The 263,126-nt window shown below is 48.6% G+C and overlaps 7 protein-coding genes, 1 long non-coding RNA gene and 2 other non-coding genes across 28 annotated transcripts in view; 3 read left to right on the top strand and 7 right to left on the bottom strand.

The window, feature by feature from the left end:
- Lasp1 (LIM and SH3 protein 1) overlaps positions 1 to 2,530 on the top strand; it is a 40,719-nt gene extending 38,189 nt beyond the window's left edge. Inside the window, exon 7 of the mRNA XM_052757053.1 lies at positions 1 to 2,530. This exon is cut by the window's left edge and continues 98 nt beyond it. Coding sequence (XP_052613013.1) covers positions 1 to 76 — 76 coding nt within the window. The 3' untranslated portion in view covers positions 77 to 2,530.
- A 1,424-nt stretch (positions 2,531 to 3,954) lies between these two features.
- On the top strand, positions 3,955 to 6,961 carry LOC128121618 (uncharacterized). The gene is made up of 2 exons (XR_008222219.1): positions 3,955 to 5,722; positions 6,309 to 6,961. It is a non-coding gene; the product is annotated as an uncharacterized LOC128121618 (long non-coding RNA).
- Positions 6,962 to 12,987: 6,026 nt separating this feature from the next.
- Positions 12,988 to 46,760, bottom strand: Fbxo47 (F-box protein 47). 5 transcript variants are annotated; one of them, XM_052758439.1, is made up of 11 exons: positions 46,381 to 46,758; positions 43,515 to 43,722; positions 41,929 to 42,099; positions 35,117 to 35,193; positions 30,995 to 31,072; positions 27,477 to 27,585; positions 25,266 to 25,442; positions 19,948 to 20,094; positions 18,381 to 18,523; positions 17,838 to 17,997; positions 12,988 to 16,621 (listed from the first exon to the last, which is right to left on the bottom strand). In XM_052758439.1, exons 2-11 carry the CDS (start codon positions 43,696 to 43,698, stop codon positions 16,509 to 16,511), a joined length of 1,359 nt encoding a protein of 452 aa, XP_052614399.1. In that variant the 5' UTR covers positions 43,699 to 43,722; positions 46,381 to 46,758; the 3' UTR covers positions 12,988 to 16,508. The 5 variants fall into 5 exon arrangements, with proteins under 5 accessions (XP_052614399.1, XP_052614402.1, XP_052614400.1 ...); XM_052758442.1 differs by lacking the exon at positions 46,381 to 46,758 and adding an exon at positions 42,320 to 42,416 and having other exon boundaries at positions 43,515 to 43,624; XM_052758440.1 differs by lacking the exon at positions 19,948 to 20,094 and having other exon boundaries at positions 46,381 to 46,760.
- Positions 46,761 to 89,520: 42,760 nt separating this feature from the next.
- Positions 89,521 to 164,834, bottom strand: Plxdc1 (plexin domain containing 1). 3 transcript variants are annotated; one of them, XM_052757494.1, is made up of 15 exons: positions 164,642 to 164,834; positions 156,827 to 157,005; positions 149,719 to 149,874; positions 131,574 to 131,717; positions 131,231 to 131,300; positions 130,499 to 130,621; positions 129,903 to 130,021; positions 128,607 to 128,706; positions 116,276 to 116,371; positions 113,610 to 113,691; positions 108,880 to 108,940; positions 106,830 to 106,962; positions 98,549 to 98,584; positions 95,841 to 96,001; positions 89,521 to 93,924 (listed from the first exon to the last, which is right to left on the bottom strand). In XM_052757494.1, the coding sequence occupies exons 1-15, from the start codon at positions 164,718 to 164,720 to the stop codon at positions 93,805 to 93,807; spliced, it is 1,659 nt and encodes a 552-aa protein (XP_052613454.1). In that variant the 5' UTR covers positions 164,721 to 164,834; the 3' UTR covers positions 89,521 to 93,804. The 3 variants fall into 3 exon arrangements, with proteins under 3 accessions (XP_052613454.1, XP_052613455.1, XP_052613456.1); XM_052757495.1 differs by lacking the exon at positions 98,549 to 98,584; XM_052757496.1 differs by lacking the exon at positions 149,719 to 149,874.
- A 1,695-nt stretch (positions 164,835 to 166,529) lies between these two features.
- Trnac-gca (transfer RNA cysteine (anticodon GCA)) lies at positions 166,530 to 166,601 on the bottom strand. Its single transcript has one exon. It is a non-coding gene; the product is annotated as a tRNA-Cys (tRNA).
- Positions 166,602 to 167,183: 582 nt separating this feature from the next.
- Positions 167,184 to 167,255, bottom strand: Trnac-gca (transfer RNA cysteine (anticodon GCA)). The gene has a single exon. It is a non-coding gene; the product is annotated as a tRNA-Cys (tRNA).
- Positions 167,256 to 167,958: 703 nt separating this feature from the next.
- Arl5c (ADP ribosylation factor like GTPase 5C) lies at positions 167,959 to 181,084 on the bottom strand. Of its 8 annotated transcripts, none has more exons than XM_052755759.1 (7): positions 174,331 to 181,084; positions 173,272 to 173,332; positions 172,116 to 172,277; positions 171,779 to 171,926; positions 171,161 to 171,244; positions 170,389 to 170,540; positions 167,959 to 168,767 (listed from the first exon to the last, which is right to left on the bottom strand). In XM_052755759.1, exons 1-7 carry the CDS (start codon positions 174,533 to 174,535, stop codon positions 168,719 to 168,721), a joined length of 861 nt encoding a protein of 286 aa, XP_052611719.1. In that variant the 5' UTR covers positions 174,536 to 181,084; the 3' UTR covers positions 167,959 to 168,718. The 8 variants fall into 8 exon arrangements, with proteins under 8 accessions (XP_052611719.1, XP_052611722.1, XP_052611720.1 ...); XM_052755762.1 differs by having other exon boundaries at positions 173,699 to 174,448; XM_052755760.1 differs by having other exon boundaries at positions 174,060 to 174,448.
- A 123-nt stretch (positions 181,085 to 181,207) lies between these two features.
- Cacnb1 (calcium voltage-gated channel auxiliary subunit beta 1) lies at positions 181,208 to 203,116 on the bottom strand. Of its 3 annotated transcripts, none has more exons than XM_052755758.1 (14): positions 202,820 to 203,116; positions 200,195 to 200,281; positions 197,179 to 197,298; positions 193,666 to 193,788; positions 193,000 to 193,136; positions 192,717 to 192,793; positions 192,189 to 192,343; positions 191,195 to 191,275; positions 190,718 to 190,776; positions 190,437 to 190,546; positions 190,136 to 190,287; positions 185,355 to 185,450; positions 184,786 to 184,971; positions 181,208 to 183,054 (listed from the first exon to the last, which is right to left on the bottom strand). In XM_052755758.1, the coding sequence occupies exons 1-14, from the start codon at positions 202,901 to 202,903 to the stop codon at positions 182,593 to 182,595; spliced, it is 1,929 nt and encodes a 642-aa protein (XP_052611718.1). In that variant the 5' UTR covers positions 202,904 to 203,116; the 3' UTR covers positions 181,208 to 182,592. The 3 variants fall into 3 exon arrangements, with proteins under 3 accessions (XP_052611718.1, XP_052611716.1, XP_052611717.1); XM_052755756.1 differs by lacking the exon at positions 192,189 to 192,343 and adding an exon at positions 191,530 to 191,549 and having other exon boundaries at positions 202,820 to 203,114; XM_052755757.1 differs by lacking the exons at positions 192,189 to 192,343; positions 202,820 to 203,116 and adding exons at positions 191,530 to 191,549; positions 200,458 to 200,490.
- Positions 203,117 to 206,856: 3,740 nt separating this feature from the next.
- On the top strand, positions 206,857 to 210,342 carry Rpl19 (ribosomal protein L19). 2 transcript variants are annotated; one of them, XM_052755767.1, is made up of 6 exons: positions 206,857 to 207,072; positions 207,925 to 208,031; positions 208,549 to 208,671; positions 209,296 to 209,416; positions 209,742 to 209,852; positions 210,144 to 210,342. In XM_052755767.1, the coding sequence occupies exons 1-6, from the start codon at positions 207,068 to 207,070 to the stop codon at positions 210,265 to 210,267; spliced, it is 591 nt and encodes a 196-aa protein (XP_052611727.1). In that variant the 5' UTR covers positions 206,857 to 207,067; the 3' UTR covers positions 210,268 to 210,342. The 2 variants fall into 2 exon arrangements, with proteins under 2 accessions (XP_052611727.1, XP_052611728.1); XM_052755768.1 differs by lacking the exon at positions 206,857 to 207,072 and adding an exon at positions 207,169 to 207,438.
- Positions 210,343 to 211,177: 835 nt separating this feature from the next.
- Stac2 (SH3 and cysteine rich domain 2) lies at positions 211,178 to 238,064 on the bottom strand. Of its 3 annotated transcripts, XM_052757860.1 has the most exons (12): positions 237,585 to 238,064; positions 223,898 to 224,204; positions 223,369 to 223,466; positions 223,141 to 223,231; positions 222,440 to 222,555; positions 222,275 to 222,347; positions 222,120 to 222,181; positions 221,450 to 221,547; positions 221,087 to 221,138; positions 220,626 to 220,763; positions 211,849 to 211,959; positions 211,178 to 211,356 (listed from the first exon to the last, which is right to left on the bottom strand). In XM_052757860.1, exons 1-11 carry the CDS (start codon positions 237,672 to 237,674, stop codon positions 211,867 to 211,869), a joined length of 1,218 nt encoding a protein of 405 aa, XP_052613820.1. In that variant the 5' UTR covers positions 237,675 to 238,064; the 3' UTR covers positions 211,178 to 211,356; positions 211,849 to 211,866. The 3 variants fall into 3 exon arrangements, with proteins under 3 accessions (XP_052613820.1, XP_052613818.1, XP_052613819.1); XM_052757858.1 differs by lacking the exons at positions 211,178 to 211,356; positions 211,849 to 211,959 and adding an exon at positions 217,742 to 219,209 and having other exon boundaries at positions 237,585 to 238,063; XM_052757859.1 differs by lacking the exons at positions 211,178 to 211,356; positions 211,849 to 211,959 and adding an exon at positions 217,742 to 219,209 and having other exon boundaries at positions 222,440 to 222,552; positions 237,585 to 238,062.
- Between the last annotated feature and the right edge of the window lie 25,062 nt (positions 238,065 to 263,126).

Genomic DNA, 263,126 nt, shown 5'->3' with positions numbered 1-263,126 from the left:
TGGCTGGATGTATGGGACCGTGGAGCGCACCGGTGACACAGGGATGCTGCCTGCCAACTATGTGGAGGCCATCTGAGCCCTGTGCTGCCCCACCCTCCGTCTTCAATGCATTCCATGGCATCACACCTGTCCTGGGGCCTGACCCATCCACCCTTCAGTGTCTCTGTCTTTTAAGATCCGCCGCTGCTTCTTTATCCCCGCCCCCTCCTCCAGCTTCTTTTGCCAACCCAGGCCTTGTTCTGCCACTGTCTCGGGCTCCTTCGTCTGGCAGGTTTTCCCTTGGACCAACCGACTGATTGATTTTTCTCTCTGGATGGAACAGGCTGGGCACTCTGGGGAGGGTGGGCTCACAGGGCTGGGCTGAAATGGGAGACCCATTAAAGAGATCAGATAGTCCAGGCATGGTGGCACACACCTTTAATCCCAGCACTCGCAGAGACAAACAAAATAGTTCTCTGAATTCAAGGCCAGCCTGGTCTACATCATGAGTTCCAGGACAGCCAGAGAGAGCTATGTGGTGAGACCCTGTCTGGGGGAGGGGAGGATTGTTAGCTCCCAGCTTCACTTCCTGCCTTAGGCCCTTCAGAACCCCTGGCCTAGCTCCTCTGACACCCTATATCCTAGGGCTGGGGTGAGCCCCCATACTCCTCATACCTCCAGGTGGGGTTCCACGCATTCCTGGGGGGAGTGGGAGGGGTACCGATGCCTCAGTTATGTTGGGACCAATGTGATGAGTTTACCTTTCCGCTAGTCCGCCCTCCTGACCCTGTGTGTGTTCCTTCACACACTGAGTGTGCCGTCCTGCCCACGCAAACCTGGGGTGGCCACAGAGCTCCTCGGGAAGCACAGCTTGGGTCAAGTTCTTGCCTTAGTTCTAAGGGCGGCAGCAGCAGGAAGGAGGGAACAGGGTGGTCTCCCCAGGCCTATTTGCTTCCACCCCCCCCATCCCGCCCCCAGCCTCCAGGGACTCTCTTTATCTCCCTGGCTGGGATCCTGCTGTGAAGGGTAGAGCAAGGGATGCCTTTGGGACTTGAGTTAACTGAGCTGTTCCTTCCTGCTCCCCTGGGAAGAGGTCTCTGAGTCTCCTATGGCCTTCCCTCCCTGGAACAAGGCTGGATGGGGCTTGGAGCTCTGTGAACAGTCTCCTGGACACACAGGAAGCCTCAACCTTTTGCTCACTCACTGGGGAGGTGGGAGAAGGCTTTCCTATCCTTGTGTCTGAGGACCAAGTCACCCCCACTGTGGCACCTCCCTCAAGGCTCTCCTGTCCTTGAAACAAGGGAGCGAGTCCGGGACGCCAAAGCTGGCGGCACCATCTCTGGGCTGGTGCTAAACTCAGGTTCCTCCTTTGCACCTGGGGCCTGGGACAGCCCTCCCGTGGCTCCATTCATCTCTGGGTTTTCTTGTCAGCTCTCCCGGGTCCCCTGACTCTCGTCTTGACTCTGAGTCTTGTATCAGGCCCCTTTGCACACAGACCCTACTGCAGGTGAGGCTTGAACCTGAAGGCACTGGTCAGACCAGCGATGCGATCAGTAGTCCAGACAACCAGCCTTGCTGGATTAGCGAGTAACCACCCTCCTGCTTGGTCAGTCCCCTCCGACCCTGACCTGGGCCATGGCAAGTAGGAGCAGTATGGGGAGAACTTTGTGGAAACGTTTTAGGAGCCCCTGGGGAGGCACCAGTCCATTCCATTTCCTCTTCATCTCAAAGCACAATGCGGTTCTGGGGACCAGAGGTCAGGGACTCTTGCTCTTGGAGGGCCTGTGCTTGGGAGGTGCCGCAGCCTGATTGCAGTCAGCTGAACCTCCCTTCCCAACATGTCTAGCCAGCTGCTCCTCTACTGCCCTAGAAATGGGGGAGGCCTTCACACACCTGCAGAGGCAAGAGGAACTATCCCTTGGTGCTGAGGGCCCCAGCTGGAGTCCATATTCTTTTTCTAGAAGCATCCACTCCTAGAAGAGCACAGGATCCCCAAGCCCATGATCTCTTCCTTCATAAAGGTCTTTCAGCCAATCAAAACCCAGGAAAAAAAGCACCTTGGCTAGACTGTGAACTTAACTTTCGTGGGCCAATCCTGCAATGCAAGAAGCCCCGTGGTGAGGGACATGAATTCTCCCCAGACTGCTTCCTGTTTGCAGCCCTCGTGTCCCTCCAGGGAACATTTTTATTTGTTAATAGCTGGACACAAGACAAAAAGTACCACCCCACAAAGCCTGTATTTAAAAGGAAACAGAAGTGGCCCTGTGAAATTCGCCTCTGTCCGACATTTCATCTGTGGTGTGTGTGTGTGTGTGTGTGTGTGTGTGTGTGTGTGTGTGTGTGTGTGTGTGTGTGTGTGTGTGTGTGTGAAGCCGCCCACTCATCTTTTATATGGGGTTGTCAACTTTCTTTGATCTGTTTGGTCCCCTCCCTCCTGGCCTCGAGCTCGGGATCAGTTCTTTCTGGCCTGTTATGAATCTGAACATTGACTTGAACCACAAAGTGAATCTTTATCCTGGTGACGCAAATAAAAGTCTAATTTTTACCTGCGGACTGGGCTTCCTCTTTGGCTCTGAAGTAACTTCTGTGTGTGTCCTGTCTGCCAGCGGGCATTGACAGTGAGCTCAGTTACCCCCCCAAAGAGAGGACTGACCCAGAAACCAAAGGGTAGCTGGCTCTTCATCATGCCTGCTTCTTCCTTGAGGACATACCTCAGTTCTCCAGTGGCGTCCAAAGTGACACTTCTGCCCAGCCTGGGCTTCTGTTCCATGCAAGGCTGGCAGTCCCTGAATTCTGAGGCTCCCCATGCTGTCCCCCCTCTTCCATTAAGCATCTTCCTCCCTCCTAGGGGACTGTCATGGGTCTCATTCAAGTTCTTGGTCTGGACAGGGCGTGGTGGCACACCCTTTAATCCCAGCACTTGGGAGGCAGAGGCAGGTGGATCTCTGTGAGTTCAAGGCCAGCCTGAGCTACAGAGTGAGTTCCAGGAGAGCCAGGGCTACACAGAGAAACCCTGTCCCCAACCCCCCCCCCCCCAAAAAAAAGAAGGTCCCTGTCTTTGGCTATGGGCAGGCTGCTCTCCAAATGTTCAAGCCAGCCAGTGAGCTCAGCCCAAGCTTGCTCTAGTCCAGTGTGTACCACTGCCATGTTTGAGTTGTAAACCGATAACAATTAGGACAGCCGCAGAGCCGCAGAGCCGGGATAAACCCACCATAGCGGGGCCTGGCAGGCAACACAAGGCAGACTTCCCACTTTCCTGTCTTAGCTCCTCCCAGCCCTGTGATGGCTTGTCCCCAGCCAGCCTGATTGCAGGTACTGCAGCCAGCCTCTGTTCAGTGGGCCTGGGAAGGGACCTGTGGTAGGCAAAAGGCAACTCCTGGACCCTGGACCCTGGCTCCTGGTCATCAGCTACCTGCCTGGAGACTTGGTGGAGGGGGCATTTTACCATTGGGGCTACACAGGAAGTGTTCTCTGGCCCCAGGGGAGCAGCAAGTGAGAGGCAAAGTGTGAAATGTAATCAGAATGGCATGCTGAACCCTGCAGAACACGGGTGTGGGGAGTGCTCCAGGTGTGGGGAGTTCCCACAAAGGCAGGTCCAGCAGTATCCCCGAAGGAGCTGGCTGGCACCTTATAGTGCGCAAAAGCATCAGAAGAGCCTGCTCAGCTGGTGTTGATATGTCTTCCTAGAACTGTCACTTGTCACCTGCTGGACTGCCTGCTCAAGGAAGGCTCCTCTTCTGGGAGTGGCCTAAGTTCCTGAGGCCTCGTGTTAGAAGGGGGTTACTCATATCTAAAGGCTTGGGCCCTTCAAATAAATTATTTGGGGTGAGGCTAAGGATGCTAGACCTCAGACTTGGCCTACAGGATTTTTCTTCCTTTCAATAATAAATAGTTGGTGCACACACACACACACACACAGCAGAAGTCAACAAAATAGCTCACTGAGGAAGCATGGGCTTTTTTTTTTTTTTTTTTTTGGTTTTTCGAGACAGGGTTTCTCTGTGTAGCTTTGCGCCTCTCCTGGAACTCACTTGGTAGCCCAGGCTGGCCTCGAACTCACAGAGATCCGCCTGGCTCTGCCTCCCGAGTGCTGGGATTAAAGGCGTGCGCCACCACCGCCGCCCGGCTGAAGCATGGGCTTTTAAACGTTATTTTTTATTTATTGTGCGTGCTTGTGCAAGTATGTATGTGTTTACACCACAGGGCACGTGTGACACCCCAGGACAATTTACGGGAGTCAGTTCTGTCTGTCCACCATGTAGGTAGGGCCCAGGGCTTGAACTCAGGTCGTCAGGTTTTGTGCAAGGCACTTTTACTCTCTCAGTCCTGCTGTTGGGCCTCAGATCACTGACTTTTAATAAGACATCCATCTTTGCTCCCTTAGAAGAAACCACTTGGAAGCTGACTGGAGGTCGAGAGGTGGAGGCAGGGGACTCCAATCAAGGCCAGCCTGGGCTACATGTGACTCTCAAAACGAAACAATAAAAAACAACAAAAAGGGGGAAAAAAAACCCACTTAAATTTGCATTTCTAGACACTGTCTACCCAGGAGTGGGTGTGTAGGTTCCTCAGTCTTCTCTGAGGATGACACTGGGCTAAACTCTCCGAGGAGACAAAGCCAGTATGGGTAAGGACAGAACAGAAAGGGTGGAGGAGAGACCTCCTGTCTCCCAGACCAACAAGGCAAGCCAGTGTGAGGTGGACTCAAAAAGAACATGGAATTAGGCCAGGCAGTTGTGGTGCGTGCCGCTAATTAAAATTCCAGCACTCAGGAGGATCCACAAATCGAGTTCCAGGACAGCCAAGGACTGCTACACAGAGAAACCCCTGTCTTGAAAAAACAAAAGAAAGGATATGGGTTTAGCACTGTGAGAGCCTTGCTTTGAGTCCTGCCCCCAGTTGACAAGCTGTGAAATATTGTAAGGCAGGCTCCTGACCACCCTCAGAGTCCAGGCTATAGCAGACTTCAGACCGGTTGAAATTACCCCGTGCGCAATCCCTGGCACAGCGTAAAACTTGCGTCCATGCCAGCGATGCCCCTGAGACCACATGAGACCTTCTTCCGTGTTCCCCTTTGAACTAGCCGATGACCCACACAACTGGTAACAATTAGTTTTCTGAGATAAATTGCCAGAGGTGTGAGAGGAAGAAGGAAGAGGGCCGGCAGGAGAATCCGTTCCTGAAGGGTCGGTAGAGATCCTCCACTCACACCTCCCGGGGCAGCCCACTCAGTGCAGAGACTGTATCTAAATACAGAGAGCGGTCCACACAAAGGGGCGGGGCTGGCTTCCTGGGAAGAAATTGAATCTCTCTGGTTTTGCCTGGTCTAAAAGTAGCTGTTCCCTGGTTACTCACCGTGGGCTCTGTGATTGGCTGACTGATGATGGAGGTGGAGAGTAAGCTGCTGATGGAGTTGCAGCATCCCTTAGCCTCAGGTCCCCCGGAGGGGGAGGGAACAGGAAGCGGGAGGGAATAGGAGCCATTTCTCTGCACTGACCGACCTCCACGCTTGCAGCTCCCATTTCCCCGGAACCCAGGCGACTCCCCTGCTTAGTATTGCGCCATGCTGGATATTTTCATCCTCATGTTCTTTGCCATCATAGGCCTGGTGGTTCTGTCCTACATTATCTATCTGCTCTAGTGGCCTGGAGCTGCAGGGGCTGCGAGGGAAGGATGGAGCTGAAGCGCCGAGCATCCTGCTTGCTGACGCACCGGTGGATTTTTGCTTCGGGTCATTATTCGGGTATTGATTCAAAAACAAAATGAAAAGAGAGCTTGTTTTTGTATCTATTTCTCAGACACATTGACGTAGCATTTCTTGGATCAATCTGAAAAGAACAAGAAAGGCAAGGTCTCTTTGGGAACCAATTTAAAATGTGATTTCTTAAAAATAAACTTCACAATGCACTGGGCTTTAGGTAGGAGGGGAGGGGAGGAATGTAGGTGGTGGCGAGGGACTTTCATATCCTAATTTCTTTTTCCAGGTAGATGCAAAACCAAGTTGTATGTTTTCTACTGGCGATGACTACAGTACATCCTTATGTATGGGGCAGGGTGGTTTCCAAAACTGCTAGCATAACTGCATTCATTAATTCACTACTGCTGGCACAACTGCATCCATTAACTCACTAGTGACTCATTCCCACTTGAGAAAAATAGCAAATGAAGTTTACTTGGGGTAAGGTCTGGGGGAGGTGCCCACTTTTCCCTGCTCTGGAATTTGGCATGGAGGAGTGGGGAGGCCTCTCAGATCTCTTCATAGTTCCTGACCAGTAGAGGTACCTGTCTGCAGTTCCCAGCTGAGCACTTTGTTTCTGGGTTTCCCACAGCTCCGGTGTTGTCCCGTCCAGCAAGAGGACTCTGCCCAAGAGCAGGAGTCCGGAGGCCCAACTGACTTCTTCCAGTGTGTCCGGATGTGGCTAACCCTTGGCAAGCAGGGGCTCTGTGAGGCAGAGGCACTCCTGGGGACATCAGGAGTTCAAGGATGCCACTGGCAGCTGCTGCATGTGTTTAAGCTGTAGACAGGGTGTATTGAAAATGTGGAAGGTTGAAATGTAGAATCAGTAAAGTCACAGTGGAGAACTGCTCAAACGTTCACACGGGCAGCCTTTCCCTAGGTCTAAATGCAACTGCACACGATGCCAACATTTTCTTTCCTTTCTGTTTCACGAGCAGGCGTACCCTTGTGAACTCCAGGGCAAATTCAGCTTGTCTGTCTGTCTCTTCAGTGTCTTTATAGACCGTACAGTCTGAGTTGTGCGGACTCCCTTGATCTGCAGCCTCCCCACAAAACCCCCTCCATTTGCATTCTTAAAGATTTATCATTTCCTCCCTCCTTATCCCATTTGTCCCCAGCTTCTTATTTGATGAGAGATATGGTTGTGAAGTTCTTATTCTTGTGCCTACCTATAAAGCATTGAAACAAAATGTCTATATTAATTTAGGAAAATAAAGTTTACCCCTAAGGGGGGATTTTAAAACATTTTTTGATTGTTAAATGTTCCTTTTGTTTTAAACAAAACAAAACAAAACTGTTTTCATATTTCCTTGACCAGTTAGGGTTGGGAACAAACAAACAAACAAACAAACAAACAAACAAACAAACAAACATGTTTTAGGATACAGAGTAGATTTGGCCTGAATCTGGGGTGTCTATTATTCCCTTGGAGAGAGACACCATCATAACTGTTCTACACTGATTTTCTTTTCTAGCTTAAAAATAAACAAGGAAAAAGAAGGAATTAATAGTTTTTTGTAATGCTATTTTGTTCAATTGCTGTATTTATTTATTTGGGTTCTTGAGACAGGGTTTCCTATGTATAGCTCTGGATGTCCTAGAACTAGCTCTGTAGACCAGGCTGGCCTCAGACTCACAGCTGGAGAGATGGCTCTTTGGTTAAGAGCACTGGATGCCCTTTCAGAGGAATGGGGGTTCAATTCCCAGCAACCACATGGTAGCTCACAACTGTCTGTAACTCTAAGATCTGACACCCTCATACAGACATACATGCAGGCAAAACACCAATGTACATAAAATTTAAAAATAGGGGCTGGAGGGATGGCTCAGAGGTTAAGAGCACTGGCTGTTCTTCCAGAGGTCCTGAGTTCAATTCCCAGCAACCACATGGTGGCTCACAACCATCTGTAATGAGATCTGGTGCCCTCTTCTGGTCTGCAGGCAGACATGCAGGCAGAACACTGTATACATAATAAATATATAAATCTTTAAAAAAAAAAAAAAATTTAAAAATAGCCGGGCGGTGGTGGTGCACACCCTTAATCCCAGCACTTGGGAGGCAGAAGCAGGCGGATCTCTGTGAGTTCAAGGCCAGCCTGGTCTACAGAGTGAGTTCCAGGACAGCTAGAGCTGTTACACAGAGAAACCCTGTCTCAATATAAAAAAATAAATTGAGGGAGGGAGAGAGATATTGAAGTTTGTGTAATGTATGTCACAAATTTGCATCTTAAATGGCTTCCTGGACAAGCCTGCACGTGGTGGTGAACCTGTAGTCCCCGAGGTAAGGAAGGAGGACTACTTGGGCAGCTAAGGAAGACCTCACCTCTTCAAACTCTTTATTTTTGCAGTGCTCGGTTTTGAACCCAGGGCCTCATCCATTCCAGTCAAGCACTCTACCACTCCACTAACTCCAGCCCAAGACCCTCACATCTTACAAATAATAATGGCAAAAATGCAGACAAGAAATGCTGTTGTCTTGGTAACAGAATAAATGCCCTTCTGTACGACATTTAAACTTTAGGGCTTTAGTTTGTTCCTAGACTGGAAAAGATGTCCTATCCCTTCCCATGTTAAAATTTCAAGACTCACAATCAGAGGAGGTGCCATATGGCTCTGGTCCCAGCGCTCGGGAGGCAAAGGTGGGCAGACCTCTGAGTTGAAGCCAGCCTGGTCCACAGAGTTAGTTCCAGGACAGCCAATGTTACACAGAGAAACCGTGTCTTAAATCCTAGCACTTGGGAAGCAGAGGCAGACGGATTTCTGTGAGTTCGAGGCTAGCCTGGTCTACAAAGCAAGTTCCAGGACAGCCAGGGCTGTTAAACAGAGAAACCCTGTCTTGAAAAACAAAAAACATATCTAAAACTCTTGTCTAATCTTTGGAAATGATATCTCTAAGAGCAGAATCCCTAGACAATTTTAGTAATTTACCACACTCTCTCATCCTTTCCCAAATGGCTTTGTTCCAGGCAGGGTCTTGCTATGGAGCCCAGGCTGGTCTCAAACTCAGTCCTCCTGCCTCAGCCTCCTGGGTGCTGAAATTAAAAGGTGTGTGCCCACCTTAACACAATACCTAATAATGAAAATTCAACTGCAAGATAAATTTGAGGAGAAAATGTGTTTATTTACTGCAAATATTATTTGGGCTAATTTGCCTGTAGTGTTAGCACATTAACAAATAAAATGCTATGTGACAATGTGGACCTAAGTAATTCACTAATGTAAAAAGCATGGCCTCGAACACTGATATATTAGGAGTGATCTTCAGGGGCACATTACACTCTCAAGTATTTCTCTGACTTCAGTACAATCTGACCATTTCAAACTCCAATTCCTTCCTCCCTTCCTCCCTTCCTCCCTTCTCCTTCCTTCTCTGTTTTTTTTTTTTCTTGAGATAGGGGCTTGTGGGGGGGGGGTGTCTTCTCATGTAGCCCAGGCTGGCTTCACACTTGAAGTCCTAGCAGCCTCCGCTTCCCAAGAGCTGGGATTACAGGCCTGAACCACCATGCTTGGCCCAAACTACAATTTTCTACCAAGACAGCAGTTCTGTACCCTTAGCTAAGCAAGTATCAACACTGAAAGGAATCCAAAGTACAGAGTTAATTATGGTGGTTCAATCTCTATGGTGTAGTCTCTAATCAGGCTCACTCTGAAGTTTTATGAAGCAAGTTCTTCAGTCTGTACCCATATAGAATTGAAACACCTTGTCAGTAATTCAGTGAGAGGGCAGAGGCTGATCTCAGTTGTACGTCAGGTCCATAAGCCGCTAGACATGGGCACAACATAAAAACAGAAAGATTACCCTGTACTTTTTCTTTATTTTATTTTGTATGTATGTGTTGCACACCTGAGTTTATGTCTGTGCACCATGTTCCTGCAGGAGCCAGGGAGGTCAGAAGAGGGCGTCAGACACCCTGGAATTGGAGTACAGATGGTTGTAAGCCACCATGTAGGTGCTGGGAACTGACTGAATCTGGGTCCTCTGCAAGAGCAGTAGATGCCCTTAACCATGGGACCATCTCTCCAGCCCCAGACTAGCCTTTTTTTTTTTTTTCCTTCGAGACAGGGTTTCTCTGTGTAGTTTTGGTGCCTGATCTGGATCTCACTCTGTAGACCAAGCTGGCTTCCAACTCACAGAGATGTTCCTGCCTCTGGCTTACGAGTGCTAGGATTAAAGGCGTGCACCACCACCACCTGGCCTTAGACTAACCTTTTTAAAAATGCTTTTTTATAAAATAAAACATCATAATTAAAAAAAAAAACATTCTGTGTGTGTGTGTGTGTACATGGGTACCACAGCCTGCATGTGGGAGCCTGTTCTCTCCTTATACCATGTGCGTCCACAGGATCAAACAGGCCTTCAGGTATGGCAGACAGGCACCTTTACTGCTGCACTATCTCATCAGCTGGCTCCATAGTTTTAAGAAATAAACGGGTGGTGGTGGCGCACGCCTTTAATCCCAGCACTCGGGAGGCAGAGCCAGGTGGATCTCTGTGAGTTCGAGGCCAGCCTGGACTACCAAGTGAGTTCCAGGAAAGGCGCAAAGCTACACAGAGAAACCCTGTCTCGAAAAACCAAAAAAAAAAAAAAAAAAAAAAAAAAAGAAATAAGCTTTGGCCAGGCATGGTGAAATCTCAGTTCTTGGGAGTCAGAGGCAAGGGGGTCTCTGAGAGTTCAAGGCCAGGCTGGTCTACAAAGCAAGTTACAGGACAGCCAACGGGCTGTTACACAGAGAAACTCTGTTTCAAAAACCAAAAACCAAAAAGAAAGAAAAGAAAGAAACTTTGGAGAATTGTTACTTTGTGCCTACACACCCATGAAGTAATACACTCAGAAATAACGGTAGCTTTCTGTTGTATTACTTGTCTCACTAAATAGCCAGGCTGGCGTCATCTTCCTGTTTCAACCTCTTCAGTGCTAGTATTGTTTTGATAAACTTACTTTTAAAATTTCTTTTATTATTATCTCATGTATATGGGTGTTTTGCCTGCATGTATATCTGTGTACCACACGGTGCCTGTCATGGAGCAGAGGCCAGAAGACAGTGTCGGATCTCCTAGAAATGTAATTACAGACAATTGTGAGTCAACAAGTGGGTATTAGGAATTGAACTCTGTCCTCTGTAAGAGCAGCCATTGCTTTTAATTGCTGGGCCATCTCTCCAGCTCTGATAAATTTATTTTGCCCAGCATAGTGGCACATACCCTTAATCCCAACACTTGGGAGGTAGAGGCAAGTGCATGGTCTATGAGTTTGAGGCCAGCCTGGTCTACAGAGCAAGTTCCCAGGCCACATAGTGAGACCTTGTCTCAAAAACCAAACCAAAACATTTTATTTATTTTTGTTTTTTTGAGACAGGGTCTCTGTGCAACCCTGGCTGTTCTGGAGCTCACCAGGTTGTCCTGAAACTCACAGATATCTGCCTGCCTCTACCTCATGAGTGCTGGGACTAAAGATATGTGCCACCACAGTCCAGATAACATTTTATTTTATTTTTTTAGACTGTATCCAAGCTCTGTCCAGGTTGGTCTCAAGCTTCTGGGTTCAAGTGATCCTCTTGCCTCTCGAATAGTTAGAAAAAATAATTTATTTATTTATTTTTTAATTCCAGTTGGCCTGGAATCCATTACATACCTTAGGCTGGCCTTGAACTTGCAGCAATCCTCTTGCCTCAGTCTCCCAAGTACTGGGATTACAGGCATGAACTACTACTGTGTCTAGCTGGAGAATATTTTATTTCATATTTAAACTACATGTATATCGGCATTCTGAAGCACAATTAAAACACTAAATTTTTTTTTTTTTGGTTTTTCGAGACAGGGTTTCTCTGTGTAGCTTTGCACCTTTCCTGGAACTCGCTTTGGAGACCAGGCTGGCCTCGAACTCACAAAGATCCGCCTGCCTCTGCCTCCCGAGTGCTGGGATTAAAGGCGTGCGCCACCACCGCCCGGCTTAAAACACTAAATTTTGTAGTTGGTTTTTCCAGACAGGGTTTCTCTGTGTAGCTTTAGAGCCTGTCCTGGAACTCACTCTGTAGACCAGGTTGACCTTGAACTCAGAGATCTGCCTGCCTCTGCCTCCTGAGTGCCGGGATTAAAGGTGTGCACCATCACCACCTGGCTTAATATTTTTTTTTTTTTAAAACATGGTTTTACTGTGTAGCCTTGGCTAGCCTGGAACTTGTAGACCAGGCTAGCCTCAAACTCATAGAGATCCACCTGCTTCTGCTTCCCAAGTACTGGAGTTAAAAGCTAGCACCACCATGCCCAGCTAAAAACACATGAGGATCACTTAGTTATCTTGGGCAATATCCTGGGTTGCATCTGCCCCGTTCCCAACTGAAGGGAAGGAAAAAGGGAAGAGACAGACACTGAAATCTTGTAGTTTCAGGAAGTTGCTAGTAACACACAATATTTGTTTATTTAGGGATTTGGAACTGGTGTTAAACTGATAATCAAAACATCTTTATTTTAGCAGCAATTGGAATAATGCTTGGAGAGGTCTCTGAATTAAAGAGAACAGTGTACAATGTTGTTCTACTTACAGATTACTACTCAATTTGAGTAGTTGCTAGTAAATGAAGTTAATCTTTGGATGCTACACTATTAAGGATAAGATAGATACATAAGAACTGTCTGCAACACTGTTTTAGACAATTCTCTGGGGCCTGTGCTGTATCTTAGTAGTAGAGTGTATCTCTGGCATGCCTCAGGCCTGGAGCTCCATCCTCAGCATGGAACAAACAGAGGCGCAGGCCTGGGCTGCGGTTACTGGTGAAATGCTTGCCTAGCATGTGCAAGGTGCTGTCTTCAGTCCCCATCCCCGTGTTTGGAAACTGAGTGCTTACTTTTGTTTTGCTTTGAGACAAAGTCTTGCTGTGTATGCAGTTCTGACTGGCTTGGAACTTGATATGTACAACAGCCTCACTTCAGATTAGCAGCAATCTTTCTGCCCTTGCCCCTACTCCCAAGTGCTGGGATTATAGGCATGCAACCAGTTCTAACAATTCTGTTTTTAAAATCACTGTAGAGCTTAATTGATAGCTTAGCCAGGCATGGTGGCACAAATCTTCAGTTTCGGTATTCAGGAGGCAGAGGTGGATCTCTGTGAGTTTGAGGCCAGCCTAGTCTACATAGTTCCCAGCCAGCCAGAGCTACATAGTAAGACCCTGTCTAAAAAAGGAGAAAAAAAAATTAACAGTTTAAAGAAAGAGAAGTACATTCAAGAAAGTTAATGACTGGAATAATAACAAACTCTAAACATATTCGAAATATTCCCAGTTTAAACTTAATTTTATTAAGATGAATAAGAAATTAAATAAAGTTTAACAAATACAATATTAGGTATCAAAAATGTTTAGCAAAACACAATGCTTTTGAGATAACAGTGCACATTGCTAGTGGAGTGCTAATAAGGTTTCCAGTAAGCACAGAGGCTGTCAAAGGCATGTACAAATCTGCAATCATGTGATTGAGTACTACTTACATAAGGATGCTGACCTTGACAATAATCCCACAAAGAGGGTAGTGTTTATTTCTTAGATATAAAATGGTTCTGCCATTACACCTTCTCCTGGGCACCTCATGCTGGCTCTGCTCTCCAAAGGTGAGCAGTTACCCTACAATAAAGTCCTGCAAGTACAAACAGAGTAGCCTAGGAGAAGGAACTTATAAGCAGTTGCTGATGATCAATGCTGAACTTTGCCTCTGGAACTCATGAACTGCTACTTACTGACTGAGGAGACAGGAGGCATTATTCACAACAGTGTGAGAGAAATCTATGGCTTCACATGGTTAAGATAGTCATTATAAGATAGAAACTTCAGTTTCTAAAGTAAGTAGTAACATGTTATGCTATGTGTACAGAAACAACAACACAAGCAATGTAGTGATGGAGATGGAAAGCCCACCCTATAAACCGAAGCCAAAGGAGGCCAAGGGAAAAGACATCCTGGGGTCCTAGGTCTCCGGTGATCATGGAGACTGATCTGGTTTAGACAGACGGGAGAAACTGTCTGGCTGGTGGAAAATTCGAAGTGTTTTTGTGACTGTTCTAGTTAGTTCTAGGCTAGTCAGTTCTAGTGTTTCAGTCTACTCATTTTCAAATGGTCCATTTTTTGTGGTTAATCAGACTGCCTGTTACTTAAACCACTGAATAAATGCTTCCTTCAAGTTAATGTCCCTCTTTAAAACTCAAAATCACTTTATTTTTTATGACAAATGTACTCAGCAAAATCAACTGGATCACTGAATTATGGAAACCACAGATTTGTTTCCAAATTTATTTTATCTATTAACATTTAAATGAAAAACTTGTCAATTTACTATTTAAAGATAGAAAAAAAGAAGCCAGGCAGTGGTGGCACTCGGCTTTAATCCCAGCACTCAGGCAGGTTGATCCCTGTGAGTTCGAGGCAAGCCTGATCTACAGACAGAGTATCAGAACAGATAGGGCTACCCAGAGAAACCCTGTCTTGAGAAACCCTATCTTGAAAAATAAATAACAAAACAAACAAACAAGGAAGGAAGGAAAAAAGGATATATACTGCAGTCTTAGGCTAAATTTTTTTCTGATCCAAATTCTGGACAAGAGAGGATAATAATCAAGATTAACAAAATTATGTGAATTTTAAAGAATTTATAGCAGCGAGTTATGCCAACAAAGGTGCAAAGAGTCACAAATTCCAATAAAAGAAACTTTAAATTATCCAGGATTACAGTTCAGTAGTAGAATGCTTATCTAGTGTGAGGCTCTAAGTTAAATTTCCAGTACAGAAAATAAATTGTTTTCATTAAAACATGCTTCTTTGATAAAATTTTTAAAAATAACTTTTGTGGAGACTTATGTAATTCAAGGAATTAAAACAAACTTCATAATGACACATTTCTCTAAGAAAATAAAATTATCTTTTAGAAAAAAATTTATATTTACTCTATTTGTGTGGGTGTTTTGTCTGGATGGATGGATGGATAGATATTCACCATATGTATGCCTGCATAGGCCAGAAGAAGGCATGAGATCCCCTGGAACTGGAGTTACAGATTGTTTTAAGTTGCTATGTGGGTGCTGGGGACTGAACCCAAGTTCTCTGTAAGAGCAGGCAGTAGTACTCTTAGCTCTATAAAATGAAGTTATCTATTTATCAAAATCTTCAGAGCCAGATGTGGTAGCTAACGTTAACTTGAAATCACTAGTGTTTTGAGAGGTAAAAATAGTAATTTTTCCAAAGTGGCTATGGGAAATCAGAGACACAGGAAAAAAAAATCAATGCTCTGAGGTGTTACTTTGCATGCTGGTACTTGCTGTTACCATAGGCTGCCCAGGCTAATTGAAGATCATTTCTTCAACTGGGCTGAAGAAAATGAATAAGGTTTATAAAAGCAAGAATGTTTCCCCCCTAAATCTTCAAATAAACTCTGGAGGAAAAAAAAAATCTTCCCACTAGTAGAATTATAATTGGACAACAAAAAGGCAATTAATTTTGATCCTTCCACATTGAAGGTGTTATCACAATTCTTATTTCTCCACAATTTTCACTACTCCTCAGTCCTATCCAATGTTCAGAGCCCTTTTGCTAAAAATCTATGAATTTTCTTTACACCCTGCCACCGAAGGTAATTTCCTTATCTCCCAGTGTTCTGAGGAAAAGAGGACAGCCCCTGAGAAGTCCAGTGGGAAGGTGATAGTGGGCTAGGGATCCAGCTCAGTGGTAAAATGCATGCTTAGCATGTACAAAGCCCTGCATTTGCCTGGAGGGAAGGCTTCAAGAAGAGAAAGCCAGGGCTCCAGAGGCCCCCTGCGTTATACTACCTTCATAGGAAGTGGAGGTGAAGGTGGGTGGTAGGTCTACTGAATGGGCCTAGAGTTCTTTGGGACTCTTTCTCTCCCCCTGCCCCATCTTCTCTCTTTGGCTACTCTAACCATGTGTGCTTTCAGTTCCCATCATCAAACCCCACTTTCTGGGACAAGGGAATGTCTTACCAAGAAGGGGGAGTCACTTGTGAAGATTGTTTTGGCAGCAGAAGAGCTATTTACTTTCATTATGTTTTTCTCCTGCTTGCAATTCTCTGCTCTAATCCCCAGGGAAGTTACAAGATGATTCCATTATCTGAAGACTATAGCTCACATACACACACCTTCCTCTCTTTGTAGACCTTTTGTGTGATTGTCTTGCAGGAAATATATGTATATGTGTCTCCATGTATAAAAAGATACATATATATGTATCCACACATACTTATTTTGGATTTTTTTCTGTTAATTCATACAAAATATAAATGAAATATAAAATTTATTTTGTAACCATATGCTAAGAAGGTGGTAAGGAATGTGACTTACATAATGCACATTCTAAAACACAGTATTACAAATCCTCACAAAACATTTGGGCCATATTTGCTCAGCCGATGCAAAGTGAACAGATAGCACGAGTTAACGAATGTGAATCTGTTCTTAATAAAGCCGAGTTAGCTCTTGCTTCAAAGAGCCACACAAACAGGTTGAGCTGGCTGCAGATTCTTGGACAGTTAACATTCTGCTTTGGTTTGATGTTGAGTTTACCAAGATCTGAAGAGGCAGAGCTTGTTTTCCAGAAAAGTAGCAACACATTCTTGGGTTTGCCTGTTATTTTATATTAATCAGAGTGAAACAGTTACAGCTAAAATCCTGTGCAGCTGGAGTTTCTGGTAATTAGATTATCAAAAGTCCAACAGGTGCTACCCTTGGATGTGAAAAAGTGCCACTCTCTTAAGCGCTAGTCTGGAGACACAATCTTTAAGTGACAAGCTTCTTGACTTAGGAAGAGGAGGCATTCATGGTCAAATACAGCACCTCCTTATGGAAGTTCGCCTGAGCATGCAGAAGATGGAACAAATTCAGGAAGCCTCTGTCATCGTCATCACGCTCTCCTGTGACACATACACAGGAACAGATAGCAGGGAGAGGGAAAAGTTAAACATTTTAACACATGGCTTAGGAATGTAAGATGTTTTAAGTGTTTATAATAATATTTAAAGAGAAGAATTTTTGTTGATGATCTTTACTAAACCAAGCATTAACCACTAAAGCCACGAAACTGGACACTAGATAGAAAACAGGAAAGGACACTGGTCTAAGCTTTAGTATCTTTTAATTTATGACCTTGGGCAAGTCAGGTTATTTCTATGTTTTCTTCTTCTCATCTATAAAACAGGGCTAATTAGGAGCTGGAGAGATGGCTTATTGGTTAAGAGCACCAGCCAATTCCTTTTTGCAGAGGACCCTGGTTCGAGTCTAAGCACCCACGTGGTGGCTTACAATCATCTTTAACTCCAGTTCTAAGGAATCCAACATCCTCTTTAGACCTCTGCAGGTATCAGGCATGCACATAGTGCACAGACATACATGCAGGCAAAATAAAATAACAGCAAAAGCCAGGTGGCAGTGGTGTACACCTTTAATCCCAGCAGTTGGGAGGCAGAGGCAGGTGGATCTCTATGAGTTCCAAAAAAAGCTTTTTTAAAAAACAGCAGGGTTGGGGCTAGAGAGATGGCTCAGCGGTAAAGAGCACTGACTGCTCTACCAGAGGACCTGGGTTCAATTCCCAGCACCCACATGGCAGCTCACCGCTGTCTGTAATTCCAGTTCCAGGGAATCTGAGACCCTGACATAGACATACATGCAAGCAAAACACCAGTGCACATGAAATAAAAAAATGAGTAAACAATAAATAAAATAAAAAAAACCCAGCAGGGTTAATTATCATGTTGGCCACCTAGTAAACTAAATTAGTATCTGTTAAAACCTACATAAGGCCCTGTGTGGTAACGTATGCCTTTAGTCTCAGCATTTGGAAGGCAGAGGTAGTTGGCTCTCTGTGAGTTCAAGGCTAGCCTGGTCTATATAGAGAGTTCCAGGTCAGTTAGGTCTACTTAGAGAGAGAGACTCTGTCTCAAAAAAACCACAATCAAACTCCCAGACAGAGTTTCACTATGTAGCCCAGGCTGGCTCAAACTTCAGCTCACCTGCTCAGGCTTGAGTACTGGGACTATAGGTGTGTACCACCAAGCCCAGTTAGCTGCATCTGAGGCTGAGACCTGAAGGCACTATCACTCACTCCTATGAACTGTCTGCAATCTTACTTACCAGACATAATAGGCTGCAGCATTTCCATGGTGACACAGGCAAAAGCATTTGCCACGCTCTGCAGGAAGCTCTTTCTCTCTGCTGCAGTGCTGAAGACTTTGCAGACTTTTTGCATCATTCTAACTGTCCAGTCCATGCAATATAGCTCTTTCTCACACACCTGATTCAGATGCACAAAGCACTATTATCAGTCTTCATGTGAAGAAAGCTGTAAAGCTTAAAGTGGTAGTGACAATGACAGCTCATGATGTAGCATAGTTTATTGCATAGGGCAGGCTCATGATGTAGCATAGTTTATTGCATAGGATACCCACTGAGTCTGCAAATGGGAAATGCTTAGTAAGTGAATAAAATGGAGTGTGATGGCACATGCCTGTAATCCTAGCACTCAAATTCAGGGTCACCTTTGCCTACATAGAGAGTTTTGGGCCAGCCTGGACTATATAAACAAACCTGGGGCTTTGTAAGCACCAGGGAAGCAGCTCTATTGCTGGGTCAAGTGAATGCTAAATAACTTGCTAGAGAAAAATTTAGTTTACTTACCAAAGCCAAAAAGACTATGAGCCTCGCAAGCTCAATGGCCCGTCCGTTCACAGCTTTACTGGCCATGAAAGTGAAGCAGATGTTGTTCCCGCTCAGGATTAGGAGGCGTGCATTATTCTCCAGAAGCCACTCCCGGGGAACCACTTTTATTAAAGGAAGAACAGTATTTAATGAGAAATTACACAATTGCTGTAGTAAACATCTTTAGACACATCCAATATTATATTACTTTACTGGAAATGTAATTAGTGCCGAGGGAAATACTCAGAAACAATGTTTTAGATTTGTTCTTTCTTTTCTTTTTGAGACAGGGTTTTTCTGTGTATTCCTGGCTGTCTAGGAACTCACTCTATAGACTAGGCTGTCCTCAGAGATCCAACCAGAGACAGGGATCACCCCATGTCATGGTGCTTTACCACTGTGCTGATAGTTTAGTCAAAGTAGTTCTACACATACGTCAGCAGGCAAAGTGACATCATAAGTAAGGATAAAGGCCTTGTGAACGTCAGAGTAACTGTATTTACAGCAACAGGAGGCTTTCTTTTTATATAATCTTGAAGAATATGTATGTGTCTCTCTTGTAAAATGAGAGTAAGCAAACTCATTAAACTATGAAGTGACCTAAGAATATTATGTAAAACTGGGAACTGAATCCCTCCTGGGGAACTGCTGGCTACTGATGGATGCTACGGGAGCTGGAACCATTGTTTTCAATTGTGTGCCCACGGTGAGTCTACCAGGTTGCAAGGGACAGTTCTACACCCATGGTCTCGTGGACAGCTGTAGTCGGATGTTTCCTGTCCCGACCACCTGGTCCCAAATAAACACACAAAGACTTATTTAGTTACAAATTCTCAGCCAATAGCTCAGGCTTATTACTAACTAGCTCTTGTAACTTAACCCATTTCTATTAATCCATGTACTGCCCTGGGCTTGTGGCCTTTACCTCTACCCATTTTGAGTGTCCAACTTGCTCTCCATCTGGCTGGTGACTCCTGACTCCACCCTTCTCCTTCCCATCATCCTAAGTTTGGTCGCCCCGCCTATACTTCCTGCCTGGCTACTGGCCAATCAGTGTTTTATTAAACCAGTTCGAGTGACAAATCTTTACAGTGTACAAGAGGATTATTCCACAGCAAACATCCTGGTTAAACTTAGTGGGTCACAAAACAAAATAAAAAGACATGACAGAGAGAAAGTCTTATAGAGAGGAGGAGGGGAGTTTATAGGAGTGGGAGGGAGCTAAGAGAGGGTAAAGAGCAAGAGTAATCAGAATGCATTATATAAATGCATGAAATTGTCAAAGAACAAATTTAACTTAAAATATTGGAAATTGAAATAAACACATTCTTACACCACATGTATTTACATACTCCACATACATACGAGCACATACACAAAGCTAAAAATGTTTTGGAGCAATAACAAGACATACTTAAAACTACATATTGAGCAATTAGTGATTCCTAATACACTTTTTGTTACTTAGAGAATTGTCTGTATAACTTTATAGGTGTATTCTAACACTAAATTTCTATTACTCTATATTAGTAAACACACACTTTACCTGATAGCTCATCTACAAGACTGATAACATCATCTGCCGTCCACTCCTTGGTACTTGTGTCATAGAGTAACTTAATGGCATTAGCCAAACCTTTCAAACTGGATTCGTCTGTGGGTCCTTCTACCATTTCCTGCCAAATCACCTGCCCTGGATTGAAACAAAAAGTAGGCTATGACAGAACAGATGGTTTGTGATAAAGACTTCAGGATTTGTTTAGAATGGAAAGGATTATACAATCCCATTACTTATATAAGCTACAGTCATCATTAAAATATCAATTCTGGGGGGCTGGAGAGATGGCTCAGAGGTTAAGAGCACCGACTGCTCTTCCAGAGGTCCTGAGTTCAATTCCCAGCAACCACATGGTGGCTCACAACCATCTGTAATGAGATCTGGCACCCTTCTCTGTATACATAATAAATAAATAAATCTTAAAAAACAAAACAAAAAAAAATATCAATTCTGATATCATTATAAATTTGAGTTTCTCATTAACTGTGATGAAACACAGCAATAATATCTAAACCAAGTAACTAAAGTAGTTTGAACATGAAGAACAGTGCTTTTGTGACTCTCCCCTGAGGAGCTCGTACCCATGCTTTGGTAGGTCTTCCTTTCAACAATTCTTCTTTGAGAAGCCCACACCCATAAATTGCTGTTACTTTCTCCTAAGAAAGAGTTCTCTTAAGTCTCTGCTTAAGCTGGGCGGCGGTGCACGCCTTTAATCCCAGCACTTGGGAGGCGGATCTCTGTGAGTTCAGGCCAGCCTGGTCTCCAAAGCGAGTTCCAGGAAAGGCGCAAAACTACACAGAGAAACCCTGTCTCGAAAAACCAAAAAAATAAAAAAAAAAGTCTCTGCTTAAGCCTATATTAACATATTTTTTAAGTTAATTTTTTGTTACTAGGTATTATAATGTGGTGGTATTGTATTCCCCAAAATATTGTGTACCTTAATAAACTTATCTGGGGTCAGAGAACAGAAAAGCCACTAGATACTTAAGATAGGCAGTGGTAGCACACGCCTTTAATCCTAGCATTCCCAGAGGCAGAAGTCCATGTGTTCAAGGATACACCCAAGCATGGTGACTCACGCCTTTAATCTCAGAAAGTGAGCCTTTAATCCCAGGGAGTGGTGGTAGAAAGCATAAAGGTATATAAGGCGTGAGGATCAGAAACTTGAAGCATTTGGCTGGTTAAGCATTTGGCTGGTTCAGGCTTTCGATCAGCAGTTCAGCTGAGAGCCATTCGGATATGAGAACACAGAGGCTTCCAGTCTGAGGAAACAAGATCAGCTGAGAAGTTGGCCAGGTGAGGTTAGCTGTGGCTTGTTCTGTCTCTCTGACCATCCAGCATTTCACCCCAATAACTGGCCCCGGGTTTGATTTTATTAATAAAACTCTCTAAGATTCATGCTACATATTATAGCATTTTGTTTGTTTGTTTGTTTTTTGTTTTGTTTTGTTTTGGAGACAGGGTTTATCTGTGTAGCTTTGCACCTGTCCTGGATCTCACTTTGTAGCCCAGGCTGGCCTTGAACTCACAGAGATCCATCCACCTGGCTCTGCCTCCTGAGTGCTGGGATTAAAGGCATGTGCCACCACCGCTTGACGCAGGTTTTTTTTTTTTAGGTTTTGTTTTATATTATTTTATGAGTATGAATGTTTGCCTGCATATATGTCTATGCAACATGTGCATGCCTGGTGCCAGCGAAAGTCAGAAGAGAGTGCTGGATCCCCTGGGATGGGAGTTACAGATGGTTGTTAGTTACCATGTGGGTGTTGGGAACCAAACCTAGGCCTTCTGGAAGAGCAGTCAGTGTTCTTAACCACTGAGCCGTCTCTCCAGCCCTTTATATTAACATATCTTTAATAAGTCCTAACTCTCTTCATAAAAAGGACAGCGTTTCTATCTATTTATTATCTGTATTATCCTTTTCCTGTATGAATGTGCATGCATGTGGAAGCCAGGGTGTTATTCCTCAGGAATCATTTACTTTTTTATTTTTTTTATTATGATTTATTTTTGAGACAGAGTCCTTCACTGGGACCTAGGGCTCACTTATCAGACTAAGATGGCTGGCAGCCTGAGGGAAATGCCCATTGCTACATCCTCAGTGTTGGGATTACAAGTACAAGCCACTACACCCAGCTTTTTACCTGGGTGTTGGGGGTCAAAGTCAGCTCTCCATGTTTGCACAGCGAGCACATTACCCACTGAACTCTCCCTCAGCCTCAAAGAATAGTGCTTTTAGTACAGAGATGACACTACCCTGTAATACAGATCGGAATGTCAACTGCTATAATTTCACTAAAATCAAGTAAAATCTACTGGCATCCTTCTGGAAAGGAGCTTGCTTCTATTAGCATCTTTCAAACATTTGCATCACAACAGAGCAGCTCAGTCACTTTCTATTTGTTTATTGCCAGTCTTCTCTGTGGCTTATACACAACAACATTTTAATTTCAAAGTAAAACTCCTGGCTGCTAGCCAATATGCATTAAAACTGGTTATGTACTGATAAGAGTGGAATAAGGAAATGTAAGATATTTTTAACATTAATCCAAGCACAACCTGGGTAACAAGCTTTTTAAAAAGTCAGATTATGAATCTGAAAACCTAAAACTAAGTAAATCATCAGTTCGGGCCTCTGTTTTGTTTCTCAGCATCGTCAGTTCCCTCCAGCAGCAAACATAACCTCAAGTTATATTCATGTTTAAGATGGGAAAGCAGCACTTTTAGGTAAATAAGAGATGACAGGAGCCAGGCAGTAGTGGTCCATGCCTTTAATCCCAAGATTTAGGAGGAAGAAGCAGGCAGACATCTGTGAGTTCAAGGCCAGCCTGGTCTCCAGAGCAGTTCCAGGACAGCAAGGGCTACAAAGAAACCCTGTCTCAAAAAGTGAGAGAGAGAGAGAGAGAGAGAGAGAGAGAGAGAGAGAGAGAGAGAGAGAGAGAGAGAGAGAGAGAGAGAGAGAGAGAGAGAGAGAACAGGAATATACCTGGTTCTGACTCAGAGCAGAACAATTTCTGTCTTGAAGCTCAGGGTATGCACAAGTTAATGCAGTATGTTTTTGAAACTGTGAAAGCACACTCTAAACACTAGCAATGATGGACCTGAGTAAAGACAAAAGGCCTTCCTTGGACCTTCACATGGCTCAGTGGATAAAGGTGTAAAGGTGCTTGCTGTCAACATGGTTGCTGCAGGCCGCAGGAATATATCATAAGAACTCAGCTGGTTATGGCAAAGTCACTACCTGGAGGAATCAGGGAATTCCTCCAGAGGAAGCCAAATCCCAAGGAGTTTTTGGTGTTACTTGGCTTGTTATATATCAGCTGTCTTCTGTTATGAAAATCATGTGTGCCTTCATAGTTTTTCCAATTGGCTTTCCCCTAAGAAGGACTAACAGTGTAGAATGATCACTCTCTGGACATACACATTCCAGGTATTTGGAGAACTGCCTCAGGAAAGGCTTTCTCTGGAATCAAATTATCTCCCTTAGTCACTTTCAAGGACTACAGGAAACACCACCCAGGTGGGCGCCCAACTTCCGAGGACTAACAATGGTAACAGCCCACATGCAAGTCTCCTGACTTACGGTAAATTCCACAAGGAGACACCGCCTAGGAGAGGTGGACATTAAGTAATAGCTTTACACAACTTAGCTCGGACCCTCCCTTTATATACTGGGACTTCCAGGGCACAGGGCGGAGAAGAGAAAAAAGAATGGAAGAACTAGATGGGTAAGAACTTGAGAGGAACAAACTGAGATGGGGAAGAACTAGATTGAAGGGCTAGAAGACAGTACTAGAGGAACAAGATGGAAGCTGAGCAAGAGCAAGATGGGGAAAAACAAGATGAGGAAAAGCCAGATGAGAGAGAAGGAGATGGGAGAGGAGCTAATAGGGGAAAGAACTAGATAGATGAGAACCTAGAAGGGACAGAACTAGATGAAGGAATTAAGATAGAACCTAGAGGGGACAGTAGATAAATATAGAGAGAAATCAGGCAAGAAAGGAGCTAGACATGAGAGCAGAATAGAAGCTGTGCACAGAGAACTATCACAGAATAATAAAGTGTATGAACTAAGGAGTTTGGTGTACATAGATTCATTTCTTTTCATCAAAGATTAATTATCAGCTGGTTGTAGATTCTTCCTGGACCCTGGGAGGGGACTATCGAGGGGCTGGACCCCCATAGTCCCCGTTACATGGTGACCTGAAGTCCATCCCAGAACCCCACAGTATACAGTGAGAAGTAGTTCCTGTAAATTGTCCTATGACTTCCACAGACATGCCACAGACATGCCACATTACACACATGCACATACACACACATAAAATAAATAAATAAATAGATGGTATTTATTTATTTTTGAGACAAAGTCTTACTGTGGTGGTTTGAAAGGTATAGCCCCCAGAGACTAATGTGTTGTTTGAATGCCCATAGGTAGTGGCACTATTAAGAGGTGTGGCCATGTTGGAGGAAGCATGTCACTGTGGAGGCAGGCTTTGAGGTCTTATATGCTCAAGCTATGCCCATGTGTGACACAGTTCACTTCCTGCTGCCTGAGGATCAAGATGTAGAACTCTCAGCTCCTTCTCCAGCACTGTCTCTGCCTGCATGCCACCTGCCATGATAATGGACTAAACCTCTGAAACTGTAAGCCAGCCCCAGTTACATGTTTTCCTTTATAAGAGTTGCCATGGTCACAGTGTCTCTTCACAGCTAAAGAACCCTAACTAAGACACTTACTATATATCTCTGACAGTCTGAAACTCTATGTATCAGAATACAGTCCAAGAACGGAGTCATGTAAGGAGAATTCTGAGTACTTGTGAGAAAACTCCAAGAAAACAAGCCAAGTGTCTCAGTTTCTTCAAAATCATGAAATTTTGAATTGAATGTGTTTTCATGCTCTTCCCAGGTGTAACAGACAGGAGTGAGTTTATTTCAGATTATTATTACAATTAACAATAGTTATTTGCTTATATGCCTCTATGAAAAACATGTTTTTGCCATGTGTGGCTTGCCCTTGTGATTGGACACTTTACTCATGTGACTCTTTTTTTTTTTTTTTTTTTTTTTTTTTTTTTTTGAGACAGGGTTTCTCTGTGTAGCCCTGGATGTCCTGGAACTCACTTTGTAGACCAGGCTAGCCTCGAACTCACAGAGATCCACCTGCCTCTGCCTCCCAAGTGCTGGGATTAAAGGCGAGCACCACCACCTCCTGGCAGTAAGGTTTTTAAAAAGCTTTCCTAAAGCAAAAGTAATTAACCAGGTATATAACACACATCCCTCAAAAAAGAAATGGTGCTTACCATCTTGAGGAGCTGTTGGTCCAAAGATAATATATAGCAATCTTGCCTGATTCACCATTGGCCATGGTTTTAATATTCGAGTCAACCAAAATGCAGAATCACTTCGTTGTGTCCAGTGATCAAGTAGGACATTCCTACAGAACAGTCTAATCCTTAACTCTAGTTTTCGGGAACTTCCTATAAAGAAAAGGTTGTAAATAATTTTTCTAGAAAGGTAAGTTGCATACTGGATAATGATCAGAGCCAGGTATTAACCACCATGGTTAAAGAGAGATCATAAACTGAGTGTATAAACAGGAAGTCACCAGGAAGTAGAAGGTGCCCTAACTTTGTAGTTTGACTATCTTCTGTGCTTATTTTCCTTATTTAGCTTTGGTAATTTGAATAATGGGTAAGTTAAATCCATGCTCAGTTTTATCAGAATCTTATGTAGTTTTAGATTTACATATTTAGACAGGGTCTCATGTATCCCAGACTGGCCTTGAACTCATTTTGTGGTTAATACTAAACTTCAGATCTTCCTGCTTTCACCTCCTCAATGCTGGGGTTACAGGTGTGTTACTGCACCCAATGTATGTGGTGGCAGGTACGAAATGCATCTTCAGCCAGATTTTGGATTTAAAAGGAAATAAATATATTTTTGGTTGTGAGCCTAGCCTTTAATGGCTGAGCCATCTCTCCAGCCTGGAAATGAATATAAAGACCAGACATACATTATCCACATACTTTGTACTGAAAGTGGTACTCCACTTTCTTCCACACAATTTTTAAGAGTTATGATTTATTTATATTTTTGGATTAATAATTTTTCAATTGTATTTATTTTTATTTTATGTGTATAGGTGTTTTGACTCATATATGTCTGTGTACTACATGTGTGCAGTTTTAAAAAATTATTACATTTTTAAATTTTGTGTGTGCCTACATGTATGTGTGTATATGTGCCATAGCATGCATGTGGAAGTCAGTTCTCTGCCCCCCCCACCATGTGAATCCTAGGGAACTCAGATTCAAGCACCTTTATCTGCCAAGTAAACAGCCACAATTTTAGCTTTTTTGTGACTGGTTCTGATGTAGCCCAAAATGGCTACAAATTCTGTATATAGCTGAGACTAGACTGGAACTTCTAATCTTCTTGCCTTCTCTTCTAAGTGCTGAGATCAGAGGTATGAGCTAGGCCTGATTTTCTTAAGTTTATTTAATTAATTACTTATCTTTCAAACAGGGTTTTGTGTTTCCCAGGCTGGCCTTGGACTCAGTATATAGCTAAGGATAACTCTGAGCCTCTGATCCGCCTGGTTCCAACTCCAAAGTGCTGGGATGACAGGCATGAGTCACCCTATCAGTTTTATTCAATGTTGGGGCATCCTAGGAAAGTATTCTACCACCATCTAAACTACATCTCCAGACCCCAAATTGAGTCTTAAAGCATGAGACAGAAAGAAAGTATTTAAGAAAAATGAGAAAATGAAAAAGGTTCCCAGAGGATACTACAATTGCATAAAGGGCATTGGAGACACAGTGAGTAGAAAGAACAATATGCTCAAGTCTAGCTAAACCAGTGGACAGTAAGTTTGATTATTTTTGAGACAGATTCTCTCGATGCAGCCCTGGCTTTTCTGGAACTCAGTATGTAGACCAGCCTGGCCTCAAACTCACAGAGCTTCATTGACTCTGCCTCCCTGAGTTCCGGGATTAAAGGTGTGCTGCTGCACCACCACCACCACCACCACCACCACCACCACCACCACCACCACCACCACCACTGCCCAGCTCATCACTTTTTTTTTTATAGTGAAATGTTTCAAGTTGACACAAAAGTAAAAATACAGTAACAAATACAGTATGCAAATCAAGTTTAGTCAAAGCTTTACATCTTTCTATGCTTGTTTCAGGGTTTTTAAAATAAGTATTACAAATGTTGAATTTTTAGTTTACCAATTCCAATCACTTTCCCCAGAAGAATCACCATCTTGGATTTGGGGTCTGTCCTTGTCCCTTCTATGTTAGTCAGGCTTCTCCAGAGAAACTACCAACGGGAAGCAGATCATGTCCACATGGTATCCTAGTTTCTGTGGTGCTGGGATGGAACCCACTACCAAGCGAGCTACATCCCGGCCCCTCCACAACTTGTTTTACGTATACTTTTCAACTCTACCTCTTCATAACATTTCACCTCTATACTATTATCTTTGAAATGAAGCTCTTTACCTGGTTTGTTACAGACAACAGTCTGCATCTTACGGGAGAGATTAGTCAACTCACATAAGTAGTTATAAACACGATGGCACTCAAGTTCATCCCAACCCGCTGTTAAGGTCTGAGGAAAACAGAAGAAACATTTGCACAAGTTCAGACACAAATTGGAAGGGTAAGCCACGACTTCCTAATAAAAATAGGCTGTTTGCAGTACATGATCTAGGTGATGTGCAATTTTTACCCTCACTTCACAAGAAATCTATATAATCACAACCTAGAAATTCTCCAAAATCTTGCTTCTTTTTTGTTAGGAAGAAAGGTGTTTTTGTAGTTTTTTTAAAAATAATTTATTTATTTAAAAAAAATTTATTTATTTTTATTTCATGTGCATTGGTGTTTTATATGTATGTCTGTGTGAGGGTGTCGGGTCCTAGTGAGCTGCCATGTGGGTGCTGGGAATTGAACCTGGGTCCTCTGGAAGAGTAGTCAGTGTTCTTAACCACTGAGACATCTCTCTTGCCCCCCACCACATTTTTTTTATTTTGTTTTTATTATTTTTTTGTTTTGTTTTTGCTTTTTTTTTTTTTCAAGACACGGTTTCTCTATGTAGTCCTGGCTGTCCTGGAACTCACTATGTAGACCAGGCTGGCCTCAAACTCAGGGATCTGCCTGCCTCTCCTAGTTTGTGTGCCACCAACACTCAGCAAATTTTAAGGTTTTTATAAATTTATTTTGATTTTTGAGTATATGTCTCTGTAAGGTTATGCCACATGAGTGAAGGTGCTTGTGGAAGCCAGGAGAGTTGTGGCTACAGACAATTGTGAGCTGCCCTGATATGGTGCTAGGAACCAAACTTTGGTGTTCTGCAAGAGCATCAAGTCTTCTTAGCTGATGAACCACCTCTACAGCCTTCTCAGTTTGGACCTCACTCACTACTGTACTATGAGTGATCTCAAACCCAAGATCTGCCTGCAGCAAGTCTAAGTAATGGAACTCTAGTCCTGGTTTTGTGACTCAGCTTTTTTTTTTCTTTTTTTCTTTTTTTTTGGTTTTTCGAGACAGGGTTTCTCTGTGTAGCTTTGCGCCTCTCCTGGAACTCACTTGGTAGCCCAGGCTGGCCTCGAACTCACAGAGATCCGCCTGGCTCTGCCTCCCGAGTGCTGGGATTAAAGGCGTGCGCCACCACCGCCCGGCTGTGACTCAGCTTTTAAACTTAAATCAAACTAAATTAAACCAATGATTAATTTATTTTTGTGTATATGTGTGTATGAGAGAGTGTATGTGACCACAGAGGACACACACATAAGGGGATGTTGGGTGTACCCTTCTACATGCTCCTATTCCTTTGGGACACTCTCTCACCAAATTTAGAACTTATAGTTTTTGGCTATGCTGGCAGCCAGTAAGCCCCTTGGATGGGATCAGAGGTCACCATGGCAATGGAAACCTTTTACTCAGGTGCTGAGGATTTGAATTTAGGTCTTCAGACTTAACATATCAAGTACTCTTACCTACTGGACCATCTTTCAGCCTCTGTGGCTTAGTTTTACAGTAGACTGTCTAAGACTTTTACACTTGTCATTTTGATATTGTTTACAAATGATAATGATCTCATTTTAATGTGATAATTGATTATAACTTGTTTATTTTTAAATAAATGAAAAAAGACAAAATTTAATAACTGTCTTGAATATATAAAAATGTACAAACATATAAAAAGGAGATTTAAGTAGCATACAATTATATAAATTCATTAATCATGTAGTTTATTTATTTATTTTTCAGACAAGGTCTCACTTTGCAACTCTGGCTGGACTAGAAGTCATTAGGTAGACCAGGCTGGCCTCTGCCTCTGCCTCCAGAGCACTGGGATTAAAGGAGTGTGCCACCACTCTTAGCCCCCCATATAAATCCTTAAAATAATTAACTGGATTTCAGTGGTTTAAAAAAATAATCTTCTGAGACAGTGAGGTGGCTCATTAGGTAAAGGTGCGACACCCAACCCACAGGGTGGATGGAGCACCAGCTCTTATGTTGTCACTTGGACATTGTGACACAAATACAAATTAAAAAATTTTTTTATTTATTTTATTTTATGTGTATAAATGTTTTGCTTGCATATATGTATGTGTACCATGTGTGTGCTTGATCCCCAAGAAGGTCAGAAGAGGGCTGTAGGACCTCCTACAACTGGAGTTTGGATGGGTATGAGTCACTATATGCATGCTGGGAATTGAACCTGGGTCCTCTGCAAGTGCAGTCAGTGCCCACAACCACTGAGTATCTCTCCAGACCTACACACATTTTAAAAAAATTACTCTTCAATCCCAGCACCCCACAATTTAACTTTATTCCTTCTAGAATGAGAGAAATTGCTAAGCAGTGATTATTTCTGGTGAAAAGAAATCAGTAGATGGGAGATAGGCCTGGGAGGGAGACTTTTTACTTTATATATTTTGTTCCTTTTGAATTTTACATGAATGCATATCTTAATACTTAATCCAAAGATAGGAAGTACAAAACAAATGGAAAAAAGTAAAAAATCTGTTTTGGAAGACTGTTAGTAGGAAGTCCTAGAGTCTGGGTACATAAGAGCTGGTAGCTGGGAGGCTGGGAAACAGCATATGATTCTCAGGTACAGTCCTGAGGAATGTGGTAAGAGCCTAAGGTAGTTATAAGTTTTAAATTAGATAATTCATGAAGACTGCTTAGGACAGTGTCTGGCACATATATAAGGCTTAATAAATGACACTTTTCATTTTTCTCTTTATAAGAGATTAGTAGATATTCTTGACATAATAAATTGATTTCTAAAGTCACATTTCAGGAAATTAGTCCATAAATTTAAACTGAAAATATCATAAAAAAGCCAAGTGTAGGGGCTGGAGTGATGGCTCAGTGGTTAAGAGCACCAACTGCTCTACCAGAGGACCCAGGTTTAATCCCAGCACCCTGTCTGTAACTCCAAGATCTGACACCCTCACACAGACATACATATAGGTAAAACACCAATGCACATAAAATAAAGATAAACAAATTCTTTTAAAAAAGCCAGGTGTAGTGGTGCACTCCTTTATTCCTAGCACTTGGGAAGCAGAGGCAGCAAATCTCTGTGAGCTGGAGACCATCTTGGTTTACATAGTGAGTTCCAAGACAGCCATGGCTACATAGTGAGACCTGGACTCATAAAATAAAATAAAATAAAATTATAAACCCATGCACACATATACTACCTTTAGTCTTTTAAGTTGGCTAAGGGCTTGGGTTGCAGCTCTGAGACAGAGTGCTTACCTAGTATGCCTAAGGATCTAGGTTCAATCCCTAGCTCACAAAAAACAAACAAAATTTAAGTACCTTTATATAGAGTAAATAAATGCTAAGCATTTCTCACCAGTTAGAAAACCAAACATATTCTTAAACAAATTTTTACAGCGTTATTTTGCTTTACAATTACTAGAGTGTCTATTAATGTACACAGGAATTCCATATTCTACTTGTTAACATTCAAAATCATTCATTAAACAATGTACCTGTAAAAACATCCCATAACATGGTAATCCTACACATTGCAAAGGAGCCGAACAGCCATTGAATTTAAAACAGGAAACCTGTAGAGAGAGCAACTGTTAGTGGATCTATAAAATAACTTGATATTCAGGTTTACTGGAGATAGCTTGTTGCTGCTGTTGTTGTTGTTGTTGTTTTGAGACAGGGTTTCTCTTTGTAGCTCTGACTGTCCAGGCCTGCCTCTACCTCCTTCTGCTGAGATTAAAGGCATGCACTACTATGCCTGGCTACTGGAGACATCTTGAGACAGGGTCTAGCTCTCATTAAAGAAACTCTGCAACAGAGACCATTGCAGAAAATCTGAACAGATCAAAATGCAGAGGAACAAGTGATTCTGTGGTGCCCAGCCCCACCTGATACATCTCCAACACAAGAGATCATGTAGGAAGAAGGGATGGAAAGTCTGTGAGAGTCAGGGGAACAGGAAGTCTGCTGTGAGAGTGTGTTTCCTAGAAATACTAGGAAAACTATACCCATGAAGTCATGAAATCATCAGCATGGCTGCCTAAATGAGACCTGAACAAGGAAGACACTAATAGACACGCTGACATGGAAGGGGGAAATCTCTTGGGGCCCCAAACCTAGACAAAAAGGGCAACTAAGGAATGCTGAGAGCAGGAGAACTAGTCTTCCCCAGGGAAGAGGCACCAAACTGGTTATCCAATAACAAGTAGTCAGCCCTGAAACAATGTCTATACAAATAACAGTATATGGACTGAGCAGGCTGTATTTATATATTTAGGAGTGTGTGTGTGTGTGTGTGTGTGTGTGTGTGTGTGTGTATAACAGAGGAAAAAGAAGGCATGAATTTGAGATAAAGAAGGGGGTATATATGAAGGGTTGGGAGAAAAAAGGGAGAAATGACATTATATTTTAATTTAAAAAATTATTAATAAAAAATTAGTGTTGGGCATGGTGGGCACACCTCTGATCCCAGCTCTTGTGAGGCAGAGGCAGGCAGAATCCCCAACATCCATGTAAAAACAGCTGAGTGTGGTAAGGTGAGCCTGTAACCGCAGTGCTGGGGATGGGTTTGGAGAGGGACAGGTGGATCTCCAGGGCTCTCAGGTCTGCCAGACTAGCTGAAACAGCAAGCTGGAGCTCCTTATGTCTCTAAAACATAAGGTGAAGCCAAGTGTGGTTGCGCACACCTTTAATCCCAGCATTCAAGATGCAGAGACAGCCTGACCTCCATGAGTTTGAGGCTAGCCTGGTCTACATAGAGTTCCAGATTCCCTAAGACTACATAAAAAGACCCTGTCTCAGATATCAAAAACCCAAACCAAAAACCAAAACCCAAAACCCAAAGAAAAAAAGAAAAACTCCCCTCCCAAAACAATAAAGAAACATTAAGTGGAGAGGCTGGAGGGATGGCTCGGCAGATTACAGCACCTGCTGCTCTTGTAGAGGACCTGTGTTAAGATCCCAGAACCCACACGATGACTCAACCATTCATAAGCTCCAGTTCCAGGGGAACCTATGCCTTCTTCTGACTTCTGCACTCACTAGGCATGTGCACAGTACACATATATACACTCAGGCAAACTATTCATAGTAGAGGGCTAGGTTTGGTGGCACACACCTTTAATCCTAGCACTTGGGAGGCAGAGGCAGGTGGATCTCTGTGTTTGAGGCCAGTCTCAGTAACAACAACAAATACGTAGGGAAGTTTTCTGACGTCAGCTTGTGGCCATGATATGCACATATAGGTACGCACGCACATGCACACACATACAATTTCAGCCTAAGGGTATAACTCAGTTATAGTTATATAGCATACAAGAGGCCCAAGTTTCATCCCCAGCACAGCAAAACAAAATAAAAATCTCAAATCTTTATTGTTTAGTATACTTACATAAAAAGATTTTAACACTTAGAAATTATTTCATTTTAATAAAATACCTAAATCATTATTATTTTTATCTTTTGAATCTCATTAGCATTTAAAGGAAAACCACCCAGGGCAGGCAAGCTATAAATCTCAGCAGCTGAGGAGGAGAATGGAGGAGAGAATGAAGAAAGGCCATGCCATTTAAGCTGGCACAGAGGTCTGCCACATGCAGACAAACAAATGGAGGGGAGCCAGCTTTAGAGAAAAAAAGGGGGAGCCCACGGGATCCGAAAAAGCCTGCTGAGGCTGTGGGAGAAAGACAGAAGAGGAAAAGCTGCACCGTTCTGACTCCTCAGCCAACTCCATGGTGGCTCATAAGGACTGCTTTGTTTTATTTTTGAGACAAGGTCTTGAACTGGTTACACAGCAGAGATGACCTTGATTTCCTGATCCTCAGCCTCTGCCTCCTGATTGCTGGGATTGCAGGTCTGTGCCACCACATCCAGCTTTTTGTTTTTGTTTTTTTGAGGCAGGGCCACCTATCTCAAGATGATCTGGAACTCACTATGTAGCTGAGGAGTATGACCTTGAATTTCTGATGCTTCTGCCTCAGTCTCCCTAGTGTTTGGATTACAGGCCTGTGCCCCTGTGCTGTTTTAAGAGGTGCTAGGGAACAAATCATAAGCAGACAATCTATTAACTGAGCTACAGCCCCAGCCCCTAAGTCACCACTTTTATGTTGTTGTTTTGTTTTTGAGACAGGGTTTCTCTGTGCAGCCCTAGCTGTCCTAGAATTTGCTCTGGAGACCAGGCTGGCCTCGAACTCACTCACAGAGACCCACCAGCTCTGGTGTACACCACCACCCAGCCTCTAAGTCACCATTTGAAACAACTTTGGCAGCTGTGAGAGCGACGGCTCAGCAGGTAAAGTGCTTGTGTCACAAACGTGGGGACCGAATTCAATCCTGGAACCCATGTGAAAAAGAGGACTGCCAACCGGGTGGTGGAGGCTCATGACTTTAATCCCAGCACTCGGGAGGCAGAGGCAGGAGGATCTCTGTGAGTTCAAGGACAGCCTGGTCTGCAAAGCAAGGTCCAGGACAGCCAGAACTGCTACACAGAGAAATCCTGTCTCAAAAAAAAAAATCCCCCTTCAAAAAAAGGAAGTAGAGGTGTGCACCTTGGTATACACACTCTGCCACAAATAAAAATAAATATTACAAAAAAACCACTAACTACCTTATTATTCTTGTATAGTATAAAATATATTGTAATTTATTGATTTTGGATTTTCGAGACAGGGTTTCTCTGTGTATCCCTGGCTGTCCTGGAACTTGCTTCGTAGATCAGGCTGGCCTCGAACTCAGAGATCTGCCTGCCTCTGCCTCCCAAGTACTGGGATTAAAGACGTGTGCCACCACTGCCCAGCTTTATTTTGAATTATCTGTATGTGTGCAGGTATGTGTGGGTGCCTGCAGAGACCAAAGGTGTGTGATCACCTACAGGTGGAGTTACAGAAGGTTATGAGTCATCCCACTAAGGTACTGGGAATCAAAGCTGGGTCCTCTGCAAGAATATTATGTACTCTTAACCACTGAGCCATCTCTTCATATATTTTTCCTAAATGCATATAACGATGATAAGCTTTAATTAATTAATTAATTTATTTTTTTAAAAGATTTCTTTATTTATTATGTATACAGTGTTCTGCCTGCACATATCCCTGCAGGCCAGAAGAGGGCACCAGATCTCATTACAGATGGTTGTAAGCCACCATGTGGTTGCTGGGAATTGAACTCAGGACCTTTGGAAGAACAAGCAGTGCTCTTAACCTCTGAGCCATCTCTCCAGCCCCAAGCTTTAATTTATAAATCTGATCTCTTTTTTTGTCTTCCACGGGCACCCATAAACAGAAACACACACATACACATAGTTAAAAAATAAAATAAATCCTGTTTTTAAAAGATAGATTTGGGGCTGGAGAGATAGCACTTGCTTTTCTTGCAGAGGATCCAGGTCTGACTCCCAGTATCGACTCACAACTGCCTGTAGATCCAGTGTCAGGGGATAGGATGCCTTCTTTTGGCTTCCTTGGGCACCAGGCACACACATGATGCATATGCATATATACAGGCAAAACATTCATACATATAGAAAATTTAAAAGATAGGCTTATGAAGACTATATGACATTAGTGATAAATTATCTTCACTGGGAATCAAGAACTTGAACTAATTCTGGCATATGATCTTACTTCTGAGAGGATCTTGTGAATGTACTTTAGTCTGTCCTTGGTGGGAAGCAGCAAGGTGCATCTTTTAAACAGTAGACCTGAGAAAGGAAAGAGACATAAAATGACAATGAAATTAAATAAACTTATCAACAGCATAGTGTAGCAGGCTTTCTCGGACCACTAGCTGCAAAATCATGACATGGAGACTTATTATTAGTTATAAATGCTTGGCCTTATCTTATGCTTGTCCCACTAGCTCTTATAACCTATTTTAACTCGTTTCTTTTCATCTACATTTTGCCTCGGGGATTTTACCTTTCTTTTATTCTCTATGTCCTACTTTCCTGCTTCTTCCATGTCTGGCTGGCTGGTAGCTGCTGGGCTGGCCCTGGGCATCTCCCTCTCTTTCTGCCTTGTGTCCCGCCCCCCCCCATCCCTTAGATTCCTCCTCCTATTATTTTCTCTGCCTGTTAGCCCCACCTATCCATCTACTGCCTAGCTATTGGCTATTCAGATTTTTATTAGACCAATCAGGTGCCTTAGGCAGGCAAGGTGAAACAGCAATATATCTTTACATAGTTAAACAAATGCAGCATAAACAAATGCAACACATCTTTACATAGTTAAAGTAATATTCCACAACAGCATAGTACAGTATTCCCTTAAAATTAAGTATGCTGTATCACTGTGGACTATGATCTAGTTTTTACACAAATATTTTGGAGGAAGAATTAAAAATAATATATAGTGCATGACAGTCACCAAGTGGTGTTGATGTCCATCTAGCTTTGGCAAAAGCCAAAAACTTGTGATATAGATAATATAAGACACATATCAGAGTATTTGATTTAAAAAGATACAATAATAAGGCAAAAAGATATACTAGGCAAACTTTATTTTTATTCTGTAGGAAATAGATTCTAGTATCTCTTGGGATTAACCTTATACCAACAAAGGAAAACATTATAAAAATTGTGTAAAATATAGGAAGAATAGGAAGATTTTGTACTTCTTTATCCAAATAAAAAAATTCAGCTGGGTGGTGGTGACACACACCTTTAATCCCAGTACTTGGGAGAGAGGCAGAGGCAGACAGATCTCTGAGTTCAAGGCCAGCCTAGTCTATAGAGCTAGTTCCAGGACAGCCAAGGTTACACAGAAAAACTCTGTTTTGAGAAACCAAAAGAGGGGAAAAAATAATAAAAAATAAAAATTTAAATTCATGGGACTGGAGTGATGGCTCAGTGGTTAAGAGCACTGGCTATTTTTCCAGAGGACCAGGCTTCAATCCTTAGCACCCACATGGCAGCTCACAAACTGTAACTCCAGTTCCAGTGGATATGATGCCCTCTTTTGGTCTCTAAGAGCACTTCATGCATGTGGTACACAGCCACATATTCTGGCAGAAACACCCATACACACACAAAATAATAATTAAAAAAAAAGTCATCCAGGAGCAGTGATGCATTGCTTTGATCCCAGAACTTGGGAGGCAAAGGCAGGTGGATCTCTGTGTTTGAGGACAGCCTGGTCTACATACTGAGTTCCAGGCCAGCTAGGGCTATATAGGGACTCTGTCTCAAAAAAATTTTTTTTTTTTTTTTTTTTTTTTTTTTTTTTTTTTCGTTTTTCGAGACAGGGTTTCTCTGTGTAGCTTTGCGCCTTTCCTGGGACTCACTTGGTAGCCCAGGCTGGCCTCGAACTCACAGAGATCCGCCGGCCTCTGCCTCCCGAGTGCTGGGATTAAAGGCGTGCGCCACCACCGCCCGGCAAAATTTTTTTTTAAAATGTCATTAAGTATTTAAAATTTCAGAGGTTAGAAATTAGTTCTGCTCACATAAATTATATTTTTTTATACATTTGCTCACATATTGGATTAAATACCTGTCTCTCTCCAAAGACTGTAGCTGGAAGTTTTCCTGTGTCCTGCCTGGCCCTAAGGTCCCAGTGGCTTAATAAATAATCATTCAGAGGCTTATATTAATTATCAACTGTAGGCCTATGGCTCCAGCTTATATTAGCTAGCCCTTTAAATTTAATTTAAATTTAATTGCCACATGGATCCGTGGCTTACTGGTACTTTCACATCTTCCTTCCTCAGTGGCTGGATCATGTCTTTCCCGTCTCCATCCTTCTCTCTCTCTCTTGGAATTCCCACCTGGCTGTAAATTTTCTTGTCATAGGCTAAAACAGCTTTATTTATTAGCCAATGGGAGAAACACATATTCACAGCATACAGAAAGACATCCTACAGCAAAAGACTTGTACTATTTTTTCTTTTCTTTCTTTCTTTCTTTTTTTTTTTTTTTTTTTTGAGACAGAGTTTCTCTATGTAACCTTGTCTCCTGGAACTAGCTATGTAGATCAGGTTAGCCTTGAACTCATAGAGATTTGCCTGCCTTTGCATCTGAGTGCTGGGATTAAAGGTGTGCACCACCACACTTGGCTTTATGTGTATGACTTTTATGTGTATGACTGTTTCACCAGCATGTGTTATATGCACAGGGCATTGGATTACCTGGAACTAGAGTTATAGACAGTTGTGAACCACCATGTAGGTGCTGGAAACCAAACCTCCTAGTCCTCTGCAAGAGCAGCAAGTACTCACTCCTAGCCACTGAACTATCTCTCCTCTAAGAGTTTACAGAGCATGTATGTTAATGTGTAGGATTCTGTGTCATGACATTGAAAAAAAAACCCTTCCAATTTCTCAGTAAGATGTTATTTGAACTATACTGGGGGAAGTGTATGATTTATTTCCCCTAAGTATTCTGCTTTCCTAAAATGGCAATACATTGTTAACATTCCTGTAAGGACAAATGGCATTCACTAAAAATGGTGTGTGTGGTAGGGAAAGATACACTTGAATATCACCACTTTCTCCAGTTTTTACTCTTTATATAATATAATACCACTTCTCTACATTTACTCTTTATATAATAAAATGATTATATAACCCTGAAGATCTATAGGAATCAAGTTTATTTTTAGAAGTTGCTATGTTTGGGTAACACATGACCAGAATTGAATTTTAAACATAAACCCTCCTTATTTTTCTTATAGGAAGTTATTTTCAGAGTTTGGCTTTAGTCTGAGTTCTTTTCCTTTCATGTTTTGGCATTGTGTCTCATGTTATATCATAGCTGGGACTGCAAGCTATAATTGCCTTTTTTACTGGAAATCTCCTATTTTTAAGGGTTGCAGTTTACCATAAAACCCTCTTGTTTAGCTGACTTTTTTTCTAAACACAGGTACTCTTTTTCAGAGACTAATTTCTTTTAAGTTCTCCCAGGAAAATAATGTCAGATGCAGTATTCTTTCTACACTGGCCATCTGTTCTGTTCAGTAGGAAATGCAAATTAAATTTATAATCTTCAAAGTTAAGATTCTGAAAAGTGTTATTTTAATATCTAAAAACAGGAACAGATCAGATAGGAAGGAAAGCATGGGAAAATGTTGAGCGTGTCAAACATTTACCAAAAGAACCAATCACAAAGCATGTATCTACAAAAAACTGAATGGAAAATTAAAGCTAATATATTAATCAAACATTTTTTGAAGATTAGGTGTTAAGATCAACCTTTATATATTTTTAATTGAATTACCCATATAATTATTGTTTTTTGTTTTTAATGTAATGTTGAAGATGGAACCTAGGGCCTTTTTTATTTATTTGTTTGAGACCATTTCAGGTAGCCAAGGCTGGTCTCATACTCACTACGCAGCTGAAACTGGCCTTGAATTTCTCATTCTATGGCCTTCACTTCCACAGTGTTGTGATTAATAAGCTTGGGCCAGTAGGTAGGCAAGTACTCTAACACTGAATTTAATTCCCAGACAATGTCATTGGGTTTGCTTAAGCAGCTAAGATTTGATTAGGAAAATAAAAATTCCTTTGGACCAAACCCAAAAGACAATCATCTAATACTTGCCCCATTCATTCCAGGCTTTATCAAATCTACTTAAAAACACTGAAACCAACAACACTGTTTTCATTTACAAAAAAAAAAAGACTTATTTATTTGTCTATATGTTTTCCCTTCATATCTATCTATCTATCTAGATAGACAGATAGATAGATAGATAGATAGATAGATAGATAGATAGATAGATAGACCTGAGGTAGTCAGAAGAGGGTGCTGGATCCCCTGGAACTGGAGTTACAGACAGTTGTGAGCTGCCATGTGGGTGCTGGGAACTGAACCCAGGTCACCCAGAAGAACAGCCAGTGCTCTTAACTTCTGAACCATCTCTCCAGCCCCAGACTATTTTCTTTCCTTCTTTTCTTCCCTCTTCTTTCTTTTTCTTTTTTTGTGCATTGTAGACTGAATTTAGGTTCTCATTTCATGCATGCTAGGGCATGCTCTGCCATTGAGTCTCTCTAAATGGCTCAGGTTGGCTTTGAACTCCACAGTACAGGCAGACCTTGAATTCATAGTCCTCTTGCTTTAGCCCCCCAATAAACTGTTACTACAGGCCTAAACTACAAGCCGTTATTGAGGAATTTACATATTACTTCTCTTTTTTTTTTGGTTTTTCGAGACAGGGTTTCTCTGTGTAGCTTTGCGCCTTTGCTGGATCTCGCTCTGTAGACCAGGCTGGCCTTGAACTCACAGAGATCCGCCTGCCTCTGCCTCCGGAGTGCTGGGATTAAAGGCGTGCGCCACCACCGCCCGGCCTCTTTTTTTTTTTAAAGCTAGGCATTCTTGTGTTTCTAAAAGACAAAATTCACTCAACTTACTATCATATCTTTATTTAAATCCCAATAACATCCTGATATTTGGTTTTATAACCATGTTTTGGTTAATTATATTTTAGTTTCATAGTTATATTGGTTTCATTAGTCAAACTGAAATTAGAATTTTATTTCAGCACTCTAGGGAAAATGAAATCAATGAATGGAATAAAAGATACAAATTATTTTATATCAAGAGAAGAAAAATGATATAGTATTTCCTTTGATAAGGTGAATTTAATTACAGTATAATATAATGACTTATTAGTAAATATGTAGAGTACTTAAAAAAGATCACAGATTTTGATAAGAGAATAATGATTTTCCAGTAACGTGTCTAAATTTATACTTTTTTTTTTTTTGGTTTGGTTTTGTTTTTGGAGACAGGGTTTCTCTGTGTAGCCCTGGCTGTCCTGGAACTTGCTCTGTAGACCAGGCTGGCCTCAAACTCAGAGATCCACCTGCCTCTGTCTCCCAAGTACTGGGATCAAAGTCACTTGTGGTGATATATTGTGCATCAAATTGTGGATATATTTTGTACCCTAATAAACTTGTCTGATGATCAGAGGACAGAGCCAGCCACTAGATTAGACACAGAGGTCAGGCAGTGGTGGTACACACCTTTAATCCCAGCATTTGAGATCTCATGCCTTTGCTTGGGAAGCACACCTGACTTTAATCCCAGGAAGTAATATGGCAGAGAAAGGTATATAAGGCATGAGGAAACAGGAACTCACTCTCTTTAGACTGAGGATTTTGTGGAGGTAAGAACTAGTGGCTGGCTGTTCTGCTTCTCTGATCTTTCAGCTTTCACCCTGATATCTGGTTTGAATTTTTTATTAAAAGACCATCTAAGACTGGAACATCAAATAAAGCTTGCCTGAGGATCAGAGGACAGAGCCAGTCAATAGATTAAACATAGAAGCCAGGCAGTGGTGGCACACACCTTTAATCCTAGCACTCAGGAGGCAGGGATCTGTTTGGATCTCTGAGTTCAAAGCCACATTGAACTACATGAGATTGATTCAGTCTAGGAGAGAAACAGACACACCTTTAATCCCAGTACTGGGAAGCACATGTGCGCGCGCAGCGCGCGCGCGCGCAGCGCGCACACACACACACACACACACACACCTTCAATCCCAGGAAGTGATGGTTGGACACACACACACACACACACACACACCTTCAATCCCAGGAAGTGATGGTTGGACACACACACACACACACACACACACCTTCAATCCCAGGAAGTGATGGTTGGACACACACACACACACACACACACACACACACACACACACACCTTCAATCCCAGGAAGTGATGGTTGGTCAAGAAAGGTATATAAGTATCTGCCCCTTCTCTCCAGGAAGAGGTTTCATGAAGGTGACTATAAACTCACTATGTCCTTGAACTTCTAATCCTCTTGCTTCCACTTCTTGAGTACTGGAATTACAGGCAAGTGCCACAATCACCCAGTTCATTTGGTGCCAGGGATGAAACCCAGGGATTCATGAATGCTGGGCAAGCACTGGCCCAACTAAGCCACATCCTCAGTCCTATAAAGCTTTGTGGTGCGGAGTCACACCTTTGTCCAGGCTGACCTAGAACTCAGGAACTCACTATGAGGTACTGGCTGGGCTCAAATTATGATTCTCTGGTTTTGGTTTTCAAATGCTAGGATTGCAAGTGTGAGCCACTGTGTTCAGTTTTCATCTTTAAAGTATGTAAGACTACTGTTAAGATCTTTACATTGAAAATAAAAATACCGCCGGTGGTGGTGGTGGTGGTGGTGGTGGTGGTGGTGGTGGTGGTGGTGGTGGTGCACGCCTTTAATCCCAGCACTTGGGAGGCAGAGGCAGGCGGATCTCTGTGAGTTTGAGCCCAGCCTGGGCTACCAAGTGAGTTCCAGGAAAGGCGCAAAGCTATACAGAGAAACCCTGTCTTGAAAAACCAAAAAAAAAAAAAGAAAAGAAAAATACCATAGAAAAAAAAAGAAAATCTCCAGGAAATATTCTACAAGTCACTACCTTACAGAATTATATAACAAAATATAGTTAGGGTGTTTCTTGTTGCAGTTTGCATTTCATAAATTACCTAGAGCTCTGTAGTGATCTAGTAGATGAGTCTCTTCTTTTGTGCCAGACAGATCAAGGTTATGAAAGTTCTGTATTAAAAGTCTTCTACTTCCAGATGAGGTTGAGATATAATTAATTATGTGCTGGCTGACTGTTTTGGATACCATGCTTAACATGCCAATATCCTTCACTATCAAAAAAATAAGTAAATTTAAAACAAGAGCAAAACAAAAAAAGAAATAAACTTATACAAAATATGGGTGCACATGATTTAAATCACTGTTAGTATACTCTATTAACTTATGTTAACTCACTAATAATACAAATGACTTAAATATAAAATCATCACCATTAGTATAGTCTATTAACTTACAAATTAAATAAACCTAGTGACAGATGTGTTGACTCACAGCTGTAGTTTCAGCACTTGGGAGGCTGAGAAAGGCAAATTGTCAGGTGTTGGAAGCCAGAGTAAGTTCTAGGACAGCCTGGGCTATGAGTGAAAGCCTGTTTCAAAAAACAAAAACAATAAACAAACCTAGTGCTTAAAAAGATCTTAATACTGTCTTAAATCTAGTTCTCAATAGAAACATGGTGGGAAATAACAATCAAGCTACCATATTATTACTATTCAGATAATTTAGAGGTGGTAGTAGTTGTTCTGGGTTTTGGTGGATTTTGTTGTTTTGTTGTCTTTTCTTGAAACAGGGTCTGTGTAGCCCTGGAACTCGCTCTGTATACCAGGCTTGCCTCTGCCTTTAAGTGCTTGATTTAAGTGTGTGCACTACCTGCTGGCTGTTGATTTTTTTTTTTTTTTTTTTTTTTTTGAGGCTGGATCACTCAATGCAGTCTTGTCTGTCCTGAAGCTTGCTATGTAGACCAGGTTAGCCTGGAAGTCAAAGAGATACTCTTGTTTTTGCCTCCCAAGTGCTGGGATTTAAGGCATGCACCACCATGCCCAGCAAGATTTTTCTTTGTTTGTTTTTGTTTTTTTGACAGGATCTTGTTATGTAGCCCAGGCTTGCCTGATATTTGTGATCTTGCCTTAGCATCCTTGGTGCTGAAATTATAGGTGTGTGCTGTATCCTGCCTACAATTTCTTTACAAAATTTGAACATTATTGTGGGCAGTCCTCATGGTAATGCCAAGCCAGCTGGGTTTTGTAGTCTCCTAAGTAAACTATTCTGTTGAAAAAAGAGACAGAGGAGAGGGAGCAAGAATGGAACTTTACACTCAATCTTAGCTAAAATACAGAGAAGTGGTTGGAGGACCCTTAGAAAATAAACTTGGGCTGTAGAAATGGCTCAGAGATTAAGATCACTGGCTGTTCTTCTGGGTGACCTGGGTTCAATTCCCAGCACCCACATGGCAGCTCACAACTGTCTGTAACTCTAGTTCCAGGGGACCTGACACTCTCAATGCACAAAAAATAAAGTTAAATAAATTATGAAAAAAAAAGAAAGAAAGAAAATAAAGTCTTCATGAATGTTATCAACATTCCTGAATGGTACTAACATAGCTGAATAAAGAGAACAAACTAATACTTGGGGAAAATTATAATATTCTAATATCTTAAATAACATACTTCTATCCCCCAAACCTCACCTGACAAATATCTTAAAATTATGTGGAATATTTCCAATGGTAAGACTTTAAAATTTCCAAGCGTAGATAAGAGTTGAGGATCTAAATCTGGGGTGTTGCAAAAATAGCTGGGTTGATGGTTAGTACGTTGTTTACATTTCTGGTTGGGTATCAAAGTGAAACTGGTATTTACTCTGGACGCCATCTTTTCTTATCCCATGGATTTATCCTGGTTAGAAAAATAAAGCACAAGACACAGAAAAAAATTAAGGCAATGAAGTTGTTTCTTTTTAAGTTAGGAGTCACACTTTCTGTTCCTTTTCCTTCTTGTGTTGCTGATCAAACCCTGGGCCTCAGGCATGCCAGATAAACACTCCACCAAGTGAGATACAGTCCCAGCCTAAGGTGCACACTTTGATGGGCAACACCTGTCTTTCCACATTACAAAATATTTACTATGTTGTGCAATTATGGTACACCCATCAGGAGTCTACTTATCCATCTCAGCATTATTTGAAAAACTTCTTAAATCCTTAACATCTTTTGGCATCCTATCTATTTTTAGGTAGAATAAGACTTTTGGTAAGAAAATAAGCATTTAAAACTAGGTGTGGGGGCATATGTTTGTAATTCCAGAGGCGGAAGCTAAAGGATCACAAATTCAAGGCCAGGCAGGGTTGTTGAGACCGTGTGAAAAACAAACAAAAAAAGAAAGAAACGAAACATGTAGATGGATGAAACATATTCTAAGAAAAGAAAAAAGCAAAATAGGAAAGTGGTAAAAGATTTAATAGCCGGGCGGTGGTGGCGCACGCCTTTAATCCCAGCACTCAGGAGGCAGAGCCAGGCGGATCTCTGTGAGTTCGAGGCCAGCCTGGGCTACCAAGTGAGTTCCAGGAAAAGGCGCAAAGCTACACAGAGAAACCCTGTCTCGAAAAACCAAAAAAAAAAAAAAAAAAACACTTTAAAGGCAAAGTAAGCATCATACAGCGCTTTTGTGTCATTCCATTGTTCTAGTTAGAAAATTGTTTGGTAAATATGTGTATAACTCCAATTTAAGTCCTCTGAAGGAGCCTGAAGCAACAACTGAGACATTCTGTCAAAGAGTCACCATATTGAACAAAATATAGTTTCTCCCTTCTATACAAACAACTAAGAACCACACCCATACTTACTATCTTGTAATGTTAAATCTCAGTTTACATCAAGTCAAAGTAGTTACACCTTTGAAAACACAACAAAGAACTTTACTTCTCAGTTAAAAACATTATCTGAACCTCCATGAAGACTAGAACAGCAAAACGGGCAGTGGTGGCACTCTCCTTTAATCCCAGCACTTGGGAGGCAGAGGCAGAGGAGTGTCTCTGAGTTTGAGGCCAGCCTGGTCTACAGAGCCAGTTCCAGGACAGCCAGAGCTTCGAAGAGAAATCCTGTCTCAAAAAAACAGAACAACAACAAAAGGACTATAACTATATTTTGCTTCACATTCAGTGAAAATTTAAATTAGTAATTGTAGAAATAATAACTAAAGACACACAATATGTCCAATGCTTATAAAATATAGCTAAATGAAAGACTGCATTTGGTGTTTATATTATTGTGAAAATGAAAATTTAACAATTTATGTATTTATTTTTTAAAGGTAAGTATTCATACTATATTGTAATCTTATTACAATTTAATTATATGCCAATACATGTTTTTCTACAAGAATATGTATTTTAGCATCTTCATGAAATTCCAAGGGGAAGAATTCTGACTGAATTAATCAACAAAGTTGTTTTTAAATTTAACTTTTTGGTTTGTTTTGTTTTTCGAGACAGAGTTTCTCTAGGTAGCCCCAGCTTACCTCGATTTTACTCTGTAGACCAGACCAGCCTCAAACAGAGATCCACCTGCCTCTGCCTCCCGAGTGCTGGGATGAAAGACGTGTGTCACCACTGCCCAGATTAATTTTTAACTTTTAACAGAATTTTAAAGTATTTTCACTATAATAAAATATAAATTTGACCTAGTTTCTGATTTGTGCCTCTTCTTCCAGGAACTTCTACCCTAGTAAGGCTAGGGTGGGGTTTGTGGACCCTTCAAACACTCATTGACCACCTCCCCGCAAGGGTCTTTATCATCCACTAAGGGTGCAGACATACGTGTATATATAAATTTTAATTTAAATCTCTGAAGGACTAAAAATAACTGGCCCCAGTGATTTGAAAACTTAAGTCTCAACCAGGCAGTAGTGGCTCATGTCTTTAATCCCAGCACTCAGGAGGCAGAGGCAGGCGGATCTCCGAGTTCGAGGCCAGCCTGGTCTACACAGTGAGTCTCAGGGCAGCCAGGGCTCCACAGAGAAACACTTTCTCGAAAAACAAACAACCCGCAAACCTTCAATCTCGTATGTTCCTCCCCCAGACCTAGTTTAGAGGTGGAGGAGGGCAGGCTTTTCTGAAACTACTAACGCTGCCCACCAAACCCTTCCCGGTTTCCTCTTCGCTCCCAAACCCACATGGCAGTAAGATAGTTTTTCCCTTGGGGACTGCTGGCGTCGAACCCGGGAACCTCCTGCCTCCCTCAGCCTTCGGCCGAGCTGGAGACCGGGCCAGCTCGTCCCACCCACCATGGTGGGAGGGTCTCGGGCCTGGACGTCGTCCCTGCCCCTCCGTCCCCTTCCGGAGGAGGGGAGAAAACACCAGCAAAACAGCGGGATTTGGCGTAACGTTCCGGTGCCAGCCCTAAACGTCCCTACGGAGGTCATGAGGGGCCCGTGGAAGAAATGGGCCAACGCGGAAATCAACCCGGAGGTGCTGAAAACCACGGCATTACCGCCACAAGAAAGGACCGGGGCGGCGGCGGGGGCGGGGGCGGGGGGGGGAGAGAAAACACTTTTTACCACAGATTTCGACAGTTTTCCGGCTACAGTATCACAGGACAGTGGGACTTAGTCGTCTCGACCTCCCATCCTCAGATCGCACAACACTTAAAAGAGGAAATCTCCTCAGGCTTTTCCCGCCAGAGACGACAGCAGCCTCCTGCTCGGCTGCTCCGCTCCGCCCCGCTCCGGAGCGGCGTCCTCGGCTCTCGGGCGCCCCCCGCGCCTCAAGTCGATTTTAGAATTCTCCCAGGAGCCCCCGCGGGAGGAGGCTCCGCCCCCTCAGGAATACCAAGCCGCTTGGGCTCCTCGGCCCGCCCCTCACGGACACTCGGAGCCCTCCCAGCAGCCCCCGCGGGAGGAGGCTCCTCAGCCCCCTCAGGAATGGCAGGCAGCCCCGGCTCGTCGGCCCTCTCTCCTCACGATACTCGGAGCCCTCCCCAGGAGCCCCCGCGGGAGGAGGCTCCGCCCCCTGGCGGAGAGCCAGAAGCCGGGGCTCCTCTGCCTTCCCTCATGAAAACTCCACCCCTCCCCGGGAAAACCCCCCAGGAGGCCACGCCCCTTCGCGAAGAGGCTCCCGTAGTGCCCTCTCCCTCTGGAGTAGTAGTCCGAGTGAGGCGCTTGACGCGCTAGCCGCGCCACCACCATTTTAAGCACCAAGTTGTGGTGGACCATTGTGGTCAGGGAGGCGTGAAGGTGTGTGACAGAAGAGTTCAGACTTGGGAGAGTCACATGCCTACCGCTCCACTTAGTTCTCTCTCTCTCTCTCTCTCTTCCCAGACAGGGTTTCTCTGTGTAGCCTGGCTGTCCTGGAACCTGCTCTGTAGGCCAGGCTGGCCTCGAACTCACAGAGATCCTCCTGCCTCTGCCTCCCAAGGTTTGCACCACCGCCGCCCGCCCCCTATTTTGTTCTTTATACTCGGTTTTAGGCAGTTTTCGATTCCCTCTGCTCTCAAGTTAACAGGGTATGTCACACGAGCTTTCTTCAAACGTTGTTGGATGCCAGGTGTTGATGGCACATCCCTATTATCCCTACACAGAGAAGATGGAGACAAGAGGACTGACCCAGCCTGGGCTACCTGAGAGCCTGTGTCAACCTCCCTGACCCCGACCCCCCAATGTTAAGTTCTCACTTAGTTACAGATCCTGTGGCTTTCTCTCTCTCTTTTTTTCTTCCTTCCTTTCCTCCCTCCCTCCCTCCCTCCCTCCCTCCCTCCCCTCCCTCCCTCCCTCCTTCCTTCCTTCCTTCCTTTCTCTTTTTGACAAGGCTAGCCTGAACCTCTGACTAGCCATTTAGAATACTGGGATTATAGGCATGCATCACATGTGGGCATTGATTCAGTGTCCGTGGAAGCCTACAGTGAGGCAGCTGTCCAGGAGGCCTTAGAAAATGATACATGTGTTTCCTGCTCAAGGGAGTTAATTAAAAGCTATCACAGTACCCAACAAAGTAGCTACAAATGGCACCCACAGGGTTACAGAGGAAATAAGGCAACAGAGCCTGACGTGTGTTGGAGGAGGAGCTAGTGTAGATGGACTGGACTATAAAGGTCTCTTTGAGGAGGGTGATATTGAATTTGAGAAGTAATGGAGAAGGCACCAGTTAGGAGACAGGCTGACGGAAGATAGTACTATTGAAAAGAGTCTCCTATTTGGGAGGGATCAGCTTCATATTAAAGCCAACAAAAGTTTTGTATAAACAAAAAAGTAATGTATAAACAAAATATGCACACATGTGCATGTGCGCGCGCGCGCACACACACACACACACACACACACACACACACACACACACACACCCCAAACTGTGACTTAAAATTCAGGATTAAAGTTGGGTGTAGTGGCAGTACACATCTGAAATCCCAGCACTGAGGAGGAGGAGACAGGAAAATCAAAAGTTCAAGGCCATCTTTGGCTATTTAGTAAATTCAAGACCAGTCTGGGCTACATGAGACTGTGCCACAAACAAATCTGGGTTGATTTGACCATGATTTTTTTTATTCACTCTCTCTTCCTCTCTCTCTCTCTCTCTCTCTCCCCCCCCCACCCCCCTCTGCCTTCCTCCAGGCAGGGTTTCTCTGTTGTGGTAGTTTGAATGTAACTGGCCCTCATAAACCCAAAGGGAGTGGCACTATTAGGAGGTGTGGCCTTATTGGAGTAGGTGTGGTCTTGTTGGAGGAAGTGTGTCACTGTAGAGGCAGGCTTTGAGATCTCTTATATGCTCAAGATACCACCCAGTGTCTCAGTGTACTTCCTGTTGCCTACATATCAACATGTAGCAGCTATCCGTCCAGCACCATGTCTGTCTGCATGCACCCATGTCCCACCATGATGATAATGGACTGAACCTCTGAATTGTGAGTGACCCCAATTAAATATTTTCCTTTATAAGAGTTGCCATGGTCATGGTGTCTCTTCACAGCAGTAGAAATCCTAAGACATCTGTGTAACAGTTCTGTAAGTCCTGGGACTTGCTCTGTAGACCAGGCTGGCCTCAAACTCACAGAGATCCACCTGCCTCTGCCTCCTGAGTGCTGGGATCAAAGGCCTGTGCCACCATGTCCTGGGCCTGCTTCTCCTTTTCTATCATGTGGGTTCTTGGGGTGAAACACAGGTCATCAGGCTTGGCAGCACGTGCATTACCAGCCAGGCATCTTGCCAACGCCACTTGTCACTTCTGACTTTGCATTATTTTGAAGCCAATTATTTTTCTCTTGTCTGATAGGAGTACACAGTGAATATAAAGATCATGAATGGTAAAGATTCAGATTTTATCCAAAGTGCTTTGGGAACTTGTGGTGATATAGTGTGTACCCTAATAAAATTTGCCTGAAGATCAGAGAACAGAACAAGCCACTAGATTAAACATAGAAGGCAGGCAGTGGTGGCACACACCTTTAATCCCAGTATTTGGAAGTCACACATCTTTAATCACAGCATTAGGAAGGTTGAGACAGGAAGTGATGGCTGGGCAGAGAAAGGTATATAAGGCAGGAGGAGACAGGAACTAAAGGCTTTTCCACAGAAGCATCCCTTTCAGCTAGAGTCTTTTTGGGCTGCAGCCTTTCGGGTGAGGACTAAGAGGATTTCGGTCAGAGGATTCGGGGAGTTGGGGAGGTGAGTTGTGGCAGTGGCTTGTTCCTTTGTCTCTCTGATCTTTCAGAATTTACCCCAATATCAGGCTCCGGGTTTTTATTTTTATCTATTTATTTGTTTATTTATTTATTTATTTAGGTTTTTTCCAGACAAGGTTTTTTCTGTGTAGCTTTGGAGCCTGTCCTGGGACTCACTCTGTAGATCAGGCTGGCCTCGAACTCACAGAGATCCACCTGCTTCTGCCTCCCCAGTGCTGGGATTAAAGGCATGTGCCACCACTGGCTGGCTAGCTTAGTTTTTTTAAAGGTTTATTTATTATGTACACAGTGTTCTGCCTGTACCCCATAAGAGAACACCAGATATCATTACAGATGGTTGTGAGCCACCATTTGGTTGCTGGGAATTGAACTCAGGACCTCTGGAAGAACAGCCATGGCCCTTAACCACTGAACCATTTCTCCAGCCCCTGTAGTTTAATTTTGATATTCATAAACAGCAGATGAAATATTACCTGAAGGAGGGCATGGGTTCAAGTCTGTCATTCCATGTACATGAGAGGCAGAGGCAGGAGATCTCAAGTTCAGTATGGCAGTTTCTCAGAAATTTGGGAATCAATCTAACTCAAGACCCAGCCATGCCACTCTTGGGCATATACCCAAGAAAGCCTCAATCATACCACAAAGATACATGTTCACCTATGTTCATAGCAGTATTATTCGTAATAGCCAGAACCTGGAAACAACCTAGATACCCATCAACTGAAGAATGAATCAAGTTCAAGGCCTCTCTAGAAGATACAGGGTGAGGTCACGGCCAGTCTAAGAAAGTTGGTAAGACTCTGTTTCAAAGTAAAAAAAAAGAAAAAGAAACAGAAAGAAAAGAAAAGGAAGGAAGAAATAAAAGGCTGATGTAGCCAGGTGGTGGCACATGCCTTTAATCTCAGTACTTGGGAGGCAGAAGCAGGTGTATCTCTGTGAATTTGAGGCCAGGCTAGTCTACATATCGAGTTCCAGGACAGCCAGGACTACCCAGAGAAACCCTGTCTTGAAAAACAAAACAAACAAAGGCTGATGTAGCTCATGATACAGTACTTACCTAGCATGTGTAAGGCCCTTGCTTCAAGCCCCATTACTAACAAAAACAAACAACAATCAAAAAATGAAAAAAAAAAAAAAAGCTGATGGGGTCTGAACTAGCCAATTTCAAATATTTGTTCATTTATTAAGCTTATTGATAAAGATTTTAATGAAAATTATAGGTATAGAATAATAGGTTGTATTAGTCCCATGGCTTCTGGCTCAGTGTTTTCTGACTGTCTCTAATTAAATACAGCTTGATCTCCAAGGTCTGCCTCTGAGTGGCTGCATTTGAGGTCTTGTGCCTTTTTTCCACAGACTCTTCCTATTTTCCTCTAAACTGGATTCCTGGCTGTCTCTCTGGTGTACTGTTCAAGCCAAGGTCTCCACTTGCGAAGCTCTCTCTTCCAACTCCATATTTTGACACCCTAGAATATCCTTTAAGGCTACTGCTTCTGGAAGAGGGGTCCCTAGCTCAGCAGTTAACCGAAAAGCTTCTTTAAAAATGTCAGCGTCTTACCTTCTCTCTCTATTTTGCATTTAAAGAAATATTTTTAAAACCCATGACAGACCAAAGTACAGATACCAACTAAGTCTAGCCTGATGAACATGTCGGGTTGGAGCCTCCAGCTTGCCCCTGCATGGTCCTGGAAACCCCATTCCCCCCCCCCCGCCCCCTCTCTCTCTCTTTCTCCCTCTCTCTCCAAACCCTGCCCTCTCAGAGAGTTTCCAAACAAAGGAAAGGCTCCAAAAAGCCCAATTCTGAATTCTTGGTGACTATTGCCAATTCTTTCCCTGACGCCACTAGCCACTCAAGTCCCCATCCAAGCACTCGGCACTCTGTGGCCACCAGCTGCTGCTCTGCTCAAGCAGCCACTCCCCCTCTCTTCCTAAGCCAAATTCTTCACTGTTGGTACAGTTTATAACCTTACGATAACACCTCCCTCCACCAAGGTCCGTGCTGCTGCTACTCTCCCGCCTTAACCTGTTGTGTGATGTTTTGTTCGTATTCTGAGAAATAAAGCTTGCCTGGAGATCAGAGGACAGAGCTAGCTTAACTAGTTAACCACAGAGGACTAACTAACCATAGTGGCTGGGTGGTGGTGGCGCACGCCTTTAATCCTAGCACTCGGGAGGCAGAGCCAGGCGGATCTCTGTGAGTTCGAGGCCAGCCTGGTCTCCAAAGTGAGATCCAGGAAAGGCGCAAAGCTACACAGAGAAACCCTGTCTCGAAAAAAAAAATTCATAATTTGGAAAAATTATGCTTGTGTTTCCACAGGAGAGAAAATATATGGTTTCCTTCGAAATTAATAAAGATCAGATTTGGCCGGGCGGTGGTGGCGCACGCCTTTAATCCCAGCACTCGGGAGGCAGAGCCAGGTGGATCTCTGTGAGTTCGAGGCCAGCCTGGGCTACCAAGCGAGTCCCAGGAAAGGCGCAAAGCTACACAGAGAAACCCTGTCTCGAAAAACGAAAAAAAAAAAAAAAAGATCAGATTTGACTGGGGGCAGAGGGGACCTCCTAAAGATCTTGGTTACAGACATGAGGGAAAAAGCCAATACTACAGAGCCGGGTGGTGGTGGTGCACGCCTTTAATCCGAGCACTTGGGAGGTAGAGGCAGTGGATCTCTGTGAGTTGGAGGCCAGCCTGGGCTACAGAGTGAGTTCCAGGAAAGACACAAAGCTATACAGAGAAACCCTGTCTTGAAAACCCAAAAGACAAAAAAAAAAAAAAAAAAAAAAAAGCCAAGACTACAGGACAGATGATGTATCTGCTGATCCCTCTACATGAAAACAGTCCTGAGACTGGATGACAAACGTTTCAAGTAGTTTTCTCAGGACTTGGTCATTATCTCAAATTTTTTCAAGATAGATAGTTTTTGGTCATTCAGACTTGATGGGTTATAAATATTTGTCATTATTTAAGGGGGTTGGTCACACATTATTATTGGTCAGGGTTAGAAAAAAACTACTACTAGTCTCAAGTATTTCACATTGGTATGGATTTTCATATATTGATACAAATTTAAGGTTATTTTTGCTATATATATTTATATATATTTTTACTTTTGTTCAAAGTATTGTACCTATACAATATTCTAAACCACTAAAAGAAATCACAAGAAAGACTTGGTGAAAGTTTTCATGCTGTCTGAAAAACAAGAGAGAAAGCAGGAGACTAAAATAATAAAAAGAAGGGAAAGAAGAGTTAGTCTAAAATAGAAATGTCTGGCTGAACCAGAGGAGCAGAGATAGGAAAAGCCTGACCCTAGGATGTGTAGGAAGTTGTAGAAGGCCAGAGGGGATGTGAACTGTATTTGCTTGGGTTTTTTATACTTGCAAATAAATACTGAATTTTAAAAAAAAAGAATCCATAAAGTATTTTGGAAATTTGACCTTATTAGGTTAATTCTGGTTGGTTTTCTTCATTTAAAAAGAAAAGCTGGGCTGGAGAGATGGCTCAGAGGTTAAGTGCTGTGGGATGGTCTGTATGTCAAGTGTGTTGCTGATCGGTCAATAAATAAATCACTGATTGGCCAGTGGCCAGGCAGGAAGTATAGGCAGGACAAGGAGGAGAATAAAGCTGGGAAGTGGAAGGCTGAGTCAGAGACACTGCCAGCCTCCACGATGACAAATAGCATGCGAAGATGCCGGTAAGCCACGAGCCATGTGGCAAGGTATAGATTTATAGAAATGGATTAATTTAAGCTGTAAGAACAATTAGCAAGAAGCCTGCCACGGCCATACAGTTTGTAAGCAATATAAGTCTCTGTGTTTACTTGGTTGGGTCTGACGGCTGTGGGACTGGCGGGTGAGAGAGATTTGTCCTGACTATGGGCCAGGCAGGAAAACTCTAGCTACAGTTAAGAGCACTGGTTGCTCTTCTAGAGGTCCTGAGTTCAATTCCCAGAAGTGGTGGCACACGCCTTTAATCCTAGCACTCGGGAGGCAGAGGCCTGGATCTCTGTGAGTTCGAAGCCAGCCTGGTCTACAGAGCTAGCCCAGGACAGGCTCCAAAGCTACAGAGAAACCCTGTCTCGAAAAACCAAAGTAAATAAATAAATAAAAGAAAAGCTGGTGATTCTTCACCGAAAAATGTTTATAGTAGAAATGGGGTCATGCTCTTTAGAGGAGGGGAGAGGACTGAGGTCCCATATCAGACTTATTTAAAAATATATTATATAAGCCGGGCGGTGGTGGTGCACGCCTTTAATCCCAGCACTTGGGAGGCAGAGGCAGGCGGATCTTTGTGAGTTCGAGGCCAGCCTGGTCTACAGAGCGAGATCCAGGAAAGGCGCAAAGCTGCACAGAGAAACCCTGTCTCGAAAAACCAAAAAAAAAAAAAAAATATATATATATATATATATATATATATTATATAATTAAAAATGCAGGTTAATAATTAATCATCATATTACAGCCTTCTTGGTTGCAGGGTTCTATATGATTGGTCTTCTTTTTTTTTTTTTTTTTGGTTTTTCGAGACAGGGTTTCTCTGTGTAGCTTTGTGCCTTTCCTGGATCTCGCGCCGTAAACCAGGCTGGCCTCGAACTCACAAAGATCCGCCTGCCTCTGCCTCCCGAGTGCTGGGATTAAAGGCGTGCACCACCACCGCCCGGCATGATTGGTCTTCTATGGAATGACAGAACTGAAGCTTTTAGCTGATCAGAATTTCATGGAGAAGTCCAAACCTGTTTCTTAAAAGCGCCGGGCGGTGGTGGCGCACGCCTTTAATCCCAGCACTCGGGAGGCAGAGCCAGGCGGATCTCTGTGAGTTCGAGGCCAGCCTGGTCTCCAAAGCCAGTTCCAGGAAAGGCACAAAGCTACACAGAGAAACCCTGTCTCGAAAAACAAAAACAAAACAAAAAAAAAAGTTGTCAATAGCCAGGGGCTGGAGAGATGGCTCAGAGGTTAAGAGCACTCACTGCTCTTCCAGAGGTCCTGAGTTCAATTCCCAGCAACCACATGGTGGCTCACGACCATCTGTAATGAGATCTGGTGCCCTCTTCTGGCCTGCAGTCATACATGCTGTATACATAATAAATAAATAAATCTTTTAAAAAAAAGTTGTCAATAGCCAGCGGTGGTGGCACACACCTTTAATCTCAGCACTCAGGAGGCAGAGGCAGGGAGATCTCTGTGAGTTCAAGGCCAACCTGAGAGTGAGTTCCAGGATAGGCTCCAAAGCTACACAGAAACATGATGTCTCAAAAAAAAGTTGTCAATATCACATACATGGTCTATAAATAAAAACTGCAGTCTAACTGCTCTTGCAATGCCTAAGGATATACTTACACCTACAGATTAAAAAATGCTTGTAAGAAAAATAAAAACAGGACCTGAGGGGTCTGTTTTACTAATGTATCTACAAGGCAACATAATGGCCTGATTGTTGTTACCAAACTTAGATATATTTTCAAGATTAAGCCTAGGTTTGTTTAGCTCAGATATATTTAATAGATAATGGTCCTCAAACCTGCCAAAGATCTGATGAATATAGCATTTAAATTATTTAGTAAAAAAGCTTACTATAACAGACAGAGCCTCCCAACTCCTAACAGTAACCCTGAGGTCTCCAAAGAAGATATGGAACACCATGATGACTCCACCTGGATTATTGGTAACACTGACCACTGGGCAAAATGACCCAATACAACACCTGCTACCAGGACCCGGCCCAGACTGTGGACAAGCAGGGCACTGGAAAATGGATCGCCCCACTTTGCCTAGACAAAATAAGATCGGTCTTCTCCATGTTCCTCCGCCACAGGAAAAACTCTCATCTTATGGGCCTGGCAGCCAAAGACTGATGCTATCCTGGTACCTCTGCCCCAATGCTATGGAGACCACAGGAGGCTGGGATGGTTGTCTAGGTAATGGACTAGTCTCTGCCATTTTAACTAATACACAGGCCAATCAGATTATATTTCATGTTATAATTTATTCTCAGATCTCTGATGATATTGACAGCTAGGCTAACTATAACTTTGTCAGCTTAGCAGCAACAGGCAAACAGATTCTTCCACAAGGCTATAGCCAGCTTGTTAGCTCATTTTATATATAAAAAAATCAAACTTTGTTTTTTCTAAAGCTACTAGGTTTCCTATACAGAAAAAAATAAACAGGTTTCAGATATAACTTGCCACTAAAGGAACATAATTTGAAATGACTGTTCTCAATAATAGCATTCTTGTCTCTCTGATAAATGATTGCATAAAAATGTTCTAAAATATGAAAGTTGATGCAAGTTTTGAGGGTCTAAGAAAATGTTCTCAAAATTTGAGGGTCTAAAAATGTTTTAAGATATATAAATGTCTGGGAATATAAAAGCTTAAATAAAATCTGAGGGTCTCAGAAAATGATTTAAGATATTAATGCAAGTTACAAAGATATAAATAAATGATTAAAAATATGGGAAATGCTTCAAATTTCTTTCCCTCGCCATGCAATCATTACATTGAGACTTCAAAGTTCAAAATTTTAACAATAATCAATAGAGTTCTGATAAGCTATTAATTTAGTTCTGATAAAACACTGCTACTAGTCAATCACAAACTCAATATTTTAAATTTTCTTTGGTTGTTTTCTAAGTATAGACTTAAAGATGCTTCTCATCAGGCCATAAACATTTCAGTCTGATCCATATCTGACTCTCTGGACAGAAAAAAAGTGCTTTTAACCCAAATCTATAACTTTTGCTAGGCCTCAAGGGTGTTAGTCTACTCCTGCTGTTTTACAGACACCAGTTACTTGCTTTTTCTACAATATGGATTTCAATGCAATGGTAATGCTAATATATCTAAAATTTTTATCTCCTTTGGTAAACTAAAATTCACATAAGCATCAGGGCGTCAAGTCATAAGGCTTGGATCCATCTGTCATAGGTCAAATGAAAAAGTTCCAAATGTAAAAATTTTTTTAAGTTCCTAAATTATAACTTCTGTCCCTAGTCTATATCTTTCTCAACAGATTTCCACTTGACTGACAGACACATCCAAGCATCAGAGGCTGACTACAACCTGCTCCAAATGACTGAGAGCCCTGGACATGCTGAAAGCTGATATGAACCAGTCCAGCTGATGTAAATGCTCCCTGTCTCTTCAGCTGGATCAGCAAATCAGATGCTTCTGATAAATTCCCCATTGCCTGAATTCCCTCCTTGCCTTTGACTAACATTCCAAACTCCCTGGGCCCTGACAACAGTGTCCTAATTTCAGCAGGAAGTAGTTACAGAAGAGAGTATGTCACCACCCCCCCCTTGTTCCCCACCAGGATGGAATGTTAGATCAAAGAAAAACTCCCTGTCATAGGGCACCCAAAATAAAATAAGCAACTGGTTTCCATTCTCATTTCCAGGTTCCTTCTAGATAAGGAACTCTGTCAGCCATCACAGGGCCTTTGGCTCTTCTGCTTCTGCTAATTGCTATTGGCTCTTAACTAAATGATAATTCCTGTCTGGGTACCATTAAACTGATGGTTATTAGATTCCAATATCAGCCCCTAGACCCATCTCAAGGGTTCAAGGGGGAGTGAAGGGGTTAAACTTTCCCAGCCTCACAACTGAATTTAGGTTTCAGTTCCCTGAGAAGGACACAACAGGTATCTCTCCAACAAAGGACCATTTATCCACAAGGCCCTTGCATTCAGGCACGAGGCCTGAGCCAGCCTCAAAATGTCTCAAGGACAAATCCAGCAGCCCCCTTTTGAGTCACATTCAAACTTGCCCTTGCTTGTGCAAGTATGTCCAAAAACTATAAGACTAAACCTCAGGCAATTAAAAGTGTATAATACAACTGCTGCTTGTTTAACCAACCATATCTGAGATGGCCTCACTGTCCCTGAAACTCCCCTTAGCTGTGCTTAAAAGGAGCCTGCACACTCCTCTGAGGGCTGTTGTCATTTTGTACAGTGAACAACCCCACACGCATGCTGGAGTATTAATAAATGCTCTATGCTCTTACATACTATTTGAGTCTAGGGTCTTCCTTCATTGTTTCCTCGGAACCTACACTGGGGAGGCTGAGGCAGGAGGATTGTAAAGTCAAGGCTTGCCTAAAGTATGAAATGACTTTAAGGTCAGCCCTTGGCAACTTAGTGAGCTTCTATCTGAAGGGAAAAAAATCTAAAAAGAGAACTAGAGACGTATCTCAGTGGTATGAGTAAGTGTGAGGAACTGCACCCAGTGGTGGTGCACACCTTTAATCCCAGCACTTGGGATGCAGAGGCAGACGGATCTCTGTGAGTCCAAGGCCAGTCTGGTCTCCAGCTGCCCTGGAACTCAGGGCAGCCAAGGCTACACAAGAAATCCAGTCTCGAAAAAAAACCCAACCAACCAACCAAAACAACAACAACAAAAACGGCACAGTGGCACTCATCTATAGTTTGAGCATTCAGGAGGAAGAGCCAGGAGGACTGGGAATTCAAAGCCAGCCTGGGCTATTTATTGAGTTTGAGGCCAGTTTACCTTAAAACAAAACACAAATCAACAAAAGAACCCAGGGCTACAGAAATGGCTCCATGGTTAAGAGCATTTCTGCTTTTCGCAAGGACCTGTGTTTGGTTCCCAGAACCCATAGCTGGTGGCCCGTATGTCCTGCAACTCCAGGCCCATGGGACCCAGTGCCCTTTTCTAGCCTCCCTGAGCACCTACACACACATAACAGACACTTGACAGACAGACATATAAATAAAAGTTAAAAAATAATCTTTACCTAGAAATTCAAAATAACATAACTAAGCATTTATAAGTGATCTATGTAAAACAGTTGGAAAAATACACAGAGAGTCCCTGACAATTTAATTTTACTTTAGATTTTTTCATGGGGTTCTTTTTTGTTTTGTTTCGTTTTTGTTTTTTTTAGACAGGGTTTCTCTGTGTAGTTTTGGTGCCTGTCCTGGATCTTGCTTTGTAGACCAGGCTGGCCTCGAACTCACAGAGATCCTCCTGGCTCTGCCTCCCGAGTGCTGGGATTAAAGGCATGCACCACCATTGCCCGGCTACTTTAGAATTTTTTAACTTTAAGATGTGTGAAAGTAGTAGGCACTCACGAGAAACCATGTTGTTTTGAATTTTGATTTTTTCCCCCTCTGGGCCAGTGAGGTATGTATGCTACTGTCTGATGATGGTGGACAAAAAATTACAGCTTCCCCTCAGTCTCAGGATTACGAGGGCAACAGTGAATGCTGTATGATTAAGCTGTGATGTTTGGCAGATTAGGCTTATTAAATGTACTTTTTCTGTGCTTGCTTCTTTATGTGTATGTACATATGTGTGTAGAGGATTTTCTTTGGGCTGCTAGCTCACAAAAAAGGACACAGAGATTTATTATTGATTATGAAAGCTTGGCCTTGGCTTAGGCTTGTTTCTAACTACCTCTTATAACTTAAATTAACCCATTTCTATTAGTCTACATGCTGACATGTGGCTTGTAGCTTTTACCTCTCCTCCTGCATGTCCTACTTCTTCTCAGTCTCCTCTGGCATCTCTCTCCTGCCTAGATTCATCCCCTCTTCTTTTCTGTCTGTCTGGAAGTCCTGCCTAATCTCTTCCTGTCTAGCTATTGGCCATTCAGCTCTTTCTTAAACCAATCAGAAGGTGCCTTGGCAAAGATACATCTTCACAGTGTACAAAAAGATTATTCCACAACATATGTGTGTTCTTGCCCTTAGGTCATTCCTCAGGTGCCATCTACCTGGTTTTTTGACACCGGTCTCCCACGGGCCTATAACTCAGTGAGTAGGTTAGGCTGGCTGGTCAGTGATCCCCAGAGATCTACCTATCCCTGCATCCTTGGCATGGGGATTACAAGTATACACCCCACAGCCAGGTGTGGTAGGATCCAACTCAGGGCCTCATGCTTTCATGGCAAGCATTACACTCACTGAGTCACCTCCTCAGCCCTTAAAACCAACTTTTGAACTAATATTTTCTTTTTTTTTTAAATTCAAAAATTTTTAAAAATTAAAAAATTTTACTATGTAGTGAAATTATTTATTTTTATGTGTACAGGTGTTTTGCCTGCGTGTATGCCTGTGCACCACATACATGCCTGGTGCCCACATGGACCAAAGATGATGTTGGATCTCTTGCTACTGGAGTTATGGACAGCTGTGAGCTGCTATGTGAGCATGGGGAATTGAACCCAGGTCCTCTGGAAGAGCAGCCAGTGCTCTCAACTACTGAACCATCTCTCCAGCCTTGCAGTTATATTTTTGGTTTGCAGTGGCTTTAGCAATATGTAGCACCAAACAAACAACAATAACAACAGTAAAAATAAAAACATATATAAGCCAAGAGTGTGTGGTCCAGGGGACTGTTTCATACAGAGCCTTAGAGTGGTGAATAGATTTCATCCCGAAATAGGTTTTGGTATAAAAATGGCTTTATGGGGGAGCTGGGGAGATGGCTCAGCGGTTAAGAGCACTGGCTGCTCTTCCAGAGGACCTGAGTTCAATTCCTAGAATCACACGGTGGCTCACTACTATCTATCATGGGATCTGATGCTCTCTTCTGGCCTGCAGGCATACGTGCAGACAGAGCACCCAATCCAAGAAAAAAAAATGGCTTTATGGTAGATAGAAAATCTTTATTTTTTCAGATGAGATCACCAAATTCCAAGAATGTAAATGTCTTTCCCAACACTTTCAGCCAATTTGAGCACATTAAATTTGGATGGAAAATGGTATTTTAAAAAAGAAAACTATAAAATAATATGTATAGTATTATGTCATGCAGTATAACACTGTACATATTATTTTATAGTTGTAATGTGCTGGTAATCCCAGTACTTGGAGGCAGAGGTGGGGGAGGGGGGTATCTCTGAGAATTCGAAACCAGCCTGGTCTACAGTGCCAGTTCCAGGCCAGCCAGGACTACATAGAGAAACCCTGTCTCAGAAAAACAAAACAAAACAAAAGATTAAGAGAGATTTATGTTTTTCTATGCTTCATGTCTGAGCTTTCTAAACTTGCTCCCAAGCCCATAATGTTCTATCTACTAGGAAAAGTATTTAAACTATGTTCTGTTGTGCATCACCACAAATGGAAGAGACAGGGGAGCGTAGGAAAGTATTTGGGAATATTTTTAAATGAATGTCATCATAAACTGCAAGAAATGAACGTATTAAAATATGGGGGTCAGTGACAGCTGTCTGGGAATTCACAGGGCAGTGGGACAAAGAGCACGGCAGTGAGTGGGCACTGGGTGTGGCCTGCTTTCCCAAGGCCTTTTCCTGGCTTTCTTTCAAAAGAGTTCCCTTCCCAACACACATTTTTAGAAAAAAATAGGGTTTGTATCTTGAGGTAATGGGAATTCAAGAACTCCGTTGAGAAAGTCCACTCATTCATTTATGCATGCGTTCATTCATCTTATATATTAACACTACGGTGGGAATTCTGGAAAGAATGTGTTTTGGTTTGTTGGTTAATTCTTGTTCTCGGAGACAGGGTCTCATTATGTAGCCTTAGCTGGCCTGGAACTCACTATGTAGACCTGTGCTGGCTCACAAGGTCCACCCTTGTCTCTCTCCAAAGTATTGGGATTACAGGCATGTGCCACTGCTCCAGGCAGGAGTTTTATTTTAAAATTTAGGGACAACAGGAACTGGGTGTGGTGTGTAGAGGACTGTATCTCAAAAAACAAAACAACAAAATGAAACAAGATACAAGGCCTTAAGGACAACTAGCTGGGTATGGCAGTGCCTGTGCGTAATCTCAGCATTTGGAAGGTGGAGGCAGGAGGGTCAGGAGGGCAAAATCATTCTTAACAGGCAGAGGCAGGTGGATCTCTGTGAGTTCGAGGCCAGCCTGGTCTACAGAGCGAGATCCAGGATAGGTACGAAAAAACCACAGAGAAACCCTGTCTCGAAAACACAAAAAACAAACAAACAAACAAACAAAAATCATTCTTTACTATGTAGTGAATTTACAGTCAGGGTGGGATGAATAAAAGACCTATCTTAAAACAACAACAACAACAAACAAACAAACAAAACAATCCCTTTACAATAAGGAAACGGGCCATCTGTCAGGGAAAGGTGGTGCACACCTGTTAGAAGTTCAAGGCCAGAGTCGGTTACAAAATGAGTTCAAGACCAGTTGGGCTACATAAGATTGTTCCCAAACAAGCAAACCAACAAACCCCCAAGAGTCTGGGGAGATGGCTGAAGGGATAAAACACTTGCTATGTAAACATGAGAACCTGAGTTTGGGCCCCGGCACCCACGTAAAGAGCCAGCTGTGGCTGCTAGTTATTACCATGCAGTGCTGTGTTATTCATTAAGCGGCTCTGTTTACTGTGTGAGAAAAGCCACGAGACACAACAGAATCCACTATAAGAGTTTATTAGGGGAAGGAACAGAGGGGAATGTGCTTAGGCCTATAGAAGATTGTGCAGGGAGAGAGAGGAAGAAGAAGGGGGAGGAGTCTGTGAGCTGCTTTTTATGGATTCCCCGGCACATGCGCATATGGGCTCACATAGCTATGCCAGACATGTGCATAGATCATGTGATCACGCTGAGCACAAATTACATGACCATGCAGTGCATGGATTATGTAGGATGTAAAACCCTGGAATGGCTAAACATCTTGCCTGGCTACTGAACAGTGCATGTGTGATCATGTAGCTAAGGGAGTGGTCAGGAATTCAAGCAGTAGCAACGCACTATGAAACCCCAGAGCCAATGGGCAGAGATAGGCAAATCCTGGGGGCTAGCTGGCCATCCAGTCTAGCCCAAATGGTGAGTTCCAGGCTCTCTGAGAGACTCTGTCTCAGAAAATAAGGTGGAAAGCAATAGAGGATATCTGACCTTGACCTCTGGTTTCCACATGTGTGTGCACAGAGCACACATTTGTATATATAACATATGTACATATAGGGCACACACACACAAAACAACAGCAATAGGAACTGAAAAGATGACTCAGTGGTTAAGAGCACTGGCTGCTCTTCAAGAGGTCCTGAGTTCAATAACCAATAACCACAAGGTGGCTCACAACCATCCGTAATAGGATCTGATGCCCTCTGCTGGCAAGCAGAGCACTCATTCATGAAATATAAATAAATAAAAAAATTAAAAAACAATAACAAAAAACAACCTTCATAAAATGACCAGTACAATTGAAAAAAAAAATAACAGAAGATCTGAACAGACACCTACCTCATTAAAGAAGATACACAAATGGCAAATAAACTTGAAAAAATGTTCTATATTAATAGGTTTTCTGTCCTCCAATAATAGGTTTCTCTGCTGACGCAGTAAGCCAGATCAAGCTGAACTGAAAAAGTGTAAGAACAGGTTTATTTGAGCAAGGGAACTCCCGGATGGGTTCTCCAGTCCCAGAGATGGAGACTGGAGAAGCCACGCTCCCAAACAAAAGCGGGGAGATTGTATAGCTTGTAGGCAAGGGGTGACATTGTGTCTGCCACAAGCTGGGTTTGTGCCCAAGTATGGTCAAAAGCCGAATGCTTTAGGCAGGGACAGGGACTACTGGCAACTGCAGGGGAACTGGGCTTTTTGGTGCCTTCCCTTTGTTTTGGAGATTTTCTGAGTGGGCAGGGTTTGAAGAGACGGAAATGGGGTTTCTCAGACTGTACAGGAGCGAGCTGGAGGTTCCAAATGAACATATATCATGTTATAAATATTGAAAATTTAAGGTGCCTGTGCTGTGGGATGGTCTGTATGTCAAATGTGTTCCTCTGATTGATCAATAAATAAAACACTGATTGGCCAGTGGCCAGGCAGGAAGTATAGGCGGGACTAACAGAGGAGAAGTGAGAGAACAGGAAGCTGAGTGAAGGAGACACTGCCAGCCGCCCAATGACACCCCTTGCCTACAAGCTATACAATCTCCCCGCTTTTGTTTGGGAGCGTGGCTTCTCCAGTCTCCAGCATGTGAAGATGCCGGTAAGCCACGAGCCACGTGGCAAGGTATAGATTTATAGAAATGGATTAATTTAAGATATAAGAACAGTTGGTAGCCCAGGCTGGCCTCGAACTCACAGAGATCCGCCTGGCTCTGCCTCCCGAGTGCTGGGATTAAAGGCGTGCGCCACCACTGCCCGGCCTGGGCTACCAAGTGAGTTCCAGGAAAGGCGCAAAGCTACACAGAGAAACCCTGTCTCGAAAAACAAAAACAAAAACAAACAAACAAACAAACAAAAAAAGATATAAGAACAGTTAGCAAGAAGCCTGCCACGGCCATACAGTTTATAAGCAATATAAGTCTCTGTGTTTACTTGGTCAGGTCTGAGCGGCTGTGGGTCTGGCAGGTGAGAGAGATTTGTCCTGAGGTGGGCCAGGCAGGAAAACTCTAGCTACATGCCTGTTTCACAAGCATGAGGGCCTGAGTTGGGATCCCCAGAATCCATGTGAGAAGCCTGGTCATGCAGTGTACTGTGTCCTCAGTGCTGGGCGTGGGTGTTTGGGGAAAGGTGAGTGTTAGGATCCTGCCCTCACTCCTGCACATGCGCAGTTCAGGGTCTTGTGTCTTACATTGTCAGTGTGTGCTGGCTATGTACGTGCCTTAAAAGCCGGTCGCAGACCCCATCCTCTCTCTCTGCTCCTCCCTACCACATCTCTTTCTCCAGGCCTGGCTCTCCTCTTTCCCCTCCCCACCTTTCCCTCCCAATAAAACTCTGAAAACTGACACTGGGTTCTGTCGTGACCGTGACCTTTCCATGCTGTAACCAGCGCCACACGCCTCATCCAGCGCCCTTTTCATCCTTTCAGTGAGTCCCTGAAGTTCGTTGTCCACACGGCCTAGTCCAACACATGAGCTTCAGGCTCAGTGAGAGACCCTGTCTCAAAAAACAAAGATGGAGAGAGGTGGAGAAATACCCCGTGTCAACATTAGATTCGGATACATTCTACCAACAAAAATACACCACACACACACACACACACACACACACACACACACACACACACACACACGTGTTGGTAGGGGGGCAACACAAAATTTAAACTACAATGAGATACAGTTTTCACCTATAAGACTGGCCAAAATCCCTAACACCGATAACACAAATGGCCAGAGGGTGTGCAAAGAGTGGGGAAGGGTCATTTGGGCATACAAGTAGTTCAACCACTTGGGAAGACAATTTAGCCTTTCTTTCTTTCATTCTTCCTTTCTTTCCCCTGCCCCTTGTGTTCTGAGACAGTCTTCCTATGTAGCCCAGGTTGGTTTCAAGCTCCAGATTTCACTGCCTCGGCCTCCTGGGGAAATGGAAAAATAATTTTTAAAAAATAAGAGAAAGGCCAGGCAGTGATAGCACACACCTCTAGTCCCAGCACTCATGAGGCAGAGGCAGGTGGACCTCTATGAGTTCAAGGTCAACCTGGTCTACAGAGCTGCTGTGAATCTTTCTGTATGCTGTGAATATGTGTTGCTCTGATTGGTTGATAAATAAAGCTGTTTGGCCTGCGGCAAGGCAGCTTAGAGGCAGGCGGGAAATCCAGGAGAGAGACAGGAAGAAGAAAGGCAGAGGCAGAGGAGACACCATCCCGCCATCCAGGAAGGAGCATGTAATGGCACACAGGTAAAGCCATGGAACATGTGGTGATATATAGATAAATAGAAATGGACTGAGTTTAGTTATAAGAGCTAGATAGCAAGAAAATAGAGCCATAGACCATGGCCATGCAATTCATAATTGATATAAGTTGTTAGCAGCCAACTCCTGACCCTCTTTCCTCCACTTCCTAAATGCTAGAGTCACAGGCTCTACCACCAGACCCATCTTCAGAAATCTTTCAAAGATAATTTAAAGCCAGGTGTGGTGTTGTTTGCCAGTAATTCCATTGCTTGAGAGGCTGGGGCAGGAGAATTGCTGTGAGTTTAAGGCCAGCCTGGTCTATATTATGAAACCCTATGTGAAAAAAAAACATAAACTTTAAACAGTTTTCTTCTGTTCTTGTAAATTATTAAAGCAAATTCTCTGAGTCAACTTGGCAGGATAGTCACTGCAAGCACCAGACAATATGAAAAATACTCCAACATGGGAAAAACTGCTAAAATACTAATTTCCAGATGGGCAAAGTTCAGGCTTGACTCATTTGAAATGAATTACAAACTAGAAACTCTTAAAGATGGAAAACCCATAAGATGATAATTCTCATGAATTGGCTGAAACCTTTAGTAAACAAGCCACAGTGACTGCTGTTACTGACAACAGGTTGGGAACTGTATGTGGCATCATGTCCAGCAGGTGGCAGAAGAGAGCTGTGTAAGAAATAATGTTCTCCAGAGCGGGTGGAATCTAAAAGGCAGAAAATTGGCAACCTCTGCGTTGACTCAGACACACAGCACCCTCAGTTTATGGAGGAAACAGCCACAGAGAGAGACTGCCTAGCTTTCTTTGCTTCTGTTTGTTTTAGTTTCAGTTGTTTTGATATTAGGTCTTAATGGGAAGCCCTGGCTAGCCTACAACTCATCTACCTTTCTTTGTTTGTTTCGAGACAGCATCTCTCACTGGCTGGAACTTATCAATGAATCCAGTCCTAGAAAGAGCCCAGGGCCTTGAGCATGCTAGATAAGCATGCTACCAGGAAGCTGCAGTCAATGTTTAATCTTTATTGTTTTTTAGTTTATTTTCAAAGTGTGTGTGTGTGTGTGTGTGTGTGTGTGTGTGTGTGTGTGTGTGTGTGTGTGCAGGTGCCTGAGGAGACCAGAAGAGGGTGCTAGGTCCTCTGGAGCCCCTCATGTGGGTGCTGGGACCCAAACTCCAGTCCTCATCTTACAGCAGCGAGGACTCTTCACTGCTGAGCCCTCTCTCTAGCCCTGCTTTGTTTGGTTGCTTCTGTTTTTTGAAAATGAGTACAGAATGCTACTCCACAGCCAGACTTGCTTTGAACTCAAATTAATCCTCTTGCTTCAGTCTCCTGATTTTTTTCCTTTTTGAGTCTCATCTTTAAAGTATACTTTTAAAATTAATTAATTATTTTTTTCCTTTCAAGACAGGGCCTCAGTTTATAGCTCTGGCTGTCCTGGAACTCACTTTGTAGACCAGGCTGGCCTTGAACTCACAGAAATCTGCCTGTCTCTGCCTCCCAAGTGCTGGGATTAAAGGTGTGCATCACTACCACCTGGCATACATTATACTTTTTTTAAAACCTGAAATTAAAATTTACCTAGTGTTCTGCATTTGTTTGTTCAATTTGTCAGCCATTAATCCATAGGACACAACAGGAAGTGTAGGGTCCAGTATTTGCAAATGTCCTTAAATCTGTGTAACAAATGTCTTTGTTTCAGCTTATTGTGGTGTCTTTTTTACTGTATTGTAGTCTGACTGGGTGTGAGGCCAGTTATCTAAAGGGTTTTTTACTGTGTTTGTGTTGGGAACGAACTCAGAGTCTTGCCTGAGTTCATTAAAGTACCACTAAGCTATACCAAAGCCCGAAGATCTCAATTGAGACTCTTTGTGAGTATGTGGGTCAGCCAAACATCCCTGTGAGCTCCCAAGATAACAGGCCTTGCGTACTTTCTAATATAAGAGAAGAGATATCTGGTACTTTAGCCTAGAAATGTCTTCCTTGTGAAAGATGACAGGCAATTTTTATGTGACTGTGTTTTAGGCATTGTGGAAAAAACCAAAACCAAAACCAAAAAAACCAGAGGCATTTGTTAAATGGACTGAAAGCAACCAGAAGACAGAGCGGCTCAGTTTGTCGGTACTTGGGAACCTTCGAGAGACTGACAGAACTCAAAAGGAGGATGGGTTCTCCTCTGGCCAGGGGATCGTGTAAAGAAGAGTTAGTTTAATATATATAGAGCTTTTGACTCATAGTATTGAAAATGTCTTTTCTGGGGCTGGAGAGATGGCTCAGAGGTTAAGAGCACTGGCTGCTCTTCCAAGAGGTTCTGAGTTCAATTCCCAGCAACCGCATGGTGGCTCACAACCACCTGGAGATCTGGTGCCCTCTTTTGGCATGCAGGCAGAACACTGTATACATAATAAATAAATCTTTAAAAAAAAAAAAAGAAAGAAAAAGAAAATGTCTTTTCTGGCTACCATGTTTACTTAGGAACTTGGTAGGACTGAGATCATTGGGTGAGTTTGTAACCCCAGTCCTGGGAGATCCGACACCCTCTTCTGGGCCCCCTAAAGCACCAGGGACATATGGGGTGCACAGACATAAAGGCCAGCAAACCACACATGAAATAAATAATAATAAAATGGCAACAGGCTGGGCACAGTGGCATACACCTTTAACTCCAGTACTTGGGAGGCAGAGGCAGGCAGATCTCTGTGAGTTCAAGGCCAGCTTGGGCTACCCAGTGAAACCCTGCCTCAAAAAAACAACAAAAGCACAGAATGAAACAAAAATAGCAACAGTAGTACAGCATGTGTACTGAACAATACAGGAAAATGTATGCACAGAAGCCGGCCGTGGTGTTGCAAGCCGGTAATCTCCCAATTCCAGGCAGGAATGGGGAAGGGGTGGGGAATTCCAGGAGCTCCAGGCCAGCCTGGGCCACACGGCTTTGTCCCAGAAAAGAACAACTTTAAAAACAGCGATAAAATGAACAGGAATGAGTTAGTGGCCAGCCAAGAAAGCGAACAGCAGCACATCTGGGAAGTCACGGGAGGAGGATGTATCACCAGATGCATCTCCTCCCTCCATCCCAGAGACGATGGTTGTCTGCGGTTTTCTATTAACTGTTTTTATAGTGGGAAAGTACACACGACATAAAACTCATCATTTCAACTACTTTTAAGTCTTCAGCCCTGTGGCAACTTTTTAAATGTTGTTCCCTGACTTCCACATACACACCATAGCACACAAGTCTATGTGAGCAAGCGTGAGCGCACACATATACACTATGATGATGATGATGATGACGACGACGACCCCGACCTCCTATAGACTATTCTTAGCTGTCTCTTTTTGTTTGCTTTTTAAAGATTTTTTTTTGCATGTATGTGTGTGCATCTGTGTTAGTGTGTGCCACATGTGTGTAAGTGCCCTTGAGGACCAGAAAAGGGTGTTGGATTCTCTAGTGTCGGAGTTACAGACAGTTGTGAGCTGCCTGATGTGGGTGCTGGGAATTGAACTTGGGTCCTTTGGAAGAGCAGCGAATGCTCTTAACCATGGAGCCCTCTCTCCACTAAATGCTGGGACTAAAGGGGTCTGTCACCACTGCCTGGCTTAATACTATTTTTTTAAGATTTATTTATTTATTATGTATACAGGAGAGGGTGCCAGATCTCATTACAAGTGGTTGTGAGCCACCATGTGGGTGCTGGGACTTGAACTCAGGACCTCTGGAAGAGCAGTCGGTGTTCTTAACCTCTGAGCCATCTCTCCAGCTCCCCCCCCCTTTTTTTTAGATAAAGCCTTGCTAGATTTGAGCCTAGATCCTTCTGCTTTCTGTGTAAGATACTTTCTCTGTGATAACTTTTTATTCTCTCTCTCCCCCTCCTCCCTCCCTCCTTGGGGATGGGGGGTGGGGTTGGGGCGTCAGAAATCAAAGTCGGGTTCCTCAGTCACTGTCCGTCTTGGAGGGTGTTTGTTTTTTTGTTTGGCATTGGGAGTCTCACACTGACCTATGGGTCTCTCATTAGGTGAAGATGACTCCCTACAGAGCCCAAGGGTTCTGCCTGTCTCTGCCTCCCCAGTGCTGGGGTTATAGGCGTGATCACCATGCCTAGCTTTTTCTGTGGGCGCTGGGGACTGAACTCAGGTCATCATGCTTGAGCAGCTAGTACGTTACCCACTGAGGCAGCCCTACTCTGTAGTTTCTTAGTGGTGTGTTTTGAAGAATGGACGCTCACGAAGGTTAATGCGGTAGAACATCTCAGTCCTGTAATACTGACATGTGTGGGAATAGCTCTCTGGTGTGTGTAGACATGAGTGTCCTGTGGATTGCAGGAAGCTTATAGAGCTCAGTCTCTCTACTTAATACCAAAAGCACACATTGGGCCAAATTGTAACAACCTAAACTGCCTCCTGATACAGGCAGATATTCCTTGGAGGTAGGAACCAAATTGCCCCTGAATGAGACAACCAGTGAGCTGGTAATTTTTTTTTTTTTTTTTTTGGTTTTTTTTCGAGACAGGGTTTCTCTGTGTAGTTTTGCGCCTTTCCTGGAACTCGCTTTGGAGACCAGGCTGGCCTCGAACTCACAGAGATCCGCCTGGCTCTGCCTCCCGAGTGCTGGGATTAAAGGCGTGCGCCACCACCGCCCGGCCGAGCTGGTAATTTTTAAGAAACCCTCTTTTCCTCTGAGGTCATGAAAACATTCTCTTTTAAAATCCTTATGGGCTGGAGAGATGGCTCAGTGGTTAACGGTGCACACTTCTCTTCCAGAGGACCCAAGTTTGGTTCCTAGTGCTCACAACCACCTCTAACTCTAGGGGATCCATCGCCCTCTTCTGGCCTCCTTAGACACCCACATACAGGTGCCGTACACACTACACGTGGACATGCACATACATATAAATAAAAGTGAATCTTTAAAATCATTCTGGTTATTCCTTTCACCTTTCAGTCTCTTGGACTCACTTGGAAGAGAATGGGGAGAAGTAGGGGACCAATTTTTATTTTATTTTCCTGTGTAAAAAATGTCCCCTGTCTGTCCACTTATCTGGGAGACTCAGATGGCCATGGAGCACTGTCTGTCATGGCTGTTTTTCTGTCCCTGCTCTGGTGTCACACTGCTTTAGACACTGTTGCCTCTGGAAAGGCTGGATCTGGGAGGGAATCTTGGTTTTTCGGGTTTTTTTTTTTTTTGTCTTGGCTATTCCTGGCCTTTGATCTACTATGTTTTTTGAATAAGCTTCTCATATTCTTTACAACTTTTTTCTGTTACTGAGATTGTATTGATTCAAATTGAGAGATGTGGCATTTTTTACAAACTTCAATCTTGATATATGTGAACATACCATAATCCTCTATTTATTTTAGTTTTTGTAGGTAGATTTTTATTTTTTTCAGAGTGCGTTGGTGTTTTGCCTGCATGTGGTTCTGTGTGAGGGTGTCGGATCCTCTGGAACTGGAGTTACAGACAGTTGTGAGCTGCCGTGTGGGTCTGGGAACTGAAAGTGGGTTCTCTGCAAGAGCAGCCAGTGCTCCTAACCACTGAGCCATCTCTCCTGTAGTTGGTTTTTTTTTTAATTTTTTTAAAAAAAGTTTTTTGAGGGGTTGGAGAGATGATTCAGAGGTTAAGAGCACTGACTACTCTCCCAGAGGACCCGGGTTCAATTCCCAGCACCCACACGGCAGCTCACAACTGTCTGTAACTCCAGTTCCAGGGGACCTGACACCTTCACATCAACGCACATAAAATAAAATTCAAAAAATTCTAAAAAAAGTCACTACTTCTTTAAAAAAAATTTTTTTTTGAGCCAGGTGGTGGTGGTGCATACCTTTAATCCCAGCAGGCAGAGGCAGGTGGATTTCTGTGACTTCAAGGCCATCATTAAAGGCGTGCACCACCACTGCCTGGATATATATATATATAATTTCAGTATTCTGTCCCTTAGGTAAGTGTGACATGCACACTGAATTTTAGCATCTGAGACCGATAGCTGATGAAGAATTATGTAATGTTAGCCTGAGAAAAATACTCAAGGGCAGCTGAGGTCTGCAACATTCACTCAGTTAAAATTTTTTTTACTGTTCTTGTTTTCTCTTACGGTTTAAACTTCAATTTTGAAATTCTCCTAAATGGCCCCGTTGTTTATTTTCCCTGTGAACATTTCTGGTAAACAGAACAGTTTAATGATTATCAGAGGAACGTTCTTAAGGACAACATGATCGTATTGGATGATCTCTGTTTGTAGCCTGTCTAGTTTGAAGTACACAATGGAAACATTGGAACCTCTGACTCAGTGCCTTTGTTAAACACCATGCTGTAGTTTCTGTGAACGTACTGCTTACTGTAGCCAGAGTCAAGGAACACAGCACAGAGGAGGGAAGGGGAGGGGAGGGGAGGGGAGGAGGAGGGGAAGGGAGGGGAGGAGGAGGGGAGGAGGAGGGGGGAGGAAAGGAGAGGAGGAGGGGAGGGGAAGGGGAGGGGAGGGGAGGGACTCCATTGCTCTTCCATTCTTAGTGCAAAAGGGCCTCCTTTACCCCTTTACTAGGAAAGCTGTTCTTCCCAAAGGAAGCAAGTGAGCGCCCCCCACTTCTCAGTAGCACCTTCTCATGTGACCCTGGGTCTCTGTGTGTTTGATAGAGGAATCCTTTTCTCCTTTCCTTCTCCTACTTCTCAGCTTCCCCTTCTCCCGGCTCTTCTCTTCCATCTACTCCATAAATGCCACCACTGCTCAGAAGGGGGCGGGGCTTTGCTGTCTTCACCCCACAAGTGGCTCCAATCCCTACCTTATGATAGGGACTCCCATGCAGCTCCACTTCTCCCTGGAGTTCCAGACCCTCACATCCACCTGTTTGCCTAACACTTCCTACTGGACACCCAAAGGCTTCTCAACCAAAGCATCCTGGATTGATTTCTTCCCAGCTCCCCACCCTGTAGGATCCACTTCCCCATTCTGTTTCTGTTCAAACCAGACCTAGTAATCATGCTGTCTGTCTGTCTGTCTGTTTTGAAACAGGATCTCATTCTGTAGCCTGCGTTGGCCTTGAACACAGTGTAATCCTTTGGCTTCAACTCTCGATTGCTGAGACTACAGGAGTGAACTACCATCTACATCAGCTTAGACGCCTCTGAGGCTGGTCAGTACTGTCTTCATGTGTATGTATTTGTACGTACACATATGTGTATGTTTATATATGTGAGTATCTGTGTGCATTAGTTACTTTTCTATTGCTTTATTTCTAAAACACCATAACCAAGGCAACTTATAGAGGCATTTAGGCTTACAGTTCTGGAGGCGTAAGAGTCCATGATGGCAGAGTGGAGGCATGGTGGCTAGACCTGGAAGCTGAGGGCTCATATCTTGAGCCCCAAGCAGGAAGCAGAGTGAACTGGGGATGGCACAAAGCTTTGAAACCTCAAGTGCCACCTCCTCCCCATGACATACTTCCTGCAGCGAGGCCACACCTCCTAAACCTACCCAAACAATGCCATCAAGTGGGATCTGAGTATTCAAATGCCTGAGACAATGGGGGACTTCTCATTCAAGCCATCACACTGTGTATATGTATATATACACACACATACTTACTATGTGTGTACATAAACATATGAATATATATATATATATATATATATATATATATATATATATATATATATATATATTCAGTCTTTATTGTATTACAAATGCCATTGCCTCAGTCCATCCTTTCTTGCCTAGGCTACCATACCATACTGTCCCTGGCTCCTTGGCTTCCCATAGTTCTCCATTCATCTAATCTCCATGCTGCCCCCAGGAGACCTCCAAGGCTATTGCCCTAGAATGCAAATCGGATACTTTTTCTTTGCTTGATCAAGGGAAAAACATTGCAATTCTTCAGCACAGTGTGCCATTTTCCTCCACCCCGATCTTGGCACACTGCTCTCCTGTACCCAGCCACACCTACCCTGTGCTCCGGAAGAGGGAATTGGTCACAGTTCCCAGAGGCTCAGGCTTGTGTGTACTAGTCTTATTTGTTGGGAATGTCACTCACTTCTCAGCAACTTTTTCCTTCTGGTCTCTTCAGGCTTGGGTCAAAGGTCACCTCCTCTTGAACTCCTCAGGCTCTTGCATCCTTTCCCTTTCCCTGGCTGAACTTGGGCATACCCTCTGAGCAGCTGTGGAGCTTATTCGTTAGTTAGGGTGGAGCTCAGTCTACTGATAATGGTTGTGAGCCTGTGAGCTTGTCCACTTCCTGCTCTCTTTTGGTCTTTGGTACCTTACATGTTTCTCTTTATCAGACAGGTTTCATGTAGACCAGGCTAGGCTCTAACTCAGTATGTAGCCAAGGATAACTTTGAATTTCTAATCCTCTTGCCTCTATCTCTCATGTGCTGGGATTTTGAGCCACCATGCCCAGTTCATACACTGCTGGGGGTTGAACCCAGGGCTTCACGCATGCTAGGCAAGCATCTACCAAATGAACTTTATCTCTAGCCTATAAACTTCTCTTAACTGATTCTTTGATCCTAAGTTCTTCTACTGATAGGCTGTGTGATCTTGGGTGATCCACTTAACTTTCTTGCATTTTAGTAGAAACAATATGCCCTTATTGAAGAGAAACCAGTAATGCTCTGTCAGCTTGCTCTCCACAGCTTCTCAAATACAAGGACTTACTGTGTGCACTATGAAGTGTTCCTTTGGTCTACATGCTTTTACTCTGTTGTGGTTGTGGGGATGAAATCCAGGTTCTGACACAAGCTAGGCATGCCATAAGCCTGACTGTGCACTCTCTTGCCTTTCAGATCCCTTAGGATCTTCTCCACACCATCAGATGCCCCTCTCCCCCTTCCAACACCACCTCACCTCTCCCCTTCTCTCCCGCTCCGGACACAGGCCTCCCCAGCCCCACCTCCATCTGAAGAGGGACTTTCTTTTCTTCTCCTCATCCTGCCAGAGCCCTTCTCAGAGGGCTGGCTCCCCTGGCTCCCCCGGCTCCCCTAGCTCCCCCCGGCTCCCCCGGCTCCCCTGGCAGTCCTCACACCCACTTCTTTCTTGACCAACACAATCTGGATCCTGCCCTCCCACTGCCTAATCACAGTGCCCTCTGAGAACTCTCTTGTTGCTGCTGGGTGGCAGGCAGCCCAGGTTTGCTCACTGGAGATCTCTGGGGCACCCTGGGGTCATCTCCTGATCTGGGCCACTCCTCCCTGTCTGCTCTGACTCTGCAGTTGCCTGATTCTCCTTTTCTTTCCCTAACAGTGAGTTGTTTGTTCTTTTCTCATCCATGCTGGCTCAAGGCTCTACCCAGGACCTCTTGCCTTTTTTCTTCCCCCGGGGTGGCCTCACCCTCTCCCAAGACAACCACTAGCAATTCTTTGCATACGCCTCCTGCTCTGGTTTTAACTATCAACTTGACACAACCTTGATCCATCTTAGAATGAATCTTTTCACTTTTTTATTTATATTTTATGTGTAAGTGCTCTGCATGTATACCTGCATCCCAGAATATCCTAATATAGATGGTTGTGAGCCACCATGTGGTTGCTGGGAATTGAACTCAGGACCTCTGGAAGAGCAACCAGGGCTCTTAACCTCTGAGCCATCTCTCCAGCCCTCAGAATGAATCTAGTTAAACATTTCTTTTTAAAAACATGGGTTCTGGGAACATAACTCAAGTCCTCTGCAAGAATATTACAGGCTCTTAACCGCTGAGCCATCTCTCCAGCCTTTCTGGAAAGAGATCTTATTGGAGAATTATCTAGATCGGGCTGGCCTATAGGCTGTCTGTGGAGAGTTGCCTTGATTATTAATTGAGGTTGGAAGATGCAGCCCACTAGGGGAGACATCATTCCCTACTCAGAGGGTCCTGAACTATGTAAGACAGAATAAAGATGGATGACAGCCAGCTTATTCTCTTCTTTGCTGACTATGGATGTGATACTTTAAGTTCCTGTCTTGAGTTCTCTGAAATAATGGACTATAACCTGTAATTATAAGTAGAACAAACCTTTTCTTTCTTAAATTGATTGTTGTCAGAATATTTTATTACAATAATAGAAATAAAGCTGGGACCCCTCTCAGGCCATAAGGTTAGTGGATCTGGAGTTCTGTGTGTCCAGCTGTTGGACAGATATTTTTAGTGGCCTTGTCCCAACCTAGAAGCATCCTGCCGCTGTCTTTTCCCATGCATCCATTTCCGCTCCTGCTTCTGTTACTTCATGAGCAACTCTGTCGTTCCTTAGCCATCAGATGCTCTTGTTGTATATTCAGTTTCTTGACAAGTAGGTGGTCGCATTAGAGCATCTTAGACTGCCCGTTTTGTCTTCCCAGTGTCCTGCAGAGGGCCTTCATCATCTCTCCTCCAAACCACCTCCACAGCCCTCCATAACAAATATGTACTGAGCACATACTCTGTGCCAAGCACCGGGAAATAAGAAACCGGTGTCCTGCATGGCTGTTCCCAGGATGCTCAGAGTCAGGAAGGGGCTTATGTCTAGGCTCACTCTCCAGCGGGGCCAGAGAGAAGCAAGGGACAGTTACAGTAGAGGATCCTCGGGGCCTCCTGCGGCTCTCCCTGGCCTCCACTCTTCCTCTGTCCCAATTCATGTTCTCTGTTGTACCAGAGAAACATTCCGTAGATCCTGTGACAATTCTGCCAGGACCCTTCTTCAGAGCAAGGCCTCAGCATGCTTGTTCAGATCTTCATAAAGTGCCTCAGCCTGCTTCTCCAGAGCTAATACCTAGTTTCTCCCCTCACTCCCCATCATAGCCGGCCCTCCACCGCAGCCTGCCCTCCACCGCAGCCCGCCCTCCACCGCAGCCCGCCCTCCACCGCAGCCCACCCTCCACCGCAGCCCACCCTCCAGAGCTTTGAAAACACCTTGTTCCCATCCCTGCATCTTTTTCTCAGAGCCCCCACAGCTGTTAACATGTGGGTCTGTCCCCAGCAGATGTGATCCTTCTGGCCAACAGGACTCCCCTTTTCTTTCTCAACAACGGAAAACCCATGATGGGCAAACCCTCTTCTAGAGGCACAGAAAGCTGCAGCATGCCCCGCGGTTTCTTCGCTACCAACAAGAACCCGGCTGAAGGAGACCGATGGCCCAGAGCACCCTAGGCTTGTCACAGAATACAGATAAGAGCAAAGACAGCCGCCCTCAGTAAAGACCTCCACCGGTGTGATTGTCAGGAGCTGGAGAGCCGTCAAGGGTGTGACACAAAGCTCTGTGCATGCCTGTGGAGTGAATGCGCAGTCCTGGGAAATATCCGGGGTCCCCTGCCGCCCTCTCCAGCGTCCTCTCGGTTCCTGCCTCCCACACCACTACTGTGGCGCATCCCTCTTGCCTCCCCTGACTCCCATATCTGCCAAGCCCGTTGGTACCCTCTGCTTTGTAGACCTACCTTTTCTCCCTCCCTCCCTCCCTCTCTCCCTCCCTCCGTCCCTCCCTCCCTCTTTGGAAACAGTCTCTCTGTGTAGCCCTGGCTGGCCTGGAATTCACTCTGGAGATCAGGCTAGCCTTGAACTCACAGAGATCCACTTGCCTCTGTCTCCCAAGAACTGGGTTAAAGGTATGCACCACCATGCCCAGTCAGATCTACTTGTGTAAAATTGGCTACATATCCATGGATTCCACATCCATGATTTTTTTAAAGCTTTTACTAAACGATGTATTTGTGTGTGAATGTTTTGCCTGCACGTAGGTATGTACACCATGTGTGTGCCTGGTGCTGTTGGAGGCCAGAAGAGGGTATCAGGTCCCCTGGAACTGGAGTTAAAAATGGTTGTGAGGCGGGGCGGTGGTGGTGCATGCCTTTAATCCCAGCACTTGGGAGGCAGAGTCAGGCGGATCTCAGTGAGTTCAAGGCCATCCTGGTCTACAGAGAGAGATCCAGGACAGGCACCAAAACTACACAAAGAAACCCTGTCTCGAACGCCCCCCCCCCAAAAAAAAATGGTTTTGATATGCTGGGAATCAAACCTTGGTCCTCTGGAAGAACAGTAAGTGCTTTTAACCACTGAATCATCTCTCCAGCCACTATACAATTAAACCAATTGCAAATATTAAGAAATGAGCATGCATGAACTTTTGTTTCTTGTCATGATTCCCTAAAAAGTACAAACACTATAGAACATATATGCTGTGTTGGGCATTCTATAGTAAATTAGCGATGGCAGGGCATGCCTGGACTACATGCACATACTCTGCTGTTCTATACAAGAGATTTGGGTATTCTCAGACTTTGGTACTCCTTTGGGACATCAAGTGTATTTTGTTTGTTGGAGGCCAGAAGAGGGTATCAGGTCCCCTGGAACTGGAGTTAAAAATGGTTGTGAGGCAGGGCGGTGGTGGTGCATGCCTTTAATTGTATTTTGTTTCATTTCTCCTGTTTGACCCCCAAACTCCTTAGGACAAGCCCTGAAGCATGGAAGTGGGAGGTGACCGTAAACTTGAATTTGGGACGCTTTCTACTGTGGTGAGGTAGGGCAATACGGGACAGGAACCGTATCCCAGACCTGATAGAGTCATACTGTCCAGGATGACTTTTATGGTTTAGATGCATGCGCATCCATACCCACACTTCCTTTAACACTGATTAAGGGTTTCAGCCCCAAAGTGGTTTATTGCCTTCCGTGGCATTTCAATGTAGGCTGAAATTCCTAGTCAAATGGAAACTCGAACCACGAAAAAATTGAATCAACATTGAAAACCTAAGTGTTACGTTGCTGGCGCACATGGAAATGCCTAGCTCAGCATCTGACACATAGTAGGTGTGTTCAGTCGATGTCGGTGTTATTCCATGCACACCTAAGACAGTCTCACAACCATCAGTGGGAAAGATTCCCTCTGAGCTGGAAAGAGCTGGATCGATGATAGAGGTCTCTCCTTCGCTTTCCTTTGTGGACGGGTCCATATTGCCTGGGGATAATGAGAAGAAGAGAGCTGTTGTGTATGGCTAGGAGAACAGCGGCTGCCAGATGGCCATTCCTGAACTGGGCAGACCCTGACTGTGCCACCACATTGTGCTAACATGCCACCGAGCTGAGGAATTGCCTTACTCTCCGCTGATGACATACATTGTGCAATCTTTCTGTTTCGAAGAACAATAGGACCTTTTCTTGGTAAACTTTCATACCTGGTCATAATTCTGAGAGGTTGAAGAGCGTTCTTATCCTTCGGAGATGAGCGCCAAGCTGTTTACAGATGAAACAGCATGGTGTCTAAGACATGTATTGACCTGGTGACAGAGGGTAGGTGGGTAGAGCTATGACAGCCCCTGTTGATGGTTACTGTCCTTGATGATGGGTAGATTCATTCATGGCACCAGCTCATGGGGCCTTTGTGTAGGTTAGAAAATTAAATTTTAGAAAGTGAATTTTTTTTTCAAGCACAGATTTTTTTTTTTTTTTTTAAAGAACAGAACAGAACTGGATTCAACTTCCCTCTCTCAGGTCTAGGGGTGTGGTAAACTAGTCTCATATTCATGGCCCTGGGTTCAATCTCCAGTACCCCAGAAAGGAAAATGAGGACCAGTGGGTAAGGCACTTAAGCATGAGGACCTGAGTTCGGTTTGTGTGCTTGTGATCTCAGGGATGGAAAGACGGGAGGCAGAAACAGCAGGTCCCAGGAAGCTTGCTGGCTGCCTAGTCTAGACTGCTTGGCAAAGTTCCAGGCCAGTCAAACAAAGGTGGGAATCACTGAGGAATGACACCTGAGGTTGACTGTACACACACACACACACACACACACACACACACACACACACACACACACACACATACACACATGAGGTGGGGATAGAAACACAAAAGGAAGAGAGAAGAAGGTTGAAAGGAATGCAAATTCCTTCCGTTATTTTTTGTCTGGGTGATCTTGTTATTTAAGTCTTCTACACCCAGTTTAAACGGTAACAAGAATAGTTTCTGGCTTCCAACTTTGGTGCAAACATACCTAGCCCCTGCGCAGGCCTGGCACACAGTACTCAATCTGTAATGCTACTATGGCTTTGCGTGAGCCTAAACACACTAGTTGTGGATATCGCTCTATATAAATAAAGCACTGATTGGCCAGTGACCAGGCAGGAAGTATAGGTGGGACAAGGAGAGAGGAGAATTGAGGAAGGAGGAAGGAAAGAGAGACCGGCTGGAGCCACCGCCAAGACAAGGAAGATGTAAAGTACCGGTAAGCCACGAGCCACGTGGCAAAGTAAAGATTAATAGAAATGGGCTGAATATAAGAGTGAGAGCTAGACAATGATAGGCCTGAGCTAATGGCCAAGCAGTTTAAATAATGTAAGAGTCTGTGTGTTTATTTTATAAGTGGGCTCCGGGACTGGCGGGACTTGGCGGTGGATTCTCCAGCTCCACACACTGGTTATTCTGACCTCAGACTATCTGCTCTTGTCCCAGCAAATGGCTGCCCTGTGCTCTGACTGGGTACACGGCCTAACATGCTTACACTAGCTGAGGCACAACAGTGGACCAACTGGTAAGCTTTGGGCTCTTAGCTAAAGCGCCTAGAAAACATTCCTTTTATGTGCTTACTTGGTTTGGCTTTTTTGAGACAGGGTCTCGTGTAGCCCAGGCTGGCCTCTCACCCATCATGTAGCTGATGAAGCTAGCCTTGAACTCCTGATCCTTTTGCGTCCACTTCTCAATTTCTAAAATTACGGTCACAAGCCACTGTGCCTAGCTCTCTTTCATTCTCTTTGATGCAGAGGAGACACCGAGAGGAGACGAGGGGCGACGGCAGGGGGGGTGCTGGCACTGGCACTCTTGGGTGGCACTCTAGGGTCTACAGCTTGATTGTCACAGCGAGGGGCTGCAGACATGGGGGGGACAGCCCAGGAGAGCAGAACCCTGGAGTGGAATCTCTAGCAGGGACCTGATGGTAGGCGCCTTTTTGTTTTCTGTCTGGACATTCTCCCATGAGCAGGCAGCCGGTATTTCGGAGGCTGTCTTGGGACTCTGGTTCTATCTACCTGGGCAGACTTTCAGGGTCCAGGCTGGCAAGGCAGCCCTACCAATTTTGGCAGAGGAGAAAGTGCTAGAATAAGGGAGTGCGCTCAGAGTACCCAGATTCTTCTCCTTTCTAAGCCCTCTCCTCCCCCACACCCATCTCAGCGTTTCCCCCTCCTGGAGTAGCTGAGGGACTCTGCCAAAGGCGGGCCAGAAGCCTTTTTCCCTCCCTTTTCTTTTTCTTTCTAAAGACACAGCATTCAGCCCCTGCCAGATGGGAACCTGTCAGCTCAGCAGGCAGATAATTATCTTTTCAGCTGTGGGAGGCCTTTTCCATGAATGGAAATTCAGGTATTTGCTTCAGCTGTGGTCCCAACACCACACCAAGCAGGCAAGAGTTCCCGGAACAGGTTTGCAGGACATGAAAAGGGTGGCAGTAGGGGCAGATTAGGCTCCTACCCACCATGGAGCCTGCTGGACCCACCGGAGAGTCTCTTCCTAGAAGACAGTGTGACCCAGCCCATCCTTCACCTTGCCTGAGTGAGCCCTGTCCTCTGTGAGAACCATGAGCTCCAGAGCATAGATTAGGATGAACATATTTTCCTCATTCGATGGAGGAAAAAAAAGCTAATAACCAGTGGGAAATGTTGCCTCAGAAAATAATGGCGCCCCCCTCCCCCACACACACACCATTGCTGGAGGTGTTTAAACAACGCACAGCCTTCCAGGGATACTGCAGAGAGAAGATCTGACCTGAGTGAAGGTTTGCCACCTGTGCCCTTCAAAGACTGCCTTAATGAGTTCTCAGGGGTAAAAGCATGAACCTCAAGTCATCATAGGTCCAGGGTTCAAGTCCTGGCTTCACAGGTAGCCAGCTAGATGTCCTTAGGCAAGAATGTCTCTTAAGTCATTATTATTATTTTTTGTTTGTTTGGTTGGTTAGTTTTTTTTCCCCTGAGACAGGGTTTCTCCGTGTAGTTTTGGTGCCTGTCTTGGATCTTGCTCTGCAGACCAGGCTGGCCTCGAACTCACAGAGATCCGCCTGGCTCCGCCTCCCGAGTGCTGGGATTAAAGGCCTGCGCCATCGCCACCCGGCTTAAGTCATCATTACTGTTCTACTTCTATTGTTACTGTGTGTGTACATGTACATGCTATGTGTGTGGACGCACATGTGGAGGTCAGAGGACAACTTGGTAGAACTACTTCTCTCCCTCCACCACGTGAGTCCCAGGGGTCAAACTCAGGTCGCCAGGCTTAGCAGCCTTTGTCCCTGAGCATCTCTCGGCCCAATTGTATTATATTAATTTTTGAAAAAGACGCTCACAATATAGTCCAGTGTGGCCTGGAACTCAAGGTATTCTTTCTGGCTCAACGAACTGTGTGCTGGGATTATAGGCGTGCATCACTGTGCCCTGCAGCGTCTGTTGTTTCGGTTTGGGCCGCTCCCATGTAGCCCACAATGAATTCAATATGTAGCTGAGGCTGGCCCTTACCACCTTAGTGCTTGGATGACAGACATGCACCTCTCTCTCTCTTTTCTTAAACAAAGATCTCTGTGTGTGTGTGTGTGTGTGTGTGTGTGTGTGTGTGTATGCCACATGTATGTGTGTGCCCACAGAGGTCAGAATCCAGCATTAGATGTCCTGGAACTGGAGTTACAGGTTATGAGCTGCTCAGTGTGGATTCTGTGAACTGAACTCTGGTCCTCTGGAAGAACAGCAAGTGTTCTCAAAGGCTGAATCATCTCTCCAACCCCGGCAATGTTTGTTATTATTATTTTTTATTTCTTATAAATTGTATAGCATATCTAAGTATTCAAGGCCCTTGTTTTGACTCTGAGCACTGCTAATCTTAAAAACTAGGACGCTGGGAAGGCGAGATGGCCCAGTGGGTAAAGGTACCTGCTGCTAATCCTGAGTTCAATTCCTGTGACCCACGTGTAGCACTCGAGAGCTGACTCCTGCAAGTTGTCCTCTGACTGCCACATGTGTTGTTTTAAAAATGATAAGTGGCGCTGGTTACTGTGCGGAAAGGTCATGAGCCATGACAAAACCCAGTATCAGAGCTTTATTAGAAGGGGGAGGAGGACCCTGAAGAACCAGGCCTGGGGAAGAGGCACGTGGGGGGCGGGGGGACGGCAGAAGAGGAGGGAGAAGTCTTTGTCCAGCTTTTTAAGGATTTCCCTGCACATGCACAGGGGGGCCTGCGGAGCTACACCACACATGCCCTGATTGTGTGACCGCGCTGTGCGCATTTGCACAATCACGCAGCGCACTGATGATGTAAGACATAAGACCCCTTGCTGAACTGCATGTACTATAGCACATGTGCACCTATACACATACCCACGGGCACACAATATAAGTAAGATGGGAAAAAAAAAACGGGATGCCAATCCCTACCCTGCCAACTTCCAAAGAGACCTGTCATGACTAACTGAGACACTGCAATAAATAAGGAAGTGCGGCCGGGCGGTGGTGGCGCACGCCTTTAATCCCAGCACTCGGGAGGCAGAGCCAGGCGGATCTCTGTGAGTTCGAGGCCAGCCTGGTCTCCAAAGCGAGTTCCAGGAAAGGCGCAAAGCTACACAGAGAAACCCTGTCTCGAAAAACCAAAAAAAAAAAAAAATAAGGAAGTGCTTTGAAAGCAATGCCAACACCAAGTGTGATTGCATTTGTGCGGAATCCTGCAGCATGCTTGGGTTTCGGCTGGAGAGGGCCAGCAAGGAGGCTTCCCGTGACCGCATCTGAGCATGCGTCCTGTGACCGCACCTGAGCATGCGCTCCACTCCCACTCGCCCTGTCTTTAAGACTTGAGTGTGTGGCAGTGTTTTCAGAGCTGTGAAGTGCTACAGAGGAATCCTTTGATTAAGCGTGGGGGCGGAGGCAGGAGTGGGGGCACTGCCTTGCCAAACTGATGAGCTCCGAAGAGAGTGTGGAAAACAAGTGGCTGGAGAGACCCACCTAACTGTTGTCAATTCCACACAGCCGGGTAAACTGAAGACGAGGTGGAAGTGACTGTGAGACTTCCTTTAGGTACCAGAGATAAGCAGGAATGGGAGGAGCCTTGGGGGACCTGCAGAGATCACCTTTTTTTTTTTTTTTTTTTAAGATTTATTTATTATGTATACAGTGTTCTGTCTGCATGTATGCCTGTGTTCCAGAAGAGGGCACCAGATCTCATTATAGATGGTTGTGAGCCACCATGTGGTTGCTGGGAATTGAACTCAGGCATGCAGGCAGACATGGTGCCGGCTACACCTTGATCAGGCAACAGGAAATGGCTGTGACATCGAGCAAAGGTTAACCAAAAGAGACCTCAAAGCCCGCCTCCACATGGCACACTTCCTTCAACAAGGCCACACCTCCCAATAGTGCCACTCCTTATGAGTTTATGGGGGCCGATTACATTCAAACTACCACAGTAGCCTTTGGGTGTCTGGTTCTCGGAGACAGGCCGAGAACCCGTCCAGCTCCGGCTCCTCTGTGTCTGTATCATAGCAGGTGATTTTCCCCAGAAACTGGGACCTGGGTGGAAAGAAGGTTCTGGCAAGTGGTTTGTTCACTGCAGTGCTCTGCCTTTCTTGGTTTTGTACCCGTTCTCTGTGAAGCACACTGCCTATGAGTCATGTATTTGGGTGCTGAGGACTGAGACTCAATTTTCTGTTCAAGAACCAGAAAACTAGCCAGGCGGTGGTGGCGCACGCCTTTAATCCCAGCACTCGGGAGGCAGAGCCAGGTGGATCTCTGTGAGTTCGAGGCCAGCCTGGGCTACCAAGTGAGTGCCAGGAAAAGGCGCAAAGCTACACAGAGAAAGCCTGTCTCGGAAAAAAAAAAAAGGAAAAGAACCAGAAAACTGGCAGGGCCAGGCCTGTGGCCTCTGTGTGTGGGAAGAGCCTCCATGGCAGTGGTCCCTTGTCCTGCCGCAGGGAGCTACCAGGCCCATCGACTTCCTGTGCTCCTGAAGAAGGGGAGGCAGGTAAGGGGAGAGGAGGGTCTTAAGTCTGGTTTCTGCATCCACCTAAGAATAAGAGGCTCCTGCAGCCAGGCTGCAGGCCTTACCTTGCCCCCTCTCTCGACCTGAGGCTCACAGCCCCTCCAAAAACACTGCATGCAAGAAAACATCACCCGATCACAGTGTCTCCTTCCATGACCCTGAAAGAGCATGAAGGCTTTCCAGTCTGTTTCTTCCCATTATAATATCCATGGGGGTGGTGGGGGCGGGGACTGCTCTGCCAGGGAGAAGACATGTCGGGTTCACATTTATTTACCTTATCTACTGAAGTGCCTGTCACATGCTGAGTGGCATTTAGGCACTGTGTTAGGTTAATATGTTTGTTTTGTTTATTTATGGATGCTTTTATTTGAGAGTCTCATATACTAGGGAAGTCTCTACCAAGAGCCACACCCCAGCCCAAACTGTTCTTTCTTTCTTTCTTTTTTTTTTTTTTTTTTGAGGAGGGGGTTTTGTGGTGGTATTTTACTTGTACTGAAATGTGATTTTAATTGTATGTTAATAAATAAAGTTGCCTGGGGGTCAGAGCTATTAGAGCCATAGCAAGAGCGTGGCGGTGGTGGCGCACGCCTTTAATCCCAGCACTTGGTAGACAGAGCTAGGTAGATCTCTGTGTGTTCAAGGATACAGCCAGCATTGGAGACACATGCCTTTAATCTCAATACCATAGAGGACCTGGAGGGCGGTACATACAGGCAGTGACGAAGCAGTCATGTGTTTGGGTTTACAACCAATAAGAAGGCAGAACAGACAGTCTATATAAAGACGAACAGACAGGAAGTAGGCCCCCTTTTTTGGAGAGCTCTCTTGGCTGAAGCAGGAAGGGTAAGGCTCTTAGTTCTGACCTCTTGGCTTTCTTCTCTGAATCGGCTCTGTGTTTCTTATTTAATAAAACGGTTGGTTACATCTACAGGGTTTCGAGACAGAGTTTCTCTGTGTAGCCATGGTTGTCCTGGAACTTGCTCTGTAGATCAGGCTGGCCTCCAACTGGCCTTGAACTCAGAGATCCGCCTGCCTCTGCCTCTTGAGTGCTGGGATTAAAGGCTTATGCCACCACCACCCGGCTTGTCTAACCTGTTTCTAAAAAGAATTTGTAATGATTAATGTAATTAAAATTTAAAAGGAAAGAAAACTCAGCTCCTGACTTATCTGGTTTACAAATAGGACATCCTAGGTACTCAGCCCTCTCTCCTCCATCCTCGAAGAATGGGGGGGAGGGAGGAGGGTGGAAGGAAGGGAGAGAGAGAGGGAGGGAGAGAGAGAGATTTCAGATATAGAAGCTCACTATTGTCTCTGTGTGGCCCAGGTTAACCTCAAACTCACCATCCTCATGCTTCAACCCTCTAAGTGATTGGATTACAGATGTGTTTTGAAGATTATATCATCTTATATCTACATCTACTTCTACATCTGTAGGAAGGCAAGAATCAGTGGTGACTAAATGTTCAAATGTCTTTTTCCTCAGAGTAGTGAGAGCCGAGAGCCGCCCCTGGTGGGATAGAGGTGTCTTTCCTTACCCTGGATTAGCAGGTGGTATCTGAGAGAAAAATGTAGGCAGCCAGCCAAGCAGAACCCCTCCTTCTGGAATAAGCAGCCGAAAGCACTAGACAAATCCCTTCTCTACCCTGGGCCCACGGGTGAGTGTGGTCAGCCATTAACAAATAATAAAAATGGCAGCAAGTGCTTGATGAGGGTGCCTGGGTCCCAAACCCTGAGGGGGTGTTTGACCCTCCCCAGAAGCCTGATGTGGCAGGTGCTGTCACCCCACCATTTCACTAAACAGCTGTAAACAGCTGACTCGGTGAGACAGATACTGAGGCACCAGGAATGGGGTCAGGTCTGCAGCTTCTGAGGCCAAGTGATCACTCTCCCACCAGCCTGCTCTGCTGCCAGCTGCCAGGGCTTTCCCACATGCTCTGAGGTCCTGGGCAGGTCGTGTCATCAGGCCTCAGTTTCCCTGTGTAAAACTACAAGGATGAGAGACTGGATGGGAAAGCCGTCCTGTAGGCTGGAACATAACAGGTTCCAGTCTTCAAGCTGTGTGTCCCACATGACAAGAGTCCATTCCTCCAAGGCCAGAGCCTAGCCGCACAGGATCACAGAGCAGGGGGCCTCAAGACTCATGAGCTGAGGTCCTTCCTGACTGGGAAGTTACAATTCTGGGGAAGAAGGGACCATGGAGCCCTTGACTGAGGGAGGGTTGCCAGGCAGAGCATGAGAAGACTCATGCTTTCCCACTGATCCATGTCTTTAGCCTCCAGAGTGAACAGTTTATTCATTTGTTTTAGAATCTCAGGTGGTATCTGAGGAAGGCGATGAGGCCTTACCTAAGGTCACATGTATTCAGACCCCAGACTACTGCTTTGACATTAAATATTTCTATGTAAAGGGAATATTAACCCCTTCAGCAGCTTTTACAACAAATGATGGAATTCTAGCTTCTTGGTCGGTGAGAAGCTTCCGATTCCAGGGTGAGGGGTTCTTCCCTTTCCTCTGGTCCCCATGATTTCTGTATCTTTCTACCCTGCCTCAGGCAGGGGCTGTTGGCTATAGGCTTTTCCATTGCCCAGAGCTGTTCATCTTGGTTGCTCTGGGGCTGGAGGAGGCTGAGTGAAACAGGAAGGGATTTCAGTTCCTGCCAGGCTTTGGGGGAGGAGACCTGAGGAGCAGAGAGACAGTCAGCAGCTGTGGAGCCCTGGGCAAGAGACAGGTCCTGGGGGAGGCTCTTTGGCCCTGAGAAGGGGCTTTCTAATATTCCTTGAGAGAATGGAGTCAAGGCAAGGGTGGACTGACAGCGGTATATCTCTGTGAGTGAATTCAAAATGATGACTAGGGCTGGTGATGTATCTCATTGGCAAAACACTGACACCCCCCCTTCCCCACTCCCAGGACCTCAGAAAAACAGAAATAAAAATAGACTCTAATTGGAACAGGCCATAGGGCAGGCCGTTGACTGAAACCAAATCTGTTGTTGTTTTGAAGGTTTTCTGGCTTTTCTCAGCTTAGCTGGGCAGGATGACTCTTGCCTCTTCTGCACACTCCATCAAATCACAGGGTGTCTCCAAAGGAGGAGGTGAAGAGTCAAACCCAAGGATCTGGGAATAACTAATGAAATTTAATTTTAAAAAATCACATTTATTTATTTAGTGTGTGCACTTGCTGCAGCATATGTGTGGAGGCCAGAGAGTAATTTGTGAGAATCAGCTCTCTCCTCCCACCATGTGGGTCTCAGGGATCAGACTCAGGCTTGGTGACAGGAGCCTTTTCCTCATTGAGCCCTCTCACAGCCCAGGTCTGCAGGCAGAGGCCTCGTTTTCAGGGCGTTTAGTTTTGTGGAGGACAGTGGGTAGCATCTGGCTGTCCTTTGGGACCTGATATAAAAAAAAATGTTCTGTGAATATTAGCAAAAGAAAACAGCCCCTAGCCTCCGAAGAATCCCTCTTTGGTTTTAGCAGTTCACGTAGAGACCTCCTTCCGGAAGCAGAGCAGCAGCCCGGGAAGATGGCTCAGTGGTTGAGAGGTGCTGGCTAGAGGACATAGGTTCTGTTCCCAGCACCCACATGTGGCAGCCCACAACCATCTGATCTCTTCTGGTCTCAGCAGGCACCAGGCACGCACCTGGTGCGCAGGCATACATGACATGCGGGTACAATACCCATGTACATAAAATAAAGAAGTCTTAAAGCATCATCATCATAGTCATCCTCATTGTCATCTTCATCATCATTAGAATCATCATCATCATCAGCAGCAGCATCAGAATCATCATCAACATCATAGTCATCTTCATTGTCATCATCATCATCATCAGCAGCAGCAGCAGCAGCATCAGAATCATCAACATCATAGTCATCTTCATTGTCATCATCAGCATCATCATCAGCATCATTATCATCATCATCATCAGCAGCAGCAGCAGCAGCAGGCACCACCGCTGCAGTCACGGCTTGCTCATCCAGGGTGCTTTCTCTCTGTGGTCCTGTTGCTGAAGCAGAAGGAGGTGGAGGAGGCAGCAGTAGAAAGAACATCTGCATAATCATAGGGTTGTGTAAATGAAGGGAAGATGCACACACAGCTTTGGGAGCCAAGAGTGAGGACTGGAAGTGCACCTAAGTGACTGTGCACCTAAGTGAGGGTCTCCATGGGCCGGGGCATTCTGTCCGAATCTGTAATCTGTTTCTCTGTTACACTGTGACCATGTGGATCTGTGCTGTTCTGAGGTACACAGAGGATATTCTCCAATGGAGTTTTGAAGACCTGGATTTGGGACTTGTCTTACTAGCTGTGTGGCCTAGGATGGGTCATTTGGTGGTCCATTGTACACATGATGAATAGATAGCAAATCATTTATCTGAGCCTCAGTTTCTTCGTCTGAGAAATGGGAAAAGCAAAGCCTCCCCACCAGCTGTGATACCATGCAGAATTGCTTCCCATGAATCCCTGAGGCTGCTCAAATGTATGTTCTGACTTAGTGTGTCTGGAGTGGGTGGGCCTGAGTCCTGTGTTTCCTTCCACACTGTCCCACACTGCTCACACTGTCTGGACATATGTGGACTAGCCAGGTTCCTGACTACATCCCTAAAGAGCTTGACTTTGTTAACATTATTCTTTCAGCCAATGGGGTGGGAGAGTCCCCAAGACAATGTGCCTCTGGTGCCTGGGATCAAAGAGCCTCCTGGGAAGCAGGACTTTCAGGACTAGAGTTAGGAGAGTCTTGGACCAACTAGAACAATGTCATCTTGTCAGGATGATGGAAGAGAAAGGGATGCTTTGGTTCAAACTGCTGTGTGAATTGAAAACAACCAGGTGAGGGCAGATCGCTAAGGCCTCTCCTTGGACCAACTACACTAGCCCCGCCCCTTTCATAGAGGTGGAAACAGGCCCAGAGAGGTTCAGTGATTTGTCACACAGCCCCCCAGGGGCACTGCTGAGGCCCCAGCTCCTACCTTCTCATTCCATGCAGCTCCCCACCTTCTTCAACAGCCTCCACTGCTTTTCCCAGCATGCTCCTCTTCATTTGGCGATCAGGGCATGTTTATTTATACACTGGCTTGTTTGGATCCTGAAATTTGGCATCAGTGGTTTTGGCTGTGAGGAGTTTGAATTTTTCCTGTTTGTTTGGTTTGCTAGCTCATGTTTTGTGAGAGGGGGGGAAAAAAAGGAATGAAAACTTGAGGCTGCTGAAGTTCTTCGAATGTGAAGCATCCAGAAATGTGACAGTATCGACTCGCTCAGATTTATTTTTCGTTTCTAGATAGTAGATTAAAATGCATGAAGTTGGCTCTCAAGGTTTTACAGACTCAGCAAGAAGTTCACCACTGGGGTTGCTCCTGGATGATTCTGTTGGAGAGAGGGAAAGGATGCCTGCTGGGCCAGTGGCTGGAGGCTTTTTTCCTCCACAGCCAGACTCAGGGCCTGCTGGGAAGAGGTAAGGGAGGGCAAGCATTGGATCAAGGGGTGTGGACTCTACATCCTTTATCTCACGCTTCACACAAAGCCAAGGTTGTAAAAGATGGCTTCTTTTTATTCTTAACACCGGAAATTCATACAAGAAACACAAATCTATTGTTTGTAGGGTAACCAGAGTCTCCCAGAACCCAGGTCCTTCTAGATCTATTGAAATTCCAGTAACTTCTTGGAGAAAGATAGACTGTTTTAATGAGTGACATTGATTCTTCTGCTGTGGGTACAGCCCCTGAGTGCTACTCCATGCCAGCCCGAGTCTGTCCCCACAACCAGGAAGCCTCAGTCCTGCTCACAATCAGACTGGGTCAGCTCACGTGGTGAACGCTGTTTCTGGAAGAGTGTGTCTGGCTAGCAGCTTTTGCTGCCGCCCCAACAAATTGTGCTAACTGCTAAGTGTGGCTCTAGCCTTGTCCAGCATATTGTTATTATTTGTTTTATTGAGATAAGAATGTATGTAGCTCAGGCTGGCCTCAAACTTAACATGCAGCCAAGGATGACCCCAAACTCCTGATCCTACTCAGCACTACCTCCCAAGTGCTTGTTCAATGCTTTTAGCAGTGTGTGTGTGTGTGTGTGTGTGTGTGTGTGTGTGTGTGTGTGTGTGAGACAGAGAGAGAGAGAGAGAGAGAGAGAGAGAGAGAGAGAGAGGACACAGTGAGCCTGATAAAATGTACCAATTTTAAGAATTGTTTCCATAGGTTCACCAAGAACCTTTCATGATGCCCAAAGGACACTGTGACCCTCAGGCTCCAGGCTTGTGGTAGTTTGAATGTAATTGGCCCCATAAACTCATAGGGAATAGCACTGTTGGGGGGTGACTTTGTTGGAGTAGGTATGGCCTTGTTGGAGGAAGTGTGTCACTATGGAGGTGGGCTTTGAGGTCTCATATATGCTCAAGCCACTCCCAGCATCTCAGACCACTTCCTCTTGCCTGTGAGATCAAGATGTAACTCCTTCTTCATTATCAGCTCCTTCTCCAGCACCATGTCTGCCTGCATGCCACCATGTCCTGCCATGATGATAACGGACTAAACCTCTGAAACTGTAAGTCACCCAGTTAAGTGGTGAAGTGGTCATGACTGGAGAGTGATTTCCAGCTAAACTTGGAAAGCTTGTCTGTGGTACTGAGTGGGGGGTCTCCTGGGTGCTGGGGTTCACAGTAGGCTCATATGACTTGTGTTCTAGAATCAGACAAGGAGACAAGCCTACAAATCTAGGAGTGGCTGAATGAAGGAGGCGGCAATGGCCTCTTGCACCCAGCCCTGGCATTCTCCTCCTTTTCCCATTTTCTTTTAAAATTATATTTATTGTTTGTATGTGTGTGCGCTCACGTGTTCATGTGTGTGTGTGCGCTCACGTGTTCATGTGTGTGTGTGTGTAAGTCAGAGGACAGCTTGTAGGAGTCAGTTCTCTCCTCCCACCCTGTAGGTCCTAGGGACTCAGCTCAGGTCTTCAGGTTTGGCAGCAAACATCTTTACCCACGGAGCCATCTTCCTGGCTCTTTGACTGGTTTAAGGATACAAAACACAGCCATCCCAGGACCCGCCGGGCTCTTTGAACAACAGGGAAACCTCCCAGTCCAGGTTCACAGACTGAAGCTTCCTACTGTGTGATGAACTTTTACAGAGCCCCCACCCACTTTCCCTAGGATACTCACAGCCTCCATGTGGAGAAGGCACTGGCAGCTACCTGAATGCGCCATGGGGGTGGAAAGCCTGGTTGATGGTGCATGGTACAGGAGGCGCTGCCTTGCCTTGCCAGACTCAGCCAGATGTGGAGGAGAGGCCCTAAGACCTGTGTCTCCTGTGTTTACTCACGGTCCCTATCCAGCTCACCAGCTTGCTCAAACTTGGGGGTCAAATTTCCCGGAAGTAGAAATGCTTCTCTGGACAGGGAAGAAGCTTATGCCATCAAGGACCATGTCTGTGGTAACTGTGGGGTGCTTGGCTGTTCTTGGGAGCCCGAGTTTCAGTGCCCTGTTCTGAGGAATCCAAGGCTCTTCAGCTTTTTGATGTAAACAAACTGGTCTGCCTGTTTTCCAGTGTCTCTATATCCCTCCAAAAGTGACACCCCAGGGGTCAGCCAGGCTGGCTCAGTCCAGGCTACCACATCCTGACTTTGTTTCCCCATCTGCAGTGGGTAGTAGCAAGATGTCCCTGCCTCCCTCCCCATTTGTCCATTTCAGGAACCCAGCATGGTTACCCGGGTTGCAAGTGGAAGAAGTGTGAGGGAGTTTGGGTGGGGGCAGAGGCATTGTCCCCTGGGTAAGCTGACATCCTGAGTGTCCCCACTAGCCAACTGTCATGGTTAGTTTTTTGTCAACTTGACACAAGCTAGAGTAATTGGGAAGAGGAACCTCAACTGAGAAAATGCCTCTATCAGATTGTGCAGGCAGGTCTACAGGGCAGTTTCTTGATTAATGATTGATGTGGGAGGGCCCAGCTCATGGTACACGGTGCCACCTCTGGACCACTGGTCCAGGGGTGGTATAAGAAAGTAGGCTGCCTGGGTGGTAGTGGAGCACGCCTTTAATCCCAGCAGGAGGAAGAGGCAGGTGGATCTGTGAGTTTGAGGCCAGGCTGGTCTACATAGTAAGTTTCAGGACAGCCAGGACAGTTACACAGAGAAACCCTGTCTCGAAAAAACCAAAAAAAGAAGGTAGATTGAGAAAGCCATGGGAGCAAGCCTCTAAGCAGCACTCCCTGTGATCTCTGCATTAGCTCCTGACTCCAGGTTCCTGCCCTGACGGTGAGCCTTTCCAAATTGCTTTTGGTTACGGTGTTTCATCACAGCAACAGAAACCTAAGTATAACACCATCTTGGACCCAATGGTCCTTGGTGTTTTGCTGATGGTCACTGGCAAAGATCGCCACAGGGCTGGTGCCCAGGTCGCAGACTCGGCTGTCTCCTGAAGTCTGCAAGGTGCTCTACTCTGCTTCGATGTCACTTTCTCAAGTCCCGTCCTCAACCCCTGTCCCCACAGCCTTTTCTCTTGGGGTTTATGGAGCAGAGCAGACAGCAGCATATTTCTGGTTCTGCTTGTCACTGATGTCCTTTCACGGGTCAATTGTGGAGTAGCTCAAATTTTCTGGACCAGATGTGTTCAGGTATCTGCAGACGACCTTCCCTCCTCCCATTGACCCACCTGGAGCTCAAACTTCTTCCCTGGTGCTTCCTTACATGCCCAAAGGCATGGCAGAGTGGAGGCCGTGACATATTTATTTGCTGATGGTATTTATTTGGAGGGAGGGTAAGCTCTAGATTTTCATCGTCCTTCAGAAGCAGTCCTGCCCATCACAGGGACAGAAGTCCCTTAAAACCAGGCTAAGTAGGGGAGCAACAACTCCCTGTCCCCAAAGCTCTTTGCAGAGCTGGAGAGGCCGATTTCCAGGTCAAGGTCCCTCCCTCTCATGCCTGGTTTCTCTGCCCTACCTTCATGGCACTCAGGATATAACCGGGGCTCCCTGCTGAGGCAGGGGGGGTCTCAGAGAAACCTCTGGCCACCTGTTTGTTGTTAATGGTTACAAAAAGACCCCACCCAGGTCAGTCAAGGAAAAATAGGAGCCAGGTAAGTTGTTTTCTCTCTTTAGGAAACTCCCGGCCTTGACAGCAGAAGAGGCCAGAGGGTAAAGCGGGCACCAGACACATGGTGCAGCAAGCGCCCACTCATTGCTGGCAGCCCTGCAAGACCGGCTTGCAAGGGGGAGGCTGAGGGGCAGCGCAGGGTGCAGCCTGGGCTGCAGGCTGCAGTGCTCCAATGTCGGCCCTGGGTCTCTGCAGAAAGGATGAAGCAAAGGTCCAAGGCCAGAAGACAGAAGTTCCCCAAGGTTCCTTTTCTCTCCTCTCAGTTGGTTTGTCTCAAGGGATAAGAGCTCTCGGATGGAGGGGACCCCTTCTTCAGGCTTCCAGAGCCACAGAGTTTGGAGCCAAGTGCACTGACTCCATAGCTAGGAAGACCAGCCCTTGAGTCTCTGGACCCTAGAATGCAGGAGCCCCGGCAGGGGCTTCAGTGACCAGGCGTCTCCAGTGGGGAGGGGCTCTGTGATAGCTACAGTGCAAACCATTGAGAGACCCCCAAAAAAGGGCCCCTCCCATCGGAACAGAGAACTCTGCGGTTAGTGTTCCTTTAAGAAACCCTCATGGTTGTGTTACTGTACCCCTTTTATCTGGGGTGTGAGGACCAAACTATGGTTTTGTCACCATAAGCTGTTGTCTTGTCTTCCTGGCTCACGGTCAGCTCAGAGGAAGCCAGGAAAGGCACTCCTCTTTGCTGTGACTCCATCTCTTGCCATCCCCAGGTCTTTGGCCTGATGCTCTCAGCACTGCTCGGCCTCCATGAAGCCCTCCTTCTCGTGGCCTGAGGGCTCGACCTCTGTGTAGGTGGAGTGGTTGGGGTGGTTTCGGAACTTCATGGCCGGCCAATGGTGAGGTCTTCGCTGCAGGGACACAGAAGCAAAGTCAGCAAATCCTACCTCCTCATTGGATGCCATCCATGAGGGCTGGTGCAAGACTTTCTCTTACAAGGGTTCTGAAGGAATGGGGACTCACTGTGGAGAGACAGCTGGGGCTGGGGCAGCTCTCTTCGCAAGATTCCTCAAATAAACCCTAAGCCACTATGGACCCCATATAGTCCTGGCTGGCCTGGAACTTGCAGCAATCCTCCTGCCTCTGCCTCCCAAGTGTTGGGATTGTGGGTGTGCACCACCTGCCTGGCATGTTTAGAAGCAGGTTTGGAAGGAACGCATTTTTATCCATCCCTGTGTGGTCTGCGAGACTGTAGGAAGAGGTGAAGCGGGCCACAGATGCCTGAATGATCGAGGGGACTCTGGAAATGCAAGACAGCCCTCTAGATAGCACAGGTCCTGCATCAGAGTCGATGGGAAACTTACTGAACTGCAGATTCCTTGCCCTACCCTGACCCCACCCATGGAAGTCCTTGTGGCCTGGGGACCAGTAGTCCTTGGTGATACCCAGGTAGGCTAAGAATTCAGAACAACTAGAAAGACACTGTTTCATTTTAAAAAGCTGAGAGAACTACCCAGGCCTCTAGGGAATGAGGTCTGTGGGCTTGAGAACCAGGTAGAGACTGATGTATCAGATGTGCCCCTCTGGAACCTTCTCAAATGATCCTTCTTAATAAGGGTTCTGGGGAAGTTCACCTCAATGTGCTACAAAAGTGCTGGTGAGGAGTTCCCTGGGGGCACCATCTGCTTGTGACCTCCTAGAGGGCAGGGTCAGTGCCTCAATCATGTTCACATCCTCAGAAATCATTGAGGGACAGTTTACCATGAGTCTCTGGAAATGTCTTTACCAGTGGGATAGGGGCCAGGTGTCACTGAGCTCTGTGGCTTGCTAAGCCTTACTTCCCGTGATATACTCCTGTTCCCTCTGAGCTCTGGAACATCAAAACTGCAGCATTCCCAGCGAAAACTCCCTGAGAGCCCAGCCCTCAATAACATTTTGGCTTGTCAGCTGTCAGGTAAAAAGTCTACAGAAGCAGTGAAATACGTTGGCTCCATCATGACTCTGAATAAGTCCAAAATCTCGAATTTGGGTACAAGAAACAGCAAACCATTAGGGGACAGCCCCCTGCCACTACGGGGTACTCTATGGCATTTCTGACGATTTCCTCTGGGGGCTTTCCTAACCTCATAAGTGGGGAAATCAGCCGCACCCCAGGGAAGGAAACCTAGATGCTGGGTCCTGGTCCGCAGACTTCCAGAGCACCAGCCACCGAAGATGTGATGGAGTGGAGGAAAGTTTCTCAGGGAGGTGAGGGATGGGATGGGATGGGGCGAGGCAGGTTCTGAATGGCGAGGGAAATACTGATGTGGAAACCGGCCTGAAGCAGATACAGGCAAATCCCACACTAACCTCTGTGGTGATATATTATGTACCCTAATAAAATTGCCTGAAGATCAGAGAACAGAACAAACCACTAGATTAAACATAGAGGCCAGGCAGTGGTGGCACACATCCTTAATCCTAGCACTCGGGAGGCAGAGATCTGCCTGGATCTCTGTGAGTTCAAAGCCACCCTGGATTACATGAGATTGACTCAGTCTAGGAGAGAAACAGAGCCAGGCAATAGTGGCACACACCTTTAATCCCAGTATTTGGGAGGCACACACACCATTAATCCCAGCACTAGGAAGGAAGTGATGCCTGGGCGGAGAAAGGTATATAAGGCATGAGGAGACAGGAACTAAAAGTCTTTTCAGGCTGAGGAGTTGGTGAGGTGAGAGGTGGTGGCTGAGGCTTGTTCCTTCGTCTCTCTGATCTGTCAGCATTTACCCAATATCTGGCCCCAGATTTTTTTATTAAAAGACCTACTAGATTTCGTGTTACAGACCTCGATGAAGAAGAGCGCAGCATTGGAGTTGGGGTGGCCGCTGATGTAAATCCCAGCCAGGATGATGGCCGCTACCAGGAGCACAGCCAGCACAATGCCCACGATGGTGCCCAGGTGCACAGGAGGACCCTTGGTCTTTGGGGACAAGTTATCCTGAAGTCCTGTGGAGATACAGGTAGAACAGAGAAAGATTTCAGGGAGCAAAAAAAAAGCTGGGCCTCAGAGCCTCAGGTTCTGACAAGGTCCCAAAGACAAACACCCACATTTTCAAACCCACAGAGAGGTGTGGTGGGAGTTGGTGGGATGATTCTAACTACATGAATGTTCTGGCACCTTTAAGGTATTTTCTAGAATCATTTAGAAGTTGCTCTTAAGAAGTTATAAGGGCCAGGTGGCGGTAGTGCACGCCTTTAATCGCAGCACTCCAGAGGCAGAGCCAGGCGGATCTCTGTGAGTTCAAGACCAGCCTGGTCTACAGAGTGAGATCCAGGACAGGCACAAAAACTACACAGAGAAACCCTGTCTCAAAAAAGAAGAAGAAGAAGAAGAAGAAGAAGAAGAAGAAAAAGAAGAAGAAGAAGAAGAAGAAGAAGAAGAAGAAGAAGAAGAAGAAGAAGAAGAAGAAGAAGAAGAAGAAGAAGTTATAAGGAAGCTTTCACAAATCAAATACCTGGTCACAAAAGGCACGTGATAGTTAAGAGTTTGGGATCTTGGTGCTAACGAGACGGCTCAGTGGGTAAAGGCGTTTGCTGCCAAGCCTTATAGCTTGAGTTCCATCCCTGAGAACCACATGGTGGAAAGGAGGGAGCTGACTCCTGCAAATTGTCCCCTGACCTCCACAGGGAGGGTAGCAGGTGTTCACAGACTCTACACACAAAATAAATGTAATTTTAAAAAAATTGGGATCTTAGCGCTGAGTGTGATCTCAAAGGCCTGTAACTGCACTTGGGAGAAGGCAGGAGGATCGAGAGTTCAAGGTCACATCCTCACCTACATAGCCCGTTTGAACCCAGCCTGGGTGTGGTGGCGCACGCCTTTGATCTCGGCACTCAGGAGGCAGAGGCTGGTAGATCTCATGGCCAGCCTGGTCTACAGAGTGGTTTCCAGGACAGCCAGTACTATACAGTAAGGATACCTATCTAAATAATAATAATAATAATAACAAGAATAAATGCCACTTATTAGCTCTGTGACTTTGGGCAAATTAGCCTCTGTTATCACCTTTGTAGGACAAGGACAACAGCTGTCTAGCTGGGGTCACTGTGCCATGGAGAGCTCATGCCAAGTCCTGAGAACCTCACCCAGCATCTTGGAAGTCCTGAACTAGTATTAATTGCTTTGATAGCAAATATCCATAGTTATCCTTGCTTCTGTCTGTTGCCAGATTGAGACCTGCTGGATGGTAGGATTGCTATCCAGCTCTTAAGAACAAAGGGGTCCACTGTGAAGTGGGGGTCCCATTTCGCCTGAATTCAGTGGGATGAACTAGAGCCTCTGGAGGCACCTACAAACCACTGTCAGAGAACATCCCAGGCGTTTGAAATACATCCCAAGGATAAGAGGGCTCATCCAAGCTCACCTTTTCTTTTATGGCTAAGGTAACGGAAACAGAGAAGTTATGCCATTTGCCTAAGGACACACAGACAGTATCAGATGGCGAGAAGCCGGGTTCCCTAACATTACCTGTAGTTGGTACTTGCTGCCTCCCCTACCTAATGTAGAGGTATGAGCTAAAAAGACAGATGTGAATGTCAGCAACAGAAACCTCCTTCTCACATGGCTCTTGGGTAGGAAGGGAGGCAGTGGAGTGTGAGGACTCGGATAGGATGTTGACTGCATCAGGATCCCTGCTCTCCCCATTTGCCTCTGCGGGCACCGTGTACATAGAAGAAACCCAGGATAGAAACTATCCAGGCCACTCTAGTGATGATAGGGCCTCAACCTTCCATGAAGTGGGGACGTTGAAAGGGCACACCCAGGCTAGGCTCTGCTGACTTGGTGGTTGGCCATCAGCCCTTAGCTTGCTGTGACACTGTGATCTGACCTTCAGGGTTGTGGTGGATGAGCATGTAGCACGAGCTGGAGGAGCCTGGCTCCTCCCCCACCACACACCCAGTCTCTCAAACTCGTGGAGGGGAACAATGGTGTCATCTCCACTGGGAGGTATGCCAGGATGCTGTAAAAAAGGAGCCTCTCCTGCTCGACTCCCTCCAGCCCGACGGAGGACTGGAAAGGCATTCCCACATCCATCCTTGTAGTGGATACAGCAAGTAGGTACCCTTCTCCCTGAGGCTGGCAGTAGCCCACCTTCTGGTACCCCTACAGGCCTGCAGTGGACAACATCTGCATACTCTGCCCGGGAGGGAAACTGACTGACAGGGAAACTGCTTTCCCCATACAGCTGAGGCTCACAGGGAAGCAGGACCCTCTGTCCCAAGTCCCCCTGCCAAGTGGCACTGGTTCATCCACTTCCTCAAATTCTTTTCAGGACAGTAGACCCCGGAGGCTCCTGGCTGAGACAAGGGGTGTTGAGAGTAGACATGCTTCATCAACCTAGGGTCTGTGACCTCCGACCCCAGCCCTCCTGTCCAGCCAGAGGCCTGGGACCCTGGTTGCTTTGTTTTTCTCCCTCCCCCTCTGCTGGGACTCCTCAAGGTGGGCCCACAGCCGTCCATCTGGTGAAGGGGGACAGACAGTTCTGCACTCACCATCGCCTCCTGCGTAGGGATTCAGTTTGGTGTCATCTTCAAAGAGGGCAGAAAGAGCAAAATTAGTGCAATCATTCAGACATCTGTCACCCTGGGTCTGGATGGAACTTCCAGGAGGCGTCCTTTCCAAACTTTCCATTTAGACAGGGGAGGTGTCCTGCTCAGAACTGTATGGCCGTGCAATGGGGGGGATTGGGACAAGCCAGCTTTTCCTGTCTTGTGTCGTTCATTCAACAGACATTATATGAGTGTTTACTGTGGGCTGGGCACGGGGGTCAGGGCGAGGGAGACCACAGATAAAGGATGGACATGGTCCCCACCCACATCGGGAAGGGAATATACGGGTAATTGAACACACACAATGCCAGGCTGTAGCTCAGTCACTGAGCACATGCCAAGCGTGGGACACGTGAGAAGCTCTGGATTTAGCCTCTAACACACACACACACACACACACACACACACACACACACACACACACACACACACACACACACAAAACAAACAAACAAACAAACAAAAAACCCCAAACTATAAACAAATAAACTTCAGATGATGAAGCCTCTGCAGGCCTCACCCAGATCAGGGGAATCAACAAGTTTCCCAGAGGGAGGAAGTGAATCCTAAGCTGGGAAGTGGGAAAGACTGTGAGAGCCAGAGTCAAAGAATCTGCCAGCTGTGCGTACTACAGGGCGGGGGAGATGAAAGGGGCCAGGCCACTGGTTGGAACGCTGTACAGAAATCTTGCCTGGCCTTCTAAGGGGCGGCCGGATGCTGTGGAAGGCTTACGGTGGTCCCCTGGTTTGTTTGCGGACCCCAGGGCCTGCAGCAATTTCAACATTCTCTCTACACCTCAAGGTGTACACCGCCGCTTTCTCGGTTAATCAACTCAACTTGACAGAGTCTCAACTGCACCACAATTTACAGGAGTTCATCCCTCTTCCCTGCCATACCTCCAACATCCAGGCTGCTTGAGACTCCTAGTGGGTCCCACGTTTGTTCACGGGGGTTGAGGCCCGAGTAGTCTTTTAAGTGTCATAGCTCCACACTGTGGTGGAAGCTGCTGGAAAGAGAGTAGCTGGAGGGGCTGGAGAGATGGCTCAGAGACTAAGAGCACCAACTGTTATTCCAGAGGTCCTGAGTTCAATTCCCAGCACCCACATGGTGGCTCACAATCTGTAATGAGATCTGGCGCCCTCTTCTGTATACATAATAAATAAAAACACACTCTTAAAAAAAAAAAAGAGTAGCTGGAGAAGCTGCTTCAGACCCCCTGGCCTTCCACACATCTGCTCAGCTGTGCATACTGTCACTTCCTCCGTGCCCCTCCCCAAACCTCCCCTCTGACTTCCTCCTCCGGTGTCTCACCACGGAAAACTGAAGAGCTGACCTGGGAGTGCCATCCTCTGCTGAAAACTTTGGCCTTTGGTACATTGTAGAATCTTTAGATTTAATTTTGATCTTTATCAATACTACATTGAACTATTTATCTCAAATAATTATTTTTGGGTTCTTTGGAGCCTCCTTTAAGTTCTCACCCAAGCTGACTGCTCTGCTTGCCTCTCACTGGTCCCGGTACTGCCCCTTCTCAGGGGACAGTTGGTTGTGTTTTCTGGGCCTCACTGGCCTTGGCATCTGCTTGTCTGCAGCACTGGGGTCCCCAAGGCTTCCACATCTACTGCCTGTGCTCTCAGGGTCTTCAAGTGTCAAAATGGAGATAATGGAAGAAAACTATACTAAAAAAATTTAAGTTGGGGGCTGGAGAGATGGCTCAGGGGTTAAGAGTGCTTGCTGTTCCTCCAGAGGACCCAAGTTCGGCTCCCAGCACCCACGTGGCAGCTCACAGTTCCAGAGGATCTCACACCCTTTTTTGGCCTCTGTGAGCACTGCATGCATGTGGTACGAAGCCGTACATGCTGGGAAAACACATACCTAAAAAAAAAAAAACTTTTAAAAAATTTTAAAAACTTGTTCTTTGTGGGGGGAAGAGGAAATAAGCTGGAGGAGCAGAACAAGAAACAAGACATCAGCCGGGCGGTGGTGGCGCACGCCTTTAATCCCAGCACTCGGGAGGCAGAGCCAGGCGGATCTCTGTGAGTTCGAGGCCAGCCTGGGCTACCAAGTGAGTCCCAGGAAAGGCGCAAAGCTGCACAGAGAAACCCTGTCTCGAAAAACCAAAAAAAAAAAAAAAAAAAAAAAAAAAGAAACAAGACATCATCGACTATACCTGCTTCTGCAGATTTTACTTTGAAACCCCAACAATTATCCTTCAATTACTAATGATTTTAAACTGTAAATATAAAAAGTCAATCCCAGCCGGGTGGTGGTGGCGCACGCCTTTAATCCCAGCACTCGGGAGGCAGAGCCAGGCGGATCTCTGTGAGTTCGAGGCCAGCCTGGTCTCCAAAGTGAGTTCCAGGAAAGGCGCAAAGCTACACAGAGAAACCCTGTCTCGAAAAACCAAAAAAAAAAAAAAAGAAAAGAAAAAGAAAAAGAAAAAAAAAAGCCAATCCCTTGGGTCAGTGAGATGGCTCAGAGGCAGGGGTGCTTGCCGCACAAGTCCAGTGACCCGGGTTTGATTCCTCTGACCTCCACATATGCGCTGTGACGTGTGCTCCTGCACACATCATGCACACACACTAATTGTAATTTTTAGATGTTTATAGGGGGAGCTGGGGAGATGGCTCAGAGGTTAAGAACACTGACTGCTCTTCCAGAGGTCCTGAGTTCAATTCCCAGCAACCTCATGGTGGCTCACAACCATCTATAATGAGATCCCATGCCCTCTTCTGGCCCACAGGGACACATACAGACAGAGCACTGTACACATAATAAATAAACAAATCTTAAAAAAAAAAAAAAAGATGCCGGGCGGTGGTGGCGCACGCCTTTAATCCCAGCACTCGGGAGGCAGAGCCAGGCGGATCTCTGTGAGTTCGAGGCCAGCCTGGGCTACCAAGTGAGTTCCAGGAGAGGCACAAAGCTACACAGAGAAACCCTGTCTCGAAAAACCAAAAAAAAAAAAAAAAAAAAAAGATGTTTATAGGGCTGGAGAGATGGCTCAGTGATTAAGAGAACAGACTAGCAGAGGACCTGAATTTGATTCCTAGCACCCATGTTGGACAGCTCACAACTTCCTGGAACTCTATCCCAGGAGGATCTGATACCTCTGGCCTCCTAGGGCGCTCCTGAGCATACGCACACACACATAATTAAAAATAATAATTTTTAAATAAAAAATTAAAAAGCTAATTCCTACAAATTGAAAAGAGTCACAGATTCATAAATATACTTCTAGGACTTCAATAAGGATACTTAAATGCAATTTTGAACCTAATTTTTTTTTTTTTTTTTTTTTTTTTTGGTTTTTCGAGACAGGGTTTCTCTGTGTAGCTTTGTGCCTTTCCTGGAACTAGCTTTGGAGACCAGGCTGGCCTCGAACTTACAGAGATCCGCCTGGCTCTGCCTCCCGAGTGCTGGGATTAAAGGCGTGCGCCACCACCGCCCGGCTGAACCTAATTTTTAATTGCAAGTTGAATATAATTGGTTAACAAAAACTGACCGAAGACTTGTGCGTGGCTTGAGGCTGAGGCTGGATCATCCCCAATTCAAGACCAGCCTGGGCTACATAGTATAGCAAGACCTTATCTCAAGAAACAAAACACAGGAAAAAATTAAAACAAAAAAAAAAAAAACCTGATCGAAGTAGCCTTAACTATATCATTGATAAATTAGCTTGACTGGGAATATAGACAAACCAATTACTTGAAGAATGTAATGTTAAACTTTTTTTTAAATGCGTATGGGTGTTTTGCCTGCATGTGTCTGTGCACCATGTGCATTCCTGGTTACCAAGGAGATCAGAAGAGGACACTGGATCCCTTGGAAAACTCGAGTTGCAGATGGTTGTGAGCCACCGTGTGTGGGTGCTGGAAATCAAATGCAGGTCCTCTGGAGGAGCAGCTAATGCTCTTCCCCACTGAGACATCTCTCCAGCCCCAAGAATGTATGTTAGAAGAATCCAGTGCTGCTCAGCCCCCAATGCCTGCAGTAGCCCTTCCTCTCTCACAGACACAGACAGGCACTCTGCTGAGACACTCTGTGTATTGATGGCCCCACACCCGCTCTCTGCCCTTTCCCTGGCTCCTTCCTGAGAGCCTGGCTGCAGTCTTGTGCAGTGAAACCACTCCCATCCTCAAGGAAGGTGTAAGGAGAGACTTGAACTTCAGTCATGTGGGCCCCGATTCCTCTCTTCAGAGCTCCCATCATGCTGTTGTCTGTCTGTCCATAGCATTAATAGTTCTTCTAGTAAACTCCATGCCACCCCATCCCCCCCGACTTCATCTCAGCATCCCTTTGAGTCCTTTCAACTACAGTCAAGTCCACACCTATCCTGGCAGACCAATGGACACCAGTGACTGTTCCAGTCTGTCCTACAGAGCCACCAAAGGTGGCCACACTGCCCAAGGCAGCGTCTCCTGCTCACCGGGACTGGGTCCCAGAGGCCATCTTGCCAGGGCTCTGGCAAGTATGAGGTGGCCCTCTACTCAAAGGAAAGAGGATGCATCAGCTATTAAACTGATAAGCGCAGACACTACAGTTGTTCTTAGGCACGAGGCCAAGATGCAGTTGGCCGACTAATGAATGGGCTGGATTGTCTGGCAAACACACTCAGAGGCAGATAGGCAGGTGATGCTTCTGGAATAACCACTCATCTAGCCGGTTGTTAGTTCTAGCTGCTAAGCCGAGCCCTCAGATGCCACAGTGATGCCTGGTGTGAGTCTTCCACCCTCAGTAAACTCACAGGCTTTCTCACAGTTACTCACTATTCAGAGGTGATCTGTCCACTGGAGTGAGGGGCTTTTGACTATATGTGAACACTTAAATCCAGGCCCCAGGCCTCCAAATCCCTGTGTTCTGTCTCTGTCCTGTCCAGGCAGGCTCGCTGCTGCAGTCCCACATCTGTCACTTTACAACATCTCCTAGGATTAGACTGTACTCCAAGAAAGACAGCATCAGGTCAACTATCCCATGCATGCCTCTACTAGTGATGAAGGTGGCATGTCACTGCACAGATGGGAGAGTGACCAACCCCTGTCACTCATACCTTGAGAGGCTGGGATCACTGAGGGGAATGTTCGTGAAGTTCCTCTTGTCTTTTTGGCAGTTCTTGGAGTTAAGTTCAGGACCTCGTGCCTGGTAGGCAAGTGCTCTACCACTGAGCCACATCCCCAACCCCAAAGTTCATTTCTTTTTGTTTGTTTGTTTTATTTTGGTTTTCAAGATAGGGTTTCTCTGTATAACAGCTCTGACTGTCCTGGAACTCACTGTGTGGACCAGGCTGGCCTCGAACTCACAAACATCCATCTATCTGCCTTTGCCTCCCAAGTGCTGGGATTAAAGGCATATGCCACCACGGTCCGGCCCCAAAGTTCATTTCTTATGGATGTAACTTGACAATGTTTGCCATGTCCTCTGGCACAGAAAGGACCCAGAGCCATAAACATCCTCATTTTATTGAATGTTTCTGTGAGGAACTATTACACAGCACACAGGCAGGCAGGAGATGCGTGCAGGTGATGCCGCAGGCATACCTCACTCAGGTGATGCTGCAGGCATACCTCACTCAGGTGATGCCACTGGCATACCTCACTCACTGCCTCTGTACTGAGAGAACCCATGAGAGAATCAGCCCTGAGCGGGGCTGTGAGTACAAGCAGGATTTGCACTCAGCCCCTAGATCTTGTGTCTTGGGGTCCATGCAGCTGAACTTCCACTTCCTGGTGCTGCTGCTCTACCACACAGCTGCCCTCTGAGTGGATGGGCTTGCTCTGAGCCCAGTGCAGGAGCAGACAGGACCCCTACACATAGGTTAAGCTGAGGGTGATTCATTAGCTTATTAGGATTGTTCTGAACATCACCTAGAGGACTAGAGAGCACCAGCAGACCTCAGACTTGACTGGAGGAGAATGAGCCGTTGATAAAGAGACCTGACAGCTTTGGGGGGATTGACTATGGGAGGAGGGTTGAGAGCCATGCATTAGCGACACCCCATTCCTATGATCCTGGAGGTTGACACTGGAAGGTAAATGGAGGTCACTCCTGCCCTGGGATAGTATCTCAGAGCATACTGCCCTGGGATACTAATGCTCTGAGAACAAGTTTCCCGTGTGCTCCATCCTTACTGAGTCTCATCGAATTCTGAGGCAGCAATGTGTGCTCTGGTCCTATGTCACAGTCTGGACACCTTGTCATTCCTGGCTGCACAAGTAAGGCCAGCTTTCAGAATTATGTTTACCCTTTGCTGTTTTCCTGTGTCCTGGATTCGTACAGACCTGCTTTTGCCTCTCACAGCACAGAGGAAGGCAGGGGAAGTCTAGAATTCTTGGAGTCCAGTGAGACCATGTCTCCATGTCTTCCTGTCTGTGTGACCCTAGGCAAGACATTCACCTCTCTGAGTCGTAGTGTCTCCTCTACAAAATGGGGGTGCAATAATATCACTACCCAGGACTGTGGAGATAGGGTGCTAATGTGTGACTGTGTATCCTCCTGGCACATGGCTAGTGCCCCCATGATGTCTTTCCATTGGTGGCTCATTTTCTTCCTGTCAGGTCTGAGGTAGCTGTCTCTCTAGTCTAGGTGTTTAGAAGGTCAGGGGATCTCATGCAGCCCTGAGTGGCTGATTTGGCCTCTTATAAGCCTCTTACTATCAAGTAAGACTGCATTGTATTTTCAGATGCTAGCCTTTTCTTTTCCCCTTCCCTCCTCTCCAGGGACGCTATAAATATCTCACAAGCCTTTCAGCCTTCCTAAGGGAAAAGGATCAGGTCGAGGACTAAATCCTAAAAGGGTCTGAGGAAAAGAAAAGACTCAAAGCCCTTAGGACTGGAGGCCGCAGGGACTGTCATCGACACTCACACGATGTTCCAGGTATCCTGATCTCTGGCAACTTCAATTAAGATCCCCAGGCTTCGAGGCAGCAAAGGAACCCTGCGGACAGTCGGGCCTTAGTAGGAAGTAGATGGGCACCAACCCAAGAAGGAAGACTGAGTCAGAAGTAAAAGTAAGAGAGGCATTGTAGCAAATGCCTTTAATCCCAGCATGAGGGAGGCAGAGGCAGGAGGATCTCTGTGAGTTTGAGGCCAGCCTGGTCTACAGAGAGAGTTCCAGGACAGCCGTGGGTATGTAGAAAGAGACTCTGTCTCACCCTTTCTCCTGCCCCCCCCAAAAAAATTCCCAGCACTTGAGAGGTTGAGGCAGGAGGATCAGGAGTTCAAGGTCATCCTTGACTATACAGTGAGTTCCAGCCAGCCTGAGCTACATGAGACCTTGACTCAAAAAAGCTTGAACATAGTGGCTCACATCTGTGATTCCAGAACTTGGAAGGTTGAGACAGGAGGATTGCTCCTAAGTTCAAGATCAGGTTGGGGGAGTGAGACCCTGTGTGGCGATTTGAATGAGAATGCCCCCCACCCCATAGACTCATATGTTTGAATACTTGTCCCTAGTTGGTGGAACTGTATGGGAAGGATTAGGAGGTGTGGCCTTGCTGGAGGAGGTGTGGCCCTGGGGGCAGCCTCTGAGGTTTCAAAAGACTCACGCCATTCCCAGTGTGTTCTCTCTGCCTCCTGTTTGTGGTTTGAGATGTGAGCTCTCAGCTGTTCCTGTCTCCATGCCTTTGCTCCACCATCGTGGACTCTAACCCTCTGGAACCATAAGTCCAATTAAACTCTTTCTTTTATAAATTGCCTTGGTCACACTGTTTGATCACAGCAATAGCAAAGTAACTAATATACCTTGTCTCAGTAAAATAAGTAAAACAAGAGGGCTGGGCATGTAGTGTAGTAGTAAAGTGTTTGCTTAGCATCGTGCAAGGCCCTGAGCTCAATAGTACCGAAGAAGGAAAAAAAAATAAAGGTAGGTTATGGGGAAAAAAAATCAATTGTCTCTCACCACTGACTCCCAGGCAGAGTTATTGTTCTACAGTATAAATAGACTCATGGGCTCTGCAAGATTAATATTAAGATAGGGTGCTCTAACATCCATTTCCCCGTCTCTGAGGAGACCTCCATCTCACGGTCCCACGGTCAGTCTTCCCAGTAGTCAGAGCTTCTCCTTCTGTATCGGCTTCTGCATCTCACCACCAAGACAGCTAAGCTTTCTGAATCTCAGTGCATGGTCAGTGAAAGACCAGGGCAATCCCTGTCCTGTGAGATGGTCCCTGTCAGGGATGGGCAGGCTCTTCCTGGGGATCCTCTCTGCCCCAGGACTCATGTCTTACCTTCGGTGGTGAGACTGTCGATGAAGAGGGAGGAAGAGGTGGTGCGGTCACCATCAAAGGGGCCGAAGGAGCTGTCGGGGGAGGCTGAGTAGTGGCCCTCATCCTGGAAGTCCTCACATGTCCTGCCCTCTGCCTGCAAGAGACCCCAGTGCTGCTTCCGGACACGGCCAGCCTTGAATGCACTCAAACCTTACACTTGCCCTCAACTACTTGGGAGGTGGAGCAGGGGGGATGGGGATGTCAAGACCAGCCTGGTCATCAGAGTGAGAACCTGCCTCAGAAAATAATGAAGATGGAAACTTCTACTTTATCTTGAAAGTGTCCTATATTACAGGATAATTTATCTGTCAGCAACTTCAAATCACTCCCTAAGGAGGGGGCTGAGATGTCAATCTTAAATAAAATAAACAGATAAAATCTTAACAGTCACTGGCTGGGTGCTCTCCTTTAATGCCAACACTTAGAAGCAGAGGCAAAGGGATCTCTGAGAGTTTGGGGATATCCTGGTCTAAATGGTGAATTCCAGGACAGCCAGGACTACATAGACCTTGTCTTAAGAAAAAAAAAATCAAAACAAAATAAATAAATAATATCTTAACAGTCACTAACAGCCAATGTCAGATGTGGCTGGCTCCCCCCAACCCCCCTCCCCCGCCATTTATCTATTTAGTGTGTGTGTGTGTGTTATCTATTTAAAGTGTGTGATCGCCACAGCAAGCAGAAGTCAGAGAACAAACTGCAGGAGTCCGTTCTTGCCTTCTATCACGTGGGGTCCAGGAACTGAACTCAGGTCTGAGGCTTAGCAGCAGGCCCCTCGACTCTCTGAGCCATTTTGCTGCCCCAATTATTTTTTTCCTAAGAGCAGAGAAAGATGAGAACATAGCCGGGAAGCCTGAAGGGCTGGCTCGTGTTTAAACACTGAGCCTGGCTCCTTGCGGTGGTGAATGTCAGGCCAAGTCTTTAAACATATCTGTACCTCAGTTTCCCCTCTGGCCAGCGAGGGCCCTGGTCCCCAGCTTTTTGGGTCATGTTAAATAAATGCAAGTATGGAGCAGTACATAATGAAGTGAGACCAGGAAGCTGCGTGAGTTCGAGGTTAGCCTAGATTACAAAGGGAGGCCCTATCTGAGAGGAGGTGGGAAAGGATTGGAGCCTGGGTGAGATCGCCTCTTCTTGCACATGTGAGAAGATGCTCTACAGACTAAAGCAGTGGTTCTCAACCTGTGGATCGCGACCCCTCATTTTTTATTTTATTTTATTTCATTTTAATTTTTATTCCCCCCCCTTTTTTTTTTTCAGTTTTTCGAGACAGGGTTTCTCTGTGTAGCTTTGCGCCTTTCCTGGAACTCACTTGGTAGTCCAGGCTGGCCTCGAACTCACAGAGATCCGCCTGGCTCTGCCTCCCGAGTGCTGGGATTAAAGGCGTGCGCCACCACCGCCCGGCTCCCCCCTTTTTAAACCTCTATCTCCAAAAATATTCACATGACGATTCATAACAGTAGTAAAATTACAGTTATGAAGTAGCAACGAAATAATTTTATGGTTGGGGGTCACCACAACACAAGGAACTGTATTAAAGGGTCTCAGCACTAGGAAGGTTGAGAATCACTGGTCTAGAGTGTTCTGGAGAAGGGACCTGGATGGGATTCTAAGTAGGAGTTGCCTGAAACAACCCCCCTCACTCTCAGAATGACCACCTCCCTCAAAATCAGGAGGGATAGAGCTTCATTAACATTTCAAGGAGTACAGTGGCCCAGAGGAGTCAGCCGTGGCTAAGGCCAGACCCAACACCCCCCTTCTAGACATAACAGAGTTCCCAAGGGCTGCCTGCTCAAGGCCACATCACCAGCAGAACTAGACTCAAGGATTCAACGAGCCCTGGAAAATCCTCCACAGTGGCTCAGAGCAGAACAGAAAAACCTATCTGGGATGAAGGAGAGGATGAGGCCGTCACAAGCCAAGGCCACCTTGAGAAGCGTTATCAAGGGCAGTCCTCTGGCAGCATCCCTTCTTCAACCAGGGACTATAGCAGATCACTCACACTTCTCACCTCCTGGGCACAGCCGTAGGCCAACCACTCCTGGCGGTAGCGGTCAAAGCCACTGGAGCATCTGTAGGGAAACCAAATACAGGATATGAGGAGTTCAGCAGAGAACCCCCCCCCCTCACTCACCCCTCTACTCACTAACAGCTCCGTGAGGGTGGTGAGGGGAGGCGCTCAGCTCTAGGCTGGCTGGCTAGGCTCCAGAAAGGCCACTGTGCAGGTGCCCTGGGCAGGAGGGGATTATGGGACTTGCAGTCAGATCCTCATGTCCTCTACTTCTTCCTTCTGACCCAGCTCCCCAGATCAAGGCTTTCTCTGCCCAGCAGTGTGTGTGTGTGTGTGTGTGTGTGTGTGTGTGTGTGTGTGTGTGTGTGTGTGTGTGTGTGCAGGACTCTGAAAACCCAGGATCCCTTTGACTCTGTACTAAGGCGTTGCTAGGAATCTGGCATGTCCAGGCCTGTGTTTTCCTTTGGAGAAAGCCTTGCTCATTCAGGGCTCTTCATCACCATTAAGGGGTCTCCCTTTGGCAGCAGAGGCTGGGTGGAGGGTGGCATCAGATCATGTAAAGTGGCCAACTCCCTCTGTGTAATCACAAGGGGACAAGAATAAGAATGGTGTCAGAGCCGGGTGGTGGTGGTGTACACCTTTAATCCCAGCACTCGGGAGGAAGAGCCAGACAGATCTCTGTGAGTTCACAGCCAGCCTGGTCTACAGAGCGAGATCCAGGACAGGCACCAAAACTACACAGAGAAACCCTGTCTCAAAAAAACCAAACCAAACCAACAACAAAAGAATGACGTCAGAGACTGGCAGGGTCTCTGCAGAGGAAGAAGACACTAAGGGCTTTCCTAGGGGGAGGGTGGGGCACAAGCATGAACCGGAGAATGTTCTTTGCCAGCATCCTGCTTAAATTTCCGTTCTTCCTTCTTGGTGCCAGAGGAAGCCACTAAGCCCGATGCGACCCAAGCATATCGCCATGGAAGAATAACATCCCAACCTACTAGCTCAGAGAAAGAGTTCTCAGCAAGTTAACTCAGCTCCAGCAGCTGCCGTGTGCCCACCCAGTGAGATCAAAGCCAAGTTCCCTGAGGGCTATCTCACTGGGCCTCCAGAGGCTGAGCTGGGCCAACCACGCTCTTCTCTCACTTTTCAGGGGCTGGAGGACAAAGTGCAGTTTGGAGGTTGGAACTCAGGCTTCTTTGATGACATTGGTAGAGCATTTAAGACTAAGTTGAGCCCGGTTGTTGTTGTTGTTGGTGATGGTGGCACACACCTTTATTTTTATTTATTTATTTATTTATTTTTAGATTTATTTATTTATTATGTATACAGTGTTCCGCCTGCATGTATCCCTGCAGGCCAGAAGAAGGCACCAGATCTCATTACAGATGGTTGTGAGCCACCATGTGGTTGCTGGGAATTGAACTCAGGTCCTCTGGAAGAGCAGCCAGTGCTCTTAACCTCTGAGCCATCTCTCTAGCACACACCTTTAATCCCAGCTCTCTGGAGGCAGAGGTAGGCGGATCTCTGAGTTCGAGGCCAGCCTGGTCTACAGAGTAAGTTCCAGGACAACTAGGACCACGCAGAGAAACCCTATCTCAGAAAACAAGAAAAACAAAACACAACACAAAAGACTGAATCTTCACATTGGTTGCAGTGGTGTATGCCAAAGAAGCAGTTCAAGGCCAGCCTGGTCTACAGGGCAAGTTCCAGACAAGAGGGCCCAGGTTCCATCCCCACAGGGAGGCCCACAACTGTCTGTGACTCTAATTCCAAGGGATCCAATGCCCTCTTCTGGCCTCCAAAGGCTCCAGGCATGAACATGGTGCACAGACATACATTCAGGAAAAACATCCATATACACAAATAAAACAAAACAATATACCACAATCCGGAGTCTTCAGTTTGGGTTTAACAGCACATGTGAAGTCTCAAGTTAGCCAACACTGACTCAGAGAAGAATATGGGAATGGGTCATTTACTGAGTATCTCTGGAATATCTGGTGGTCTGCCACTGCACCAGACCCATCTCAAGGGACCCTCACAATGACATGGTAAGGTGAGAATTATGACCATCATTTCCAGGGCTAAGGCCACCCACAGATTCCACTATGAGTCAAGGGGACAAGCGGCGGGGATCAGTGTAGAATAAAATGAAAGTACCTGCCGTGGTTGATGAAACTTCTTTACAGAGCAGGGAAGGGAGGCCCTGAGTGGCTAAAGAGGGCAGGGTGAGTGGGACAGAGGGGAGAAGACACCCACTGGTGTCCCCAGTGTCCCAGCCCTGCCCTCTGGCTGTTCAGAGAACTCGGATCAACTCTCACTTGGAGCTGAGGCCCCAGAGAGCTGGCTGGGGGAAGCATGGGCTGGAGCGAGCCCAGTGCTGTGGGTGTCTGGCTGGGATGGGTGGTTTCAGCTCCCTTGTGCCCTCTGATGGGGCATCCCTGTTTTGTGGAAGAGGTAGAGCTCACCAGCAGAGCCCCTACACTTCCCCACCTGGCCAGCATCTTCACATTCAGGGACTCCGGCTCTTATTCCACCAAGTTCGTCTTGTCTCTAAGTTTGGGTGTGGTCCCTAACTGGGGGCGGCAGTGGTGAAGGAAGGGTTTGCTATGTTTGACCCATTTTCCTATGGCTCAGCACGGGTCGGATACTGAGTCATGCCTGGCAGCAGCCCCCAGATCCCAGGGATCATGTGAGGTCATCTGAAGTATCACCCCAAGGCTCAGAAAATGCTGCTCGGCTTTGAAAATGCATGAGAAGAAGCACTCCAAAAATCGGGCTCCTGGGATCTTGGTCCCTGGGAAATCACATTTTGTGCAGGTCTCACACTCACTACACAACTGAAGATGACCTTGAAATCCTGATGTTCCTGCCTCATCCTCTCAAGTGCCACCATGCCCAGATGGATTTTTTTTAAAGGTGTATTTTATTTTTACTTTATGTATATGGGTGTTTGGCCTGCATGTATGTCTGTGTAGCACATGTGTGTAGTGCCTGCAAGAGGTCAGAAGAGGGCCTCAGATTCCTGGAATTGGAATTGCAGACAGTTTTAAACTACTGACTGCTGAGATTTGAACGATGGATCCCTCTGACAGAGCAGCCAGTGTTCTTAACAGCTGAGTCATCTCTCCAGCCTTGGGCTGGCTTTTTTTTTTTTTTTTTTTAGTTTGATTTTTGAGACAGGGTCTTAATATGTAGCCTTGCCTGTCCTAGAACTCACTAAGTAGATCAGGATGGCTTTAAATATCATAGATATCCGCCTGCCTCTGCCCTCTAAATGCTGAGATTAAAAGCCTACATCACCCCATTCAGCCCAGCTGCCCTTTTTACCAAGCCTTCCAGGTGGTCCTCATAGTCCACAGAGAGTAAAGCCTCCCTCCCGGAAGATAGTTAGGGGTCTAGCCACCCACTTCCCCTGGGGCTCTGTGCCTCTCCTGCTAAGGGCCCTGGATGCATTTGGTAAAATGCTACTGGGGTTGCAGGAGCTGCCGTAACAGTGTGCGCCCCACCCATGCCTCCTAGAGTCATGTGCTCTACGCCATTTCGTAGGGTAAAGGAATTGAGGTCCCCAAAAAGGGAAGGGGGACACACCCGGAGGGAAGAACACCTTGGAGGGATGGGATGGCATCCCGTCCCTGCCGCTCTCTGGTGGGTGGCTTGGCATCCTGTGTGCCAGGCTGGCAGGCTGTAGGATGAAGAGCTTCTGTTTCTGCTCTGGGATGTTGGAGGGGAGTAAAGGAAATGCTGACCGCTGCAGCAGCTGCATGGAGACTTGGAGACTGTAATTTCGCAATTTTCAAGATGGCTTTAAAGGCTCTTGGAATTCGTAGAGCTTCCCGCTCTCAGGAGAGTCAGCGTCCCCAAAGGAATTCCCTTCTCCTGACATGTATTTATCTTGGCTAGAAGAACCAAGGTTGAATTACAAGTCTAATCTGCGAGGAGATGATTCCAGAACTAGGACTGGAAGATGCATTGGGTTTAAGAACTTTATCCCTAAAACTGAATCTCATCCAGAATGTCCTGAACTTCCAATACCTGCAGCGTCCATGCTCCTGGTTTTCATGAAACCTGTTGCACCCCCAAGACATTGGGGCAGTTTTGGGGGGCCATGGAGCTCACCAGGCAGTGATAAGTCTTTGGGTCACGGCCTGTCACTTGCTTATAAATGAGGTGCCATGTTAAGATGCAGGCACCTTTAATCTCAGCACTCGGGAGGTGGAGACAGGTGGATCTCTGTGAGTTCAAGGCCAGTCTAGTCTATAAAGGGAGTTCGAAGATAGCCAGGGCTACACAGAGAAACACTGTCTCAAAAAAACAAAAACAACAAACAAACAAACAAGATACAGACCTGGGGTCTCCCTGGAAATCATGACAGAAGGGACCAGTGATTTTCGAGTGACCAGTTATGGCCTATTCTTTGAGAAGCCCTAACCCAGAATGAGCCAGCCTTCCTGGGAGATCTACAGCCTCTGGAGTCTTCAGACAGTCTTCCTGGAGCCTGGCTACCCCAGGCCTTACACCCACACACCCACCTTGATCAGGTACAAGCCTTGAGAGACACTTACTTGTGGCATTCTTGTCCTAGGAGTCAGAGTGGCACTGGGCAGAGAGGCCCTAATGCTGGCAGACAGTGGGCAGTGAGGCCTGAGGCTGTCAGCGGGCCCTGGCTACCCACTGCCCAACCCCACCCTCACCTCCATTCTCAGAAGTCCATGGGTAACCTGGACACAAACCTCTGCAGGACATGGCACCAGCTGCAGTTGAAGGTCAGGTTCGAGGACATGCAGGTGTCGCAGCTCCGATGCTGGAGGCAGGCTGCAAGAGAGGAGGCTGAAGCTGTCAGCATCTTGTCACTGCCTCTCAGGGCAGAGCTCCTGAGTTCCGGGTCCCTCCTGAACTGCAGCGTCTCTGACTTTGGGGACCATTTATGGTCATTATTGTGTCTCTCACTTATGTTGTTGTGTTTTGAGACAATGTCTCTCTCTGTAGTCCTGGCTGTCCAGGAGCTTGCTATGCAGACCAGTCTGCCCTCAAACTCCCGGAAATCCTCCTGCTTCTGCCTCCTGAGTGTGCTGAGATTACTGGAGGAGTTCCTTTTTCCCTTGCTTTCTTCTCTCCGGCCTTCCTGGTCATTGGTCCCTGGGATGGTTGATCTTCACTACCTACTTGACTGGATTTTGAATCACCTAGAAGAAACACCTCTGGGGGCATCTGTGAGGACCCTCCCCAGAGAGGTATAACCCAGAACAGAAGACCCACCCTGAATGTGGTAGGGTAGCACAGCTGGTGAGTTGAAACATCCTGACTGCCCACCCCATGTGAGTTGCTCTCACCACACCCATTTGCCACCACGATGGACTGTGTCCTCAAACTGTGAGCCAAAGTACACCCTTCCTTTCTTTTCTCCCCCCCTCCTCCCCCGAGACAGGGTTTCTCTGTGTAGCTTTGCGCCTGTCCTGGATCTTGCTCTGGAGACCAGGCTGGCCTTGAACTCACAGAGATCTGCCTGCCTCTGCCTCCCAAGTGCTGGGATTAAAGGCGTGCGCCACCACTGCCCGGCTCCCTTCCTTTCTTTTAATTAAAAAAAAAATGTGTATGTGCATTGGTGTTTTGCCATGGGTATCGGCCCCTGGAACTGGAGTTACAGACAGCTGTAAGCTGCCACGTGGGGGCTGGAATTCCTTCAGGCTGCCATTCAGTCATGGGTGGAGCAAACGCCACTACAATCCCGGGTCCTCTGGGAGGGCAGCCCGTGCTCTTAACTGCTGAGCCGTCTCTCCAGCCCCCACTTTTAAAAACTAATGTATTTGTTTTATTTTATGTGCACTGGAGTTTTGCCTGCACGTGTGTCTGGGTGAGGGTGCTGGGTTCCCTGTAACGGGGGTTGTGAGCTGCCACAATTGTGAGTTCTGGGTGCTGGGAATTGAACCCGGGTCCTCTGGAAGAGCAGCCAGTACTATTAACCACTGAGCCATCTCTCCAGCCCCTTCCCTTCCTTTCTTAAGTTTGCTTTTGTCAAGTATTTTGTTACATCAGCAAAAAACCAAAAATATACAAACAAAAAACCAATACAGGCCGTTCATATGTCCTGGGAGTCTGGAGTATATGGAAACCATAGCAGGAGCTTTCCTTACCCCGTTTCACTGGGGAGACTGAGGCTTGGTGGGTCTTGAAGCTAAGAATGGCAGGTCTGGGTTTGAATCAGGGCCCGTCTGAGCCGGCAGTCAGATTGTTCAGTCCTGAGGTCCCACTGCAGATGTCCCTGCCCTGCTCCCAGCCTCCTGCGAGTCTTAGAGATGCACTCCCAGGATGACCCAGTACTACTGGGCCAGTTGAGCCTGGCCTTGGATATTCTTGCTCCTGATTTCTAGGACTTAAGGTTTGATTTCCCCCAAAGACAGTCTCCCTATACAGCCCAAGCTCGCCTTGAACTCAATGTCCTCCTGCCTTAACGTCTCAGAGGGAATTACAGGCCTGCATCACCGTGAGCCCGAGATCTACTCTGATGGTGGTCTTTGGGAAACCCCTACTTTCCAGGCCTTTGGGCTTCCTGCGTGAGTGCAGGATGACTGGGTTGGTGGCTGACTGTGACCTGGGCTGTGTCCTCATCTTCTAATGGCCCTGGGATCTGGGGCCGTTCCTTGTTCTGGGAGAAGACACTTGCCTGAACCAGGCTGAGATGACAGCCAGGACTCATGACAAAATTTTCTTTTTCTTTCTCTGTTATCTATTCCTAGAACTTCCAGGGAAGAGAAAAGTGGCGGCGGGGGCTGGGGCGTGGGTGGTGGGGTTGTACAGGTCACAAGAAATGTCACCGAAGGCCAGCAAATGGTTACAGCTTCAGTTGGCAGCAGGGAGACTCGGGAGACAAGAGAAGGAACAAAACCCTCTGGAAAAATATGAGTCCCAACCTGGCGCAGTAGCACACGCCCGTAGTCCTGGCTCTTGGGGGACAGAGGCAGGAGGATCACCACAAAGGAGAAGCCAGCCTTGGCTCCATAGCAAATTCCATCTCAACCGAGGCCACCCATGAGGCAGCCTCCAGGGACACCTCCTCTAGGGGAAAGATGATCAAAGACTAAGAGATCTATTTCTGGATCCCTGTCCAAGCAGTCTCCAGGCTCAGCTCTGTGGGGTTCAGATATGTATCCCTAGCAATAGATACCATTTGTTAGACACAAACCACGCCCCAGGCCTGGGGTGAGCTGCTCCATGTCTAGGCTGCCATTTTTGTACTCAACTTGGCCTGTGCGGCTCCAGCCCTGACCCCAGCTTGGCAGGATGGGGACATTAGGCCCAGAGAAGTTAGGTGACAGGGATCAGAAGTTGGGCCTGAGATCAGAACCCAGTATTTTTCAGTCTAAAGCATGCTCCAGAGCAGCACACTGCCCCTACTCACTTGGCAATGGGGTGAACTCCACAGCCGATGTGTTGGTGATCTTGCCGGAGTCCAGTTCCACACGATGGTATTCGAAAATGGTCCGTCTCCGAGACTCTGAAGCAGAAGTAGTTTGTCACATCAGGAGCATGTCATAGTCAGAGGGCTCCCAGGCCTGTGCCCAGGACCCCAGCAGATGTTAGCATGCAGCCAGTGAAGGAGAAAGTGAACCTGGCGGCCTGGGATAACGAGGCTGAAGCTACAGGGAGACTACATGTGAGGGGCTGGCCTTGGGAGGAGAGCCTATGTGAAAAGCAGGCTGAACTTGGGGGCCCAGCTGCTCCTGGAGTCAGGACCTAGGGCATCCTCCTCATGCTTGGGTAACTTCACAACTGCTGCTTATAAACTCACAGCACTTGTCCACTCTCTCTCTGTGTCCAGCTCACTCATGTAGACCCCCCTGAAGGGCTGCTTCCTCTGAGCAGCGCTCTGAGGCTGCTTCCTGCTCTGTTCCACTCAGGCCGAGTGCCTTCCCCACACTGCCTTACTAACTTCTAATTGGATGAGTGACGAGTACCTGGCTGTGAACTTGACCACAGTGACTGCTTCGCAAATGTTCACAGACAGATAGGCTACCCTGGCTGACTACACATGCCCCAGCTCTCCCCTCCTGACAGACAGAGGCTTAGGCAAGGTTCAGAGTCCAGAACCAAGTCTAAATCCCACACCTGTCTGTAGACACTTCCCCCAGGCCCTCACAGGCAGGATGCTCCGGACTTACTGGGTGACCTTGGCTAAGTCACTTGATCCTTGGTGTTTTGCTAATGAAGTGGAAAGAGAAACACCTGTCCCAATGCTTTTAAGAGGGACAACTAGAATTTTAGCTGAAAGCTGAGCCTAACCTTGCTGTCTCAAAAGTTCTGGTATCCCGACTGTTACCAGGCTCAGCTAAGAATTATGATCAAGGATGGTTTCCTTCCCACCAAATGACTTTGTCCACACAGTGACAGAGCCAAGGTGCATGCTGGTTCGCTCAACTCCCTTTCCTCCCCATGGAAACAGCATTCCCTTTGGGGCAACTGTGCCCAACTCACATCTACTTATACATGGCCCTGGAGGGAGTCTGCCCTCCCAGGGTCCTGCCTTGCAGTAATTGGCTCAGGGCTGGACCGATATGAGACCTTCTTCAAGCCTTTCCACCTGTGACCTGGAACCATTTTGCTCTCTGATGCAAGCTTGGCTGTTAATGTCTGAAAGTTTCAGTCCCAGGGGGAGAACCAGAGAAGGAAGCCGTTTTGTGGAGAGAAACAGGAAGTACTACTGGTGGTGGTCACCAACCTGCCCTGGCCCTCATCTTTGCCACCCTCAATTCTTCCTGCAGATTCGCTTTAGTATTTCCCCAGTACACCCCCTTTCTGCTTCAGCTAGGAACCCAGAGCAGGCCGAAATACAAGTTTTTCCACTCGGCTCAAGGTGGTTTGAGGAAAACTTCCCAAGATGGCAGAAGAGCGCAGTAGGGAAGAGAGCCTCAGGAGGAAGCGAGCCTGCATGCCGGGAGGGTGAGGAGGCGCCTGTGTTTCAGGCGTGCTTCGTCATGGCTTGTCCTAAACCTCCAAACTGTCCCCACTTACTTAGCCTATGACTAAATCCCAGCTGGTATGCTCGCCCAATCTCAGCACTTTGCTTCGGGGTCACAGAAGCCCCTGCAGCCCCCAAACATTGGAAATCACAGAAGTAGGCGGAGCTGCTCTGGTGTCGGCAGCATCCCGGGCAGACCTGCGCAAGCAGAAGTGATGGCAGAGCTGCAGCCCGGGGCCGCACTCGAGATGCCAGCATGCCCACTCCCAGGTCACCGGGAGGGGCCGGCAGTCACCCAGGGTCTGCCAGGGTCTGCCACTGCCCTGGAATGAAGCTGGGGAGACTGACTGAGACCATGGGGAAAGAGAAACCTTTGCCAGGAGGTGGGCCACACAAGAAGAGGAAAAGATTGCTGCCACTGTGCCCAGGTGACCTTGTTTGAGGGACTTGGGCTCAGGAAGCCACACTGAGAAATGGGACTAGTTAAATAATTCTATTGATTTTTTTTTTTTTTTTTTGAGGCACTGGGTTTTTTGTTTTGGTTGTTTTGTGGTTTTTCTTGAGACAGGGTTTCACTAGGTAGCCTTGACTGGTGGTCTGAAACTCAATCTGTAGACCACACTGACCTTGAACTCACAGAGATCCACCTGCCTCTGCATCCAGAGTGCTGGGTCTAAAGGTGTGCACCACCGCTTGTGTGCTTCTCTTTCCTCTGAGTCCAGCTGAGATTCTGAGGCACTTTCAGCCTCTCCAGACCTCTCAAACTCCACTCTAACCAATGTTTATAAACATGGAGAGGAAGGATGCTCCACTTCTTCCCTTCTCCCTTCCCTCCAGTCTGCTACACACACACACACACACACACACACACACACACACACACACACACACACACGCCAGCATATTTCATATCAAAGAACCTCTACCAGCTTTGGCAGTCCCCTCCCACCTTGGAAGTTGCTGTAACAAAAGAGTCCCCCCACACACAGAGGCCCTGACCATTGGCTAGCAACCTGAACATCCTTTCTGCTTTGCCCTCCTAGCCTCTGCCATCCCCACCACTGCCTGGCCCCCTGGGGACCCTCACCGGAAAGCAGAGCAACAGGAAACACGGGGCTGTCTGCGCTCAGGAGGCAAACGGGTCCCTAAGGACAGTTCAGCGAGCACTGGTCTCAGCAGCTCTCCCTCCCCACCACACTTGCCCCAAGCTCACACATCCTACGGGTCCTCTGGGGCTGTTGGAGGACCTTGACCTTCCTTTCCTGCCAGGGAAGATGACCAACCCAGGCCTGAGGCGCCTTCCTTCCTTGGGGAACTTCTGCTTTGGAAGCAGATGGTTTCTAACGAGACCCAGGCTCCTGCTTCTTCCCTTCCCTCCATCCCAGACGGCTCCTCAGACAAACACTGGGTGGAAGGAAGGGTCCAGACCTCCCAGGGATTACTGCCTAGGCTGTCAGAAGTGACACTCAGATGCCTCGGGCTGAGCTGCAAGGGAGCCAAGACATACTGTCCCGCCATTCATATCACAAGTGGGGAAACTGAGGTGCAGACAGGTTAATCCATAGACAAATAAATTTTTATAACACATTACCAACCAAGCCTAGCCACCGCCTTAGATAGAAAACACCTTCTGCGGTTGAAGAGGAAAATCACACAAGGGCCCAGCACCACCGTGAACGTCTTCGGTTAACTCATCCGGTATGTAGGTGTGGGCACCTGCTAAGTCCTGAGCACCCAGCAACTTGCTGGCCACCCTGGAGCCGGCTCTATCCAGCTCATGTCAGACAGAGCTCCCAGATCTGGACCATCTCATTTGCCCTGGCATCTTTCTGGAGTTCGTGGGCTGATGTCACTGCTCACTGCATTTTAGAGGAAGAAGTGAGAACTGAGTGTATTATCTCCACGTATCATTTGCTCAAAGCCATGTGGCTTTTTTTTTTTTTTTTAAATCCAATGGCCAAACCTAAAACTCAGGTTTCACCTAGGTATCCTGGCATATCCCAGCACTCCGGGAGCTACCCCAGGAGGATTGCTATGAGTGGGAGGGAGCCTAGACTACATAATGAGTACTAGACCAGCAAGGGCTACATAGCAAGGCCTTGTCTCAAGAAACACACAAACCGCCTCAGGTCCCAGGGCTAGGAAAGCTCCAGACCGTCCCCAGAGGTGTGTGTGGTGTGTGTTCAGCAGCCATTGGGGAGGGTGCGTGAGCCCTGGCTGGTTCCTGTGGTGTAAATGCTCTACCACCCGATTTCAGCATCCTTATTGGTGTTTCTAGAAGAGGCAGAAAGGAACATTTGCAGAACTGTCTTTGAAAGTAAACAGTTATACCAGCATCCAAAACCTTGGATGATTGTGTGTTTGTTTTCCTGCTGTCTGAGAGTTTCCACCTGCTGTGATAAAACACAATGACCAAAAGCAACATGAGGAGGAAAGGGTTTATTTCATCTTACACCTTTCGGGTCACATTCCCATCACTGAGAGAAGTCAGGGTAGGAACTAAAAGCAAGACCTGGAGGCAGGAGGCCATGGAGGAGAGCGGCTTACTGGCCTGCTCCCCATGGCTTACTCGACCTGTTTTCTTACAGAACCCAGCACCACCTGCCCAGGGGTGGCCCCAACCACATCAATCGCTAATCAAGAAAATGCAGCCAGGCATAGTGGCGCACGCCTTTAATCCCAGCACTTGGGAGGCAGAGGCAGGCGGATCTCTGTAAGTTCGAGGCCAGCCAGGGCTACATAGTGAGACACTGTCTCAGGAAAAAGAAAAAGAAGGAAGGAAGAGAGGAGGGAGGGAGGAAAGGAAGGAAGGGAGAGAGGAGGGAGGAAGGGAGTGAAGAAGGAAAGAAGAAAGGAAGGAAGAGAGAAAGAAAAGCAAGCAAGCAAGCAAGCGAACTGGAGTTGCCTACAGGCCAATTTTATGGATGCACTTTCTTAGTTAAGAGTCCCTCTTCCCAGATATGTCTAGGTTTGGGTCCAGCTGACAAAAGCTAACCAGCACACCTATTAAACGGCCTTCAGTCTGGGAGAGAAGAGGCCATGGAGGTTCAGAAATGACAGGCGGGAGAGCGAGGTGTGGTGACATGTGACTGCAATATCAGCAGTCCCGAGGCTGAAGCAGGGGGATACTGAGTTTGAGGCTAGACTGGACTACAAAAAGGACCCTGTTTCAAATGAAGAAAAAGTCACTTAGTAACGTCCAGGTGTCTACAGGGGTACCATGGTCCTAAGAGGATGTGTCCCATCAGGAACTGGAAGTGGGCTGGAGAGTTAGCCCAGCAGTTAAGGGGACTTGCTCTCACAAAGGACCTGAGTTTGATTCCCAGCACTCACATGATGGCTAGCAACCACCTAGAACTCCAGTCCCAGGAAATCTAGTGCTCTCTTCTGGCCTTTGAGGACGCCAGGCGTTCATGTGATGTGTATACACACATGCACACAAAACACTCAAACACATAAAATTAAAAAATCCAATTTTTTTAAAAGAACTATGGGAGTGAGCCAGGTATAATGGTGCATATCTTTACTCCCAGCACTTGAGGAGCAAAGGCAGGTGAATCTCTGTGAGTCTGAGGCCAGCCTGGTCTACAGAGTGAGTTCCAGGACAGCCAGGGCTATGTAGAGAGACCTCGTCTCTCAAAAAAACAAACAAGCAAAAAAAAAAAAAACAACAACAACAACAAAACCAAACTATAGGAATGAGGTCTTGTACGTGGGAATGAATCTCTCACTCCTACCAACCCACAATATATCCACTTATGCACACACATACACAGGAAGTACAAATAGTCACCTTCATAGACAAATATGTATGCACATAAATACATGCACACAGATATAATTTTTTTTTTAGTGCAGGGGGCTGAACCTAGGATCCATTCATACTAGGCAAGAACTCTACCACTGGGCTACATCCCCAAACCCACACAGACTAATGGTTGTTTGGGCCAGAGTCTCACATTGTACCAGGCCGCCCTTGAACTCAGGATCCTGAGTGGTAAGATTACAGGCCTAGGTCATCATGCTCAACTTTCCCCATACACACGTCTTTTGCAAGAAGACCCCTAGCCACAGGAAAATGAGATGTTATGAGCAGCAGGGTAAAGGACAATTTCCTGTCATTTATGTGTCTGGAGGGACACAGAGGCCCAGAAGGTGGCTTAAGAGCCTGGGAACATTTAAGTAGAGGATGGAAAATTCTAGTTGGGCTTTTGACAGCTCGGGCCCTGTCCACTCTTCCCAGGAGCCATCTCTCCTAAAGCCACCCCTTTGTACCATGAGGCCTCAAATCTAATGCCAACCTTCCTTTCCTCCTGGCTCCACCCTCAGGGCTCAGCTGATTGTTTCCCTCCCTCAGGCCGAATCACTGGTGCTATCTCACTTGCCACATTGTTCAGTCAATATCTAGATTCCTGTCTCACCCGCTCCTGCTCCTAGACTTCAAGATCCCCAGGACAGCATTAACCCGGCATTTGTCTTTGCCAGTTCCCTGTCAAAGGCCTTCTACCTAACAGGGCTTAGGAAATGGCTGTGAATACATGAACAGATTAAAGATGGCCCTGAAAACCTCATCTGCCTATTAGAATGTCAGCCACAACCCATAGAAAGCCCCTTCACCACAGATCAGGGTGGAAAGCCTCAGAAGGGAAGTCTTCAGATGGCCACAGAAAGTCAGACAGACCCAGGCTGGAGCCCAAAGAAGGCACAGAGCTGAATGTGAGGAATTCCTTACCTACGAAGATGTAGGCCAGCGCTCAGACACGGTCAGAAGGAGGGTGACATGGGACCTGGGCACAGATGGAGACAGGCGCTTGACAAGGAAGCCAAGACCAAGGACATACAATCCACAGCCAGGGAAGGCAGAATGCTGCAAGGCTCCCACTAGAGGGCGGGGCAAAGGTAGGGCTGAGCCCTGGGCTCTGATGCACCCAGGGGATGTGAGATGTCCTTGGGGAACAAGCATAGCCAGTGCCAGTGGGGCAGGGCAGATGAATGGTAGTGTGGAGGAGTGTGTGAGGTGATGCTCAGAAATCTGTCTTGAATGGAAAAGACTGGCCACTTCAAGTGTCACCTTGTACCTGTTTGCGTGTATGACTTTGGTATATTTTTATTTTATTTTATTTTTATTTTTATTTTTATTTTTTGGTTTTTCGAGACAGGGTTTCTCTGTGTAGCTTTGCGCCTTTCCTGGAACTCACTTGGTAGCCCAGGCTGGCCTCGAACTCACAGAGATCCGCCGGCTTCTGCCTCCCGAGTGCTGGGATTAAAGGCATGTGCCACCACCACCCGGCTATATTTTTATTTTTCATTTGTTTGTTTGTTTGTTTTCCCGGAGCTAAGGACCAAACCCAGGGCCTTCCTTGTGCTTGCTAGACAAGTGCTCTACCACTGAGCTTAATCCCCAACCCCTGCACTTTTATTTTTATAAACAGAATCCATACTGGAGTCATTTGTCTTTGGATTATTACACCAACATGTGGGGCTCACCCAGGGACAATGACATCCATCTGCATGGCCAGCTTTCTGGAACCAGGATGGGGACAGTCTCCAAGCCACACTTCCGGCAGTTTGAGATGTTCTGTTTGGTCTGATTCAACTTTCCAAGATCCAGAAACACTGAGGTCCACAGAAAGCCTGCTGCCCCATCCAGATCTGATACTGGCTCAGAGGAGAGGGTCACATGTCCCGTTTTGTTCTCACCCCTGCCACCAGCAGGCCAGCATGGCTCCTGCTAGAGTCAGGAGTGGTAGTGTACACCTGTAATTCTAGGACTGGGGAGGTGGAGGCGGGAGGGTCAAGAGCTCCGGGGTGCCTTCCACTATGTAAAATTCAAGGGGAGCCTGGGCTACATTCGATTCTGTCTCAGAAGGAGAAAAAGGAAGAGGAGCAGGGAGGAGAGAAGAGAGGGAGAGAGAAAAGGGAAGAGGGAGAAGGAAGAGGAGAAGGATCACTACTAGTAGATACTGAAAGGTCCAGTCACAAAAGTCACCCCAAAATGTTGTAACCAGTATTTAGAAATGTGCAATGGTAGGTCTCCAGATATCCATCCACCCATCCATCATCCATCCATCCATCCATCCATTATCCATCCATCCATCCATCATCCATCCATCTATCCACCCACTTACCTGTCCATCCATCTATCCACCCACTCATCTATCCATCATCCATCCATCCATCATCCTCCATCCATCCATCCATCCTCCATCATCCACCCATCCATCTATCCATCATCTATCCATCCATCCATCTATCATCCATCCATCCATCATCCATTCACCCACCCACTCACCTATCCATTCATCATCCATCCACCCACTCATCCATCCATCCATCCATCCACCCACTCACCTATCCATCCATCCATCATCCATCCATCCACTCATCCATCCATCATCTATCCATCCATCCATTCATCCATCCATCATCCATCATCTATCCATCCATCCATTCATCCACTCACTCACCTGTCCATCCATCCATTCACCCACTCACTCACCTGTCCATCATCCATCCATCCATCCATCCATCCATCCATCCATCCATCTATCCATCTACCTGTTCCTTTACTCACTTGGTTATTTAGTCAATAATCAGGATTAGAACCCTGGCAGAAAACCCTGAGGAACTTTCAGCTCAGGGCAGGAAGCAGAGCAGGTCTTCATCATTGCAAAGAAAGGGCAGAAAATGAAAACACAAGACTCCAGGGGCCAAGTGCGGGGAACACAGGATGAAAGTGGAAGAGTGGATGAAGGGCCCTCGGGGGAAAACTGGCCAAGGAAGAGCACTTTAAAAATACTTTAAGGGGTTGGGGATTTAGCTCAGTGGTAGAGTGCTTGTCTAGCAAGCGTAAGGGCCTGGGTTCGGTCCTCAGCTCCGGACAAAACAACAACAACAACAACAACAACAACAACAACAACAACAAAAAACCACTTTAAATAGTCAGTCAGTGGTGGCGCACACCTTTGATCCCAGCACTTGGGAGACAGACGCAGGTGGATCTCTGCAAGTTTGAGGCCAGACTGGTCTACAGAGTGAGTTTCAGGACAGCTTAGGCTACACAGAGAAACCGTCTTGAAAAACAAAACAAAACAACAACAACAAAAAAGAATATTTTTCTCTGTCTTCCTCCCTGTTCTTTCTGAAACAGGGGCTCATGTACTCCAGAAAGGCCTGGGACGACTCACAATGCAGCTGAGGATGACCCTGAACTAATCATCCTCTTGGACTACAGGAGCACAGCATCACATGAGGCTCTCTCTATGAAGGATCCTTTATCAGGGGAGTAAGAAGTCAAAATGGGCCAGATTTGGTGGCTAATCCTCCTCCCACATCCTCTTTGGCTGGTCCCTCTCCCTTCTACAGCCAGCTCTGAGGCCTCCACCTCCTTCATGGCCGCCTGGCGCAGAGATATGGCACATGCTTCTGACACACATCTGGCCTCAAGGCAGCTTTGGAAAGGAAATTCTGGGAAAGGAGGACCAGCGTTCTAGGGCCATCTGAGGCCAGTCAGGTGCCATCCAGAGTTCACATTACAATCTGGAGCCCTGGATAATCTGGACTTCAGTAATTGATTCCACTAATTCACAATATGTCAGTTTTGACAATTACATGAAAAAAAAATTTTTTTTCAAGACAGAGTTTCTCTGTGTAACACCCCTGGCTGTCCTGAAACTCTCTCTGTATACCAGGCTGGCCTCGAACTCAAAGATCTGCCTGCTCTGCCTCCCGAGTGGCTGGGATTAAAGGCCTGTGCCACCAAGGTACAGCAAAATAAAGTTTCTTAAGACAAGTGAAAGGGCAGGGTGTGTGGAACACGCCTTTGATCCCAGCAGTACAGAGGCAGAGGCATGTGAATCTTTGAGTTCAAGGCCAGCCTGGTCTACAGAGAGAGTTCCAGGACAGCCAGGGCTGTTACACAGAGAAACCCTGACTCCAAAAACAAAACCAAACAAAAACCACCACCAACAAAAGACAAGTGAAGGGAATCACATTTGGCACTACCTCCAGCCAAATGAAGAGCACTGCGGCCAGCATGGAGGATCTGAGCACCTCTGCCAGCAGATGCTGCTGACACCCACAGCTTTTCTCTGCATCACAACGCTCTGCAGACTCTGATCACGGTGTGAACAATCGTTTGGGTAAGGGAGTGATGGTAAGAAGCCTGGCTGTGTCCAGCAATCTCCCCTGGTCCCGCCCTAAGACCTCTGCCATCTTACTCGGCAGACAGAAGGACTCAGTGGCTGGCACATTTTTTGCTGTTGCTGTTTGTTTTGCTTTATTATATTCCATTTTGGGGGGGTGGGGGTGCGGGGAGGTGCATGCGTTTGTGTGAATGAGTAGGCCAGAGGTCGATGCCAGCATCTTCCTCCATTGCTCTCTACCTCAGTTTTTGAGACTTAGTTTCTTGCTGAACCTGGAGCTCAATGATTAGGTAGGCAAGACTAGCTGCCATCAAGTTCAAAAGTGTCTGCCTCCTCAGTGCTACAACTACAGGCATGTGCCACCATGGTGGGGGGAGGAGCTTACGTGGATGCTGGGCATCTGAACTCAGGTTCTTACACTAGCTCGTAGGTAAGCATTTACCAATTGAGTCATTGCCTAGACTACTTGGTTTTTTGTTGTTTGTTTGTTTTTTGTTTTTGTTTGTTTGTTTGTTTTGAGACAGCATCTCTTGTAATCCAGCCTGGCTTTGAACTCCTTAATCCTCCTGCCTCCACTGCCAGAGTGCTGACATTGCAGACAGACATGTGTCGCTATACCCAGAAGGCTGGAGAATCTTCAATACAAGGAAAACTGAATTCCACTCTGTATCATCCCAGACAGGAAAGAGCTGAACATGGGCACAGGACAGAAGAGGTCTCCCATTCTGGGCTCGGACAGTGGGATATCCATGGAAACAATACTCTGCAGACCACAGTGCTCTCCCTGAAGCGGTTCACTGCTACTCAAAGTAATCCAAGTAATTCCCTGCTTACTAAGCGGAACAGACTTAAAGGATTCTGACTTCTCAGCCTTTGAAGAGCCATCACTTCGGAAAGCAGGGGCTGTGACTTACTATTTTTTGTGATACAAGAGAGTGAGCCCAAGGCCTTGCACATGTTACGTGGCCCACTTTAAAGCTTAGTGAAGACCTGGGCAGTGGTGGCACATTCCTTTAATCCCAGCCCTCGGGTGGCAGAGGCAGGTGGATCTCTGTGAGTTCAAGCCCAGCCTGGTCTACAAAGCAAGTTCCAGGACAGCCAGGGCTGTCACAAAGAGAAACCCTGTCTCGAAAAACCAAAACAAAACCTCAGTGCAGGCCAGGATACTGCCTCAGAAAAATGCACCAATGAGTCTCTCACTATTGACAGTAGATGGAGCCTGGGGCCTTGCACTTGCTCTACCACTGAGCCACACTCCCAGTCCCCCTCCAGCTGTTCTAACAGACACACCCCAGTGAGCTGCACTCATTGGCGACCAGCTCCGAGTCTAGTATTTACGATTTGAACTGGGAATTAAATGACAGTGGGACCTGCACAGAGTCACACAATGTGGGGAGCCACACACTTCAGCTTTAGGAAGTTCAAAAATAGCTCCCTACACATTCAGCAAAGACTGGAGACAGCCGGGCAGTGGTGGCGCACGCCTTTAATCCCAGCACTCGGGAGGCAGAGCCAGGCGGATCTCTGTGAGTTCGAGGCCAGCCTGGACTACCAAGCGAGTTCCAGGAAAGGCGCAAAGCTACACAGAGAAACCCTGTCTGGAAAAAAACAAACAAACAAAAAGACTGGAGACAGTCCTCCATGAAAAACAGAAGATCCTATTATAACATGACAAAGGGACAGGGGCTTGGTGGAAGTGAGTGCTTGTGAACAACCATGGACACAGGAACTCTAAAGAGTCCATGGATGCTGAGGGTTTGGTGGTTAGTCTCCATCATCAAATTCATTAGATTTTGGATCCCCCAGGAGAGACATCTCCAAAGGGCTTTTCCAGCGAGGGTCAGCTGAGGAAGGGCCTGGCATACGGTGGTGTTATCCATGGACGAGGGACTGTGCTGGTGGAAGTCCCACCTCTCTGCCCAGACCCTGTCCCTCAGAAAGTCCCGCCAAACATGGCTCCTCCCCCAGAGACGCTCAAGACCACTCCCACAGGGTATTTAAACTGCCCTCCAGAAAACAGACAGGTGGTTTTTGGGTCTCTCATCCCTGTCTCTTCTCTGGAAGGAAGGATAATCACCTAGGAGCACTTTATCCATTAAACCGGGGCTTTTTCTAATTTGGTCTGATTTGGATTGTTGTGTCGGTGGAGAGGCCTGTCTGGGTGCAAAAACTTTTCAGGGACCAAGACTGAACACCAGCATTCACCTCTCTCTGCTTCCTGACTACACTCAGATTCCTCACCTTCCTCACCACATGGAGTGTATGTGCGCCAGAACAACCCCAAATTCCTTAAATTGTCTTCATTGGTGTTTAGGTGGAAGCCCCATCTCAGCCCCATCTCTCTCTCTCCAGACCCTGCCCCTGAGAAAGCCTGCCAAGCGGCGGCTCCTCCCCCTGAGATGAGATCACGGCTACAGGGTATTTAAGACCTGGCCTATAGACCTGCTGGGTGGGTTCTCCTCTTCCCCTGGGACCACCCAGGAATGCTTTGCTCAGATTAAACCTGGACTTATTAATTTGGCCTGATCTGACTTGTTGCACTACCGGGGGATATTTTACTTATCAGCTGGGTATTTTGTCATAGGAAAGGGAAAAGTCGCTAACACAGAGGTAACTGTGTGGGGACTCACCTGGCACCTCTGGGGATGAATTGAGAATCATGAAGGCATCTGACAGGCCTGCCTTGACAGGGTGCTGGGCAGAGCTGATTTCCAGGACAGCCATAGGGATCTGCAATGGGAAGAAGAGGCACCGGCCATCCACCCGGAACCCTCTGCAGCCACAAAGTCCCCACTCAAAGCTCCACAGCCAGCTGTCTGCTCAGCACTTGAGGACTCGAACCCCTGGAGTCAAGTCCTAGGACTCCTGCACTTAGTCCTCCATGGACCCTCTGGCTCCACCCAGGCCGGAAGTCGCCCTCGGCCTCTCCCTTTCTCTTCTCTCTACTTTCCCTCTTCTCAGCCATCTCCAAATACTGTGAGTTAACCCAGTGGCTCCTATATCTGTCTGGTTCTCTCATCTCCCTTCTCCAAGCTGTATCACGTCCCTAGACCATCTCCCAGCATTCCCTTAAATCTTCAACAATCTGTCCTCCGCTCAGGAGCCACAGTAGCCTTTTCCAAAGGTGCATCTGGTTGTTCCGTGTGCCATCCTGTCCCCCCACTCTCCACTCCAGAAAAGCCACCTTCATCTAGTGCTTTGTATAAACCATGCTCTGTCCTGCCACAGACCTCGGCATGCCATTCTCTCCTCCACGTGGTTGTGTGGTTGGAAAGAAAATGACCCCCAAAGGGAATGGCACTGTTAGGAGGTGTGGCCTTGTTGCAGGAAGTGTGTCATTGTGGAGGCGGGCTTTGAGGTCTCATATATGCTCAAGTCACGCCCAGTGAGACAGACCACTTCCTGTTGCCTGTGAGTCAAGATGTAGAACTCTCAGCTCCTTCTCCAGCACCATGTCTGCCTGCATGCTGCCTTGGTTCCCACCATGACGATAACGGACTAAACCTCTGAACTGTAATTGAGCCACCACAATGAAATGTTTTCCTTTAGAAGAGTCGCCATGGTCATGGTGTCTTTTCACAGTGATAGAAACCCTAAGTAAGACGGTGCTTCATTCTTTTCTTTCCTTCCTTCACTCCTGTTCATCCTGCAATTTTCAACCCTTTTCCTCAGGGAAGCTTCCCCTGGCCTCTGACAACGTGAAGATCCCCACAGCAGGCTTTTAGCACCGGAAGCCTTTATGCAGGGGCACTATAATCTGACTGGCACTTCCATATTGGTCTTTGTAACCATCTCTCTCAATCTGCATAAGCACCAAGTCCACAGATAAGCCCAGAGCTGTCTTGGCACCGAGTCCAGTGCCCAGCACACTGCAGATTATCCATAAAGATTTGCTGGATAAATGGGAGGCTCTAGAGCGTGCTCACCTCTTTGTAGCCGAAGACAATGCGGCCATCTTGATGAAGGGCTGCCTGGAATGTGAAGCTGCCCCTGTCCTCTCGGCCTTGGAGGTAAACATGGTCCCACTGAACCACAAAGACTGTCCCTGAGGAGAACAGAGACCTGGCTGAACAGGGAGTCAGTGCAGGGGGACCCAGCAGACGTGGTAGTCAGAGACAAGGGGCCATTTGTGAGTTTGAGAAGCAGGAACGGGACAACCCACACCACTAGTCTGGTTTCCGAGCTACAGAGGCCCCCGAAGATCCTGTTCCTGCCCCAGTTGCTCATCTCCTACTGTGTGCGTACCCCTTCTTCCTTGCCTATCCTGACCCCTGGAGACAAAATGGAAAATGGAAATGTCTGTCTCCTGGGGGGGTGGGGCTGACGAGAGTGAGAAGTAGTGGAGGTTCCCGAGAAAGCTTTCGTCTCTTCATCTGGCTCAACGGTCCCCTTCTTACAGTGAGAAAACAGCCTGGGGTGGGATGGAAAGGTGGTTGTCTGCCTGTGTGACTGTGGGCCCAGGAAGGGGTTAGGCCGGGACCCCCCAGTGCAAGGTGAACTATCCTCTGAGATCGGACCTCACCATTGTCAAAGTAAGCAACTGTGGAGTTGTCAGAGTAGCCAGGGTTGAAGTTGGCCATCAGGGGCGCCACATACTGAGTAGCTGTGAGCATCCGGTGGAGCACGTCGCCCATGAAGATAAAGCCTGTGGGAGAGAGGTTTGGATGCATTACTAGATATGACTCAAGGGGCTGCCTCCAGGGCTGCCCACTCCCACAGGCAGGGGCTAGACGTGAGCCTTGTGGTCTTATCCCCTCCCCACCCGGCGGGCTCTGGACTTGGTGAGATAGAAAAATGGCCCAGACTAGAGAATGCTTGTCCCTTGTCTCTGGGTAGGGGAAGGAAGAGGAAGTGAGTCCCATCTTCCCCAGTTTCAGGGAAAATAGGAAATAGAATGAAAGTAACAGGAATCAAAGAGACTCCTCGTATCCACAGGGCCCTGGTCCTTGCTTCCTCAGGCTCAGACTCAGAAGTGGAGATCCCAGAGCTATGCAGACTGACTGTGTTGGTCCAGCGGGATGGATGCGTGCGCATGCACGCACACACACACGCACGCACGCACGCACGCACGCAGGCAAGCACACACACACACCACACACCAGTCACCGGATTTGAGTGGGACATTCAAGATATTCCCTGACTGCCTCCTCAGCCCACCTATCCTCCTGTCTCCAGTGAGTCCCTCAAGAGCCTCCCTGAGTCAGGCTGAGACCTCCAAGCGCCCTCCCCTCAACCTCACTGGCTTTTTCCTTACCTCCAGTTGCTATGGTGATCTGCCGCAGAGGATGCCCGTAGAAAGGGAAATCAAAGGACAAGACCACTCTCTGCAGGGACAGGAGAGAGTCCCCATGGGTAGAGCTGCCAGCCAAATACTGGTCACCCTCCCTGCTCCAGATTTGTCTGAACAACATGGGCATAAGCATATCCAGGGTAGGCCCCTTAGGACTACAGCAGAGTACGCGCACTGAGCATTCTCTGACCGTACCTACCCCAGATCACAAACCTCAGGCCATAACCATGTCCACATCCAGGCAGTCAATGCTGGCCTAGCCCCCAGCCTCCCAGCCCAGGCTGTCCTGCTAGGCCTAGGCACTCACCGAAGCCTGCCGGTGAGAGCTTGAGAGGATCCTGTGGACCTTCACGTGGCTCCGGTTGGCTACGGCTATGTCCACCCACAGATCCTGGCTGCGACGCTCACCAGGACCATAGACACGGGACACATAGTAGTTGTGGTTGTCTTCCTGTGGGGACAGAGAGAGAGCCCATGGGAGGTGTGATGAGCCAGGTAAGCTGGGCACCACTCTCCGCCCCTCCCTACCCAGACTTCCCCCAGATCCTCCTGGCCCAGAGCACTGGACCCACTGCTTTCAGCCTGGGAGCTTCCGGAACAACCCTGGAGAGCACGGTCCTGCACCATTCCTCACAGGTTTGGCCCTAGCCAAATCCACAGGAGCTCCATTTGGGCTCAGCTCTGTCCTGCCCAGACAAGCCAGAGGCTTATCCTGTAACCCTGGATGTTTCAGATGACAAAGGCCAAGTTCAACATTGGAGACAGGATGGAGAAAACCACAGATAAAGCCTTTGTCTAAAAGGAGCGTGCTGAGACCACAGGGGATGCAGAATTGCTGACCTGCCCTAAGAAAAAAGAGAAAAACATCTACAACAACTAGGTCTTAGATGACTAAGGGAGAAGGCGGTTTCTGGTCTGTTGGAGGAGACAGGACACAGGCACAGGAACACTCAGTCGTGGGCATGAACAGAGTAGAGAGCAGGCAGCTGCACTCTGATTGCGTCACCAGATGGAGAGAAGGATGAGAGAAGCGAGGAGTCCCTCACGGGATAATTTTGCATCTCCCTGTATGGCTGATGGGGATGCCACAGCCGGCTGGGTTCATTCCACAGCCTCCCTCGGAGGAGCATCTGGGGCCAGGGCTTATAGCAGGGCAGGGAAGGGGCTGGCAGAAAGAATGGGAAAGCCAGCAAGCAGGACTGTGTCTCAGCACTTCCTGGAGCTGGCCCAAGAGCACCTCACAGAAGGCTAGTGGCAGCAGCAGGAAGGTCAGAGGCTCTGGAGGCTGCCTCGGGCACAGTGATGTCCTGGGCATCACGGATCGTTAATCAGGCTGCCGACAGCAGAGCAAACCATGTTCTTCCTGTCGAGCTGCCAACTGCCCAGCCAGCCCTTGGCCTGAGCCCAGTAGGAGCAGGGAGCTGGGGCCCTGATCACTGCATGCCTACACACCAGCAGACTATGATTCTGATGAGTGACACTCTCTGAACACATTTTTGGAGACTTAGGGTTGGGGTGGGCTTGGAGAGAGAAGTAAAGGAACATGGGAAGTTCTGCTGGGACCACCTGCTATTGCAAGTCTACAGCTGGTTGCTCTATATTCCCGTCTCAAACAAAACAGTTTAATAAAGGCCAGCTTTGGGCTGTCACTCCTGCATGAGTGACTGCCGGGAGTCACCAGGAGCTAAGAAGCTTCAAGAACAGGCCCTTCCCAGGGCCTCCAGAGGGAAAGTGGCTTCAGTCTCTAGGCATGAGGGAGGAGAAATGGAATAATACTTTCTTGTGGCCGAAAATGAATTCAGGTGCCCACAGCTGAGTGCCGCTCGGGCTCAGTGGGGACAACCTGGAGCTGTTTACCACTCTCCCTGTCACCCCCTGCTTAGGACACCATGGCGTCCAGCTAAAGAGAATGAATGTCAGGCCTCTTACCACAGTGCACAAGGCCCTGTGGGGCAGAATCTGCCCAGCCAACATCCACTCCCAACTCCTCTCTCCTAAGGGAACATTGCAGGAAGTAACACATCCCACCTCCACCAACAAAACAGAAAACCAACACCTGGCGGTTGAGGTTCTGATGGAGTCTTCTGAAAGGAATCCAATAGCTTGTCCCCGTTAGTTTTTCCCTTTTCCTTGTCCTATCGGACGTGCAGCCATGATGGCTGGATCTCCAGCAACCACATTGTAAACTTAAGGCAAGCACCACATCATAAGGATGGAGAAGAACAGAGCTGGACGGGGCCCAGATCTTTGATGTCTTGTTGGAAGGATGTCCCTTAAGTCTCTGATGCCTGTCACCTAAACAAACCCTTACAGATGGTGGTGGTCTGAGCCCCTCCCCTCCCCCATCCCTGTACCTTCCTTTCTCTCCCTGTTTCCTGGGTTCCCATCTGTTGGGTTTCTCTCTGTTCTGGAAGTCATCAAGTCTGCCTTGGGGCCTTGGTGACTCCCGTCCTTAAAAATTTTTTCCCATGATCCTTTCAAAAGATGGCTCCTCACCCAGGCCTGTTACACATGCCTGGAATCCCAGAACTAAGGTAATCATCAACTACAAGTGAGGTCGAGGCTAGTGTGGGCTACATGAGACCCTGTCTGGGGTGAGGGCAGAGTACTTGACGCCTCAGTGAGGGGTCACTCCCTAAGAAGCCATTCCACACCCTGAGTCTCTCCCTCAGAGCTATCTTACCTGGCTTCTTCAAGTTTTCTTTCATTAAGATTTACTTACTTCATATGTGTGAGTGTTTTACCTGCATGTATGTGTTTTGTCTGCAATGTATGTCTGTGTACCATGTGTGTGCCTGGTGCCTGAAGAGGCCAGAAAAGGATATCAGATCTCCGGCAACTAGAATTACAGACTATTGGAAGCTGTCATGTGGGTGCTGAGAGTTGAACCTGGGTCCTCCAGAAGAGCAGCTGGTGCTCTTAACCGCTGAGCCAGCTCTCCAGCCCCCCTTACCTGACTTTTATACCCATAAGACACAAGTTCCCCGAGGGCAGGGTCTGCACTCCCCTCCAGAGCTCTGTCCCAGAGCAGGGCTTACTGAGCAGAGTCCAGACACGGGACACAGTTCAAGGCCTGCATAAGCGCCGTCTGTCTTACAGCTTCTGTCATTGGTTCTGAACACAGATGGCGTTACCAAGCGCGACAGCAGGAGAAAACAGGGGTCTTAGGGACTTGAGCCCCACCCCCTCCCGGGAACCTGAGCACCCAGGCTGAAGATGGCACTGTGGCTGAGGGACGCATCGGTTTAGTCAGCCTGCTTCCTGGGACTCACAAGGTAAGAGCGTCCCTAAACCTGGGAGAGAAGCTGCGACTCTCTGACAAACAGAAGCCAACACGTCTCTTGTTTCCTCCTGTAGAGAGTGGATTCTTGGAACGTGTCTGGCTGGTCCTTGCTCTGAGTCCTGTGCATCATGTAACAACCCATGGCACAGTCGAAAGGCCCTGCTGGCGCTGGTCAGCTAAGGAGCCAGGTGACAGCCCAACTCCCAGCTGCAGCATTTGAGGGAGGTGCATGGGCTTATCGACATCTCTGAGATGACAAAGATTGCATCTGTTCAAATTCAAGGGCAGTTTGCATTTAAGGATCTGTCACCTGTAAGTCTGTCCTGTCCTGTCTAGTTGCTAATAACAGGACAGGCTGGGTAAGTGTAGCTCAGGGTCTGCTCCAGCTTGGAGGGGCAGCACCTGATGATGGCTTTCTTGCTGGCAGATCCTGAAGCAATGCAGGCCACCAGAACATAGACACAAAGGGAACATGTACATGTGCTTCACATGCACCCACACTCCAAGTCACAATGCACATACACACAGCACATGTGTGCATGCACATATAGGCACAGACATACATGTACCTGTATGGAAACAAACACATGCACGAAGACACATGTACACATACTTACACATGCAAATGTTCACACATTCAATTCATGAACATACACAGGTGTGTGGGCACATATAAAAACACTTGTGTTGGGATAATCTTTTTTTTTTTTTTTTTTTTTTTTTTTTTTTTTTTTTTTTTGGTTTTTCGAGACAAGGTTTCTCTGTGTAGCTTTGCGCCTTTCCTGGAACTCACTTGGTAGCCCAGGCTGGCCTCGAACTCACGGAGATCCGCCTGGCTCTGCCTCCCGAGTGCTGGGATTAAAGGCGTGCGCCACCACCGCCCGGCGGGATAATCTTTTTGTACACTGTGAAGATATGTCTCTGTCTTACCACACCTGTCTAAGGCACCTTCTGATTGGTTTAATAAAGAGCTGAATGGCCAATAGCTAGACAGGAGAGGATAGGTGGGATTTCCAGGGGGAGATAGGAACTCTGGGAAAGAATCTGAGGCAGGAGATTCACCAGCAAGACATGGAGAAAGTCAGATGTACAATACTGAGGAGAGGTAACGAGCCACGTGGCAGAACACAGGTTAATAAAAGCAGGCTAACTTAAGTTTTAAAAGCTAGTTGGGAACAAGCCCAAGCTAAGGCCAAGCTTTCATAATTAATAGAAAGTCCCCATGTCATTATTCAGGAGCTGGTGGTTCAAAGAAAGACCCACTACACACATGTGCACATGAATGATAACACATATACATGCATACATGTATACATCCACATGCACAAAAGGCACAGGTGTACACACAGGTACACAGAGTTGAACACACACCACATACATACATATTCATGCATAGGTGTGCACAAGAATGTGTATACACACACACTAGTGCACATTATACAAGTTTATGCACACAAAGACACATGTTCATAGATGCCCACATGTACAGATAAATGCACACAGATACATAACCAAATACATAAGTGTAAGCCTGTGCATGCAGATGCACAGGCTCACACATTTAAACAAGTGTTTGCACACACATGTAAAAACATACTGACACATGCACATGTGCACACACATGCATATATACTAATAAGTGTGCATGGAAAGAGAGACAGGGTCTCTCTATGCAGCTCAGGCAGACCTCGAACTCTGACCTTATATCTTAGCCTCCTAAGTGCTGGAATTACCAGTATAGGCCACCACACTGGGCTTTTCCCTCTTATAAAGCCTGCATGGTCACTGGGCAGTGGTAGTGCATGCCTGTGGGAGACCTGCTCCCACTTTTTCTCCACGGTACTCTTGAGGAGGGAGAAGTGAGAAATGTTTAGACAGAAGGATAGAGGGGAGAGAGACAGATATAAACACAGGATAGCTTGGGAGGGCCTGGATCAATATCCACCAGCCCCTTCTGTCTCTTCTAAAGGGCTATTTATAGAAATGTCCAGGGTGGTGGCGGCGGCGGCGGCGGCGGCGGCGGCGGCGGCGGCGGCGGCGGCGGCGGCGGCGGCGGCGGCGGCGGCGGCGGCGGCGGCGGCGGCGGCGGCGGCGGCGGCGGCGGCGGCGGCGGCGGCAGCAGCAGCAGCAGCGGCGCACGCCTTTAATCCCAGCACTCAGAAGGCAGAGGCAGGTGGATCTCTGTGAGTTCAGGCCAACCTGGGCTACAGAGTGAGTTCCAGGATATGCTCCAAAGCTACACAGAGAAACTCTATCTTGAAAAACCAAAAAAAAGAGAAAAAAAGGTGCAGAAATGCCAAGGGGTGGAGCAAAGACCCTCCCCAGCTCAGCCAAGTGCAGACCCTTCCAAACACCTGGTAACCACACATGTGGTCAAGCAATCCTCTAATGCAGCCCTGCTGGGTATAGCAAGCTCAGATCTCACTAGGATGTGAGCCTTTGTGGGCCTCCACAACTCCCCCTTCTTGATATAAAAAAGGCCCCCCAGGGCCCTCAGATAGACTGTGCCTGTCTTAGGTGTCCTCCTTGACTGATCTTCCTTACCAGTCATGGAGATACACTTTCCATCAAGCACAGAGATACACTTTCCATCAAGCACAGAGATACACTTTCCATCAAGCACAGAGATACACTTTCCATCAAGCACAGAGATAGACTTTCCATCAAGCACAGAGATAGACTTTCCATCAAGCACAGAGATACACTTTCCATCAAGCATACTCTGACTTAGGTTGGAAGCTATCAAGAAGAAAGTTCCCAGTCTTTGACCATCAGCCTCTGGCAGGAGGAGGTACTGAGTTTAACTCAGCTCTGGCCCAGGCCCCTACTGAGCTTGCAAACATCCACAGTGATCTCCACAGCTGCCACACCTCCCAGTAAAGGAGTAGAGGATAATAAACATGGAATATCCTCTTTGGAACAGGTCTAAAGTGATTACAGCAGTCTCAGCTGCACCAAGCCCTTTTCCTGGATCAAAACTCTCTTCTAACAGTTTTTCAACAAAACTTTCAAGAGACGATTTTGATTCCCAGGAGAAAACAGTCATTTCAAATCATTTCAAAGTATCCACTTAAGTAAACAAAACTCATGCTAATTATAAAGACACTTTTACAAACTAACTGGATTGTGGAAGACTTGTCCCTTTATGGGAAGCCTACCCCTTTCTAAACAGAAATAGAAGGAGTGGAAAGTTCTACCAAGCAGACAGAAAAACTCCCCTAATTATGACATCTTCACTTAAGTTTTCCAGGGGCCACTGAGATCATAAAAGTATTCAAATATATCTGAAGGTAAAAGAGTAATAAAAACTTCAAGATGCTTCTGATGTGATTGATTTGGTTTATCCTTTAAAAATTAATAGTATCGCCGGGCGGTGGTGGCACACGCCTTTAATCCCAGCACTCGGGAGGCAGAGCCAGGCGGATCTCTGTGAGTTCGAGGCCAGCCTGGTCTCCAAAGCGAGTTCCAGGAAAGGCGCAAAGCTACACAGAGAAACCCTGTCTCGAAAAACCAAAAAAAAAAAAAAAAAAAAAAAAATTAATAGTATCTAATTTGTGCGGACTAGACAGTATCGATGGAGTAATAAAAACAATTTTAGTATGAACTTACATTCAACCTTTACACTTTTTACACACATATTCAAAAGGAAACGCTATAGAACTATTTTGTAAACTTTAACAGATATCTAGAAAGAATCTCTTAACAACTAACAAACTATTAGCAAACAACTAGAAGAGTTTTTTTTTTTTTTTTTTTTTTTTTTTTTTTTTTTTTGGTTTTTCGAGACAAGGTTTCTCTGTGTAGCTTTGCGCCTTTCCTGGAACTCACTTGGTAGCCCAGGCTGGCCTCGAACTCACAGAGATCCGCCTGGCTCTGCCTCCCGAGTGCTGGGATTAAAGGCGTGCGCCACCACCGCCCGGCTTAGAAGAGTTTCTTAACTGAACTATTAACAAGACAGAAAGTACGCAAATCATTTCTAAAGTTCGGAGTTTATAGTCAGCTTTGATATCATTCTGAAAGTTTTCTTGAGAGTTTGAAGTCAGAGTTTAATTCATCTAAGCTTGACTGAGGGTAAAACTCCCTCTTCTTAATTTCTTTTTTTTTTTTTTTTTTGGTTTTTTCGAGACAGGGTTTCTCTGTGTAGTTTTGCGCCTTTCATGGAACTCGCTTTGGAGACCAGGCTGGCCTCAAACTCACAGAGATCCGCCTGGCTCTGCCTCCCGAGTGCTGGGATTAAAGGCGTGTGCCACCACCACCCGGCTTAATTTCTTAAAGCTGCCTTTTAAGATTACCATGAGCTTTTTTAATAATGTCAATATTTTCCTCTTGCATTTTTAAAGCTAAGCTTTCTAACATTTCTTGGAAAAGAAACAGAATTTTAAGCTGAAAAACATAGAGTTTGGGGCAGTGCAGTACTGGTGTCTCTGTTACAGACTTCATTTCCCAAACTACCTCTCCCTGTGTCGTCACACTGTTATGAACAAACTATATTCCCCACACTGTCTTTTGGGTCTGGGAGAAAACTTTTATTCACACAGTCTGTATTCATGCTTTTGCTTTTACCACGAAAAAGATTTTTTTTTTCTTCCCTAAGCTTGCATTAGGATGCCTGCATTACCGTTTGACAGGTGTACCTCTCTAATTAGATTTTTCACCTGACACTGTTCCCAGAGTGGGTCATGTCTGTCCACGTGCACTCAGACAGACGTTTGTCTCCTGCCTTACTGGATCACTGACAGAAAGTGAAAGCATTTGGAATAAAAGCTTTTTCAGAAAGGTCTTTTCCCCGATAGAAAAGAGAGCTTTTTCAGAGAGATTCTGTTCACAACCGTGGACACTGCGTAGCCCCACCTGCTGACTGTTGCCGCTCCCGCCAGCCATGTTTGTACGGTCAAATCTACCCTGCTTCCTTATGCTAGCAGTTTCCCCAGGTCCTGAACTGCCTCTGCCTCAGCTCCATGCTGGAGGAAGGTGCCTGACAACTGCAGGAACCCTAGTATCCCCGGAACGCACTCAGACTTGGAGGTGCTTGCCCCCTGGCCCTTTGCTATTGCTTCCCGATTGCTGGTTGGAAACAGAGATGCAGTGTTATCAGTAAGAATTAGCAGTGCTTCAGGGGATTTCTTTACTATACTAGGGCAATTATGAGTGATTCTCCCATTCTGATAGCTGTTTCTTCCAGGTGAATTTAATTTTTTGACCCTACAGAAAGAGAAAAAAAAATCTGAGAAAGAAGGGTCTGAAAAGCTTTTAGTTTTTTAGAGAGAGATCTTTCCCAAAATTTCTGTCCTCTAAACTTTGACTTCATGGTCAAACGGAAACTAATTTTGATTGTACAGTGTTGTAATGGTGTTTGCCGGCAGAGTGGAGGGTTTAATTTCATCCATATCCACCTCAGGGTAAATTCCCCCCTGTGTCTCCGGGCTTGATTCCAAGCTGTCTCCAGGCCAAAAGCTTCCACAGGAATCTTTTTCTGCCCATTTTTTTTCTCATCTTTGATAGATTTTTCTCTGATTCTTCCCCCAGGAGTTTGCATTCATAGTCCCACAGTTAGAAATCAAAGACATAGTTCCTCTGTCTTGTTACTTGTCTTATCCTAAATTTTTTCTTAAACTATATTCGTATCCCAATATTCCTATATTCTACCTTACTCTAAATTTTTCTTTAATTTTATGGATATAAATTAAGAGAGAGAAAAAGAAAGAAACCTAGATGGAGAGAGATATATGCTGCAGCTTTACTTCTTAACTTTGGCATTCCTCTACCTAACTTTCACTCCCAAAAATAGAATACTCCTTCCTTAATTTTTCAACATAACTGCACATGCCCAAACTTCCCTCGGGACCCTCCCTCCTCTTTTGGTCCCTGTTTGTGGTGCCATCTTTAGGAGACCTGCTCCCACTTTTACCCCAGGGTACTCTTGAGAAGGGAGAAGTGAGAAATATTTAGATAGAAGGATAGAGGGGAGAGAGACAGAAACACAGGATAGCTCGGGAGGGCCTGGATCCTTATCCACTGGCCCCTTCTGTCGCTTCTAAAGGGCTATTTATAGGAGTGCCAAGGGGTGGAGCAAAGACCTCCCCCTAGCTCAGCCAGGTGCAGACCCTTCCAATCACCTAGTCAACATGCACATGGTCAAGCAATCCTCTAATGCAGCTCTGCTGGGTAAAGCAAGGAAATCTTTGTGGGCCTCCACACATGCCTTTAATCCCAGTACTCAGGAGGCAGAGGCAGGTGGATCTCGGTAAGTTTGAGGCCAGCCTGGTCTACAAAGCAAATTCCAGACAGCTAGAACTGTAACACAGAGAAACTCTGTCTCAAAAAAACTAAAAACTAAAAAAACAAAAACCAAAAAACTAAAAAACAAAAAGCCCGTGAGGTCCTGTCTCCGGTTCCTCACTGACAGCCTAATCCAGTGGTCATCACCTCCCAAGGGCCCCAGGTCTCCGTGATGGGTTAAGTTCCCACCCTCATCCCTGCCCCATGGGGACTGAATTTCCACACTGGTGCCTTCTGGGGACACGTGTACATTAGAATCTCAACTGAAGTGACCTCTCGGGCTTCAGTTTTCTCCCAGAGCCAGCAGCTCTCAGAGAGACAGGGAGGACCTGGTGAAGATTAGGCAGGCCGGGCCAGGCTCTGCTCAGGCCCTAGCAGCAGCAGCACAATGGTTTACCAGAGATTACTGCACCCGATGGCACCACACACAATCACCCTCAGCCGCACACAGCCCCTTCCCCCAGCACAGGCGACCCTTTGAAGCTAGGAGCTATACCCATCCAGAGTCCTGGCCGAGGAAAACTAGGTAAAGAGGGACCAGAGAGAGCTTAGGGGAGGGGGAAATGGGGAGGGGACACTCGGGCACAGCACAGGACCCAGTCAGGGTGAAGTGAGGAGATGGGAGGGAGAAGCAGGGAGGCAGTGTTTGTGGTGCCGCTCGGAAACAAGCTGGCACTTCACAGGTGGCACTGCCAGCCGCTCCAGAGGCCCATTTTCTTTTTTGTTTTGTTTTGTTTTGAGACAGGGTTTCTCTGTGCAGCCCTGGCTGTCCTGGAATCCACTCTGTAGACCAGACTGGCCTCGAACTCAGAGATCCACCTACCTCTGCCTCCTGAGCACCAGGACTAAAGGCGTGTGCAACCATGCCTGGCCCTCCGTTTTCTTTTTCTTTTTTTTTAAAGATTTATTTTTTTATTATGTATACAATGCTCTGTTTTCATGTATCCCCATAGGCCAGAAGAGGGAGCCAGACCTCATTATAGATGGTTGTGAGCCACCATGTGGGTGCTGGGAATTGAACTCAGGACCTCTGGAAGAAGAGCCAGTGCTCTTAACCTTTGAATCATCTCTCCAGGCCTTTTGTTGTTGTTGTTTTGTTTTTTCGAGACAGGGTTTCTCTGTGTAGTTTTGCGCCTTTTCCTGGAACTCACTCTGTAGTCCAGGCTGGCCTCGAACTCACAGAGATCCGCCTGCCTCTGCCTCCCGAGTGCTGGGATTAAAGGCGTGCGCCACCACTGCCTGGCACCCTCCGTTTTCTAAGTAGAGAAACTGAGGCCTCAGGTCACTGTCTTTGATCTGGCTCCAGGTAGGCATGTGATCTGCGCTCTGTCTGCAGTCTCAGTTCTTTTGGCAACTGTCTCGATAGAAAGTAACCTGGGGGGTTGGGGAGTTAGCCCAGTGGTAGAATGCTTGGCTAGCAAGCGCAAGGCCCTGGGTTCGAGCCTCAGCTTAAAAAAAAAAAAAAAAAAAGAAAAGAAAAAAGAAAGAAAGTATCCTGGGATACTTCTCCATTAAGAATTAAAATCTCTCACATCACTGGGTGCTGTGGTGTACCCCTAGAATCCCAGATCTTCAGGAGGCTGAGGTGGGAGGATCATGTGTTCAAGGCAGCCTCAGCCAACACAGAAAATGTCCCAAAAAACAACATCAAATGCCTCTCACATTGGGGACAACCCATGGGTCCTTTATGGAGGACAGATGGGGTTCAGGGACAGAGTCCCTTCTACCTCACCACCGGTACCTGAAATTGTGGCATGGTTGAATAATCTCAAAGCCAACGGTCCCGAGTCACGCTGTAAAAGTACAGTGTGGCTCCAACAAGAATGTCATCTTCCTTCACTCCTGTTGGCAGGTGACCCAAGAGCCATCAGTGGAGAAATGACTCCTTCCTCTGGGACTCTAAGTCCACGGAGAACATTCTCAGTGAGGACATCCTGGCCACAGGCTGTCACCTTGGTTCCTTAAGCTCTTCTCTGCGAGAGTGAAGCTTTGGGGGATGAGGAAGGGCTTCCTCCTGTCAGCAAGTGACTGGGAGTCCAGCAGCAGGGCAGGGCAGGAGGACAGGGACAGACATACAGAGCTCTTACATCGTCAAGGGGTCCTCACACGGTGACCACCCTAGTGCTGAAGAGAACTGCCCACAGACACTCGGGCAGCACATCGCCTTGCTCAAGCTCAAAAAGGTGACTTGGCCCCAAGGTCCTCCAGGAAGCTTGGAAGACAGAACCTGGCTTCAGTCTGACTGGGTCACTTGAGGGGCCAGGGCCTGAGGAGTCCTGGTCCTGAGGGGAAGCCGGGAGAGAAGCGAGGCAAGCAAACCCTGGTGTCTTGGTGACACAAGTGATCGGGAATGTGCCTGAAGGTCAAGATCAAGCATTTTGGACCCTTCTTCTCTGCTGTCTTCATCACAGGTTCTAAGGCTGGTTACCTTGTTAAGGTAAGATGGCCGACTCGCATCCTGGCTTGTGGATTACAAGATCCTCTCCTCAACCACTGAGGGGCCATACAGACCTCAGATGGACCGGCCTGGGTGCCTGCTCCCCTTCTCTTGTTTATTTTCTTGACGCAAGTCTTGCTGTGTATGTGTAGACCACACCCAGCTGCATATGTGTTTTAGGGTTCCCAGGCCCCATCCAAGAACATCTGCCTCATCTCAGGCCACATCTGCCATGTTCTGCAACCTGGTGCTTCCTCAGCCAGACTGATTGGAATGGGTGGTCACATGATTCAACACACACACACACACACACACACACACACACACACACACACACACACACCCTGCAATGGAAGCCTATCACGTTCAGCTACTGCTTCTGCAGCCTACGCCAATCTTATCCTTCCAGAGCGAGGGTAAGATTGAATGGGTGGGAAGCCCGTGGCTGAAGAGCTGAACTAAAACTGCCACTTCGCCCTGTCCATAGGAGACACTGGTCCCCAGACAAGAGAAGAACAGCTAGCTCTCCGCTTCTTGCTCCGACTCATGAAGACTGGAAATGAGACAGGAACTGAGAGGTAACTGGAGAGACAGGTTGAGCTCTGAGTCCCAGAGGTTGTCTAGGATCCTCAGAGTCTAGACCTTCTCTGTGACACAGCTAAGTGGCTGCTGGAAACCCAAGGGACCTGACACACAACAGTCTTCTCCATGGGGCGACCGGAAGAGGAACTTCCAGGAAGACCCCAGGCAGCTCTTCATTAAACAGCACAAAGCTGAACAGCAAGAGAGAAGTAGAAAACCAAGCTCCGGCAGCTGTTCCCGGGCCTCCATGTCTGTTTTTTCTTACACAGCGTCAACCATGGCTACCTTCTTGGCTGAACACTAGAGCAGAGTCCCATAGCTTGCAATGAACCCCAGGAACACTCCCCAGTTGCCACTGCAGACCTCTGGTCATGTCGCCACACACCCCAGCAGTCCTGACGGAGGATGCCCACTATGGCAGAGATAAATCATGGCCTTACAGCAACCACTGTCCCCATCTTACTTCAGCGGCAGATGCTCCACATTATCTAGGCACAGGCCACCTAGCCTGGCTGGATCTCCACCAGTCCTCTCAGCCAAATGGCTATGTATGAACAATGGGAAATTAGCAGAATTCTGTGCCCTCCCCCACCCCCCAGCCTGAATGGGATGCAGATGTGATGGCTGGAACAGAAACAACCATCTTAGATTACAAAAATGGAAGGCACAGATGCAGAGTGCAGAGCCACAGGACAGAGGGAAACTTCCCGTATCATGGAGACTCTTTAACAGCTCTTGCTCGTACTATTCCCTGTGAGAGAAGAGATGTGTTGTGTGTCTTAAGGCCCAGTCACTGAGGTATTTGCCACGATGGCTGAATGTGCATTCTGATTAATACAAACGCAGGGCATGATGATATATGTTTGCGATCCCAGTGCTTGGGAGGTCAAGGCAGGAAGGTCAGCCTTAGCTACATTGCAAGTCAGAAGGAAAATGGGGGGGTGGGGTGGGGAAGCAAGCCATAGTCGGTCTCCCTGGCCAGCTAACACTATACAATGTACAACATTGTGTGTGCCTTATTCACGATGCACAGGCCAAGGAACTCACACCATCCACAGTCCATCATCACTACATACAACCTGCTGTTTGCTTCCCCAGAGGGTGGGGCGGTGCCGGTTTGACACTTCAAAGAGGGTCAATAAGTCTATGACGGAGGTAGTATCCGGGACATGTCGCAAAACCCTGGTCCATGATCTTCCTGTTTCACAGGCAATGGGGTGACTTCAGACTTTTTTCTTCCTTCCTTGGCAGCTCAGGACCTCTATCACATCACAGTGAAGCCACTCTGTGCCTTCTGGTGCCTTCTCCAACCCCCTCTATCCCATAGCAGCCCGTGGGGCATCTCCAGGAACTCTTGGGGTTCCACGGGGCATCATTTGAAAAACCACTGCTCCAGGATCAAGTGTGTGAGCTTTCAAGTTTGAAACCCAGACATGACGATCATCATTCTTCTCTCTGTTTATAGTCCCTTCCTCAATCCTGCAGTCCTAAAAGGATTCCATGTAACAGGATGAAGGAAAGCTCTTGGCCCAGTGCCCACAGCAGGTATCCCATAAGTGCGAGTTCTTAGATGATTTTGTTGGGCCTTTCCATGAAATGTCTTGACAGCACAGGCTGTCTACACACACACACACACACACACACACACACACACACACACACACACTGTCCAGCCTAGTATCTGCATAGCAAGGGCTCTTCTCCTTCAATTGCTCACACTGCCGCTGCCCCGAGACCCTCCCGGCTCTTCACTCTGACAGTGGCACTCTATTTACTTTGGCTGAGCTCAAGATGTTTCTGGAAAGGAACTCCAGCTAAGCTGTCACAATCATCCCATCACCTGCCAGCCAATTGGCTGGTAGGGATGCTGGGCAAGCGACCAAGGGCACCCGCAGGGCTGGCAGGAGAGCTTGACTAGCCAGGCTTGCCAGGCTAGCACTCAGGCAGCTGGAGTCAACTGGAAAAGTGCTCTGAGAAGGGGGTTCCCAGTCACCCCAGTCCACAAGGGTTTATAAAACCACCCGGAATGTGTTCTAGATCCCAGCTATTCAATATGTTCTAGGGAGACTGACAGTAGAGTCACTTAGGAGCCCGTCAGAAATGCAGAGTCCTGGGCCGGGTGCAGTGGCGCACGCCTTCAATCCCGGCACTCAGGAGGCGGAGGCAGGTGGATCTCGGTGAATTCAAGGAAGCCTCGGCTACAAAGTGAGTTCCATTCCAGTCAGGGCTACACAATGAGACCCCATTTTAAAAAAAATAAATAAATAAAAGCAAGCCAGATGTGGGGACTCATTGCGTAATCTTAGTACTTGGAAAACTGAGGCAGGAGGATTGCTACCAGCTGAAGTCCAGCCTAAGCTACAGAGTGAGTTCCAGGCCAGTCAGAGCTAAGGGGGGAGAGAGGTAGGGAGGGAGGAAAGGGTGGGAGGGGAGGGCAAGAGAGTGTAGCATCCTTGGTCAACCCCAAACCTGCAGAATCAGAGCCTACATCTGCATAAGATTCTCAGTGGTGCTTTTGCAGAGAAAAATTTAAAAATTAAAAACGCAGATTTTAAGAAAATTAAAAGGTTTTTACCCATACATCATCCTTAAGGAGACAGTAGCTATGAACTAGATTGTGAAGCAGAACTGGCATTCTTGTCTGGGCTCGGCCACTTATTAGATGCGTGACCTTGGGCAGGCGACTTCAGCTGTCCACTCTGGATCAAGAGAAAACAGAACATCTGAAACACCTGTCTTGAGCTGGTAAGGCGGCTCAGAGGGTAGGACGGCTCAGTGAGTAAAGGCACTTGCCACTGAGCCTGAGATGGGCGTTCTATCCCCGGAGCCCACATAGTGGAAGGAGAAAACCAATTCCCAAAAGCACATTTGTGACCCTCACACATTTGTGATGGCACACACACACACACCTCAAATGTTCAAATAAAAAGAAAGAAATGCTTGCTCACGAGGTAGATATGGACCAGGCTAACATCCAGAAAAGGTTCGTTTAACATTGCCTTATTTTCCTCTCACCTCAGTTTTGTCCCCTCAGAAACTCATGTTGAACTCTGGTCCAAAGTCTACCACTGATAGGACCTTTGAGAGCGGTGTGGTCGGTTGGAGGGATTCACGCAGTTCTTGACTGTCTAGTGTGGGTACCACAAGAGCAAGCTCTTAGAAAGTGAAACCACCCTGTGTTTTCTCTCTTCTGCATACAGCTCCTTCTGAGCTAAAAAAAAAAAAAAAAAAAAAAAAGGCCTGGCGTGGTGGCACACACCTTTAATCCCAGCACCTGGGAGACTCAGGAGGCAGAGCAGGCAGATCTCTGAGTTCGAGGCCAGCCTGGTCTACAGAGTGAGTCCCAGGACAGCCAGAGCTACACAGAGAAAGTCTGTCTCAAAAAAACCAAAAACCAAACCAAATCAAAACCCCACTTATCTCGTTAGTGTTTAGTGACTGTGCCATGGCGAGTAGGAAGTGGCCAGGGAACAGCTTGCAGGAGTCAGTTCTCTTCTCCCTCCCCCCCCCCCACCCCGTGGGTCCTGGGGATGGAACTCAGGTCACCGGTCGGGTAGAGGGCACCTGTCTTAGCTGGGGTTTCTATTGCTGTGTAAGAGCCATGGCCAAAGCAACCTTACTTGCAGGTTGGCCCCGCCCACAATGAGTCAGGCCCCCCCACACCAGTCATTAGTCAAGACAATAACCCACAGACTCACCTACAGGCCAGTGGTACCCAGGCACTTTCTCAGTTGAGATTGACTGCTTCCCTGTCATGTTATGGGACCTATGCCAGATGCAGCCCCAAATCTTGGCCTTCCAGAATTGTGAGGTAAATTAACCTCTCTGTTTTTAATTAATTACTTAACTAATTAATTAAATTTTGAGGTCTCAACTCCAGTACCAACAAACTAGTCAGGCTTGTGATATAGCCTAGCTTGATGCAATGAGCGCCTGTCTCACAAAACAAACAAACAAACCAAGGTGGACAGCCCCTGAGAAATGACAAATTAAACAAAGCAGGTTTTGATGGTGAATGTGGTCTTCCTAGCCATCATTTGTTAAAGCTTCATGACGGTCCATACAGAAGAAAACCCACTCTTTGTTTTTAAGACAGCGTCGCTCTGTATGTGCCCATGCTGGCCTTCAGCTCCCAGTAATCCTCCTGCCTCAGCCTCCCAAGGATTGCAATTCCAAGTGTGAACCACCACACCGCACCATTTTTTCTTTCTTTCTTCCTTCCTTTCTTTTTTCTTTTCTTTTCTTTTCTTTTTCAGTTCTTCGAGACAGGGTTTCTCTGTGTAACAGTCCTGGTTGTCCTGGATCTTGCTCTGTAGACCAGGCTGGCCTTGAACTCACAGAGATCCACCTGTCTCTGGTCCTGACTGCTGGAATTAAAGGTAAGCACCATGCCCGGCACCCTACCATTTTAACTTTTTCCTTTTTTCTGGCATTTGCTAGCATCTGTGCTTTGTACTCTCCTGAATACCCCTATGGTGAACTCACTGCCGCATTTCCCACAGGCCCAGATGCCCTTGCTTGAAGGCTGTCGGTAGGACACCATGCTTCTCAGGCTTGAGGGTGACTACCAACTCTGGGAATTTGAGTCTACTTTCATAGGGCTGGATTCTGTCCCATTGCACATGAGCACACAAAGGGCAGTGTCTGAGGCTTCCAGGCAGGGCGTTCGTTCTCTCTTATCTCTGGGATCCTATTTTGGTAGTTTCAGGTAAAACCTGGGAACGATCTTTTTGCCTAATTTCTCAGCCATTTAGCATGTCCGGTTTTTATAACTCTATGAGACATTATTTATCCCATTTTATGGATGAAAAAACTGATTTAGAGTGATGTCTTAGCAAGCATACTTTCTTAGCCTGTTTAGGCTGCTATAACAAAATACCTTAGACTGGGTAATTTATAAACAAGAAAAATGTATTGCTTCCTGTTCTGGAGGTCAGGAAGTCCTAGATGGAGGCATAAGTGAATTCAGTCTCTGATGAGGGATTTACAGACAGCATTTTGTTGTCCGATTTTGCACTTGGTGGAAGGAGTAAGCAAGCTCTCTCAAATCTCTTTTTTTTTTTTGGTTTTTCGAGACAGGGTTTCTCTGTGTAGCTTTGCGCCTTTCCTGGAACTCACTTGGTAGTCCAGGCTGGCCTCGAACTCACAGAGATCCGCCTGGCTCTGCCTCCCGAGTGCTGGGATTAAAGGCGTGCGCCACCACCGCCCGGCTCACATCTCTTTTATAAGGTCATCAATCCGATGTCCGAGGGCTCCACCTTTATGACCTCACTATCCTCCCAAGGCCCCTCTTCTAAGTGCTACTGGGGAATCTATTGGAGTCACAGACAATAGAAGACACACACTACCTCCCCTAGGACTAGAATACAGCGACCAACTCTCCTGTGTGTCTGGAGCTCAGAAGCATCCCAGGATACTGGAAAGTCTGTGTTGATAGCATCTGGGGAGCTGAAGAAATGACTCAGGGGTTAACTTCTTCCAGAGGACCTGAGTTCAGTTCCTAGCACCCTAGTCAGTTGTTCATGATTGTCTATAAACCTAGTTTCAGGGGATGCAACATCTCTGACCTCCTCAGACACCTGTGTGCTCATGGCCTCTCTCTTTGTTTTTGTTTTGTTTTGTTTTTGTGTGTGTGTGCGTGTGGGGAGGGGTGTTTGTTTTTTGAGACAGGGTTTCTCTGTGTAGCTCTGGCTGTCCTGGAGCTCACTCTGTAGACCAGGCTGTCCTAGAACTCACAGAGATCCTCCTGCCTCTGCCTCCCAAGTGCTGGGATTAAAATCGTGCGCAGTCACCACCTGGCAAGTCTCTTTTTAAAAAGACCATCTCGGGAGAACCAGGATAGCTGGCCACTGTGGACCATAACCCACTTACCAGCCAGTGCACATCCTCTTCAGCCCTGTCAGGGACAGCCTTCCTGGACCTGACTGTGGATCCTCTTTGCAGCCACACTGAGCCAACAGCATCCACAGCACAATGAAAACATGGGCTTGAGGGCTCAAGGATTTTCCCAAGACAAAACCAGACGGCCTGATTTAAAAACAGAGAAAAGTCATCAGTAGACTCTCCTCCAAGGAAGATACACAAATAGCCAATAAAAACACAGAAAAACGATGAGTGTCATTAGTTGTTGGGGAAATTCAAATCAAAACTGCAATGTGAGTTGGGAGTCAAGATACCTGTTGCTGGGTGGTGGTGGCACACGCCTTTTATCCCAGCACTCAGGAGTCAGAGGCAGGCAGATCTCTGTGAGTTCGAGGCCAGCCTGGTATACAGAGCGAGATCCAGGAGAGGCTCCAAAGCTACACAGAGAAATCCTGTCTGGGGGAGAAAAAAAAGATACCTGTAATCCCGCACTCAAGAGTCTGATGCAGGAGGACAACACAAGTTTGGCTATAGGCTACATAGTAAGTTCCAGCCTTGGCTACAGGACGAGACTCTGACTAAGCAAGCAGACATGGGTCTGGGGAGATGTCCTGTGGGTAAGAGCGCTTGCTATGAAAGCAAGAGGACCTGAGTTCGAGTCCCCAGCAGCCACGTCAAAGCATGGCATGGCCATGCACGCTGGTAATCAGTGCTGAAGAGCAGAGATAGCTGGGTCTTGCTAGCCTAGCCCAACGAGAAGCTTCAGGTTTAGTGAGAAACCTTGCCTCACAGGTGGGCAATCAGCAGCCCAGGTTGAGCACTGTTTAGAGCAGAGCTGAGTGTGAAATGGACACAGATTCCCTACAGACCCTGGCACCCCCTTTCCTCACAAAATGTATACCCTTTTGCTAACAAGCTGACCTAGCTTGAGCCTTCAGAAAGTGGGTCTCCCCGAGCCCACCCTATTTTGATGGCGTGTGCTGTCCTACTATTGCTGCGGTCCAGTGTTCGTCCTTAGCCGGAATGTGACCCGAGGCGAACCTCTGGTCCGACCGGTACCCCCGAGGCAGCCGCTCGTGAACCGCAGGGCGCCATCGAAGTCCACCCTGGGATCGATTCTTCTCTCTAACACCATGGAGCCCTCTAGGGATGGGGAGCCCTGCCTTCCTTTGCTCCCTCAGAGGAGGAGTACCTACCATGGACAGGCACTGATCACAAGCGACAAGACAGCCTGGCTCTAAGGTGCCAGAGGGAGGCGAGCAATACAAACACAGACAGGCACTTCAGTGCGGGCGCCAAGCAACCTGAGGCAAAAATAAGACCGTTCCTTCTGGTCCATTACAGCTTCACAGCTGTCAGGAAACTGCCCCATCTCGAGCTTTCTCTGCACCCGGAAGCACCCTAAGGGTCTCCCTCCATGTCTCCAGGGATCAGGAGGTCTCTTTACTGTCCTGTCTATGGTCTCCTGGGCTCCTCTGGGTTCTAGAGGGCCACCTGAAAGGGACCCAAGCCAGAAGACAGTCTGCAAGATGCCCCGAGCCCTGGCTCTGGTCCCCGGCTCTCATGGGTTTCCTTTAGCACAGCTGCATTTCCGCCTCCGTCCTTGGCAAAAGCTCCGGGTGCCTCTGACTCAGCCCAGCCCACAGCAGTCCCACAGTGGTGAGAAACCATTTCCTCGGGGCTCACAGCTGAGTCACTGTAGCCTTGAGCCCCAGGATTTACATTTGTCCAGGCAGCTGCACCTGGTCACTCCAGCCCACTAAGGATGAGATGACTCTTTCCTGATATGGCATCTGAGCTCTTCCTGATAGATTTTATCCTAAGCCTTCACCTCCCGTTTCTTAGACAGAGCTGGGGACAACCCCATAGAGGAGTCTTTTCTCAGATGGCCTTGTTCTACCGTGTGGTCTTTTTAAAAAATTAATTTGTTTTTTGAGACATAGTTTCTTTGTGTAGCCCTGGCTGTCCTGGAACTTACTCTGTAGACCAGGCTGGCCCCAAACTTAGAGATCCGCCTGCCTCTGCCTCCCTGGTGCTGGCACTAAAGGTGTGTGTCATATGCCCAGCTGCAGTGTGGCCTCTTAGTGAGTGGTTGTCAAGGGGGTCATGAAGCTCCAGATGGCAGGAGTCAGGTGCTCAGGTATTGCCACATGGTGCTTTAGAAAGCCTGGTGTTCTGGCTGTCACCCTGGTCACTATTATTTACTTATTTCTTTCAGGAAGTTTGAGACAAGATCTCACTCTTTAGTTCTAGAATGAACTATGTAGTCCAGACGGGCTTTGCACTGGTTGTAATCCTTCTGCCTCAGCCTCCTGAGTGCTGGGATCAAAGGCATGTACCACCATACCTGTCCTATTCATTTTATTTTTGAGACAGGTTTTCACTAAGTTGCCCAGGCTAGCCTCGAAGTCACTCTGTAATGGGCCTTGAATTTGTGATTTTCCTATCTCAGCCTTCTGAAGAACTGGGTCACCTCTGGCTACCATTATCAAGGGACCGGAGACATGGCTCTAAGGTGAAATGCGCACATAAGATTCTTCCAGAGGACTCCCAGCACCCACATTTATTGACCCATAACTGCCTGTAATTCCAGCTCCAGGGGATCTGACACCTCCTTCTGGCCTCTAAGGGCACCTACACACTCGAGCCATAGACTCTCACAGACATACTCACATACACATAAATACAAAATAAATTAAAATGAATCTCTTTTAGAAACCTCAAAATCACCTGGACATCTTAGATCGCAGAAGCTCTTACACCCAGATGCCCAGCAGAACCACACACAGAGTTTTGTTATTCATTTCCTTTTTCACAGGAGCAAAGATGGAACCCAGGGCCTCACACACATGTTAGGCAAATGCTCCTCCACCGACTACACCCTTGCCCTAAGTGCATTTTTATTTTTGAAATTATTTTATGCATACAGGTATTTGGTCCACACATATGTCTGTGTACCACATGTGTGCCTGGTGCCCAAGGAGGCCAGAAGAGTGTCAGATCCCCTGAAACTGGAGTTACAGACAGTGGTGGGCTGCCATGTGGATGCTGGGAATAGTACCCTGGCCCTCTAGAAGAGCAGCCGGTGCTCTTAAGCACTGATCCATCTTTACAGTGGGGACCCTGTAAAGAAATAAATCCCAGACTTCATTGCTACTGAACTAACTAATCTGTCCAGAGTGGAGCCCAAGAATGTGTGTTTGTTTTTAAGCCTTGGTGTTATTGAATCCACCAGGCCCACTGAATGCCACTGCTCTTTCTAAACACCCACAGACAATTACTTCCAGAAGTCTTTGTCTCTGAGGCTACTTCCTGTGATGTCCTCTTTGTGCAGACTGGGACATGGCCCTCCTGACCTTCGTGTCCAGCCCCTGAGTAAGTATCAGTTATTTAATCTGAGTTCGAGAAGGCAGTGAGGAATGGGGTGAGCCGACAGGAGTCTCTTCCTTAGAGACACCTCATGGTCTGGCTGTCCACTCTACTGTTCTTCCACACCTACCCTACACGTCAGTTCTGAATGTTCCAGAAAGCAAGACAGAATGGTTAAGTGAGTGGGCTGTCTTTTGAGAGTTTAGCATGGGGCTGGGATGAGGGCCTGTTGAGGGAACCATTTGCCTGTGGCACAGTGATAAAGGAACCATAAAGCTCGAGAGTTGAGAAGAACATCTTAATATGGCATTTTAAAAATCAACATCACAGCCAGGCGGTGGTGGCACACGCCTTTAATCCCAGCACTTGGGAGGCAGAAGCAGGTGGATCTCTGTGAGTTTGAGGTTAGCCTGGTCTACAGAGTGAGTTCCAGGACAGCCTTAGCTGTAACACAGAGAAACTCTCTCTTGAAAAACCTAGAAAAATTTTCCCAGGCCGGGCATGCCTTTAATCCCAGCACTCGGAAGGCAGAGACAGGCGGATCTCTGTGAGTTCGAGGCCAGTCTGGTCTACAGAGCAAGATCCAGGACAGGCTCCAAAGCTACACAGAGAAACCCTGTCTTGAAAAAAAAACAAACAAGCAAAACAAACAAACAAACAAAAAACCCCAAAAAACAAAAACAAAAAATATTTCCCTTCAAAGCTTGAAAACATCTCACCATTTTCTTCTAATGTCACCTTGAAAGGATCGACTATAACCACAGAGCATGGTAGCTCACACCTATAATCCCAGCATTTGGGAGGCTGAGGCAGGAAGATAGCAAAGAATTCAAGACCAGCTTGGGGTACCTAACGAGACCCCCATTTCAGCACATACATCCACCCCCTGCTTCCCACCCAAAAGATACTCGACGTAACCTAGGGCATGGTGGCTCACGCCTGTAACCCCAGTACTTTGGAGGCTGAGGCGGGATTACTGAGAGTCTGAGGCCAGTTCAGCCTACACAGCAAGCCCTGTACAGAAAAGAAAACTGAGGCTGAGTGCCACTCTTATTCCTGACCTGGTCATATACTTAGGAGTCTTCACTGTCACTCCAGCATTCTGAAATCATGGTTGACTGTCCAGGCTGGCCTGGGATTTAACAAGTAGGGACAGGCTAGCCTCCAACCGGAGCCATCACACTGTTGTGGGGTACCCACCAGAAAAGACTGACCAGAACAGGTTTAAGCCGATATAGAAAGTCTTTATCAGCCAGCCAGTGACTATACTAGATGTTTGGGATCCCAGTATAGCAACAAGCCTTTCTCAGGGTGACCTTTTAAGAGCAAAAACCATGCTCTGGATTGGCACACTTCAGTTAACAAGAACTGTTAGCCAGAAGCAGAACTACAGAAGTCAAAAAGCAAGGTTAGTCCATTTAGAGGCTTTCCCGGAACTGTGGACTTTGATGGATTAGGTCTTTGTTTTCATTTTGGCAGATGGTGCTGTCTATGTGTTGAGTTTTATGACCTGAATGGTACTTCCATCATGGAGTCAGTTGTATTAAGGTCTTGGGCCCTGTTACACACACCTGGCCACATTTTAAATTTCTAAGACCTTTTTATTTTATATATATATATTCCCCTTTCTTGTTCCTGTGTCGTGGATGAATCATCTTTTCTCTCTAAGGGTATTTCATAAGCTTTGAGGTGTTTTGTTTTTTGCATCCTGTGTCATTTCTAGACTCTGTTTTCCTTTTACTCAGTCTCTGAAATAGTTGGCACCATGGCTGACTCTGTCATTATTTAACATTTTGAGATTTCATTCATGAAAATATCACCAGTAAGCGGGCGGTGGTGGCACACACCTTTAATCCCAGCACTCTCCCAGCAGAGGCAGGCTGAGCTCTGTGAGTTCGAGGCCAGCCTGGTCTACAAAATGAGATCCAGGACAAGCACCAAAACTACACAGGGAAACCCTGTCTCAAAAAAAATAAAAATAAAATGAAATAAAATTTAAAAAGCCAAAGAGAGAGAGAGAGAGAGAGAGAGAGAGAGAGAGAGAGAGAGAGGAAATATCACCAGTGTTTGGCAGAAATGTTAATTTTGTTTGTTTGTTTTGTTTTGTTTTTCAACAGGGTTTCTCTGTGTAGCTGTGACTGTCCTGGAACTTGCTCTGTAGACCAGGCTGGCCTCAAACTCACAGAGATCCTCCAATGATCAAGAGACAAAGGAGGAGGAAGTGTAGGCTGGCAACCATGGATCGGGTGAGCAGTCTGCCAAGTTGGGGCAAATTTTTATTTCTATGTGTTTATTTTGTTTGTTTACTTTAAAGAGAGGGTCTTATGGAGCCCAGGCTGGTCCAGGACTTACTATGTGGTCAAGGGTGACCTTGAACTTCTGATCCTCCTACTTCCATCTCTAGAGTGCTGATATTACAAGCAGGCACCACCACATCCAGTTTATGTAGTTTTGGGGATCAAACCCAGGGCTTAATGAATGCTAAGTGAGCACTCTACCCACGGAACCCCGGCCCCAGCTCCCTTGATGACAAGTTTGACCACACTGATGATTACATTTGAAACTAAAGGCCGCCATGTAAGAAAGTGTTCCCGAGCCAGGCAGTGGTGGCATGCGCCTTTAATCCCAAAACTGGAGGTGGAGGCAGGTGGATCTCTGTGAGTTCCAGGCCAGCCTGGTCTACAGAGTGAGTTCAAGGCCAGCCAAAGCTACAATAGTGAAACCCTGTCTCAAAACCAACCAACCAACCAAAGCTCACTCGTTAAGGGAGCCAAAGAAGCAGACTAGTTGGAAAATAATAGCCTAGAGATCCTGCTGTGGAAAAGGCTGTGGACTGTAGGAGGCAGCCTGGGTCTTCTGTGTTTATTCTTCTATGCTTCTAGAACGATTTTTGGCCTGCATTGCCCAGGCTGGCCCTAAACTCTGGGGCTCTGGTCATTCTCCTGCCTCAGCTTTCCACTCAGCTGGGCCCACAGGCTCACACAGCTACATCCCACTACCTCTAGCACTGCTGATGTTTGGAAGTTTCTGGAAGTTCTTCAAGACAGAAAATAAAGATGCTGTGAAGCACACCCTCTTATTGCTGCGTCTCATTCTGTAGTTTTTCTGCACCCTGAGCCCCCACCCTTCCCTTCCCACCGCACACTCACCCTCATCCCAGACACAAGCCACCTGCAGAGGCAAACTACCGGCACGTGGACACAACATGCAAAATTCCTCAGCCACAGGTGCAAACCGCCTCCAGCTCACACTCACATATGGATGCAGAGGCCCCTTCCGATTTCAGACTTATCTCCTCCCACAGAGTGCTCCCCGCCCCCAGGCCCAGAAACTTCTGCCTCAATGACACCTGGACTGCTTCCTCCTCCACTCCAACCACCTCAGGACGCCTCTTGCTGTGGCCCTGTCCGTAACCTTTAGGGTCCCACGGTCTAAAGATGAGGCAGAGGTGCGGCAGAGTGGAGCTTAAACTGGCAGCTGAGCTGTAGCTATGCCACCTTCAGCTTTCTCCTCTAAGTCATGGCAGAGCTCAGTGCCTGCGCGGTGCATCCTGGCGCAGGTTACATCATCTCTCGGGGGTCCTGGCGGAGGCCAGTCGCCTGCAATTCTGAGATGCTCTGATCCTATGACCCAGCTTGGAGTCAGCCTGTCTCTTCTTCCCTGGGATCCCCATCCATTCCAGTCTCCGTGTCAGACACTTTAGGCAGGCCCCAGCTCTGCTCTCCCGCCACGTTGGTTGAGCACTTACCACCACCCTGGTCCTGTTGTCTGGGAGTGTGTCAATGGCCAGGGAGGCCCCTCCCAGGTCCTGGCTTAGCTGGGTCCTGCCCGGCTTCAGCACCTGCTCAGGACTCTCTCGGGCTCTCCGATGCCAGCCTTGCCTGGTTCCCTCGGCAGTCCATCCGGGGCCTTGGCCTTCATCACGACCTGGGAGAAGGACAGAACACTGAGTGCTGGTGGTCCTGAGGAAGGACGTGAGAAGGGGTCCAGACCTCCTATCTTGCAGAAGCCTCAACACTACATCATCATTGGTTCTGGGGACACTTGATGACCAGGACAGAAGGTTCACAACACAGACTGAGAGCTGTGTGCCTCAAACCATGCCCAGAAACATGCACATGCAATACTAAAACCCCTCAACCCTCCACAGTGGACACGGTATGTATGTCCAGCAAACCAGAATCTGGCTCAGAGGTTAAAGGTGCTGGGGACTGAACTCAGAGCCTACAGGTGCCGCTCTACCATTGACCTACATGCCCAACTATGTCCTTCTACTCTCTTTCTTTCTTTTTTTGAGGTGGGGGACTTGAGACAGGGTTTCTCTGTGTAGCCCTGGCTGTCCTGGAACTCACTCTGTAGACCAGCCTGACCTCAAACTCAGAGATCCACCTGCCTCTGCCTCCCCAGGTGCTGGGATTAAAGGTGTGTGTCACCATGTCATGCTGGGCTGTGCTTTTACTTTCTATCTCTGTGTTTTTTGAATACTCCATATGTCTCGTATATGTGGAATTATATCGTGATTGGCTTTTTTCACTTAGCATAATGTCTTCAAGGTTCAGCTCTGTTCTTTTGGAAGACTGAATGGTGTTCTATGCTATCCCATGTTTTGCTTATCTGATCACCTGACAGTAGGAACTTGATTTGTGTTCATGAGTTGGTTATCGTGAAGGATTCTAAGAGGAATAAAGGGTACCAGCTTCTCTTTGGAGACCTGTTTTCGATTCTTTGGGTTATGCGCCCAGAAACGGAATTGTTGGCTCCTACAGTACTTCCATTTCCTTCCATACTGTTCTCCATGTGAAATGACTACGTAAGTTCATTTGTTTGTATGTTTTTAAATTATTTTTATTTCATTTTATTTTACGTATAGGGGTATTTTGTTTACAGGTAGCACCCATGGAGGCCAAAAGAGGGCACTGGATCTCCTAGAACTGTAGTTACAGAGAGTGGTGAGTTACCACGTGGGTGCTGAGGATCAGACCCAGGTCCTCTAGAAGAGCAGCCAGTGCTCTCAACCACTGAGCCGCCTCTCCAGACTCATAGGCCAGTTTTTATTCTCAATAGTGTCCAAGGTTGCCTATTTCTCCACAGCGTCGTCAAGCCTTGTTCCTTCCCAGGATCTTGGCAGTAGCCATTCTGATCAATGGACAGGAAGTGATAGGTACTTGTGGTTTTGATTTGCATTTCTTTAATGACTGGTGAGGATGAGCACCGTTTCATGTGATACTGGCTGTCTGTATAATGTTCGAGTCTTTGGTCCATTTTTAACTGGTGACTTGGTGGCCTGTATCATGGTTCTGTTAGCTGTTTAACAGCATCTTCTCTCTCTGCCCACTGGACCCGGTTGTGCCTCACTGTCCCTCCCTCCCCCACTGGCCTTGACTGCTGAAAATGTCTCCAGACATTACCAGAAACTCCCTGGAAACAAACGGTTCTCCCTCGCCCACTTGATTTGGTTGATTTTTTTTTTTTTTTTTTTTTTTTTTTTTTTTGGTTTTTCGAGACAGGGTTTCTCTGTGTAGCTTTGCGCCTTTCCTGGATCTCGCGCTGTAGACCAGGCTGGCCTCGAACTCACAGAGATCCGCCTGCCTCTGCCTCCCGAGTGCTGGGATTAAAGGCGTGCGCCACCACTGCCCGGCGATTTGGTTGATTTTGAAACAGGATATCAATACTTTTAGCCCTGGCTGACCTGGAACTTGCTGTGTACATGAGGCTGGCCTAAAATCACAGAGATCTGCCTGTATCTGCCTCTAAGGTGCTAGGACTAAAGGTGTGTTACCTTGCCTGGCTCCCTTGTCTTCCTGAGGAGCATAGTCTTAGCTCCATCATTACTTTCAAGCTTTGATCTCAGGCAAATCACTTTCCTGTGTAACAAGGGGCCGAGAAACCAGTTGGGATGGCAAAGAGGGTTCATCTCAAATACCATCTCCCATTCATTAGTGGCAGCCAGAAGCACTCTAGATAGGAATCCCAAGACTTCATTTGTGTTTATCAGCAGAGGGTGTCATGATCGATTAGTAATGTCTGTCACGAGCACAGAATTGGCAAGTAGCTGCCCAGATGCAGTTGTTCCAAGACTCCAGCTGTCTTGGGCTGTTAAACTGATTCTAAATGACACTAAAAAGCATCCCTTTCCATTTCAGAGAGTTAGGTCCCCAAAGCTGTGCCCTATGTTGTCATTCTAACTGTCACACCTGCCCTGGATATATAAAGGACACAGACCACCCCACCCGTGGCCTTCATCAATTTTGGGTCCTCGATCAGATACCTCTCTCCTCTTCACCTCTGGACTCCATCTACCTTGCTCACCAAAGCTCCCTGAGTGGTTCTCACTGTCCTAGATCCCTCCCTGAGGTCACTTTGTGCCCTCTCCCTGGGAGACTTGTGCTCCTCAGGCCTCTCTCCATTCTCCTCAGGGTGCAAACAGTAAGTGCTCAATCATTGCATAATTGAGGACACTACACTAAGGGATAGCTCTCGGGTAGACATAAGGACAGAGGTTGAAACAAGGCTTGGCTGGACCAGGCCTGGGGTCTGGCCAGGATGCTGCTGTGGAGCTCTGATTTGTCATTAGGCATTTTATCCAATTAAGTCATTCTTGGCTGCTGGTGCCTGCTGGACTGTTGCCGGGCCCCCCCCCCTCACATCTCTGCCCCTAATCATAACCAGATGCTCCTGGAGAATGTGGGCAGAGGGGGCAGTTCTGACTTCTTCCCCAAGACATCTACCAAATGGCTGAAAGCCCGGCGCTAGGTGGCAGCTGAGGACCACTCGGCCCCACGAAAGCTGCCTGGCCTCATCAGCAAGGTCACAGCTCACTGTTAGTGGCAGGCTGTTTGTGCTGAGTTGGGTGGCCTTCCCCCCAAGTCCTCCTGCAAGTAGCCCGGAGGGGAGTGCAGGAGCTCTTTCCTGAACTGGAAAGGCACATATGCAGGCCAAGTGGAAGGGCTGAGGTGTGGACCGGCAGGAAGTACCACCCCTGGACTGACTACGGTGGGGGATGTGAGATGGGGAGCTTGGAGGCCCGCAAGATGGTCCATTCCAGCCTACCACCGTCGAGTTTGCAGACTCGCAAACTTCAGTGTCCCTGTGCGACAACCACACCAACAACAGGTTGCCCTGGGTACTGAGTAAAAAACAGAGATGAGGTTCCAACCAGCCAGGAGCAGGAGCACGGGTTCTGTGCAGGATGACAGAATAAGGGCAGAGGAGGCTAAGGAGAGTTAGGAATTCTCAGGAGTGTCTTTCCAGCTTCAGCTTCTCACCCTTCCCCCTTGGATGGGTCAGGATGTCACCTCTCAGCCCATGCCAGGAGCCAGTGTACGTGGCTGGTCACACAGTCTTGAAGCCTAGTGGAAGCCTCAGCCTAACAGGTCCATAAGGGTGGCATGCCTAGGCACCTTAAGACACCCTTGCCCCAGATACTGCCTCTCAGTACCCACTCCATCCTTTGCTTCCAGAAGAAGCCCGTCACTCAGGGCTCCTAGCGCTGCATTATCTAACAGGATGTGGGAACAGCAGTGACTTTGAGAGGCTGCCATCTTAGCTGTGGTAGTCTGAGGACTCATGCACTCTTTCATCCCCATATCAATCAACCCCAGGAGATAAGCACTAGCTTTAGATCCATTTTATAAAGCAGGAAAACAACCCCCCTCAAGGTCACCCAATCAGTCCATGGGCAGGATTTGAACTCAGGCAGGATAGCTTCAGTCTGGTCAGAACTGTAGAACACGGTACAATAAGGCCAAACATAGTAAGTAGCACATGCCCTTAATCCTGGCACTCAGGGGGCAGAGGCAGGAAGATCTCTGTGAGTTCAAGGCCAATCTGATCCCATAGCAAGTTTTGGTCAGACTGGACTGCAGAATAAGACTTTATCTCAAAAAAAAAAAAAAAAAAAGCAATCGGGAGCTGATAGCATGGAACCCCCTGAACCTCCATCTTTTCAGAGGCTGAGGTGGGAGAAACTTTAGTTAAAAACCATCCTTGGCTACACAAGAAACAACTAGAAACTCTCAGTCTGTCTCTTAAGGTGCAGGGGCAGCCCCAGAGCTGGGTTCCTGGAGGGTGCCCTGGGTACCACTGGCCTGAACTTGGGAGCCGCCTGAGGAGACTGGCCACCTGACTTGGTGTGGAGAGTACTAAGGCCATGCTCCCATCTCTGACCTGGTACAGCCCCTCTAAGGCTGAGGAGGAGCCAGGCTCCACCACCCAGGGCCTGACCCAACCCACAATCTCATGTGCCACTCAAGCTAGTCTTTCCAGCCAGACTGCCACCATGCTGTCCAGGCCACTGAGAGTCTCTCTGGATATTCCTTTCGGCGTCCACTCTACATGCCCCAGAGCCAGCTGCCCACACAACTCTAGCTAGAGCAGGCTGTCCAAAGGACCCGCTTGAGTCCATCTCTTGCCACATCCCTCCCGCTGATCTGAGGGCACTTGTGGGCAGGCCCCGCTTTCTCTCACATCCCTTGAGGCCCTCTAGGACCCAGCCCTGCTGTCCAGCCGCCAGAGATTCAGTTTCCTCAGCCAAGACCACTCTGCTCCTAGACAATGCTTTTCACCGGATGAGCTCTTACTAATCCTCCAAGTGTGACAAGATGACAAGACCGCCAGAGTCTCCCTGACACTTCTCTCCCAGATGCCAGGTGTACCACCCGAGCTGACTTCCTGGACCATCATGCCCTTTACTGCCTGAGCATCTGGAATTCTGGGTACTGCGAGGACCAGTCGGTCTTCAAGGGGCACCAGTAAGTGAAGCAGGGAGGCTGGCAGGGGGGAGGCTGGCATCCAGGAAGGGGAAGCCAGCACCAAGCCTCATAGGACAGAGGAGACAGACCTTCCCTTGGGCACAGCCCTGCTGGAGACCCCCACTGCCCTGTCACAGCAGTGGAAGAGCACAGGTGTGTCGCCACGCTTGAGGTCCAACCTTGAACCACAACACCACAGTTTACAGATTCTCTGGAAGCTTCCATCTCTAACAGGTAAGATGGGGTAAGAACAGCTCTACCACTTGCTAGGTTGAATCTTTAACAAAATTGTGTCCACAAAGCAGCCAGCAACTAACCTAACCTCCCCTGGGTCTGGGGATTCAAGTAGTAGGCTGGCCTCCAACTCACTATGTAGCTGAGGATGACCTTAAACTTGCGATCATTCTTCCTCCAAGTGGCCTTGCTCTCAGTGTGACCCACCATGCCCAGCTTTCCCACAGACATTTATTAAGCAGGTTTCCACACAAGCTGTGTTGAGGGGGTGGAGGAGTCCTCAGTGACAGGCAGGCGCGATCCTGAGCCCAAACATTCTCGACTTCTTCCCATAGAGGCAGCACAGTGGATCAGGCCAGAGAGTAAGGTTGTTGTCTGGCCCCGCCGGCAGGGTAGGTCTCTCTGAAGAGGGGGTCCTGGAGCTGATGGGAAGCAGTAGCAATGCCAGCAGCCATTGTGAGGGGTCTGAATTTTAGTCACAGTATGTTAGTTTCTTGGGAGGCCCCTGATGGGCAAGGAGGGAGCTGGAATCGGATTATGGTTGGACGGGTTATGAGACATCTTTCAGCTCCCGCTCTAGAGACAGGCAGCCTTGGCTTTCAGGGGGCCCTGTTGGGTTTGGAAATGGCTGCCTGTGGGATTCTTCCTTCTGTGCATGCCCTGCGTGTCTCTGAACCCTGGGACCAGACCTTCAGGGTCCACTCCCTGGGCCCTGAGGCCATCTTCCTGTCTGCCATCTGTTTGTCTGTCTACCTGCCGGTCTGCTGGCTTCTTCTGTCTCCTTGTGACTGGACTCCTACTTCAGGTCATTAGTGTCTCCTGTTCCTGTTCTAAGGATGGATGTGGGGACAGGGCTCTAGGAATGGACCTTGCTGCTGCCAGCCCTGCCAGCCCTGCCAGGGACACCATTGCCTCTGCAGGGGCTCCTCTGTGTTGCACTCCCTGGCCAGAGTTGCTACCACACAGAGCAGGCAGCCAGCCTCCCTCAAGGGACCCCTCTCAGGCTTCCCCACTTGTACACACGGTCTCTACAAACACCACCACCACCACCACCACCACCAAAGCCCAGCCGAACCTGGGAAGAGTCAACAGTTGCCCTGATGGCTTTTCACAGCTTCCTTGGGTCTAACCTCAGTCTTACTTGCCACAGATAGTCCAAATCTCCCAGATGAATCTCAGTGCAGAGAATGTATAGTCCACAGACAGGTGACACATGTCCCTCTGGGCCCCGAATGCAGCCAACTCCCCTCCTTCAGCCCTCTCCATGGCCCAAACCCCTCATCCACCCAGCCATATTTGAGCTCAGAAAACACACCAGGCTAAGGCTGACAGGAACTCAGACATTCCCTCCCTGAATCTTCCCATCTGCAGTTTTAAAACAAATTATCAGTTGCCTGTACATGTTTGAGAAGGGAAGAATATCGTGAGAAGGGGGAAAAAAATCTTTCATAATCCTACTTCCAAAAGCCGAAGATTTTGCCAATAACCTCATTTTATAAATCAAGAAATGGGCCCAGAGAAGGCAAGTAACTTGCCCAAGGTCACAGAGCAAGTGAGACAGCAGAACTAGAAGCCAAGTGTCCAGCCACCTTCTGTAGGGCCTCCCTGAACGCTGATGGCTCCACAGCAGTCTCTAGACACGTGACTTCTCTGCCCTCTGCCCCCACGGTCGTCACCAGCGTCCCCCACCCATACCACCTCATGCCAACACAGGCTCATTTGAATCACATACTGTGACCATGAAAGCCAAGAACACGGTTAGAGCCAATGCTGACACAACAGTCAACAGCAGCGCCCCAGGAACTACCCCTTCCCTGACCCCAGATGAGGGGCACCCAGTTCTCTCTTTCAAGGAGCTTGAAGATCACCCTTATTCCCAGCCCCAGAGAAAGTCTGTGTACCGAGCCTAAATTATGTATTGGAAAATGGCCTTTCTTGATAACATGAGGGATTCAGGATAGATCTCCGAAAGCATCCCCAAGCGGAAGAAATGTTTTGAGAAACTGGAATAGGGGAAAGAGGAGCGTGCAGAATGGAAGCTCCTCCCCCACTGCCTCCCCGGGCCCCACCCCCACCCCGGGCACAGTCAGGGCAACTGAGAGCCGACGAGCAGAACCAGACAGCAGGGAGAGGGGACCCTTGACTCTGGGAGATTCGGGAGCGGCAAGCTGCTTTTTCCTGGGGCCCCTGCCTCTCCGCCGGTGCGCGATAGGTAGGGGAAGCAAGTTAGACGGCCACGCGGGTGCCCAGAGAGAAAGGCTGGGCTAGGGTGTCCCCCATCCTCCGGCGGCTCCCACGCAGTCTTCAAGCCCCACTGGGACCCAGCCTAGACCAGCCGAGGGTGCCAACAGGGACGAGCGTGGAAAGGCAAACGCCTCCCTGGAAGGATCGCGGTCCCTATGACTCTTCTGGGGACCCCCGGCTGGGTCCCTCCACGTCTTTCCGACAGAAACCAGGGTGCGCACCTTCTGTGCGCACACAGGGAAAGTAGGGTCCCTGTCCCCCTGTCCTCGGCCTCCCGCGGGTAATATCCCGCGTCCCGCTGGCGGCTCTGCACCTGCCCTGCCCGCGCGTCCTACCTGCGGGTGTTGCGGGACTGAGCGCGCGCGCGACCCCACGGAGCAGCAGCAGCTGCAGCAGCCAGAGCTGAGGCCGCATGGTGGGCGCCGACGGCCTCAGGGTCTTCGCGGCGGCGGCTGGAGAGGGAGCGGCCCCGGGCTGGGCGAGAGGGGAGCGGGAGCGGAGCGGGCACGGCGAGCAAAGCGCGGCGTTGCGGCCTCGGGGAGCGCGGGCGGGAGGGCCCGGAGGGCGGGGCGCGACGCCGGGGTCCCCGCCTCCCGGAGCTCCGCGCCGCGCCCCGCCGGACCCGGGACCGCGCCGAGACACCGCCGGTCACCGAGAGAACGCAGCTCGCCCAGAAGGAGATCAGGGAAAAGGCCGCGGTGGAGGACCCCAGGAAGCGCCTCTACTTGGGCCATGGGCTCCTGCCGCTCATCCCCAGGGCATGTGACTTTCTGAGCTGGTCCCTGGACTTCTGTGGCTTCCTGGTGTCCTGCAAAAGCGCACTCACGGACCCACGCACAGGCATGCCCGGCAGCCAAGCCCCCCAGCTTCTGCCGCAGCCGAGGCGCGATTTGCATTCCCCCCACTTCACGGCTTTACACCCCATCTCCAGCACCGGCTCTCCTCCAACCCCCAGCCCAGCAGACGTGTAGGTGCAGGAATCTGGCACATTCCCAATCTGAAGCAGCACGGACGCCCCCTCCCCAAGCAGGCCAGACCCAATCAAAGCTAGACCCAGAGCCTGGCAGGGGCGCCCACTGCCACCACACTATCGGGCTCTGGGAATAGGGCACTCTTTTTTTTTTTTTTTTTTTTTTTTTTTTGTCCTTCCAGGAGAGAATAAAAATACCCGCAATTTAGGAGATTTAATAGACGGCAGGGAACCAGGTCAAGGCGCGAAGGTGCCTGTGACCTACTTCGTGTGAAGGATTGGGGCCTAGGGAGTGGTGAGGGCGGAGGGGCCCCTGGAGAGTGCGGAAAGGAAGGGTGCACATCCTGAGAAGCAGGGTGCGGGTGGGGACAGAAGTAGTGTGTGGTCTTGAGCAGGTGGGTGGTTTGACACTGAGGTCAAAAGAAGGACCGGGGGAAGGAAATGAAAGCTAAATTCTCTCTCATCTTTCAGGATCCCAATTACACTCTCTTCCGCAACAGAAGTTTTTGTTGTTTTTCCAGACAGGGAGTCACGTTTTAGACCGTGTTGGCCTCGAACTCACGACCACCCTTCCTGTCTCTGGTTACTGGACAGATTACAGGCGTGAGCCCACCAAACGGGCCGTTGAATTCCTAACTCCTAACGTGAATTCTCCCTTAACAGCCTGGGGGTGGGGTGGGGTAGGGTGGGGGGACCCGAATAGGCTGTCTTTTCCAGCTGCGGCCTCCTACCGCCACCCAGAGGCCATGTGGCGAACCGTCGGGTTGGCGTTTCGCAGCTCTCTCGACTCTTTCCGCCCACGCAGGCGCCGTGGAGAGCCTTTAGAGTGTCCGGGATGGACCACCAGCCTCAGTCTGGTGTCTTCGTGCACGGGCAGTCTTGGTGCCCGCGCTGCATTTTTATAAGGCCTTTTATTAAGGTCCAGGCCAAAGCAGCAGCTCGGAAGTATTAGAAGCAAATGATGTTTACAAGTTTCTAAACGTAAGCCTCTAGAACGTGAGCGTGCACCTGGAGCTCTCCTCGGGACACACATTTCTAGCCCCACGCCAGGCTATTTCACTGGGACATAGATGACGACAGGAACCTTCATTTCTAGCGTGGATCTAAGTGCTGAGAGGCACTGCCCTCGAAATTCCCGGGTCCTTAACCGCCGTCATCGCTTCCCAACTGCCTGGAAGTTGACGAAAGAAATGTTACCATATAAACACGTGGAACATAAGCCATCGTTAAACAAAAATGCATAAAAGTACGAGAGGGGGCACCCGGATTTGAACCGGGGACCTCTTGATCTGCAGTCAAATGCTCTACCACTGAGCTATACCCCCTCTGCCGGCAACCCTGCGCCAGTAACCACTAAGTGTGATTCTTGCGCAGGCGCAATAAAGCATCTCTAGAAAAGCAGAATTAAGGTCCGAAGTTTTCAAGAAATATAAGGAACTGACGCGCCGGATTGCTCGCTTGAAAACAAAGGGTATTTCCCGACGCTCTGAGATTCCTTCTGATGGTACAAGAAAATGTACAGAAAGATGGAGGCGAGCCCTCGCTGCCCCGGCGCTCCTCTGGGCGGGGTCCCGCTCTGCAGCTCCGCCGCTGCTTCTCCACGCTCTCTCGACTTCTCCCGACCTTCTGCCTCCAACCTCAGCCCCGACCCTAGACACTCAGCTCTCCCTAAGGGACAGCCGTCGAGCTCACTCGTCGCGCCCTGCGGTTCACGAGCGGCTGCCTCGGGGTACCGGTCGGACCAGAGGTTCGCCTCGGGTCACATTCCGGCTAAGGACGAACACTGGACCGCAGCAATAGTAGGACAGCACACGCCATCAAAATAGGGTGGGCTCGGGGAGACCCACTTTCTGAAGGCTCAAGCTAGGTCAGCTTGTTAGCAAAAGGATATACAGCAAAAAGCCGCGAGGGGGCACCCGGATTTGAACCGGGGACCTCTTGATCTGCAGTCAAATGCTCTACCACTGAGCTATACCCCCAGCACGCTAGACTGGGCTTATCAGAATGAATTTCTATGGAATAGATTTCTATGGACCAGCTATCCCTTTACATTTTTAGTTATGTTAAGAGTAACCTAATGAAAACATAAAGTATGACTAAAATGTCTAGAACTCACAAGATTTTCCTTCATAACCACATCGCAGGGAAACTACAAGATTAAATATACTGGGTCCTCTGTTTCTCTGCCCAGGTTCCCCTAGAGGTCCACTGCCTGATTGGAAAGGAGATGCGCTATCCTGTTTAGGTCCCTGAATGTAGAAGGACAGCATGGGCCTCCAATCCATCTTTAGCATCACCTCTAAAGGACCCTGGCTGGGGCTCTTCCTTCCTCTGGGGTCCCCTTCTCAGTGGATCACTATCAAGCCTCTTATCACCACTAGATCTAGAACTAAGCACCCCGGGTCCTGGTTAGCTGGTACCAATGTCCTTCAACCTGGCTAACCCTAGCCAAGTTCTCTAGCCAAATGGAGCATTGAGTTCTCGCTCCCCCACCTTCCGCTCCCCCACCCCGTTTCCAAGGTGATTCTCTCACCCACCCACCCGCCCCGCCCCCTTTGCAAGGAACAAAAGCCAGTTTCCGGAACAGACAGAAATAAGAGGAGAGACGTTTTCAATAGCACTTACTATATACCTTTACTTTTTAAATCTTTTTTTTTTTTTTTTTTTTTTTTTTTTTTTTTTTTTTGGTTTTTCGAGACAGGGTTTCTCTGTGTAGCTTTGCGCCTTTCCTGGAACTCGCTTTGGAGACCAGGCTGGCCTCGAACTCACAGAGATCCGCCTGGCTCTGCCTCCCGAGTGCTGGGATTAAAGGCGTGCGCCACCACCGCCCGGCTACTTTTTAAATCTTAATGCAATGTGTTGTTTTTTTTTTTAAGCAGACACAAAGACAAAATAAGTAGGTCCTGTAGAAACCTATGATGTTTGAGAGGAGTGGGACTCACACCGGAAGGACACTGAGAGGAAAGGAGATGCCACGTGATGACTTAGACCCAAAAGCTGCGGTCAGAGTTAGCATCCAAGAGGGAGCAGAAAGGCGGGCGGCAAGTGTGAAGGATTGCCTCTGTCTGGAATGTTCTGTCTTCCCACCCTCCACCTCACCCCATCCCCCAACTTTTGGCCCGGTCCTGTTGCCTCCTTTATCGGAATCTCCGTTGTCTAATGGATAGGGCCCAATGTCAAAGATCTCTTGCTTTCGGGCAGACAGAAGGTGAGGGCTGGGAGGGGGTCCCCCAACACACTCAGCAGGTTCCCTGTGTCTCCTCAGTGAGGGGCAGTTTCATCTGTGGCCCTGTCTGCACCAACTTGAAGTCATTGGTCCAGCTCCTCAGTGACAGTCGAGAGGACAGTGGCAGTCTCTCTGTCCACTGTTTCCACCAGCAAACGACTGGGTTTTCGCACCGGTGCTAACCATGTGGCTTCTGGTTGGCTTCAGGCTGGAACATCACTTGGTGGTGGCCTGAGATTTCATCCACTGAAGCCCAGCTGGCAGCCTGCAGGGAGGGAGGAATGGACCACAGCACAAAGGACCATCAGCATTTCCCATAAGAGGATGGCTGGAAAGCTCCAAGCCTCTGCCCGGGACAGACTGAGAGGGTAGCCAAGGTTAGAGTCAATCACTTAATGGTAGAAGGGAAGTGAGTTCCAGCATGCATCAGCACCCACTGTGCTGGGTGGGGGCTGGGGCTCCTGGGAAGAAGCAGTCGCCCTACAAAGTTAGCAGAGGGAATGGACAATACATTAATAAGCCAACAAATAAGGAGTCGGAGGCCTCTGGTAGCCCCGGGAGGCTCCTCTAAGGCAGCTTGGAGCCTCACCTTCTGAGCCCTGGAGCAGTGTGTCTGGACAAGCCTTCTGCGTCCCCTTTTGACACGAGGGGCAGTAGCCGGGTGACCTCAAAGGCTTGGGAAGAAGCAAGATCCTCACGAGGTGAAAAACACCTCCAGAGCCAAAGTGGAAACTTAGCAAAAATGTCTGCCATCACCCAGCTTAGCCTGGCCCAGGGTATGGCACAGGACCCAGGGAGTACTGTGAATTAGACTACAGATTGGAGAAGACCAGAGTCCCTAATGTCGCCAGAAATCTGTGGTCCCTCGAATTCTCTTATTTAGAGTTTCCTTTTCTTCCAGAAAGTGTCCAGACAGGGGAGATGAATGGAAATTTCCAGGCCTCATGGAAGTCCCTTTTGGAGAAATCCAGCCCTTCACAGTCTGAGGTATTTGATCCAAGTACTAGGATCCTTTATCCTCATCGTGGGCAGGTCCACATGTGCACATACAAAGTTTCCCCCCAACTATTGCCAATTTTTCTTTTCTTTCTCCATCTTCCTGTGTATCACTTTTTTGTTTGTTTGTTTATTTTGTTATGTTCTTGGTTTTTGTGGCAGGGCCTTGATATGCAGCCCAGGCTAGCCTTGGCCTCACTGGATAGTGGAGGAGGAGCTTGAACTTCTGATCGTCTTGCCTCTGCGGCCCAAGTACTGGGATTGCGGGTGTGCAATGGTTCAGGGCTTCAGACATGTGCGGCTACAAGCCATCCCCAAGGCAGGGATTTTGTCTGGTTTTGTTCGCCACTGTTTTTTCCAATTCCCAGAGCAGCACTTGGCACAAAGTAGGTATTCAAAAAAGCCTAATGAAGAAATTGTGCCAGTCACTCTCTGCAGAACTGGGGGAGAGGGAAGTATGGTCCCCTCCTTTTACAAGAAAGTCAGAGAGTCGGCGACTTCCGCCTTGGAGGCCAGTCTCCTGAGGTCTTTCCACAGCTTCTTCCTCTTGCCTGGAACCTCAGCTATCCCCGACCATGGAGACAAAAATCAGAGTTACCCTTGCCCTTCTGCCACTTTGTCCATTTCACTGTCTCCAAAGAGTTTCTCGGTCTCTAAAATCCCTGTTGTTTTGGTGGCGTTTTAGCGCTTACCGTTAGAACAAGCCCTTGGAGCCCGGGAGCTCTGCAGGCTCACAGGACCTTAGCTTTGGGCCTGTGTCCATCTTACTGGGCCAGGAGCCAACTGTGGGCCAGATTCTGACTGGAAAGAGACGGGGGGGGGGGGGGGGGGGGTTCCTGTAACCTTCTGCCCATCAGCTGGGCCAGGCCAGGGAAAGGTAGGGGACTAACCCTTCTCCGGTGAGAGCACAGCAGCCCTGGATATGCCACGGGTGGTCTTTGATGGCATTCAGTGTGAGGACTTGGGAGATCTCTGCTGTGGTCATGGAGTCTTTCACATCCTGCTTGTTGGCAAAGATCAGGACTGAGGCATCTTGAAGTGCCTGTGGGCAGAAGAGCCCGGCCCAGGTCAGCCAGCCAGCCAGCATCCCTCCCACAGCCTCAAGAGTCCTCTGGGATCCCTGCCCAACTGTTGTAGCAAGAGAGACCCATGGCCCGATGGGACAGAGGTGGAGACCCACCCAACATTAACAACCCCATCAAATGATGCTACAGCTCATGGGACATCTTCCAACTGCTCACAGATGGTTACAATAACCTCAGACATTGTTTTGTTACTGTTGTTTGTTTGCTTGTTTGTTTTTTTTACAAAACAGAATCTTACTCTGTAGCCCAGACTGGCCTGGAACTCTATATGGAGCCCAGGCTGGCTTCAACCTCATGGCAATCAGCCTCAGTTTCCCAGATTGCATGTAAGAGCCACCATTGCCACTGTGAGGTAGAAACTAATGATCTTCCTAATTAGTAGAAATGAAGCAACTTGCTCAAGGTCTCACAGTGAGTGAGTGGTGAGCGCAGTCCTTGAACCAGCAACTCTAACCTCTGTACTCAGTTGTCCTGAGAGCACGGACAGGACCCTTTATCTATAATAAACGAGCATGCGACCAGCCTGGGAGCACACAGCTGGTCTCACTGGATGGCTTCCCAAGTTCAGGGGGCTTACCTCATGGGCCAGCATCTTATACAGCTCCTCCCGGGTGGTCAGCAGCCGATTCCGGTCTGAACTATCGATCACAAGGATGACAAACTGCCCAGCAAGAGCGAGGTATGAGCTGCAAGCTTTCTCTTTGGTGAACGTACTTCCTACCGATGGTTAGGCCTCTGCCCTGCCCGAGTGCCAGCCCCACAGGAGAGGAGCCGTGCAGCCTGCCATTCGAACCACGATGGACCCATTTTTAATCACCTTATACTTTATTCATTGGAGACAAAATCTTGGTATACAACCCAAGCTGGTCTGGGACTTATGACCCTCCTGTCTCCATCCCTCAAGTGTTGGGATTATAGGCATGGACCACCACACTCATCTTACGATTCGAAAATCTTTCTCTTTTACATTCGTATTTACATATTTATATATGTTTTGTTTTGTTTTTTAGGATTCAAAAATCTTCACGGATGCTACACTATGTTAAGTAGCTGACAACTGTTTGTTGTTATTTCCTTTTCAAGACAGCTTGAGGAACCATTGTTCAATCACATCCCAGGTGGCCGAAGCTAGGCTCAGAGAGTGCGGTAAGTGATTGACAGACCATCTACCTCCCAGACACGGCTCTCTCCTCACCTCAGCATTGGAGTAGTATGTGTCCCAGGTGGAGCGCAGAGTCTCCTGGCCCCCTAAGTCCCACATGAGGAAGTGAGTCTTCTGAAGAACAATTTCTTCCACGTTGCTGCCAATGGTTGAACACGTGTGAACCACCTCATTAGTCAGGCTAGGGAGGCAAGAGAAGGTTCTGAGGTCTTGGCCCAGCTCTGACCATCGCCCCTCGACTCCCAAAGCAGCTGAATCCAATTCAGAACTGCTCAGCCCTGGGGGACCAAGCAGGCCCGGAGGCCTACATCCTGTAATTGATGTGTGTGTGGGGGAGGAGGTATGAGTTAGTCCAAATGTGGACTGGTACCCCAGAGAGGAGGGCCTCCTCAGAACCATCCCAGAGACCCAGAGGCTTGCAATACTGCTAAGCTTCCAGATGGCGGCGTTGCTTCTGGACTGTGAACCACACTGGAATTGTGGGAGCTGTGAAAAACCAGTCAGATCTGAGTAAGGACCATCAGACACTTTCCTGGTTTAGAGGTGGAAAAAAAAAAAAACAAAAAAACAAAAAAAAAACCTTATTTTTATTTGTTTTCATTTTGGTTTTTTTCCCCCCCGGGGGGGAGATTTTGTTTTTCTTTTTTCTCTCTCTCTCTTTTTTTTTTTTAATGGTTGTATCTCATCGTATGGTCTCAAATATGAGATGTTCCTGTCTTAAGCTCCAGAGTGCTGTGATTATAGGCAAGGACCACTATGTCCCGTTACGCATGTTTTCTGAAAGCTCACCAAGAAGTTATAAGGAGGAAGATTGGGAGTGAGGACTTCGTACTACTTGAATTTTTCTTTTCTAATCTAATGTAGAGTCTCAAGAATTCTAGACAAGCACTCTACCACTGACTGATCAACACCGCCAGACCTTTTTTCCCCTAATATTAATTAATTAATGTCGTTCATCTATTACTTTCTCAGAGAAGCACTTGCCCTAAATAAATAGATGCTTTGGAGTCTCCAAATCAGGAGAGACTCCATCCTGAACGAGGGCCTGGGAAAGTCCGGGTTGCTGTTTGAGGAGCTTTGCAGCAGACCCGGAGCTGCAGAACTTCGGGGAGCTTGTATAGCTTCGGGGGGGGGGGGGGGGGGCGGTTCACGGTCCGCCCAGAGGTTGGAAGTTGGAGAATGGAACTTGGAGAAATTAACTAAGGTGCAAAGGTAAGAAGGACCCTGCCGCCAGGGGGAGCCAAGAGCAGCGAGGCGAGAAACCTCCGGGCATTCCAAACCCGCCAGAACTGAAATGCGATCAGGACTGATTGCGGGAGGCGGTGGGATTAGGGATCGCCCACAGCTTGCAGGATTCAAATCCAGGCCTACAACCACTAAATCAGGAAGGTCACACCAGCATCCACCCATAAATCTTCTTGTCTACAGCTGCCTACGAACCCAGGGAAGGGCTCTGGTGATTGGTCCAAATGACTGTCAGTCTGGTGTGAAGCCCAGCCCTCTCCGTCCACCCAGTAGTTACTTACAACTGGTAGAGAATGGTGGTCTTTCCTGCATTGTCCAGTCCCACGATGATGACTTTGTGCTCTGAAGGGATCCAGGGGAAAGACAAGGTCAGAGCCAACCCCGAAAGCCATGGGCTCGAGTGTCCCCAGTAAGATTCTTGTCCTGGTCTCTTCCTCACCCTCCGCTCCTGCCTGGGTGCCCTCTCCTCTCCCGGCTCCACCCCTCTCCTGGCACTCTGCGAACCCAACCACCATCTCTCCATCCCTAGGGTGCGCTGGGAAACGCGTCCCCGGCAGGCTGGGGACCTTCCCCACTCCACTCCACCCCTTGCCCTATTCCTAGGATGCGTTGGGAAACGCGTCCTCCGCGGGCTGAGGACTGCATCACTTCACTTGCCATCGGACCAGACGCCAGCACCTCTCCAGGAATGTGGAAGAGAGAACTGACCCCATCCCATCTCCCTCCACATTTCTAGAAAGCGATTGTCTGAGGGTCCGAAGCACGCTGGATTCTAAGTCACCATCTCAGGAAACTGACTTATCCAGGTGGCGCGCAGCCCAGCTAGGTGGCGGGGTAGGGGCAGGAGGCTCTCCCACCCTCATGCACTGAGCACACTGAAGCACAGAGACAGGAAAAGTGCGACTGGGAGAGCGGAGAGGGGGCCGTGGAGCATATGGGAGAGCACACAACGGACTCTAGAAGTCCCAGGTTCCCAGTCCGTCTTCTCCGATGACCCCCAAATCCCAAGAGCTCCAGAAGACAGCGGAATCAAAGAGGTCAGTCACTAGGCTGTGCGGTGCGCCCTTACCCTGGCTCCCAAAGATTCGCATCAGTTTGGCTATCAGCTGTCCCATGGCACTCCCGGAACTGGTGGTCGGGGAACCTGGGGGGCTCGGCGGCCTCCAGGACCAGATCTGGCCTCAAGCTTTCAAAGCCCCGCCTCGGGGAGGGCCGGACCTGCTGCTCCTATCAGCTGGGGGAAACCCCAAGCGTCACCCTCCAGACCTGGGAATCCCACGGGACGCTGGCACCTCACTGGTGCTAAGGGACTAAGGGACGTCACTATGAAGACCAGGTACCTGACCAGGGGCCCGAAAGTGCAAGGAAAATCCCAGAGTCCTCTTCACCCTGAGAAAACTGAAGAGTTTGGACCATCTGCTCCAAGTGCTGCAAGTCAGCAATGTGTACGGCGAATGCCTGCTCTTCCTCCCCCAACAGCCGACGCTGGGGCAAAACCCTCCAAGGGCGGTCCAACTTTCTGACATTGCGACACAGCGTTGTCATCTACAAAGTTCCACACTGGAGAGGCCTGCAACTGAGTTACAAAACAAACAACAAAAAAACCCTCAGAATGATTTTGCCAAACCAATCTCTTAATTTTTTAAAGATTTTGTTTTGTTTCTGTTTTTGTTTTGTTTTTTTCAGACGGTTTCTCTGTGTAATCCTAACTGTCCTAGAACTCGCTTTGTGCTTTGTAGACCAGACTGGACTCAAACTCAGAGATCCACCTGCCTCTGCCTCCAGAGTGCTAGGATTAAAGGCATGCTCCATCAAGCCTGATTCCTTAAGATTTATTTTTTTTTATTTATGTGTGTGTGTGTGTGTGTGTGTGTGTGTGTGTGTGCCCCATGTATGAATACATGTGTATGTGTACCTTTGGAAGCCAGAAGAGGTCCTCAGATCCCAACTTGGATACTGGGAACACAATTTGGGTCCTCTGGAAGAGCAGCAAGTGCTTTTAATTGCTGAACCATCTCTCGAGCCCCTAATTACATATTATTAAGTTTTCTCGTTTTGTGTTAGGTGGCATTCATAGCTATTCTTGGCTACATGAATTGCATATAGCCTATAGATCATGGTTGGACATGTCTAAAATCACAATAATGGCTAGAGATGGCTCAGTGTTTAAGTGCATCGCTGCTCTTCCAGAGGACCCAAATTCTGTTCCCAGCATCCACATCAGACAGATCACAACTCTCTGTTGACTCCAGGTCCGGGGAATTTGGTGCTTCTGGCCTCTGCTGACACCTGCACTCACATGCACATACCCACATGCAGACACACACACACACACACACACACACACACACACACACACACACACACACTTAAAAATAATATAAATAAAAAATTTAAAGTCACAATGTCCAGATGTGGTGGTGCACGCCTTTAATCCCAGCACTCAGGAGGCAGAAGCAGGTGGATCTCTGAGTTTGAGACCAGCCTGATCTACAGAGCAAGTTCGAGGATAGCCAGGGCTACACAGAAAACCAAAAATAAAGTAAATTCACAAGAACCTCAGGTAGGTGGCTGGAGAGATGGCTCAGTGGTTAAGAGCACTAGCTGCTCTTCCAGAGGACCTGGGTTCAATTCCCAGCACCCACATGGCAGCTCACAAGTGTCTGTAATTCCAGTTTCAGGGGATCTGATACTCTCACCCAGACACACATGCAGGCGAGATACCAATGCACATTAGAAAAAACAAAAACAAAAACCCTCCAAGGGCGGTCCAGCTTTCTGACATTGCGACACAGTGTTGTCATCTACAAAGTCCCACACTGTGAGCCCTCAGGCAGGCTCACAGATCACATCCCAGCTTTCAGCCGGTCTCCAGCTGATTCAGTAGGAGGGAGTTTTCTGGGCCCAAAGTGGGCTTCCCTAGAAAAGAACAGGGGTCTCCTTTCCTCTTGTGGGTATCCCTAGTCAGTTTCTGGAGAAATCAGTTGTTTCTGCAATCCATTGACAAACAATGTTCTGGCAGTTGACCAAGGTTGGAAGTCTGCAGACAAGATCATCCAGTGACCCTGCAGAGGGGAGGAGTCAGGGGTCATGGCATAATCTGTAATTCTAGAACTGGGGAGGCTGAGATGGGAGAATCCTGAGTTAAAAACCAGCCTGGAATACACAGTGAGACTGTCTCAAAGAACACAAATCAATCAGTCTCTCTTAGCAGAGGAGAAACGGTCTTTTTATTTGTTGATCCTTTACTGTTTATTTTTTCAGAGGATATGTGATGGGCTGGTTTCAAACTCCTGGATTCCAGCACTCCTCCTGCCTCAGCCTTCTGAGTGGCTGGCCCACAGGCTCCAGCAGCAAGCAGACCCAACAGAGGGTGACATGGGTCACAAGGGAAACAGCAGGTCGAGCAGGAGGAGGAAGAAAAAATAAATGTGTTGTTTGTCAACGTCACAACCTGGGGAAAACCCAGAAAGCCAAAAGAGAAGTGGAAAAGGCAAGCTGACCTCAGGCTGAGAAACTCAGAGTCCCAGACTCCACAGTCCTTCTCTGGCCCTGAGAAAACTGGAGATCTCTGGTAGTCTTCTCCTGCACTGTGAATCAAGGCAGGCTCCTAGAAAGCGGCTCCAGTCATCACCCCGAACACCCTGGAAGTGGGATCCTACAGCCCCTTATGGCTGACTGCCCTCTACAAGGGCAGCAACCCTTAGCTGCTGCTCTTTCTGCCTCTACCTCCTCTGCTGTGCTCAGGGCCTCCTCCTCCTCCTCACACCCTACCAGCCTTTCTTAAGGACAGCTCATGGTCACTGACTCCCCACTCCACAAGCTTTCAGTGGCTCTCCTCTACCCACTGGGTTTAGAACAGCCTCCTCGTGTGGCCTTCAAGGGCCTCCATAAACAGCCCCCGTCTGTCTTGGCAACCTGCCCCACCAGGTTGAGCATCCTCTGGGCTTCACTCCGATAGGCCCAGATCTTTTCCAGATCTCCTCAAACGGGCCTGTGCTTCCGTGTCTCCTCTGCCTTGAATGCTTTGAAAGGGAAACCCCTGAGAGCCTTTAACTTAATTGTTATCATTGCTTCCTATTCCCCAAGCTCTGGCTTGCTTCTGCTGCTACAGAGACACCCCCCCCCCCCCCACACACACACACACTTTTTTTTTTCTCTCTCTCTCTCTGGGGTCTGTGGATTGGAAGCCTGTTTCCTTTCATTACCTGTGAGTCCTACAGTGTGGAGCTTGAATCCTATTCACTGTCACATGTTCCCCTTCCCTGCCTTGTCCAATACCTGTCTTATGATTAAGGAAGAGAAGTCATTGGATTGTATTAGAATGAGTTAAGCTATAGCCTAGAGAATGCCTGGTTAGAGCATTAAAAAAGTAACATGGGCTGAATGGTGGTGGCTTGCGCCTTTAATCCCAGTATTGTGGTTTTATTTTATTATTATTGTTTTGTTTTGTTTGAGACAGGGTTTCTCTGTGTAGTTTTGGTGCCTGTCCTGGATGGCCTCGAACTCACAGAGATCCACCTGGCTCTGCCCCTGAGTGCTGGGATCAAAGGCATGCGACACCACTACCACCGCCTGGAGCATTGTGATTTTAAGCCACAGGTAGAAGAAGGCAGATCTCAGTGAGTTGGAGGCCAGCCTGTGTACAGAGTGAGCTCCAGGACAGCCAGGGCGGTTACACAGAAAAACCCTGTCTCAAAAAACAAAAACAAACAAACAAACAAAACGTAACATGGGCATCATGTAAGAGGCCTAAGGAAAGCTGGGATGTTTGATGTTTGTAGTGAGCAAAGAAAAACAGAACCAGGCCCTGGAAGTTGGCCTCTGACCTCCACAGGCTCACCCAGGCACATATAACAGACTCTCACCCTACTTTTTTTTTCACTCTCCTTGGTGAGCAGCGTTAGAAGATTACAAAACTGACGGGCACAGTCCACACAGTCCATCTGGGCTGATTCCATTTCAGCCTTAGGAAAGGAGCTAGTGTGGAGGCTGCGAGACTTGCCGGGGGCACAGAGGGTACTTGGGGAATCACTGGTGTTTCAGCTTTGCTACCATCTGGTTCCTAGGGGGAACAAAGGCATCCTGCTTTGTCACTCAGTAGCAGAATTGAAAGTGACACTCTGCAGGCACACTAAGTAAACAGAGGAGAACAGCCTTGGGGGCTGCGGAGGCGGCTGGGGGGGGGGGGTTGCTGCTCCTCCAGAGGTGTAAGTTTGGTTCCTAGCATCCATGTAGGGCAGAGGACCCGACATCCTCTTCTGGCCTCCAGAGCATTTGCAGACACACTTCTCCGAGAAGGTTTGATTTAGAAGGGAGCGTGGACAGACTTCACCAAGAAAGTCATTACGGGAGCCAAAACAAGACTTAGGATATTAGACCGGAACCATGTCCCTTCCTAGGCCAAAGTTGAGCCTCAGCACAACCCAGTTTGTTTCAGGATAGTGAACCTTCGGGCAAATCTGGGCTCTGTGGCTTATCCCACCTCAGCTCGCTGGGGCAGCATCCAACAGAGATGGAAGCAGCTGGTCAGAGCAGTGAAGGAAAGGTATCCCCCTGCTTCCGCTTTTGAGTCCTGGAAGTGACGGTGGTAGCAAGGGCGGCTGATGTCATGGCTGTTAAAATCCTCACGTGCTGACAGCCACCAGCTTGCTGACTGAGCAGAGTGGGTAGAGGGCTGTGGTTACCTGGAGACCGGGCTTTCTCCCCATCTCTAGTATCTACGCCAGCTAGAACTGCCCACCTCTAAGTTCTGAGCAAATGCAACTGTAGGCAGAAGGTGTACAGAAAGAGACAGACGAGCGTGTTCACACACCTGCTTCCTCCTCCTCAACTCCCTACCCCCCACTCTTCCTAACGTCCGCGCTTCCTGGAGCAGAAGAATTAGTTGAACTTGGGGGTCACAGGCACTACAAAATTCAATATCTGTGGGGCTGGTGAAGTCACCGCTGGTGACTCCCCATTTTCTCGCCTGCCACCTCTGACTTACTTCCTTCTGAGAGCTTCCGATCCTGTAGGGCTCCTCTAGTGGTCAGTGCCTGCCTTCCCCTGTGGCCTGGGCTAAGCCCCCCTCCTTTCAACCTGGAGTATCAGCACTGTCTGCAGGGAAGGCTATAGGCCACACTGCACCCCTATCTTGCCAGGGCGACTTACCATCCTTCAGTTCCTGCACCGGTTTCAGATCAAAACTCAGACTCCTTAGCATAAGGTAGGCCTACTGTGACCACGCCCCCTCTGGCCGACGGCTATCCCCACACTTTGTTAGTCAGGTGCCAATAGCATGTGGTGCATGTCCCCTCTTCCTCTGCACGAGGAATTTCCTCCCACCTCTCTGTCTAGATTAACCTAACCATGTTCCCAGATTTCAAACCTTCTCTGACCGCCCCTGTTAAGGGAGTGGTGTTCCCAGGACCAAATGCTACTCAGAGTGCTATCTGTGGTTCCCAGTTTGACCTGTGCCTACCATCTAGATCTTTAATAAACGCCAGTTCCATAGCTAAACACAGAAGTGAGCGATTGATTGCCTTCAACTGAAAGGTAGAGAGAAGGCGAGCAGGCAGAGCAAGGTTCTCAACAACTCTATCCGTTCCCCAAGGGACTCTGGCATTGGCCGGCCCAGTTCCCTGTCGGTGATCTGCTGACTCCTCAGCTGTGGGCATCAGAGGTCTGCTGTCACTCTGCACACTAGAACACAGTCTTTGGGCAGAAGCACTCAGGTGGAGGACCCAGACGTTCAAGTCCTTTAGAGCCATCACCTCAGAAACAACACCCAGCAGGGTGAGGAAGCTTGCAGGTGCTGCGTGAGGCAGGATATGGGTGATAGGCCACATCCTGCCACCTGCTTGGTGTGTTCTCTTCATGTCTCGGGGGGCCGGTCTCTACCACCTCTTCACATAAGCGGATAACCTCCTCAGCTCTGAAGCTCGTTCTCAGAACCCACATAGTGGCACATCTGTGACCCTGTGATCCCAGCACTCAGGAGGCCAAGGCAGGAGAATTGCTATGAGTTTGAGTCCCACTTCAACTACATGAGTTCCAGGTCAGTGAGGGCTACATAGCAATCTCTGTCCCAAAATAAAATGTTCTGGCATGGTGGCTCACACACACCTGGGACCCCAGCATCTGGGGAAGCTGAAGTGTGTCCAGGCCAGCTGGAGACACAAGGTGAACTCCAGGTGAGCCTTGTCTACACTGTGAGACCCTGACTGGGAGGGTGGAGGGGATCCAAAACCCAAAAACTGGTTGCTGAGAGCATGGTGATATATGCCTTTAAACTCAGCACTCGGGAGGCGAGGCAGACACCCCTCTGTGAGTTCCACTTGAAAAATAAAAAGAAAGCCGGGCGGTGGTGGCACACGCCTTTAATCCCAGCACTCGGGAGGCAGAGCCAGGCGGATCTCTGTGAGTTCGAGGCCAGCCTGGGCTATCAAGTGAGTTCCAGGAAAGGCGCAAAGCTACACAGAGAAAGCCTGTCTCGAAAAAAAACAAAAAGAAAGAAAGAAAGAAAGAGAGAGAGAGAGAGAGAGAGAGAGAGAGAGAGAGAGAGAGAGAGAAAGAAAGAAAGAAAGAAAGAAAGAAAGAAAGAAAAATAAAAAGAATCCCAGAGCAGTTGAAGGTCACCCCTCCCTGATGAGGTGAGTTACTAGGGTACAGGGAGATCAAAGCAGAAAGAAAAACAAAAACAAAAAGAGTGCATGTGTCTTTAAGATGTGAACCTGGCCAGGCAGTGGTGGCACAGGCACATTCCTTTAATCCCAGCACGCGAGAGGCAGAGCCAGGAGGATCTCTGTGAGTTCGAGGCCAGCCTGGTCTACAGAGCAAGATCCAGGACAGGCAGTAAAACTACATAGAGAAATCCTGTCTCGAAAAAACAAAAATAAATAAATAAATAAATAAATAAATAAATAAATAAATAATGTGAACCAGTGGGTCTGGAGCCCACCCAGTGAGCAATACCCCAATCAGCATCACCCCCACCCACCTCTGCAAGGAAGAAACAGATTAAGATGTGAGCTTGTAGCTGAATGAGGAACGCTTGTAGGCAATTCAGAACCAGCAAAACAAAGCGCCAGCTTTCCTTTGCCCCAACAGCTGGGGCACAGCTTTTTCTTGTGTCCCCCTTTGCTCCCCCACAGGCCCTCAGCTCCCACTACTGAGAGCCAGTGAGGCTGCTAAGCTGACTACGTGTGGTGGTACCAAAGAAACAGGCTCAGGAAGTGGCCGCAAAGGACGGGGCTGCGGTTTTATAAGTGGCAAAATATCTCTCCTAGAGGAGTACAGACAAATAGACAGACAGATGGGCACAGGACAAGACAGGGAGCGAAAGGTTGGGCAGTGGTATCTTCTAACCTGTAAGTGGAAGCTGCACCCCACCCCCAGGTGGGGGGGTGGGACAACATTGGCACAGGTGGCGGGCGAGACAGGCGTGAGGTGCCCATCCCTGAGGTGGGCAGCTGGGCAGGGCCCAGTCCTCGTTGGCACAATCGGCTCTCTCTGGACCAGCTGTGATGCTGGGGAGGGACAGGGCTGCTGGACTATAGGGATGCTGAGGCTAAGGATGCCCCAAGGGAGAGGGGCTACCAAGGCCTCTCTTGGGGAAAGTGGACACTGGGAAAGGACAGGACCACAAGAGGCGGATACAGAGAAGCAGCAGCAACCAAGACCCCTAGGGGAGACCCAAGGTTCTCAGGCAGCCCCTGGAGGATGGTCACCTCTTGGGCACCAACCCACAGAGCCTCTCCCCTGGGGCCTCAGGGTGACAGTGAAGGAGCAGTTTTTTTGGTTTAGAATGAGGTGGACCAAAATAGTCATGGTCTCCACACCCAGGTGGCACGGAGATGTGGGGCTCAGATGCAGAGAGCCCCTCTCTTCAATGGCAGCAGGCAGGGGAGGTTGTGGACAAAGCTCATTCCTGGGGGAGGCGAGGGCGGGGATACGGGGGCGGGGCAGGGCAGCATCTTGATTTGCTCACTCCTCAAGGTTCTCGGCCCTGGGCTCTTGCCATGGCCATAGAGAGGGCACAACTGATGCCTGTCAGCTTCCACCCGGCCCTACTCCCCAGGGCCAGCTCCACATGGGTTTCCAAGCTGTGGCTTTCACCCACCAGAGAATGCTGCTAGGAAACAAGGTTATGGGATGGACATGGTGGGGGACCCTGGGTCTGGGGTTTGGGGAAGATTCAGCGGCCTCTCTCTTCAGGAAAAGCACCCGACCTTTCCCAAACACCCCTATGTTGGTAAAAGAAGCCCCGCCCCCACCCCTATTAGGACCTTCACGTTCAGCCCCGAGTAGAAAGAGTTGAGGAAGTGCACCTTTTCTCTGGGAGGGAGAGAGCCCCCTAAGATGGGGAAAGGGGGCACTTCAGAAAGTAGGCATTCCCCCATCCACCCACAGCAGTTAGGGAAGAACCTAGAGCTGGGGGTTTAGGGCCTCCCAGGAGTTGGGATGATAACCACCAAAGAAACCCCGGTCTTTGAGCAAAGGCATCTGAAAATGAGGGACACAGCGCCCCCTAGAGGCAAGACACATCTCGGGTGGTGCGCCCCTCTTCTCTCCCCTCCCCGGGCTCAGAGCCTTTCCTCTCCCAACGCTGCCCCTGCCTCTCAGCGGATGTAGACGCCTTGTCCCCAGCCCTCCAGCTCATTCTTATTGCGCCCCAGAACCGGCCCACCACCCTCCGCACAGTAGCGGGCCTTATTCCGGCCCCGGTTCCGGTTGTCGGTCATCTCCTCCTCATAGTCTTCTTCGTCTTCCCAGGAACCCTGCCGGGCTGGTGGTGTGCCTCCCCCTGCAGGGTCTCCAGGCCCTGGGCCCTCTGAGGGGTCTGTCTCCATGTCCACACACGAGTCTCCCGGCTCCGTGTAGGCAGAGTTTCGGCTGCCGGGGGTGTCAGCATCAAAGGTGTCTTGGCGGGACAGTGCCCGCAGGGTGCCTGCCCGGCCAGGTGGGTGGTTGCTGGGGTAAGGGCCCCGGGGCTGGCCCAGCTCCCCGGGGTACTCGTGCACGCTGGCATGCTCCCCAGCGGCCCGGTCCAGCGGCTGGTCCCCGGAAGCAAGGTAGGGTCCCTGGTTAGCAGACAGACGGCACGCACCATGCAGATCAGGCAGGGGTGAGAAAAACACAACAAAGCAAGGCAAGTTAGTGATGGTGCCAAGACACCAGCCTGGCTCCTGGAGGGCTCTGACTCTAGGGGAGGGGCACCCAGGACCAGGGCCATCGGCTCTAGAGCTCAGCCTGAGGGCAGGCCACAGGACATTTGCTCAGGCCATCTGCTCCTCTAGCAGCCTGAGGGCACCCAACTTCATCTGAGCATGAACTCTCCTGGTAACCATGGTAAGGAGCCCTGAATAATTAGTCACAGGTTCCTCAGTGCATGTTATTAATGCTTTCCTGGGTTAATCATCGGTAACAGCTCATTAGTATTGCCATTCATTAGCGGTTGCTTGGGTTAGTCAATCCTCCAATTTTCCAAATACACTGAGATTTCAGCTCCAACTCACTGACCCCAGCTTCCTCTGCCCACACTAGACCTCAGTCACAGGCTTCCAGAATCCCACACTTCTCCCATTCCTTAGACAAACGAGTCTCCAAGGTTGATGGGATTTCTCTCCTGCCCCCTCGAAAGGACTCAGAGCAGCCATTTAAAGACAGCTAATGATTCCATGTCTCCACCCCTCAACTCTCCACCCACAGCTGGAGACCATGAGGTGGCCCTGGTCACCGGTGGCTGACAGCTCCTGCCATCTCGAGCTGTGTGGCTAAGCAAATGATACCCTCCTCTGCGGCCCCGTTCCTGGTTAGGGTGTGATGGGAAATAGACTACAGCACCAGGTTCCAAATTGCTTCCTGGAGCTGCTCTATGGCAGAGTGGGGAGAGCAAAGAAGTGCCTCTGGGGTCCCCCGGGCAGGGAAGGAAGGGTCGGGCCCCCAGCTCCCCTTGGGTAGACCCAGGATGGCCCAGCTTCACAAAACAAGTGGGCTCTGTTGCTGAAAGCACACTTGAGATGCACGAGTCTAGAATGACTTCATGGTGTTCTGGCTCTAACCCAGACCATACACTTAATGGTGTGGGCTCAGAGATGGGCTGTGGCTCCGTGGGAGGAGAGCCTTTCCTGCACTCTGTTTCCCTGGGAGACGGTGGAAGGCACAGCTTAGCGCATAGATGCTGCAGCTTGGGTCCCTCAAGGATTGCTGGGGAGGGGCAAATTCTCTGGATTCGATGACCCCCACTCTGTCAGCTCTAAAGCGGGTGTGGAGCTGAGAGCTGTAGCGTTAACTTGTAATTCCAGCATCCAGGAGGCAGGAGGATTGCCTCCAGTTCGAAGCCAGTCTGGAACACTGGAAATTCCAGGCCAGCTACTGCCAGAATGAAACTGTTTCCAAAAATCAACAACAAGAAAAAGAAAAGGGTGTAGAGTCCAATGCACAAGCCTATCCGTCTTCCTCAGATTTTCTTCCTAGTCCTTGGACTTACAAGGGTTCCCATCAGGCCTCAGATCCAACGGGCAGCAGATGCAGTTCTAAGGGACCAGTCCCAGGGAGGCAGCACCAGCCAGCCCCCAGTCCCACCAAAAACCACAGACACCAGACGCTGCCGCTCACCACGTTTTTTACAAAATAAAGCTCTTCCCTTCCTTCCCCATGTTCCCTGCACTCCAGGGTGGGAGGGAAGACCCGAGAGACACCGGCTACATGGCGTGCTCCTGTGGCTGGGCCACCGCGTCGCCTCCCTGCGGTGAGGCCTCCAGCCCGCCCCAGAAGCTGAGATTTCTCCTGAGCGAGGTGAGCACCTGTACCTGGAGGTTGGAGACGGGGGCAGGGCTGGCAGCCAGAGCTGCGGTAGCCATGGTGCGGTTCAGCAGCGGATTGGGTGGCGTGCTGCTGGGCGGGTGTGTGGCCTTCCAGTAGGCTTCCAAGTACTCGGCCAGGTGCTCGCAGGCATCTTCCAATTGGTTCTCGTCCAGTATTATGTCAAACATTTCCTGTGGAGGTGGGGTTAGGGGCGGGGCTGGGATGAGCGGGGGCGTGACCAAGGGTTGAAGGTGTGGCCTGGGTGCAGTGGGTGGAGTCAAGGGGTTGAAGGACAAGGTTAAAAGGCCTCTGGATGTGGAGCGAGGAAAGGACACTCAGACCTACAAAGGACAGAACTGCAGATCTCAGCCCAACTCCCTCAAATTCTAGGAATAAGGAAACCAGGGCTTGGCTCCGCACTAAGGAGTGTTCGAGCCAACCCTCTTTATCCAAGGACCAGTCTGTACCCAAAGACCTGTCCCAGATGCTGTCTTCTATGCCGGCTGAAGGAAAGAGAACCCAAATGCATACCCTCCCTTCCCTCCCCTCCCCCACCCCAGGTCTGAGCACTCACGGGGGGACACTGTGCCAGTTTCTCCGAGGCTGCTATTTGGACATTGAGGTGTTTGGATTGAGACTTCCCTCGAGATTTGATGAGCCTCTGCAGTACCTGGTTGGGGGAAAGAGAGAGAGCTAGAAGGCCACAGGCAACCAACCAAGTCTAAAAGGCAGATTCTGCTTGGAGCCAGTAGGAGATCAGAGTCAGATCGGTGGAATGTTCCATGATTCTCTGCCCTGAGCGCCTCTGCCAGAATGATCTCACAAGCTCTATGTCCACTACACAAGGCTCAGGTTCAAGGCTACATGCAAGACACACACACACACACACACACACACACACACACACACACACACACACACACGTCTACAGGTTTTATTCTCATCCTCCAGTCCCACTCCCTCTTGCCCATGTGAACAACAGTAGTCATCCTTCATGGAGGAACACTCCTTACTGTAAGATACCAGCACAGTTCTGAGTTTTTGAGATGAGGGCCTGCTTTGTCACGCACGCTGACATCCAACAGGTCCTGGGTACCAGTGATCTGCTGCCTCCTGCCTAGTCTCCTGAGTGGCTGGCACATGCCACAGTCTACCTGGTTGTTCTGTGCTTCTTTACATGATCAATTTAGTCCTCCCAATACTAAATCCAGCCATGGAGGAACATCAGACTCAAGCTGAGAGATGGTCTACAACATGGTTGGCCTATACTATTGCAAAATGTCACTGTCATAAAAATCTAAAGAAAGCTAGAGAGCTACTCCATATCAGGAAGACTACCTGCACCAGGCGGTGATGGTGCACACCTTTAATCCCAGCACTTGGGAGACAGAGGCAAATGGATCTCTGTGAGTTCGAGGCCAGCCTGGTCTACAGAGTGAGTTCTAGGACAGCCAGTGCTACATAGAGAAACTCTGTTTAGAAAAACAAAAACAAACAAACAAACAAACAAAAAACTACACGCAGTGTGATCCTGGGTGGACTCCTGGGTTATGGGAAATGGTATCACTATGGAGAGTGCTGGGACAATTGAAGAAAGCTAAATATGGGCTACAGACCTGGAACTCAATATGAAGACCAGCTGGCCTTGAACTCACAGAGATCCACCTACTTCTGCCTCCTGAGTGCTGGGATTAAAGGTGTGCACCACACTTTTAGATAACATATGGTATGGGGTGGGCACTGAGACCAGGTCAGGCAGGCCTTGAACTTACAGCGTAGCTGTAGCTGACCTAAACTTCTGACCTCCCTGCCTCACCCTCCCAGAAATCTCATGGGTTTAAGAAACACATGCTGAAGCAAATAGGATGAGGGCATAAGATTTGTTGTTAAGTGTGTTCCGAGAACTGAATTCAGGGGCTCATACATACCAAGCTTATAATCTATTAAAAAATAAAACTGAAATGCCAGGGTAGTGGTGAACGCCTTCAGTCCCAGCACTCAGGAGGCAGAGGTAGGGGGACCTCTGTAGTTCAAAGCCAACCTGATCTACATAGTGAGTTCCAGGCTACATAGTGTGAAACCTCATCTCAAACAAAATAAAAACAAAAATAAAATAAATTTGGAGCTTGGTGGGATGGCACAGGCCTGTCATCCCAGTACTCAGGAATCCAATGCAGGAGGGTCTGGGGATTGAGGCCAGACTTATCCTCATAATGAAAATGAGAACAAAGATTAATTAATTGAAATAAAATAAAATTGACTAGAGGTATAGCCTGGTGGCATAGCACTTGCTTCACACTCACAAAGTTCCGGGTTTGATCCCTAGCAGGGAAAACAAAAATGAAATGAAATGAAATGGCAAGAGGTGGAATCAGTCAGATCAAAAGTCCAAGATCAGGCCGGTAGCTCAGTTGGTAAAGTGTTTGCCCCAAGACTGAAGATCTGCGTTCAATCCCCAGAACCAACATAAAACGTTGGGCATGGTGGTGTGGGCTTATAATTCTAGTGGTAGGGAAGTAGAGACAAGTGGATCCCCGGGGCCAGTCAGCCTAGCCTACCAGATCAGTGACAGAGCCTTTCTCAAAAACTGTGGATGGCACCTGAGGAATGACATGGGAGGTTGTCCTCTGGCCAATACACACACACACACACACACACACACACACACACACACACACTCACACACAGCTGCATATACACAAGAAGTTCAATGTCTTCAATGTCATCCTTTGATACACAGTGAGTTCAAGGCTAGCCTGGGATACCCCATCTCAAAACAAACAAACAAACACCAAAACAAAACAAAAAGCCAGAGCATGGTAATACATGCCAGCACGTGCCTGAAATCCTAAGCACTTGGGAAACAGAGTCAAGAGTATCAGTGAATTTGAGGCCAGAGGCGGACTACATGAGATCCTGTCTCAAAGACTGAAAACAAAGTGAACAGAAAGAACATGGCACCTTCATGGGTACCAGGCTTTTTGTATAATTAATCCATTTACTAAGTTTTCACAATAATCACTGAAGTGTGACTAGGTAGAAGATGGGAAAGTAGGGCACAGAGGCGTTGGAAGACTTGCCAGGAGAACACAGTAATGCTAAGTAGGAAGCACTCGGAGCCCACGCCCATAACCTCAACAGAGGAAATGGAATCTCTGTTACATTCTAGGCCACGGAATGCTTTGCATCCATGACCTCATTTGATCTTTTCAACCTCTCCTCCCTCAAGTATGTAAATCCCCTCATGCCAGTTATACCATTAAGAACTGAGGACTCGCCGGGCAGTGGTGGCACACGCCTTTAATCCCAGCACTCGGGAGGCAGAGCCAGGCAGATCTCTGTGAGTTCGAGGCCAGCCTGGGCTACCAAGTGAGTTCCAGGAAAGGCGCAAAGCTACACAGAGAAACCCTGTCTCGAAAAACAAAACAAACAAAAACAAACAAACAAACAAAAAAACCCAAAAAACAAAAACAAACAAACAAAAAGAACTGAGGACTCAAAAAGGTTAAGAAAATGACACAGGGTTCTTAGCTCACATGTCAGTCCTAACTACCACAGCTGCCTTCATCAACTGGACTGTGCAATGGGCCTTTAAATGCCTGAACTTCAGAGCCAGGTATGGTGGCCTATCCCTGCAACCCAGGCATGGAGAGGCTGAGGCAGGAGGATCATAAGCTCAAGGCCAGTGTAAGCTATGTGTGACTGTGCCTTAAAATTAATTAATTAAGTTGAAAATTTAGAACAAGCTGGGCGGTGGTGCACAAGACTTTAATCCCAGCACTTGGGAGGCAGAGGCAGGTGGATCTTAGAGTTCGGCTAGCATAGGCTACAGAGCAAGTTCCAGGACGGCCAGGGCTACACAGAGAAATACTGTCTCGAAAAACAAAACCAAATAAAGAAATAAATAAAAATTAAGAACAAAACCTTTGCTGGGCACTGGTGGCACGTGCCTTTAATCCCAGCACTCAGGAGGTAGAGGTAGGCGGATCTCTGTGAGTTCAAGGCTAGCCTGATCTACAGAGTGAGTTTAAGGACAGCCAGAGCTACACAAAGAAACCTTGTCTCAAACCCAAACCAAACAAAATCTTCACCTAAATTCCTCTTCCATGTTTCTCAGATCCCCACTAATATTGGACGGGGAAGTTCGTGGGGCCAGGGGTGACGTCACGTGTACTGGTCCCACTGGTCCCAGCATTTGGTAGGCTGAAGCAGAGGAGGCAAGGGAGACCTGCTGTAGTGGGTAGCTGTCCCAACTTTGACCTTGAAGCACCGCCCCTGAGGCAGCCGGTAACTGCCAAGCATACCTATGACCTGCCCCTGGGGCGTGGTGGAGATGGGAGCCCTTAAGACCAGAGATTGAGGCCCTCTTGGCTCCTCATGATCCTGGATGCTGCATTGCAGATCAAGTCAGAGTTCTCCAGAGAACCACGCTGGACAGAACCTCACCTCTTCCGGATCCTGTAACCAACCCCTTTTAACTACCAGATTAACGACATGAAGCCGCCTTGTTAAATTCCTGCATCATCCTGTCTTGAAAAAGACTGGAGGGATGGCTCAGTGGTTAAGAGCAGTCAGTACTGCACCGGGTGGTGGCGAATACATTTGGTCCCAGCACTTGGCAGGCAGAGGCAAGTGCATCTCTGTGAGTTCAAGGCCAGCCTGGTCTACAGACCTAGTTCCAAAACAGCCAGGGCTACTCAGAGAAACTACCTTTAAAAATTAAGTAAAAATTTGAACAAAGATCATGCACTGCACTTGCAGAGGACTCAGGTTTGATTTCTGGCATCCATGTGGGACAACTCACAACCACCTGAGACTCCAGCTCCAGAGAGAGCCTATGCCTCTGGCCTCCAGGGCATATATAGATACATGATTAAAGAGAAAAAATTTAAAGGAGGAAGGAGAAAGTTCACAGAGTCACAACAAGATGAAAATGAAACCAGCCTCCCCGCCAATGTCCTCACGACAACAGTACAGCAAAAAAAAGGCCTGACCTTAGAAGATTCAGAACTTCCAACGGCCACACAGCTGGGTGAAACCAGAACAAACTGCACCAGATGCACCAGATGCACGTTCTGATCCAATGACGGAGCAAAAGAGTGGAGATGAGTCTGAACTCCGTAACCCTAATACAATTTATAATATTGACTACCCAGAAGTACAGACTCTTTCCCGACCACTTTCCATCCACATTAGATTGTGTAGTCCCAGTATCCACATTGAGTCGTCGTACAGAGAAGGGAACTAAGGCTGGGGGGGAGGCGGGAGGAAGTCAGTAGAATGAACCATACATCCCGGCTCTGGAACATTCTTTGTAGCCCATGTCTACCATTAAAACCAGTCTCCTGCACTCACCTTGGGAGATGTGATCTTGATGTAAACAATGATGGGGGCCAGCGAAGTTTTAGAAAGCTGGGCTGGATGGTTGATGGTGTCAGCGTCCAGGGCGACCAGCTGCAAGGTCCGGGCCAGCTCGAAGATCCGCTCAATCTCGCTCTGTACCTCAGCTAGGGCATGGAGTCAAGGGAGGGATGTTCATAAAGTACCCCCCCCCCCAGGAGGCAGTGGAGAGAGGGAATGCTTCTGGAGAATTCCCAGCATTTCACATCCTACCCACCCTGAGAGCTGGGAGGGAGAGAGTAGGCGGGCAGCTCACCCAGGCTGGAGCGTGTGTTGGAGCGCTCGATGATAATGTGTTTGCTGGGGTTGTTGAGGACTGAGCGCTTGGCCAGGGAAATGTCAGCCGTGACCCGAGTGATGGAAATCCTGGAGGACCAGGCAGGAAGGAAGTCAGGGTTTGGGTGGGCAAGAACACACTGTCCACTCACAGGTTTCAGGCCTGCCACCCTTGTCTCTGTCTGAGAGTCCCAGAGTGGTCCTTCCAGACATCTTGTTCATCCCCAAGTGGAAGTGGGGAGCCATCTCTCAGGGTCTCACCTGCCATCAAAGCGATGCTTCAGGAAGTCAAACAATGCTTTCTGCATCATGTCTGTTACCTGTCATTGCGAGGGGGGTGGGGGAGGGGGGGTTGGAAGGGAAAGGAGAAGTCAGGCTCTGAAAACCCCCAGGAGGTCAGCTGGCTGGGCATCTGGACCCCCCACCCCTCTTTCTACCTTCTTTCAAAATTCTTGAGATGAAGGGGCCTCTAGAGGGGTGGGATCCTCCTCAGGGTCTGGGGCCTCCAATGAAGCCCGATTCCCACTGGTCTCTTATGTGGCATCTCTAAGAGAGTTCTTAAGAGTTTTTCTTGGGAGACTGGGCCCTCCTGAGTGGACTTCTCACGGGTCAGGCCCCTCTGGGGCTTTTCTCTAAAGGGGTGTGGGCTTTGGGGGATACAGGATCTTTGGGAGATTTTTCTAAGCATACTCTGGAGGTCTGGGCCCATCTAGGTGCACAGCCTTTTAGAACTCCTACCTCATAGCCCTTGAGCGATGGTCCCACCAGGATGATGGGCCTCATGGAAGGCACCACGTCATAGGGGGGCACATGCTCTGTCTGGGAGGGAAGCAGGGAAGGGAAACCCCAGAGTAGAGATGGCATCGGCCCCTCTCCCCAAGTCTCCAGGCTCCCGCATGCAGCCTTTCCTCCCTTTGACCCCAAAGCCCAGATGTGGGTGTCAGGGGATGGGGAAGGGATGGCTGGGAAGGACCAGGAAGGGAGGGTAAAGGGAGAAAGATATGGGGATGGGTGTTAGAAGGTCCCCCAGCTCATCCCAGCATGGGACAGACACAGAAAGCTGTTATACTCACCGACTTCTGCTTCTGTTTGGCTGGGTCCAGAGATTGCCAGGAGGGGGAGGGAAGGAGAGAGGGGAAGGTACCAGGCAGGGGTAGGAGGCCAGGAGGGAGCCAGGACAGGAGAAGGGGCAAGAAGGGTAGACGAGGAAAAATAACAGGCATGCGTGTTAGTGACAGACAGAGCCAGAGAGGGGATGGGACCCCGGGCCAAAGAGGAGCCAGAGGTGGCCTTGGAGGCAGGACTGACAATCATCCAGCGGACTTGAGAACAGGGGGACATGCCTCCTGTTCTTTCAGTCTAGCTCTGGAAAGAGCTAGAGAAATTGGAAGCCCCTAATTCAGAGCCCACCCTCTGCTCCGTTGGATATCTGCCTGGATATTTTAAGGGTTCCCCTGAGGATCTCCTCTGCTTCCAGCAGACCCCTTCATATATCCACTCATAGAATAGGAAAGGGGTTAATGAATGTCATTCCATCCTTGACAACCCTGGGAGTGGGCTTTTATACGGAGAGGGATGGTCCCACCCCATCTTGTCCCACCTCCATATATCCAGCTAGGCAGAAAGCCCCAAGGCTTGAGGTAAAGACTGGACCACATCTGGACCACTCCAACCCCTTTCTTTGCCAAGAGCTGGGTCCTGACTCCCCTCACACGAAATCAGACAGAAGTACCTTCTTAAAGAAGGGGATGCGCTTGCCGTGGGGGGGCGGCGTGGTGACGCTGCTCACGCTAGTCTTGGCGGAGCCGCTGTGCTCCCCCAGCTCCGCCTCCTCATCCTCTAACTCTAGGGGGTCTAGCTCAAAGGCTAAGTTAGTCATTTCGTTACCTGGACCAGTCGGGAAGGAGGTGAAGGGAGAGGAGTGAGATGAGCATGGAGACACAGTGCAGAACACAAGGATGGGATGGGGGAAAAAGAGAGAAGAGGTGAATGGAACAGGGCTAGGAGAATGGATGGGGGGGATGGAGGGCAGGGGGGAAGGCAGAGAGATGGAGCTACCACAGAGGGGGGACAGGAGAAACACAATAGGCTAAGCTTGTAGGATATCCTATCCTCGAGGGAGAGGTACCACTGTATGTGTATGGGGGACTCGGACCTGGGGTACCTCCTATGGCGGGGGGAGAGGGGGAGGCCACCCTTGTGGAGAGACCACCCCACCCAGCAAAAGCTCTCTCTGCCCCGGGTTGCAGGCAGCTCTTACCACTGGCAGGGGGCGTGGGGCGGCGGGTGCCAGTCACCACGTCTCCCAGACTGGAACTGGAGTTGTCCCCTGACTTGCTGTGTGGGTGGGGAAAGCAAAGGAACTGGTGAGCACCGGCGGGCGGGCGTGGGGCTGCAGGACTTCAGTTCGGACATGCGTGCTTGCCTTGTGATTCCCCACCCCACCCCCACCCCGTAAGGCCCCGGGCAGCTCCGGGCCCTGAGGACTCCTTGCCACTGGCCCCTCCAAAGATAGCGATGCCCCACCCCCTCCAGGCAGACACCTGGAGCTGAGGCGGTTCTGGCGCAGGGTCTGTTCTTGCAGCAGGCGAAGGCTATCCAGTTTGACGGGGCTGGGGATGAAGCCGACCTCGCAGCCTTCCTTCACCAGCCGCCCAATCCACCAGTCATTATTGTACTTCTGTGAACAAGAGACCGAGAGGGAGACTGCAGGTGGGAAGCCTAGCTACCCTCCAAGGAGACCTCCAGGCGGCCAGCCCTGCCAGCAGATGGCTCCCTCAAACCACCCCCACACCTGGCTTCAGCCTCTGATGAAAGCCTCCCAATTTCCAAGACAATGCCAAGACCCTCAGCTAGAGAGGAGGGAAGACCGCTCCTGCCTCCCTGAGACCCATACTACAGGACATCAGCAGCAGGCATGCAAGTAGACCCCTCCATGCACCAGGTACACTGTCACTCTACCACAGGACTCAACAAACCCTCTCAACACTTTGTGACCTAGGCCTTGCCATCCATGAACCAACGAACACTCAGGGGCTCAGAGAGGTAAGGCGATTTGCCTAAGGTTGCACAGCAGACCTAGCCCAGCTGTGCTCGGCTCAGCAGCTTTTTCCCACCAGACTTCCAGATACCCCTGGCACCGCTACCCATACACCCCTAATTCCCCACCCACCCCCCACCTCCCTCCAGATGCCAAGTGTTCAGCCCACCTCCTTGATGTGCAGGAAGTCTTTGGGCTCAAAGGTGATGGCCACTCCCTGCACAGGCACCTCATCCCCGGGAGATGGGTTGTAGCCAACATTTGTCCGAACAGCAAAAGCCACTGGCTTGGTCTAGAGGAGACACAGGAGATGGATGAAGCTGGAGGGCCGAGGCCAAGCTGTACCTTGTTTGACTGGGATAGTGACTGTGTGGTTTGCGTTATAAATTATTCATTAAAGTGTATACTGAATGGACGGTGTGGTTTTCTGTAACTTTAACAATAAAAAGGCCGGGAGGGGGGCGCTGGGGAGACGGCTCATCAGATAATGGCATTTACTGTCGGAGCTTGGCAACTTGAGTTTGATCCCCAGAACGTAAGGAGAGGCGGATGGAGAGAACCGACTTTACAAAGGTGTACTCTGTCTCCACATGTGTACTATAGCATGGGCATCCACACACATAGAGCATCATGCCCGAACACACACAAGAGCACACACACTAGCTGATTAAAAAGAAAAGAAGCCGGGCGGTGGTGGCGCACACCTTTAATCCCAGCACTGGAGAGGCAGAAGCAGAAACCCTGTCTCGAGAAGAGAGAGAGAGAGAGAGAGAGAGAGAGAGAGAGAGAGAGAGAGAGAGAAAGAGAAAGAGAAAGAGAAGAAACACAAACTGGAATCCAGGGCTGGAGAGATGGCTTAGTAGGTAAAGGTACCTGCCACCTGCCACCAACTTTGCCAGACGATCTGAGTTTGATCCCCAGGACTGATATGGTGGAGAGACCCACCTCCCACAAGTTGTCCCCTGACCTCCACACGCACACCACAACATGCAACACAGACATACAAATACAAGATAAATTTTAAAGCATTTGAAAATGGGATCTAGCCCCATCATGGAGGAGGGGGCCCTGGGAACGACACCTCGGGGAGAGAACAGGGATGGTATAGCTGCTGCTCACTGTGGCCGGACACAGTGTAACTGGTCTCACCCGTGCTTCCTCATTTCGTCACAAAATTCCAGGATTTTGTGGAGAATTGTTATTATCTCCACTTTGTTTTATTTAGTTTATTTATTTTGAGATGCCAGGGCTCATGGCTGTCATCAAGCTCTCAGGAGGCTGAAGCAGGAGGCTGTCTCTGAGTTCAGGTTAGTCTAAGCTATATAATGAGTTCCAGGCCGGCCTGGACTACAGGAAATGCCTCATAAATGTTTTTTAAGATGTTTGTTGTTGTTATTTTGTTTTGCAGGACTGGGGATTGAACCAAGGCTTTGTACACAGTACTCCAATACTGAGCCTATTAGATCTCACTGCTATTTATGCTGATTTCTAGCTTTTATTTTACTTTTGATTTGGTTTAATTTTTAAAATTTGTGTGTGTGTGTGTGTGTGAGAGAGAGAGAGAGAAAAAGAGAGATGTTTGTGAGCATGAGTGTGCACATAGCACCTATGTGGCCAGGAATCAATTCTCTCCTTTTACTGTGGTCCCAGTAATCGAACTCTGGGGGCCAGGCTTGCCCAGCAAGTACCGTTACTGACTGAACAATCTTACCAGTGACCCACCCCCTTTTTTTTCTTTCTTTCTTTTTCTTTTTTCTTTTTTCTTTTTTTTTTTTTTTTTTTTTGAGACAAGGTTTCATGTAGCCTAGGCTAGCCTGGGATGACCTTGAACTTCTGTCCTGCTGCCTCTACTTCCCAAGTGCTGGGATTACAGGCATGTGCCACCAAGTCTGTTTTCTGCGAGCTGGGGACTGGGCAAGCACTGTACCGACTGAACTACAGCCCCAGTCCAGGCTGTCAATCTTCTGGAGTTTTGAGCTTCAAATCAAGCCTAAGCTGTTCACTCATCCAGTTTAACCGGCCTGTGGCTTTCATAGTATTTCTCAGCCCAGTGGTGATCAATGACTTCAATACACTGATATAACCACCTTCACCACCACAGACACAGATGATGACACACAGCCCTGGGAGAACACGGCCTTTAGGAGCTGGAGACCTGGCTCAGCGGTGAAAAGACCTGGGTTTGTTTCCCAGCACCCATATCAGTTGGTTCTCAAGTGACCGTAACTCCAGCTCCAAGGGTCTGATGCCTTCTTCTGGCCTCTGTGGGCACCTGCACATGCTTGGCATACAGACACACACAAAAGCAAAAACAAACAAACAAACAAATAAAATCATGGCTGTGAGGTGGCTCAGTGGGTAAAGCGCTTGTGCCCTGTGTGTGTTGTGTGTGTGTGTGTGTGTGTGTGTGTGTGTGTGTATGTAGGGATGTGTGTGTGTGTGTGTGTGTAGGGATGTGTGTGTGTGTGTGTAGATGTGTGTGTGTGTAGGGATGTGTGTGTGTAGGGGTGTGTGTGTGTAGGGGTGTGTGTGTGTGTGTGTGTGTGTAGGTGTGTGTGTGTGTAGGGATGTGTGTGTGGGTGTGTGGGTGTGGGTGTGTGTAGGGATGTGTGTGTGTGTGTGTGTAGGTGTGTGTGTGTGTAGGGATGTGTGTGTGTGTGTGTGTGTGTAGGGATGTGTGTGTGTGTGTAGGTGTGTGTGTGTGTAGGGATGTGTGTGTGTGTAGGTGTGTGTGTGTGTGTGTGTGTAGGTGTGTGTGTGTGTGTGTGTGTGTGTGTGTAGGTGTGTGTGTGTGTAGGGATGTGTGTGGGTGTGGGTGTGTGTAGGTGTGTGTGCCGGGGTGTGGTGGCGCACATCTCTGATCCCAGCACTTGGGCAGCAGAGACAGGGGGAGCTCTATGAGCTGGAGGCCAGCCTGGTCTATACAGTGAGTTCCAGGTCAGCCAAAGCTACATACTGAGACTCTGTCTCAAAACAAATAAGTAAAGCAATCTTTTAAAAGAACCTAGACTTTGATATTTAACATTGTTGGCACTTCCAAGAGCATCAGATACATTGTTTTGTGCATATTATGGTGTCATGGGAAGGTGGCAAAAAGCCACCATCATGGCTGTGAGATGGTTCAGTAGGTAAAGTGCTTGTGCCGTGTGTGTGTGTGTGTGTGTGTGTGTGTGTGTGTGTGTGTGTGTGTGTGTGTAGGTATGAGTGTGTAGGTGTGTGTGTGTGGGGGGAATCAGGACTAGAAGCTGGGTGTATTCTGAAGACTGAAACAGAAACATCGAAGTTCAAGGCAAGTATGGCCACCTAGGGCGACTCAGCCTCCAGAACAAACAACAACCCAGGCTGGGTGGATTCCGACCCAGGAGGTTTGATTCTAGAAAGGAGGTTTGTCTTCCTGGTGGTGGTGAGGACGGAACCCCTGGGCACTCTACTATTGAGCTACCTCCCTAGCCCAGGAAGAAACAGTTTCATCACCTATCAAGCTATGTGGAAACAGCATCAGATACTTTGAATGCCGTCTGAGGAGGAAGAGGAGCGGACAGCTCATATTCTCTTCACAGACCTCTGCAAGCAACTGGTCCAAAACTTGACACTGGGTCTGCCCAGGTTCTCTCGGGATGGGGGAAGGGAGGGGGTGAAGACGATGCCCACAAACTCCCTTCCCCTCATCTATCTGTCTCACCTTGGCTTTCTCGAGCTGGGCCAAGGCCTGGCGCTCTGCCTCCTTCCTTAATGCTTCCCGGTCCTCCTCCAGAGATACATCAGAGTCCGAAGGACGGCTTGTGTAGGACTCGGCCGAGCCCTGAAAGCAGAGGGGGTCAGCTCAGGGCAGTGCCACTTCTTCCGGCTCCTGGGAAGGCATGGAGGTGCTACCCATCTTAAAGACCTAACGCCCCATCAGTCCAGCACAAGGCCACAAGGCCTAGAAAGAGGTATTATTAGGGAGAGGAGTCCAGGAATCAAGGTTTGCAGGCCTGTGGGATGAGTGTGACCCCAGGAAAGGTGAAAACAGCAAGCTGGGGGGGGGGCAAGTCTAAAGACAGCTGCTTGGGGCTTGGGAGGGGGTGGGAACCCGATAGGGCACAGCCCACGGGAGGAGTGCCAGGGGATGAATCTAGCTCCCGGCTCCTCCTTCCCCACCCTGCCCCCTCAGTGGCTGAGTGAGAAGGCACAGCAGAAGCTCAACACCATCCTTTCCGGGGACTGTAGTCACCTTCTTAGGCCTGAATCCTCACTGTTGCCCATGGGTGGCCTGTTGGAATGACAGGGCCACCAAAAATACTGCTTGAGGATCCAGGGAGCAAGACACCTACTTCCCCTCCCCTGCTAGCTGAGAACTTCTGAATAGAGCCACCCAGAGCAAACCCCAGGCTCTCCTATGATTTTCAGGGCAGAGCAGACAGGAGACGCAACGAAGATCAGAACATTGAATACCCTCTGCCCCAGACTAGGCTGCTAGAATGCCAGGGTAAAGTCAGGTTATGAAGACTGAGTGTGCCAGGAAGCCAACTTGGACCACAGTCACCATCCCAGAGTGCAAAGGACTCTAGTAGAGAGACATCTATATGTATGAGACACATGGAACCTGTACAGATGTCATGGTGCTGGTCATGAATGTGCAGACATGTGTGTGTATATTTGGAAATACAAAATGTGTGCTTGAAAACATGTACTTCAAGTGTGTGCGGGGTGTGAACAACTGAGTCACCAAGGGCAACCCAGAGGTCTGTGTCCCTGACGGCAGGAAACAAAGGGTGGCAGAGGACAGGATGTGGGGATTTGTTGTGACTTCTAGGGTGATGGCAGACAAGTTTGGGAGGGAGTATGGGGAAGATGTGGGATTACAGGAATGGGAGGGATCTCTTCTGAGGGCAAGGAAGAAACACTTGGCTGGGACTGTCCATTAGTTTGGCATGGAGAGAGGAGGCCAAGACCTACCTCTCCCCAAACACCCCTGGCCATCACTTGGCACAGGCATTACCTTCCTAGGGAAAATCTGAGAATGGGGGGTTCACTGGAGGAGGGTTAGGCTAGGGGTTTGGGTCACTAATTAAACCTGGAAAAGAGACACAAAGCTAGGGGAGAAGCAAAAGAAACCCCATTCTCCCCTGTTATACAGCCCCCCAAAACAGGAATACAGATGGCCAGATAGACAGACAAGCAGAGGTGAACAGGCAGAGAGGCACCCACTGACCCCAACAGACTCGCATATGCACACACGCACATACACACACTCAGAAATGAGAGTCAGGAAGCAAGGAGATGGGCTGGAGACAGGCCCTCCACAGCAATTTGAGGGGTTGTTCCCCCCACCCCCCACCTGCCCCATCCCCAGCTCACCACTACCAGGGTCCGGCTGAGCACCTCCATCCCGGCGCCCTCAGTGCCGGGCCCTGCTGGCCTAGGGGTGGCCCCCGCAGCCCGTCCCCCAGGAGCTCAGGTTACAAGCAGAGCTGCTACATGTGCAAACCGTAGGGTATATTTAGCTCAGAGATGTGGCAAGGTCTGCCCCCCACTCCCGCCACCGACTGGGGGTGGGACCTGGGGAGCTAAGAGGAGCAAGAATGGGAGGCTGTGGGGTCTGACCCCCCGTGGCTGGCAAAGGGGGAAACCGAAGGCTCTTCCTGCCAGAGTAACAACAAAAGCATGCCATCACGCTGTCTAGACCGGGCCTTGGCCCAGTTCTGGAACAGGAGGGCTGAAGGAATGATTAAAGGAAGGGCTTCTGCTCTGTTTGAGTATTTTGAACACACGCAGATCAAGGCCTGCCTTCAGTCTCTGGAGCCAGGCCTGGGCTCACCTGTGCAACCTAGAGCTAGAAGAATCAAAAGGAAAGTCCTCACTCCAGTCAGTGAAGGTTCTGCCTGCTACTACCTTCTCTCGGGGCTACTGGGGCTCCCCCCAGGGGCCCCTCCCACTGGTGTCCCCTTTGCCCTCCCATGCTCTGACTGGTATCTCCTTAACACACGCCTTTCCTTGTCTGATCCCAAGACCCTCTTGCCTTTTTTGGGTACCAGGCTTTGTTGAGATGCTCAGTAGTCATAGCAACCACATGCCTCCTCACTGCTTCTCCCCAGCCTAAGATGGCCTGGGGTTGAGGGAAGACTGGAAAGTGGCAGTTTTCCCAGCTCAGCATGAGGGCCCAGTGAGATACTGTCAGCACCCACTTCAGCTAGGGATGCAGGCTACAGCTCTCTGAAGCGAAACACCTCTTCTCCCATATCTTGCTCTCTGTACATATTAAAGAGTGGTATTTGGAAGTGGGGGAACATGTGTTCCTGACCCATACCGAACCAGGGCCCAGTGTCTCAGCTTATTTTCAAGCACCTGCCTCAGCCCCACCCTGTCACAGATTCTGGGGGAGGACATGAAAGCCGACAGCCGGCAGGGGGAGTGGGTGACAGCCCGAAGCAAGCCAGGAGGAGGCAGGCCAGGCTGTCCCTGAATGAGATGACGCAGGCAGGCAGGCAGGCAGCAGGGGCTGGTAGCTGGTGCTGGAGGAGGGGCTGGCGGGGGCGGGGGCTAAGGCAGTGGGTACAGCTGACAGAACATCCAGGAGAGGTCACAGGGTGTCAGAGTGTTGTGGTGGCTCCGGGCAGGTGACAAATGACATGAGAAAGGGTGGGGTGCCTGGAGAAAGTCGCAGGCCAGCCTGCACCAACCAGCTGCAGCTCCCTCCCAAGCCATCATCCCGTTACCTGGCGGACAAAGCTGTTGGATGTTGTATCCGAGGATGTACTCCCATCTGATCTTTTGAATCGCCCTTTCCTCTTGCTGTATTTGCCCTAGAGAGGTGGGGAAGGAGCAAGAGTGAAATCAGGAAGACCCTTTCCCAGTTCACCTCCTAACGGGGCCAGGGCTACAGCCTACCCCCAGGACTGTCTGCTCTGCCCCACCCCTGTCCCCAGTTGCTCCTTCTAGAAGTGGCCAGCCTGATAGGAAAGAGGGTCTTCCACCTCACCCAGACAACAGCCACCATAAGGAACCGTGCAAGAGAGCCTGGGATGCACACACAGGGATCCCCAAATCAAGCCGAAGGCTGGGAAGCAGAGGGACAGAGGAATGGGAGGTTCATTAGGCAGCAAAGCTAATTAAGATGCTGGGCAGGCTGCAGCAGCCTCGGGGGAAGGGAGAGGCTGCCTGCAGTGCTGGGGGGCGGAGGAAGAGAGGGGGATGTCCTCTCCCCTGCATCTGGAGCTGAGGGGGCAGAGTATGCTGTGCCCCCAGAGAGAGGAGGGCAGGCAACCCAGGGCCAGGATCGGTTTCTCCCCCAAGCCCAACTCTTGTGCTTTCCAGAGTAGGGAGGGTACGGCACTCAGCCCTTGAGGACCCAAAGCCACATTTCTGGTGAAGGAAAAGAGGGAGGAGGCACAGAACCGTGTCTGGAAAGTAAACATCCAACCTGTGGCCTGGTGCCTGGGAGTAGATTCTGCTTCCCACTCTCACCTCCGCCCTACCAGGACCTCCCTCTTCATAACCAGTGTTTTTATTCCTCCCCAAGGTAGGATCCACCCTACTCCCACCCCAGCCACTACTGCCCAGGCCCCCTCCCCACAGTACTAACCCTGCTCCATCAATCTGAAGGCCCTTTTGGCCCCCACCCCAAGCTGAGACTAGGACCTAGTCTTGCCGGTCCCAGGTAAGATGGCACCAATCTTCGATCTTACTGGACTCTTAACTGGGGTGGGGGTTCCTGCCTGACCTCTCAGATGCCAAAGGTATGGGCCAAGGCTTCAAGCATCTCTGTGCTTCCTACAAGAGATCTGCTTCTTCGCTCTCTCTCGATACCCCCTTACACACACACACACACACACACACACACACACACACACACACACACACACACACACACACACTTGGCCCTTGCCCAGTACAGAATGGGCAAAATGCCCAAAAGCCCTGCCCTCAGCCTCTGTCTCAGACTTTCTTTGATCAAAGAACCTACGTGAGCCTGAACCACACTGCAGGCTCTGACTCCTGAGACCTGGTAACAAGGAGGCTGGATAGCCAGGCATAGTAATCTCCACACTTCCGAGGTAGAGGCAGGAGGATCAGGAGTTCAAGGCCAGCCTAAACTCCTAACACACACACACACACACACACACACACACACACACAATGTACACATGAATAATAGGACTCTTCCATGATCCTCTTTTCTTCTTTCAAATTGGACACCCAGCTAAACTAGTTTTGAGGTTCCCTCTGAGGAGCCTGCAGTGAACCTGGGACCCTTTCACATCACCACCCCAACCCAGCTGAGCAAAGGGAGTGTCATTCAGAGGGACAGGGGACAGCTGAAAGGAAGGCATCAGTCAGCTGCCTTCCAGGCTCCAAGGGGCCTGGGGTGGAGGAATGAGGTATTTTTAGGTCTGACCTGACCACCACCCCCCATACACACCCATCAACCACATCATGGTGCTTACAGTTGCTCCAGGCTGACCACAGCAATGCAAGAGTTAATGCTATCCTTGGAGAAGGACAAGTCTGAGAGAAATCCCCTGGCATGGCCACTACGTACCCTACTGGTCATTCTTTGGGGACTTTCTATGCCCAAGAAGGCCCCCTACCTGGGGGTAACCCAGGGGCATAGAAAAAGTGAGAGTGGGAGAAGGCAGAGCCCCTCCCCCAGGTAAAACAGCTTCCTCCCCTCCAAGACAGTGAGTTGGCACCCGTCCAACTTTCCAAACTTTGGAGGCTCCCACCCCTTGGGGCAGGGGGGAGGGGTAAGCCAATGTGGGTGTTGAGGGGAAGGAAACATCCAAGCCAGAGATGGAGACCAGGTGACTAGGGGAGGGCCTCCCAGGGCTGATCCCTTCCCCACCTTCGAAAGCCAGTGTCTGAGCCTTCGAAGGCCTGTTGGCAACGCCCTCTGACCATCGTCTCTGCCGTCTCCCAGTACTACCCCCACCCCACCCACACCCGCTAGCGCCCCCAAACGTGCTCTGCGTCGCCCCCCTCGCCTGATTCGCTCGCCGGCCTCCCTCCAACTCCTCTTCTCAAGGCCTGGATTTCCCCCAGCCCCCATCAGCAACCCCGCTGTCAGCCTGCTGGAGCCTGTACCCCAGCAGCAGGGACCTGGACGCGGGGGAGACCTGGAGGCGAGGCTGACAGGCATTCCACCCGCCCCCTCTCCGCTCGGCAGGACCGCAGCCCAACTCCAATAGTCCATCGATCATTAACCCTCGAGAATAGGGGGTCGCGCAGACACCCCTCTCCCATCCACGCCGGGCATATAACCCTTTCCTTCCCGGGGCTTCCCGAGCCAACCCCAAGGTCCGCAGGAGCGGCCCCTTTCCCTCGAGCCCGGCACCTCCCCTCACCTGTGGGCTGGGGTCGAAGACCTCCATGGGGATCTCCTGGGAAGGTGGGTAAGGGCCCCGGGACATGCCGCTCTTCTGGACCATGGAGAAGATCCTCCCGTCCGGCCGCCCGCCCGGCCCAGCCGGGCGCTCTCAGCGCATGGGAGAGGCCGTCCGAGCCGAGAGCAGCGCGGCGTCGCGCAGCCAGCACCGGGTGCAGTCGCCCAGCCCGACCTCGGGCTGCACGCTCGCCGCCTTGCCGCCCTCCCGGCTCGCGCTCTCGTCTCTGCGGCCGTCGCCGCCGCCGCCGCCGCCGCCTCCGCCCCTGAAGGCTCAGCATCTCCCCCCGCCCCTCCCTCGCGCCCGCCCCGCGCCGCGGCCCCGCCCCTCGAGCCCCTCCGCGGGGTGCGCGCAGACAATGGCCGGGTGGCGGAGCCCGCTGGCCTCCCGATCCCAGAGGGGCTTGACCGCGGTCCTCCGATTATCCTAGGGTGAGGGCATCTGCAGAGGACCAAGGGAAAACCGGCCTCGAGGCTAGGGTGGAGGTTGGGGGGGAGGGGGGCGTTTACCAGTGAGTGCCAAGCGCTGAAGCGCAGGTTGGCACGGCTGGCACTGCCTCCCTTTCTGTCCCAAACTACTCTCCCAGCGGGTCTCCCTGACCCGACTCCGGCTTGGGCCACCGGAACTTCCCGGTCCCTGTAATCCTGGGACCTGGCTTTAACTCCTTTCTCCCCAGTGTGGGGCCCAGGCCGCCATGAAACCAGCCGAGGAAAGCTCCCTCTCCAGCCTGGCTCTGGGGCTGTTGGCTCGGGGCTGAGGAGGGGGTGAGTGTCCAAAGGGAGAGGCCAGCAGGGACAGCAGGAATGCTGTCCAGGGACTCAGGAGTGCTTCTGCCTTATCAGTTACTAAGGTCCCCCAGGCCCTTCCAAAAGTCCAGGAGTCAGGCTTGGCGAAGTCCCTGTTGCCTAGAACAGAAAGGAAATAGAAGGAAGTGCGAAGATGAGAGAAAGACTGTTCAAAATCAGATGCCATGACTGTTGACCTAGGATTGTCCTTCCTTTATCCTTGACTGGGAAACACACGTCCCAGGCCTGTGGGGAAGAGTGGGATCCTAGCAACTCCATGCTAATCGGGCTCAGGCTCTTTATGGTCATGGGGTGTAGCACTAGCACGCATTTAGTCCCTCACTGGGGAGGCAGAGGCAGGAGGATTTCTTCGAGTCTGATCGAGGCCAGCCTGGTCTACATAGTGAGTTCCAGGACTACATAGAGACTCTGTCTCAAACAAAGTCATTTTCCGTGCTTCAGGTTCTTTCCTATAAACGGTGTTGCTGGTACTATGGCGCCTTGGCCTACTGGAATTTTTGGCAAGATGAGAGAACGATAAGAAGTCTGGAAGCTGGGGTGGGATGGTGTACAGTAGCAAAGCCAGTACTCATCACAAGGCACGATGATCCGGGCTAGAGGCTAGCCTCGACCACATACTGAGTTTGAGGCCAGCCTCAGCTACACAGAGAGACCGGTTACACTGCATCAATGAATAAACAAAAATGCCCCACGATGAAAAAAGATGCTGAGGTTCTGGAGGTGCTGTGAGGAGCAGTGTAGGGGTGGTTTGTGGCGAGAGGACTGTTTCCTCCCTTCTCTACCCTGTTCTTTGCTCCACAGGAGAGTTGGGAGGCCAAATGAAGCCTTGTCAAGGTGAAATGCTCTTAAAATAAAGACGGCTTTCTGTGTTCTATTTGATGGGAGACCGTGGGCTTTTTGGACTCATCCTCACTCTGGATTCTGACAAGCGAATGCTCATTCTCTGGTCACATCATCTTGTGATAAGGACTGTGAGCAGTGATGAAACTTTGTATCCTTCCATGAACATCTGAACATCTCCAACACTGGCAGGGGTCCCAGCTGCACACAGAGGGCAACCAAGCCTGCCATGAGAGGGAAGCATGGACTTCCCCAGCTAGACATCACGGCGGAGGCCTTTAATCCCAGCACTTAGGAGGCAGAGGCAGGCAGACCTTTTTGAGTACTAGGCCAGCCTGGTCTATACAGGAAGTTCAGGCCAGGTAAGGGCTACAGACTCTGTCTCAAAAAACAGCAGCAGAAAAAGAAGAGGGGGAGGAAGAGAAGGAGGAGGAGGGAAAAGAAAGACCTGTGTTCTCGGTCTATTACTTAAGTTGTAAAATGAAGTAGGTTCTTTTTGTTTGTTTTGTTTATTTGATTGATTGTTTTGAGACATGGTTCATTGTGTAGCCATGTCTGGCCTTGAACTCCCTCTGTAGACCAGGCTGGTCTTGAACTCACAGAGCTCTGCCTTGCATCTGCCTCTCAAATGCTGGAATTGAAGGCGTGAATCACCACCAAAATGAAGATTTTTAAAGGTTACATTTTTGTGAGGTAGTACATAAATATGGTCCCTCTCCCTCTCACACCTTTCTTTTTAAACTCTCAGCTCTTTTAACTGCCTAGCTGGGCAGTGGTGGTGCACAATTTTAATCCCAGCACTCAAGAGACAGAGGCAGGCGGATCTTCGTGAGTTCAAGGCCATCCTGGTCTGCAGAGTGAGTTCCAGGACAGCCAGAACTACACAGAGAAGCCCCTGTCTGAAAAAAGAAAAAAAAGAAAGAAAGAAAAGCAAGGGAGCACAGACCTGGACCTGCAGTTCTAGCACTTGAGAGAACGTAGCGGTGGGAAGATAGAGTTGAGGCCATCCTGGACTGCATAACAGGGACCTTGTTTCAAAACAAGGAGAAAAAAGAGAAAGGCTCTTGAGCCAAGTAAGAACGAGGGCCAGAACTCTGATCTAGAACTTTTGTTTTGCTTTTCTGTTTGTTTTTTGTTTTTGAGATTATGTAATTCTGGCTGTCCTGGAACTCTCTATACAGGCTGGTCTCGAACTCACAGAGATCCACCTGCCTCTGCCTCCCGTGTGCTGGGATTAAAGGTGTGCGCCACCACCGCCTGGACTTTTTAAAAAGAGGGGTTATTTTTATTTATGTGTATGTGTTTGTGTGCACGCACGCCTAGTGTACATGGGTGCAAGAGGTGGTTAGAAGATAGCAAGAGACCCCAAGGAACTGGAGTAACAGGCAGTTGTGAACCACCAGATATGGGTGTTGGGAACCCAACTATATTTCTCTGGAGCAGGGAGGACTCAATCCTGGCCATCTCAGCTTTTTTTTTTTTTTTTTTTTTTTTTTTTTCAGTCAGGACTTCTAGGCTGGCCTTGAACTCCGTATGGAGCTGAAGATGATCTTCAACTTGTGATCCTCCTGCCTCCCAAGTACTGGAAGTTCAGGTGTGTACCACCATGCTTGGCCAGATTTTTTTTTTTTAAAGGCAGGGTCTCATTCTGTAGCTCAAACTGCCCGGGATCCTTAAATTTGGCTATCTTGCTACCTCGATCTCACTTCCTGACTGCTAGAATTAAGGGGGGGAGCAGGCTGCTCTGCTCCAGATCTCCAGATGCTTTAATTCTTGAACCCTAGAACATTCTCCTTGGGTTATCGCTCAGGGGTATCCAAAGCCGTTGGACTTTTTGGTTTAGACCATTCATTTACTCATGTGCTTGCTACCGTGAGCCAAAAATTGGTTCCGCTTGCTCGTGCTAATGCCTTCCTTTGTAAAAGCAGATGCATATCATTTTCACAAGTGGATGACAGAAATAGTAGGATTAGGTTCAGTCTACAATGGAGGAAGCATCCAGAGATTAGGGATTTGCAGTGGCGCCGGGATAAACCTCTTGGTGGCTTAGCTTGCATACCAGTTCTCACTCTATGAGAGCGAATGCGAGGCTGCGTTTGCTTGCTTTCTGCTGTCTTTATTCTCTAGCTCTTCGTTCGCTAATTTCCTCCCAGCTAAAATAATAACCTTCCACTGATGACTGGCCCTCCGTGAAGACTAGGCCATTCCGGCCAAACCTTCCTCACTCCGCCTGCGCGATTTAGCGTGACTTCCGGCCACCCAAATACCCACGTGATCAAATACCCTCACTGCGCATGCCTGCCGAGAAGTTGGACTGAACCACTTTGCCCGACGAAAGGGGTATGCCGTCTGTGTTTTAAAGTCTAAAACCGATTCTCGACCTTAAGCATCTATGATCACAAATTTTTAGGAAGGACGTAAGTGGGTCTGAGACGGGAGAAGGTGAGAGAGCCGAGCGGAAATGCAGACAAACGTGGAGCGGGGCTTGGGCTCTCCCCTTCGCAGATAATGGGAGGAGCCCGCGACCAGCAAGCTCTTTCCTTTCGCTGCTGCGCCGGCAGCCATGAGGTGAGCGCGCGCGGCTCTCGGTTCTCGGCCGATGGCGCCGGCGGGGCTTGGCGGGGATCAGGGCCGCGACCCGGGCTGGCAAAGAGGAGGAGAGGGAGGCAGGCGCGGTGCGGCCGCGGCGGGAGCGCGGGGAGGACGCGAGCACGCGCGGCCTGGGCCCGGGGAGGGTGGGGTGCGGGACGCCGAGGCCTGGAGAGGCCCTCCCACGGGCGCTGCTCTCCGCCCGGCTCGCGTCGCGGGCCTCCACGCCGGTAGAGCGGCGGCAGCTGGGCACGAGTGGCTCCCTGGCGCCCCTGGAGCCTAGCGGACCTCGGCCATGTGACGTGGGACAAGTCTCGGGCAAGCCCAGGCCTCCGTCTGCCGAGGGTGAGGCGCCGGGCTGGCTTGCACTCGGCCAGCTGTAGCAAACGGCAAGGACTGCTGGACGGCGTTTGTTACTGTGACAAAGAGCCCAGAAGGCAGAAGGCCGCGCCTGTCCTCCTGAGTAAACAGTCACAGTCCTGATCCTTAACCCTAAACTCTGAACTACATCCAAATACTTGAAAAGGCTTAAGGCCCCTTTTAGACCCCCTAATGGCTAAGGCTTAGTTTTCTTAAATCTGCATGCACTGCCCGCAGCTTCAACAGTGATCTTGATTTGGAAATGGTTAGTAGGGAACACGAAGGGATGGCAAAAATCTTGGGACTGCGAAGTGTATTCAGCCTTAATAGTAACGATGCATAGATATTAGTGTGTATTTTGTCCATTTTCTTAAACAATATTAAGACTTTGAAGAGAAGATTTTGCCTTGAGTGTTTGTCATTGTCCAGAAGTGGCTTCCAGGGCCTCATAGCGCTGTCTCTGTTTCCCAGTATGCTCAGGCTACAGAAGAGGCTTGCCTCTAGCGTCCTCCGCTGTGGTAAGAAGAAGGTCTGGTTGGACCCCAATGAGACCAATGAAATCGCCAATGCCAACTCCCGTGAGTATGGTCCTTTACCCTCACCTGCTTGTGATGAACGGCATCATAAATGTGTTGGTTTTTTTATGGACCTAAGAAAGCTCACATTCTAGGGGAGCTGTAAAACAAAACAAAACAGGTTCTTTTATTGGCATTTGCCTGAGAATGGAAGTTACTGCGACCATCCAGTGTTCCATTAATAAACCGTGTGCACAGTGAACACTTTATGGAGGTTGTGAGGAGAGATTTGAGGACTAGAAGGATGTTGGATGAGGCTTCAAGACATGAGCAGAGGTTTGTTAGTGTATTGTTTTCATGGCAGATGAGTAGATGACAGATAGCTTCAAGGCATCCTGTGTCACAGCCGCATCTTGGGTACACTAAGTATGCTGTGAATATTTAAACGGTAGAAATGCTGTATGACAAGTTCACGATTTCAGCTCCTTTGAGAATGTTGGATCAAAGATATAAGCAATGTCTCTGTTTGAGTTTGTGGCTAGGCCTTTGCTAACTAAATAGGTGCTTTTTGCTTCCTCAGGTCAGCAGATCCGGAAGCTGATCAAGGATGGGCTGATCATCCGAAAGCCTGTGACTGTCCATTCCCGGGCTCGATGCCGGAAAAACACTTTGGCTCGACGGAAGGGCAGGCATATGGGCATAGGTGAGACTGATCTTCCCTTTTCCCCAACTCTTAAATGATGGATGCAGAGATCTAGTTTAGTGGTAGAGCAGTCGCCTAACATGCTTAAGGGCCTGGGTTCAGTTCCAGTTATTGTCAAAGACTCTTGAGGTCTTCAAACACTGGTGATCTTTTTCTCATCTCATGTGCCATTATTTTACTGCTTTACATTTTTTTCTCTCTTGTGGATACATGGATACAAGTTGGCACTGGGTTGTGTTTATTCTTGAGGAAGATATTAATATTATTAAGTCTGTATATTATGGTGGGTTTATACTGGATGTTTTAAACCTGGGGGTGGTTGCAGAGGTGGCTCAGAAATTGGCAACGCTTAACTGCTCTGCAGAGGATGCAAAGTTTGGTTCCCAGCACTCATACCAGTGGCTCACCGACGCCTGGACATAGGTGTGCATGTCTCATTGTTTGGGGAAAACACTTTCTAGGGCCCTTGTCACGCTGTATCCAAAGCCACCATGTCATACTACCTTTTTTCCTGTCATAGCCACATGCTTATAGGCTAAGAGGACAATAATTTCCATGTATCTAGTAACCAACTTAAAACAAGTCCTTGAAGCTTAGATAGTCTGATTCCTAATTCTCGCACAGGGAAGCGGAAGGGTACTGCCAACGCTCGGATGCCTGAGAAGGTGACCTGGATGAGAAGGATGCGCATCCTGCGCCGACTTCTCAGGAGATACCGTGAATCCAAGAAGATTGACCGCCATATGTAAGCCCGCCCTCTGTCACTGGGCTTTGTCTTTTCATAGATCTCTGTCTCACTGGCTTTGAGTAGAGAATCCTGCCAAGGGAGTAGTCTGATTCTAGGAGGGTTGTTTTCTTGGTTTCCGCTATGCCATCAGAGTAGCCCAGAAATTGAATTTACCAGGCAGCTTCTGTGTAGGAGCTGCCCAAGAAGTCTGGCTTTGGGAACAGTAGTCCCTGTAGTAATGGGAAGGAAACTGAACAGGCTTAGTGACCTGGGGAGAGGAAGAGCTCACAGTACCAGCCTCCGGTCCCATTGCTAACCTGCGCTGTGTTCCTTGACCCTGCAGGTATCACAGCCTGTATCTTAAGGTCAAGGGGAATGTCTTCAAAAATAAGCGGATTCTCATGGAACACATCCACAAGCTGAAGGCAGACAAGGCCCGCAAGAAGCTCCTGGCGTAAGTGTCTTTTAGAGTTACCCTAGGGGCAGCGCTGGCCTTGATTGTAACAGTGCTGAAAAGGGACCTGGTGCTGCTTGATGTGTTAGGAGCACACTGTTGACTAGAGGTTCCTGCTCCTTTGCCCCGCACATTGCCATACCACCTGCCCGTTTGCACTGGGCTGGGTGAGACAGAGCTGCCCTTCCTTGGGCTGATAAAGCTCTGATGGTACGGAGGTCTGGGGGTGTGCTTCTGTCTCCTTAGCTGCTCGCCTGTCCCCAAACGGACCATTTTTCTTCCTTCTACTAGTGACCAGGCTGAGGCTCGCAGGTCTAAGACCAAGGAAGCCCGAAAGCGCCGGGAGGAGCGTCTCCAGGCCAAGAAGGAGGAGATCATCAAGACTCTGTCCAAGGAGGAAGAGACCAAGAAATAAAGCTTCCCTCGTGTCTGTACATAGTGGACTGCCTGTGTCCTCAGGTGGATCAGTCATTAAAATAAAACAAGCCTTTGTCTGTTGTCCTCTTCCTTTCTAGCGGTTTGGCAGCTGCATCTTAATGATTCGAGGTCCCCAGCTGGCCACATGAGTCTGGGCCGTCAGCCATTTCTTTAAGTCTAGTGGACCATTCGGGGGTGTTTTTAACCTTGTTTTTGTAGGGTGTGGGCCAACTTCGAAGGGGTACGAGGATTGGTTTCTACCCTTGCCTCAAAATACTTAATTTCAGAACTGCCCCTTAAGGACTTGTGATTTGATGCTTGTGGTTCTAGCTCTTGAAGATGTTGAAGTTCAAGGCCAGCCTGGCCTCTAGCTTAGAGCCAAGTAGAACCTGTCTCAAGCATGCCCACTTGTCAAAAGGGGGGCCAGGGTTACATGGCTTACAGGGTGAGACCCTGCCACCCCCTCTGAGGTGGTGAGTGGGGAAGTAGGCTGGAGATGGCTTAGTGGGTAATGGTACTTGATGACAATCCTGAGTATAAGATGGAAAAGCCAGAAACGATCGTATACAGCAGCTCAGAAGTAGCACCTAGGAATTGGTTTCAGGGTGTTGGCACTAACTGAGCTCACCTATGTCTAATTCATAGGCTTCTGTTCTCCAGAGTGGCTGGGACTTGGGGCACGTGTCAAGTAGCCTGACCAAAGGGTCCTAGTCACAAAAATAAGTATGCCTGTGTTCACACAACCATTTGAAACCTGCCCTGGGACCTCAGGCCAGTGTGAGGTGCTTAATTTAAGTATTTAAATGTGGGTCTGTTCTTATACAGGAAGTGGCATTTTCCCACTTAGCTGTAGTAGTGGCTGCCAGGAGGGTTTTCAATAGTCGCTGTGACCCAAATACCACTTTACATGGATTTACATTGATTCTTTAATCTTCACAATATAATGAAGTAGGGTCGGCCGCTGCCTCCATCTTGCAGATGAGAGGTGAGACTTCCCACAGCCTGTACTGATGCAGTGACGTCAACTGGAGTTTGGTACCACAGGCCATGGCAGTTGAGCCTGATTCCCAGGGCTTGGCTTCCAAACCTTAGAAGAAAACCAGTGGGGTGGGACTGAGTAGCAAAAGGATTATGGAGGCACCAGTGTGGTGGTTTGAGAAGGATGTCCAGTGACAGGCCTGTGAGAACTCTGGGTTATGCTGGGAAACGTGGGCCGTCCTTTTCTAGGGTGGCTGCTCAACAGCAGTGCCTTTCACGGAAGATAGGAGTGACAGAAAGTGAGGAGACACTGGGACCATTGGACCATACAGCTTCACCTCAGTTCTGAGCAGGGGAGGGAATGGTGGACCCCACCATGTGCAGGGCTTAGCACAAAGGGACACTGGGCTCAGGTCCACTGTAGCAAGCTGCAATTGCTACCTTGGCCTCTGGCTTTAACTTTCCAAGGCCTTGACCAAGCTCAGCTTAGCACGCACATTTCTGGCCCAACTCAGGGAGAAGGTGTTGGAGACACCCCATGCCAACCCATGTCCGTGGTAGAGACAGGGATCACCGGAGGGGAGGGGAACACAAAGCATACCTGGGCCCTGAGCACACTCTACAGGGACTGGTTCCACTCCAGGCCAGAAGGTGGTGCTGTTCGCTCACTGGTGGCTGCTGTATGTGCAGGCTCAGGCCTCACTGGGGCTTTCTGTTGATTGAATGACATTGGGTTGTTTGGAAAGGTTATGATGGTTGGTTTTAATGTTCACCTGCCACAAATTAGAGTCTACCGAGTAGGGGGCCCCTGCCGAAGAGTTCTGATGGCCTTAATAGATGTTAGGAAGACGTACCCCAAATTCGGTTGGCACCTTCTAGAAATGACCCAGATAAAAAAGGGTCACAGCAGAAGGGAGGTTAGTCTCCTTTTCCCTGCTTGGTCTTCCCTCGTCACCAAGCTAATTCACCCTCTACTGTTGCTGCCCTCGCTAACACCAGAACCGGCGTTCTCAGGCTGCCATCGTAGACTAAGGACCAGTGGCTCTCTAAGATCCTTCCAGGTTTTCAGTGCTAAGTTGGGACTGCTGGGGTGCCAACCAGTCAGTAAGCAGCATTTTCCCACGGTCTCTGCCTCCGTGCCTACCTCCAGGTTTCTGCCTTGAGTTCCTCCCTGGCCTCCCTTGGTGATGGGCTGTCATCTGTAAGCTGAATAGACCCTTTCCTCCCCCGTGGTCTTTGGTCACTACATCACAGCAACAGAGATGCCAACTGAGCGAAGGTGGATCCAGGAGTCCACCTCTCAGGAAAGCCTATTCCACTGTCAAGTTCATTCATGACAGACAATGTCTCTGCTACTGAGCGACACTCCACCCCTGTGTCATTTCTTCCTGAACGTCACCCAGGCCTAGAAGGTACATCCATGAGCTATGACAACCTTTACAGGAAAATATACGGAGGGAGTCTAATTTTCAGGGAGCCTCAATCACTAAGAACTCCTAAATAACCATTGAATCCATTCCAGGTCCTGGAAATCCAATCTATTTAGCACTGAGGGTATAGCTCTGCAGTACAGTATGTACTTAACATATACTCCACCTCCACCCACTCAGCCCCTCCAGCCCCTAAAGATATGACCTTTCTCTCAAGAGTATAAGACTTGGGTGCTGGAGAGATGCTTAGCAGTTTAGAGTGTTTGCTGCTCTTCCAGAGAGCATGAGTTCAATTCCCAGAGCCCACATTGGGCAGCTCACAGCCACCTGTAACTCCAGCTCTAGGGCTTCTGATGCCCGCATACATGGGCATACACACACATAAGAGAGACAGAGAGGGAGAGGGAGAGAGACAGAGAAAGAAACACATTTTAAAAATCTTTTAAAAGTACATGACAACCGTCAACTGAAGAATGGATTAAGAAAATGTGGTATGCCGGGCAGTGGTGGCACAAGCCTTTAATCCCAGCACTGGGGAGGCAGGAGGCAGGCGGATCTCTGTGAGTTCGAGGCCAGCCTGGTCTACAGAGGGAGATCCAGGACAGGCACCAAAACTACACAGAGAAACTCTGTCTCGAAAAAAGAAAAACAACAACAACAAAAAGAAAGAAAGAAAGAAAAGAAAAGAAAAAAGAAAATGTGGAAATGTGGTACATATACACAATGGAGTACTACTCGGCAAAGAAAAACAATGACAGCATGAAATTTGCAGGCAAATAGATGGAACTAGAAAATATCATCCTGAGTGAGGTTACTCAAACCCAGAAGGACAAACATGGTATGTACTCACTCATAGGTGGATACTAGATATAAAGCAAAGAACAATCAGACTGCAACCCACAGATCCAGGGAGGCTACCTAGCAGAGGGGACCCTAGGATGACTGTGGCTTATAATAAGTTTTGGTTTTACCCAATCACTGGGCAAGCCTCAATGAAACATTTCACTATTAGGATAAGAATTTATTCTGTATCAAGCTGATGAAAGGAAATGCTGAACATACTTTCAGGAGGGGAGGCTAAAATCTTTTTAGATTATGCATTAGCCTATAGAAAAATGTCTGCAGTAAATCAAACAGTGAAGGGGAAGATGAATAGGAATCTCAGTTACACAACCTAAGTAAAACCTAGCTCTCTTAACAGATGAAGATAGGTTTCTTCTGTATCCCAGAATCTAATCAATATTTATATGTATAATTCAGCTATTATTTGGCTTAAAAGGGCTTATTGGGAAATGTTATAATTTTTACTATTTTCTATAGAGAAAATATTTTCCAGTTTCAAATAACTTTGGACTTTGGAATTATAACCTGTTTTTAATGTTAAAAAAAAAAAAAAACCACTTAAGTGGAAAATGCTGAAGGACCACTGAACTTGATGTTGTATTTACATATCTCTATCTGTATAAAATAATGATTAGAAATGTTTGTTTAAAAAGGTGAAGTGTGAATGTGAACTTAAGAAGTTGTAGATCTTCAACACTGCACACAAATAAATATTTATGCTTCTAAAAATACAAAAGGTGTATGACAAGCCAGGCATGGTGGTTCATGTAATCCCAGCACCCAGGAGCTTCGTTGCTCCAAGTTTGAGGCCAGCCTGGGATATAGAGCAAAACAGAACAAAAGCTTGGAACTGTTCCCATCATACAACTTTATACATCTTTCCAAGGGGCTGAGCAAACCCAACTCATTTTCTTTTCTTTCTTTCTTTCTTTCTTTCTTTCTTTCTTTCTTTCTTTCTTTCTTTCTTTCTTTCTTTCCTTCTTTCTAAATATTTAACTTTATTTTATGTGCATTAGTATGAAGGTATCAGATCCCCTGGAACTGAGTGAGTTACGGACAGCTATGAGCTACCATGTGGGTGCTGGGAATTGAACTGGTCCTCTGGAAGAGCAGTTAGTGCTCTTAACCATTGATCTTTTTCTTTATTTCTTTCTTCCTTCCTTCCTTTCTTTTTTTTTTTTTTTTTTTTGTTGTTGATTTGTCTGTTTGTTTTCAAGACAGGATTTCTCTGTGTAGGTTTGGTGCCTGTCCTGGATCTCGCTTTGTAGACCAGACTAGCCTCGAACTCACAAAGGTCCACCTGGCTCTGCCTTCCGAGTGCTGGGATTAAAGATGTGCACCACCACCGCCCGGCTGCTTTCTTTTTTTCTTTTTTCTTTTTCTTTTTTTGTTGTCGTTGTTGATGATGATGTTGTTTTTGAAACAGGATTTCTCTGTGTAGCCCTGGCTGTCCTGGAATTTGCTCTGTAGAACAGGTGAACTCAGAGATCTGCCTGCCTTTGCCTCCTGAGTGCTGGGATTAAAACGCACGAGCCACCACCGCCTGACTACCCAACTTACTCTCTAGATAAAGAAACTGAGGCCCAGTGACTTCCCAGAACCTCAGATTGTCTCGTTACTAGTCTGGCACTGGGCCCCAGCTATTGGTTTGATTCATAGTACCGCGTGCATAGACACAGAGCAGAGCCCCTGTTGTAGGCCCCAGCTGGAAAAGGGCCGGGTAATCGGGACTGGCTTTTGCCTTGTCCCCAGTGGCATCAGTGAAGCTGAGACAGGGGCAAGCTAGGCCATCTCCTATAAAGCACAAGAGACTGAGTCTAGGCATGCACAGCTGCCTTCCTTGAGTGTCTCAGCAGGTCCCTAGGAGGTCCAAGCCCTAGGAGGCTGGGGGAGGCAGAAGGCTGAAGAGAAGGGAATGGACTAGCAACGTGGTGGGATTACACAGACAACCTCACCGTTTGAGTCTTCCCCATCTCCAGCATCTACTCCCTTGTCCCTTTAGGCCTCCCTGTCCCTGGGTCCTAGATTTTTCTTTCTGGGTCTCTCTTGAACCCAGGTGGGGTGTACCAAGTGGGCTCAGGAGGAAGGTCGTGTGTAGGTCAGAGATGGCACTGGCAGCAGATTTCTGGGGATTCCCGGGCCAGTAGTGTTGCTGGTCCAGCCAGATCCACAAGAACAGGCAGAGAGGAGAGCACAGGCCGTAGTGGGGACAGCAGCTGTCCCCAGCCCCTAGGCTGTGAGCCTGCTGTCAGAGGCTCAGCCACCCGAAAAGGCTGCTGTGCTCAGCAGCGCAGCAGACAGACTGGGGGAGGGGGCTGTTGCAGGCCAGCTGCTGGCTGGTGGCAGACACTGGGTATGCACAAGGCTTGAATTCAACATTCCCACTCGTCTCCAGTGAGGTGGGAGCATCTATTTCTGGAGGCCCAGCATCAGGCTGTCCTCCAGCCTAGTGGCTTAAGGCATCGAGGGACACAGGGCAGGATGGTAAGATGTCTGGGCCTATGATTGCTTGATAATCAGGACAAGTCATTAGCTTTCTCCAGGCATTAGTTTTCCCAAGTGTGAAAGGGACAGTTCATGCTGTGTAAAGTGTGTGACCTTCGGTAAACCACCCACCATCTCTATCACAGTGTCCTCGTCTGTCAAAGGGTTCAGTCCGGTTTGGGTCAGTGAGAGGACCCAATAGCATGAAGTTCCTGGCGGGCTCCGTGGGCTCCGTGGGTGGAACCAGGTGTTGAATTAGGTGAACTCTTCTCAAGGCAGCTGTGGCACTGCACACCTGTAATCTCAGCCACTCAGGGGAGATGGCCTGCCCGGGTTACAGAGTTCTCTCTGTAGCCTTCAGAGCCAGGCATAGTGCTTCATACCTGCAATCCCAGCACTCGGGAGGCTGTAGCAGGGCGATTACTAAGTTCAAAACAAGATCCTATTTCAAAGAAAAGAAAGCCTTCAGACTTGGGGGTGAAACTCCCTTCCAGTTCCAGGGCGAGGATTCTAGGAGAGGGGTGTTCAAGCTCTATGGTGTAGCACGAATTCCTAAATGGTCTTATAAAAAAAAACCCAGAGCCAAATATTGGTGTGAATGTTGAAAGATCAGAGAGACAAAGGAACAAGCAAGCCACCTCTTACCTCTAGGTTCCTCAGCCTTGAAAAGCCCTCTAGTTCCTGTCTCCTCACGCCTTATATACCTCTCTCCGCCCAGCCATCACTTCCTGGGATTAAGGTCACGTGTGCTTCCCAAGCAAAGGCATGAGATCTCAAGTGCTGGGATTAAAGGTGTGTGCCACCACTGCCTGGCTCTGTTTCTCTCCTAGACGGGTCAATCTCATGTAGTCCAGGGTGGCTTTGAACTCACAGACAGCTCTCTGCCACCCGAATGCTAGGATTAAAAGTGTGTGCCATCAATCCCAGGCATCTGTGTTTAATCCAGTGGCTTGTTCTGTCCTCTGATTCTCAGACAAATTTTATTAGGGTACACAGTGTATCACCACACTATGGCTTTTACTGGATGAAGGGGCCCAAAGGATGCTCAAGGAGGAGGCACCACAGTCTGGTCCCACCTCGCCTACCTAGCTCAGAAGGCGGAGGCGGGACCCAGACTTGGATGAAGGAGAGGGTACTTGTCAAAAGAGGCAGATTCCCACCTTCTGTGCCCTGTCACCCCCGCAGCAGCCTCGGGCTCTCTTGCTCCCCACTGTGCCTATAAATAGCCCAGGACACGCGAGGAGCCGCTCGAGTGACGCGGCTGGGCAGGCGCGGGAAGGCGGCCGCTTGGCTGGAGCAGGTGGGCGGCAGAGGGGCGCGCGAGCCCTCCCCTCCCGCCGCCAGGCACCAGATGACGGACGCTGCTGAGTCATCTCAAGGCCTCAGCGTCCACCACTCTTCGCTCCACCATCTTTGAATTTTGGGCTTGGGGGATGCAGGGAGAGGCTGATCCCCAGGCTCCAGCACCCCCCGGAGCAGGCGGGTCTGCGTCAACAACTGTGGGTCCGCCCCCTGCGCGACCATGGTGCGCGAGGCACCCAGAAGTGACCTCAGCCCCACCTCCGGTCCTTCCCGCATCTTTCTGCGGTACCCATGTTAGCGCATCCCACTCCGACGACGCCCCTCCTCTCAGAGGTCAATGACCTCTTCTACCCTCTACCCTTCTACCCTCAGCCCCCCGCCCCATCTCGGTGCCCGCTTTTTCTATTCCAATCAGATACACAGAGCAGACAAAGCTGAGACAAGAAACATTTAATTATGGGCCTGGGGGCTCAGCAACTCCCCCGCAGACCCGTCATGCAGCCTCATGTACAGTGGGCATTGGGCCCCTCCCCGGGGATTTTGCTGGTGGGGGGCCTCATGGCAGCAAACAGGGCAGTGTGGCTTTAATCCCCTCTTAGGGGGAAAAGTGGGGCAAGGTGTGTTGGGCTGGAGAATCTGTGTCCTCTCACTGTATGGAGGGCATGACTGTGCCCAGAACTGGGTGGGGGGGGGGGTGGTGGCATTGGCTGACATGATCAGGGTGCAAAAAGGAGGCTCTGAGCTTGGAGGGAGGGGGCTGGCACCAGGAAAAAAAGCAGCCTTTGAGGGAGAGGTCCTTTGTCCTGCCCACGAGGGCCAGGGTTTCCTAGACCATCACTTCCTGACGGCCAAAACAAACATTCCATAGCCATCCTCTATCTCTCAAGGTATTCCTCCCAGGGATGGGCCCTGTAGAGCCTGCTGAGAAGGGTAAGTTTGGTCCATCTGAGGGCAGAGCTTTTAGAGAGACCAGAACTCACAAGCACAGACTACCCTGGCTGGCTGCTTCTGGTGACAGGGATTTCTAGAGTCTTAACAGTGAAATGTTTTGACCAAACAGGGGCCAGTGTCTTGTTCTCAGCTGGGTCTGTGTCCAGGCTGCTCTTGGACACCAATTTCTAGTAGACAAAGGTAAGATGAGGCTGCTGTGTGGGGACGGTCCTTAGCGGAACACTCTCTCACATGTCACATCCCCTCCAGACCTCAGTCCTGCCCCTGCTCTGTCCGTGTGGGTTTCAAGTAATGGAAAAGATTCCTGAACTTTCCTGAGAATTGAAGGAGTGACGGTGGTGAATTCAGGGTTCTATCACAGTCCCCAGTCCCCTCTCAATCCAGAGTGGAGGGCTGAGGAACACCGAAAGGCCCTCTCACAAGGCCCCAGTTGCAAAGGGGTGGATACACAGACCCAAGCAAAGGCCGTGGGCAAAGAGGGGTCAGGCATGCAGAGGCAGTTTGAGCAGGTAAAGTCTCTGAGGGCAGCAGGAGATTCCCTAGGGTGGGACTCATTGTGGCAACCCGACTAGGTGGTACCTGGGCACTGGGTGGGCCTATCTGTAGCTTCCTCATTTCTTCCCACTTTGGACTCCCTTCCCCAAGTCCCAGAAGATCACCCCATTCAGGATACCCCACCCAAGAAATAAAACCTTCCTCAGTGCAGAAGGCTCCTAAGTGGGGGTGGGTGATGCTTAGGAGAGAGACGGGGAGAGGAAGGGTGTGGCCAGGATGCCGGCTTCCTTCTCAGGCCAGAAGCAAGGGCCAGGCATGGGCAGGGGTAGCGTCAGGGTTGTCTTGATTTCTGTCAGATCTCTGCCAGGGAGTCGGCTGGCACCAAGCCTCGCTTCTTGCCACTGCTGACTCGGATGAAGCCGTCAGCATCCTTGCTTCTGCCCACGCCTACACAGATCTGAGTAGAGAGGTGAGACCTGGAATGAGTGTTGCTGATGGCTCCAGAGGACATGCCCCAGGGGAGGGTGGGGTTGGGGTAGCTGGTGTGGATGGAGCTGATGCAAGCAGATCTTAGGAGGGATCAACAGCATGACCAGGACCCAGGGCTAACAGGACATCAGCATCAGAGCTGAACCTAGTGATCAGTTAAACCAATGCCCCTTCCTAATCCCAATTCACAGAGGAAGAGGCAGAGAGAAAAGGGCTTGTGTGAGGTTATGCAGAAAGACAGTCAGTACTTAAATCTAGTCAGGGCACCCCAAATCCTAGCACTTGGGAGGCAGAGGTAGGCAAATGTCTGTGAGTTCAAGGCCAGCCTGGCCTACCTAGCAAGTTCCAGGCCATTTAGAGTTAGAGTTACATAGTAAAACACTGTCTAATAAAAAAAAAAAAAAAACAAAAAAAAACAACTGGCCGTGGTGGTGCACACCTTTAATCCCAGCACTCGGGAGGCAGAGACAGGGGAATCTCTGAGTGTTTGAGGCCAGCCTGGTCTACAGAGCAAGTTCCAGGACAGCCAGGGCTGTTACACAGAGAAACCTTGTCTTGAAAAACCAAAACTGAGTCTACCAGGTTGAACTCAGTCTGTGGGGAAGGCTTTGCCCTGGAGGAGATGGGAATGGGGGGGGAAGGTGAGGGGGACGGGAGAGGGGAGAACAAGGGAATCCGTGGCTGATATGTAGAACTGAATTGTATTGCAAAATAAAAAATTAAAAAAAAAAAGAAAAACCAAAAAAAAAAAAAAAAACCCCAACCAACCAAACAAAACAAAACAAAAAAGCAGGGGCTGGAGAGATGGCTCAGTGGTTAAGAGCACTGGTTACTCTTCCAGAGGACTTGGTTTCTCACCACCCACATCGGCTCACAACCATCTGTGACTCCAGTCTCAAGGGATCCAACAACCTCTTCTGGCTTCTGTGGGCACCAGGCACGCACATGGTGCACAGAAATACATGCAGACAAAACACCCATGCACATAAAATAAATAAAACAAACAAACAGAAAACAGCGAAGCCTCCAGATTCGTGACTCAGTGCTCCTGTTTCCCTCCAACTGCCTCTGATATCAAGCTGCCTTTTGTCAGGGACCAGCTCAAGGCCCCTGGGAGGGCCTTTCTATCCTATTCCTTCGCTTGTTTGGTTTTGTCTTTTTGAGACGGGGTCTCAATACGTAGCCTTGGCACTTGCTGTATAGGCTTAAGCCCAGGACAATCCTCCTGCCTCAGCGAGGTTACAGGTATATGCCATCGATATCCAGTTTACATACTGCTGAGGATGGAGTCCAAAGCAAACACGTCACCAACTCAGCTCGAAGCTCCAGCTCCAAGGGCTTCGTATACACCATGCTTCAGCCCCAGCAGGGCCCTGGAACCCACCTGGTTCTCCTTGAGGCTCATGTAACCCTGTTCCTTGTTCCCAGAGAAGGGCCGACAGCAGCGCCAAACGCTCTCCCCTGGCCTCACCCGCTGCACAAAATTGGCTGGGAAGAAGCCAACCCGGTCGCCAATCTTGCCCTGGGGATGAGGTTGGCAGTGAGCCTGAGCACCAGCTTCACCCCCACTTTTTCTCTAGACCCAGTTCCTACTCAGAGCCAGTACCATCGTCCTCCAGACCTTGGGCTCTCATTATTCCAGCCCCCAGATGGTGGTGGCTTCTGGCCTTGGGAGGCCGTGAGGTGGGCAGAAGGAGCTGACGGAGGGTGAAATGGATGAGGCCTAAGGATTGGCTCTGGACCTGGCCTGGGCAAGCCACGGGAGGAAGGGAGGTCTTTGGGGCCCGAAGGGAAAGTGGGACAGTACCTATCAGAGCCCCCTCAGACCCCATCCTGCCAAGTCACCTTCCACCAGTCTTCATTAGAGTCGTCCACCAGCATGATTCGATCTCCGGGCCTGGGAAAGAGAGAGCTGGGGCAGCATGTGGGTACCTAGGTGCCCTGCATGCCCCTCTCAGCCGGCGGGAGAGGATTCTCAGTGCTCTTTGAGGCCACTGAGACCACAGATACAGCAGGTTCCCTGGAATAGCCCAGAATTGGGGCAGAAGACAGGATACTACACCCACCACCCTGGGCAACTCTGGCCTCTCTGTGGACATAGTATATATATTCAAATGTGCAAGGAGAAAAGGTTCTCATCACCCTGTGTTCCAAGGTCAGTAGGGGTTAGGCAGGACCAGTGAGGCTAGACCACAGAAAGGGACTCACTGGAGAGCCAGGTCATTGTTCTCCTGGGGCAGGAACTTGTAGAGTGCAACGTAGGAGTACATGGGCCCCACATCCTTCCGCAGAGACAGCTTTGGGGCCTGTAGGAAGAGTTCCGGGTCAGTAACGGTGGGTCACCTCCCTGGTCCACCCACTGTCCACCTGCTGTGAGTGTGCTTGCCCTGGGGTAGGACAAGGACACTGTGAATCTCTGGTAAGTAATAAGTGTGTATCTTCCCAATCATGGGGGGCGGGGATGGGACTGATATAGAGAGGGAGGACACCCTTTGTCTGCTAAGTTTGGAACCGCCTGCCCTGGGAGAGCAGGAATGGAGCAATAGACAGTGGGGATCCCTCCCACCTTCCATGCCTCTCATCTTGACTGTTGCTTCTCCCAGGGGACTGAGGACACATTGCGGGAGAAGCAGTGAGTGCTGTGTATACCGTGCTCTTTTTTTCCCCCGAGACAGGGTTTCTCTGTGTAGCTTTGGAGCCTGTCCTGGAACTTGTAGACCCAGGCTGGCCTCAAACTCACAGAGATCTCCTGCCTCTGCCTCCTGAGTGCTGGGATTAAAGGTGTGCACCACCACGCCTGGCTTTGCTGTGTGCTCTTATGTACACATGATCAATGGCAAGAAGTGGCCTGTGGGCTCCAAGCTAACTCCAGGCTCACCTGCTGTCCAGGGCTCTTCTCCTCTGGTCCTGATCCTTCACTCTCTGCTGGGGCTGTGAATACTGGGGACACCAAGGGGAGAGCAGAGTGTGAAGCTTCAAGCAGTGCCTCCCCCACCCTCTCCCTGTGCCTGGGGACGGCTCCCTCTGGCTTACCGCTGTCACCGGGCCCCTCTTCTGAGCTGCGGATGCTGCTTTCCCCGTCTTCTGTTAGCTCATCCCGTTCACTCTGGGGAGAGACAGGAGGAGGATCAGCCACTGGGCCCACAGTCATCCTCAGAGGCCCTCCCTCTGAGGGCTCCCCTTCTGCGCCCAGCATACCAGGCTCCGTGTGGGGGACTCAGACGTGCTGCTGAAGCTGGAGCGGTTCATCAGTGCCAGGGAGGTGCCATAGCGCAGGGTCTCATAAACTGGGTCCACCTTCCCGATGGTCCCTGCTAAGCATCCACCTTCAGTGCCTGGCACCTGGCTGCCAGCCTGAATTCACCCCGAAGCTCAACCGTGTGGGGCCCAGGGCTAGAACTCAGATCGTCAGGTTTGGTGGCAAGTGCCTTTCCCTGGTGAGCTGACCTAACCCTGCCCAGCTCTATGCATTTGTTATTATTATTTGGTTTATAAGACAGTGTCTCACTTAGCCCAGGCTGGTACCCACTTGCCAGCCTGAATTCACTCTAGACTCCCGTGATGGCTTTGAACTGTTTATCCCCTTCCTCTGCCTTCTGAGTGCTGGAGTGCCTGGCATGGGGCACCACACCCAACTCAATCCCACCTTCCTCAGTGCTGTCTCTCAATGTCTGGCGCAGTGCCCCAAGCTAAGTAGATAGTCTATAAATTGCCGGTCGAGAGACCAATGAACAAATGAATAAATGGAGCCTACATTCAGGACAGGAGCATCCCGGAAGGGAAGTAGGGAGTATCAGGAACAGGCAGTACCAGTGTGACTCAGGCATGGAACTGAAAGCTATGTGGGATTTCTCACAGGAAGTCCTCGGAGACAGGGGCCATGGGGTGTAGACACTTACCAGCAGGTGGGGACTCTTTGCTCATGGCACAGGCTGGTGGTGGCTCATGCACCAGGAGTGGGGAGCTGAAGTTGCGTCGAAAAGAGGTGGACTGGGGCAAAAGGAGGTGCAGAGAGAACACAGAGATATAATGACCCATGGAGGGACTGGCCTTGCCCAAGCCCGGGGCCACCCCGCAGGAGGAGGAGCCAGCCTTGAGGGGTCTGACACATGCCAACTCCCACTCACTGTCTTGCCCGGGCATTGCTGGTGGGAGATCTCCTCGGAGCACCAGAGGTGGACGCTGACTTTGCATGTTTTACATCGCAAGCCCTGCTTGGAGTTTCCTAGGAGAGATTCGGGTTCAGCGAGAGGAAATGGCCCAGGAACAGCTACAACAGAAAGCCTGGTGGCGCACGCCTTTAATCCCAGCGCTCTGGAGGCAGAGGCGGGCAAATCTCTGAGGACTAAGCCAGCCTGGTCTACAGAGCGAGTTTCAAGATAACTAGGGCTACACAGAGAGACCCTGTCTCAAAAACCAAGAAGTAAAAAACCTCCCATGACTCTATCCTTGTTTCGCAGAGTTGTTGCGTGGTAGGCAAGTACTCAATGAACTAAGGCCCAGACTCACTCAACGCTCATCTGTCTCCCCAGGCAACGAGGCACAGTTAGAAGTGTGACCCTGCGTTGCAGTTCTCCAGTATCAGGCAATGCCATGGCTTATTCCCAGGCGCCCACCAGCCCTTCCTCTGGCCTGCCACAGGGCCCAGGCACCTACCTACGATGAGCTGGTGGCACAGCTCGCAAGGGCTGGCTCTCTTGAAGACGTGTTCCTGGAAGCTGTGCAGCCGTACTGGTTTGAGTGGTGCCAAGGGGCGTGGGACTGGGCACGGCGAGGGTGCCGGGGTGGGGAGACCCCCATCTGTGGATGCAGGTGGTGGAGAAGGAGGAGGCAGTGGGGTGGGCGGAGTCAGCAGCACCTCTGTTGGGCACTTCAGCTCAGAGCCTGAGCGGAGGAAGAAGTTCTCCACGCTCTTACTTCGAAGGATGGTTTTGAGGGAGAGGGTGCGTTTAAACCGCTGGAGCTGGGAGAAAAAGGAGCAAGCTGTGAGTGCGAGGCTGGAGGGCTTCCTGTGTCTCCCGCGGAGAGGCAGCCCCAGAGCTGAGGACCAGAGCCAAGAGAAAGAACTACCAGAGACTCCTGCTCTGGCCATCCAGCCTCCCAGAACCCCACAGAGAACTAGCAGGGAATTTTAAGGGCATTCTAGCTGGGCAGGCACATGCTTAGAAGTAGTGGAGACTGTGGAAGCCAAGTGGTCAAGGAGCGGCGGCTGGTCTACTCCAGCCAGTTAAGGTTGACCCTGTGAAGCCAGATCCCCTCCCCTCCACACACTTAAACAAACAAACAAACAAACAAACAAACAAACAAACAAAAAACCCTAGGCTGGATATGGTGGCATCCTTCTGTACACCAGCACTCAGCAAATGGAAACAGGAGGGTCAGAAGTTCCAGGCCAGCCTGGATTGCAGAGCAAGATCTAGTCTCCAACAAACAATAAAACTAGACTTTTGCAGGGTGTGATGGTGCAAGGCTTTAATCCCAGCGCTCAGGAGGGAGAGGCAGGTGGATCTCTGTCCAGTTGAGGTTTTACATAGTAAAACCCTGTCTCAATACAAAATGGAGAATAAAACTATTTTTTTTTTTTTTAATTCTTGAGATAGTGTCTCATGTATCTCTAACTGGTTTCAAATTCTGTAGCCAAGGAAGATGACCTTGAACTTCTGACCCTTCTGCCTCTATTTTCTTAAGTGCTGGGATCGCAGGCATGCAATAATCCTCTGCCTTATTTAGAGCTGGAGATCAAACTCAGTGCTTCACACATGCTAGGCAAACACTCTATTAATTGAGCTACAACCCTAGCCTCCCAAACTAGACTTGTGTGAAATTATATGGAGATGATTTTAAAGTATTTACTTTTTCTTTGAGAAAAAAAAATGCAATATCCTTTTTTGTTTTTCCCAGCCCCCCCCCCTTCCCCACCCCTTTAACAGTAAATCATGGAAGTCATTCTATACACATGCACAGTGAGGTCCATCCGTCTTTTTTATGGCACACACCAGCCATTGTGCTGTTATACTAGTTACTCGGTAGATGCCGCTCGGTCGGTAGAGTGCTTGCCTGGCATGCAAGCAGCTCTGGATCCAGTCCCCAGCATTACATAAAACTGGACCCGCTGGCACACATTTGTAATCCTAGCACTCTGAAGTGCTAGGTAGAGGTAGGAGGGTCAGACATTCAAGGTCATCTTTGACTACGTTGTGAGTTTGAGGCCAGACTGGGCTACCTTATTTGAAGGGGGGTGGAGCAGGCTCCTAGGACTTGGGAGGCAAAGGCAGGAAGGCTATCTTGGTATGAGGTCAATAGACTACATAGCAAGTTCCTGTCACAAACAAATAAACAGAAATACAACAACCTCTGGGCCTCAACAAAACACACAAGGGGGGGGGCTGGAGAATTGGCTCAGTAGTTAAGAACACTTGCTGTTCTTGAGGAGGACCTGGGTTCGATTCTCAGCACTCATAGGGCAACTCACATCTGTCTATACTCACAGCTGTCTATTACTCTGGTCCCAAGAGATCTGGTGCCCTCTCCTGGCCTGAGCACCAGACATGCACATGATGCACAGATAAATGTGAAGGCCAATCACTCATACAAAACACACCAGGACTTTTTGGTTTGCTACCAATAAGATAAGAAGGTAGAGGCAGGAAGGTCAGAAGTTCAAGGTCGTCTTCCTTGGATACATAAGTTTGAAGTCAGTCTGAGATCACAAGACACCATCTCAAGAAGAAAAAAGAATTTTCCTTTTATTCTCTGTTTTGTATTGACAGAGTCTCATTCTGTAGCCCTAGTTGGCCTCGAACTCATAGAGATTCATTTGTCTCTACTTCCTAAGTGCTAGAATTTAAAGGCATGCTCCATTACACCCTGTAAAAACCTAGTTTTATCGTTTGTTTGAGACAAAATATTGCTGTATTCTCCAACAGGTGGGATGCAGGGCAGGAAAGTTGCCCTGTAATCTCAAGGCTGATTCTCTCCCCAGATCATATTTCCAGTCCATACCCTGCAACCACCTCATTACCATCATTGTCTTGTCTTAGTTCAGGCCTGCTATCCAAAGCCTGGTTCAGTACCATCGTTCCCTGGCCAAGATCCCAGGCCATGACCCCTGACCTTGCCAAGAAATTTTTCTGTGGCTGGAAGAGATAACTCAGTGGTTAAGAGCATGTGTTGCTCTTACAGAGGGCCAGAGTTCAGTTCCCAGCACCCATGGAGGATGGGGGTTCACAATCCCCTATAACTCCAGCTTCAGAGAGCCCCATGCCTCTTTCTTCTGGCCTCTGTGGGGCACCTGAACTCCCATGTACACACCCACACACATATACATAATTAAAAAATAAATAAAATCTATCTTAAAGAAACCTCGGCCAGGTGGTGGTGGTGCACGCCTTTAATCCCACCATTCAGGAGGCAGAGCCAGGTAGATCTCTGTGAGTTCGAGGCCAACCTGGTCTACAGAGTGAGTTCCAGGACAGCCAGGGCTACACAGAGAAACCCTGTCTGGAAAAATAAAAAAAATAAAAATAAATAAAAAAAGAAAGAAAGAAAAGAAACCTCTCCTGGCTCCTCAGGAGATAGCCCAACACCCTTATTCCCATGGAGAGAATCCCTGGTAAGGGGATAGAAGCTGTCTGTCCTTCCCACCTGTGTCTTTCTGCAGCCCAGACACCAGGAATTCAAACTTACCCATGCTTTTATGCCTGCGAGCTTTGATGTTCATACCCTTTTCTCTGCCTTCTACACCTCCAGAGGCCCTCCCTGTCTGAGAAGAGCCTTTCCCACAGAAGTTCATGTAGTTGGATTTTTCTTTGGGCCGCCAGCTCACAAATAATGACACAGAGACTTTTTTTTTGGTTTTTCGAGACAGGGTTTCTCTGTGTAGCTTTGTGCCTGTCCTGGATCTCGCTTTGGAGACCAGGCTGGCCTCGAATTCACAGAGATCCTCCTGCCTCTGCCTCCTGAGTGCTGGGATTAAAGGTGTGCGCCACCACCGCCCGGCTGGGACTTATTAATTATGAAAGCTCAGCCTTAGCTTAAGCTTGACCCACTAGCTCTTATAACTTAAATTGACCTGCTTTGTCCAACTCCCTCCGTGTCTCATTGGCATCTCCCACACACCTAGATTCCTCCTCCTCTTCCTTTCTCTCCCCAGAAATCCCACCTATGTCGAGCTAGTGGCCGTTCAGCTTTTTATTACACCAATCCCAGCAATACATTTTCACACAGTGTGCAAATATCCTACAACATTTCCCCATTTTTGTCTAAATAAGAAGGAACAGCTTTAACTCTAATACTAAAATTATATACAACAAAAACAATTATCATGTAAGAATTACATTCACACCTTTAATCCCAGTACTTGGGAGGCAGAGTCAGGCAGATCTCTGTGAGTTCGAGGCCAGCCTGGGCTACAGAGTAAGTTCCAGGAAAGGCGTAAAGCTACACAGAGAAACCCTGTCTCAAAAAGCCAAAAAAAAAAAATTACATTCACAATGTCCAGTCCATTTATATTTGTTAAACTCTTCTATTATCTATCTTATCTTGATGAGTCCAAAGTTTTATACCTAAACCATTTTCTATTATAACTTGTATTAGCATCCTAAAAATATATTTGTGTACATTAAAACATCTTCTTAGATAAACAAATTAAACTTTTGTTTCTCAACCTTATAAACTTTACATCTCTTATGTATGTTTCTTTTTTGAATTTGGTAACAAGGAAAATTGCAAAACTATGACTATCTAGTCTTTAACCTCATCAAAGACCCAAGAAGGATATAATATTACCTGAGTAAACAGGAAGTGTAGAACAAACAACTTCCAAAACTATAGAAGCAACAGAGAAGTTGCTTGGACAGTCACCTAAGGTTCCTCTGTAACACTGGGGCATCCATTTTCAGCCTGCAGGCCTAGAATGTCTGATAGACTTTATTGTGAAACAAGAATTTTAAAGGACTGTACTACCTTGTCTTGGCAAAGTTCAGCAGTTGCTTTCTTTTGTGTCCTGCTTGTCCAATTTGGACAGCATACTGTCAGCAGTCAAGGCAAGGGCAGCTTCTTGACCAGTGGCTAGCTTTGCTACAATAAAAGCAAACTCCATATGGTTTCTTAATGCCCATTATCCTTTTTTGAAACAAATTGGTGCTACCAGAAGCAGATGTATCTTACTGTCATGAAAAGCCTTAGGTTATTAAAACATCTTAAATGCCATATTCTGTAGGTCTCTGAAGTATTTGAAGACCACCTATCTATAATATCTCTGTTTTACCTTGAAAACATACCTAACATGAATACAGGTTTGATTATTATAGATGACTAACTACTAACCTGACTAATAGTTGTTGTTTTTTTTTAGTTTAAAAGTAGATTCAACAATCTACCCTTTTATTCTGTCATTTCTACATTTTTTTTTTCGAGACAGGGTTTCTCTGTGTAGCTTTGCGCCTTTCCTGGATCTCGCTCTGTAGACCAGGCTGGCCTTGAACTCACGGAGATCCTCCTGCCTCTGCCTCCCGAGTGCTGGGATTAAAGGCGTGCGCCACCACCGCCTGGCTCATTTCTACATTGTATCCCCCCCTTTTTTTTAATCTTCAGAAAGAGATCCCTGAATCTAATCTCCTTTCTTTAGCTTTTTTTCTGACCATGACCAATAACAACTTGTAACCAACCCCCCAAACAATGACAAACATCCATAACCCACTGAATGACCAAAAACTACCCACTCCACATCTTGGGAATGTGGGTGTCATATTCTCTAGACTACTTCCTGTTGTCTGGGGGTGACAGCTTCTTTAGAGGACCCTGAGATAATTGAGATAATGGTCAAGTCCTGGGAGAGCTAGCTGTAACATTTGTTGTCCAGTCTTTGTGTAATGGGAAAGTGCAGGGCTTATCTGAAGTCCTGGCTGGAGTAGTGTGTGAGGCTGGACCATCTCAGCTAGCAGCTCTGAAGTTGTTCTGGATGTAGAATTTTGTGGAAACTGCAACAGAGGCATTTTTGAGGCTGGATCACCTGGGTTACTTGTCTTTATTAGTGTCTGGTCCTTTTCTTCTGAAAACACATAAACTTTTAAAGGTAACATATATGTCTGCATTAACATAAACATGAAATGTGTGGTGTGTACAAGTCAACTAAAGATGCTTTTTTTGTTCTGTGTTTGAGCAGGTAAAAGGAATCTGTTAACTTTATAAGTTCATTTGTACTGTATAACCAAATTGTAATATAAATCTCTATCCATTCATATGAAAGGATGGCATGTAATAATAAGTCATGAAGACTCTGTAGCCAACAAGATTTATCATGTCCCATCCAGTCTCAGAGCTGTTCCCGTAGTAGAGGAATCAGCATATACATCATATGTCCTGTAGTCTTTCTTGGTTACTTTTTTCATGTCTGTAGCCAAGATTTCCAGGAGGTCTCCCCCAATCAAATCTGATCTTTATTAATTTTGAAGAGAACTATAACTTTTTGTTTCCCGTGGAAACAAAAGCATAATCTCTCCCCCAATGCAACATATTTACTGAATTCCATTTTGAAGTTAAGAGATTCTTAGAATATATAGGTTGGTTTAATTTAGCAGTTTCCATTGTCTCTCAGCAACTATTTTTTTTTTTTGTACATTAGCATTTAAAAAATTTAAAGTCAGCCGGGCGGTGGTGGCGCATGCCTTTAATCCCAGCACTCGGGAGGCAGAGCCAGGCGGATCTCTGTGAGTTCGAGGCCAGCCTGGGCTACCAAGTGAGTTCCAGGAAAGGCGCAAAGCTACACAGAGAAACCCTGTCTCGAAAAACCAAAAAAAAAAAAAAAAAAAAATTTAAAGTCAACAAACACCATACAGGATCCAGATGCCTGTATGTATTCCTCATCTTTATGTGGCTTTTTTTTTTATATTACTTTACTCTTTATTTTTTTAATTTTTTTCTATGACTGTCTATATCTATTTTCTCTTCTTTTTTCACATTTATGCACATTTTTTTTTCGAGACAGGGTTTCTCTGTGTAGTTTTGGTGCCTGTCCTGGATCTCCCTCTGTAGACCAGGCTGGCCTCAAACTCACAGAGATCTGCCTGGCTCTGCCTCCCTAGTGCTGGGATTAAAGGCATGTGCCACCACTGCCCGGCCCATCTTAGCACATTTTTAAACATACTGTACCTTTTAGCTGGGCAGGGGTGACACATGCCTTTAATACCAGCACTGGGGTGGCAGAGAAAGGCAGATCTCTGTAAGTTCAAGGCCAGCCTGGTCTACAGCATGAGTTCCAGGACAGCCAGGGCAACACAGAGAAACCCTGTCTCAAAAAAAAAAACCCCAAAACAACATACTGTACCTTTTTAGAGGTTTTCTGTGTCTGGACCTGGCTTTACTAAGTGCCTTCAGTGTTCTCTGATCTCTCCTGAGACAAATCTTAAACTGTCATGTCAGCCACCACGTGGCTCCGCTTAGTGCATGGTGCTGGCACATGGTGCTGGCACATGGTGCTGGCTGGCTCAAGCTTGCAGACAATGTCCAGGAGCTGCATTTCTCTATGCTGGCCACTGGCCTGCCCCAGAGACTGCAGGACTAGGAACCCACACCTGGCTCCCTCTCCAGAACTTTTTTTAATTTTCCCAGGCCCTACATTTGGATATTCAAACCTCCACGCTCGACAGCATATGTAGTTGGATTTTTCTTTGGGCCACCAGCTCACAAATAATGACACAGAGACTTATTATTATGAAAGCTTGGCCTTAGCTTAGGCTTGACCCACTAGCTCTTATAACTTAAATTGACCTGCTTCGTCCAACTCCCTCCGTGTCTCATTGGCATCTCCCACACACCTAGATCTCTCCTCCTCTTCCTTTCTCTCCCCAGAAATCCCACCTATGTGTCTAGCTATTGGCCGTTCAGCTTTTTATTACACCAATCCCAGCAATACATTTTCACACAGTGTGCAAATATCCCACAAGTTCATCAGTAGATCCATTTCCTCCTCTGATACTTGTGGAATATTTGTACACTGTGTGAAGATAAGTTGCTGGGATTGGTGTAATAAAGAGCCGAATGGCCAATTGCTAGGCTGGAGGTATAAGCAGGACTTCCAGGGACAGAGAGGACTCTGGGAAGAAGAAAAGTGGAGATGCCAGGAGACACAGAGCAAATAGTGTAGTGGGCAGCCATTCCAGCTTTGATCTGGAAGTTCCAACCCTCACTGAGGCTTCAGTAACTGTCACGCCTACAAGGTAGGGCCAAGAGAGGACCCTGAAGACCTGAGATCTGGATGCACCCATTTCTTGGTTCCTGGACCCTGGACGCTGGAGTTAGACCAAGCAGAGTTCTCCAGAGTACACCGCTGGACTGTGCTACGGCTTTCCCAGACCCTGCAACCTACCTATCCCTTCATTTGTAAGTTATGCCACTAAATAAACCTCCCTTTTAACTACATGGAGTGGCCTTAATAATTTCCCCAATAAATAGGATGTGCAGGAAGGAAGGTAACAGCCACAGGCTATGTGGCAGAACGCAGGTTAATATAAATGGGTTAATTTAAGTTATAAAAACTAGTTAGAAAGAAGCCTAAGCTATAGGCCAAGCTTTCATAATTAATAAGAAGTCTCTGTGTCATTTTTTTGGGAGCTGGTGGGACAGAGAAAGACTTGTTACAGGTACTCCCTGGGCCTGCCCTAGGACAGAACTGCATCAGCTCAGGTTCCTCTTTTTTAAATATATACAATTTATTTATTTTTATTTTATGTGCATTGGTGTTTTGCCTGCATGTATGTCTGTGTGAGGATATCGGGTCCCCTGGAACTGGAGTTACAGTTGTAAGCTGCCATGTGGGAATGGAACCCAGGTCCTCTGGAAGAGCAATCAGTGCTCTTAACCACTGAGCCATCTCTCCAGCCCCAAGCTCAGGTTACTCCTGTCAACTTCTTTTTTGTTTTGTTTTGTTTTCAAGATAGAGTTTCTCTGTGTAGCCTCAGCTATCCTGGAATTCACTCCGTAGACCAGGCTGGCCTGGAACTCACAGAGATCCACCCGCCCCTGCCTCCCCAGTGCTGGGATTAAAGGCCACTACCACCTCACTTCTCTTGTAAATTTCTAACTCCTCCTGAGACTGAAACAGAGGCCAGTCACCTCCAGTTCCAACACACAGTAGGTACTCAATCACTATGCCTCTGACAAATACATCACGGACTTCGTGGGCCAGGGCCAGTTCTGCTCTGAGGCTGGAGTTCTTCACACCCCTCCCTCAAATACACCTTCACTGAATCTGTGGAGAGCAAGGTATGGTGAGTTCCTTATCCAGAGCCTTGCCCCTCTCTCTTCCTGTGGAGAGTTACCTTATTCCTGCCCATTCCTTTCCACCAGTGACAGAAAAGGGGGGCCTAGGCCAGGCTCCAGACAAGGAGTCTTGGCCAGGGTGCCCAGCTGGCATGCCAGGCAGCCTGTGTGCTGTGGCTGTCTGCCTAGCACCTGTGTATGCCAAAGGGATGGAAGTAGTGGCCCCTCCAGCCTCCCAGAGGCCAGCAGGCAGCAAGATGGAAGGGGAAGCAGAGGGGATGTTTGGGCACAAGGCAGGTTCTGGTGTGCCAGCTGGGAGGCCAGAGCTCTAGGGTGTCTGGCACACTGAGTTGTTCATTTCCTTCCAAACTCAGCTTCCTGGACAGCACTGTGGGCTGCTTTGTACATCTATGGGAAGCAAGGCCTGGAGCCCCAGATGCCTGTGCGCAGGAGCAGAGGGGGCAAGCCAGAAAAGACAAGGAAGAACTCGACTCCACATACCAGCTCAGGTCAGGCTGTGGCTGTCAGTGCCAAACAGGGCTGTAGGGCTTTGTTGGTGTCCAAGAGGAAAACGAACACCACCGCCACCCTTCCTGACCCCAATTCCTGTCACCCATGTTCTGCTCGGGGGCCTCAAGGTACAGAGCACACAGGAGGTAAAATTAGAGATGTACTGGGGGTAGGGCAAAATTAACCTGTTATCTGAGTGCAAATCACTGTGTTTCCTCTCTCCAAGCCTCAGTTTCCCCACATCCAAGAAGGAGGAGGCATCACTGGCTACTCTCCGGGCAATACAAAGCTCTGGATCCAAACAGATCAGCTAACCAGGAATTTGGCTCCGTAAAGGGTTCTCAGCATTAGAACACTGGATCTGGGCTAACATCTGACACACAGTCTGCCATGGGCTCCAGGGAGACCCTCTGGGGGAGGGAGATCATCATTGTCCCATGGTTCAGATGAGGAATGAATGCTAAAGGAGTTTAATCACGCCTGCTCTGAGTCCTTAGCTGGCAAGTACCCACGTCAGGGCCTGAATGGGTGGCTCAGGCTGCTCAGCTCAGACAACCAGGAATATCTTACTGCCATGGCCCCTGCCTGGACCCCTCCCTCCCCTCAACTGTTCCACGGACTTGTCCATTGTGTCGATCAAGGAATTAGACGGGACCAGAAAGACTAGACACCTAAGTCAGTCTCCACCCCATCCCACCGCTGCTGTGGTCACACCGTCTCTGAATGAATGGCTCTTGGTCTCCTCTCGGGATGGGAAGCTCACTCCCTCCTGGGACAGTCCTTCCATCTTTGGGCAGCTGCAGTTGCTAGGAAGTGCTCCCCTATAAGGCCCTGGAACCTGCCTCCCCGAGACTTTTCCCTGTCAGCCCCATCACTCGCTTGGCTCTGACTAGGCTATTCCCGCCTAGCCACACCAGACATTCCAATTATGTGAAGGCATCAGTCATGTTGCCGCTCCCGAGGCCATTACTTCCAGAGTGATCGATCCCTGTAAACCTAACCCCGCCCCCACGCCAAGTCTAACCTGCATGCTTTATTGGTATACCCCCTCCCTGGAATTCAGTGCCAACAGCCACCTCTGCAAGGGTACTAGAGGCATCTGGAACACAATGTTCTCCGGCACCAGGGCAGCCTCCACTCTGCCTGCTGATTTCCTAACTCAGCTGTGGGCCCCACATTCCAGGAGAGCAGAAAAGAGTTTGGAAAAAATGGAATTTCCACCTAGGTGACTGGCAGATGACAAGGCTTTGGCCAGAGGGCAGGATAGGACAGCTGTCAAATGGCTTGATGCCAGGCCGGGCGGTAGTGGCGCACGCCTTTAATCCCAGCACTCAGGAGGCAGGGGGATCTCTGTGAGTTCGAGGCCAGCCTGGTCTACAGAGTGAGATCCAGGACAGGCACCAAAGAAAAACCAGAGAAACCCTGTTTTGAAAAACAAAATGCTCCCCATAGACTCACAGGGAGTGGCATTACTGGAGGTGTGGCCCTGTTGGAGGAAGTGTGTCATGGGGGTGGGCTTTGAGGTTTCAGAAGCTCAAACCAGGCCCAGTGTCAATCTCTCCTCCTACCGCCTGCTGATCCAGATGCAGAACTCCCAGCTACCTCTCCAGCACCATGTCTGCCTGTGTGCCACCATGCTTCTCCTCAAGATGATAATGGACTACACCTCAGTTGAAATGGTATGTTTTCCTTTAAAAGAGTTGCCGTGCTCATGGTGTCTCTTCGCAGCAATAGAACACTAAGACACCTGAGAAGCATTTCACCAAACCCTACCAGCGGTCTCGGTGTCCCCACGGCAGGGATCCATTTCTGGTATGCTCCTTAGTAAGCTGTTTCGCTTGGGTCCAGTTCCCTGCCAGTGCACCTGCAGACTGTCTGGCGTGTGGCCCAGGTCACCAGGTCTCTTCTGAACTCCTCAGAGAAGGAGCCCAACCTACCAGTATTCTCTCCCTTGAAGCTCCCTGGAGGCTCCCTTTTTCCTCAGTTTCCCATGCCATCTCCTGAAACAGTACCAGGCAGCTGGCAGTGGGTGGTGTCGGATATGGTGAAGAATGACTCAGATGGCAAAGCAGGCATGGTGGGGTCTTCCGGGACGACACCAAAGGGGGGGATAAGTAACGTCATAGGATGAACAGGACCCTAAGAGAAAGTGGACCTACCTAGAAGATCGCTGCATAGGCTGGGCAGAGGGCTGAGGCCCTGCCAGAGACTAAGCAGGAAACTGGGTTCATACGGGCAAGAAATGCCTGGGGGCACCAAGCTGATGACTAAGAACAGAATGTTGGCTTCTGGGCACCCGGCCCTTGTTGAACCTGCCTCACACTGCGTTGGGTGGGTAGCACCCTTCTTTTCTGTCTTCCCTTCCTTGGAGTCTAGAGGTACAGGCTTCTCTGGTGACGGGCTGGAAGGGGCTGACAAAAGCCCTGAGTTCACAGCTGGAGGGGGGCTGTGAAATGACCTCACAGACTGTCCCTTGACATACCCCAGTCCTGTCTGTGAGGTTACTTCAGAGTCCTTCACAGGGACGAAGGGGGCAAGGCTGGGGGCCCAAACAGCCTGGCACAGAGGGGGGTCAGCTGTGGCATCCCCTCCTCTACTCCTCCAGACCTTCTGTGGCTCAGACCCCGAGCAGATGACATTGGAGGGTCCTTGGGTTGAAGGGAGATACAGCCCTGCCCTGGGTCTGACCCCCTCTCTCCCACACAGCTGAGCATGCAGCCTTGAGATTGCTGAGACAGCACAGCTCCAGGCTCCTGCTTGCCTTGGGGAACTCCTACGGAGGGGTAGGAGCAGACAGGTTTTCATGCGGCAGGCATTGGGAGCCCCTCCATTCTCTAGGAAGACAGGGAGACTGTGTGTCTGCCCGGGTTGACAACAGAGCAGGTGAAGAGGTTGAACTGGATCTCAGCCTGAGGCCCGGCTCCCAGGATCCCCTGAGTATGTCGGATGACCCAAGCACTATCCTCCCATTTCATTCCTTTCCAGGAGAGATTTGGCACCCTAAGGGGTCTAAAATGTGACCCACATTTTAGAAGAAGGCAGAAGGCCACTCGTGCACTGAATCTTGGATGTGAGGGACCCAGGTATGGCGGTTCACAGCTGCAATTTTAGCTCTCGGGAGGTAGAGGATGGCTGAAAGTTTGAGGCTAGCCTGGAATACACAGTGAGTTCTACGCCAGCCAAGGATACTCAGCAAGACCTTGTCTCAAAAAACTAAGAGACTTGGACTTGGAGAGCGGCAGGGTCCCTAGGTGCAGGCGCGGGGTAGCAACCTGGAGAGCTTCAGGCAGACTCCACCCTCCCTGTTCAACTCCCTGTGCTCGCTGCCGTAATGACCTTGACCTTGAATTAACCTCACATTCTGAGGGGTCGTCCAGACGGACCGAGGTGGAAGAGGGTCTTGGAAAGAGCTGTGTTGGAGCTTGTGACCCCAGGGAGCCCCAAGACACCACCCATTTCTGGTTCTCACACACCTCTCCTGGTCACAGGACCAGGATGGTAACAAACACCAGGGTAGAAGGGAAGGGAGTCTTGGCCTGAAGTCTAGGGAGGGGTAAGGGCTCCTTCCTACAGTCCCTTCTCTTCCCATTCCGGGGCCGCTCAGGTAGCTTCCCACAGAACTTCATGAGCACCTAGAAGTTGGGGAGGGGGGTAAACACATCAGGGTTGGGAGGTGGAATGTGAACATCGGCCTCCCCCACCCCTTTCAGTTCCCGCAGTCTGGGCTCCGCCTGCCTTCACAGGAGAATAATTTATTCATTGTGACTCCCACAAGAGTAACAATCATACATAATTAGGGTTAATTATGACATTCATTAATTACGATGACTTCTTTTGATTCTGCCCTCTCTCCTCCCCTCTCCGGGCTCTCCGAGTGGGGGGTGGGGCCGCCTCTGGCTCTGGAGCCGCAACACTCCGGGTCCCCGCCCGCCACCGACGGCCGGTGCTGCCGCAGCCCCCAGCACCGGCTCGAAAGCTGCGCTCCGGGGGCCGCGGCCTCCAGGGCTCCCAGCCTAACCGGTCCGCGAGGTGGATGCCAGGCAGCTGTGGGTCAGAGAGGGACGCCCGAGACACACAGAGAAGCACGTAGGGAAGCGGAGAGAACCGGAGAGACGCACGCCCAGAGAGAGGGGACGGTTGTGGATAGGAATTCAGAGAGGCAGGAGAGAGGGGGACCGGGGAGCCGCAGACACCGATCTGGCGGCCACGGGAGGGGTGCGCCTCGCACGCACACACGCGCGCGTACACCGGCCCACACCCGCTACACACGGCCACACACGCCCCGCGCCTCCGCTGCGCCGATTCCCTCCAACAAAGCCGAGTTACAACCGCCCAGGAGGGAGCCGGAGCGCGTCGGCTCCTCGCGCGTACCGGAGGGTCGTGGTCGTGTGATCGGCTGCTTGGGTCCCCTCATCGCGAACCCTCTCCTCCCTCCCCGGCATGGCGCGCAGCAGCCTTAGGAATCACGCGGGCCCCGTTTAGCTTCCGTGACCCCAAGGGGACCCCGGCACTGTGACCAGAGCTCCGAGCCAGAGGTGCCCAGGCGGGGCCAGGCCTCTGCCCCCCGACTTACCTTGGTTTCTTGGAGGGTGGAGACGGTCCCTGGGGGGGCATGGGTGGCCGCGTCATCCGGCTCATTCTCCTTCTCACTCATTTCGGTCATGGTTGGGGTATAAAGGAAGAGAGGGTGCGGAGACCCGACGGCAGGCCCGCCGGGGGCAGGCTGTGGGTGGCGGGCGTCTCTTTGGGACTCTCAAGCCTTTTTCCAGTGGCTGCTCTCCAGTGACCCTCAGGAGAAACCCTCCCAAGGCAAAGCAGCCCCCTAACCCCAGGCACCAGAAGAGAAAGTTGTCCGGGTGGCGGGAGAGAGGGAGGCAATTACCACGAGCCGCGGGAGCGGGACGACCCGGGGCGTGAGGACCAAGGGTCTGCAGAGGATGCTGCGCTCTGCGAGAGGAGGAGGGAAGTGGGGATGCGCGGATGAGCAGAGCGAGCGAGCGACGGAGCTGTCCGAGTTCGGCCCGCTCCGCCGTCCTCTGCGCCCGCCCCCCATCTCCCTCCCCCTCCCCCCGGCGGCCCCAGACTTGCACCCCGCGGCCCCTCCGCCCAGTCCTAGCCTCTCAACTTTGATTTAGGAGGTCGCCTGGTCCCTCCCCCTTCCCTCCGCCGCGCCCCCGCGCAGCTATGCAAATCAAGGTTTTCAGCTATTGGCTGCGGAGGTGGCTAGGAGGGACAGCGGGGTGGAGTCTTGGGGGGCTCGGCCAGATGGGGAGGGGTTTGGAGGGTAAATAAGTGGAGGAGTTGTTTGACGCTGAAACCCCCCCCCCCGAGATGGAAGGGGGTGCGGAACAAAATTGAAGGGCTGGGACGAGCATAGTAGTGTCTGGAAATACGAATAATTTGGGGCTGCAGCACAACAGCCGAGAGGGAAAAGTTACAGCGTTCTGTTAGTGCAGATTAGAAGATGCTGCAACCTGGCAGAGAAAAAGACAGGACTCGTTCACCCATTAACTTAATGCCTTTCTGCCCAGCAAAGGGTCTCACCAAATATACACAACACCATTAGACTTACAGGCGCTTCCTAAAGCAGAGAGAAGGCTGTCGTTCGGTGTGTGTATATATGATCTGCACGCATGTACATCTGAGTGTGTGTATATGTGGTACACGAGTGGCACGTGTGTTGAGTGTCGTTGCCGGAGGTCAACTTTGGGTGTCATTCCTCAGGAGCCATCCACCATGAAGTCTGAGTCAGGGTCTCTCGTTGTAAACTAATTTAGCTAGACTGGCCCCAGAGCCCCAGGCCCCCACCCCTTCCTAGTGTGGTGAGTTTGGCCTTTTCTAATAGATGCTGGGGATTAAAGTCAGGCCCTCAAATGGCAGGTGCTTTACCCTCTGAACGATCTCAGCAGTCCCTGTTTCATTATTTTTGAGACAGAGTCTTTCTATGTAGCCCAGACTGGTCTGGAACTCATCCTCTTCCTGCCTCAACTTACTTCCCTAATATTGGGATCACAGACTGAAGACACAATTTTTTTTTGTTTTTGTTTTTTTGTTTTTCGAGACAGGGTTTCTCTGTGTAGCTTTGCGCTTTTTCCTGGAACTCACTTGGTAGCCCAGGCTGGCCTCGAACTCACAGAGATCCGCCTGCCTCTGCCTCCCCAGTGCTGGGATTAAAGGCATGCGCCACCACCGCCTGGCATATGAAGACACCAGTTTTAAAAAAATTATTTTCATGTGCATTGGTATTTTGCCTGCATATATGTCTGTGAGGGTGTTGGATCTCCTGGAACTGAAGTTACAGGCAGTTGTGAGCTGCCATGTGGGTGCTGGGAATTGAACCTGGGTTCTTTAAGCAGTCAGTATTCTTCACCCATGAGCCATCTCTCCAGCCCCATATTAAAGACACCTTAATGGGTCAAAACTCAAGCCAAACCAGGCATGGGGGGTGTGTGCCTATAGCCAGAGGAAGGCATGTCTCAGTGAGTTCAAGTCCCGTTTCATCTACACAGTAAGTTCAAACCAGCCAGGTCTTACATAGTGAGACCCTGTCTCAAAAAAATAAAAAATAAAACTCAAACCAAATAAAAAGTCAAGGCAGATAGTTCTTCCTTGTAGATGAAAAGCCGGGCAGTTATGATCCTTTCTACTCTTCCTGTCTAGATTCAGCAGAGATGGACTTCATCCTCATTCAGGAAGCCTCCAAGCCTCTCTAAGATAGGCCCTTCTAAAATCCTTCAGCAACGGCAGTTTGGTCAAGCGTAGGGCCTGGTGTTCTCCCCCCCACCCAATCTGAAGTGCTGCTTCTAATGTGCGGCCATAAACTGGGACTGATTTCCCCAAGCCTTTCCTCCAGCACCCTGAGTCTAACTTCATCTCTTGGCCTGATCAAGGAAAGGGAGATGCTACGTGTGGACGGAGAGACTTCCGGGTTTATGCGTGTACCCTCCTCTGCCGTGGGTGGTGGCACTCAAGGACCCAGGTGATGACAGCATCCAGCTTCACGTGAGGCCTGAAGAGCAGAGTGGCTAGCCTCTCAAGGGTGAGCTCACCCTGGGAGCACTGCTCAGGTTATTGTGCCCAGGAATAGAGATCTGCTTGTCACTGGCAGAAATAGGACAAGGGCAGGTGTGCAGGTTCATTGTCGTGGGGGCTTGATCTCCTCCCCCTCCAGCTCTACCGCATTGGCAGGATTCCCCTGGCCTGACTCCCCTGGAAGGAGCCAAAGTGGACACTGAGCTCAGCCCTCAAATCTGTCTCCCCAAAGGCACACTCAGTATCAGCCCCCGAAGACCCTCCTGTCGCTCCGAGGAGGGCAACTCCATTGCCCATTCAATTTCCCTTCCCTAGGCAGCTCCGACCTCTGATGCTCAGGACGCTCTGAGTGTCATCAGGTCTCTCCACCAGCCCAGGGCTAGACTAAACTTGATGGTGCATCGCTGTAATCCCAGCTCTTCAGGATGCTGAGAAAGAAAGATCACAAGTTCAAGGCCTGCCTGTGTTAAAGTCTAAGGCTCTCCTCAACAAGTTATTGAGACACTCAATTCTTTAATGAAAATTGGAAACTAGGGAAGGCTGTAGTTTTCAATTTTCAAAGCCGGGCAGCAGTGGTGTACACCTTTGATCCCACTACTCGGGAGGCAGAGCCAGGCAGATCTCTGTGAGTTCAAGGCCAGCCTGGTCTACAGAGCGAGATCCAGGATAGGCACCAAAACTACACAGAGAAACTCTGCCTCAAAAAAAACAAAAACAAAACAAAACAAAAACAACCTAGGAATAGGCTGTAGTTTAGTAGTAGAGAACTTGCCTAGCATACTCAAAGCTCAAAGTTCATTTCCCAGCACTACAAAACATGAACATGTTTCCTTTTTTAGAATAAACAGAGGCCTCTTCTGTCTGGAGATTTCTGGGGTGAGGTATCTCCATTTCTTCATAAGAGCTGGGGTTGGAGTTCATATATATGTATAAATTTGAGATTGGATCTTTCTATATACTCTTGGCCAGCATGGAACTCAATATGTAGACCAGGCTGGCCTCAAACTCAGATCTGCCTGCCTCAGCCTCCTGAGGGCTGGGATTGAAGGTACATACTACCAGCCCTGCTTTTAATTTTTTAAAGTTTTTTTTATTTTATATGTATGAATCTTTTGTCTGTGTGTATGTATGTGTGCCGTGTGCATGCCTGTGGAAGTCTGAAGCTGGGAATCGAACCTGGTACTCTGCAAGAATAGCCAGTTCTTTAAACTACTGAGCCAGTTCTCCAGGCCCTTAAAAATCTTTTTGTTTGATTCTATGTGTATGGATGTTTTGCTTGCGTATATACCTGTGTACCATGTGTGTGTCTGGTGCCTGTAGAGGCCAGAAGAGGGCATTGGATCCCTTGGGACTGGAGTTACAGTATTTGTGAGCCACCATGTGGGTGCTGGAAATCAAACCTGGGTCCTCTGGAAAGCAGCCAGTGCTCTTAACCATTGAGCCATCTCTCCAGCACCAGTATGGGAGGTCTATAGAGTCCGTTATCTGTATAGTTAATAACTAATGGGAAGACCTTGGGCATGCAACTAAGTCTTATCGTTTATTGATTTCTTCACCTGGGAGATGGTAACTGTGGGGCTGGGTATGTGGCTTAATTGATAAGAGTGTCAGTTTAGCTTGTAGGAAGATCAGTAGTATCACATAAACAGGGAATGTTGGCATATGCCTGTAATACCATCCCTTGAGAGGTAGATGCAAGATGATCAGGTGTCCAAAGTCATCCCTCCTTACATATTGAGTCCATCCTGTGCTACATGAGACTCTGACTCAAAAGAGGGGAGAGGTTGGATGGGGAAGGGGACTGGTGAGATAACTCAGCTAATAAAGACACTTGCCTCCAATCTGATGACTTGAATTTGGTTCTTAGGTCCCACATGGTGGGAGGAGAGAATGGACTCCAAAAAACTGAACTCAAGCTGAGTAGTGGTGGCACATACCTTTAATCCCAGCACTTGGGAGGCAGAGGCAGGCAGATCTTTGAGTTCGAGACCTGCCTGGTCTACAGAGTGAGATCCAGGACAGCCAGGGCTACACAGAGAAACCCTGTCTCGGGGAAAAAAAAAGAAAGAAAGAAGAAAGAGAATAGAGAAAAAGAAAAACCGAAAATTGACCTCTGACCCTCTGACCTCCACATACACACCAGGGCACACATGTGCACACACACATACACACAAATGCATAAATAATGAAAGACGGTGATTGTGCCACCGACTGCCGCTCTACATTGCTGTTGGTAAAGGTAAGAGTGACCAGAATACCACTTAGAATAGGCAAATCCAGCAAGGAAGGCTTCCTCACTTTTCCCCTCTCTCTCCTTTCTTTGGGGAGATCTGTGCTTTTCCAGTACTTTCCCCAAGGGAAAGGGAAGAACGCCGTCTCCTTGGCCGTTTGAAGCCTAGTATTCTAGTCTGTGGCGAAAGTGACCAAGAAGTAGCTATCCATAGGCAGAGATTCTGACTAACCGTAGGGAAGGATTCCCAGGGGAGCAGGTGGTACCACTCACCAACAAAAACCCAGGGAGTCTGGGAGTCAGTGGACACCCCCCCCCCAGGACGTTTCTGGTCTAGCATTTGTGGGGCCATAGTGGAGGAGGCAGGGGGCTGGATCCCATGACCTCTGGATGTCCTTCCTGGCTGCAGCTTTTGTATTTCAGAGCAGTCTTTCATGAACTAAGTGTGAGTCATTGCTTTCAGAGCTGAGTACTCCCACTGCAGTAGCTCAGGGACAGAGCTGAAGCAGGCACGTCTGCTTCTCCTAGGGAGGAGGACCACTGTCCCCACTCAGATGTAGGGTAGGAGCAGCAAGAGCCAGGTGCCTGGAAGGGTAACCAGCAGTTAACAGTTGAAGGACCCCCCTGAGGAGGGGGGAGGGGATTGATGACTGCTTTTTAGGGGGCAGAGCTGTTCGAGTGGCAGAAAGACTTGGGAGACCGGAGACACGGGAGGTGGGGCCTAACCAGATCCACATAAGGATGTAACAACATCCGGCACACCAAGAGACCCATTCTTATTCCTGTCTGACCTTTGTCCCCTGTTTATGACCAGATAGAGCCTTAATTTGGGAGCAACTGTGGTTTTCTTTTTAGAATGGCTGAACTGGATTTGATTAGGTTGGAATGAGCTGGGTTAAAATAGGGGTAATAAACTGGGGGGGGGGGGTCCACACTTGCAATCCCAGGACTCTGGAGGGGAAGCAGAGGCAGGAGGACTGCTCCAAGTTTGAGTCTAGCCTAGGTTACTGTGAGGACTAACCTTTGCTGCCAGCTTGACACACGTGGAAAGAGGGAACCTCAACTGAGGGACTGCCTCGTCAGGTTGGCCTGTGGGCATGTCTGTACAGCATTTTCTTGATTGCTGATAGATAGGGCAGGGTCTAGCCCACTGTGGGCAGTGCCACCCCCTGGACACATGGTCCAGGGTTGGAGAAAGAAGCTGGCTGAGCAGAGGCAGGGAGCAAGCCCGTCAGTAATGTTTCTCCATGTTCTCTACTTCAGTTCCTGCCTTGAGTTCCTTCCATGACGGGCTGGAGAGGGTAAGGTGAAATAAACCCTGTCCTCCTCAAGTTCCTTTTGGTCATGGTGTTTACCACAGCAACAAAAAGCAGACTGAAATGGTTATAGAGTGAGCTCCAGGACAGCCCAGGCTACAGAGTGAGACCCTGTCTCAATCTTCCCCCTCACACACAAAAACATAAAATAGGGGGTGATAACGCATTGGCATTCCTTTAAGACCTTTGGTTGTTTTGAGACAGGTTTTATATTGTAGCCGGGGCTAGCTCAAGCTAATAACATAGCCCAGTCAGGCCCCTAACTCGTGACGATCCTCTTGCCTCATTCCCCCAGGTCCTAAGATTATAGACGTGTACCACCAATGACTGGCACACACACACACACACACACACACACACACACACACACACACACACACACACTCGCTCACACTCACGTGCTCACATGCCAGAACAAACATGGTAGAGGTCAGAAGACACCTTTTGGAAGGTGAGTCTCTGTTTCTCTCCTCCTACCATGTGGAACCTAGGGACTGAACTCAGGTCTTCAGGCTTGATAGACACTGCCGTTATCCACTGAGTCCTCTGCCCTCTCCCCACATCTTGCTGAAATGAGTAAAAAGCTGGCTAGGGGAAGAACATGATCAGTGGGTATTATTGTTGTCCTTGGGAACCCTTAGCCTTGAATCTATGGTTGAGCTCTGGGGTGTCTGTGAACCCCTTGAAGCTGGGTAAGGTTTTTGGAACTAATAAACATTGTCTGTTAGGAGGAACACAACGTAGAGAGCAGGTGGTCTACCTGCTTCTCAGAGAATCTGAGATCCTTGAAAGACTAAGAGTCACTAGGTGGGAGCCAATTGTGGTGGCACATGCCTTTAATCCCAGCATTTGAGAGGCAGAGCCAAGTAAATCTCTGTGAGTTCAAGACCAGCCTGGTCTACAGAGCAAGTTCCAGGCTAACCAGAGCTATATAGGGTGATTCTGTCTCCAAAAAAAAAAAAAAAGCCCTGGGGAGGATGATGGCTATACCTCCATTACCAGTGTTTGAGATGCCTTGATCTGAAGAACCACTTCTCACAAAGGGGCCTCTGAACCTTGTGGCCAAAGACAGCTCAAGTGAAAACAAGTCTCCTCCTCTAGCTTTTGAATGGGCTGTCTAAGCTGGAGGAATCCATCCTGGCTGGAGTAGAGTCTGAACTCGAATCTCCCAGCTGGGGAGAAGGCTGTGCTATGTAAAGGGGACTGAGCCAGGCTGGGGCCTCACCCCAATGTCCCCTACTTCCCCTACCAGCTGGTCTGGGACCCCAGAGGCAGATACCACTGTCATGAGCTAAGGCCCATGGCAGGCAGCGGTAATTATGATTTTATGGAAACACAGAAGGCTCTTACGCAATACCTGACACACTTCCCGGCTGTGGCATCTGGGACAGCCGGGTCCCCAGGGGCTGGAGGAGGGCCCCTGCCAGCCCCTGCTGCCACCAGCCTCTGGCACTCGGGATGCTGGCTCAGACCTGCCTTCCTACTGCCTGTGGCCCTGTCCCTAACCCGGTGTGAGTGAGCTGTCTGTGGGCCCCATTTGCCCCAGGCATCTGACATGAGCTCCTGCGTGCAATCCCTCCCACCCTCCTTCCTGCTGCCCCCACACTCGCTCTAACCCCGGGAGACATGTTCTGTGTGAGGGGACATGGAGGTGGGGACGTTTCCTTCTCAAGGAAGCAACCCCCTCTCTCCCAACTCCTTCTGTTTCTTTTCTCCTGAGGCTGGGGATACAGACTGACGCAGTTGTGTGGGGTCATTGTCCCAGCAGCCCTCCCCTGGCCCTGCGCTAGGATGCTACCCTGTCCACTATGCCTCCAAGTGTCTCTCTCTTGGACCACAGCCTTCTTTCTCCGTTTCCCCCACCCACCCACAAAGCATCTGTTACCAAGGGTAACAGCAATGTCTTCAGTCTGGGGGTAGTGAGGGAGTAGAGTCCTGTGCAAGGGGAGAACGAGGGGTTAGAATTTAGGGTGACAAGCACCGTGAGCCCCCTAAATCTTTGAGGATAATCTTGTGCTGAAGCGGGGGTTGGCACAGACTGGGTTGGGGGCCCTCACTTCAAGTGGACCAAGAGAAAGGAGGGTGATGTGTGGGCACAGACAGGCTGTGCATTAGGGGTGAGGGGGCCTCCAGCCAACTGTGGGGGAGAAGCGTGAGCATCATGATGCTGAGATGTTGAGACAGAGGTGTGGCTTGCCTTCAACTCCTCCCTCGGGTTGCCTCCGAAGGAAGGGTTCCAGGCATGGCTGGCAGAGTCTCAGCCCAGCTGCAGCATCCCAGTGCTGAGGCCAGTGGGACTCACCCCACGACCAAGCAATGCTGGACATCTAAGCTAGGAGGTCCTACCTACCAAAAGGAGAGGCCGTGGTAGTGGGTGATAAATTATATCATAGAGCAAATGGTGCCGAGTGACTGGAGGCCACAGTGAGGTCTCTTCAGAGGAGTGATGTGGGCAGTCTTGTTATGACCTTGGACAAGATGAAGACCTGTTTGTCCTACCTCACTGATGGGTTGAAAATATACACTGGGTCTGGGCTTCTCCCAAGACAGTATAAGCCGACACTCTCAGGGCTCCCTGCTCCTCATACCCCCTCCCCCAATGCCTCCCCTTCCCACAAGCTGCCCAGGACGCCCATGCTGAGGGAGCTCCCGGGTAAGCAGCAGCCCCATCCAGCCGCTAGGAAAATATGCAAATCTGGCTCCCTGCGTCATCATCATCTACCTGGCCACAGCAGCCAGCCACTATCCTGCATTACTCACTACTAGGGCTCACAGCCCAGGAGCAAAATGCAAATATTTTATCCCCATTTTGCAGCTGGAGAGGCTGATGTGTGGCGGGTTCCCCAGGGCCTGTCATCATTGAGTCTGGTGGTTCTTTATGAATTTTTGAATGAATGAGTGACTGAGGGAGTGAGTTAAGGGAGTGAGAGTAGATGAGTGAGTGAGTGAATGAGGGAGGGAGGGAGTGAATGAGTGATTGAGGGAAGAAGTAAAAGAGTGAATGAGTGATTGAGAGAAGGAGTAAAAGAGTGAATGAGTGGGAGAGGGAAGGAGGGAGGGAAGGAGGAAGTGTGAATGAGCCAGTGAGTGCCTGGGAAGGGCTCTCCTCTCTCTAGCCCTTCAGGTTGGCACACTGCCTGGCATCAAAGCCCCACTGGTAATTGTCTATCAGAGTTGGGCTTAGGGAAGTGACCAGGAGCAGGGACTGTAATTCAAATCTTGTTTCCTCCTAACTATATGACCTTGAGCTAGCTACTTACTTCCTAGAGCCTCAGTTTCCTCATCTGTGGAATGGGGCTTTAACTGAATAGGGAGAAAAAAAGCATCTGTCACATGAGACAGAACGTTTGAAAAGTGCTCTGAAGTCCTATGGAATGACCAAGGAGGACTTGCTTATTATCCAGTTAGACCCTTGCAGGATGAGTGTTAAAGAAACACACACACATAGCCGGGCGGGGTGGTGGCACAAGCCTTTAATCCCAGCACTCGGGAGGCAGAGGCAGGTGGATCTCTGTGAGTTCGAGGCCAGCCTGTCTCCAAAGGGAGTTCCAGGAAAGGCGCAAAGCTACACAGAGAAACCCTGTCTCGAAAAAAACCAAAAAAAAAAACCAAAAAAAAAAGAAAAAAAGAAAAGAAAAAGAAAAAGAAACACACACACACATTCTTGAAAGTAGGTCTTTCTACGTAGCAGAGGCTAGCCTTAAACTGAGGATCCTTCTGCCTTCACCTCCTGAGTGTAAACCTATATATGTCTATATACACACACACACACACACACACACACACACACACACACACACACACACACACAATTTTATGTGCATTGGTGTACGTCTGTGTGAGAGTGTCTGATCCTCTGGAACAAGAGTTACAGACACTTATGAGCTAACACTTATGAACTGCCATGAACCCTCAAACCTATGTTTTTAAGTGTTAATAACTCTATGATGGGGCTGGAGAGATGGCCCAGCAGTTAAGAGCACTGGTTGCTCTTCCAGAGGACCTGGGTTCAATTCCCAGCACCCACATGGAAGCTCACAACTCTCTGTAACTCCAGTTCCAGGGGATCCGACACCCTCACACAGAAACAAATGTAGGCAAACACCAATGCAAACAAATAAGTCGTTTTTTAAAATTCTATGATGTACCAGGTTCTGAATACAGTGGATAAAAAGAGTATGCAAAGGTGCAAGGCAGAGACAGAGGATCTCTGTGAGTTTGAGGCCAGCCTGGTTTACACAGTGAGTTCCAGGACAGCCAGGACTACACAGTGGTATTCTATCCCAGAAATATAAAAACAGCCCAGGCAGTGGTGGCGCACACCTTTAATCCCAGCACTCGGGAGGCAGAGCCAGGCAGATCTCTGTGAGTTCAAGGCCAGCCTGGGCTACAGAGAGAGATCCAGGACAGGCACCAAAGCTACACAGAGAAACCCTGTCTTGAAAAACCAAAAACCAAAGCAAAACAAAACGAAAAGCCCACATGGAGGGTTCCCTAATGTTTTAGCTATGATGCTCAGGAAGGCTAAGATACTCCCCCAAGGAGCTGTGCTTGAACCATAGTGTGTCATAGAAAACACAATCTTAGTCCCAACCAACATGCCCCCTCCTCCCTCCTTCCTTCCTTCCTCTTTTTCTTTCTTTCCCTTTTTTTTAAATATATGTGTATACATGTTCATGTGTGTGGAAGTATGTGTGCGGTGGCATGTGCATGTGTGTGTGAGTGTGTGTGCAGTTGGAGTCCAGTGTCTCTTCAACTGCTTTCTACCTTATTTTTTGGGACAAGGTCTCTCTATGAACCTGGAGCTCACCCGTTAGCTGAAGCAGCTGGCAAGTGAGCTTCTGGAATCTGCCCATCTCTGCTCCTGCGGTACTAGGTTACAGGGCAACACCATGTCAGGCTTTTCTATGGTCCTGAGGATCCAACCTCGGCTCTTCATGTCTGCATAGCGATCACTTTCCCTGCTGAGCCAACTCCCTGGCCCCAGAGTGCTCCTCTCTTGCTGAGCATGGTGGTACATACCTAGGATCCCAGAACTTGGAAGGCAGAGGCAGGAGGATCTGGAGTTTGAGGCTGCCCTACACTACATAGTCAGTTTGAAGTCATCTGGGGACACATGAAACTCTATCTCAAAACACACAGCCTAGGGAGATGGCTCATTTGCCTCAAAGCCCGAGGACCTGAGTTCAATCCTTGGGACTCACTTGGTAGAAAGTGAGAGAACCAACTTCTGAAAGTTGCCCTCTGCCCTTCACATCTGCACACAAGCATATATATATGCACAGACACACAGTTTTAAAACTGAAGGAGCAGGTGGTGGTGGCACACACCTTTAATCCCAGCACTCGGGAGGCAGCGGTAGGCAGATCTCTGTGAGTTCGAGGCCAGCCTGGTCTACAGAGCAGGTGGTGGTGACCCTGTCACCAAAAAAAAAAAAAAAAAAAAAAAAAAAAAAAAAAAAAAAAGCTGAGGTCTGCGTGTGTGTGTGTGTGTGTGTGTGTGTGTGTGTGTGTGTGTGTGTGGAGTCTGTAGTATCCTGCAGCACACAGGCCGGGCTTGGAGAACAGAAGCATGAAGAACCAGCCGGGCTGGAGGAAGAGTTAGGAGGCACTGCATCTGAAGCATGAACAGAGGGCCCTATGAAGCAAAGGGGCTCTCGAAAGCAGACTCTGTCCGCCTTGGGGGAACTCTGAAGTGGCCCTTCGGTGCACCACTACCCAGAGACTCAGATCCACCTTCCTGGGAGGCAGGCCCTCCTCTGAGGGTGGGGCATTTGTGTGTAAGTGTACCTACACGGGCCGCAGACTGCCGTAGGGTGTTGTGAACGTCTGTGTGCATGCACCTACAAGTGCAAGGATTGTACATCTCACACGCTTTTATCCTGTCTTGATCATTTCCCCTGGAGCTCAGGGCCCAGCCCTCTGCCACCAGTGAGGACGAGCATGCTGTGCTCAATTCCACCCCACCTGGTCCAGAGAGAGCTGACAGGTGGCAGGCACTCAGCAACATTGTTAAATGAGTGGCCCGGTGGCGGCGGCATTAACGGAGAAGCGCAGCCCCCTCAGTATGCTCTCTCTCCCGACCTTACATTTACTTATTTATATTTTTTGTGTTTGTATTATCTGTGTGGGCCTGTGCACATCATGACCTGTTTGTGGAGGTCAGAGGACAACCTGTTGGAGTCTCTTCTCTCCTTCCATGATGCAGGTTCTGGGGAATGAACTCAGTTGTCCGGCTTGGCAGCAAGCACCTTTGGCCCTAACTGTTATTTTAAGATAGGGTCTTGCCGGGCGGTGGTGGCGCACGCCTTTAATCCCAGCACTCGGGAGGCAGAGGCCGGCGGATCTCTGTGAGTTCGAGGCCAGCCTGGGCTACCAAGTGAGTTCCAGGAAAGGCGCAAAGCTACACAGAGAAACCCTGTCTCGAAAAACCAAAAAAAAAAAAAGATAGGGTCTTGCTAAGTTACTCAGGCTGACCTTAAACTCGCTCTAGCCCAAGTAGACCTTGAATTTACATCCCTCCTCCGTTAGCCTCCTGAGTGGCTGGGATTACAGGCCTGTGTCACTGGACCTGTGGAAGCCTCTTTTTAACTTTTTTGCAGGGGCAGCGGGGACAGGTTCTCACTATGTAGCTCTGAAACTTGCTGTGTAGACCAGGGTGGCCTCACACCTGCAGCAGTTCCTTCTGCCTCTGCCTCGATAGTGTGTGAGCCACGATGCCTGGCTTACATGAGGGTTCTTGAAGGTGTCTTCTGTCACCCAGGGACTTAAATCTTGGAACCAGATGCAATCTTACAAAATTTCCTATAATCCTCATGGCCCCAAGGAGAGGGGGGTGGCCTTGTTCCACTTCACCCATGAGGCCTCATTATCCTCCCTTCCTCAGGCCCCAGAACTTCTCTGGGCTTGAGGATGGGTGCACAGCCCCAGCGCTGTGCCCAGGCCAGGATGCATGACACAAGGCAGAGGCAGAGACTGCAACCTGGCCAGCTCCATCTGCCTCAAGCTGAGCTTTTCCACATTCAACAAAGGCCAAAGATGGGGGTGAGGCAGCAGCGGGGAAAGAGGATCAGAGAGGTTGAGACCCTGGTGCTGAGGGGCTGAGGACAGGAAGACGAGGATGGTGGCAGCTCTGGAGAGCCAGGCACAGCACATGCCTGTAATCCCAGGACTCGGAGGCAAGGGGAATTGCTGCAAGTCTGAAGCCAGCCTGGGCTGCCCAGGGAAACCCGGCCTATAAGCAAACAAGCAAACAGACAAACATGTCCCTGGACTGGGGCTCCCACTCCCCTGCCTGCTCCTGGTGCTCTCCTGGGAGGGTACCCACATCAGCTTCTGCCCTTTCTCTGCCTTCCGCACCATAACAAGCCTCTCCATGGGTGCCCATCTCCCCACCTACCCGGCAAGGACAAAGCCCTGTAGGGACACCGTCCCGTTCTGCCTGTCCCATAATCCTGCTGGGCTTGCCCTTAGAGGCTCAAGGTGTCCCTGGAGTCAGATTTGGGCTGACTTACAGAGGGGTCTCAGGGAAGACTCCTTCAGGGACCCCTGGCAGAGAGTTCTACTCCCTCGTGACGGCGACCTCTTTCTTCAGCCTTATGGAAGAAGACAGCTGGGCTGTACCAAGGGTCCAGGTACCCAGAGATGGAGACGCCATCCCCGGGAGGATGATCCTGTTTCCTCTTCCTGTGATAAGACTTGCTATCTGGGGTCATGTAGAGCAGGCTGTGATTGGAGTGGTGAGGGAGGTCGGCAGAGGCTAGGCTGTCTTTGTATAATGACAACAGGGCTTCATGTAAGAGAAGAGAGTACTTCCCCAGGCAGGCTGTTTGTCCAAAAATCTAGCAGCTCCATGCCCCAGGGCAGGGCATGGCAGAGGCAAAGAGACCACCCCTGTGGAAGTCCCCTCCCCAGAGTGCCACCCCCTGGGTTATGTTCTGTAAATTCTAATCCCCAGTCAGTTATCCTCAGTGAAAGGACAGATGTCCTGCCAGCATCTGGCTTAAGTGTCTGTGTGTGTGTGTGTGTGTGTGTGTGTGTGTGTGTGTGTGTGTGTGTGTGTGTTTCCCACATAGAGAGGATGGGCATTGAGGATCAAAGGTCCTTTGGGGGTTCATGTGATTCTGTGTCTACTTATTCTGTCTCCTAGAGTGAAGAGGCACTTCCTGTTGGGTCATGGGAGTGCCCCAAGGCCAGGGATGTTCAGAACTCTGTAGGACCTATGGATTTGGTGCCAAATAAATGTCCCTTACTCCTTGGACCTCTTGGGGCCACTAGGGGAGTGGGAGATCATTTCCCCTTACAGTCAATGATTAGCCCTGGAGACACCAACTTGGGCTATCCCAGTGGGTCCTCATCTCCAAGAGTCCCGAGTATACAGCTAACAAGAGGCCATGCCCCACCCTCTTGCGAGGTTGTTAAAGGCTAGAAGGAGGTACCGTGGGTCCAGCCTAACCCTGTGCTTGAGCTCTCTTTCAAAGATCTTTTGGTATAAAATCTGTGAGCCAGTCTTGGGGATCTGTGTGTGGCTCCCCTCAGCAGCCTGTCAGGTAAAGCTGGCTCTTCAAGGCCTTCTTCTCAAGCTGAGGGAACAGGCTTCCTTCTCTTGGGCTTTTTTGGAAAGTGGTCCAATATTCTTAGAATTTATTAACTCTGGAATATCTCAAAACACCCTGAACTCCCTCCACTCTCCTGGGTCATTGCTGGACATGGCTGGGTGTTAAAAAAAAGTCTTAGGAGTTACCAAAGCAGGGAATAAATAGCCGTTGTTGAGTGAGAGAGCCACGTATTGAGATTAACATTGGAGCTGGAGGCCGGCAGAATGGAGGAGGAACCTCTGGCCCTGGTGGCTCATGGGATGCTGTGATATGAAGCTGCAGGTTCTTTGGGGAAGAAGGCAGAGAGAGACAGACACCCTTAGAGGATGGGATGGACATGGAGAGAAGAGGTGGTACCCACTCCCTGTCATGGAGCTCCCGCTCTATTTGAAGCAGGAAGAGCTGCCCCCAGTTCCTCACGCATGGGGGTTCTGGAACAGGTCACTCAGCGGGTCCATCTTGTCCACAGTTCCTCACGCAGTCTCCCTGCCCAGTGCTCCAGTACGTGTTTATGTGCAGACATCTGGCTTGCCGTGAAGAGACCCTCACCTTCCTGAACCGGGCTAAGCTGTACTGGGGGAGAGGAAGAGGACCTGAATTTGGGAAAGAGGCTCAGGATGTGCAGGAAGGGACCTGCCACTGTGTCTCTCAGCATGGAGCTCGTGATCACTTAATCAGTCAGTCCTATGAGGTGCACATCTACCACTCAGAGTTGGGTGATGCCACTCAGTGCCCCCATCTGCTGTAGGTAGCACCCCCCTCCCTAGAATTGGCAGAGGCTGAGTATGACTGTTCCTCTGGGCAGGAAGCCAATGTCATCACTGTGATGTCATTGTGAAGTAGAACTCTCTAGAGTCCATTATTTAATTTGACCCTCACTGTAGCTCAGAACTGGGTGGGCGGGTGGGAACTGTTAAGGAAACAGGCCCAGAAACATTGAGGATTTTCTCAAGGACACAGAGTCAGTCCTGAGATTCAGAAATCTGCTGACACAGTGTTATTCTCATGCATGAGCTCTGCTCAACAGATGACCTAGTTAGTGGCCATTCGGTGTCACACCCATTGTTCTGTGACTGAGGGATTGGGTCGTAAAGAAGTAGGAAGTTACCTGGGTGGTGGTGGTGCACACCTTTAATCCCAGCACTCCCAAGGCAGAGCCAGGAGGATTTCTGTGAGTTTGAGGCCAACCTGGTCTCCACAGCGAGATTCAGGACAGGCACTAAAACTAAACAGACAAACCCTGTCTCAAAGAAAGAAAAAAAAAATAGAAGTAGGAAGTTCCGTCCTCAGAAGGCCTGCTCTCTATAAAGCTAGGTGAATAATTACATGAATTGGATGCAGGGACAAGAGTGGGACATGGTGCAAAGAAAGAGACAGGATAATAGTGTGAGAGGATGTCAACACCTCCATTTGACAGAGGACAAGGACCCTGGGGGGGGGGGCACATCCAGGTTACACCTCCAGTATCACAGCTCATATCTAAACATGGACACGAGGACTCTTAGTGTCAATATCAGTGACGGGGCCAATGGGCGGTAGGGAGTGGGAAGGTTGGTCTAACAGACATGGAAAGTGTTCTGCAGGTACCCTGGCACCCGTCCCCTTCAGGCCGCTCCCTCCTGCACCTGGAGAACATGGTGCATGTGGTTCTCCGTGACAGAAGCTTGCAGCATTGGCTGTGGGTGGAGGTGGTGCCAGTACCAGACCTTATCCTGGATGTCAGTCAAGAGGGCCCATCTTGTTTCCTGGCTTGCAAACCTTTGTGGACAGGGAGGGTTTGGCACACGCCTTTAATCACAGCACTCAGGAGGCAGAGCCAGGAGGATCTCTGTGAGTTCGAGGTCAGCCTGGGCTACCGAGTGAGTTCCAGGACAGGCACAACTGTTACATGGAGAAACCCTGTCTCAAAAGAAAAATATACAAAGAAAAAAGAAAAGTTGCAGGGTTAAATGGCAGGTAACAATAAGGTTGGAGAGGAATTCCTCAAATGAGGTGGGACCTGGAACTCCCTGCCTTTTCCTCGGCCTTAAGTTCACCTGGAAGAAAGGTGGAGGAAGGGTTCCTTTTTCCTCCAGACTGACACTTCGAGGCCGGCGGCAAGGGCCGTCCACTGGAGCGCCTGCGTTCTGCTGCTGCTTTATCGAGACGTTTGGGGCACAGGCAACATTGGGCCACTCTGTCTCCCTGCCTTGCCGGCTGTGAAGGTTCTAGCCATGCCTCGGTGCAGACACTCGCCTGCTGCTGCAGGATGCTTGGTCCCGGGGCTTGCCCTGTTTCTTAGCGCCTGTCCAGTAGAGGCCGCTCAGGAGAAGGTGGGCAGGCCCAGCAGGCGCCTATAAAACCTCATCGCTCTCTTGGATCCCAAAGGAGCTGACTGACCTGGAGAGGTTTGGGAAATAGCCCCTGCCTGAGAGACAAGTATTAGACAGATTCAGGCTTTTTAGAGGTGTCCCCTGTGGGGGACCGGCCCCCACTTTTATGACCAGGGTACTCTTGAGCAGGGAGAAGTGGGAAATATTTAGATTGAAAGAGATACCTAGACGGTGAGAGGAAAGATAGAAACACAGGATAGCCTCGGCAAGGCCTGGGTCAAAACCCACCAGCCCAGAACTTTATTTTTTTTCCCGAGACAGGATTTCTCTGTGTAGTTTTGGTGCCTATCCTGGATCTCACTCTGTAGACCAGGCTGGCCTCGAACTCACGGAGATTTGCCTGCCTCTGCCCCCCATCAAAAGGGCTTTTTATAACAATGCCAAGGGGCGAGGCAAAAGACCTCCCACTTGCTAGATACAGCCAAGTGCAGACCCTTCCAAACATCTGGTACCCAGGCCCATGGCCCAGCCATCCTCTTATGCAGTCCTGCTGGGTAAAGCCACTAGGGAACCTTGGTGGGCTCCAACAGTCCCCACTGCAAGAGCAGGACAAAGGCCCCACCTGACACTGGGGCCCTAAGGACCGGGTCTGCCAGAGGACTCTTCAGTCTTTATGATTCCTCCCACACCACCCTACCCTTGATCCACGGCTGCACTGTTCCTGCAGAGGACAGTCAGGATTCTATTTCCCAAGGTTTCCACCAGCTGAGCCTTCAGGTGGCCAGTCCTGTGCCAGCCACTCCAGTCCTGTGCCCGGCCAGTCCTGTGCCCAGTCACCCAGTCCTGTGCGCTGCCACTCCAGTCCTGTGCCCAGCCACCCAGTCCTGTACCCGGTCACCCATTCCCTGCCTGCTCTCGCTTCTCGGTTCCCTCCTTCACCCCTAGACCTGTAACAGGTCGACTTTTCCTGCTGAACTTTGACCTCATCAATGCCTTTCTTCCAAGCAAGGAACTAACCTGGCCCCTTGAGCCCTTAATGGACCCCACCACCGCCTTGAAAAGCCCAGGCCCTCCCTGCTTTTTGCCCCCCACCCCTTTCTGTGGCTGTAAGCCCACTGCAGGGCTCCACCTGCCTCTCAGCCCTCTTGCTCTGACTTACAAGCTCCTGGCCCTAGAGAGGTGAGGTGGGATGTACCTGGGTTAGCCCCTGGGGTGTGAGAATGGAGGCTGGCATAGGGGAGGGAGGCCTGAAGGAGCCAGGGGTGCCTTGGGGACCTGGCTGACCACACTACTCCACAGAACCCCTGAGGCTCAGCTCCCTTTCACTGGTTCTGTTCTTCAGAGATTCACTTGGAGCCTTGGGGTGTGTAGTCCAGTTGAACAGTCTTTGCTGTTTTCCAGACCCTAGCCTAAAGCCTCGGGGCGTCTTCTCATTTTCCAGAACAGGTTGTCTCTGCCCCCTGGTGGCCAAATACGGTACAGCCACAGACTGTACCAAATGGCAAGGGTCCTGGCAGGATTCAGCATGCCTCTCAGGATCAGTTTCCTGCCCAAAGTCATCATTAATCCCTGGGCTCCTGGGTTACCTCAGTGGTCTTCTTCATGCTTCGGGGCCCGGACTCCAGAGACTCCGTTTCAGAGACAAAGCTGTGACTGCCTCAGCGCTGCTTCCTTAGCTACCGTGGGATGCTGGCCAACTTTACTGGTGGGGCTGGCATCCGGCAGGGACCAGAGCTATAAGCAACTGAGTGAGGGTGTGCACTCAGGAAGAAAAACCTCCTGTCTTGGCTCAATGTGTGTCCTTCAGCTAACCTTTCCTGAGGACCAAGAGCTACTTAGCACTACTGTGCCCAGCCTTCTCCCCGTGTGTTTGGGGACAGGGCCCAGAAATGCTAACTAACTTACTCAAGGACATACAGCTAAAAGTGGTTGACCCTGGGTTTGGGTCTCCATCTCACTCCCACATCTGGCCATGTCAGGGATGTCTGTAGGCTAATGGACTGTCTCATGCCTCTGCAAGCCCAGGCTCCTTCCCCCAACCTTGCCCTGTCTGACCCTGCAGGCACTGATCTGTTGAAGGTCCTCACTTGTCAGGACCTTATCCAGATTTGTGGGAGTGCTGATGGGACCCACCTTTTCAATACTGTTAGAGCCAGGAGCTGGGCACTGCCAACCAAGGTCTGCTTCCCACTGCAGTGGCCATGCCATCTAGGTATTTCATGAAATGTTTGAGCATGAAGGTACCTTACTGGCCTCTGAAGAGTCATGCCCCTGTCTCCCTGACAGAGTCTCATGTAGCCTAGGCTGACCTCAGATTCACTATGTAGACAAGGATGGCTTTGAACTCCCAATCCTCCTGTTTCCCTCTCCCTAGTCTTTGGATTATAGTATTAAAAGCTTTCTGCTTTGTCTTTCTAGAGGAAGAAACTCGGGCTCAAGGCCAGGAACCAGTCCAAAGCTACAGAGCAAGGCTGGCAGGGATGGGCTGAAAACAGCGTGGGGGCTCTATATTCAATTCAAGAGCAAAGTGCATGCTCAGCACATTCCTGAGGCCCAGGGTTTGATCCTCAACACCATAAAATAAAAGGATTCTATGACTTCTCCTTTTCTGAAGCCACACCACTGGCATCACTCAAGGATGGGTTTTTATTTTTCCTACACCCCAGGCCCAGCATTCATCAAGTACCCGAGAAATCACTCAGTAAGCTCCTTCCCTAGTGATCTGGGAGGCAAGCTCTTTCTTAGGGACGACAACTGAGAAGTGGGCAGAGTCTTTCAGTTTTGAAGGGCCGATGGACTTTTTCTGGCCCACACCAATGACAATGCTGGCTTTCTCTGCGGCCTTGGAGGCCCCTCAGCAAGAGAATGGGCTCCAAAGACTCCCAGCCCAGGTGAGCTTTCCATCTCTTTACAGGAGGCAGTCAGGTGAGGCTTCTAGAATCATCTTCTGGACTGGAAAAGAAGCAGATGACCGGCCCTTCCTGACACTAAGTTACCCCCCTACCCAGTCCTCATCTCCTTGGCCCTCTGTCCTCCCCAAAGTTTCTTGGGTTCATCCCACGGTGACAGATGTCCCTACTCCTGTCTGCTTGTCATCCTGTTAGATGAGAATCACAATCTCACTGTGCCTGGGTTTCTGTTACCCGTCATCATTCAGAGGGAAGAGTCCTATCTCTTTAACCTGGGGGCTTGCCAAGTGTTCCGTTCTTTTTCTCAGTTATCCCTTCACTTCCCCTTTACTCCATGAGGTGGTAACCTTGACACCCCCTCCCTCCAGGGACAACCATCCTCTGGCAAACCCCTTCCCTTCCTCTTGTGCTGCCCATCCCCCAGGCTTCTATCAAGAAGAGGTCTTTCTGGATGAACTCAGTGCTGCAGAACTGATTGGGAAATTGGCTGAGCGCCTGGCCCTCCTAGCCAACCAGATCTACTGCCTTTTTGACCAGGGCCCTAGGGGCATCCTCGTTCTCAGCCAGCAGGTAAATGGGCAGGTGGCAGCTACATGTTCCCAAGGAGGTCCCGATCACTCACTGACCCAGCTTCTGTCCTCCACCTTGGACTCGATTTGGCTCCAAAGACAGGTGTGGCTCCTTGCTTCTTCCATCTTTCAGGTGTTCCCGATCCTCAAAGATGAATCTTACTTGTGGCTGTGGTAAAGGAAGATGGACCTTCGACAGGCCCGAATCCAGCGCACACTTGGCTGGGCCCTGAGCTCAAGGCCAGCCTGGGTTGCACGGTGAGACTGTTTTGAAAACGAAATAAATAGATTTTAGAAGGAGAGGCATCTGCCTAGAGAGGGTGACAGCCATTTAGCCCACATTCTGCCTCTTAGAAGACCCAGGGAAGGATGAGGCCGGGTCCCTCCAGCTCCTCTACAACGCTCATCACTAGCCATTGCTAGCAGTACGGCTGGAAGGCTCTCACGAACCTGACTGTGAAGAGCCCTCCTGCTAGGCCAGCACAGCACAGATGAGGGAGGTCAGGCTGATGTAGCTCTGTGAAAACATCTGGTTGTGGAGAGCACCAGGCTCTGTCCCAGGTAGCGTGAGTGTGGACGGTGGAGTGCTATTTTTAGTGTACAATTCAGACGACTAGTACTGGATTCTGACCTAAATCCAGGATTGCTGCCAGCCTGGCTCTGTGTGCCAGAAGCCATGTCCAGCTGACCCCCAGATACCAGGTAAAGAGCACACTGTGCTTTAATCCTAGAGAAGAAACAAAGTGTCTAGTTTCCCTTTGCTTTCAGTACAGGACTGCCGAAGGCTGGACACGGCTCCCTTGCCACTTACTCCCTCTGAGCTGGCCGAGCTGGCCAAGCTGAAGAGGCGAGAACCCCCTGAAAGTCCAGACGGCATTTGACATGAGCAGTGTCGGTTGCTCAACACTGTATTAACTAAACACTATACTTACTCCTTCCTTGTAAAAAGTTTTGAATTAAAAACTAACTTTTCACAGCACTCGGGAGGCAGAGGCAGGTGGATCTCTGTGAGTTTGAGGCCAGCCTGGGCTACAGAGTCAGTCCCAGGACAGGCTCCAAAGCTACACAAAGAAACCCTGTCTCAAAAAACAAAACAAAACAACAACAAACCTAACTTTTTAGCTGGATGTGGTGGTGCTCTCCTTTAAATCCCAATTAATAAAGATAGGAGAATCTCCGAATTCCAGGCCAGCCTGGTCTACACAGTGAGTTCCAGGACAGCTGGAGCTATGTAGGAAAAACTGTCTCAAAGAACAAACCCATAAAATGAAACTTGAAAAGATTTTTTAAATGTCTGTGCTCCACATGCAGGCCTGTGCCAAAGGAGACCAGGTGTCGGATGCCGTGGAATCAGTTGCTGACAGTTATGTGCCACCATGTGGATGCTGGGAACTGAACCTGTGTCTTCTGAAAGAACAGCAAGTACTCGTAATCACTGAGCCATCTCTCCAGTCCAGAAAGGTAACTTTGAAAAGACATGTGTTGTTCAGTTATACTGGCTTTAGAATTTCTAAGTAGAAATACTCCTTAAACTCTGCAGGGAATGGGATGTGGCCTGGGGCAAAATAAATCAATCTGGTTGGATTCTGACCCCTCCACCCAGTTGGTTTGGGCAAAAACCAAGTACTACAGCCTCCAAAAGACTACTACTCAACATTCAGACCTCTTGGATGGACTTAAAGCTGCCTCTTGAGATTTGAGGACTAATGTGGCCGTCCTCTGGCCCTGAGACCACGAGGTAGTGCTGGGGAGCAACCCCAGGGCTTTGCACCCACAACACTGCACCTCCTTGGATGAAACTGAAGGTGTTACATCTGGTAAGGGCTTAAACAACCTTAGTTTCTGTTTGTTTGTTTGGTTTTGGTTTTTTGAGACAAGGTTTCTCTCTGTAGCATTGGAGCCTTTCCTGGAACTCACTCTGTAGCCCAGGCTGGCCTCGAACTCACAGAGATCCACCTGCCTCTGCCTCCCGAGTGCTGGGATTAAAGGCATGTGCCACCACCACCCTGGCAAAAGGTTTTTCTTTTCTTTTTGGTTTTAATCCCAAGTGCTGGGATTAAAGGCATGTGCTACCACTGCCTGGCGGGCTTAAGCAATCTTTCCCCACATTAAGGCCATACATTTAGACTAGTTTCTGATGCGTCTTTCTTTTTGTGGTTCTGAACACTGAATGCAGCCTTGGAGATGCTCTACCACTGAGTTACACACTTGGCCTCATGCATTTTTTGCAATTAAAAAATTTAAATTACAGCAGGGCGGTGGTGTTGCACGCCTTTGATCCCAGCACTCGGGAGGCAGAAGCAGGCGGATCTCTGTGAGTTTGAGGCCAGCCTGGTCTACAGAGTGAGATCTAGGACAGGTTCCCAAACTACACAGAGAGACCCTGTCTCGAAAAACAAAAACAAACAAACAAAACATTTAAATTACACTTAGTGGATTGGGTGCACACATGCAAGTGTGGAGGTCAGAGTTGGTCCTTCTTCCACCATGGAACTCAGGTTGGCAGGGCTGGCCGTAGGCACCTTTACCCCTCAGAAATCTCACGAGCCATCCTCCGAAACATTTTTTCAGGGCACAAAATGGGTTTCATCATGACATTTTCTTTTCTCAATTCACTCCCTTGTTGAATCTTAAACCTGACGGGCTCTGGTGAGGGTGAGTGGGAGGACAAGTAAACTGGGTTGACAGAGGGGAAGGGAAGCTTGCTGCCTATCTAGAGAGCCAGGCGCTGTCTCCTCCAGAAAGGTAACACCAGGCAGCCACCTCTGCCCGCCTCCTTCACAGGGACTCTAAGGCCCACAGATGACTAATTCAGACATCATCTGCAATTTATACAGCATAAATAGGTATCACCCACCTGTAATTCCACCAGTCAGCCTGCCGAGTCACAAGGATTTCATTTTGAGACTCTCCTGGGATACATGACAAGAAACCGCCTTTCAAAGTTTGTGTGTGTTGGGGGGTGGTGAGGATGTCAAGTGGGATTTATGATTTCATAGGCTCCAATGGTTTTTTTCATAGTACTGTAGATATCATTTTTTTAAAAAAATGAGACAGAGTTTCTCTGTGTAGCCCTGGCTGGCCTCAAACTCTCGAGATCCACCTGCCTCTGCCTCTGCTGGAATTAAAGGTGTGCGCCACCATGCCCAGCTTTTTTTTTGTTTTTTTTTTAAATGATGTTGTTTATTGAACCAAGTGTATTGCATTTCATGTGTTGGCAAGTGCTCTGCCTCCTTGGACTTTTTTCTTTTGGTCTGAAACAGGGTGTCATGTAGCCCAGGTTCACCTCAAATTTGTCACATTGCCAAGGATGACCTGATCCTTCTGCCTCCACTTGAACTTGGTTGTTTTTATTTATTTATTTAATTAAATTTTTTTTTTTTTTTTTTTGGTTTTTCGAGACAGGGTTTCTCTGTGTAGCTTTGGAGCCTGTCCTGGAACTCACTCTGTGGCCCAGGCTGGCCTCAAACTCACAGAGATCCTCCTGCCTCTGCCTCCCGAATGCTGGGATTAAAGGCATGCGCCACCACCGCCCGGCCTGTTTTTATTTTTGTTTTAAAGATTTATTATGTATACAATGCTCTGCCTACATGCCATAAGAGGGCACCAGATCTCATTATAGGTTGCTGGGAATTAAAGTTAGGACCTCTGGAAGAACAGCCAGTGCTCTTAACCTCTAAGCCATCTCTCCAGCCTTTTTTAAATATTAATTTTTGCCTTCTGTGTGTGAGCTCTTGCATGTATACTTGTGCATCACATACCTGCTGTCAGCAGAGGCCATGGGGGTATCTGGGTTGCTGGAGACGGCTGTAGCTGAAGGTACAGGTGGTTGTGAGCCACTTGATGTGGGTGCTGGAAACCAAACTGTGGTGGTTTGAAAGAAAATGTCCCCCAAAGAGAGTGGCACTATTAGTAGGTGTGGTCTTGCTGGAGGAAGTGTGTCACTGTGGGGGCAGGCTTTGAGGTCTCTTTTGCTCAAGCTTCCCTCAGTGTGAGTCAGTCAACTTCCTGTTGTCTGCAAGACGCAGGAATCTCAGCTCCAGCACCACATCTGCCTGCACACGACCATGCTCATCATGATGATGATGAACTGAACCTCTGAAAATGTACGAGAGCCACTCCAATTAAATGTTTCCTTTATAAGAGTTTCTGTGGTCATGGTGTCTCTTTGCAGTAATAGTAAACCCTAAGACACAAACCCAGGTCCTTAGCAAGAGCAACAAGTGCTCTTAACCACGGAGTCAGCTCTCCAGCTCCCAGCCCCCTTGTTTTTTATTTTTAAATCAGGGTCTCACTACACAGCTCAAGCTAGCCTTGGGGTCCAAACTGCCTCCACCTTTCAAGTGTTGGGGATTAGAGAAATGCATCACTGTACCAAGCAATGAACAAATTTGACTCTTGCTCATTTCTACCAAAGGGACACAAGGACCTGCTATATTTACCTTTGTGTATTCCTTAGATCTTTTTTTAAAAAATAATTTATTTGCATTGGTATTTTGTCTGCATGTATGTCTGTGTGAGGGTGTCAGATCTTGGAGTTACAGTTGTTAGCAGCCATGTGAGTGCAGGGAATTGAACGCCGGTCCCCTGGAAGGGCAGTCAGTGCTTTGTTTTGTTTTGAGAGACAGGGTTTCTCTGTGTAGCTTTGGAGCCTGTCCTGGAACTCATTCTGTAGACCAGGCTGGCCCCGAACTCACAGAGATCCGCCTGGCTCTGCCTCCCGAGTGCTGGGATTAAAGGTGTGCGCCACCACTGCCCGGCGGCTTCAGGTTTCAATTAGAGATTTAAGACCCAGGCATGGCAGCACATACCTTCAATTTTGGAACTCAGAGGGCAGAGGCAGGCAAATCTTTTGGGTGAAGGCAGCCTGGCCTGCATATTAAGTTCCAGGCCAGCCAAAGCTACACAGCAAGACTGTGTCAAAAAGAGGGTGGAGTGGGTGGAAAGGTGGTTCAGAGCTTAGGAGCACTTGGTGGTTTGCAGCTTCTAGCCCCCACATTTGGCTCACAACAATCCAGAACAAGACATGCACACATGCCTGTGGAGGGCGTCAGGTCCCCTGGAACTGGAGTTAACAGGCAGTTGTGAGCTGCCATGCAGGTGCTGTGAATGATCCCTGGTCCTTTGCAAGGGCAGCCAGTGCTCTGAACT

This window comes from Peromyscus californicus, unplaced genomic scaffold (assembly GCF_007827085.1).
Source record: "Peromyscus californicus insignis strain IS unplaced genomic scaffold, ASM782708v3 Scaffold_3__1_contigs__length_106647218, whole genome shotgun sequence".
NCBI lineage: Eukaryota > Metazoa > Chordata > Mammalia > Rodentia > Cricetidae > Peromyscus > Peromyscus californicus.
Note: the sequence above shows the minus strand (reverse complement) of the source record. Positions and strands in the feature narration are given on the sequence as shown.

What these genes read in the sequence shown, in the direction of transcription:
- Fbxo47 (XM_052758439.1), bottom strand. Translation starts at nt 43,698, where the DNA reads ATGGCGTCCAGAGTAAATACCAGTTTCACTTTGATACCCAACCAGAAA. An exon ending in GTTATGGGATGTTTTTACAG is followed by an intron (nt 27,586 to 30,994) that starts GTACATTGTTTA and finishes TGTTTTCCTCAG; the next exon opens with ACCTTAACAGCGGGTTGGGA. An exon ending in GCTGCAGCCTATTATGTCTG is followed by an intron (nt 16,622 to 17,837) that starts GTAAGTAAGATT and finishes TATGTGTCACAG; the next exon opens with GAGAGCGTGATGACGATGAC.
- Plxdc1 (XM_052757494.1), bottom strand. Translation starts at nt 164,720, where the DNA reads ATGCGGCCTCAGCTCTGGCTGCTGCAGCTGCTGCTGCTCCGTGGGGTC. An exon ending in TTGTCTTCGGCTACAAAGAG is followed by an intron (nt 128,707 to 129,902) that starts GTGAGCACGCTC and finishes TTCCCATTGCAG; the next exon opens with ATCCCTATGGCTGTCCTGGA. An exon ending in CGACAGTCTCACCACCGAAG is followed by an intron (nt 98,585 to 106,829) that starts GTAAGACATGAG and finishes CCCTCTTTGAAG; the next exon opens with ATGACACCAAACTGAATCCC.
- Arl5c (XM_052755759.1), bottom strand. Translation starts at nt 174,535, where the DNA reads ATGACAACGCTGTGTCGCAATGTCAGAAAGTTGGACCGCCCTTGGAGG. An exon ending in ACCACCATTCTCTACCAGTT is followed by an intron (nt 172,278 to 173,271) that starts GTAAGTAACTAC and finishes CCTCTAAACCAG; the next exon opens with GAAAGTGTCTGATGGTCCTT. An exon ending in ATAAGATGCTGGCCCATGAG is followed by an intron (nt 170,541 to 171,160) that starts GTAAGCCCCCTG and finishes TTCTGCCCACAG; the next exon opens with GCACTTCAAGATGCCTCAGT.
- Cacnb1 (XM_052755758.1), bottom strand. Translation starts at nt 202,903, where the DNA reads ATGGTCCAGAAGAGCGGCATGTCCCGGGGCCCTTACCCACCTTCCCAG. An exon ending in ACTTCCTGCACATCAAGGAG is followed by an intron (nt 193,137 to 193,665) that starts GTGGGCTGAACA and finishes TCTTGTTCACAG; the next exon opens with AAGTACAATAATGACTGGTG. An exon ending in CAACACACGCTCCAGCCTGG is followed by an intron (nt 190,288 to 190,436) that starts GTGAGCTGCCCG and finishes TCCATGCCCTAG; the next exon opens with CTGAGGTACAGAGCGAGATT.
- Rpl19 (XM_052755767.1), top strand. An exon ending in GGGCAGGCATATGGGCATAG is followed by an intron (nt 208,672 to 209,295) that starts GTGAGACTGATC and finishes ATTCTCGCACAG; the next exon opens with GGAAGCGGAAGGGTACTGCC. An exon ending in GCCCGCAAGAAGCTCCTGGC is followed by an intron (nt 209,853 to 210,143) that starts GTAAGTGTCTTT and finishes TCCTTCTACTAG; the next exon opens with TGACCAGGCTGAGGCTCGCA.
- Stac2 (XM_052757858.1), bottom strand. Translation starts at nt 237,674, where the DNA reads ATGACCGAAATGAGTGAGAAGGAGAATGAGCCGGATGACGCGGCCACC. An exon ending in CCACCCTCCAAGAAACCAAG is followed by an intron (nt 224,205 to 237,584) that starts GTAAGTCGGGGG and finishes TTTTTCTCCCAG; the next exon opens with CTCCAGCGGTTTAAACGCAC. An exon ending in AACAATGACCTGGCTCTCCA is followed by an intron (nt 221,139 to 221,449) that starts GTGAGTCCCTTT and finishes TCTCTTTCCCAG; the next exon opens with GCCCGGAGATCGAATCATGC.